The sequence below is a fragment of the Bos indicus genome, chromosome 5, assembly GCF_029378745.1.
Source record: "Bos indicus isolate NIAB-ARS_2022 breed Sahiwal x Tharparkar chromosome 5, NIAB-ARS_B.indTharparkar_mat_pri_1.0, whole genome shotgun sequence".
Taxonomy (NCBI): Eukaryota; Metazoa; Chordata; class Mammalia; order Artiodactyla; family Bovidae; genus Bos; species Bos indicus.
The window spans coordinates 32,110,789-32,366,998 of record NC_091764.1 but is presented as its reverse complement, the minus strand read 5'-3'; the positions used below and the strand labels follow the sequence as shown (position 1 = coordinate 32,366,998).

The following is a 256,210-nucleotide window of genomic DNA, read 5'->3' as shown; positions in this document are numbered from 1 at the left end:
GTGAGCCGGGGGAGAAGCCAGAATTTCCTAGTTGGCCCCCTGGCCCTCACTTCCCACCTCATCTCACCTTGGCCTAAATGCTGCCTTCTCCCCTGGGCTCAGCTGTGCTGTCTTTTGGCTCCAGGTGTCTCCATTAATACCGGGGAGGAAAAGTTCCCTAACAGACCTCCTTCCTCTTGAGTAAACGGTTTTCTATCCCTGAGGATTTTAAGGTCCCCCAAGGAACTTTAGGCAGAAATGCAAACTTTCACAAAACTCAGAATTTGGAGCTTGACTTAACCAGTACTCCCCTCCCCAGCGATGGGGTTTCTGCAGCGCTTTCCTCCTTGAAGCTGAAGCCACTTAGAAGCTGCTTTTCCCACCCAAGCCTCAGTCTTCACAGGAGGCTCTGGGCTTCTTCTCCCTCTCTCTCCACCCCCTCATGCTCTGATGCTTCTCAGAATAAAGCCCTGAATTCCAAGTGTGCAGAATTTAACTTCCGTGCAAGTGTGCTGGCTGGAAAGTGAAGGGGCTTACATTGTTTAAAGAAATACATCCGTACTTTGTATGGATGGAGGTGGGTGAAGGTTTAAAGCACTGGTTCCAACTTCTCTACCTGCTGTAAGCCCTCCTTGCTATCCCGTCTTCCTGTTCAAGCTTCCTGTTCAAGTCCTTGCGTTAAGCTCTGAGCCTTTCCCCAGCCCCAGCCTCTGGCCAGAGAAAGCCAGTCTTACCCCCTGATATGTCCCATGCCCTCCTTGGAACCATGGCTTCTATCTTCTCCATCTGGAAGGTAGAAAGACCAAATTTCACACATTTCTCAAGACCCCCTATGTTTAAGCCCCTCTGAGAGTCTTTTCTGATAACTCTAGAATGAAAAGGCTCCCTGCCTTTTTGAATCCATCTAGCAGGTATAGCCTGTATCCACATCCTATATTCTAAACTACATATGTTTTTTATGTGGTTTTCATTCCCTCCCACCCACCCCATATTCATTGGTCTCATATTAACGATGAGTCTAGATGCTCCTTGGGGACAAGAAGATTGCCTAGCACAATTTTAGCATGTAGGAGTATTTAAGTAAACCCCTCTGGATGAATGCATTTAGATGTAAAATCTGATTTATATTCTGATACAAGCAATCCTTAGCTATAAAGCAAGGCATTTACACAACTGATTTTTTAAAAAATCTGTCATAAAAATTCAACAACAACAACAACAACAAAAGTTTGGGTGAAGACACTCAAATAGATGAAAAAATTGAAGCCTGTTTCAAAGTGATCTAGTTCAGTGGGCAACAAAGTGATACATATTTCTCTTGGTTAGTTGCTTTTGATTTCATACTCTAACTGTGTGTGTGATTCATCTTTGCAGTAAACTGTATCTACATATAAGAGCTCTGGAGTCTGTCCAGTATTAATGGTTCATTTGTGAATACAAAATTTAGTTCTCTGCTCCTCATGAGAAAAAAAGAAAAGGTTTTTTCATCAGAGATGAGAACTGACAAAAGCAAAATAAAATTAAATTGTCAAAACCAAAATAGACTATGGAAATTATTTAAATTCTAAAGTCAACTAAACACCAATACCAATATTCTACCCACCCATGAATCCAACTACAATTTAAAAACCTCTAATCTGTGACTCAGACTGGGACTGAATCTTTATGTGGGGAGAAAAAAAATCATTGATTTGGAGGTCACTTACTTAGTAATCTCAATATCCAGAACATAGCCAAGAAACTGAAAAGGAAGAGAAATAAACCTGTGAGCTGGGGGAGAAGCAGCAGGCAGAATTCTGGGCAGCCAGAATTTGTTTTGTGCGAAAGCTTATGCCTTTTATGTGTAGTAGAGTCCCTCTTATTCTGTCCGTATTTATTCATAGTTTAGATATTGTGTTAACAGATAGTCATCTGACCTCACCAATTAGATGCAGAAAAAATGAGGGCAGATAGGAGGGCAGTTGACGAAACACAGTAAGATAGCAAGAAGGGACAATAAGACAGGAGATAGAAAAAGAACCAATAAAATAGATAACTAATGAGAACCTACTGTATAGCACAGGGACCTCTACTCATACTCTGGTGACCTAAATGGGAAGGAAATTCAAAGAGATGAGATATATATATATATATATATATATATATATAGCTGATTCACTTTGCTGTACAGCAGATACTAACACAACACTGTAAAGCAACTATACTCCAATAAAATTTTTTTAAAAATAAAGTGCAATTTTGCCCATGCCAAGAAAAAAAAGAAAAAGAGCCAATTAAAAAAAAAAAAAAAAAAAACAACCTGATAGGGTAGGGGTAAACAGCCCATTAAGGGCTCTAGTCCTTAATGATTCCAGGGAGTGTCCTGGCTCACAGCCTCTGCTGCTGTCCCTGTGGTTCATAATAATAAACTTAAATGTCTGACAAAATGTTAACTCAAGCTTATTATGGTCTCTTTGGGGAGAAAGGGAAATCTATATTCCATTTTAGAAAAGTCTCCATTAAACATAATGAAAATAAGTCTTTGTTCGTTTAATGTGAAAAATCTTATATCCTGGCAGTGTTAGATAGATGAGAAGCACTGAAGTGTCTATAACTGTAGAATTGGAATCAAAGAGCTGCTGTTTCCTCCACTTAGTGGAAGAAGGGCATGGATGGCTAAGAATGAAGGTCCCACGTGGCAATCATTGTCCACTTACATCTTTGAGTAGGGCAGGCCTAATATTAGAACAGTTAGAAATTAAACAGACACCATCAGTGTATCTGCCCCAAATTACATCCATTCAGTGAGGCAGGTGGATTCAACCCCTCATTTTGTGTTGTGTAGACAAAATAACCATTTCACTGTTTTTCTCTCTTTTATGGCAATATTAAATTTAGACCTATAGTGGACATAGCCTTCCTTATTGGGAAAGATATTTATAGGTAAACTGTAAAGAAAAGACCTCTTTCTCTCCCTCTACACAAATCCCATTTAAAAATAGTGATAGAGTGTGGAAGGATTCACATTCCAAAGAGGTAAACCCGCCCCAAATATGGCAGGTGGTGAACGCACACACTTCATTCAGACAGCTACGGTGGAGGCAGAGCGGGGCCAGCCTGCTTCTGTTGGTTGACTCAGTTCAGACATCCTTTCAAGATGTGTTTATGTTTTCCTTTGGCATTTTTGGGGCAGAGTAACAGGATCAGGACTGTCCAGAATAGGGTTTCTAGATTTATGGTGTACATTCCATTTCATGAGCATAAATGTGTTACTATGTAGTCCCAGTGCAAACAGTGTTGAGAATCCAACCCTGTCTCTTCTGTCCTGTCCCAGCACCATCCAAATTCAGTTTAAGTCTCATACTAAACACTCATTTCTGTATAAAATGAGGATACAGAGAGAATTAAGACACTGTATTTTCATCTTCAAGGGAAATAAGAAAAAAAGACTGTGAAAAAAGCTACAAGCATGGTATCCTCCTCTTAAAAAATAAACAAACAAAACCAGAAAGAACAGATATTCTGGAAGTCATAGAGCAAGCTGGGGAAGGTTTCCTAGGAGAAGTGAGTCTCCAAGGATGAGAGGAATGTTGAAATGCGGAGGCATAGTGAGGGGACGGGGTGGCACCTATAAGAAGGCAAAGAAGAGCAGATGAACCAGAAGACATGGCAGGGGTCCAGACCAGTGTGGAGTCCATGGGGGCCAGTGGGAGTAAGATGTGGCACTAGGGATGAGAAAGAGGCCAGACGCAGAGGACTCCGTGAAGGCCACTAGTTGTCACTGGGTCTGGCTCAGACCTGCCTTTCTTCTCGTTCTTTCCTCTTCTACTTATCTCCTACTAGATAGACCTTTGAGGCAAAAGAGGAAGACATCTGGCTTTCTAATGCTTTCTAAAGTCTTATTTTTTGAAAAAGTAGCTGTACTTTTATACGCACATGACCTTCCTATTTCACTTTTTTTTTTTTTTAAAGCACAACCCGTTCATGCAATATCTCACATTCTATTGAAGCATATGGCTTTCTGGCTTTGAGGAACATGTGTGTTCTCATTAACTCTTGCTAGTTCTGGAGTGAAGGGAGGAACATCAGGGCCTCGGTGCAGAGGTGCTGGACCACTCCCATCAGGGGCTGCATGTGAAGCAACCGTGGTTGTCCAGCCACAGCTGTCTCCAAGGACCAGGAGGCATTTACTCTGGGCACTTGTCTGGCAATGGCATGGCACTGTGGCTCCAGGGGACACACGCTGAGGGACCGACAACCCACCAGATGTGTGAAAGTGAGTGGCTTCTATCTCCTGTCTCCCTCCCTTGAACTCTTGCACTAATATATAGCCCATCCCATGCAGTTGTACCCTTATTCATTCATCCTTCTATCCCTCAACCATGGAGAAAAATCCCGTGTGGATTTATTCACATGTCTCCTTGAGAACAGGAGCTATCATTTTTACACTGACAGTTCCCTCCATGAAGTCTTCCCTTCCCTGGCTCAGCAGGAAAAGAATCCACCTGCAGTGCAGGAGACACAGGAGATGCAGGTTCGATTCTTGGGTTGGGAAGATCCCCTGGAGGAGGAAATGGCAAACCACTCCAGTATTCTTGGATGAAACATCTCATGGACAGAGGAGCCTGGTGGGCTACAGTCCAGTGGGTTGCAAAGAGTTGGACACAACTAAGTGACTAAGCACAGCACCCACAAAGTCTATTTAGTATAGTGTAGTCACGTAGTAAGCGTTTGAAATTCTCGCTATGTCCACAGAATCCTCTCAATCAGATTTGGCATTTTACTGGATTTCCAGATAACTCATGTGCCCATTAGGGGTAGAGAAGTGCCGGCCTAAATATTGATTTGAAAACGATGATTTGTGGCCCTGGTAGAGCGGGTGTTGTCTGCGGTTCCAGATGGCCGCGATCATGCATTCACTGCATTTGCCATCATGGCCAGGAGTGGGGCTGAGTGGAAAGGCGCCAGAGAGAAGTGAGTTGAGGGAGAGGGATGGACAGAGGTGGGAGAGGAGATGACAGGTGCAGGACTTTGGAAAGACTGCTGCTGGGGCCATGAGTGTGGTGACTCTCAAAGGCTGTCTTTTTCTGCTGTAGGTGAGGGGTCACTTTTCCCACGTTCCATTTCTCTGATAGGTAGTGAGCTGGAGCCAGGATGAGATGAACACTTTCTAGAGCTTGAGTCCTGAACTCCACGGAGAGAGTGCAGGAGCTGAGCCGAAGCGGAGGCTGGTGTCTTACCTCTTCCCCCACCTCTCAGGGACTCATGACCCATGAACTCTCCCTGGATGGGAATCCACGTCAAACAGATCGTTCTATGTTGGTGCTCAACACAGTGCTGCAATATGACGTATATCCGGTACGGGGAAAGGAGCCTCTGGGCCTAGCAGGGTACCTACCTCTCAGAGAAAGCCAGGCTCCTGGAAACCAAGTTTATTCTACCCCAGTGGGTGGGGTGGACCAGCCCTCCAGGAAGTCCTTGAAAAGCTCAAGGGAACGTGTGGTAAGCTTCTAGTGGATTCCTCTGCCAAAAACAACCTCAGGAGGGAGCAGAAGGACATGTGTGAGCCCCTCCCCACCCGCAAACTCAGTGAGGGCACCTCATGTGCCCTGCTGAGGGAGGCACCTGTCCAGGGCCAGACAGGGCACCACCCTGCTCTGCATGCCCGCCCCACACTCCTGCCAGCAGGCCAGCCCCTCTGCTGACACCCACCCACCACCCCTGACACCCGCCCCCAGGCTCCTGGGCTCAAAGCCAGGGACTCTTCTTTGTCTCCCCTTACTCTGTCCCCCTTCCTGCCCCTTCCCCCTCCTGTGCCTTGGCCGGCATTCCTCCCACTGCACTGTGTTGGGCACCAACATAGAACGATCTGTTTGACGTGGATCCTGTCCTGAGGCAGATCACTGCCTCCGGGGGAGACAGTCACACAAGGAGCCAAACTACCAGTAAACAGGCTGCAATATGACGTATATCCGGTACGGGGCACCTCAGTGCAACGCCATTTGTGGACGCACTCTGCTCTGGCATTTAGCTGAGAATAGCTCTTTGCACAGTTTTGGGTGGTAGAAGCAGCTTGGTCCCATTTGTGCCTCAGTATGACTATTCAGAGTCTCCAGAGATCTGCCACCCACCCCCTCCATCCCTAAATAGAAGTTTCTTCCTCTGGCAGCTCAAATGAGACACCAGCGAGGCCCGCACAATGGCTTTGCTCCTTGTCCTGTGGGGACCTGCCCGGGAATCCTCAGCCGGTTGTACAGGGACTCCATTCTTACGAGAACAAGACAAATTTTGACTCGCATTTGTACCCCTGTTCCTTCCTCTGCCAGCCCGTCAGGATGCCTCTCTAATTTTAGCCTATAAGTTCTTAGAAACGTGCATACCCCTCCTGTGGTTCTTGAACTTGCCCAGGCGGGACAAGGCAACTGCATCGCCCAACTCTGTTCCCTTAGGCGAGTTACTCGGCTTCTCTGAACTTCATCCAGAAAGCAGGGATAACGGTAATTTGCTTCTGGGCTCATCGTGAGCATAAATGAAATACAGATGTGGAGCTTCAGCAACGCACTCCACAGAGGAGGCTCAGAGTCATGTTTCTTATCTTCATCCCTGCTTTCCGGGGTCTCCAACCTTTTTATTTCCCCCCACCCCACCTGCCTACCACACCATAAAGAAGCAATCTCGTGTCTCTGTTTTTAATTTAATTGAGTCCTATTAACACTTTTGTCTTACCCGTTATGTTTCCTAGCGTTTGGATGACAACAGTTAGGATCTAGGTTGGCTGATGAAGCTCCTGGGATGTGAGGTGTAGAACTGAAAGTGTTTTCATTGTTTTGAAGTCAGTAACACAAATTCAGGATTCACAGACTTTTATATGACCTGAAAAGGAAAGTTGGCACTGACGATACATGGACTCAATACTTGGGCAAAACTTCTGCCTAAGGAAGAGAACAGAAACTTCTCAGTTTATCATGAAAGCTAGGAAGACTAGGATAGCACTTAATCTTCTCTATGAGTATCAGTTTAAACAAAAAGTCCAGTTTGCTTTAACTGTGAATAGACCAAGATTTGGAGAGAAATTTCCCTTCAAGGCTTTTTGATCCAATTTGATGAGAAGCTCTGGAGAAAGAGAAGCTGGTTCTTCTTAGGTCTCAATAGCACCAATGCCATCAGTTGAAGGGGTGAGGGGTTAGGGGCTCCAGCTCTCTGGTCATTGAAAATTAGCATATAATTTACAGCTGACTCTCCTTATCTGTGGTTCTTCCATGTATACAGCTCAGTATCTGTGGATTCAACAATTGCAGATTGTGTAATTCTGTAATATTTACTATTGAAAAAATAGTGGGTTGGGAAAATTTCAGTTATCCCAGAAGCAGTCTATGCAAGGTGAATCCAGCAATAGGAAGTGGTGGCTGGAAGTGAGAAGACGAGAAAGAACAGATTTCACAATGACAGCCTAGAGGGGTGGGATGAGGAGGTGAGGTGGGAGGGAGGTTTAAGAGGGAGGGGATATATGTTTATTTATGGTTGATTCACGCTGTTGTATGGCAGAAACCAACACAACATAGTAAAGCAATTATCCTCCAATTAAAAATAAATTAATAAAAAAGCAATTTCATTATCATCCTTTGGTTCAGTTCAGTTCAGTTCAGTCACTCAGTCATGTCTGACTCTTTGCAACCCCATGAATTGCAGCATGCCAGGCCTCCCTGTCCATCACCAATTCCCGGAGTTCACTCAGACTCATATCCATCGAGTCAGTAATGCCATCCAGCCATCTCATCGTCCGTCGTCCCCTTCTCCTCCTGCCCCCAATCCCTCACAGCACCAGAACTCTTCGCATGAGGTGGCCAAAGTACTGGAGTTTCAGCCTTAGCATCATTCCTTCCAAATAAATCCCAGGGCTGATCTCCTTCAGAATGGACTGGTTGGATCTCCTTCCTTACTAGAAAATTTAAAGAAGACCTACCTATATTATCTGTTTTACTGGAGATACAAATCTATGTAATATTCTATTTCTTTTCTTGAATGGCTTGCAAATCTCTTGGACAGAGAGTAGTGGGAAAAACACTGGCCTTGAAGTCAGGAAACAAATTTTACACCTCCCCATGCATCAAACTGCTAATGCTGAAGCTCCAATACTTTGGCCACCTGATATGAAGATCCGACTCATTGGAAAAGACCCTGATGCTGGGAAAGATTGAGGGCAGGAGGAAAAAGGGGTGACAGAGGATGGGATAGTTGGATGGCATCATCGTCTCAATGAACATGAGTTTGAGCAAACTCTGGGAGATAGTGAAGGATAAGGAAGCCTGTTGTGCTGCAGTCTGCTGCTGCTGCTGCTGCTAAGTCACTTCAGTTGTGTCCGACTCTGTGTGACCCCATAGACAGAAGCCCACCAAGCTCCTCCGTCCCTGGGATTCTCCAGGCAAGAACACTGGAGTGGATTGCCATTTCCTTCCCCAATGCAGGAAAGTGAAAAGTGAAAGTGAAGTCGCTCAGTCCTGCCCGACTTGTAGTCTACAGGGTCGCAAAGAGTCAGGCAAGACTTCAACTAAATAACAGCAACAACAAATGCACTAACTTGCCTTGTGATCTTGATCTAATTGCTTTACTCGGTGAGCTCAGATGTTTCACCTGTAAAATGAGGTAGCTGCATGTGGTTTGCTTGTTTTGATGGGGACCGTTTTTAAAGTCTTTACTGAATCTGTTACAATATTGCTTTTGTTTTATGTTTTGGTTTCTTGGGCTGCGAGGAATGTGGGCTCTTAGTTCCCTGACTAGGGATCAGTCCAGCACCCCTTGCCTCGGAAGGCGAAGTCCCAACCACTGGACCATCATGGAAGTCCCTGCTTGTGGTTTTGTGATGAGAGGCACCTGGTTTCTTTTCCTCTCGCACTTCACTGTAATCCTACTTTCACTGTCAGTGACCCCTAAATTGGATCTGACAATCAACCACTGTGAAGCTAAGAGATCAACAGGCAAAGCTATCAACAGGTAGCTTTCCCACCCAGTGTGACTAAGTCAGATGGAACCTGCTCTACCAATGGGCTCAGCACCTCTCTCGCAGCTCCTCTGGGGTCCATACTGGTTGCCTGAGGAGAAGCAGAGTGATTACCCAGGAACAGGAAGTAGGCTGTCTCCAGCACTCTCCTCTCCCCAAGACCCTTTAAAAAAATCCCTTGAGAAGACAGAATCTGTCTAAATTTGTAATGTCTGAGTCGGGCTTGGAAGGTGAAGTGCCCCATTCGCTGCACCTGTGTGTCCTAGTCCATCCTCCAGGCTGGAATGACTGATAAGAGCAGACGCTCTGAGAGGTGATCACCTGGAACCTTGTACCTTCTTGCCTGAATCATGGGCTGGCCAGAGGTAGGGGAGACATTCCCAGTGCAATCTAGTCATACAGCTCTGCCATGCCCATTGAGCTGTCCGGGATAAAACTCCAGGACAATGTTAATTGATGCCCAAGTAGACATCGGTCAATCAGCCAATATTGATGTGGCACTTGTCTGTGGACAAAAGCATGAGTGTGCTAACCTGAGCGGGCATTAACCAAGCATTTTCCATAGGCCTAGTGCACAGGAACACTGTGAGGAGTGCAAAAGAACTATTCTGTAGTCCCCACACCAAGAAAGCTTTGACCCACATTTCAAGAGATGGCTGCTCCAATACATCTTCAAAGACATGCTCTAGGACAGAATTGCCTAACAGAACTTTTTGAGATGATGGAAACATTCTGTATCTGTGCTGTCCAACATGGTAGTCAGTAGCCACATGGGATGGGCTTCTCTGGTGGCTCTGCAATAAAGAATCCACCTGCAGCATAGGAGACTCAGGAGACATGGGTTCGATCCCTGGGTCAGGAAGATCCCCTGGAGAAGGAAACAGCAACCCACTCCATTATTGTTGTCTGGGAAATCTGATGACAGAGGAGCCTGGCCGGCTCCATAGGGTCATAAAAAGTCAGACACGACTGAAGTAACTGAGCATGCACGCAGTCACACGTGATGATTAAGCACTTAAAAAGTAGCTAATGTGGGACTTCCCTGGTGGTCTAGTGGCTAGGACTCCAAGCTCCCACTGCAAGGGGCCTGGGTATGATCCTTAGTCAGGGAACTAGATTCCCACATGCCACAACAAGGAGTTCACCTGCCACAACTTAAGATCCTGTGTGCTGCAACTAAGATCTGGCTCTGCTGCTGCTGCTAAGTCGATTCAGTCATGTCCGACTCTGTGCGACCCCATAGACGGCAGCCCACCAGGCTCCCCCATCCCTGGGATTCTCTAGGCAAGAACACTGGAGTGGGTTGCCATTTCCTTCTCCAATGCATGAAAGTGAAAAGTGAACGTGAGGTCGCTCAGTCGTGCCCGACTCTTAGCGACCCCACGGATTGCACCAAGATTTTCCAGGGAAGAGTACTGGAGTGGGGTGCCATTGCCTTCTCTGAAGATCTGGCTCAGCCCCAAATAAATAAATAAAAATTTTTTAGATAAATAAAACACGACTAATGCAATTGAGAAACTGACTTTTTAAGTTTACTATTGAATTTAATTGGTTTTAATTTTAATCATAGCTGTGTGGTTAGTAGCTACCATCTTGGACCACATATGACATCCTTGTTACTCCAAGTATGGTCTGCAAATCAGCAGCATCACACCACCTGGGAACCTGTTAGAAATGCAGGGTGTCAGGCCCCGCCCCAGACACTGAATCAGAATCTGTTTCTTAATGAGGTAATGTGTTTGCACATGAAGTCCAAGAAGCACTGGTTCAGGGCAGTGCTTCCCAAACTTGACTGTGTATTAGAATTCCTAATATGGGGATCTTTTAATACTCTCAATGCTGTGCCTACACCCCAGAGAGGTTAAGCCAAAATTTCAGGCACCGGTGCATTTTAAGCCCCCTCCTCATGTGATTCCCATGTGCACCCAAGGCGAGCATGGCTTCTCCTGGGCCATGTGGCCAGCCTGGGTCCCACCCTGATGGACGAGTCTGTGTGAGGGCCAGCGACCGACTTCTCAGCCTCTGAATTCACTTGTTGGGCCCGGCTGACTGGGAAACCAAAGGGAGTTATTCATGCTCAGCAAGTGTAAGAACTGGCTGGGGCTGATGTTTGTTTCCAGCGTCTAAGTGAGATGTTCTTTAGTTTTTGACAAAACACGTCCAAATGCCACACCACCGGAGAGTACTGAACAGGCCTCTGCCTGGAGGGCTGGGAACGGCTGATTCACTTCCTCACTCATCGACCTGGATAACCCTGGCATCACGGAGCAGCCCCATGAAGGGAGCTATTCTTCCCCTCCAGGGTGGAGGCAGCTGGTTTTTCCAATGCCACTGTCTTCCCTGAAGCTCAGCAAGCGTCTGAGGGTCACTAGGGCCAAATAGAAAAGGTGGGTTTTCCTGAAGAACCAGACTTTCTCATCCTGTTGATTCGAGCAGGACCTTAAAGGCCCCTGTCACTTTCTAGTGACGAGTGAGGTTTTAGGAGATGACTCTTCCTCTTCTAGCTTGGCAGGCTTCCCTGGTGGCTCAGATGGCAAAGAATCTGCCTACAATGTAGGAGATTCAGGTTCAATCCCTGAGTCGAAAAGATTCCCTGGAGAAGGAAATGGCAACCCACTCCAGTATTCTTGCCTGGAGAATTCCATGGACAGAGAGGTCTGGTGGGCTACAGAGTGGGACACAACTGAGAAACTTTGACTCACTCACTCACTCCTAGCTGGCAAAGGCTCAAGAAAAGTACATCTGAACCCAGGCTCTGAGAAAACTAGGTCTCCTGTGCAGCAAGGCTGTCCCTAGTTCTCCAGTGACACTTCATTCTTGAGCCATGAATCATCAGGGCCCAGCAGGATCCCAGGAGGTCAAATGGTCCAACCTTGTTGATTTAGAGATGGAGCAGTGTGGCCTAGGGAACAGAGCTGTGAGCCCCAGTGGAGCCTAAAGCTAGAAGAGAAACCAGCAATGCTCCTCTCATCTTCATTTGAAAGGTTGGCTTTCTGTTCATAATGAAATTTTTTGCATTGATTTTTATTTTTAAAATATTATCTTTAAATGCTGTTTATCTTGATTCCCAAGGCTTTTTCACTAAGTGTTAGTCACTCAGTTGTGTCTGACTATTTTCGACCCCATGGACGGTAGCCCACCAGGCTCCTCTGTCCATGGAATTCTCCAGGCAAGAATTCTCTGTCCATTGCCTTCTCCAAAGGATCTTCTGGACCCAGGGATCAAACCTAGGTCCCCTTCATTGCAAGCAAATTCTTTACTGTCTGAGCCTTGTGTTCCTAAAAGTTTGCACCCAAAGCAAGAGCCTTGCTCCCCTCTCACCCTAGGCCTGAATGGCCCTGATGGGAAAGGTAGGGACTTGGCCAAGGCAGCATTGGTTTTGACCAGAAGCAAAAAGAGACTTGAGTTTTCCAGCTGCGTCTACCTCCTTCTTCTCTGTTGACTTCAAGTGCAAGATCCCGTTTCTCCGTAAAAGTGGAGTGCTCTGGCTGGCAGGGAGCTGAACTGGTGGAGTAATACCACTGTTACTTGCTTATTACCCAGCCAGAGAAGTGATATTTGCAAATTTAAAAAACTGCAAAATTATTCCCCAAATAAGTTACTATTGATGGCAGTATCTAAAGGGTGATACTGCAGTGAGGTTAGGAGAGATACGGAAACGAACACAGGCTAAAATGTGGGCCAACTCCCTTGCCCAGACCTCTCTCACCTGCACTATCTTAGAAGCGACAAAGCCCCTTCCATCCTTTCCAAATGCAGGCTGCCACTGCTGCTGCTCAGTCGCTTCAGTCGTGTCCGACTCTTCACGACCCCATGGACTGCAGCCCACCAGGCTCCCCCGTCCCTGGGATTCTCCAGGCAAGAACACTGGAGTGGGTTGCCATTGCCTTCTCCAATGCATGAAAGTGAAAAGTGAAAGTGAAGTCACTCAGTCGTGTCCGACTCTTCACGACCCCATGGACTGCAGCCCACCAGGCTCCTCCATCCATGGGATTTTCCAGGCAAGAGTACTGGAGTGGGTTGCCATTGCCTTCTCTGCAAATGCAGGCTGGTGTTCTTCAAAAGAGTTTGTTTCTTTGATCAGGCTTCACCACACCTGCAGTTCTTCTGCTTAACCTATGCTTATGGCATAGACCACAGCCTTAGGCACACGAGGGTGAACGATATACAACAACCTGGGCAGTGAGGAGCACCCTTCTTCCGCTGCATGGCCATGAGACGAGGCTTTCCTCTGTGTAGATGCACCGCGGCACACCAGTCACGCGTTGATGGACACTTCGTTGCTTCTTTTTGTTTCCTCTCTGCTTCCTCTCCCCTCCTCTCTCTCTTTCTCTGTCCCCACCCCCCTACCTTTTAGGCTAGGGATAAGCTGCTCTTCTGTTTCTCCAGGGTTCTCCATTGCACAGTCATGTGGACCACACTGTTTTCTCAGAGTGAGTATGTGGTCTGCGCCCAGAATCAGTGCTGCTTGGGATTCGCATTCTCTAGCTGAAGGACCAACTGTCCCCCACTCAGAGGAAATTGTGGTTCAGTGGTAGGCTTTTCCAGACAACTGTTCCCTAAAACTCTGGTAAGCGCTGCTGCCGAGAGGGCCCATGAGGAAGGAGAGAGGAATGCAGTGAGTGCCTCCGGCTCCCGGCTACGTCAGCTTTGCATGTTACTTGGTTTTCCTCTTCTTCCTCGGTCATATCATTTCCTCCCTTCTTTTCTCTTCCTTTTTTTAAAAGAAAGAAATCATAGCATTAATACTATTTGTAATAGGTCATTCATTCACATGATCCAAAATTTCAAAGTGAAGTCTCCCTCCCAGCCACCTATAACCCCTCCCAGAAGGACCCAACATGACTGGTTTTCAGGTGTCCTTCCTGAGGAATTCCAAGCGTAGCTAAGCAACTGTGCTCCCCTCCTCCCATTATAAATGGTAAATACCATCCCTCTTCTCTCTCTCAGCACAAATGGTAACATACTCCAGGCCCCCGTCTACATGAGCTTTTTTTTGTGTGTCTTAAAGATGATTTCATTTCAACACAATAAAAATCACCTATTTTAATGATTGCTTAGTATTTCACTGTGAAATGTGAAATTTCATTGTGTGGATATACCATCATTTATTTAACCAATGCTCGTTTGATGGACATTTGGGCCATTTCTAGTCTTTTGCTGAAATAATACTGCAATAATAGTTGTCAGTATTTTCTCATGGTTTGACATTTCATCTTTGAGTTTGCCTATGGTGATATTTTTGGTTTTGCCATGAAAAAAATTTTTTTTTGCTTTTCATGGTCAAATTGATCATTATTTTACTTTTATTTATGGCTTCACTCATAGGTTTAAATTTTTCTCATTGTTTCGTTGAGGTTTTCTTTTAGATGTAGTTTTAATTTTTACATGTAGGGCCTGGTAGTCCAGTGACTGAGACTCCATGCTCCTAATGCACAGGGCCTGGGTTCAATCTTTGGTCAGGGAACTAGATCCCATATGCCGCAACTAAGACCTGGTTCAGCCAAATAAATAAATTGAATGAGTAAATATTTTTAAAACTCCTTAAAATTTTTAACATTTAAACTTTTGATCCACATGCCATCTGTTTCATTTTAAATGTGTAAGATATAAATCTTACTTTAATTTTCTTTTCCTAAGTGTGTACTCAGTTGTTCCAGAACATTTGTTGAGAAGTCTGTCTTTCCTCACAGGTTGAAATGCCATCTTCACTCTGTTGTCTCTTCAGAGTGTGTTTGCGCCTGTCTCTGTGCTGCTTCTGCAGCCCAACTGGCTCACGTCCCCCGGCGCCAGCTACAGGCTCTGTCTTTTCTTTAGATGCCACCTGGACTTGGCTCAGGTCTCTGGGTTTGCAGACACTAGTGTGGGATGGGATCAGGATTGGGGAACAGCAAAAAGGCTGGATATGAAGGTCAGAAAGCTTCTAAGATCTTTCCAAAGAACCCCACATAGACAATGGCCCTACTCCCATACCTCCTCTCAAAAGAAAATCAGAAAGAGAACGAAGTTCATGTCCTCGTTAAAAAATCTGGCAATTTGTCCAGCCCAGAGGGAAGCCCTTCTCCCCTGTGCACTCCGCGGATCCTCTCTCTCCAAGTGTCTTCCCTCCCAGTTTCAGAAGCCTGGGAAGGACTTTGATCACCTCCTTGCTTCCCCCATAAGCTCCCTACACCCCAAGCCCATTTCTTGAAGGTGGAGTGTAAACTGAGTTGGTCCTTATCTTAGAGACATTACAAGAGACCCTAAACAAACACATTAACAGCCACTAAGAGACCTAACTAATGCTGGCCAATAAACAACCCCCTAGAAGAGATTGTGCAGAAGAGGCTCTTCCTCCTCTCAGGCTGAGGTTCTTGCTCCCTCAGCCCACTGGGCTCCTTCTCATGTCTCCTCCCACCCCCACCACTGGACTGAAAGGACCAGGAAGGCAGCCGCTCTGCTCTGCCTTCTTTTGCCTTCCCCTACAATCACCCAGCATGGTCCTCTACACTCAAAAAACAGCCATTGCAAACAAAACAAGGAAGTTCATCTTAGAAGGAACAGCTGTGAGTTCCAAGATACCAAAAAGAAAGTTTCCTTTTGTCTCTAAGACAGAGATTATCCTGTGTAACAGAGGTTTTTAATTTCAGGTCTTTAGATGCACTTCAGACTTTCCCTGAGCCCCTGCCATGATTGGCAAAATGTATACTTAGGCCTGGGCTTCCCCGGTATTTCAGCGGTAAAGAATCCACCTGTAACGCAGGAGATACAGGTTCTATTCCTGGATCAGGAAGATCCCCTGGAGCAGGGCAGGACAACCCACTCCAGTATTCTTGCCTGGAAAATCACACGGACAGAGGAGCCAGGTGGGCTACAGTCCATAGGGTCTTGAAGACTAGGACACAACTGAGTGACTGACACTCTTCCAAGATGATGTTGGGAATTTGCTTCAAAACCTTCCAGTCGGAAGGCATAGAGTGGGTGGAGTAGGTGTAGTGATTGACAAAACAAGATTGGCTCTGAGTAGATCATTGTTGGTGCTCTTGATGGGTGCTTGGGAGTTTATTATATTATCTCTCTCATGAAATAAATGGAGGAAGGGAGAGATGGAAGGAGGGACGGAGGGAAGGAAATCCTTGCTACAGACCACATTGAAATAACCAGACAGCCCACAGTGGGTAGCTGCTGTTGCACTGCTCTAGCTTTAAAGGAACTTCTGCCCAGTGGTCTCCCTGATTAGTGTTTGGAAGCCTGGAAATATCTGTGGGTGCAGAAGCATGTTCCCTTCACTCTCACCTCCACCCTCTAATCTCAGCATCACCCAGAGAAAGGGGCCAGAGTCCCTGAGGCCGTCTTGATCCATCTGCATCCTCTCTGCTAAGCCTCCGACACCCCAGCACAGTCTTCATGGGGATCAGGGAGCTGGTCATCTGAGGCCCTTGGCTCTCTAGCTCCACCCCAAGCAGATGGAGCCCCAGTTGCCCGAGCAAGCTTTGCAGAAGGGGGCTCTGGTTGCTCCGTTTGGATGTGCTTGGAGTAGAAAATTCACAAATTCCAAGGTCTGCTCCCAAAGCAAACCTCCTCAGCCCAGGTGCTACACCCCTCACCCCTCCGATGAGCTAAGTGGGGCCGCCAAGCGGGAGCCTTTGAAAACCAGCTTGTGTCTGGGTTGTGAAAGCACCAATGTTTGCTATGTTTGCCCAGCAAAAAGGGAGCATATTTTCTCCCTTCCAAATGCAAGCTCAAAAGATGCTCCACAGATTTTTCTTCAGACTTTCCACAGGAAACATAAACAAGGAAGAAAAATGACTTTAGGTGCTGAGACCTGAAGTGGAATTTCAACCCCGAGGAGCTGCTTGTAACAAGCACTCTCTGTCCTTCAGGGAAGTCGCCGTCTAGAGCCTGGTCCATGATTCTTCTCTCTGAGCAGCCTTCACGGACCAGGCAAAGGGAGGAACTGGGCCGGTTCTCAGGTCTGATTCCCAGCCAGGGCTGCACCCCCATGCAGTAGACAGCCAGTGCCTGGGCTCATTACTTGCTGAGATTCCTTAGCTAATGTTGTATCTTTCCAGCCTTGCTCTTTCTGTGTTAGAGTAGAACAAATGTGGGTGCTCCAACCCTAGAGGCCCACTGCCCTTTAAGCCAAGTGTTGATCAGAGCGTGAAGCGAGCCCGCAGCATCCCCTGGACCCCTCTTTGTCCTGATCTCCATCTTGGAGGGAGAAGGACTGCTCTGGTCCATGTTCTCCACCCTGAGGAAGCTTACAGTCTGCAAACATAGAGTGAGGGAGCCATAGGCAGCATTTAAGTGCACACGTATATGCATCAGTCGATCCAGGGTTTTGAATCATCTAAATTGACTTTTTTCTGCACAGAGGATCAGAGTACCTTCTATTCATGGGTTATTACTATCAGCTAACTACTTACTCACTGGGGGTTTTGAAAATTATATATCTATGGATCAAATGGGCCCTACAAGAGCTCCAGACCCTAGAAATACAGGATTGAAGTCAGTTTGGCTAGTTTTAGTGGACTACATGCTTCATGAGGACCTGTGTTGTTAAGGTTCTACTAGGGCTGTAAATGGACTGCTTCACGGCTGCCATTTCTGCCTCTTGACACCTGAGAACCTTTCTTCTCGAGATGTTTTCCTCTCCTATAACATTCTATCTTTAGAATGGGTAGTATAGGTCTCTCCTTGTTAGGATAGATCCAATAAGGCCATTGCACATCTATAACTTTTAAAAAATAATGATCAATTCACATACAGCAACTAAACAAAGCACGGGACACCTTTGGAAGATGCTTGTAAGAAGTTCATGCTTCCAACTAGAACTTGGTTGTCTCTAATGTACCAAATTCAGAGAAAGACCCCAGAAACCACCTCCTTTTAGGCTGCAGTTTATCTGTTTATTTGAAGCCAAAGCCAATAATCCAAGTGGCTTTCAATGACTAAGAAGGTTTCTCAGCATTAGATTAGTCAGTCCCGTCACAGAAAAGTCAGCTGCCCTATGGACTGGCCTGCTGTATTCATGAGTGGTACCAGTTCTGACATCCAGGTGGTGGGGGGCGGGCAGGTATTTCCCTAGCAATGTCTGAGAAGAGAGGCATGAGCTGAGTCTAGCTCTGAAAGGAGAAGCTGAGGAGGAAAGGACAAGCAGTGTGCTGATATGAGCAAGAAAGAGTAAGATATAGAAGTTGTCAGGTGGCTCAGAGCATGGGCTTGGGGGTCACTCAGATCTGGGCCCAAAGGGCTAGCCAGGCTCTGCCATTTAGCAGTTCGGCCACGTGATGAGCTCATGTGTTTCCTGACATGTTAAAGTGGCACAGTTGTAGCACTGGCCTTATAAAGTAATTACAAGGGTTAAAAAAGACAGAATGTAGACTTCAACGGGAGGTGCTGGGCTCCGTCAGCCTTCAGCATATGGAAGCTGTCCTAATTATGACAAAAAAGAACAAGGGGACAAGTCGAGGATGGGGAGAGGACATGATGGGACATGCACGAGACACCAGCCCCTCACCCAGTCCTGTCTCCAGGCACCCGGGACAACGCATGTCTCAGTCCAGACAGATGGCTCAAATGTTTATTAAGAAATCATCCATAAAAGTTATTGGAAGCTTCACACTTGCAGCATGGTCTCTGTGCACTGCCTAGCTGCCATGGCTCTAACAAGGCCTCATTCACTTCCCTGGGGCAGCTCCCTCCAATGCCCTCAGCCCCCCAGTCTCACATCCACCAGCACCCCTCCCTGCTGGGCCTGCTTTACAGAGCCCCACCCCTACCCCAGGCCTGGCCTCCTCCCCTCCCTTGGCTCTGAGTGATTTCTGACTTGCTTTTTCCAAATGCGAAATCTTTGAATGAGGTCACTCCAAGTGGGGGAGCAAGGGGAGGGTCACCAATATTTCCTAAGTGCAGAGCTCCCTGGGGTGATTTTAGGTGGAACACAGGTAAATATTTTTGGTTTTATACTTATACATTTTAGTAATGTATTTATTTTGATGTGCATTGGAGGAAAAGGCAGAATATCAGTGCTATGATATAAAGCTTTCAGTTCATGTCAACTTGAGTAAAGCAAAAGAGAATGAGAGAGTCGACTTAAGGAAACAATCACATCAATAGTAGTCTAGGTGGTTGGGAAGGGAGTTTGGGGGAGAATGGATACATGAATATGTACCATCCACCCTTCAGGTGGGCCAGGTGTGGTCCACGTGAAGCTATCACAACATTGTTAATCGGCTATACTCCAATATAAAATACAAAGTTAAAAAAAAATAGTAGTCCCCAAATCTGGAAAATCCACCTGAGAACACACCATCCTTGATCTCAACCCTCCCCTAAAGCTTCCTAGACACGGTGGTTTGATGAACAAGGTTTTGATCTAAACAGGAGGGTGCTACCCTGGGCTGGGCAGAGAGGGGCTGCCCTGTGTCCAAAGAGCTCCAGTGACAGGTCACAGCTTCCCGGATGGTGGTTCTGTCTGTCCCCTGTGGTCTGACCCGCTACTTTCATCACATCTCAGACTGCTCAGAAGCCCGCTCTATGTCCCCATTGCCTTCAGGATGGAGGCCAACTCCTCAGCCTGGCACTCGAGTCCCTGCTTAATCCATCTTTCCAGTCTCTGCCCCCGGCCCAGTGTACTCACTGCCCAGACATCTGGTCTCCTTCCTTTGGTCTCTCTGCTCATACTGCTTGACTTGGGTGAACTGCCCACCCACCTCCAACCTGTCCTGCTCCTTCAGCCTCCTCCTAGGCCCCCAAACCACCTCCTCCCTGCAGAAGGACAGCTAGCACAGCATAGCACTCATGAATTCCGATCCTGGCACTACTGCTTACTAGCTGTGTGTCCTTGAATCAGTCACTCACCCTCTCTGTTACGCAATTCTCTCATCTGTAACGAGTGGGTAATGACAGCAACATTTACTCCCTCCCAGGTTTGTCGGGGAGCTGAGTGAGATGCTCCTGGCTAAGCACCAGGTACACAATAACAGCAAGTAAATTATGGCAGCTGCACCTCCCTTGAACTTGAGTTTAGTTCTTGCCAAGAGCAGCCTTTTGACACTGGTTTTCCAGGGAGTAGGTGCTTGATAGATCAATCTGTTGATTGATCATGACTATCCTGTGATGGTTTCTTACTTTCTCTTGATAGTAGGCTCCATGGAGTCTGAGACCCTTTCCTGGTTCTAAGGACACTTTGGAGCCTTGAAGAACATCTATTCCTGGGCCATCTTGTAGCTGACTCTTCTCTGGACCAAGTTCTCTTTAGCCTCCAGGGCTCTTTGTGAAACTACTTTCCTCTTATCCTTCAAATTTGGCAGGACAGAGTCTTGGAGTCTTTCCAGGAGCAGGTGAGGCCAGTGGAGATGACACAGGAAGGGTCCCCAGAGCAGATGGGTGGAGATAGGACAGTGCCGGACACACACAAGGCCATCTGCATCCACCCAAGGGCTCCTTCTCCCAGGCCCTGTGCGGAGTATACCCTCCAGCTCCAGGCCCTGCTGCCTGGTCTGGCCCCTCGACCCTTGCTCAGGTTGGCTACTGAAGCAGTTCCAGAGCCCGAGGCTTAGGAAGAATTCTCCAGCAACTGGCCCGGCCTGTGGCCACCCTGGAGCCGGCCTGGAGGTAGCAGCATGCCTTCCTTCCCCCGCCCAGCCCGCAGCCTTTTCTGAAAGAAGTGCTGTGTTCCCTCGGCCTTCCCCCCGCCCCCCACATCCCCTTCCTCCCACAGAGCCCGGGTCCCCAGGCAGAAGTCCAGCAGTCCCTCTGTGAGCAGACTCCAGTGATGCAGGGCTTTGTTAGAAAACCTCATTAGCAGAGACAGAAAGGCGCGAGCAGCTCAGAGCGGCATTCCAGGTGTCAGATGAGAGTGGCCGCGGGAGGAAAAGGCCATTAAACCATACTGAGGTCAGCCCCAGTCGAATGAAAATAATCAACTGCGACCCAGGAGAGGGGGTGGGACGTGAACTGGGGGGTTTAAAGGGGATGCCCTGGGCTCAGGCCGGAAAGGGAAGGCCAGGGTCCTGGAAAGGCCACCAGCTCTCTTGCCTGATCCTGAGGGTCCCAGAGGCGAGGCCCAAACAGCCTCCATTATGTGAACATCTGGAGATGGAGGCGGGGCCTCAGGGGACCCTGAACCTCCATTGCCAGCACCAGCTTGTAATCGGGAGCAGCGCTGGCAGCAGCTCTGCCCTCCTGTGTGCGTGCAGCGCTAAGTCCTGCCTGTCTAGATACTCTTAGTAACCCCACCACCTAAGTGTCATTAGTTCCATTTTAAAGATAAGCGAGTTGAGATACCAGAATGAGTTACTGGGGGCTGCTTCGGCTCTTCAGGAACTCACTAGAACTCGACCTCCTGACACTTGAAACTTTTGAACCGAGGACACATTCCTTCACTCCACAATCAGCCACAGAAAGGCGGAATGTGCACTGGGGCTGAGGGAGCGCTGATGCTCAAAGTTAGTGTGAATGCTGGGATCTGGAATTCCTTGTTCTGGGCGGGAGGGGGGTGGCGTGGCGCCCCCTAGTCAGGGACTGGCTGTGCTGAGGCAGGGAGGACAGCGCTGGGCTGGGGGAGACTCCTGGCCACAGCCGTGAGCTGTTTGCCTTCGCTGGGCAGGGATGCTCAGGGGCTGTATATTTCTGTCCTGCCCAATGGGGAGTGTGTGTGATTTATGAAGCCTTTTAACCTGAGCCTTCCTCATAAAGGAGCTTTGAGGAGACTGCAGGGCACCTAGCTATGAAAGGCCCTCCTTTCTGGGGATGTGGGAGATGAGGCACTGCCGCCTGCCTGCCTGCCCTGAAGGTTTGGGAACTCTGTGTGCCCCACCTTAGGTCTGGAACGCTGGGGATTGGAGACCCTGGGAAAGCTGGAGGCAGGCTCGTGCCTTGTCCTTCAGCCCTGCTCAGGCTTCTTGCCTTCATCATCCTCTTCGCAGAAGCCCACCCTAGACATCCCCGATGCCCTGATTTCCAAGGCCCAGGTTCCCTTGGACAGTACCTTGCAAGGGAAGATCACTTCAGCTCATTTGAGCCTCAGTTTTCTCATCTGCAAGATGAGCGTGATGGCCACCACCTCAGATTCTTGTGGTCCTGTTATCTCGCCCTTCCCCGCTACCCCCCCCAGTCCAGAAAGGGCCCTGAGGACACGCCTCTGTGTTGTGTATTCTTGTGTCTCAGGCACCTGAAGCGGCACAAAGCAGTGGATGCAAAACGGCCACTTGCTGAACTGAATTCTATGGGATATGATGATGATGAAGAAATGTGCATGAAAGCTCCAAGCACGGTGCCTGGCTTTCGGGAGGCATTTAGCAAATGGGAGTTAAAGCTGAATTTGAATGACTCTCCCCTGTGGAAGTAGAACTGGAGCCCCTGGCCCGGATTGTGAGATGGAGCCCCAGGGTTTCAGCCCTCTCCTCCGGGACCCCCATCGGACCCATCGCAGAGGACCTTTGTCTGTGCCCCTCGCAGGGGCCCCTCCCCCAGCGCGGACCTCCCGGCCTCTCTCCACGCAGGCAGCAGCTTCCGCAGCCCCTCTGGGGCGGTGGGCGTCCCTGTGTCGGCACAGCCGGCTGGGCCCCTCTCCAGGGAAGGGGCTGAGGGGTGTGAAGGACTGGTGTGTGTGACTTTGTTTATTTTCTCTGAAGGATCCTGCCTGAGCCCTGCTATAAAAATAACCTGCCTGGAAACCTCATCTCCGAGGGGGAGAAAGAAGCTTTTGTATCCAAAGAAGTGGCTCTGAGAGCCTCCCTGTACCTTCGTCCCAGCCCCACACATCAAGGAGGAGCTGGCTGAGGCAATGGGGGGCCAGGGCCCAAGTGAGAGGGGTGGGGGGCGGCTGCCGATGGAGGGCATGGCAGGGTGCGAAGGAGGAGAGGAGGGGGCAGGGGAGGAGAATGGGGAGGGGAGGCACTCAGCAGCCTCTGCTAGCAGGGCTGAAGCATCTCCATGCCTGCTTAACCCAGGAAGTTCTAAAGAACGATAGAGAATGAGAGAGGAGAAAGAAGAAATCAACAAGAGATACTCTGGATACCATGAGAGGAACAAAGAGGAGAATCAAGTTCAGTAGAGAGGAGAGACACAGGGAGGAGACCAAAGTTATAGCAGAAAGAAAACAGTGAGAAACAGACCTGGAGCTCGAGAGACCAGAAGAGACCATGGCCATGTTTTTAGATGAAGCTAAGGATCTGGTCCAATTCCTGGGATCCGTGCTGTCTGTGCACCAGCCCACCCACCCTCACACCCCCACCCAATAAGGAGGAAGGCCGGGCTGGGGCAGACCTGGGCTCCGGGGGCCCATTTCTGCTCAGCTGCACCAGCTTCTGCTCTGGCTCAGGCTGGGCAAGGCATGAAGATGAGACTGACTCGGGTTTCTCAGGATATTCCTTCCCCAGAGCCAGGTCCAAAGGCAAGCAACGAATCCTATAGGAGTAAAGGGAACAGGCCTGGGATTCAGGAGGCCAAGGTTCAAGTCCCAGCTTTCCCAGTTTGAGCTGGGTGGTCTTGTACAAACCATTTAAAGTCTTATCTGTAGGGTAGAAAAATAACAAGTCCCCGTGCCCCAACCTCCCAGGGCCATGGAGCAGACCCACCGAAGGGTATCCAATGGACTCTCTAAGCTGTACGGTGCCAGCAAGACCACAAAAGGGGATGGCCCAATTGGACACACTTCTCTAGGCACTGGCAATGGGCTGATGTTGACCAGAAATCATCAGAGTCTTAGTAAGCAGACCACTCATGCCACCGGAAAGCTGCAGGAGAGGCTCTCCCTGCTGCAGGAAGAAGGTCAAAGAGGAGCCTCTAGCACCAGTCATTGGGAAAAGAATAGGTTCTAATACTAACCATGTAAGTGAAGTCCCTTGCTGTAAGAAATCACCCATAGTTCTTCAAGACCAAAGCTTGGGATGGAGCTACTTAGAATCAGAGTTTGGTAGGACATGTGCCATCCAAGTCTCATGACACCCTTGAAACTTCTGTTTAGGAGGAAAGTTTATGGGGCCAGCCGAGGGGGACATACAATCTCCCTGGGACTTGTAGCTGATGTTCTTTGCGCGACATGGGTCAAAGAGGAGAGGGGAGTCTAGGATATCTTACATCAACTTCTGGAGGGAGAAATTAAAACGTGGAAAGTCTATAGAGGAAGCTCTACTTTGGGAACAAAGAGCCATGCAGCACAGCTGTCCAGCAAAGCTAGGAGAGGGCTCAACCACGACCACAAGCAGGCTGTTGGCACTGCAGGGCCTAAAGTGTTCCCTGTGGCCTGAGGCTGAACAGAGTCTTAAGGAAAAAAGAAACAGGGAGTGGGGCTGCCGCAACAGGGCTGCTGTGAAATAGAAAGGAGACGGCTTAGTGGTGCTTCTGGGGCTCTACCCCAAACTGGTCATCAGCAATGCATCTAACACCCGTGGTGGATTCATGTCAATGTATGGCAAAACCAATACAATATTGTGAAGTAATTAGCCTCCAATTAAAATAAATAAATTTATATTAAAATAAAAAAATTTTAAAAATTTAAAAATAAAAACTGATTCATGGCATGTGCTCAGGATACTAATAAAAATGATAATTCCAAAAAAATGGTTAGCACTTTTATTTGCAGAGCAGGATTAGAGACTCAGACAATAGAGAACAGACTTAGGGACACAGTGGAGGAAGGATAAGGCGGGATGAATTGAGAGTGCAGCATTGAAATACGTATATTACCACGTATAAATTAGATAGCTAATGAAAGACAGTTAAAGTCTTAGTCACTGAGTCTTGTTCGACTCTTTGTGACCCCATGGACTGTAGTCTCCTCTGTCCATGGAGTTCTCGAGGCAAGAATACTGGAATGGGTTGCCATTTCTTTATTCAGGGGATCTTCCCAATCCAGGGATTGAACCCAGGTCTCCTTTGTGGCTCAGCTGGTAAAGAATCTGCCCACAATGTGGGAGACCTGGGTTCAATCTGTGGGTTGAGAAGATCCCCTGGAGAAGGGAAAGACTACCCATTCCAGTATTCTGGCCTGGAGAATTCCATGGACTGTATAGTCCATGGGGTCACAAAGAGTCAAACACTAATGAGTGAGATTCACTTTCACTCCTTTTTTTGCAGGCGAATTCTTTACTATCTGAGCCACCCAGGGAAGCCTCAGATAGCTAGCTAATGGGAAGTTGTTATATAGTGCAGGGAACTCAGTCTGTGCTCTGTGACAACCTGGATGGGTGGGATGGGATGGGAGGTGGGTGTGAGTTTCAAGAGGGAGAGGACATGTGTATACCTATGATTGATTCATGTTGCTGCATGGCAGAATCCAACACAACATTGTAAAGCCATTATCCTCCAATCAAAACTAAATAAATAAATGAAGTGGCTAGCACTTACTGTGTGTCAGGTGCTGTTCTGAACACTGCTTGTCTTATCTCATCCAGCCCTGACAGATATCCTCTGCAGAGGACTCCCCCAGCATCCATCACACCCCGCCCCCCACTGTGGAGCAGACTTGCAGTTTGGTAGGGTTGATGCCAGGACCAGTTTCAAGGGTAGGACCTGATAGATCTGAGCCAATGAGGGTAATCTTATCACTCATGCCTGAGAAACTCCTTCAGGATGGCCCAAATGAAGCATAGCCAGAAGTTGATTTAATGATGGATGAGGAAAGAAAAGACTCTTCTCTTTCATTTTTAAGTTAGACTGTGATAGACACAGGCGTGTGGGCCTGGAACTGCTGGTAGCCATCTTACAGTTATCATAGGTAAGGTCCAATCAACATCTCAGCAAAGCCAAGCCAAGCCAGGAGAATCAGAGAACAAGCTGAAGCCCTGATCAGACTACTCCTGAAACCCTCATGACCTTAGGATTATCTGTTATGTGAATTAATGAAGTCCATTGTTACTTTAGATAGTTGAGTTGGATTTTATTTTATTTATTTATTTTTGGTAACTTGCAAGTATCCAGACTGATGCAGAATATGAGGCCCAGGGAAGTTAGCAACTTGTTTAAAGTCAAGTATGATACGAAAGTGATGGAGCTGGGATTTAAATAGCAGCTGTGAACCCAGGGGCTTCCCAGGTGATGCTAGTGGTAAAGAACCTGCCTACTAATACAGGAGTCTTAACAGGCGCTGGTTCAATCCATGGGTCGGGAAGATCCCCTGGACGAGGGCATGGCAACGCACTCCAGTGTTCTTGCCTGGAGAATCCTGTAGACAGAGGAGCCTGGCGGGCTATAGTCCATGGGGTGGCAAAGAGTTGGACACAACTGAAGCAACTTAGCACGCAGGCACAGACACTCGCACTGTGAATCCAGAGCTTAGGCTCTTCCAACAGCATCATCAAAACTGTACTGGTTGTCTTCTGATGATACACTAGCTCTGTACTTAATCACTTTTCATGTAATCTCATTGCATCTTCATGACAGCCTTTAGAGGTGGAAACTACTGTTACCCCTGTTTTTGCAGATGAGCGACCTGAGATTCTAACGTGCTCACCATCACATAGCTCTCAAGCAGGAGAGTGCCATTTGAATCCAAGTGTCTGTGATGAGGCTGCCAGGTCTAGTCTCCGAGTTGGTGGCAGAGGCTGCCTGGGAGAGACCCAGGACGGTCTGCTCCAATCCCTTTGAGGATGAACTGATTTCTAATTTGTTCCCTGTGGGTCAGTTGTATCTCTCCATGGAGACTGCACAAAAAGATGAACCACAAAGGGAGGCTGGGGGTCAGTTTTAGCCCAGTACTAGGAAGAACATTCCTCTTGTTCCAGCAGTGGAGTGGGCTGCCTGGGAGAGTCCGAGCTCTCCACGGCTGAGAGGCCAGCGGATCAGCGGGAGTGGTGCCTGCCAAGGTTAAAGGAAAGGCTGCCGTTTTCTGAGAGCCTCCCCCTCCTTGGGCCTCAGTTTCCCCATCTGCACAGAGGTTGGGGAAGGACTAGGTGACGGCGGAGGTGTCTTCCAGCTCTAACATTCTCAAAGCCTGGAATTCCCGGAGGCAGGACTCCAGGCTCCAGGGTCTGGCTGAGAGAACAGAGCCGTGGCTGTTTGGCTGACTCCATAGAACAGTGCGGCTCATTGAGCTAGTGGGTCCCTGAAAGAGAAACAGCCGCACAGTGCACTCAGGGAAGATAAATCCATCTGTGGGTCTGGTGAGAGTTGCTGAAAAAAATGCAGTGCTTAAGGGCCATCCAAGGAGAGCCAGTCTTCAGTTAGCAGGCTGTGGCAGTGCTCTCACACGACGGCAGCGGCACACAGGGGCTGCGTTCTGCCCCGGCCAGAAGGAAGAGGGTGAGTGTGAAGATGACGGTCCCCACCGACAGACACCACAAGGACCAAGAAGCCCTACCTGCACAGGGCTCCTGACAGTGGGCTCCACTCCCTCTCGAGGCCCCCTGGGGTTGTGTTTGTAATTAGCAAAGGGAATCCTTTTGGAAATTTACCCTGAATTAAACGGCTGTTGTTCATGTAACCCAAAAGTGTTTATTTCAGCAAAATAGAGAGACCACCCTCACAAGGTGGTGAGGCCAGAATTAGACTAAGGCCTGGGGTCTCCTTCCCTGCATATCTTTGGGTTGGACTAGAGACTCAGACGTGGGCAAGACACTATTGTGAAGCTTCTGAGGGGCTTTCTGGGATATTTACTCCACCCTTTGCTCTAATGATGACTCCTCTTGATGAGGTGACTATTTTCAACGTCCTTGGACATCTGCAGTCCTACTGACCTTCATTACCATTCACTGAAGTAGAGTCAGATAATACCACGCTGCCTATAGAGAGAACGCAGGGTGAGCCAAAGGCCCCTCGGGTAGCACACAGTGGCTCAGGAGCCTGAGCCTAAGCCCCTTGGCCCCAAAGCCTATGCCCCTTATTTCTGGCTTGCTGCCATCCCTCCACCCTCATTTTGGGGGCCACAGAGGATTGACTCTTCCAGACTGATTTTCTTCCTGCTTAGGGACAATGCAGAGCCCTTGGAGCTGGATTAACATTTTGACCGTGCCAGCTTTGAAAAAGATAGGTATTCAAAACAAAAGCAACTCAAATGGTAAACTAAGTATAAAGAAGTCCAGCAAAGTTTTGCCTTTTATCCTGATGACTACCTGTGTGTTTTTTAAAAACATCAAATATCAGAAATTACATAATTGATCTTTTGTTTAGTGACTCTGCCCTACCGGTGTCCCAACTAGTTCCTAGCCCACTTTGGACTGCTCAGCCCTGAGGATATCCCACCATTACAGGTCCCTGGGCCCCTCGGTCACACACTGCTCTGCACTGAGAAGAAATCTCTAGAACTGTGAACTTGCGCCAGGCTGTCAGGGCAGGAAGATGCCTGTGCAGAGCAGGAGGTGATGCTGAAGGGAGACCACGGGTACTTGAAGGGGATGCTGCATGGGGGGGCCGGCAGGGGGTGGCAGTCAGGTAAGCAGGAGGAGTGAAGCCTGTCTAGGAACAGCCTTGTGCCCTCGCTGGCAGAGCGGGCAGGGAAATGAGGCCTCAGAAACGGAGGTTCCTGCTGAGCTCTCAGTCATGTTCTTCCCGGGCTCAGGAAATGCCACCATGCCCACCATCCCTACCCTCAGGGAGAAGATGGAGCCCAAATCTGGAAGGGCCGAGGTAACACTGTGAGAAGAATGGAGTCTTAAGAGTGTCCAGCAAGGGGACCAGGAAAAGGGGTGGCGATTCCCTGACCCCCAACTCCCTAGTGGAGTGGACCCCATCCTCCAGAGCGTCCTAGAGGCAGACCTCCTTCCTAGCCCTAGGAATGAGTGAACCTCCTTCATTCAGTCTCAGGTTCCTTCTAGACTCCAGTCTGGGGATAAGGAAGCTGAAATTAAGTTCTGGGATATCTATCAAGAATCCAGGGACTCCCCTGATGGTCCAGTGGCTAAGATTCCAAGCTCCCAGGGCACAGGTTCAATCCTAGTTTGGGGAACTAGATTCTCCCATGCTGCAACTAAGAATTTGCCTGCCACAACTGAAAATCCTGCATATTGCAACTAAGACTCAGTGCAGTCAAATAAATAAATAAAAATAAATATTTAAAAAGAACCCAACTGGCACATTTTCCCATCTTTTTTCATTGCTGCGGAGGCTGAAGGAGGGCAGTGGGAAGGATTACAGGCAGAAGAAGATGGGGAGCAGTATTAACAAGTGGGTGGAGGAGTTCTGAGCCCTTTAATAGGAAATTAATAGGAATTTGCAAAACTCTTTTCTAAGTCATACAGAAATAAACAGCTAATAAGTCTTTGAGTCTCTGCCTCAAAAGAAGTAAAAGGTGTTTGTTTGGGGGAACAGCAGAAACACAGTCCCTGCACACTGGTTCTGCCTGACACAGTCCTTCCTGCCTGCCCCATATCCTGATGTCCTGAGCCACCCATCCTCATAGGGACCCCGAGGCATGATGGGTGCTGGCTGAGGCTGGGAGGGACTGGAGACCACCCTATGCTGGTGAAGCAGCCCAAGGTTCCTGAGGACGGAGACGGAGGACCATGTAGAAGTCAGAGTAGTGAACAAAGAGGCCTTTGCACCAGGCCTTGGGGAAAGCTCTGAAGAGCCAGTGCCTTTGGCCCAGCTTTCTTGCTGCCCTCAGACCCCCAAGGACCGGCTCAGGCAGACTTCAGACTCCAGCTCTTCTCTCCAAAGAGTGTTTCTTGTGTAGCTTTGAACCCCAAACACTGCAGTGTTGTGCCCAGTTCCTCTGAAATGTCACTGGAGATGGGCTTATCCCCTCAATGTCCTTCTGTTTGAAAAATAAAGCCTTTGGGGACTTACCTGGTGGTCCAGTGGTTAAGGTTCCATCCCTGATTGGGGAACTAGGGTCCCACATGCCGTGAAAGGTGGACAAGGTTTTGTTTTGTTTTAAAGATTGCTTAAAAAATGGAGTAAAGACCTTGGACTCAGGGAGTCCTGCTTTCAGTGTTGGTTTCCACCACTCAACTAGTTAAGGGATTCTGAGCAATGGACAATCTCCCCAAGCCTGTTTCCTTATCTGTAAATGAGAATAATGATACTATTTGCTTTGATAATTGGTTGGTTTCCCAAGGCCTGGCACACAGAAAGCACTAAATAGACATCAGTATCATGGTTATTATTCCTAACACCCATCCCATCCTCCATTCTTTCTTGTTGCATGACCCCTACCAGGTTGGACCCTCCAATCTGATGACCCCACCCCAGTACATGAGTTCATCAGATAAGAGCATCTCAGTCTGAGCCTGATCTTGAGTCTTCATGGAAGTAATGGGCATGGGGTTCCCAACCTGGATTTATGCAAATAGCGGTCATATGGGAGAACTTCAGACACTGACCTTAGATGATAAGTGGACTTTCAGACGAGATCAGGCGCGTTCAGGGTGGTATGGCCATAGACGATAAGTGGACTTTCAATGGCCACATTTGTGACACTTATAAAGCACATAACTTATGCATGTAGAGTCCTGAAATTTCAGGAAATTCACTGATCTTGGGGTTTGAGGGAGTTAAAGGGACTTATGAAAAGCTGGCTAAACTGATAAAACCTCTTTCCAGCAAAACATAAAATTCTACATGTTTTGCATGTAACTTCAATAAGTGTACCTGTGGACCTTAATTTTACTTCTATTCATCTCACAGTCCAAAGACTGAAGCCCAAAGGGGTTAAATGACTTGTCTGAGGACACAGAGCTGGCAGACAGCATAGCTGTAACTTGAACCCAGACCTTCAGAGTCCTCTCTCTTCCTCCACTTGAAGGAATGCCTCCATCCAGTTCTTTGCCTGAGTTCTCTCCCTGATACACCGAGGCTTTGCAGGCCCACGGTGGGCTCCCTGGGCACCTGGAGGAGGTTGTTCCAGGGTTAAATCAGGTAGGGCCAAGCTTGGGTAAAAGGGATTGAGACAGGCAAAGCCAGAGCCCAGGCTAGGAGTCAAGAGGTGCCCACACGTGGTGGTGAAGGGTTAACAGAGCCCAAGTGTGGCTTTTTGTGTGCGCTCGAGGGCAAGGTGGCGTGTGCGAAGGCGCACGTCTCCCCTCGTGTGTGTGGGAGCTACGGCCCAGGACGGCAGGCCAGCCTGGGAGAGAGGTGCCACCGTGTCCTGAGATGAATGGGCCTCTGTCTTCAAGGCTGTGTGAGCCTCTGTGTGTGCAGGTCCCATTAACTCGCCCTCGGCCACACGTGGAAGGAGGAGGAGAGGCCTGGAGAAGCCCAAACCACTCAGAGTCCTGATTTTAGAATGAAGCAGAAGATGCCGAAGAAAGAAAATTATACTGATCCTAACTCACATATTACTAGAGCTGCCGGGCGCACACACACACTCACATGCTCTGGTGCCCTGTCATAACCTCCTCTTCTCAACCCTATTGTCATCCTCCTGTTGCCCAGCTGAGTCCTTTGTCTGCTCATAACACTTTAAAACAGATTCTAGAGAGCTGACCCTATTTGCTTTTGTGGTGGTTTCAGTTTTGTATGGTGTGTGTCTGTCTTCTCCTTGTGAGTCTGGGCTTCTCTTTCCCCTGTCTCACCTGCAGCTCCCACGATGCACGCCCAGACCTCCAACCTAGCCCGCAGGCCTCACTTGCACCATTGTGCTTGTGATGGACAGGTTTGGTCCGAGTCCTGTCCTGAGCCCCATGTTCCCGCCCTCCCCCGCTTCCAGTCCTCCCTGGGCCCTTGTTGCCCTTGGCTGTGGTTTGTGCAATAGAGTGACTCCTGTCTGGGAGCAACCCAGAGCTCAGGACACAGGGAGACCCTTGTCAAAACTTGCTATTTTTTCACCAAAAGAGCCAGACCACAGTGATGGGCTCAGTGGCCTGGCTGGGAGCCTTCCTCATCCCTCCAACCACTAACCTGGCCTCCATTCCCCTTGCTGGCCCCGATTACCTTTGGTTCAGGACTTCTAGTTAGCCACTGGGACAACTCCTCAGTAGGTGTTTGGCTTCTTATGTGAGGGGAGGAGGGAGATCTGGGTTCCATGTGGAAACAGCTGAGGCTGAGAGAGATGCCCTGGGGACCAAGGAATAGGACCACAGAGACCAATGACCAGCCATATTCATCCCTCTCTCCCCAGTGCCTGGCCCAGAGTAGGTCCTAAAAGAATAAGTGAGTGAATGTTGGATGGATGAAGGGATAGATAAGCAGATGTGTAGATGGGTGAATGGGTAGAAAGATAAATAAACAAGTGAAGACTTTTAGATCCAAGTCGACATTCTGATAAAACTAACCAGGGTTTTTGGTCCAAATGTGGGAAAGAAGAAATCTGGGTCTAGAAGTTGCAGCCAACTTCTTCCTGAGTCTCAAGGAAATCTCTCCTCCCAGACCCTTTATAGCATGTCCTTGAGACACTCCTGGAGGGCTGGGTTGGGTGAAACTGGCCTTTTCTCCAACTTCATGTTTTTCTTCAGGCCCCTTCTTGCAGAGGCTTCTCTGCCCACCAGGAAAGGTGCTCTGCAGCTGGGTAAAGTGGCTTAGAGTCTGGGAGGAGGTGGATGGAGAGACGAGGCTCAGGCTGATCGGGCTGCCATGAAACAGGGCCCCAGGGACAAAATGTTTCTAGGCTGCGGCTAGAGAAGTATTACGTGCTGGGACCAGGAGTTGGACAAAATTTTCTAGAACCCAACACAGAGGTCTGATGTAGGTCACTTGTAATTTTTGAATGAATGAATAAAACATTTCTATGTCCTCTTTACTCTGGATAATACCCCCAAGTCCTTTCCCAAAATGTATACAGAATTCTCAAGAGTGCTAGACCACTAAGGACATCTCTGCCCCCATTTGAACTCTTCTCACCACCCCCTCCAATACCCATGGTCCCACTCCCTCATCTTCCTCCTCCAGTCCCACCACTAGCTACTGTGGTATTGATCCAGAAGCTGGGGGTGACAGGAGGGAGCTACACAAAGCCTCCAAGTGTACCTGTGTGCATGCATGAGTGACTGTGATGAGCTCAAGCTTCAGCAAAGGGCTTCCTCAGTCCACTCAGGACGGGGCTGAGGGTTGTGGGGGACGGGCGCCCTTGGTCCTCTGGTGGAGAGGGAGCTTGACTGATGAGATGGCCAGCTCCACACCACCAAAAGCTGGCGCTATGGGGCTCAGAGACACCTTTCAAGGGTTCTGCCCCTGGCCAGATCCAGTAGATCTCTGGTGCTGAGATCTCCATGAAAGGAAGTACTCCGAGCTCCTCAGGGGCTCTTGGTGGCTGGAACAGACTCCTGAAGTTTAATCACTATTCCCTGCTGCAGTTTGCCTTGAGAGAGTCGAGTGGAGCCTTCCCTTAAAAGTTTATCCATGGTCAAATCTGTCCTCTGAATTAGACCTAGAAAGTCTGAGTTTTGAGGCCCGAGAGGGCTTGCCTCTGGCCTGTGCTAAGCCCATTTTCTGAGCAGACACAGAACTGTTGGTTCAGGGCTGGCGAGAAAAGGCCTAGTGCGCCAAGGGAAAACAATTAGGAGTAATTACCATCAAGAGCGGCCCCCAGTGAGGGGTGAGGGTGGGAAAGGCCGTCTGTTTTAAGAGGAAGCTGAAAGTGGCAGACAGATTTTGGGGAAAAAATCAGGGAGAGAGAGGGTGGGAGGAAGGTTTAAGTGTGTGTTGTCTTTCTTCTCCGGGAAGACAGGAGGGCCCCTCCCCCTCGGCCTCGACAGGGGCTCTGTGTCCGGAGGCTGGAGGGGAGAGCAGGAGGGCACCAGGCTCCACATTCCTGAGATTCTCAAACCAGTCGGGAGAGGAAACTCCATACTGAGGGGACAGAGCCTGAGACGCACTCAGGAGCGAAAAGATAAAATGGAGTGCCCTGTGCTGCGCTCAGTCATGTCCAACTCTTTGTGACATGTATTCTTGCCTCGACAATCCCTAAGGACAGAGGAGCCTGGCGAGGTACAGTCCATGGGGGTTCTCGAGGCAAGAATACTGGAGTGGGTTACCATGCCCTCCTCCAGGGGATCTTCCCAACCCAGGGATCAAACCCAGGTCTCCTGCATTGCAGGCGGATTCTTTACCATCTGAGCCACCAGGGAAGCCCAAGGATACTGGAGTGGGTAGATTATCTTCAGTGGGTCTTCCTGATGCAGGAATTGAACCAGGGTCTCCAGCGTTGCAGGTGGATTCTTTACCAGCTGAGCTACCAGGGAAGCACAGAGCACTCAGAATGCCTCCAAATGTCCCCCCACACATACCCCCTTGATCCCCAAGCCCTGGTAGGTATACATGGGGTCTGCTTGGTATCTCCCTACTTATTACCCTCCAATAATATGGGTGATCTAGGGTTGGGGATGAGAGTCGGGGTCAGAAAGAAGGGCAGGTGGGGAAAGAGCTATCAAAGGAGGGGTGAGGAAATTCCTTAGTACTTTTTCTAAAGAAGGGGAAATGAACCCCAGAAGAGAGGTGCCATTCCCCTTGACCCTCCTAAGGTGAGGAGACAAGTAAGGGCCTCAACCCTGCTCCTGAAGGAAACAAGGACGGATTGGCCTGAGCGGACCTCATCAATGGAGGCTCTCCTTGGCTTCACGCTGGTGGAGCCCGTGAACCCTCCTGAGATGGAGCAGTGGCAGGCCACAGGCTTCTGGAACTCAGGCTCTTGGCTTGGAGTCCCTGTTTCTGTCAGTGACAATCTGTGCGACTTTGGGCAAGCTATTCACTCTCTACACTCCTCATCTTCTCATCTGAGAAATGAGGATAACAGAACCTACATCATACACTTGTAAGGATTAAATGAGGTAATATATATAAAAATTTGGTGTATAAGGCTGGGGCCAGGCCTCAGTAAATGCTCACTCTTATTATTATCATTGGAAGAAGACAGCTCTAAGTACTAAGTGGATGATAAATTGGAAGCCAGAGGCCCTGGGGAGGGTGCACTGTTGACCACAAAGGAGGAAGTGAGTGAGGACTTGAATAGGGTGGAGGCTCTCAATACATAAGAGAAGCCCTGCCCTGAGATGCTCAATAACTGTAACTCATTCACTCCTTCAACAGTTCTCTCCTGCAGCTGTTCTAGGCACCTGGGATACAGCATAAACAGAAGAGACATTTTAGTGAGAGGCTGACAAAGCAAATGAGTAAACGATAGAGGCAGATATGCAATGCTACAGAGAAAAGATGAAGGGAGCTAGGGAGTGTGAGAACTGGGGTGCGGGGATGATGGAGGAAGTAGGGGAGTGATTCAAGGAGAAGGATGTCTGGGGACAAGCCCTCTAGCTATAGGAAGCTACAAGAAGAACCACCATGAGAGAGTAGCAAGGTGGGTTTGTTAGACAAACACCAAGGAGGCCGTGCAGCCTGTGTGGTAGGGGAAGCTGTAGGAGAGGTGGCGAGCTGAACACGCAGGCTTCATGAGCCGTGGCAGGCAGAGATAAATTGGCTGGTGACAGGCTGATGGGAAATGGGGCACAGGTGTACAAGGAAGCGAAACTTTTTTCTGGGGTTCAGAAGAGCATCTGGTACAAACACTATATATAAAATGAACAAGGTACTACTACCTAGCACAGGGCATTTAATATCTTGTCATAAATTACAATGGAAAAGAGTTTGAAAAATAAAAAATAAAAAGAGCATCTGGAACACAAGTTCATTAAGGAATGTGACTCCCATTCCCACTTCCTTTTTTAACTTTTTGCAGTGCCCAAGACCAATCCCAGCACCTGCTGGCAGAGGCTGACTGACCACTGTCAGGCCCAGGTCCCCACTGTGACGGAGTCTTCTCCCTATGTAGACCCAGGTAATCATCAGCTATCTTTAACCACACTGGGGAATCAGAAAACAAGAGTGGCTTGAAGGTTTTTCTTTTCTCACTCCAGTCATTTTTATATGGCTGAAAAATTTTAACCATGTCGGAAAACTGTTAGAACTCAAGAATGCCCTGAAGATGACAAGGGACTCTTTTAACTCAACGCAGATAAAACTATTTCTTGGTGGGAGGTGGCAGAGAGGGAGGGAACTTATGTATACCTATGGCTGATTCATGTTGATGTATGGCAGAAACCCACACTACATTGTAAAGCAATTATCCTTCAGTTAAAAATAAATTAAAACAAAACTAAAAAGAAAAAACTGTTTCCCCAGGATAGTGGAAGACTTTGTGGATGTTGGTGGATTCTTGTTTTATTCTTTGGAGCGTGAGTTTAACAGGTAGAGTAGTGGAAGCACTTCCTGCAGGTTGGGTTGTGAGGAGAAAGAGGTGTGGGAGGGGGCAGTGAGACAAGGGACACTGTTGGCAGGGTGGGTTGGAAGTCCCAACTGGTGTGCTTGGCTCAGGAGGGCTCTCTTGCCAACTGCACAGACAGGTCTGGTTTTAAAAAGTGCCAGGGAGCCACAGATTTGCATGTTATTTGTGTTTCAGGCTTCAATTCCAGGTACGTGGAATGAAATGAATGAATGAACAGTATTCAGACTCCTGGTTAAGGGGTGGACTCGGGAATCCAGACCACACTGAGGATCCAATCACTGGTCCAACTTGGATCAGGAGACACACAGACACAGACAGAGACAGAACAAACAGTCAAAGAGACAGAGAGACAGTCAGAGAGACAAACACCATCGAGTTCTTTTTACCAGGGAGTTTCCAGTCAAAGCAAGAAAACGAAATCTACAGAACTTATTTTCAATAAATCAGCCCATAAAAACTTGGGACAGAGTCACACATGGATAGTCAGATTAAGGCAACATCATCTTTGACCTCTCTCCACATCTGCCCTCCATCATCTACACCCAGCTTCAAACTGGACCATATGCCTGTGTCTGCCTTCTTGATAATGTCCACTGCTTGGTACCTGCCTGGTTTTCTAAATTAGGTTCTAAGGTTCTTGAGGATGGGTGGCTTTTATTTCCTTGGTCAAACCATCTCTTTACTCCACGCTTCAGGGCCCCCCAAGCCTAGTGCTTTAAACACAGGCCTATTTAAACACCTAGCATAAGGGGCTCCCCAGAAGTGGATGAGGCAGATGCCCTCCAGGAACTTAGCTCCGGCCAACAGACAAGACACAGGCAGCATGTGAAAACAGTCCATTTAAGGGACAAGGCTAACAGGAGGGGATCCACAGTCCACGATGGATGTACTGGAAATAAAAAGATGGAAAAACTGTATATAATAGAAAGATGTGTGGTTAGGGAAAAAATACTTGATTAGCTTCCTGGCAGAGACTGAGACCCTGAAGGATATGCTGAACTGCTGAGGAAGTGGGTTTTGTTAAGTGTGGAGTGAGGCATTAGGTTTGGGGCACAGAAGAGGTACAGCCTCACTGCAGGCTTCTGTGAATGGACCTTCTTCCCTGACTCTGCAATGTTGTCTAAGTAAATGTTTAGTCAGTTGCCCCTACTCCTCCCTAGCAGGCCAGAGAAGCAACTGGAACTCCTGGCTTGAAGGAAAAGCATCAAATTATTCACCTGCCTTCAACAGTTACACATTCTCAGGCCATTTGATGTAAAGGACAGATTACAATACACATGCCACATGGAGTTTTACTGTTTGCTGATTCTAAGGGCTGTGGCTGTCCAGGTAAGAGATTTTAAGATAAAGTGATCAGGGAAGGTTTCAAGGAGGCAGGCTTTGGGTGTGTGCGCTTTGAGTGTGTGGAAACAGTGAGTATAAACTCGTAAGGGGTGCTCTGGACTCCCTGTGCACCTCTCACCACACGCTTTCCTTTCCCAGCACCAAAGTTCTGAGGATGGAACCGGACTCTCCAGAAGTCAAGCGGTTGATGGTTACCCCTCAGTTTAGAATGGAGAAAAGTCAGCAGCTACAAACTGTCCCATTAGGGAGGACTGACCTGGGCCTTACCTCTAAGATTAAGCCAGTGCTAATACTGGCCTTAAATTTGACTTTGGCATTATGGGCCTCAATATCATTTAAGAATCTTAGACCTTGACAAGACCCTGGACATCCGGTCCGACCGCTCCCAGTTGGAATTACCCCACCTATGACAGGCCAGAGCAGCAGCCTGCACAAACATTTCAAGGCTTATCCTCCAGCTCAAAGTCCCTTAGTTTCACATTTCTCTCTCACATGGATGTCTAAGCACTCCCTTCTCTTAGTGTTGACCAGCATGACCCAACTCACCTCATGTTACATCTCTCCCTGCCTCCACAGCTGGGTATAGGAATTATGGGCTCTTAAAAGACTACTGTTAGAATTCAGCAAGGCAAAATTGGCCTGGGCTGTTAGGAAAGATACTGGGCTGAGCCCTACTCATCCCTTCCCAAATGTTAGGATGAATTTGAAGCTATGGAGATTTTTCCTGGGCAGAGAAATATGGCCACTTGGCCAGCTCAGCAGTAGTCTGTCAACAGGGCCCAGTAGTCTTACACATCCTTTTTTGATGCTCTTGGGTATGTGAGCCCCCAGGATGAAAGCATCATATTCCACCCTCTCCTCCCCCACTACCTTAGCCCATCCAGGTGGAACAAGGGAGAAGACAAAGCCCAAGTATCAGCTGTCTCTTACTCCGGGTCAAGACATTCAAGAGCTGGAGGGATGGCATGGGAGAAGGACCAGAGGCTGAAACATTACAAACACTGGGGCTCTGAAGTGAACACTCTTGACTACCCACTGGAGCCTTTCATGGGCCACATAAAACCAGGTGCTGATGGACAGACTATGTAATATAGTTGCTGGCAGTGCTTTTCCAGGTTTCCTGTTTCTATCCCAGAACTTTGGGGCTAATATTATTAGAGGTAGTGGGTAGAAGATGCTACGGCAATTACAGGGGCTAAACAAGAAAGAAGTTGACACCATAGAGAAGGATGAAGCACCTCATATATACAGAGGAGTTAATTTTCACAGCTGCCAGGTCAGATGACAAAGTACTCTTGCATTCAACCCTAAACAGGGCTCCAGGAAGCAACAGTGGGTCTCAGGGGGCCCAGTGACAAATGGGATGGAACTAGTCTTGAACCATGTATTCATTCTCAAATGCGCAGGAATGGTCTTTCTCCATAAAGGGTCCAGGAGTGATCGGTGAGACTGTTTCTACTGAAGGTTATGTATCTGGCATCTAGAGCTTGTCATCCATCACTGTTCCTTTTTTTAGAGGAGGTAGGTAATTATGGGGCTTCCCTGGTGGCTCAGTGGTAAAGAACCTGCCCGCCAATGCAGAAGACACAGGTTCAATCCCTGGGTGGGAAGATCCCCTGGAGGAGGAAATTGGCAACCCACTCCAGTATTCTTGCCTGGGAAATCCGCTGGACAGAGGAGCCTGTGCAGTCCATGGGGTTGCAGAGTTGAACATGACTCAGCAAGGGAATAATGACAAACAACAAGGTAATTATGAGCACTGGGCACAGGAGAGAGGGGAAGACTGGAGAAAAGGAAAGTCATAGGCTTTAGTTTAAAGCAGGTTAAACAAGATGCTGATAACATGCCCTTGGCCATGGAAGGCAGGAACATCACATTCCTCCACCCTCCCACCCCAGTCATCAAGGCCCACCCTTAAAACGAAGAAGAAAGTTTCCAGATGCTAGTTCTGCTCTTCTTGGGCAGCTCTCTGGAAAGAATGGCCCCCACTACTGGTTCCCACTCTGGACCCAGTCTGTGTCTCAGCCTGGCCCACTCATGGGGTGGTCTCAGGATCACTAACTTCACCTTGTATAAAACTATATTGGTCAGAAAGCGGGGCCAAATTCAGACAGGCTTAACAATTCCTTATATATTTTTCAAAGTGCTTTTGTTGCATGTTTCATTTTCTGCTATACATGGCAATAAATATTTGTTGCTTTGGTCTGTACAAAAAGTCTGTGAGAAGGTAAGACAGATGTTATCTAAATGGACAAACAATAAATACAGAGAACTATCTTGTTCTGAGTTCCCCAGACAATAGCAAATGTGCCTGAAAAACTCAGGTCTTTTGATTCATGGTCCAAAATCTATACCATATTGCCACCTTTCAAGTTGTCACTTCAATACATTAAGTACCAAGAATCAATGTACAGGAGTCCCACAATGAGCCTGCATGCCATAGCTTTCTGAGAGAATGTGAAAAGTCCCAGCAACTTATATGTAGAAAGCTATTTATTACCTACAGAAAACACCAAAAAAAAAAAAAAAAGGAAAAAAAGGGAGGAAAAAAAAATGAAGAAAGAAAAAAAAAGAAAACAAACAAAAGGTGGTCTTCCCCTCAAAGGCAGGCAGTATGAAAAAGGTAGGACATCTAGTTGCTGGAGTGGAAAGAGTAACATTCAGTTAACAATGGAATATTTAAAAAAAATAGTTTTCTTTTCAAATTGTAACCTGTGGTAACACATAGAAAAATGTACTAAACAAGCTTGATATAAAACAGAGTAAAATTTTCAAATAAGCCCAGGGAGAAAGCACAATGTTGGAAAGGATGAGGTACAAGGGAAGAGAAGAAAAGATCTCATACAAAACTACCTATTACAATACAGAAAAAAGTATAAAATGTTCCTATTTTGGAACTTAGGTACAAAATGACACTGGCATTGGATCATTTCACTATCTAGCCTGAGGAGCGCTCAAAAGGTGGGGGAGATGCTACAAGGAACAAAAAGAATAGCAGTTTTTCAATCTCAAGTTGATCAGTCCAAATTCCACCCGTTTTCCATTTGAAAATCTTGTCTTCCTCTGTAACCTCTACCCCAAGCCAAAATTCATCCAGGCCTCAAAATACTCTTAGGAAGTCCACAAACACCCTACACATAGGGGCTGGGATCTGTGTATGCTGGAGCTAAATTTGGAAAATGGTAATAAATCTACAGGCTAAAATGGTGAACACATTCAGCCTTAAAAAAAAAAAAAAAAAAAAGCATATCCCTGTGAAATATATATATATATTAAATTCTCTGTGGTTAGAAACATATTTAAACTAGCTAGCCACAGACCAAACTAGACCTGCATTCATCCAAAGCTGGAATTTTATGCTAAAGACTGAGGTCCTTCTTCTTCTTGGTCAGAAGTAGGTAGCAGTAAAAGTGGCGCCTTTGTTACTCCACTAAACCACTCCCTGGGTGGGTCTTCCCCATATCATGTGTTGTGAGCACATGCAAACCACTGCTTTTAAGGAAAGGACTGCCTGGGACTTTGGGGTCCACCCAGGGCTCACATGTGGTGCCTCAGGAGGGGAAGAAGCTACAGATAAAACAGCCTTGTACAGAAGCAGATGGACTTCACAAGGGGCATGTAAAAAGGACAAGTCCTGGAGGACAGCCTTATGCAGGTGCCCCAAAGTCCAGTTTACAGTCACTATCCTGGTGACACATTTTGAAAATCCTGTGTGTATGTACGTGTGCGTGTATATGCTGGTGGTTTTCATCCCTACGTTTTTACCCACATCCATTCCTACCTCTTAGTAAGGCCTAACAACAAGAGTTTATACGAAACCAAGAGTCCTTCCAAGCTTCTCTCAGGCCCCTAATTAAGAGACTGAGTGAGGCTGGAGCCCTTTGAAAACAAGATGGCAGAACTGAAGAAGTAAAAAGCAGTCTCTCTCTTCAGATTAGGGATGTCCCTCACCCCTTTCACAGCACCAAAGTTTCTTTGCAAAAATAGTATCTGAGATACAAAAGGAAAGGCAGATGTGCTTGTGAGTGCATCTCTCCAGGGCCTGGTCCAGGATCAAGGACTTTACAAGAAGAGAGGGTTGGGAGCAGCTGTCTCCAAGGTCTCTGGCTGTAGACAACAAAGAGCTGGTCCCCAACAAGTCCATGTCTGCTAACTGAGATGGTCTTCACAAGAGCTTTCGGTGGAGGATTTCCCAGACCATCCGCTTCCGGAAGTAGGGCATGTGTTGCTGTAGGGACACAGAGATACCTTTATTTTCATTTCTTGCGTGCAGACCTAACACTCCTTTCCTTCTTGAGGTTTTCACCTAAAATAGTCTCAGCTGCATTTTTGGTCTTTCAAATTGCTCATTCTTCATTACGTGTGATTTTTTTTTTCCTAATGCTTTTTCCGATTACTATTGCTATTGCTACTTTTCATTGTTGTAAACCTAGGAGTTTAATTAGGCATCACCAGGAATCCCCAGGCTATCCTCAAATGTCTCCAAGAATTTTAAGAATGGTGTCTAAAAAAGTCCTCTGTGTTGAACTTTTAAGAGGATATGAAATCTGAGGCTTGAAGATCAAAACTCATTTTGCCCCCAAATTAAATGAACTTCAAGAGTCAGCTCAACCCAAGGGCTGCGGTGGAAAATCTAGTATAAAGTCATTACTTTAAACAGAAGCAAAGGGTTAAGTGGAGGACACCAAATAAACTATAATCTCTAGCCTCAATTCACTTTGGTTTCCAAAGGACCACGTGGACAGAAATTAACAATCACAAACTCTAAGGAAGACTGATCAGCTGCATAAAGCGAGGGGAAGAGGGCAGCATAACAAACTACACTAGATCAAGGTGTGGCCTGTTCCAAAACTTCATTGCTACCAAAAAAAGGGAAACTGAGGAAACCTGCTCTGGTCCCAGTTTTCTGCTTCTTACAGGATTTGGGGTAGGCGGCGTATATGAGCAGAGAAGAAGGCTCTCCTATTGGCCGGGATTCCTTAACTACAATATATGATGTATCGTGACCCAGGATGTGGCCTATCATTATCCTTCCTTTTCCTACGGCGTAGCACAGGTAGCAACCACCCCAGGTTATGAGCCACAGAATGAAGCAGAGCCCCCTAAGTGGAGCAAATGGAGAGAACAACATCTATCAGGCAGCCCGGACACAGGGTGGTCACAGAGCCCCCTCCCGAAGGCTTGGCGTACCTGTGTGAAGTTGATTGGTCTGTCTTTGGTAATACAGTCAGCATATTTGCAGGCAAACATGCCACAGTCGCTTCCATTCATCTGCTGTGGAATTTCCTAAAAGGCAAAAAATAACAAAAAGGTGACATCTTTCCAAGCTTCCTTCCTTCTTATTCAATTATAAATAAGAACCAAAGGATATAAATTTTCCAGGTTTCCCTGAATTCTAAAGAGATGGTCCTGGTCCCCCACTCAGAACAACATAGGCTCAGAGAGCAAAAAAATTCAGCATCTCAGTCCAGCCTGTGTACTTCATGTTTATCACACAGGAGACTATCTGAGATTTCTATGATACCCAAGGGTGTAAAAGCTGGTCCCTCCCACAAGGGCCAACCAGTCTGCAAACATTTTCTCCCATAGATGAAAGTTTAGCAAAATAGCTGGGCATTTAGAAAACCTAGTTCTTCATAAGAAATGTATTATTGATTTTCCCACAGATAGCTTACTCTACTCTATCTTCCCTGGCTGAGGTCAGGCCAGACACTTAGAAGGATGCCAGGGCCCAAGCAGTATACTCCTTTTCTAACCAATACTCTAATCTCAGGATTTCCATCTCACCAAGATGAAATGTACCTGGCTTTTCTTGCTGAAGAGCTGCCAGCCATTGGCGTCAAACTCTTTTCTTTTCTTGTCAATGCTTTCTTGCTTCAGATATTGCCTAAGGTATTGGGAGAGAATGAGATGAGCTTGGGGAGCTGCCACTGCAAAAATGGGGCTGACAATCCTCAGGAAGAATTTTCTTCTGCCCTGTCTAAGGAAAACAGTATATATTGCTGGACAGGGAATCTTTAGAACTCCCACAATTCATGCCCACTCTGTCAGCTCCAGAGAAGCAAGACCTCTGCCTTCAATACCCAGGGTCCTTCTTCCTACTGTCCCCACTGAGGAACGAGTTTTGATCTTTTCCTTGGTTTATATGGTCCTTTAGAATTCAATCTAATGGAAGGAAAATGTTTCTCTAGCAATGCTGAGGTATATATTTATTTATAGTCTTGATTCTTTTGTATAAAAATTCAATCCAAATCAATTAATCCACCTCATGGAACCCACTCCCTCCTGGCCACAGACGTTTTAGAAAGAGAAACAGGTGGAATGTAAACCAGATTTGCATTCTGGTTCCTAGTTGAGCCATTAACTAGTAGGACCTGAGCAAATCAAAGTCATCTCTGTGGGTCTTGGTTCCTTTATCTGAAAAATTAGGAGGTTGGGATAAATGACTTCTAAGTAGTTTCTGTATCTATATGTCTATATCCACTCTTTATTTTCATGCACTGGGACAGTAATTATGCCCATCAGGATGTATTTTTGGTATTATTATATTATTATTAAACTTTACTTAGATGGAAAATATCCATCTTAATCAATATGAACATTTCCTTTATTAACCACTCCATTGAAGGTATCAGAGAATTGAGTTCAACAGCTAGAAAAACATATATCCAACACCAAACTCTTCGTCTTCAACTCCCTACTTACATGAGGATTCTGCAGGCTTCATTGTTTATCCCACCCATAGAGTCGTAATAGGTAATATTCTTCTTTCTAAAGTCCACAACCTGGGAATAAAAAAAATTCTCTGTGTTTATGAACTGAAGAAAATCTCAGCTTTTCCCTTCCCTGGAACTTGGAACCTTCTGCCAGATTTCCTATGAAATCATGACAAGTTTGATGGATACTTAGCATTATACCATGCTTCATCTGCAGAGGAAAGAAGAACAGGGTGATTATTTACTCAGAACTATGCTGGGGGCTGACTAAGTGGCCCAGTAATTGCCCTGAAACCTTTTTCTAGTTTTCAGGGTCTCCATTTCCAACGGAGGCAACAGTGAAGACACGATGTGCTCTTCAGAGAATGTAAACTAAGTGAGATCATTTTCACACATTTTCAGAAAGATGGTAAAAGATTCTAGGTTTTGTTTCTTGGAGAATTTCCTTTTGACTTAATACTTTTCAAATATAATTCAAGACACGCTTTAACTTGTATACTTTTATTAATATATTAAGCTAATGTATCCATGTTCTCAGAGTCATGTTTGTGTTAGTTGCTCAGTCATGTCTGACTCTTTGCAGCCCCACAGACTGTAGCCTGCCAGGCTCTGCTGTCCATGGAATTCTCCAGGCAAGAATACTGGAGTGTGTAGCCATTCCCTTCTCTAGGGGATCTTCCTTACCCAGGGATCAAACCTGGGTCTCCCGCATTACAGGCAGATTCCTTACTGTCTGAGCTACCAGGGAAGCCATAATAAATTATCAAGTATGCAAGGCAAATCATGATTAGGCAGAAAATAATGGTCACAGAATCTGAGTTGGCAGCATCATTAAGAAATCACTTTTTCTCCCCATGTGTTCCTTGCCTTTAGGTTGCTTTGACTATAACTCCATTTTTAAGTATTTCCAGAAAAGAAAATTTCAGAGCTTTTTTCAAAGTCTAAGTATCTCCCACTCTTGACAGGGAGTTTGCTAATCTATCCAATTTTTAGATAATTAAATGCTACTCTTTCAATCATCTATGTAGAACTAGTATTCATTGCTCTCTGTGTATTCTATTATATAGACTTCTTTCGAATTTTATCAGTAATAAAAGAGGCACTCACAGCAAGACACCAGTGCACTCCTAGGTGAATAGGCACCAAAAGAATGTCAACAGAAAAGACATCCACTTTCTTTGTCCAACGTTTCACTGCTTGATAACCAGCCGTTTTTAACTTAGTGAAAAAAAAGGTATTAAATGCATGTACACTTGGCAATCCCTTCTCTTTACTTCGCTCCATCAGCATATTCATGTAGAAATTGATGATCTGTGGAAAGAAAGTATATGTATTAAATTAGATACTCCAGCCTTTTAAAACAGTTGTGTTGTAAGAAGGAAACACAGTTGCTATACTGCACAGCATAGGCTAGTTCCCTAATCAATTCAGTTATGACCTCAACACCCAACGGCCTAATATCCCTATATCAAATTCTGATTAGAAAAGAGGGGGCCAAGGTGGTTATAAACAGTGAAAACATAAAAGGCTGATACACATATATATGGTTCAGGATACATATGGAAAGATGTTGGCCAGACGTGTAGAAGGCTGAAGATTAGGTTAAAAAAACTGGAAAATGAGGAGGAAGAAGTACTACAAGATCAGAGTCAGAAAAAAGGAAAGGAAGGAGTATGTGCAGGTATACATTACAAGCAGGAGTTCAGCAAGGCAAACATTAGCAGTTCCTTTAGTCTGCTGGGACTGTGCAGGCAACTTAAACTCTGAGCTCAGAGTCTAGTGTTAATAAAAACTAAGATTAGTAGTTCAATCCTTCTATGTAGGTCTCCTGATTTTGCACAAAGACAGAAAACTCTGCCCCATGACTTAAGACTGTATTTTCAGCCTAACAAGTTACTTAGCAGAAGCAAACTGTTTTGGTCTCAAGTAGAACTGAGTGACAGAATAAACCATCAACTATATTGGAACAACATCTCTAAACTTGTAGTAGCTTGGCAACAACACCTTTATCCAGGCAGACATGGATATACTATAACCTACATTACGTAAGACCTGAAAGTAAAACCACAAACATGAAGAGTCAAGTTTTCTCCTAGAATCTATAAGGCTAGCTGCCTTATATTTGTTGATTCCACTTATTTCTTCAATATCAAGTATGAGTGAAAGAAATTAAAACGCTTGACATGGGAGATATGTTAATGAAACGATGTGTTCTCTAATAGTGACTACATTGTCCACAGTTCCTTTAGGTCTAGGACTTCTTGGTATTAAAGCCTCAAAGTTACTGTGCCGGAAGTTACTGCATACTTATGTGGCCAGCTGAGGTCAGGCCAGTGTCTGTCAACTGCAAGGAATGAATGGGCTAACTGATCCAAAGCTTGGAAATATGACTAAGAAAACAGGCACATTTTTCAGAATGCTTTTTGGGGAATGGGAAAACACCCCCGTCCTTTGACAAATATTTACACACTAAGATGCCAGAGCGGTGAGCTACTGCCCAACAGTAGGCAACTACATACTGGGTATGTAGCCAGGAACACACTGGAGCGTGGTCTAGACTGGAGAAAGGGCCTACAGATGAGGATGCCTAGGTAGCTGCAGGGAAACCACATTCACCAAGAAGTAGCACTCTGAGGGTGGTGGGAAGGAAAGTCAGGACCGGAGAAAGACACTGTTCTTCCTGCACTGAAGACAGAGCAATAGGCTCAGGTGGCGGCTGATTCTCTCCCTAGTGTGATGCCCAATAGGTAACTAGAGCTCAGTTACCTATTTATCATATTAAAACAATGATAATGAATTAGGACACAATTAGGATTGTAGGTTTCTCCAATTCAGGTTTTTAATCTCACTCTATCCTTGAGGTTAATGGTGCTAAAGGATGCTTGTAGGCTTGTGAAGGCAGCTAGGAATGCAGGAGGATCTACCTGCTCAGCAAGCACAGATGTCTTGGCTATAATCTACATCCTCCTGTGAGAGAAAATTAGCAAAAAGGGATTGATTCCTCTGGTATTCTATCCCATGACATTTACCCATGCCATGAGGCGAAACCCTTCAATTCAAGGGGTGAAGCAAACAGGCAGACAACCTGTCAATCACTATAAGCCAAACCCTCCATGGGGGCAGACAAGTTAAATATTGCAACAGGCAATAAGGACTTAAGATGGAGGTGGAAGGAACAAGAGAGATAAGGACAGCCAAGCACATGAAATGGAGAAGGCAATGGCACCCCACTCCAGTACTCTTGCTTGGAAATTCCCATGGACAGAGGAGCCTGGTAGGCTGCAGTCCAGGGGGTCGCTAAGAGTCGGACACGACTGAGTGACTTCACTTTCACTTTTCATTTTCATGCATTGGAGAAGGAAATGGCAACACTCCAGTGTTCTTGCCTGGAGAATCCCAGGGACGGGGGAGCCTGGTGGGCTGCCATCTATGGGGTCAGACAGAGTCAGACATGACTGAAGCGACTTAGCAGCAGCAAGCACGTGAAAGCCACAGTGATATATCTCCCCCAGGTGCCCATCAGAGGGGTATATCTGGGATCATTACCCTGAAGTGAAAAGGGTGACATAAATGAGCGTCATGCTACATACGACTATCCTGTTTTTCAGGGGGAAAGAGTGCCAGAAACCAATTAAGCTCAGCTGCACTTACACAGCCTGAGTTGTTTGGTTTCTTATGTTACTTTGTTATTTTGACAGAGTGGACCTATAAAGTTAAAGACCAAGCCAGTTGAACAGGAACAGAGACCTAGTGATCAGGGCACCACACTGAGAACCCCTCTTCTCTGCTTTACTTCTCCCTCCCACCAAGGTTTCTCCACTGTGAGGGAAATGGCCTCCTCCAAAGTCAGCTCATTACTTAGCTCTAGGGAGTGATCTGGGCTCTTTTTCATTTGCCCTGCATCCTAGGAGGAGGGGACTTGGTGGCCTCACTGTTCCCTCCTATTAGCTGAGGATGTGTAATCTGACATCTGAAGCAGAATTTAGATCCAAGTTTCTCTCCTCAGTTTTTCAGCTATTACTCAGTCCAAATAAGGAAAATTGCCATAGTTCAGCCAAGACACAATTACACCACAAAAAAAAAAAAAAAAAGCTAGAAGTTAGAAGAACAAAAAGAATCTTACACATCATCTCACAGAGGAGGGCTAAAGATGAAGGAAAAAGAAATGAGAAAAGGGATCACAGTGTCAAAGATAAAAGAGAAGCAATGATGGTCAGAGCAGCTGCTTATATTTTGTGACGGCAAGGGTCCCTCCCCTCCTGTGGTAGAGTCTTTCTGTACATGGGACTCTTCTTAGCTCCAAAAGATCTTGAATTCCCTTTGGAATTGGGGATGAAGAGTAACAAGTCTGTCTGTCTGTGCCTACTGTTTGTCTTGCACTTGCCACTCTTTCAGGGGCCCACACTGCCTCTGCCTGCTGCAGTCCCTGGTGCCTAAAGTACTGCCTTTCCTGCCTCCTTCACAGCCTTCGCCGTGAGAGTCTACTTGTCTATGCAATCTTGTTTGGGGGTGGAATGATTGTTTATGGTGTCTTGTTCCTTTGTGATTTTATGTGAAGAGCTGCCAGGCTAAGTTGAAAAGAGTGTTTCTTTAAAAGAAAAGTCTACAATGTTTTCAAACTCAGTACTCAATCCCTTGCCTGTATGTTACCACAATGACACAAATGACCACTGCTATTTGTATCTTCCTTCTCAAGCAGTACACCAGCCAAACTATTTTCTCATGCATTTAGAAGTAAAATGCATCACTAACAGTAAAGTCTAACTTTTAACCCTTCCCAATTTCACACACTGAAGCCTTAGAACAGACTTTGGAAAAAAGTGTTCTAAAAGTCCTGAGCATGACAGTGTTCTGAAGCAGAGATCAAGATAACTTTTAGAAAAGAAAAAGCTGTTTTCCTACTCTATCCCTCCAGACTTTCCCCTCTACCTCCTCATTCTTATTTTTAAATTAGACTTATCCTTGTCAACCACAAAACCCAAAAGACTAAGCAACAACCTCTGAATGTTATAAATCAGAAGGTCACTCACTCCTAAGACCTAAACCTAATAATACTATAGAAACCACGATAGCAGACTTAAGGGAAGCTCTGAGTTACGGCATCCCTCACTGTGCCCAGGACTTTTCTCAGATGCAAATTAAAGTAACAAACGATTAGAATTACTGCAAAAGTTTTAGAGAAAGACAGGCAGCATCTACTTTTATGGAGTCATGACAACTGTAATTACTATTCTCCCTGTGACCTGACATAAATCCCTAGTTTATCAAAAGGACTAGTTCTATTAGAAACACTTTAAAGAGGTAATCTATAATGATGTGGAATTGTCCAATGAGTCATGTTAGAAAGACTACATTGTAACTTCCATTCTGATCATTAGCATATGGGAGACACCATCATATTCACTTAACTACTTTATTTCATGTTGTCTCATTTTCTTACCTTTTGATTCAATCAGTTTTTCTTTCCTAAGAAAAATCTATTTCCTGTGCTAGGTTTGTCTAGTCGAGTTTAATGTTTTATAGGCTGCTTCTTCTCTTACTGAGCATCACTTAGATTTAACATCTGCTGAAGGCCCTGCTTCCCTGGTGGCTCAGACGGTAAAGCATCTGCCTGCAATGCGGGAGACCCGGGTTCGATTCCTGGGTCAGGAAGATTCCCTGGAGAAGGAAATGGCAATCTGCTCTAGCACTCTTGCCTGGAAAATCCCAAGGACAGAGGAGCCTGGTAGGCTACAGTCCATGGGGCTGCAAAGAGTCGGACACGACTGAGTGACTTCACTTTCACTTCACTTGGAAGCAATTAATAATTGAGACAGAGGTGCTGAAATCTTCAACATTCATACTTACGTATGAATTTGTCTATTTCCCCTTCCAGTTTTTTCAGTTTTTAGTTTGTGTATTTTGAAGTTCTGTTATTAGGTGCATACATACTTACGTTGTTACTCCTTTTGATGAATTTCCCCCTTTACCATTATGAAATGTCTATCACTGGTAATATTCCTTGCTCTGAAATCTACCAGTGTGATATTAATATAGTTACTTCACCTTTCCTTTGTTTATTGTTTATATGGTATGTTTTCTCCACCCTTTTACTTTTAACCTGTATGTGTCTTCACATTTAAAATGTTTTTTAAATGTGACATATTTTTAAATCTAATCTGTAATTTCTGCCTTTTAACTGGATGCTTATACTGTCCAGTACGGTAGCCATTAGCCAGATATAACTCTTGAGCACTTGAAATTTGACTAATTCAAATTGTGTTGTAAATGTAAATGTGTTCTAAGTGTAAAATACGTATATTTTAGAGAAGGCAAAATATATCATTAATAATATTTTAATATGTATTACATGCCAAAATAAACATATTTTAGATTTATTGGGTTAAATAAAATATATTATAAAAATTAGTTTTACTTGTTTCTTTTCCTTTTTTAAAATGTAACTATTAGAAAACTTTAAATTACATATATGGCTCACATTATATTTCTACTGGGTATGCTGAGTTTGGTCATTTACATTTAATGTATTGAGACTGTTGTTGTTTAGTCACTAAGTCACGTCCAACTCTTTGTGACCCCATGGACTGCAGCCCACCAGGCTCCTCTATCCATGGGGTTTCCTAGGCAAGAATACCAGAGTGGGTTGCTATGCCCTCCTCCAGGGGATGTTCCAGACCCAGGGATTGAACTTGAGTCTCCTGCACTGACAGGCAGATTCTTTACCACTGAGCAACCAGAATACTGACATGGCTGGTTTTAAATCTACCGTCGTGTTCTTTTCTTTTTTCTGTGTCTCATCTGTTCTTTGTATCCTTTCTTTGCCTTCCTTTGGATTGAATATCTTTTAATTGCATCTTATCTCCATTACCAGCTTATTAAAATACCTCTTTGTTTTTTTACTGGTTGCTCTAGGATTTCGTCTGTAACTTATTGTAGTCCATCTTCATAAAACATCATACAACTTCATACATTGTGTAGGAATCTTACACAAGTACATACTTTCATTTCCCCCTTTTGTGTTATGATTATCATATATTTTACTTTAACATGTTATAAACCCTACATTGTTGTTTTCTTTATTTGACTAGTCCCTTGTCTTCCAGAGATAATAAAGGATGAGAGTGTTTCCACTGTTCTTCATTCCTTGTGTAGACTAAAACTGTCAACTGAAATTTTTCCTCTGCCTAAAATATCCTTTAATATTTCTTAAAGAAGTCTGTTGGTGATGAATTCTTCAGCATTTGCTTGCCTAAAAAAATATAGCCTTATTTCTTCAAAGATACATTTGCTGGTATAGAATTTAGGTTGACGATTTTCTTTTTCCTTCAGTATTTTAAAGATGTAGCTACACTGTTCTCTGGCCTACATGGTTTCTGACAGATCTCTGTTCCTCTGTATATAATATGTCTTTCTTCTGGTTGCTTTTTTCATTATTTTTCTCTTTATCAGTGGTCTTTAGCAATTTGATTACTATACATTTCAGTATGGTATTTCTCTTTCTTGGGGTATGCTGAATTTCTTGAATCTGTCAGTATGCTTCCAAATCTGGAAAATCTTCTACCATTATTTCCTTAAACATTTTTTTGATACCACTTACACCCCATCTTCCCTTCTGGGACTTCAATTACATGCTTAGACTTGATATTGTCCCTGAGCTCACTAAGCTCCAGTCATCTTTTTTCAGCCTTTTTTTCTATTTCACTTGGATGATTCATACTGCTCTATTTTCAAGGTTACTAATTTTTCCTTCCACAGTATCTAAACTGTTAATCTCATTTCATGTATTTTTAATATCAGATACTAAATTTTTCATCTCTAGAAATTCAATTTGGATCTTTTTTTATATTCTCAATTTTTCTCCTCATAATGTCCACTTTCCTCTACTTACCTGAACATGTGGAATATTATTTATGGTATCTGTTTTAATATCTTTGTTGGCTAATTTTAACATATTTTTCTTTTCTGGGTATTTCTGTAGTGATTGTTTTTTTCCCTTTGTTATAGTTTTCTTCTGTTTCATGCCTGGGAATTTTTAATTAGATGCTAGACTTAGTAAATTTCAATGTTGTTGGGTTCTGTCGTTACCAGAATTTGTTGTATTCCTTTAAATATTGTTGGGTTTTGTTCTGTGATACACTTCAGTTACTTAGATCAGTTTCAAGCTTTAAAGACTTGTATTTAAGCTTGTTACCATGGGTCCAGAGCAGCCTTTACTCTAGGGCCTGCCTTTCTGGCCCCACTCTTGAGGCAATGCCCTTTTGAGGACTCGCTATTCAATGTCCTACAACTCTTCTACTCCCGTTAGTGGGGACATAATCTGTTCTTGGCACCTGTGTTAGCTCTCAGGCTTGTGATGATTCCTTCTTCCTGGTGGTTCTTTCCACAGCCACTGGTAGTTTCTTGCCATATATGTACAGATCAGCACTCAGCCAAAGATTCCAGGGGGGCCCTCTGCACATCTCTGGAGCTTTCTCTTTGTTCAGCAACTTCCCCACCAGTATTTATCTCACAAACCTTAGCCACTTTGGCCTCCATGAACAGTGTCTCCTCTACTCAGCAAGACTGCCAGGCACTGCCAGGTTTTTACCAACTCTCTCCCTTTAGCACACCACCCCAGGAAGCTGTGGGAATCACAGGTTCATGCTTTTCACTTCCGTCCTCTCAGGAATCACTGTTATCCAGTGTCTGAAAATTGCTGCTTCAGGTGTTTTATCTACTGTTCTATTTGAGAGAATAAATCTGATCTACTTTATTCTATCATGACCAGAAGATGTCAAACTTATTTGTATGCCTAAATAATTTTCACGTATTTCTAAATTTATCTGATGCTTTATAAAACAACTATTAGGCCCTCTAAGAGCAGAATTAGCAGGCCATAAAGAGAAACACAAAGCCTAAAGTAGTCCTCACTTCAGGATCATTAACCTGAAATCTTAGAGTTGTATTCCATAAGTTATTCAACTCTATCTTCAGGAAATAATACACAATTTCTATTTGCTATTTCAATTGACATTTACTTAAAAATACTTCCTTTTGTTTCTTTTTTTTAATTTTTATTTTATTTTTAAACTTTACAATATTGTATTAGTTTTGCCCAACATCGAAATGAATCCGCCACAGGTATACCCGTGCTCCCCATCCTGAACCCTCCTCCCTCCCCATACCCTTCCTCTGGGCCGTCCCAGTGCACCAGCCCCAAGCATCCAGCATTGTGCATTGAACCTGGACTGGCGACTCGTCTCATACATGATACTACACATTTGTGACTTTCAATCTACTTTTGCAACTAATTCCTCCTCTCTTTAACCCTGTCTTCCTTCCCTTAATTAGATATTTCTATCACTAATCACCAGACCTGGTACAGAAATCTCCATCTATATGTTCTCACCTTTCCAGTCTCATTTTGTAACTCTTTGCAAGGCAGCCAGTTCCCACATTCCAATTTTGAGAAGTTTCATTTTCTTACAGTGAGGTACAATGTTAATCCTTTCATTAGTCCTTTGAATTTGCATAGAATTTAGCTATTCACTTATATACAAATCCATTCTTACAAATACCTTGGAAAGCTTATTGCAAGAACAGGCACTGTGGCCTACTCTTCTTTTGGAAAAACGACTTGAGAAAGAGTAGCCTAATGGCTATTTGTACATATCTCAAATATAGGACTTCTTGATTTTATTTTCCTTATAAGCTAAATCTGATACCTTTCATTTCTAGGATCTTATATTCTTTGTCTGTAAAATGTCAATCACCTTTCTTGGGAGAAAATTTTAATGAAGTCTATAAAACTGACATGAGAAACAAAAATAAAAGAAAGGCTATTAATGAAAATATCTATTTGAGGGAAGGAGAACAGGATTGAAGAGAGAGAAAATTACTTGCAAAATATTGAAGGTTCACAATTGAGAAACAATTAAATATTTCAAAATGAGTATGAATACGTAAGGATATCTACTAACTCCCCTTCAGAATGTTATCAGCTTTTTAAGGGCAGTAACTCTGAAAGTGTGAGAAGTGTGGTACTTTGAAAATGATGCTTTTTAAAACAATTATTAAAGTACTTATTAAAACAGTTCTCATCATCATCATGGACATGTGAACTGGCACCTGCTTTCACAGTTAACATTATTCTCCACTCAGAAGACAAGGACTCCTTACAAACGGGTAAGTGTGGTAGAGATAAAGTAGACAAGGGATCTTTCCTTCCCCTTTTCTCTTCTAAATAATGCAATTTCCATTAACTTTGCTTGCTAAAAATCCTCTGATGGACCCAGGGAATGGAAAATATGTTCTGATGAACGCTGCCTCTGTAAGGGAGCTCACTGAGGTAACTACCACAGTATGTATAACAAGAACTCAGCTCATGTCCTGCTCACTGCTGCCCCCTAGAAGTTTTTGGGTAATTTACAACAAACAAGCTGCAATCCCAATAGAATAACTGGGTCCCATTTAAAAGCAGCAGGTAAAAATTGCCAAGAGACCTCACATTAACATCTTCAAAGAAAAATACTTAATTGGTGGATACTTTTGACTGTTCTCGATTTTTATTTTGCTCTTTGATTTGGTGAGCTCTTTTTTTTCCTGTTATTTTGACCCAATGTTCTAATACCACTATTCTGGGCCACAAGAAGCAAGAGCTGTTTCTTGTAAAGCAAGACGGTATCTCAAACCATGCCTTCTTTACTATTCTTTGTCAAAGATACTATTCAAGGAGTGATGAACTTCTGAAATTTTATCTTATAAACTCCCAAAGGCAAAGAGAATGGGCTAGTTCAACAAATCCCACAGAAAATCAACCAACTGGACATGATATATGGCTCTAAAATTCCCTATATCTAATCCTGAAACAGGATCCAACTTAAGATTCTAAGGTAGTATGATATAACAGATAAGACCCAATGCTTGAGTCTGAATCCTGGCTTGCTATTACAAAGTCATGTATCTTTGCAAGTTTCTTAATCTTTTTATGTCTTATTTCTTCATCTATTAAATGGAGATGATAAAACTATAGCATCCATCTCCACGAGTTGTGGTGACTATGACATGAGCAGAACACATAAAACACTTAGATTAGTGCCTAACATGAGGTAAATGTCCAACTGATGTTGGCCAAATATTAATATTTGGAAGGTCATACACATACAAGGCCAGGATACTGGTATCTAGAATATTTGGTTTTTGTTCAGTTGCTAAGTCAGGTCCGACTCTTCTGTGACCCCATGGACTGTGGCCTGCCAGTACATGGGATTTCTCAGGCAAGAATACTGCAGTGGGTTGCCATTTCCTTCTCCAGGGGATCTTGCTGACCCAGGGATCGAACCCATATCTCCTACATTAGCAGAAGGATTCTTTACTGCTGAGCCACTTGGGAAGCCCCCTAGAATATCTAGTGCTTACTATATTGAGTATCTAAAAAGTTTCCATAGCGATGAAACTTGAGTACACCCAAGATTTTAGGCAGGAATGCTCCTAGTAAGGAGGCAGGTACTTAGGGGAAAACCCCAACCCATTTCTCTTCTTTTGCTGTGAAAATATCCTTGTGAAATAAAACAGGCTCCTACAGGTTTAGGAACAGGACAGATCAGTTTGAAGATTCTAACACAAATAATCTACATAAAATAATTAGAACATTCGGGAGCCAAGAGCCGTAACATTTTTAAACTCAATACCTCAAATATTTAATAAAACTTCTTCAATGTCAGTTTAAAACATATCATGTACAAATATAGGCTATTTTAGAAAGCTTACCACTCATAACCTAAGTGACCTAAATACAGAGAGAAAGGGTAACAGAAATGGATCTCTATATGGAAATCCCAAAGTATTCCTTCATGTGCTGCAACATGGTCAGCTATTAAATATTTGCTTAACAAAAGATGTGAACTGCATGGCAGGTGGCTTAAAGAGTAAAAATACCAATGAGTAAACGTCCTCTCTATCAGTATCCAAATCTTCGATACACAAAAAGGTAAATCAGCAGGACAGAATCAGCTGTCATAGCTTTCTCCATTTTCCTGACTAAGTGTGAGGCAGTATGGTAGAGATACATATTTTAAACAAACATCTCAGGTGATTTTTTTTTTTTTTATGTACCTTAATATCTGGGAACTGCCTTTAGTCTGCACTTGATGTTCACGTTCTATTTGAATATAAAAACAAGTGTGAGATTACCTCATCGTTGAGCCAGTTAAGGTGATTTAGAGTTTGAATATCTTTGCGTGTAATGGTCAAGCGGAATGCTTCACTCAAAACTTCATCCTGGTTCCCATTACGAAATACATTCTTTATTTCTTTCTCCATTTCCTAAGGAATCAAGAAGTGTCAGAGATTAGGCATACATGGTCTTGGATGTACCAATTTCTCATCAAGCCCCATGCAATCCCCAGACTTAAATCAACCATTTACTCCTAACATTTTGGTTTCTATTCCTTCCAGTAATCTCCTGATTACTTCCTTCCATCCTAGCTCTTCCTCCCTTCTCTTTTTCAGTACATTTCAGACCCTTATTTCATATTATTTCTTGAGTCTGAAATAACCTTCTGCTATCAAATTTCCTAAGCCCATTAAAAGACCTAATTATATATCTTCAGAGCAAACAATTTCCTGAGAAACAGACTCTTTCTCAAAGGTAATAAGGAAGTAAAAGTAGTGATGTCTTTTAGACACATTTTCCCAGAAAAATTTGTTTTTTTAAATGTAAAAATGTAGAATTCAGCACAACTTTAGTGTTAATAAATGTGTTATACTCACCAGCTATATGACAGGTTTTCAAACAGAAGAATGAACTAAGAAACAGATTATTTTTAAATGTATGCAGACTTTTATGTATTTTCCAAATTTTTATACTGAGTTTTTATTACTTAAAAAAATGGTAAGGCTCAACTTATTATTTGATGTAAAAGTACTATACATATGCATTAAGTATAAATGCACAGGAAATGAAACAAATTTACTGAATGCTTTTTCACTGAAATCACTACAAGTCACCCATAATTCTTTCCTGCATTTTCAGTAATCTTTCAAAAATAAAGCCAATATTGTTACACAATACAAATGAAAGCAGGACTATGGAATACAAATTAAATACCAGGTGTTCTACTACTGTTTTTTTCCTGTCTGTTTTTTGGCTGCACTGCTCAGCATTTGTGATCTTAATTCCCTGACCATGGATCAAAAACACCCTGCAGGTGGAAGCACTGAGTCTTAACCACTGGACCGCCAGGGGAGTCCCTGATCTATTACTTTTATGTTTGAAATCTGTCCAAAGAATTCTCTCTAAACACAACACTTGCCAGTGTAGGAATTTATATTATATAATTTACCTCTGTAATTTCAGGAAATTCATCTTCGCTGTCAGTCAATTTATGACCTTTTTTCCCTGTTTCTTGGGCGATCGTGACCGGGATCTCCTTTTCAAGAGGCACACGAAGATGCAGTTCTACTGAATCATGTACTGAATGTTCCTGTTCCTGCAGTCTCTGAAAGACAGACCTTCAAAATAAGTGGAGTACAGAAATCTACTGCTTGTCTACGTACAATGAGTAGGACTAGCTGGACAGACCAAGAACACAGAGCATAGCAAGGCTATGCTACCATACTATCTTGCAATTCAACAGCTTTGATTCCAAATTCAGGTAACCTTCCAAAATTAGTTTCAACTTGGATGTGCTATTCATTTATATCTCAAAAAAACTTTTTTACCTGGTTTTGAAGCTGTAATGCCAGTGCTTTCTGCTCTTCAATCTGGCGCAATCTTTCCCGTGCTCGAGAATCATAAACACTAGTTCTAGGAAACAAAAAATGCAGACCACTCACTTAGCATCAAGAACACTGCTGATGCACAATTAGCATTAAATATAAAACTCTCAAGAGAAAAAGCCTAAAACCCTTATACTAACTTATAAGGTATACTAACTTATACTAAGTACACTTGCTTTAAGACAAAGTGAAACTACATGGTGTTACTGAAATTACCTTACTAGTTTTTTGAAATGATGAAAATTATTAATTTGTTGTTAAACATGAACAAGTGACTTTGTGGGTATTTGTAAATGTGTAGTCTTTTTTTTTTTTTTTAAACCATGCTTCTAAAATTAAGGAGAAAGTAAAGCTTCATTCTGGAAATCCAAAAATGAGATTGAATCCCAAAGACGAAAATAATACAAAAGATGTGGGTTCCATTGCTGGTTGGGGAACTACGATCCCACATGTCACAGCTACTAAGCCCACCTGCTCTGGAGTCTCATGTCAAGGGTAGAGAGCCTTCATGCCACAATGAAAGATCCCATATGACATGACAAAGATCTTGCATGCTATAACTTAGACCTGACGCAGACAAATAAATAAATATTAAAAAAAATCTGCCAGACCAAGGGATTTAGAATAACCAAAGTGAGTCCTTGAAACTAGAAACTAAATGTTCAGTGATTCTGCAAATTCCAGAAATAATATTATCCAATAAATTAGTTTTATTGATAGGAAAATAAAGGCATTTATTTTCCTTTCTGTTTAATAGCTAACTGAAACATTTTTCCAGTTCAATTAGGTTTCAACAATTGTTACAGCTTTAATAAACCTGAGCACAGAAATGTTCCAACTCCAAAAAACTTTTAAAACTCAGTAACTTAGAAGTTATTTTATAAATAAATAGGAAATTTTTACTGACTAAAAATAGGTAGCAAGATTGGCTAATTGATTTCTTCTAACTGAAAAGAAAGTGATGAAGAGGCAAAATGATACTAAAAATAATTACTTACAATTCTTTGATCCACAGCTCTGCCTGGAAAAAAGTAGGACTATGGGCAGGAAAAGAAAAATGTGACAAATGAACAGGAGACTTAAAAGAATATCAAATATTTTCATCAAAAAAACCAATCATTTAATAGTTTATACAAATGCTTTATAAGTATGGGATAAATAAAAGGACCTAAATTACATAAAACAATTCTAACTGGGAAGCAAAGGAAAACAAATATGAGTCATTTGCGCACATATAGTTAAAAAGATGACCCAACATTCAGCAAAGAAATTAAGTTTAGCATGCTCCTTACTTGTAAGAAAGACCAACATGACATGAAAAATACATCATTTATCAAGGTAATATATTATAACTAGAATGTTCCTCTTTCCAAATGGCTCAGATTGACAGATTTATTAATGGCTTAATAAAATATTATGGGTTGTTGGACTTTTTGTAGGTCTGCTTGAGTCAAAATACATTCAACCACATCACAGTAGATACTGAAAATCCCCACTCACAAAGTAGTCCATATCAAATGGCTAATGAACCAATGAACCAACATGGATAATCAGCAATATGACTCCCTTCCAAAGATAAGAGACCAGTTTTATTCCACGCAGCTCTTGCTGACAACCCAAGGGAATAATGCTAGCAGAGTCACAGGTATGCTATTTGTTCTAGAGCCTTTTTGCTCTTCTCAAACTTTCTTATCTCATTGCTCATCTCCCCTCTAACTGAAGGAGTTCTCACAAAACCAAAAGAAAGGCAAGTGAGCACTTTTCCAAAGAAAACTTTCAGATATGCAGAACAAGTTAACAGAGTGTCAAACTGAAAGTTAAGAGACTGGAATCTCTTAGAGCTGCCCCTGATTAGCTTTGTGACTTTGAGCAAGTCACTTCCCTTTACATGGACCTCAATTTCTGGGTTTGTAAATATGGAGATGAGAGTCCCTTTCAGTTTTTAAACTTCTACAATCTGTCCTGTAAAGGCAAAAATAAGGGCTCAGAGGTAATCCTTTGCTCCTAAGCCTAACTTCTGAGAATCAGTATTCCCAGTAACCCTTAGTTTTGGGCTTTAGTGATAAAAATACTGTTCTATTACCTATTCACTGTCACTGAGGTCAATAAGAGGAGAACACAGAGAAGGAGCCCATCTCCTTAATGCAGTGAACAACTGATGTAACAGCCAAGAAAGAAAGTCACAGAGATCAGTGGAAGCACTGAGACAGACTACTTAGTGTATGATACTAAAGATAAATGAACGTGAGAACACATCTATTGCACAATATGACGATGTGACAAGCAATCACGCAGAATTTCACGGTACTGGATCATGCTACTCAAATCTGCTCCCCATGAAAGAGAAAAAAAAAAACAAAGTCGCTCAGTCGTGTCTGACTCTTCGTGACTCCATGGACTACATAGTCCATGGAATTCTCCAGGTCAGAATATTGGAGCGGTAGCCTTTCCCTTTTCCAGGGGATCTTCTCAACCCAGGGATTGAACCCAGGTCTCCTGCATTACAGTCAGATTCTTTACCAGCTGAGCCACCAGAGAAGCTCAAGAATACTGGAGCGGGTAGACTGTCCCTTCTCCAGCAGATTTTGCCGACCCAGGAATCGAATCAAGGTCTCCTGCATTGCAGGCAGATTCTTTACCAACTGAGCTATCAGGGAAGCCCAATGCTCCCCATATTAGAATATAAACTTGATGAGGATAGGAATTTTTGTCTTTTGTATTTACTACTGTATCCTCTGTACCAAGAATAGTGCCGGACATCTAGCAGACACTCAATATTTGTTGAATAAATAAATAATGTAAAGGACAAGCACTTCTCTTTAATGCATCAAGGTATCTATTGGTGTAGGAAAGTAACACACAGAAGGAAAGGAAAAGCAAAATCCCTTTGCTTTTCAGAGATTACATATTACTTCTCATATAACTGATGCAATAAGCACCTACTTAGTACTTTATGTACAAAACTCTCCTTGGGAGGTTTTACATATTGGCAAAGCCTTATGATAATCCTCAAATTATTAAGCCTCAATATAATGTGTAATAGAGAAACATTACTTATACTGTAGAGAAAAGGAAACTGAGTTCAAAAGAATAATTTGCCCTGGAAGAGTCACGATTAGAAACTACCTCAGTCCAATTCCAGACTGTGTTCTATTATTGTAAAGTGTCTTCTAATAAACCAAAGCATTAAGCCACAATGGAGATGATGAGTATTTGGACTACTCAAGAGAGTATTTCAGGCTTTCTAGGAAATTTGTTATTTAACCAAGATTTATTTAAGTACTTTTAATGCGCCACGTGCTATTATTGAAAGCAGGAGGTGGTGCAAAGACATTAGTAACACAAGGGACAGAGACAGAAGTACTGGAAGAAAAGACTAATGATATCTGGAGAAGCCAGAGAAATGTCCTGAGGAAAAAACCAACACCTGAGTCAGAGTTTAAAAAGCAAGATAAGAGTATAACAAGTGGACAAGGAGAGAAAGCAAACTCCAGGCAGAAGGGGGAGGGGTTGGAATGTATAACAACACAAAGGCATAAAATGCATGGCATATTCTGGGAAATAAGGGCAGATCTTCATTGCTGGAACTTAACTGAGAGGCAGTGGTGGGAGATTAAGGAGCCAATCAACCAAGCCTTGAGAGAGCAGGCTCCAACTCTGATAGACAGCATTATCCAGTGAGCCTCACCCAAGACTACTTCTCATCCATCTCACGTTCAGTCATCAGTAAAAGAAATTCTCCATAAAGGAAAGACAGACTCAGTAAAGAAGAACTCAGAGCACTCATTATATGAAATCAACTTTTTCCCAAGAAAGAACACCTATTTTTGTGCATACATATAAAACACTTTTATAAGTGTTTTATCTGTAAGTTTACCTTCACAACAATTCAATAGTAAGGTATTAATACTGGCATTTTATTGATAAGGAAACTGAGGTTTAGAAGAGTAACTTGTTCAAAGTTACATGAAGCCTGGAAAAGGCAAGATCAGAACCCAGATCCAACTCAGAAAAACCCCAAAACTATAAAGAATCTAAACTGTAAAGTCTTCTTGAGAAACTATACTAACTAGAGAATACTTTTTTTTTTTTTTGAGAATACTTTTAAAATATCTAAAAAGCTTACCACATACTGGGAAATTGCAAAGATGTAGGGGAATTGAGATAAGAAAGAATATCTTATTATCCCTAATCGTCTCAATGGAAAATTGATAATAGTATTATCCTAGCAATTGATTGCCAAGGCCCGATATGGCAGACATAGCAATCTAAGTATTAACAGTAACCTACTGGATTACCATACTGGTTCAGCAATACGTGAACTGTGAACTTCCTGATGTTCAAGCTGGTTTTAGAAAAGGTAGAGGAACCAGAGATCAAATTGCCAACATCTGCTGGATCATGGAAAAAGGAAGAGAGTTCCAGAAAAACATCTATTTCTGCTTTATTGACTATGCCAAAGCCTTTGACTGTGTGGATCACAATAAACTGTGGAAAATTCTGAGAGATGGGAATACCAGACCACCTGACCTGCCTCTTGAGAAACCTGTATGCAGGTCAGGAAGCAACAGTTAGAACTGGACATGGAACAACAGACTGGTTCCAAACAGGAAAAGGAGTACATCAAGGCTGTATACTGTCACCCTGCTTATTTAACTTCTATGCAGAGTACATCATGAGAAACGCTGGACTGGAAGAAGCACAAGCTGGAATCAAGACTGCCAGGAGAAATATCAATAACCTCAGATATGCAGATGACACCATCCTTATGGCAGAAAGGGAAGAAGAACTAAAAAGCCTCTTGATGAAAGTGAAAGAGGAGAGTGAAAAAGTTGGCTTAAAGCTCAACGTTCAGAAAACTAAGATCATGGCATCTGGTCCCATCACTTCATGGCAAATAGATAGGGAAACAGTGGAAACAGTGTCAGACTTTATTTTGGGGGGCTCCAAAATCACTGCAGATGGTGATTGCAGCCATGAAAATTAAAAGACACTTACTCCTTGGAAGGAAAGTTATGACCAACCTAGATAGCATATTCAAAAGCAGAGACATTACTTTGCCAACAAAGGTTCGTCTAGTCAAGGCTATGGTTTTTCCAGTGGTCATGTATGGATGTGAAAGTTGGACTGTGAAGAAAGCTGAGCGCCAAAGAATTGATGCTTTTGAACTGTGGTGTTGGAGAAGACTCTTGAGAGTCCCTTGGACTGCAAGGAGATCCAACCAGTCCATTCTAAAGGAGATCAGTCCTGAGTGTTCTTTGGAAGGACTGATGCTAAAGCTGAAACTCCAGTACTTTGGCCACCTCATGTGAGGAGCTGACTCATTGGAAAAGACTCTGATGCTGGGAGGGATTGAGGGCAGGAGGAGAAGGGGACGACGGTGGATGAGATGGCTGGATGGTATCACCAACTCAATGCACATGAGTTTGGGTGAACTCTGGGAGTTGGTGATGGACAGGGAGGCCTGGGGTGCTGCAATTCATGGGGTTGCAAAGAGTTGGACACGAATGAGCGACTGAACTGAACTGAACTGGATTACAGAGGAAGAAATACTTGGTACCTCTCAGTGGGGTGAAGTTTCATACGGAAGATCATATCTAAACTGAGACTTAAAAGATAAGAAAAAGACTACTGACTGATAGACAAGTTGAAGGGGGAAAGGGGGAATATACCAGGCAGAAGAAACACTTCACATATTCATGTGAAAGTATGAAAATACCTATCATCTTGTAAGTCAGCATATAATAAACACATGAAAGAATCCAGTATTTTGCACATGGCTCCTTCTCTCACCTCCATTATGTCTCTCCTCAAATGTCATCTTAGCAGAAATGTGCCATGACCATCTAGATAAATAGCACTCCCAATCCCCAGTCTATATATTACCCTGCTTTATCTTTCTTCATGGTACTTATCACTACCAGGTATATGTATATTTATTTGTTATTATTTGTCCCCCATCCCTCTCCTTTGTTGTTGTTTAGTCACTAAGTCACGGCCAACTCTTTGCAAGTCCATGGACTGCAGCGCGCCAGGCTTCCCTGTCCTTCACTATCTCCCAGAGTTAGGTCAAATTCATATCTATTGATTAGGTGATGCTATCCAACCATTTCACCCTCTGTCACCCCCTTCTCTTCTTGCGCTCAACCTTTTCCAGCATCAAGGTCTTTTTGGTACAATTAGGATGTACACTTCTTGAGAGTAGGAACTTCATTTTGTTAACTGCTATTACCTCCAGTGTCTGTACCAGTACCAGCACCCCTAGGCTATCAATAAATATCTGTTAAAGAAAAAATGTATGAGAGGAAGCAAGGCATGTGGAGGAAGAGTGCTGAATACTGTACTAGGAGTTCAGGCTTGATTCCACATCTTATCAGCCACTCTTGAGGGAGTTTAATGAATGATTAGATAAGCACTTTAGAAAGTTCACTCAGCAGAACTGAAGATGGACTAATGAACAAGGCAAAGAATGGGTTAGAGAACACGGTGGAAAATGGCATGAAGAACACAATGGAGGTTTGAGGAAAGGAGATCAATTAAGAAGGTACTGAAATAATTCAAACAACACATAAGAGTGGTCTGAGTTGAGGCTGTTTTATATTACTTAACTCTTAGTGAAGAAATTGTGATTAAAGAGAGGGAAAACAATGTTAAGAATGTCCTTTAATCAAAGTTTACCTGGGAGTTGGAATCTGGGAGTCTTTCACTTTGAGTAAAATCACAGAGTCTGATCCTAAAGAAAAAACACAAGGGCCTATCATTAACAAAATTCCACATGGCTGTACCTTCTAGATGTCTGTAGCTTAAGTTCCCATACTTTGCTATATTCTATTTCCATAAAAATAACACAGCATAAGGATAAAGGCAAGATGGAAGAGAAAGACAGGCAGGTCCCTTTTCATTGAGCCACAAACAGGGCTTAGTGAAGAGCCTGTCTCACAAATAAAGCCAAAGAAAAGTATATATGCCCTTCAGCATCTTCTCCTGGGCTGTGCTTGTTCCCTGTGCTTCTTTCTTCTATTCCTGAGAAATAAGAACATGCCAAGATCTCTCAAAAGTCTTTAGTTCATGAACCAGTATGAGACTGATCAAGGTGCAAGAGGGAAGGGAAGGAGGAAGGGAAGAGGGGGAAGGCAGAAAGAAAGAAAGCAACAGCTATGTGAGAAGCAGCAGAGTCCAAACAGTACAAATTCTAGCACTTATTTTCTATTGATAAAGGTAGGAATCATATCCTTCTAAAGCACTATGATTAGAACCTCATTTAGAATATTTAAAAAATGGTATAAGGAAGTAACTAAACCATTCCATATTGTATATTTGTTCCAGTTTAGTTGTATCTAAGCATCTGACATAAAACAAATGCTTCTGAGATTAAAGGCTTTTAATAATAATTCTCAGTAAATCACCTCACAAAATTTTAAGTTTCTGTGAATTTGTGTAGCCATATAATGATGACACCAACAATTTTTATCCCCAAGTCAGGAACAGATTAAAAACCTTGCTTTAAGTTACATGCCTAAATACATACCATAAATACACACATAATACATACCTAAAGGAGAGGAAAACTAAGCAAACACACAAACAACTACCATAGTAAAACCTTTAATTAACTGGAATTCCAAGAGACTAAATATTTTGGTTAGCTGAAAGTTAGAAAATTCTGTTTTCAAAACTTGCTGACAACCATTCCAAAATGCATAAACCTACTACACAGGTTTTATAAGTACTACTTATTTAAGAACTTTTACTTCAATTCTTAATTGATATTTCAAAACTCCTAGAACTTCAGAGTACTTAATTTTCATTGTAAAGTACTAGAAACAGAGAAAGTACTAAAGTAAGTGGGCTTAATATACTCTGACAGAAGACTGTTCAGGAAGTTAACCTTTTAAATATTATATGAAATCATTTGCCTCTCAATCATTTGTAAGAAAAAAGTAAGCTACTTATATGTTTCATTTACTCATGGCATGGCTAACTGAATTAAATGTATTTAAGGTATCTTATATCTTAATTAAGTTACATGTGTATTACTACCTTGCCTATAATTCATACAATTCTCATAGATCCAATAAACCGCTCACTGGTTCCTGAAACTACAGCTGTACAATTCCATTTTTACCTTCAGATTCTGTATTTGAAGCTGGTAAGTTATCTGCCTGATATGAAAGAGAGTGGTCATGTTCGGGTTGATGGACAGGATCAGAATCTTTGGATCCAAATGTACCAGCATCTGGGGTGTAAGATGGTAAGGAAAACACACTGTGGGACAACTGTTCCTGGGCAGTTAAAATGCTGGCAGATCCAGATGAAGAAGTATCAGAGCCAATGATCTGAGTTGCACAAGAGTTTCCATTTTTAAACAGTGGGTCTTTCAAAGTATTCTTACTGGAACTAAGACATCGAGACCTAGCAAGAAAAGAAAACAATTTCAACATTCAATAACAAAATGCAGAATAAAATTCATTTGAAATATGTTTCTGTGACTCACAGGTGTAAAGGAAAATGTGTGGTGGGTTTGGCTATAGAGAACTGCTTCCCTGTGACTATCTGTAGCAGCTGTCTGTAAATCTCTCGTTCTTCCTCTTGAACTGTCTGTAAAAGAAGAAAAAAATCTTAAATACATTCAATGAGGCAATGTTTCTCTAAGTAATATCTAGACTCCCAGAGCTCTGTTAAAGCTCTGGCAGTGTCTTGATGATAATTAAGACTTATGGTTCATTAATAATATTCTACAAAATTATAAAGCACACATAAGAGAAGTGAGTGAAGCAAATACTCAACAGTATATTTTGGAAAATTACAGCAGCACACAGAAACTGTAGGATATGAAACTAGAAGGCCATTTTTGCATCACTGATTGTCCCAGAAATAAAACATTAAAAAAAAAAAAATGAGGACTCTAAACAGGACTCCAACAAAGTCCTTGACTCCCGATACCTGTTAGAAAAATCACAAGGAAGTAATTGGAACAGTCAAGATCAGAGCTATTTCCTATTCTACCCAATTTTTAAGAGTTTAAGTATTTTCCAGAGATGGTTTTCATTGTCAACTTTTATTTAGGCTTTTTTTCCCCGTAAAGTTCCAACACTGAATTTAGGGAAAAGCATATATTCCACAGCATAGTTCACTTACTGACCTAAACACCTACTATGCTCCAGGCACTAGAGATGCTGTGCTGAATAAAATAGTCTGTGCCTTGGGGAGCTTACATTAAAGGTGAAGGACTGACAAACAAAAGATTAGTCAAGTAGCATGAAGAAAACTGAAGAGAACACAAAGTGATGGAGGAAGAACAGCAAGAACAGATAAGACTTCTCTAAAAAGGTGGTATTTCTACAGAAACCTAAATCAAAGGAATAAATCAGTCATAGAAATTTATAGAGTATTCCAGGTATTGGCAGAACAAATGCAAAGGGCCTCAGACAGGAATATGCTTGATGTGTTCAAGGAATAGTAAGGTCAGTGTGAATCAGTGTGAAAAACAGTGAGAAATGAGGCCATTTAGCAGAGAACCAGTTTACGTGAGAACTTGTAACTGTAATCATGTACCCACCCTGCATAGATCCCCTGAAGTAATGGGCTGCATTCATTAAATAACATGCCCCAGGATTTTAAAAAATCTTATATACTGTTTAAAAAAACATCAACTTTCATAAAATAATCACACTTCGTGCCAGTGCTAGCAACATCCTACACTGCAACATTTCAGTACGCACATAAGCATTTCATTCGATTACAAAAGTTTGTTAAAAGCACAATGAATAAAGCAATGATAGAGGCAAAGGTAAGAGACACTAAATTTTTTCTTCTTCAATCTTTTTTTTCAGTTCAGTTCAGTCACGTCCGATTCTTTGTGACCCCATGAACCACAGCACGCCAGGCCTCCCTGTCCATCACCAACTCCCGGAGTCCACCCAAACCCGTGTCCATCGAGTTGGTGATGCCATCCAACCACCTCATCTTCTGTTGTCCCCTTCTCCTCCTGCCCTCAATGTTTCCCAGCATCAGGGTCTTTTCCAATGAGTCAGCTCTTCGCATCAGGTGGCCAAAGTATTGGAGTTTCAGCTTCAGCATCAGTCCTTTGAATGAACACCAGGACTGAGCTCCTTTAGGATAGACTGGTTGGATCTCCTTGCAGTCCAAGGGGTACACAGTAAATTTCAGTTACATTGTCAGTATAATGTTACCAATCTAACAAGATACACCTTGCACTGTGCAACTTGACAACCCCTTATGAGAAAGAGCTATCCTTAAATCTGAATAGTTGAGTGATCACAAAAGAAGTAGTTGAGCATTTATTTGGTGGCAAAATAGAACCAAGAGAAGAAACAAATTTGCAATGTTCTCTATGAAGAAAATAAATACCATTATCTTACCCCTTAGACCTTAATATATTCAAGACAATGGTGGTCCTCTTTTTTTAGTGTTTGTGAAGAGACTGTCTATATATTTTTATAATTAAAAATCATAATTAAAATAAATGTCTCTTTATCCAACTCCTTGCAACCCCATGGACTGTAGCCTGCCAGGCTCCTCCGTCCATGGAATTCTCTAAGCCAGAATACTGGAGTGGGTAGTTGTTCCCTTCTCCAGGATCTTCCCAACCCAGGGATCAAACCCAGGTCTCCTGCATTGCAGGATTCTTAACCATCTGAGCCACCAGGGAAGCCCTTATTAAAACACAAATTTGCTATTATGAAAATTCTTCAAATACATAATCGAAAGAAAGCAGCATCATTACAGATTATTAGGGTGTAAAAGAGATCTTTGCCAACTAACTCCACTGTGATCTATATACTGGAAAGCTGTACTATCTGGCACTTTAATGACTGAAATTCTGAATACCTCAATATAAATCTTGATTCCACTTTCCCACTATACCAAATAACCTAATCCACAATACTGTGGGGTTAACAGTATGTTGTTTTCAAGGGTGGTAAAATGGAGGGAGGGAAGGGAAATCAGAAGTGAAGTACTACACCTGGGTCATAGATATTAACTCTAAATTGTAGTTCATTTCCACTATCTCAACAAATTACATCTTAAAAAGCTTTGACTGTATTATCTTATCACAGGAAGAAAAGTAAAGCAGATATACTGGTATAAGAGGCTACTCTGTATATGAAGGGAAGGCAAAGAAATACCCCCAACACTTAAAGACCTCAAGAGAACACCAAGAATAGATGAGATAGAAAGGATCTTTGTGGTACCCTAAATACTACAAACAAAAGGGGAAAAGTATGGGAGGGATAAATCAGCTTGAGATTAACACATACGCACTACGATTACAAGACACACAACAAGCAAGGACCTACTATATAGCACAGGGAACGCTACTCAATATTCTGTGATAACCTATATGAGAAAAAAATCTGAAAAAAGAATAAATATATGTATAACTGAATCACTTTGCTGTACACCTGAAACTAACACAATATTATAAATCACAATTCAATACAATTTTTTAAGAATTAAACCATAAAAAGTTAGAAACATTTCCCTCCTCCCTCCTATCACATAAGAAATGTTTTCTTGGAATAAATTTTTATACTTATAAATAAAACATGAAGAACCAATATGCCATTAAGTGACTCATCTAATGCAAATTACAATAAATCTAGATTAATTCAACACAAAGTTAACTTTTAAAAATAATTTAACACACACACAAGTCCCCAACAAATCATTTTCTTCAATAAATATATCTTCAAAGAAAAGCTTCTGTCTGAGCCTGAACAACCTCATAGTCATTAAGACAACAAAAAATGAACAGAAAAAAATGTCCAATACTCCAAATTATTTGAGGTCTCTTCAAGCCCCATTGGAGAAGGCAATGGCACCCCACTCCAGTACTCTTGCCTGGCAAATCCCATGGGCGGAGGAGCCTGGTAAGCTACAGTCCATGGGGTCGCAAAGAGTCGGACATGACTGAGCAACTTCACTTTCACTTTCAAGCCCCATACTTTCAGTTTAAACTGATTATGGTTTAACAGACACTTGCCCCTTAGAAGAAAAGCTATGACAAACCTAAACAACATATTAAAAAAAAAGTCCTCTACTTCAAATAATTATCTGAGATCTCTTCAAATCCCATCCTTTCAGTTTAAACTTATTTATGATTTAACAGACGCTTGCTCCTTGGAAGAAAAGCTATGACAAACCTAAATAGTGCATTAAAAAGCAGAGACATCACTTTGCCAACAATGGTTCATACAGTCAAAACTATATTTTTTCCAGTATTCATGTCCGGGTGTGAGAGCTGGACCATAAAGAAGGCTGAATGTCAAAGAACTAAAGCTTTGGAATGGTGGTGCTGGAGAAGACTCTTCAGAGTCCCTTGGACAGCAAGGAGATCAAACCAGTCAATCCTACAGGAAATCAAGCCTGAATATTCACTGGAATGCCTAATGCTGAAGCACCAATACTTTGGCCACCTGATGCGAGGAGCTGACTCATTAGAAAAGACCCTGATGCTGGGAAAAACTGAGGGCAAGAGGAGAAGGAGGCAATAAAGGATTAGATGGTTGGATGGCATCACTGACTCAATGGACATGAGTCTGAGCAAACTCAAGGAGGTAGTGATGGACAGAGAAGGCTGGTGTGCTGCAGTTCACAGGGCTGCAAAGAGTTGGACACAACTTAGCGACTGAACAACAATAGTACTTGTTAAACCATTTTCTATTGAGTGAGCAAATTAAGAAATTAAGAGGAAAGGAAGCTATAATTGGGTAAAATATTAGAGCAAAGGAGGTTTGCTAATATTATGTTATAAATCTAATAAATGACCATAGAAAGTTTAATAAGTTTAAGGATAATTAGTAAAGTATGTTTTTCTTAAAAAAAAAAAAAAAAGAATAAACCCACCAGTGTCATCTGTAAGGCAGCCCACCATCTTAAAATGCTGCTTAATATGTAGCACAGAAGCATGTCTGGAAGCAATATATAACTGAAAAGAAACTACCTGTGTTATTACCATTTAACATTTCTATTTTTTTCTTAGTATTTTTTCTTTCCCAAACAGAAACTCACATCCTCTGTAACAGTACTAAGAGAACATTCTGTGATCATGGAAATGTTCCTAATCTGCACTATCCAATATTGTAGCCACTAGCCATGTATAGCTACTGAGTGCCTGAAATGTGGCTAATGTGACTGAGAAACTACATTTTTATTTTATTTAAATTAACTTGAACAGCGCATGTGGCTAGAGGTTACTATTAATTAGATACTATTGTTCTTTAATGTTGCCCTTGAATCAGCCATCAGCCAAGTGGTAGTACAGCCACCACATGCGTATTTCCAAATTCCTCTTCCTCATATATATCTTCAAATCTCTGTTGTAAAACTGAACAGTTCAGTGGTGACACGTTAATTCTATAGATGGCTTCATATTCCTGAAGATGTTAGACAGCTCCAGACGTAAGATTATACACTTCTCCTTCTTTAAACATAAGCAACAGCACCTCCCTTGGAGATCCCAATATTTCCATGGAATATAACTTTTCCTCCAGTTTATAAGTTTTCAGCAAGGAGATCCAACCAGTCCATCCTAAAGGAAATCAGTCCTGAATATTCACTGGTAGGACTGATGCTGAAGCTGAAACTCTAATACTTTGGCCACCTGATGTGAAGAATTGACTCATCTGAAAAGACTCTGGTCTGGGAAAGATTGAAGGCAGGAGGAAAAGGGGACGACAGAGGATGAGATGGTTGGATGGCATCACCGACTCAATGGACATGAGTTTGCGTAGGTTCTGGGAGTTGGTGATGGACAGGGAAGCCTGGCGTGCTGCGGTCCACGGGGTCAGAGAGTGGGACATGACTGAGTGACTGAACTGAACTGAACTGATAAGCTCCCATCAATAATCTTACTTCAGTGGGAAAAAAGTAATATTTTAATATGTATTATCTGTAACACCTAAGATTAAACATCTAAATAATCTGTTGAGAGTTTCATTTAATAAAGTTTGGTCCAATATTTTTACAGACTACTTCATATTTCTATACTACAAGTACCCTGCTTTTCACAGCAGATTAAAGGCCTAAAAACAACTGAGGTAAAATTTTCTGCAACTTTTATTCCATAGGACAGGTTCAATCCTTGGCATCTTCTTGACACTGCAGAAGGAAAGAGAAACCAGCCTCCCATTCTCCACTGACCCAGCCTGTGGCCTGGAGGGTAGACTGGAAGAACGAAAGTATTTGGTCAGCCCAAGTCCTCAGGTTGGAAGTGAAGGTGAAAGGAGGAGGGGGGGCTGAGTTGTCCCAAATACTGGTTGGCTAATGAGTGAATGGTGTGGGCTTACAATGTACATGGTTTGAAGGATACTCGTGATCCCAGCAGCTGCCACAAGAGGCAAGGAGGGGTCTGGGAGGCCTGCGTCCTGCTGCCATGCCGTCACTCTTTCCCCACAAGTCTCTCTGTAATCTGCAGACTGCCTAGGCTCTATAAGAAGCACAACTCCTACAACTCCAGTAATTAAAAAAAAATTATATATGCAGTAACTGATGGTACTAAATTCAGTGTTACAAATGGTACAGTGAAAAAGAAATAGCGTTGCTCAGCTATCACTAAAGGCAACTGTTGCCAGTTTTGTCTATCCTTCTCCCTGATGATTCACTAGTTTTGTCACCCTCTGTGAATACTGTAGATTCAATACAAATTTAAAACCAAAAAACATACAGCATTTTTAACTAACCATGTCACAAATAATCAAGTTTTGCCACCTAAGAGATCTTCACCACCAAATTACGTAACTGTTTAGTACGTAACACTGTATTTTTGACTTCAGGCTCTGGAAGCTCTTAATGGGCAGGAACCACATCACCATGTTGTGTAGCAGAAATCATACCACACTGGACTCATGCAAAAGAACTGGGTTGCAGGCTGACCGTTTATAGTTGTGTGACTTCTGACCTTTACTTTCCAACCTTGTAAATGTGGTTATTACCTCATCTCTATCTATTTCATAGATTAAAAGAATTCAAAACAGTAATATATGTGGAAAGCACATTGGAAAATCTAATGCTATCTAAGTGTGAGATCATTATTCATTTGTATCTCCACAGCAACCAGTCCAAAGCTGACTAGATGGATAATAAATATTTAATTGAACAGGTTTAAGTACATTTCCTTACTGTATAAATTATACATTATATTTACAGAAATGATTTTTTTCCTTTAGGTTTACTGAATGAATATTACAACCCAGTGTCAACACATCTTTCTTGTGGAGAAAGTTTATGATCTCAAAGATTTTACTCATAATGAAAAGATGTAAATTGTTTAAGTGCCTTCTTGATTTTTCTTTTATATTGAGGAAAAATTATCCTGGTAAGAAGGGCGGGCAGGTATGTTATCAAATCCAGCAAGGTTAACAGTTTTGCCACATGAAGCTAGAGTTTTAGGAAGGGTCCAAAAAAGAAAAGAGATAGTTTGATGTATGAGAAGCCACTCAGACAATACTGAAGATTAAGTCTGCTATCCAACAGGAATACAAGATGGTAAGAAAAATACTGCTAAATTATCTCCTTAATTTTTTTAGGACAGATGACAGCACTCAAAGAGTAATCAAGAAAAAAAAAAAACCACATAAAGAGTTAAGTAAATGCAATGGTTAATAAACATCTAAGTCAGAGGGAACAAATAGCTGAATGTAGGGCAAGTTTAACCTTTAGCAGCTTTTCCTTACCTCTTCTGCTGTGCTAATATGTCGTCTCTGAGTTTTCTTGGGGCTCAAAAGATTTCGACGACATGCACCACTCCAAGATGGACTTGAAACAGGCTTAATAGGAAAAGATTTTTCATATGCAGACATGTGGCAGTGATGGTTTGACTTTCCTGTAAAATTGTTTGATAATCCACTAAAAAAAAAAAAATAGAGTTTGTAAGAAAAGACATGAAAATCTCAGCAAGTGATTATTTCCGCTTTCAAGAAATAATAGAAACAAAAAATTAACAGGTAGAATGACAGATGTACCTTGTGAGGGAAATGATACATAAGTTGCTGTTTCAAGTTCTGCCATTTATGAAGTCTTACACTGCCAAACTATGTAATTATCAAACATCTAAAATTTTATTTCTTAGTTTCACCATCTATGACAGAAAGCACATTGGATTAAATTTCTTCAGAAAATCTGGGTTCAAGGTACATTAATAGGCACACATTTTCTATTTATTCCCTGCAGGCCCTCTTCCAGCCTTTTGGAGGAAAATACTTTAAGACTAAATATGCAAAGATGAATAAAGCTAAAGCTCAAATGAGTCTTTCAATTGAATTTTAAAGTTTCCTAAAAGGCCAACAGAGGGCTCCCATCTATCACTAAAAACAACTAGAAGGCTTATTATGAGGCTGCATCACTGTGACTTCTTCTGGCCTCTCTGCTTACCTCTTTTGAAGAATTGTTTCTTTATACCATATCTGCTTCAAATAATGCAGAAAATTGACACTAAAAATATTTTTGTGGACTCAAAACCCAGTTTTATCTCTAAGGTTAGGTTAATAATTTATAGTTATTTCCTATATGTTCTTCTTTATTATCACTCAGCTACTTACACTCATAATTTTCTTTCTGCTGAGGATGAAGAATAATGTACATAGCTAACTAAGCTGAATTTATTGAAATGAACTTTTTAAATCAATACATGTGGTCTGAATCCAAAGGAAATCAGATTAGATCTAAAGAAAATAAAAATGTACATATACTCTAACTATTTCAAACTCTGATGATTTTTATGTGTGATGGAGTAGGGAAAGGAGCGAGAACTCAGAATCTCAGAAAAAGGCTTCTTTTCTTAGATGGGTAGATGCAGCCAGAAAAAGATGGGAAGGCCAATACAATTTGCTTGGTAAGGATATAATGGATTCCCCACAGTGTCTTTTGTATTTATTCTTCCTAGAGTGTGTGTGTGTGTTTTAACGCAAAGATTCTTTTACCTAAAGAAACAGCATGAGGGCATCCTGCAATGCCAGAAAGCAAGGGAGCTACCAACAGCCAACGAGGTTGAATCAGACACTGATGGAAGACTGAAGGAACTCCCACTGGCCAACGCTGTGAGAATGGAAGCATTAGAAGAGTAACGATTGTCATAGATTGAATTCATCTGAATTGATCTGAACCACATGAAGTGGCTAAAACTTACTTTGAAAATTGATAATGAAAAAGAAAGATTATCACATAATCTGCCTTTCCAGAGGGTAACCAAACAGCTCTGCTGCTGCTGCTGCTAAGTCGCTTCAGTCGTGTCCGACTCGGTGCGACCCCATAGACGGCAGCCCACCAGGCTCCCCTGTCCCTGGGATTCTCCAGGCAAGAACACTGGAGTGGGTTGCCATTTCCTTCTCCAAAGCATGAAAGTGAAAAGTGAAAGTGAAGTTGCTCAGTCGTGTCCGACTCTTTGCGACCCCATGGACTGCAGCCTACCAGGCTCCTCCATCCATGGGATTTTCCAGGCAAGAGTACTGGAGTGGGTTGCCATTGCCTTCTCGGACCAAACAGCTCTAACTAATGACAAAAAAAGCTCTCCCTTATAGCAGAGTGCCAATTAATTAGTACAAAAGAAATGATAAAATCAGAAAAATACTATTTCATTAACTCTAATAAAATTATTATCAGGTCAAAGGGGGCCAAAAGGTACAAGCTTTCAGTGACAAAATAAGTCACGGGGATGAAATATAGAGCATGGTGACTACAGTTAGTAATACCGTATTTGAAAGCTACTGAGAGAGTAGATCTTTCTGTATGATGATGGGTGTTAACTTATTGTGGTGATCATTTTTCATAATATATACAAATATTACATCATTATGCTGCACAACTGACACTAATACAATGTTATATATTACACCTCAATTAAAAAATTATCAGATAAGGATTATCATTTAATATTAATAACTTAGATTGATTTGAAACTGGTCATTCATATAATGCCAAAGTAACATCATTTAGGTGACATTTTAGTCAAAAGGGGGAAGAAAACCTAACAACTCAGGACCAGAGTGTTATCACTCTAATCCAGAGGTCAACCCAGCATCACTAACAATATGGTTGTAGGTTTTCTAATGTGATGTAACACAGTATCAGCTTTTATTCAAGCAAAAAATCTAGTTTATAAAATACATGCAGGAGAGAGGACAAAATAATGATACTATGAGGAAGCAAGGTGCCAAATCCAAAAGGTAAAAATTATGTAGAAAAACATCATGTCATAAAAAAGGGGTGCTATTCTGTAGAAAAGCTTTTGTATACATATATATATATATACACACACACACACAGTATGTGTAATATGTATATTTTAGAAGATCTTTGAGTTTTTGGCTAGCCAAAAGAATTTATAACATTTTGATTCCATAATTGTTCGACTTAGAATGAACAGAATGGTAGATTTCTAACTTACAGTCACTGAAAACTTTGATATAGTTCCATGTATTTTAGGATCTGATATTACTGCTGAAAGTCTAGAAAATTTATTATCTTACTGATTTTTTTTTAAAAAGTTATATTAAAAAAAATTTGAATGAGGCTTGAAACTTCTAATACAATTCTGATAATATAAAGAAATACTATTTTGTAAAAAAAAAAAAAACAAAACGAGAAATTAACAAGTGATAGAGTATTAACTACAGATTTTGTTCAAATTTCACAAAATGTTATGCTATTTTTCACTATCTTATTCAAGACTCCACGTTGTATTCAACTGCATCGAGCAGCTTCAGCTGCAACAATTTCTAGTAAATTCTGTTCATTTTTACGCTATTACAAATATTTTCTAATTTTCCTTGTTATGGCTTCTTAGATACACTCATCATTTAAAAGTGGACATTTAATGTCCAAATACATGGGATTTTGTTTAAAGTATCTTTAATATTAATCCCTCATTTTGATACTAATTTCTCATTTAAATGCTTTCTTCTCTGCAATCACCCTTTAACTTTATTGAGGCTTTCAATGGCTAAGTTGAAGAACTCTCTTGATAAATGTCACACTGCACCTGAGAATATGTGGGTTATTTTCAAATATCTTTTGATATTGACTTCTAACATAATTCCACAGTGATAAGAGAGCAGACTCTATGATTTCAGTACTTTTAGACCATGAGACTTTTGCTCCTAGCCTCATGTCCCTGGATGCACACACAGAGCCTCCTGGTTCACAGTCCACGGGGCTCGAGTAGAGTTTGTATCCTACCACCGTGTGAAAACTGTATAAATCTTAATCATGTTGAACTGGTTCATGGCGCTTTTCAGGTCTGCTATATCCTTCTACTTTTCAGTATATTCATTCTATTAATTTTTCAGAGTTTGATACTGAAACTCCAACAAAAATCTTAATTTATCTACTTAAAAAATAATTATAACACATGATGGAACTATACAGAAAAGCAAGTGCTATTCAAGACTGTAAGAAACTGAAGGGGGATAACTACCGATACAATTCTAGACTGTACAAACTAGCTGTAAAAGGATAAGGTTTGGATAAACTAGCTGTAAAGGATACTTTTGGGTCAACTAGGAAAATTTAAATATAATTTATTCAGTGTACAAGATAAAATGTACTGAATGAAAAAAGAGAAGATGATTGAAAAAGATTACAGAGGAGTATGCACATTATGAACTCATTTTTGGAAAAAAATGAGTGTAAACAGGAAAATATCTGGAAGGATATATATATTAATGTAAGACATTACAAAGGTGATCTCTGGTGGGAATATGAAGTTTTTATTGCTTATTTTGTGCTTATCTGTATTTTCTAACTTTGTACAAAGCATGTGCCCTGTTTCTATAATAACATTTTAAAAAATAGCAGTATGGCATTACTGGGTAAAAAGAAGCAACTTGCCAAATGATGCATACAGAATATCTTTAATGAAGTCAACATATTATACATTCTATAGTATTACATAGCATACATATCATTCGATATATATAAGTAAGAGAGAGTGAAAGAGAAATGAACACAGGAAAAGATTTGGAAGCAAACACAAGAAGAGGAAGGGAGTAAGACTGTGAGTAGGGGTCAAGGGATTTTTGGCTTTATTGGCAATGTTTTAATTTTTACAATGCAACTGTATTAATGAATTTTTTTATATTAATGAATTCTTTTATAATTTTTTTAAATATTAAGAAGTAGGGAAGACAATTCCTAGGGGTACATGTTTCCAGAGGTCATGTGCTAATAATCATAAAATAAAAATTATCTGGTTGGTTTCAACCAACACCAGAAAGCTTAGCTTTGACTAAGCAAAAAACTAAATGACCATACATGTCTAAAATCTATCACCAGAGTAATATTTAAAAAATCATAAATACCATATAAAAAATTTACTAACATAAAGTATTTGAGGGGAAAGTTTCTAAGCCAAACTTCATCTGCCTTTAATAATCAGAATAAATTTGGTGAGGGAATAAGCAGGGCTTATAAGTTAGGCTAACTACGATGAAGTTCTTTATGCATCTATTATCTAATAGAAATAGTGGACCCAAGTAAAAGGCTGCTTTGGATGAAGTCAGGTCTCTGCTCATGTCAAAAGTCTGCAAAATGTGGTTTCTTTGCTATTAAAGTTGCAGAAATTGATCCATTTTCACTTTGGCTGTCATCAAAATTCAGCACCAAATAAATTAAAAGTTGAAAGTACAAAATGAATTTGTCCACATCTTTGTACGAGTAGTAAAGAACCCGCTTGCCAATGCAGAAGATGTAGGAGATTCAGGTTCAATCCCTGGGTTGGAAAGATCCTCTGAAGGATGGCATGGCAACCCAGTCCAGAATTCTTGCCTGGCGAATCCCACAGACAGAGAAGCCTGGCAGGCCATAGTTCATAGGGTCGCAAAGAGTCAGACATGATTGAAGTGATTTAGCATGCACACGTATGCACTATGGTTTAAAGTTCAAAAATTGTGTTACTTCTTAAAAGTGCCAAAGTAACAACTGTCCTATGGCCATTTTCCCTTATAATGGAGAAAGGGCTTGTGAACTAAGCAGCCAGAATACTTACCTTGAGGTCTTTCGGGTTTCGAGGTAAAGACTTCGGCTGTTTCTTGATTTTTGTAAAGTTGAACCTGATACCGGAGTGGAATTTCTCCACTGGCCATTTGCACTCTGGCCAAAGGTTCTTAGGTCTCCTGAGCCAATAAAACTGTCTGAGGAAGTGTTGTCTAGAAGAATAAAAGTTTGAATAAATTAAACAAATACCTACAGTGGTTCTCCATATGACTGCAACCATGTCCAATATTGTATTCCAAAGTAATGTGGCATATCACCATGTCTCTCATGGAAGAAAGATACCAGTCTCAACTGCCAGCAAAGTCTGCAGTAAGGGAACTTCTACAAACTATAAGTGATTCAGCCATACTAACCTGAAAATTGATGAAGGAGCTGAATCCTGCCACAGCCATGTGCCTTATCTGCATCAATGTGACTCCGTGGTGTCCACCAAAAGTCAACATTTTACCCCAACTATATCTTGCAAGCACTCCCAGGCCTGGGCCTGAAAGAAGGTAGGCCAGACCAGTAAGAAAGCAGGTGGAGGGCCAAGGAGAATTGTAATTCAAATGAACAACAGTTATTGCTTAATAAGCAGCTGGTGTCACTCTGTTTTTAATTACCGTGTTCACAACTCAGGGGCTCTGTCTAAGAGCAGAGATAACCTAATTGCTGCTTATTCTGGCCGGCTTATGGCAGGAATGACCCATCATGTGCATCTGGTTCTGGTATGATAACGTCAGTCATTGAATGTTATGATCAAACATATCAATACTCCGATACTTGTTACTGCAGTCAGACTAAGTGAGGATTACTTATTATTTCAGTTTTATGACTTGTGGCTTACAAACTGGGGTGATAAAAATCTTTCAGTTTCAGCTAGGAGTAGGATAATTTTTATATTCTCCTCTGTCCATCAGCAGGATGGGACAATTTAAAACACCACCTTCAAAATAAGTTCAGATGTTAGCCTATGTGACTGAGGAGCACCAGTGGAAAGATGAAAATGTTAATTCTCTACTTTCAGAATTTTTGTCTAATGCCCACATCACTTTGAAGATCCTCTTTCAAAGCATATTACTATAGAATTTTGCACAATATTATGTATTTGCTGTTTAAATTACTTAATGTAGCTTTTGATACTCTTATCTAAAAAGTAAGGCAACTGACAAAAATACTAGTTTTGTATTGTGGATTTTTTTGATCAGGATTATCAGAATTTAGGGTAAATAAGAGAAATAAAAGAAATAGTCAAGGGTGGTATTAAGTACCACCATTACAGTACCAGTGTATGACATAATGTAATAATTAAATTTATTTTCATAATGAATTACAACTTTTTTCCTCTGCAGCCAACAACTATGCTTGCCTTGACATCTATTACTATTACTGTAAAAATAGAGACATGAGGCTAATGAAAATGAGTTTCATTAAAGGACCAGAAAATCATTATCTTTAAGCAAAGTAATAATGATAGAAATCTGTTTCTCATACTTTTTGCTAAAATTTGATTAGGGAATGATCTAACTTGAGCTGTCTACTTGAGGAATAAGTCTACTAAAAAATGCAAATTTGAGACTAAGGATAAACCACAGTAGCCTCTTTGATGGTATCTGACAGATGTCACAGGTTTTTTTGGCTTTAAAATTAAAAGGAAAAAGCACAGGATCAAGCAATCTATTTCACCAAAATCACTCAGTGATATTACTGAACAATGCTCTACTGCTGATGTGATCAAGCAAAGCTACAGAGGGACCACCAATAGGAGGCTGCACTCTCTTTTAGTATTGTCATCATTAAGAAGTCAGATTGCAAATGCCATAAATAAGATTACCTATGTATGTGTGTACACACACATTATTATAGGGGAATACACCAAAATTTTAATTTGGTGATGGAATTACAGGTATTTTTCTACTTTTGTATACACATTTTCTATAGAGACAGGCAATATTTTTATGGACACAGTGAAATTTCACATTAAAAAAAAGTGTGTCAGGCAATCACTTACTATGAAAGTAACCATCAGTTGCTCCTGTTAAGTTTCAGGTTTATTTAGTTCTTATGAATACAGGATGCTTCAATTCATCTTACCTACTAAATGTCAGTTTGGCAACCCTAATTTAACATATTTTACAAAGACAAGACATTGATAATGATTCTAAGCATGAGCAAAATCATTTCTTTTCATCTTAAGCTACTGTTATTTAAGGTTTAGAATGTTTTAAATTTTTTTCCAATTGTGCTCTTAATAAAATCAAGAGGTCTTGAAGTCTGGTCAATAATAAGTTATTAAAGTGAAAATGATACATTTCTGCTTTCTAAATTTTTCTTTTAAAATCAGCTTTTAAAAAAAAAATCAGCATTTTACATGGTCTGATCTTGGAAATATTTTAAAAGCTTGATACAGAGAGGCAGATCCAGTAAAGTGTAAATGGGAAGCTGTAGACTCTAGATTCTAGTTTGAGGCTTTCCTGTGTTTGTTTTCTCCTTAGTGGAGGAGCAGATGATAAGAGAGGAGACAAAATCCAATATGGTCATGATGAGGAGACTAAGGCAAGTAAACTGAGGACCCATGTCTCGCCCAATCAAATCAAGGTGAATGACCACAGAAATTAACGTGAAAATTATCAGAAAAGGAGATAGCAGAAACAATATTCTACAGGACTTGCAATAAACAAGAATGGGTGTAGCAAGGCAACAAAGTAAAAAAAAAAAAGTACACAGTAAAAAGATTTGAATTACAGTTTTCAGTATTCAAAAAAAAGGATACAGATCTTTGGCATTCACAGATTTAAATTTCTAATTGTCAGAGAGCAACCTTAGCGGTCTGTGAAACACCATAAATTTGTTTGGTCACAGACTAGATTATATTTGGCAGAGGCATAAATCTGAATCCTCTGCTTCAGGTTTTAATTTAGAAAATGGATGTAATGGCTCAGCATCTCCATTTAATATGGTTTTATTACTCATTGTTGATATTCTCTAGTCATCATCACATTTAAAGTAACTGTTACAAATTTTTTTCTTTTCCTAAAAGAAAAAAAAAAATGGCCTTTCAAGTGAGAGACAAAAACTCGGACATAAGATTTTGATACAGGGATCAACTTGTGGTATGAGGACAAACAGAAAAATAACCCTCAAGAATCATGTAACTGTGTACAAAGCCAGCAATTTGTTAAATACCACCACAGTCAAGAATATAGGGACCTAAGATGATCTCAGAAATATCCTTTGTGAATATCAAGGGTCTACTGAAATTTAAAAGAAAAAAGCTAAAAACAAATGTTTTTAAGTTATGTATTTATAATAGCTAAAAACAATGAAGGTGAAGGGGACCTAAACCATAAAGAAAATAAAGGAAATGAAGATACACGCCCATTATCCTAAATCACAGCCCCTTGGATTCAGTTGTATTTCTACATTAAAAAATTTTTTTGAAATTTTACAAAGATAATCTGGCATATATTATGTAGTGCTTCTAAGTATAACCTGAAGCAGCACCTTGTTATTAAACACATTGATATATCTATAGTGAAATTTATAAATATTTGTATTTACAGAGATTTTTTAAAAAGCAAAACATAAATAGTTAAATATCAATTCATGTAGTTCTTTGCCAAGAAAAGAATACAGCTCAGTCTTGATGTCAAACAAATTACGATAAAAATTTTTGGTTTTCAGAGGCTTTTGAATTTTGGGATTGGACGTAAAGGACTGTGAATGTGTATATAAATCCCATGGGTTATTAGAAATCAACAGAAAAAGGTAAATATGAAGAGTAATAGGTAAGCAGAATACTTTTTTTTAAAAACTAGGTTAACAAAAGATGGTATGTTTTGAATCATATGATGTGTACATGGATATATACTGACAAAAAAACAGAAATGACCACAGAATTAAGTAAGAGTTGAGTTAGCCAGGAGATAGTGAATATAATTTGAGTATAATTTTCTATATATGATTGTTTATTATTAAATGTAATTAATATTAAAGGAAATTACTTTAAACTGAAACCAAATATTCTGTCCAATGGTAAACCAGCAAACAAAATTACAAGCATATATAGCTTGAGTTCAAATGAAAATATTAATGATCTGACTTCATTATCCACTCAACTGTCCTATTTGTAGTATTAATACTAATGACCTATGAAGCCAGATTTCAGGCTCTCTACTTATCAGAAAGAACTTTTCAACAACAATGATGGCAGAGTTACTTTCTGAAAAAATTAACTGATTTTTCTATACAATTAAGCACATACTATGTGGAGACCATTTCCCACCCTGGGAGAGGAAATCCAGTGCCCAAGGTAAAGAACCACCCACTAAACGATATTTAAATATAATATAAATCTCAAAGAACATCATACTAACGTCTTTTTAGGGGAGGAGATCTCATCTTGCTGAATCCTGAGGAAGCCAAATAACAATAATTATTATTTGCATTTCATATTTATTATCTCAATTTATCCTTATAAAAATCCCACTGAAACAAGTTCAATGGTATGGCTAATATTCCCATACTTGTGGTCAGGTGAGGAGATGAAAGCATGAGGAGTGAAAAACTTTGGAAGACCACTACAATCTTCCTGGGTCATGCTGCCAGGAGGCTAACCAATAAAAAAACTCTTAAGTTTCCCCAAGACAGAGCCAGATCATTGCAAATCCAAACCTTAAGAAGGGGGCAGATGAAAAGTAAGGCAGGCCAGGGGCCAGGAGTAGCCTAGAGAATGCTGATTTCTGTTATGGATCACAAGTTGAAAAGGCAAGCCCTTGAATATGCAAGCATGGCTGTGGCAGGTGCTAGACAGAAACACGTAGTGAACATTTCCTGCCCTAAAGGAGGGACAAGCTTGGGTAGAAATAAGTTTTCAGAATTTATGGTTTTAAGCCAAATACAAATAGGCTAGCTCTGTGCTTTAAATCAGTACAAAACAAGTATCCTTCACATTACATACACATATCTTAAAAAAAAAAACCCCAAACCAGAGTTGTACTGCTTTTTACAATGGCATAATAAGCAAGTAGGAGAACTGATTCCAAAAAAAATACTTTCCCTTTAAAAAATGTTCGGTTGAGACTAGATTAGTGAAGTATTATAGCAACCACAAATAGCTTACTAAAATGATGTTTTAGTGGAAAAAATACCATTTTGCTTTTGACAATGTTTTCACTTTTAGAGACAGTAAACACAAACGATTTGCTAAGAAGACTGAAAGGTAGGAATACCTTGACTTCAAGTAATGTGTCATACCTGAAAAATAGTTTGGACTATAAGCTGCACTTCTTGTAGAACAAGTGTAAGACCGGTCCAAATTTCCTCGCCTGGAAGGTAAAATCTAAACAAGACAAAAGATTTTTAAGCCATATTTTTTAACAATAAAATGCAATAAAGATTGACACTAGGAAAAACACACAATTAGACAAGATTATGACACATTTCAGAACAATTAAATATACGTATATATATAATAAACTGCATGCTAGTAAGAAAGGAAGACACATAGACAATCTGATGAAATGACTAAGGCTTCAAGGGGAAAAAATGGGAAAATATTTGTTAAACAACTTAGTTCATAGAATGCTCATTACAAGGTAGTATGTATCTAGTATATCCTATTCTCAAAGCCAGCTGTATCACACAACAAAGCAGCTGACAAAATCAACCTGGTTTTGATTCTTTTGATAACAGGACAGTTCTTAATCAGGGGTGCTCCTGTACCCTAGTACAAATCTATAAATGTGGAGATATGTATTCAGTTATCAAAATGATTAATGGGGTCAGATGCTACAGGTATTAAGTGCCCAGGGGTTTGGGATGCTAAACATTCTGAACACAGCAAAGCTGTGTTCCTAATGGCTTCCTACTGAGAAAGATTGCTTTATTAACAGTGATCCTCAAATCTTAATGTGTATATAGATCAGCTGGAGACTTTTTAAACTATAGATTGTGATTCAGGTATGGATATAGGTATGGAATAAAGCTTGAGATTCTGTATTTCTCATAAGCTCTCAGATGATGCTGATGCTCCTGATCCCTGAGAAACTAAGCTTTATAGAACAGAGAAATCTGAGAGCTGTTGTATATTTTCAACTTCCTCCCATTTAACGCTCAGCGATTTTAAGACATCAGTTTAAAAGATCACTGATCTGTGTATTGATAAATAAAATATTGAGGAATAAAGAGTTTTCTAAAAGGTACCATTCTCCAAGAATTCATACATAGCCTGGTTCTTACCTTAACTTTAACATATCAAACAAAATTCCAAATACTAGTATGCAAAAGTTTCTCAGTCGTGTCCAACTTTTTGTGACCCCATGGACCATACAGTCCATGGAATTCTCCAGACCAGAATACTGGAGTTGGTAGCCTTTCCCTTCTTCAGGGGATGTTCCCAACCCAGGGATCAAACCCAGGTCTCCCGCATTGCAGGCGGATTCTTTACCAGCTGAGCCACCAGGGAAGCCCAAGAATACTGGAGTGGGTAGCCTATCCCTTCTCCAGCAGATCTTCCCAACCCAGGAATCAAACCAGGGTCTCCTGCATTGCAGGCAGATTTTTTACTAGCTGAGCTACCAGAAAAACACTAGTTACCGATTCTAAAAAGTTTACATATTTGCCTGTGTTTTCAAGTGTGGCATTTAAACCCTATCAGATGAAAACTTAAGCCTAAATAATACATTAATTAAGGAAAGAAAATTATTACTAACCTGATGGTCAGAAAGTGAAAGCTGGTCCTCTGAAAAACCTGTTTGTGACAGGAGATGGGTTTTGAATATGGAGTTGTGGTTCACTAAGGTTACTTCTCCAGCATCCATCCTCATCCTATCAGCAATATCATCTGGGGAGAGTCCAGATTCGTTCAAGTCACATAATGCTTCAATATTTATTCTTCCATGAACCAATCTTTTCACCTAATAAAAATGAATTCTCCCAAACACCTCTACAATCAAATAAAACCTCTCTCCTTCACAACTATTGGCAATCTCAAAATGTCCCTGTCAAAAAAAAAAAGAGGCCCACGTGCAGAAATTGGTTAATTTGGAATTGAGATCATCTACTAAACAGTTCAAGACTTGTACAAGAATAAAAATAGCTTAATTCAAAGTTTTAAAAACAATGAAATCTTCCCAAAAGAAAATTTTGATTTTTTTAACTGTAGAAAAAATTTTAAATATTAAAAAAATAGGGAAAAATTTTACCATTCAAAACAAATACTCTTAACCCAGTTTATTTCCTATTTCAACTCAAAAAGGTACTGTAAAATTTAATCCATGTGAAAATTTTTTCTGCAAAAAGCATGATTTATTCATATAGCTCTTAATAGACATCAGCTCAATTACTGTAATACTGTGGCAGAACCTTACTTTTATAACCATTTTTGAGGGGTTTATTACTATAAAAGAGCTAGAACAGAAAAAAATGAGAGGAAGGGAATTCAGTGATTCACACTGTTAACAGCAATGAGAGAAAAGGGAAACAAATGACCAGGAGAAAGAAGAGAGACTGAGCAAAAGGAGAAAACAGTAGAGAGAAGACTAATGTGGACTTTAAAGAAACACATGCGATGTTATAAGACCTAACTGTACAGGTTTTCCACCCTATTCTTAAACTGACTACTAGTCTTGACCTTATTTATATTGGTCTCATTACAGACATAAACTACTATGAACAAAGGGAAATGTTTCAATCACAATTACTTCTCAATGCTACTAGCTAAATGAAATTAAAATTTTACCTTTATCAAATTATTTATCATATAATAAGCAGTATGAAGTGAAGTGAAAGTCACTTAGTCGTGTCCAACTCTTTGGGACCCCATGGACTATATAGTCCATGGAATTCTCTAGGTCAGAATACTGGAGTGGGTAGCCTTTCCCTTTTACAGGGGATCTTCCCAACCCAAGGATCAAACCCAGGTCTCCTGCAATGCAGGCAGATTCTTTATCAGTTGAACCACAAAGGAAGCCCAAGAATACTGGAGTGGGTAGCCTATCCCTTCTCCAGCAGATCTTCCCAACCCAGGAATAGAACCAGGGTCTCTTGGACTACAGGCGGATTCTTTACCAACTGAATTATCAGGGAAGCCCGTAACACACAGTATAACACAATATTAAAGAACCAGTCTGCCTGAGCTTAAATTCTGGCTTCACTAATTATAGTTGTGTGATCCTAGGCATGTTTCTTAAATCTCTGTGTCTTAGATAATAACAGCAGCTACTAGATGCTACTGCTCTTTAGTGGCTAAGTCGTTTCTGACTCTGCGACCCCATGGACTGTAGCCCACCAGGCTCCTCTATTCATGGGATTTCCCAGGCAAGAATACTAGAGTGGATTGCCATTTCCTTCTCCAGGGGATCTTCCTGATCCAGGGATCTAACCCTTGTCTCCTGCATTGGCAGATGGATTTCTTTACCACTGAGTCACCAGTGAAGCCCACCTACTAGATACTATTAACTATTTTAAGTACTTAAAAGGCCTTGCACATAGTAATACTTGGTAATATGTATTTGGCTTTTTAATACAATGAATGAGAAAATGCTTTAAAACGTTACTATAAAGAACAGCCCGACCAAAAGAAAATTGTTTGATATACTGTATTATATAATTAGGACGAGATCTCCTTTAAAATTATTATGAACACAAAAATCCAAATATTGAAAATATTATTAAGCATAGATGCAAATATTCTTTCATTCCAGCTTAACTAATTAGAGTAAAAGGACTGAACACTACTTCATAATCAGTCTTACCCATGTCAGGTGTTTTCACATCACTGACTTCAGCAAAGATACAAAGCCCTATAAAAGAAGACAGAAAACAGAAAGATTACATTCTGAAACATCTCTTTCATATAATTATAGAACATGAAGCCACTCAGAAGTGGTGCTTTTATTCTTAGTGAAGGAAAAAATAAGATGGTAAGGCAAGTTGATGGGAAGAGAATGGAAACTAAAACTAGCCTAAGGTAGTTCCAAACATTTCTGCAACCTGTGCTATACTAAAGAGCGATTATGGGCTACCCACAGAATACTACAGCACAAAGCGGGTCAGGAGAGCCAACACTGGAGGTTAATTTGCATAGGATCATAAAGTTAGTGACAGCACTGAAATTACAACCTAAACGTTCTTCCCAATCCATTGCTCTATCACCTCATGCTAAACCACTTTATAAACAAGTAACAGATCTTATAGCAGTCCTATTAACACTTCTCTTCCCCATGTCTTACAGGCCAAACAAAAAGCAATAAGACATTCTGAGGACAATCAAAGAACTCATCACAATTGTATTAAATACCCCCCCCATCATTAATCAAATGGTTACAAATCAAAGCCCTTTTGCCTATATGAAATTTTCTCCTCGATATGTCTAATTTGCCCAGAAAAAGAAGTTAAAAGCCTAGCTGGTGGAACTAGCACATCCTTGGACCAAGGCTTCTTGGAAGATTTACAAGGAGATGACTAGGGGTGGTACACTTATTTATTCATAATCTTATCACATATTTTTTAAAAGACTGAGCACTTCACCAGCCACATAGCACTATCAGAGCTTCAACCAAAGAGACTGGATGACAATACCAGGAACCCTTTATGGTCCCAACACTGAAGTGCACACATTAAGGAAGGCTGCTTGAGCTTTTCTTGGCATAGGTATAGACTAACTAATTATCTGATTACCTAGTCTTGCCAGGGGAGTTTCCCAAAGAATTTAAGTCTTAGATTAAGGCTTCAAATATATTTCCAAATGCTCAACTTACTATAAGGTTTCTATCTGGTAATTCTCCAGATTATTCTTTTCCCTTCTTTCTTTTTTAATAAAGCCAAATTCCCTGGGTCCCCTATTAAGGGGAAAAAAATCCTATCAACCAATAAACTAGCAGTGACTTTCTCACATTTCACTCTTTCAAGCCATTCCGTAATTGTGACCACTAGTCTTTTTTGGAAAAAAAAAAAAAAAACACAAAACCCACAAACCTGTATTTTCAATATTTATCGTATTTAAAGTTTCAAAACACACCTGTTTGGCTTGGGTGGGAAGGGGTGAGGGGACATTTATTTCAGGGTTAGTTTTAAAATATTTCCTCATTTTCTACTGTCTAATCATTTCAGCACTTCCAAAGATCTCTAGGACACTCTGCCTCTCTTTTCTTCCTGTCCACCAGTTGCCCCCAGTTCTGAGGGCCCACAGGTCAGGAGTTACCGCTAATCTTTTTGTTATATTAAAAGGAATGCCAATTTAAAAGCCTGGTGCCCATTAGAACAATCCCATGTTAACTTCCTTTGCACTGGTGAGATAGAGGTGAAAGGGAAGCAAGCAAGAAATCAAAGAACATTGGAAATTATGTCCAGAGAGGTTTAGTAACTTGCCTGAAATCACAAAGATAGGACAAAGGAAAGACAAAAATCCAGGCATCCTCACTTATAAGCAGATGCTCTTTCAACAAACATCACAATATTTCACATCCTTCAACATATCCTTATTGAAGGATTCATACACTTTGGCAAGATAAAGGTAATCCCTAGCTAAACCTGGGGAATCCACACTTTTTTAATGCTGCTGCTACTATTTGGTCACCAAGTCCTGACTCTTTCGACCCTGCAGATTGTAGCCCACCAGGCTCCTCTGTCCATGGCATTTCCCAGGCACGTCCAGCTTCTTTGGTGTACTTATGCTACTTTCTTTTTGCCACTGTGCAAATATAATGGGAGAAAGGATATTTTACCCCAAGATCCAACATGAAATGTGGTCCCTGGAAGTTCTGATGCCACCAAATTCTTTCAAGCATGAGAAATTTTTCCTTCTAAGAGTATTCTAGTACTTAATTTTCTACTTCACATCAGTCATTTAATTAACGAAAAAAATATAAGTAATTACAGGTATTCAGTTGAGTCAGATAAGTGGCTGAGCACAAGATAACAAAAAATCTGAAAGAAAAAAAAATGATGGCAAAGTCCTGACAATAACAAAACGTAATGAGTATAGTAAGACATACATGCAAAGAGGTGATTATAAAAGTGAACGTTTAGAGCTACCATGAAGCTATTTGAAAGTATATACTGAGGAGAGGCCCTATACAATTAGCTTTTTGCAGGACCAAGATGTAGTAAGAATATTTCTGATATGACAAGGGTGTGGAAGTGATCATGTGAATCATCCTATTACAAACTCTGGAAAATTATGTATATGAAACAGTCTGCACTATATCATTATGCAATTTTTGGTTGTCTTTCATATTTCAAAAGGCATCACTCAAATTAGACTCTAACACCTTAAAATCCTTAAAAAAAGGATTCACTTTCTTTCACACACACAAACATTTACTGTGCACCAATAACACAGAGTGGACTGGGGATACAAGGATGAGTATGAACTGGTCCCTGCTGCTGAGAATCTCACTGTCAGAGGGAGGAAACCAGATTCATCAACAGATACTTAAAACAAGATAATAAAGCTGGTGCAACTGGTAGAAGGTGTAGGAGTCAGGTATAGAAAAGGAAAAGACTTCCAAAGCAGTAGTCAAGAATTACATCACCTTAGCTTGAGGTAGAAGAACCTGTTTTTTAATTCATTTGCTGCCTCTAGATCTGTCATCAGATGGGTGATAGGAAGACCATCTTTGCAGCTGGGATAATTAATTGGAATTAAGTAAGAGTGAGTGAGGCTTCTCCACAACAAATGAGACTTCCAACATGAGACTGAAGGAGAAAAGGGAATCTCTAAACTAGCAGGTTAAGGGATCATTCTTAAAGATATGCTTGAAGTTGCACTGTAACTGTAATTTCAAGTTCAGTGTAATCTATCTTTCAACAGGAGCCCTTAACACAAATTATCTTTATAAAGATTTAGGAGATGATACGATCTAAAATCATCCAAAATCATCCACTTGGAAGAAGAACTCTAAGTCAATTAGTTGGGGGCCTCTAAAAGGCATAAATTTCACAAGAATCACCACCACCCCAAACATAAAAAGCAAACAAACGTGAGGTGAAACGACTTTAACAAGGCTGACGAGAAAGTGATAAAGCAAAGAGTTATTGCCAACAAGATAGTGGAAATACTGCAAAGGCACCGATAAACAGAAATCACCAAGCTCGAGAGAAATTGGGCATATATCCAGAGAGATCACGTTATAGGGGACACCAAGAAAGAGACGGTTCAAGGGAATTACCAGGAGGCGATAAGCCAGGTAAGCAAACGGCGGCAGTTTAAGGGGATTTTCATAACCTGGGCAGGAGAGTCCAGACGTTTCTTTCTGGTGGTGGCACTAGCGGTATCACATCTCTGGGAGATACCACAGAGTAAAAGAGTTGGAGAAATGTTTACATGAGACGCAGAAGTAGTCGAGAAATATCTTTCAAGCCTCAAGGAAGGCGGGAGGTGAAGCACGTATAACAGAAAAGCTGAGCTTCCCGATGAAAACAGCTTTCCCCTGAGAGAAGACCTGCTCTGGCGGGAAAGCCCCGAAATCCCAACCGGCCTTTTCCTCACGAGTAGAACTAGGCGCTGAGATGGGGCCGGCCGTGACCGTAGGGAGACGGCCTCTCCTCGACCCCGGAGAAAGAGGCCTCAAGGAACGGCCTCGGGAAAGCTAACTAACGGCCACCCGCCAGATCGCGGCCTCGGACAGCAGGGGGGAGAGGTGGTCCCAGGGGGCGGGGCAGAGGAAAAAGCGCACTCCCCACAGCTGTCCCCGCTTCCGTCCAGCCCAGCCTAGGCTGCCGGGCCCGGGCCCGCTCTGCCTCCCGGTCAAGGCTCCCTCCATCCTCACCCCTCCCCCAGCTTCCCGCCGCCACTCACCGAACCGGAACCGGCTGCTATGCGAAGGGGTTTCCGGCCGGGCGCGGAACGCAAAACCCGGGAACCGCCGCGAACCGGAACCGCCTCCACAACACCGGAAGAGCTGTTCCGAGGCTGCGGAGGAGGGGGGGGTGGGGCGAGAGGTCAAAGAGCAGAGTTGAGGACCCGCGGAACGCCTGCGCAGTGTGGCGAGGCCTGAGACGCCAAGGGAATCATCTAAGGCTGTAGTCATAATTTCCTCTTTCAGTCTGGGCTTTTTCTCCTTCTCCTTGTTAGAATACTGTTAGTGTGCCCATCGTCCTTCGATTTTCTGTGTTCCCTCGGCCCCCTTACCCGCCGCCTTCTGGTTCCGCTCGGCGATTTCTGCTCACGCTTTGGTTTCCATGGCAGCTTTTCTCTCTGGCCCTTGAACTGCAGGAACCGGTAGCCACCTTGACAGATGTAGACCTGAGCTAAATCTAGCTCTGGCAAGATTCATGTTTTAGCGAGAATCACAAAACGTTAGTGCTTGTAGAGGTTATTGGCCATCATTTAGTCTACGAGTTTCAGAGAAGTGGAATCATTTCCCAAAGTTACGAAGTACATGGCAGATCTGGGACTAGGAAACAAGTTTCTTAACTTGCTGTCCTGTACTCTTTGCAGCCTATCATGCATGATTGGCTATTGGGGAAAAGGTGGGGCGGGGGACAGCTTGGGATTGGCTTAGGCTAGACTCTGGAAAAGTGGAGAAACTTCCAGAACGATGGACGAGTTTGAAACGCTCCTCCAGGAGGTGTGAGGAAAGTTATCCGGAGATCCATCCCAGGATTCTGCTCTCTGAAGAACTAGATGACCATGTTGTTCGTGGGACTGAATTGATTAACCTTTATTCTCTATTTTTAAAAGAAAATAATGAGAAGGCATACGTTTGTTCACTTAGACTCGTCACCGAGTCCCCCAGCTTGGTGGGCCTCAGGACCCAGGCCCATCTAGAAGTCTTGGAGAAATGCTTCTGAGTAAGCACTCTAGACCCAGATGACAGCCACAGTCTGAGGTCAGACTTGGCTGAACTGGAGGCCTCCAGCCTTTAGCTCCTCTCAGCTGGTGGAGAAAATACTTGCTGAGTTCAGGATATCTTGCCCTGTCGAATATATAAAAGTACATAGTATATATCACTTCATATGCTGACATTTTATAGTATCAGGACCTAAGGCCTATTAGTATTGAACATACCTGGTCCATGTCATTTTTGTCCATCTTAATTATTCCATAGATCTGTTGATTTGCATTATATTCTGTCTCTATTTCTAGGAGGCAACCATGCGTAAAGTGGAATTGCATCTGAAATTTTTCATGTGTGTAACTCAGTCTCGCCAGTTAGTCAGGACTCCTCAGAGAACAGGTACCATTGTCTCCTGATCATATTCCAGTAACAGAATGGATTCTCTTGCCAGGAATCTCAGTACAGGATATGAGACTTACTAGTGGGAGAAGGCAGTGGCACCCCACTCCAGTACTCTTGCCTGGAAAATCCCATGGATGGAGGAGCCTGATGGGCTACAGTCCATGGGGTTGCTAAGAGTCAGACGTGACTGAACGACTTCACTTTCACTTTTCACTTTCATGCATTGGAGAAGGAAATGGCAACCTACTCCAGTGTTCTTGCCTTGAGCATCCCAGGGATAGGGGAGCCTGGTGGGCTGCTGTCTATGGGGTCGCACAGAGTCGAATACGACTGAAGCGACTTAGCAGCAGCAGCAGCAGTGCAGAGGCAGTCTTTAGCAGTCAATTGATCTTGTTTATTCCATTCTCACTATGATAAAATGTTTATGACTGAGTCCTGTCTTTTCCCTTCACAAGTGTTAGGTGAGATTTTGGTCTGTTATGGGAGGATAGTCCCCAGGCGGATAAGAAGGACTTGGGAGTTGAGAGAGAACAAGATTTATAGCACATGTGCTGGTAGTAGGTGTATTAAATGTATGAACACTCCACAACCTATAAGATAAATGTAATCCTGAAGGAAAATGGCTTTCTCTTCCACCCCAGTCTTAAAGTTCCTACGTATGTGTTCTGCTTTCACCTCTTTTATGTCACCTCTTTTACCATCTTTTGGAGGTAAGATAATTATTGATAAGAGCCATCACTTCTCTAATTTTTTTCACTGGATTTATGCATAAAATGCCCTGGACAGCTAGCTGAGAGCCATAGAGAAAGTGAAAGAGAATAAAGAGCACTCTCCCCCGAATCCCACCTTGAGGATAACCTAGAAATGTTTTTTTCTCAGCTGAAGAAGCTTCAACTTCCAGCATGCTCATGCAAAAGCCACCATCTAGGACAGATGTCCTGAAGAGTCTAGATACCGTGGATGATCCAGACACTGTGGAAGGCATACCCATTTTTGCAAATGGTGAGGCATGTGGTTAAGCATGGGGGAGGAATGTGGAAAGGGAACATTGGAAAGTGAAAAAATTGTGAATATCATAAATATGGGTAGACACACTAAATTTGAAAAATTAGTTAAGACACAAGAGAGACAATTGTGTAGGGTGGGTGGGGAGTGGAATCTGTGAAACTGTAGAAAGAGGGACAGTTCCCTCTATGAAGAATAGCTTAATTTAATCAATAGTAAGTCATTTGGCTCCCCCGTAACTGTAAGCTGCTAATCTGGTTTATCTTATTATTAGGAACTTTGACATATAAAAATGTGAAAGACATTTAAGAAAAAGATTAAATTAAGGAGTTATTATATCATAAAGTTATTCCAAATATTGTAAAAAATATTCACCTTCAGACTCCATTTAATAACACATTTCTTTTGAATATTTTAAGTAGTGTACAACTCTTAAGCAATTTATATGAAACACATTTCTGAATGTGTTTCTGTGTTTCTTCTCAGCTTAAATATATCTGTAGTGGAGTCAGTTCATTGCAAACATTTATTGAGTTCCCACTATGTGCCCAATAATATACTAGAAGTGATAGAGAGGTTGTAAATGTATATTTTTACATAAATGACAAGGACATGACCTTGTCACTCTCTCAGTAGTTTACAGTTTGGAAATGTTTTAGAGATTAATTAGTCTAATTCCTTATATTTTTCAAAAAGAATTCAGGTCTAAAAAGGTTTTCCTCAAGAAGTTAAAAAATTCTTTGGTGTAATCACTACCAGCATCTATGAAATATATAGCAATATTTATTCAATAATTTTTTAGCACTTACTGTTTGAAGTAATTGTATTAATACTAGTCTCAATAGGAGATGAGAAAATGAACTAGATGCTTTCCCTCTCGCCCAGAAACTGATGATCAAGAAGGGAGATAATATGAGACAGTGTGTAACTCAAAGAGCTTGATAACTTTGGTTCAAAATGTTGAATTTCAAAAGAGGATGCCTTGGAGATGTAGACAAGGGAGGGGCCAGCTGACTGCTTTGGCAGAGCTTCACTGAGCTCCAGTATGTTGGCAGGGCACCATGGGGCAGGATCCAGTCCTAGGCTTTGAAATGGCTTACACTGTAACCCAATTCAGTCTCCTCAGTGTTCTGAGAGCTAACCAGACTCACAGGCAAATGGTTTGTATACAATAGTCCCAATTTATTAGGCTACTGGAACAATATGTATCCATATATGGCAACTGTGTGTGGTCTGTGTCCCTTTAATCAGACTTGCATTACCCATACATAAAAAGCTGCTAGGTCAAGACATAAGCCTGGCTGGTGGACTTGTCCTACAGTTTCCTGAATTTGTATAGATTATTTCTTATTTGCCTTCTTCTTCCCTGCTTTTCCTATTCTCATTTTGCTCTATACCTAATACTCACCTCAGACCCCCTTTGCTCTGATGACCCATTTGGACCTGCCTCTGTGGTTTGAACTCAGCATTATCCCATGGACAATATTTTGCTGTTCAACTTCTGCCTTTGAGCATTGAGGCCTCAGGTAAGAGCTACATTTAACCCTTCCAGCTCTCCCATTAGAGACTGAGAATCAAATATCTTCCCAGTTTGCCCCATTGGGACCTCCATTCCTCCTTTTCTGCCTTTCTCCCTGCCTGCCTCCCTCCTTCATCCCCTGCTTCTTTCCTTCCTTATTCCTTCCCTGCTTTCTTCTTTCCTCTCTACCTCCCTCATTCTGTCCCTCCTTCTTTTTGTTCCTTCCAAAAAAACTTGTTTAGGATATACTGTGTCAGGCACTGTACTTGGCACTGGGCATAAAGTAAACAAAGTTAGTACATTGCCTGCCCTCATGAAGTTTTTGGTCTTGTGAGTGTAAGGCAGTAATTACATAATCACACACATGCTTAGATAATTAGAATGATGCTAGTACAGTGAAGGAAAATAATACTCTATAATCAGAGTGCAAAACATGGGATCTAACCTGGCCCAAGAAATCAGAAAGACCCTTTCTTACGAAGACTCGAGAGATGAGTATACATTAGTCAGGGAAAGGGGGAAGAAGAGTTTTTAGAAAAAGGGACTGTAGGCTCTAAAATGAGAAGGAGTTTGGCTCATTGCAGGAGTAGAGAGGCCAGCACAACTTGAGGGAGGGGAGGAGTAGCTGTAGCACCAACTCTGAAAATAGCGGAAGAGCCAAATCGTGCTCTCCTTCTAGGTCTTACCCCTCCAAAGCTATTGGAAGTCACTAAAGAGTGACAGGGTCATATTCATGTTTTAAAACAATAATTATTTTGTGGATGCATTGGAGGGGGCAAGAGTGGCTACCTGCTTTGGTGGGATGGGTAATGTCCCTGTCTTGCTCAGTTCCTCACATCTAGGCGATGCAGCCTTGTAGGGCATGAGTGAGGAAGTCAGCCATCAAATAGCATTGAGGTGAGCCCAGAGCTATTGATGCCCCCAAATCCCCAGACCCTGGCTTGATGTCCCTCTGTGGCTGCTGCTGCCAGCCTGAAAAATTCACAGGGACTCCATTCAGGATGTTTTGCTCCTTCCTTAAGTGAAGCTATATATGGAGGTGCTGTGCTCTGCTCCTCAAGAAAAATGGAATACATTTTGCTTCCAGTTTCACACCAGGCAGGCAGGCAACTCCCTGCCCATCAGTGTAGACAAATCAGCCTATACTATAATGAGGCAGGCTGAATGTGTATGTGTGTGCTTCTGGCCTATAGAGGACTAGTTCTCAACATAAGGAAGTCATTTGATCCTGCACTGGGGCACAGCAAGGGAGTGAGTTTCCTAGGCCCCTGACCTTTGTAAAGAAAGGTGGTTAGTATTCACAGATAGCTGAGGTTGTGGGATGACTACTTCCATGACAAGTATGGAGAGGCAGTAGGCAGCTTGGTGGGCCAGACTACAGTTCAGCAGATCCAACTGCTCACTAGGCCTCAAGCTTAACTCTGAAATAGTGGAGCTGTTTCAAATCATAAAAGATTATGCTGTTAAAGTGCTGCACTTAATATGCCAGCAAATTTGGAAGACTCAGCAGTGGCCACAGGACTGGAAAAGGTCAGTTTTCATTCCAATCCCAAAGAAGGGCAATGCCAAAGGGTGTTCAACATACCGCTCAATTGCACTCATCTCACATGCTAGGAAAGTAATGCTCAAAATTCTCCAAGCTAGGCTTCAACAGTACATAAAGGGTGAACTTCCAGATGTTCAAGCTGAATTTAGAAAAGGCAGAGGAACCAGAGATTAAATTGCCAACATCTGTTGAATCATAGAAAAAGCAAGAGAATTCCTGAAAAACATATGCTTCTGCTTTATTGATTATACCAAAGCCTTTGACTGTGTAGATCACAACACACGGTGGGAAATTCTTAAAGAGATGGGAATACCAGACCACCTTACACCTGAGAAATCTGTATGCGGGTCAAGAAGCAACAGTTAGAACTGGACATGGAACAACAGACTGGTTCCAAATCGGGAAAGGAGTACGTCAAGGCTGTATATTGTCACCCTGCTTGTTTAACTTCTATGCAGAGTACATCATGAGAAATGCTGGACTGGATGAAGCACAAGCTGAAATCAAGATTGCCAGGAGAAATATCAATAATCTCAGATATGCGGATGATACCACCCTTATGGCATAAAGTGAAGAAGGACTGAAGAGCCTCTTGATGAAAGTGAAAGAGGAGAGTGAAAAAGTTGGCTTAAAACTCAACATTCAAAAAACTAAGATCATGACATCCAGTCCCATCACTTCATGGCAAATAGATGGGGAAACAATGGAAACAGTGACAGACTTTATTTTAGGGGGCTCCAAAATCACTGCAGATGGTGACTGCAGGCGTGAAATTAAAAAAGATGCTTGCTCCTTGGAAGAAAAACTGTGACCAACCTAGACAGCATATTAAAAAGCAGAGATATTAGTATGCTGACAAAGGTCCATCTAGTCAAAGCTATGGTTTTTCCAGTAGTCATATTAAGATGTGAGAGTTGGACTATGAAGAAGGCTGAGCGCCGAAGAATTGATGCTTTTGAACTGTGGTGTTGGAGAAGACTCTTGAGAGTCCCTTGGACTGCAAGGAGATCCAACCAGTCCATTCTGAAGGAGATCAGCCCTGGGATTTCTTTGGAAGGAATGATGCTAAAGCTGAAACTCCAGTACTTTGGCCACCTCATGCGAAGAGTTGACTCATTGGAAAAGACTGATGCTGGGAGGGATTGGGGGCAAGAGAAGAAGGGGACAACAGAGGATGAGATGGCTGGATGGCATCACTGACTCGATGGACATGAGTTTGAGTGAACTCTGGGAGTTGGTAATGGACAGGGAGGCCTGGCGTGCTGCGATTCATGGGGTCGCAAAGAATTGGACACGACTGAGGAACTGATCTGATCTGATCAGAGCGCCAAAGAATTGATGCTCTTGAACTGTGGTGTTGGAGAAGACTCTTGAGAGTCCCTTGGACTGCAAGGAGATCCTACCAGTCAATCCTAAAGGAAATCAGTCCTGAATATTCATTGGAGGGATTGATGCTGAAGCGGAAACTCCAATACTTGGGCCATCTGACGCGAGGAACAGACTCATTGGAAAAGACCGTGATGTTGGGAAAGATTGAAGTCAGGAGGAGAAGGGGATGAGAGTATGAGATGGTTGGATGGCATCACCGATTGGATGGATGTGAGTTTGAGCAAGCTCCGGGAGTTGGTGATGGACAGGGAGGCCTTGCTTGCTACAGTCCATGGGGTCACAAAGAGTCGGACACGACTGAATGACTGAATTGAAGTGAACTGTGCATAAGCCTCTTTTCTGTTCACTGATGGGCAAAAAGCCTTGGTAACCTGTGACTACTGAGCCCACTTCTTACTGGGCTGCAAATGGGGGAGAATGCCAGGAGAGCAGTGTTTCCACCATCTGCCTCTTCTGCCTCTTCCACCATCTGCCTCTTCCACCAGCTCCCCCCACCCCCAACCTAGAAGCATAAGACTTATCTATCATATTCTTTGCTTTGTCTAAGCTATCTGTCACCAACATTGCCTATGCCCCCACCTTCAGTTCCTTTGATAATACACTTGAACCTTGGCAGTTTATGCAGGCCAGGACATGAAGTTACCCCAACACTGTGAGCACAACTGATTTATACAAGTGTTTGCTGCCCACAACCTAAGTTCCTTCCAAACAGGCATACTTGCTTCCTACATCAGAGACAGGATTCTCCACATATAGATGCTATGCTTTCATGATCCCAGAACCTGTATTCTTGCTAAAGGAAAATCAGTGGGAGCTCTGCCTCTATCAAGATTACCTTCATCTCAACCTAGTCACCATTCAACATTGACCTCCCAAGGAACAACTCCAGAGAACTTGTGTTTTTTTTGCAAAGCTAAAATTCTCAGAGCTTTTATAGTGTCAACTAAATTGGAAAGATCACTGAGTAGGAAAATAGCCTTACAGATGCTTTTCTTTGAGTCAAATATTCAAGGATACCAGTAGACTCGAGGAACACTTTTGTTCATCTTCCACTGATTAATAGAAATAATTTTATTTATTCTCTTGGAGCACCCTATTCTGAATGGTTCCTTATTAAACTACCTCTCAGTTAACCGTCTCATTTCCCTCTGAGGGAAATGTATTTAAGAGTCTAAAGATATATCCCTTGGACTTGCTAAACTGCTCGGCCTTTCATGTTATGCTCCGTGAGGTGTCAGCAGATTTGAAGTAGAAGATTCACACCCAGTATTGTCTTAAAAATGATTATTTGTCATCTCTTCCTTGATAACCCTCAAAATTTGCTTCTTTAAGAAAAGAAAAAGTATGTCTGGTTCAAGCTTGAGTCTTCATACCTCAGCTAAAGACTTCATTTACCTCTGTGCTTATCAAGACTTGAAAGTGGTGCTTCAACTGTGGTGGGGGTCATCTTGTTACTGTGACCTCTGCTTGAGCTGACTTTCTTGAGAAGTTGATCCTCATTGGCAGAAATGACTGCATAGGAACCACCCAGGCCTTTGAGACACGCAGCTTTATTCTTCAAGTGTTGGTGTTCCTAGACCTCCACAACTTAGAACAATAGTTCTCAAACTTTATTGCACATCTGAATCACTTGGAGGGATTGTTAAAGTGCAACGGTGTGCCTCAGCCCCAGAGTTTCTCATTCAGTAGATTCCAAGTCGGGCGCAAGAATTTTCATCTCTGACAAGGATCCAGGTGATGCTGAATCTGCTAGACTGGAACCAAGAACCTTTAATTAGTGCACTGGGTCAGAAACTTTAATACTCATTGCTAGTAGAGGCTGCAGTGTGTCCAGCGGTCATCCTATTCCAACTCAAGCTCCAATGTAGACAGTGGTTTCTTGCTTACACCCAGGATCTGTCCTCAGGGAGCTTCCATTCTAGTGGAGGAAAACAGAGAAATAGCATGTTAGTCAGGTAATAACCACATGAGACCCAGGGCTTGTGTAGAAGTGAGAGGAACAGGTAGATACTTGTTTTACCCCAGAGAGAGATGTTTCACAGTATGAATCCACCAAATCATAGTAACTCATTTTCAATTCTGGTTCTAGTCCAAAGGACGTCTTGGTGATCCTCTGGTATGATACTCCTAACTTCTTCCAGCCTCTGACCCTTTGCATTTGCTATTCTCCCCCATCCAAACAACAGCATGGTTTTCTCTCTCGTTTATTCGGACTTCTTCCTGGAATGTCATTTCAGCAAGATCTTCCCAGAATACCCTACTTAAGATGGCACCCTTGTTGCTCCCCTTCTTTGCCCTGCTTTATTTTTCTTCAAAGCACTTGTCATCACTACTTGACTAATTTGTTCATTATCTGCTTTCCTCCCTATTATGTAGGCTCCATAAGGACAAATGGGATGTGTTTTTCCAATCCTGGATCCCTTTCAGTCTAGAATGGTGTCTAACATGTAATAGGTACTCAATATTTGTTGACTGAGCACATGAAACCTATAGTATGCTATTTCCTGTTCTCCAGGGCTAGAATCACACCCGGATAACTGGCATACCTACTTCTCATTCCTAGATGTCCTGGGATACTGTCACTAGCTATCTTCTCATCACAGTGGTCTAAATATAGATATGTATCCTTTCCATAGTCATGACACCATCCTAGTGGAAGTGAATGGACTCAGGAGTATGCCATACAACATCCTCTTTATTGTCTTTAATCTATACTGGCCTTTAGTAATCAGTGTTCAAGTGATCTGTCCTCAAGAACTGCTCAACTTTCTCGCAGTACTGTCTAATGTTATCCCAGTTTGAAGGGTCCTCTCCAAAGCTGTCTATCTCTTCATTTCCTACCATTACTTAACAGGGTTAATGCATAGAGTATATGAACCAAGGTACTTTAGAATACCTCAGCTGGTTTACTCAAGGGCTCTTCCTGTCTAAGTACTATAGAATTCTCCTTAAACATCTTATACTTCTCTCCCCTAGAATGCCTTCTTTTGTAATAATTATGACTTTTTGCCCCTACTGTTTGCCTGGACTTCATGCCAACACCCCAATAGCTGTCTGATACCCAGAGAGCTCTAAGAAGTCTAAGAGGACCTTTTGGATGCCTCCCTGTACTTTGAGGATCTGTGTAAAGAATATGTCTTTGATTGCTTAATACCAAGATATGACATATAAGGGGAGCTCTCATATAAGATAGTTCTCTTTTGTGCACATTAGCTTTACCTGATGTGCTGAAAACAAGAAGACCACCACTAGATAGGACACAGTATAAGAAATAGTAGATTTTAACCACGTGGCATTCTATGTCCAAATGACTTTCTTCTTATGGGTTTACCTCTTATTTTCCCCTTACTCTGTGCCAAGTTCTCTAAAGCCTGAATTCTAGCTACCAATCCGAACAACTGAAAAAAGCTGATTATATTTTGGAAAAAATTCTAGACTTCCAGCAGAACCCTAACTAATTCCTCTCCTTAAGTCATTAGAATGGACATAACCCCCCACCCTTCACCCCTTGAGAAGTTTGTTTGAGAACCCCAGGTTCTTTTTGAGTGCAAACTCAGGAAATTTCAGTGTTCTCTGGAGGAGGAATCCACAGTGTCCTTTCCAGCCGCCTTAAACTATACCAGAAATGAAAATAATCTTATGATGAAAGCAAATTCAGCTACTGGCTTAGTTTAGTCGCTTTGAGATGTGTTTTGGCACCAGCTCTTGTTTGACTGCCTAACATGCTGCTTTGTTTTATGACTCCTGGTCCTTACCTCTGCTAAGCTGTGCACTTTATTCCTTACTCTTTCCTTAGGCACCCTAAGGTATGACAATGTTTAGACCCCTTTCTCAAAGTCTTCTTCCTCAGTTACCATATTGTGTTTACCCATAAGCTCCACACACCGGCACCCTGCCCGGAAGGATGCTTCTCAGCCTCGCCATTAGAGGCCTGAGGATTAGGTATAAGATATATAAGTATTTTCAAGAATTTCCCAGATCTCAAGATTCTCTTATGTCATCAGTCTACCATCAAATTATACGTCCAAATTTTGAATCATTAGTCAACCAAAGCTCACTAACATGCCCCTTCCAAGTCGTTAAGCTTCCTGAGAAACTATATTTGAAATTTAAAAGTTGTTTGATAAACAGAAAATTATGAAAAAATAAAAGGTGTGGTCTTGGAGTTTAAGATTAAGGAAGATCCATTTATAAGGAGCTATCATGGTTTTATCATATCATCCATCTCTCTAATGCTGGAATATATGTCCTCTGGTGTTCTCTCAAACAGCTTTATTTGGAAATAAATAAATACTACTAGAGTCTTAGTATCCAGGCCCCATTTTTTTTTTTACTCCATGTGCCCTCAATTAATATATTTTTGTCATAAAAATTTGATATATTACAATTTGTGATGGAATTATTGATTTCTCAATTATCTCCCAGGTCCAGTGAAATATAAACTTCTTTGAACCTTTGATAGTCCCTCTAGATGATAAGCCTCATGAGAGCTTATTATACCTCAGTACCTGGCACAATGACTGGCACATAATGAGTCCTCAATAAATATTTGTTGAGTATATGAATAAATTAATAATAAATTGGGTTTCTCAAAATTCTTATCAGGAAGACATTTATAGCCATTTCTTAACACGATGCATTTCTTCCATTAGCTACTCTCTATATTGTGTTGGCTTTTTACTAATTTAGTGCTCAGAAAGGAACATCTTCAGTTTTGGAGATTGCACTAGGATGACAATAGGCAAGGCCTAGTACTTCTGAGAAAATTCTTTTCTGTGACTCCCACCTCCAGCTGACCTGAAGTTTCCCCAGGTGCCTTTTGAGATGATATTTCTTTGAGTGGTCCTCATGGGGGTGATTGCTCCCTGGACAGAAAAAGGGATCTAAAGGATCAAGTATCTGGGGATAAGGCTAGGAGTAAATGACATTTCCTTGTCTTCACCTAAGTAAGGTAGACTCAGAAATGCAGTGATTCATTAAGAACTCCTATATTAAGATGTAGAAGTTAGTAGTGGGTAGAAAGAGGAAGGGGTGGACTGACTTAAATTTCAGCCTTTATATTCCCTTTTGGAATTAAAAAGCCCAGAATGTATGGGCAGCTCTTCCAGCTTCTCCTTTTTCAAATTTTAAATGCAGATTTATCAAGATATAAATCACATATCATAAAATTTATCCATTTAAAATGTGTAATTTGGATTTCTATCTACCAGTTCCCCATTCCAGTCCCCCAGCTCCAGTACAAGGAGCTTGAAAGTCACACTCCATGCTAACAACAAGTAATAGTAAAAAAAAGACTGAAAAGCCAGTAACTCTTCTTGAATCCATAAGAGCGGGGAGGACACGGGGCAAACTGCTAACTCCAAAATTGGAGAGACAAGCAAGTGAATACAGTTCATCACAGCTTCCTGGAGCAGAGACCCATGAGTGGAAACCTTGGGAAACACCGAAGGGTAGGAAAGCCTGAACTGTAATTGACAAATTGCTGGAGTCTCAGTGCAGACAACTCTAGGAGTTAAAAACTATAGGAAGATCCAGTCAAAGGGGTGCCCTCACAATATTGTGAGATTTACTCCCAGGAGTTTGACCAGATTCACACAGTAAGTATCAGAGAAAAATCTGGTTGGGCTTCCAGCAGGGGGAAGAGAAGAGGAACCATTCTGAACTAAACCAGAGTATTACGAGTTTTAGCTTGTATTTCTCACCTCAAGACAAGCCAATAAATTGAGAGGCGAGTTGATGTGGCAAGGAGTAACAGCTTTATTTGGAAAGCCAGAAGACTGAGAAGATGGTGAATTAGTGTCCCCAAGAAAACATCTTCCCTTAGTTAGAATTCTGGCTTCTTTCTATAGTAAAAGGAGGGTAAATTCCAGTTTCCTACATACATTAGTTTCTACCTTGCTGTAACCATTCACAAGTGGGCCTGGTCAGGAGGTTTCATGTGAGCTAAACAAAGGTATATTGGCGTAACATTCATTACACAGGAGGCAGAGTTTTCAGAGATGGGCCATTATGTATGCTAAGTCTCTTCAGTTGTGTCCGACTCTGTGCGACCCCATAGACGGCAGCCCACTAGGCTCCCCCGTCCCTGGGATTCTCCAGGCAAGAACACTGGAGTGGGTTGCCATTTCCTTCTCCAATGCATGAAAGTGAAAAGTGAAAGTGAAGTCTGTGTCTGACTCTTTGAGACCCCATGGACTGCAGCCCACCAGGCTCCTCTGTCCATGGGATTTTCCAGGCAAGAGTACTGGAGTGGGGTGCCATTGCCTTCTGTATAATTTAAGCCTATAGACAACATCCCTATAGTGAGTAACTTGTAGCAAAAGCAATAGAATACAAAAGTTAAAAGTAAAAGAAACATCCAATATGGAGTCAGATTTGTTCTTCCCTGTTACAAGAACACTTTGTTCTTAACAAGGCCTGCCTTCAGGAGAAACTAGTTAACCAAAGCCTAACTTACCAGAGTAAGTTATCAGAGTCTAACTGATCCGAGGAAGGGTAATACCGAAATCCAGCCCACTCTAGCTGTCCTATTCCATCTAAGGCGGGCAGGGAGGAAAAAAAAAAATCCGAGAAACACTTGTGAAATTCGTAGTCCAGAGGCATAGGCACCGTAAAAGGCTGAAATCTAATCACAGGACTATAGAATGCTTTCCCTCCCCAACACCTCACCACTGCATTATTAAGGCCTATTTACAGCACTTTCTTTTACCCAGTATGTCATGTCTGGCTACCAAGAAAAAATTATAAGGCATATAAAAAGGAAAAAAACCGTGTGAAGAGACAGCAAACATCGGCACCAAACATGGCAGGGATGTTAGAATCATCAGACCAGGAATTTTAAACACCTATGATTAATGTGCTAAGGGTCCTAGTGGATAAAATATCAATAGACGGCAAGTAGGAACAGACAAGCAATACAAGCAGAGAGATGGAAATCTTAAGAAAGGGACAAAAAGAAATGCTAGAAATGAAAACCCCTGTAATGGAAGTGGAAAATGCCTTTGATGGACTTCTTAGTAGACTGGGCATGGCTAAAGGAAGGTCTCTGGGCCAGAGGATATATCAATATAATCCTCAAAAATTGAAAAACAAAGAAAGTAGGAATCAACCTACCTGACTTCAGGCTCTACTACAAAGCCACAGTTATCAAGACAGTATGGTACTGGCACAAAGACAGAAATATAGATCAATGGAACAAAATAGAAAGCCCAGAGATAAATCCACGCACCTATGGACACCTTATCTTTGACAAAGGAGGCAAGAATATACAATGGATTAAAGACAATCTCTTTAACAAGTGGGGCTGGGAAATCTGGTCAACCACTTGTAAAAGAATGAAACTAGAACACTTTCTAACACCATATACAAAAATAAACTCAAAATGGATTAAAGATCTCAACGTAAGACCAGAAACTATAAAACTCCTAGAGGAGAACATAGGCAAAACACTGTCTGACATACATCACAGCAGGATCCTCTATGACCCACCTCCCAGAATATTGGAAATAAAAGCAAAAATAAACAAATGGGACCTAATTAAACTTAAAAGCTTCTGCACATCAAAGGAAACTATTAGCAAGGTGAAAAGACAGCCTTCAGAATGGGAGAAAATAATAGCAAATGAAGCAACGGACAAACAACTAATCTCAAAAATATACAAGCAACTCCTACAGCTCAACTCCAGAAAAATAAATGGCCCAATCAAAAAATGGGCCAAAGATCTAAATAGACATTTCTCCAAAGAAGACATACAGATGACTAACAAACACATGAAAAGATGCTCAACATCACTCATTATCAGAGAAATGCAAATCAAAACCACTATGAGATACCATTTCACACCAGTCAGAATGGCTGCGATCCAAAAGTCTACAAATAATAAATGCTGGAGAGGGTGTGGAGAAAAGGGAACCCTCTTACACTGTTGGTGGGAATGCAAACTAGTACAGCCACTATGGAGAACAGTGTGGAGATTCCTTAAAAAACTGGAAATAGAACTGCCTTATGATCCAGCAATCCCACTGCTGGGCATACACACTGAGGAAACCAGAAGGGAAAGAGACACGTGTACCCCAATGTTCATCGCAGCACTGTTTATAATAGCCAGGACATGGAAGCAACCTAGATGTCCATCAGCAGATGAATGGATAAGAAAGCTGTGGTATATATACACAATGGAGTATTACTAAGCCATTAAAAAGAATACATTTGAATCAGTTCTAATGAGGTGGATGAAACTGGAGCCTATTATACAGAGTGAAGTAAGCCAGAAAGAAAAACACCAATACAGTATACTAACGCATATATATGGAATTTAGAAAGATGGTAACGATAACCCTGTATACGAGACAGCAAAAGAGACACTGATGTATAGAACAGGCTTATGGACTCTGTGGGAGAGGGAGAGGGTGGGAAGATTTGGGAGAATGGCATTGAAACATGTGAAATGTCATGTATGAAACGAGATGCCAGTCCAGGTTCAATGCACGATGCTGGATGCTTGGGGCTGGTGCACTGGGACGACCCAGAGGGATGGTATGGGGAGGGAGGAGGGAGGAGGGTTAAAAAGAAAAAAAAAAAAACAAAAACCGAAAAACAAAGAAAGTAAGACTGGAAAAAAACCAACAGAATATTGAAGGACTGTGGTACAACTACACCAGATGTAACATATACATAATAGGAATACCAAAAGAAAAGGAAGGAAGAGAAGAATTATTTGAAACATTAAAGACTGAGGATTTTCCCAAACTAATGTCAGACATTAAATTACATACCTGGGAAGCTCATAGAACACCAAACAAGCTAAAGGCCAAACAAAAACACCCCTATACCTAGGCATATCATTTTCAATTACAGAAAATTGAAAATAAAATTCCTGAAAGGGGGAAAAAGCACCATACTTATAGAAGAACAAAGATAAGAATTATATCTGACTTCTCCACAGAGACCATACAAATAAGAGAGCGGCATGCATGCTCAGTCACTTCAGTCATGTCCAACTCCTTGCGACCCCATGGACTGTAGCCTGCCAGGCTGCTCTGTCCATTGGATTCTCCAGGCAAGAATACTGTAGTGGGTTGCCATGCCCTCCTAACCCAGGGATTGAATCTGTGTCTTTTAAGTCTCCTGCATTGGCAGGCGGGTTCTTTACCACTACTGCCACCTAGTGGAGTAAATATTTTAAATGTTAAGAGAGACACCCTCCCCTCCTCCCGCCCCCACCACCAATCTACAATTCTGTACCCTGTGAAATTATCCTTCAAAAGTGAAGGAGATATATGTGAGACAGCAAAAGAGACACATATGTGAAGAACAGACTTTTGGACTCTGTGGGAGAAGGCAAGGGTGGGATGATTTGAGAGAATAGCATTGAAACATGTATATTACCACATGTGAAATAGATCGCCAGTCCAGGTTTGATGCATGAGACAGGGTGCTCAGGGCTGGTGCTCTGGGATGACCCTGAGGGATGGGATGGGGAGGGAGGTGGGTGGGGGTTTCAGGATGGGGAACACATGTACACCCATGGCTGATCCGTGTCAGTGTATGGCAGAAACCACTACAATATTGTAATTAGCCTCCAATTAAAATAAATTAATTTTTAAAAAGTAAAGGAGAAATAAAGATTTTAAGGGGATGAGATGATTGGATAGCATCACCAACTCAATGGACATGAGTTTGAGCAAGCTCTGGGAGATGGTGAAGGACAGAGAAGCCTGGTGTGCTGCAGTCCATGAGGTTGCAGAGTCAGACATGACTGACAGGACAGTCATGACAGACATGACTGAGTGACTGAACAACAGCAACAGTAAAACCAAATTGAGGGAATTTTTTTGCCCATAGACCTGCCTTGCCAGAAATGTTAAAAGCAGTTCTTCAGAGAGAAGAAAAATAATATAGGTCAGAAACTCAGATCTGTTTAAAGAAGAGCATCAAAGAAGGAATAAGTGAAGATAGAACAAAACCTTTCATTTTTCTTAATGGATCTAACAGCAATTTGTTCAAAATAATAGCCACAGTATATTCACTTATGTACGCTTATGTGTTTATCATGGGCTTCCCAGGTGGCGCTAGTGGTAAAGAACCCGCCTGCGCCTGCCAATGCAGGAGACATAAGGGACAAGGGTTCAGTCTCTGGATTGGGAAGATCCCCTGGAGAAGGGCATGGCAACCCACTCCAGTACTCTTGCCTGGGGAATCCCATGGACAGAGGAGCCTGGCAGGCTACAGTCCATGGGGTTGCGAAGAGTTGGACACAACTGAAGTGACTTAGCATGCATGCACCCATGTGTTTATCATACATATGCTTATTTATGTTTATATATAAGTAAAATAAATGACAGAAATGATACAAGGGATGGGAGGAAGGAATTAGGCTTATTTTGTTGTTATAGGTATTCATATGACTTGTGAAATGGCATCGTGTTATTTGAAAGTGGACTAGAATTAGTTGCAAATGTATGTTGCAAATTCTAGGGCAACCACTAAAAAAAAGTAGAAAGGTATTACTGCTATGCTAAGAAAGGAGGGAAAAATAGAGTCACATAAAATACTTCATTAAAACCACAAAAGGCAGAAAAAGAGTGGAAGACAAAATAGAAACAAAAAACAAGGACAACAAATAGAAAATTGTAATGAATATGGTATATATTAATCCAATACTCATTTTGAATGTCAGTGGTCTAAATGTACCAGTTGAAAGATACATTGTCAAAAGTTGATCTGAAAACGTGACCCAACTGTGTTGTCCACAAAAAACCCACTTTAAATATAAAGCTATTTATAGATAAAAAGTAAATGGATGAGAAGAATATTCCATGCTAGCACTAATCAAAAGAAAGCAGGGATGGTTGTATTAATTTTAGACATGGCAGAGTTCAAAGAAAAGTTAACAGGGATGAAGATGGGCATTACCTAATGATAAAGGGGTCAATTCTCCAAGAAGATCCAATTCTTAATGTGTATGTGCCTAACAACACAACATCAAACTACGTGGGGCAAAGACTGATAGAACTAAAAGGAGAAATAGATGAATTAACTATCACAATTAGAGACTTCAACATCTTTCTCTCAGAAGTGGACAGATACAGCATACAGAAAATATGGACATCAGTGATCTCAACGCCATCAGTGAACTGAATAGTATTGATTTCAGCAATTCGTCCAACAATAGCTGAATATAAATTTTTCTCAAGGTGACTTGATTCACCCATGCATTCATTCATACATACATGATAACATATTCATCATGACAGACCACATTCTGGGCTATAAAAAACATCTTAACTAATTTAAAAGAACAGAAATTATATAATTGCTGCTTTCAGATCACAGTGGAATTAAACTAGAAATCAGTAACAGAAAGATAACTGGAAAATGCCCCAATACTTAGAGGTTAAACAACACAAATCTAAGTAACACTTTAGTCAAAGAAGAAATCCCATGATAAATTTAAATATATTTTAAACTAAATAAAATTAAAAGCACAATTTATTAAAATTTGTCAGATGCAGAGAAAGCAGTGCTTAGAAGGAAATTTATAACATTGTGTGGATATATCAGAAAAGCAAGTGATCTAAATCTCATAGTATCCTAAGTTTCCATCTTATGAAATTAGGAGAAGAACAAATTAAATCCAAAGTACTCAGACAAAAAAAAAATTAGAACAGAAATCAATAAAATTGAAGACAAAAAAATCAATAGAGAAAATGTAACTAAAGCTAGTTTTTAAAAAAGGTCAATAAAGTTAATAAATCTCTGGATAGGTTAACTAAGAAAAAAAAAAAAGAACACAAATTGCTAATGGCCAAAATGAAGGAGGGGACATTGCTACAGATCCCGTGAAAATTAAAAGGATGATAAAGGAATACTACGAACAATTCTGTGCCCACAAATTTGGTAACCTATGTCAAATGGACCAATCCCTTGAAAGATACAATCTGCCAACATTCACACAAGGAGAAATAGATGATTTGAATAGGTCTGTATTAAAGAAATGGAATTAATAATAACCTTTTCATGTACTTATCGGTTGTTTGTATATTTTCTTTAGATATATGTCTTTTCAAATGCTTGCCCATTTTTCTTTGTTACTATCACAACTTTATTTGATATTTCATTGAACAGAATATATTTTTTGAAATTAATAGACTTTGTTAGAGCAGTTTTAGACTTACAGAAAATTGAGCAGATTGCACAGTTCCCATATATCCTGGCTGTTTTCTGCTCAGTTTCCCCTATTATTAACATCCTGCATTGGTGTGGTACATTTGTTACAATAGATGAACCAGTATTGATGCATTATTATTGACTAAAGTCCATACTTGACATTAGGGTTTACACTTTGTGTTTTATGATTCTGTAACTTTTGACAAATGCGTAATGTCATGTATCCTCCATTATAGCATCATACAGAATAGTTTCACTGCCAAAAACATCCCTTGAGTTCCGCCTATCTATCGCTCCATCTCTACTCTGAACCCTCGGCAACCACTGATCTTTTCACTGTCTTTATAGTTTCACCTTGTCCAGAATGTCATATAGTTGGAATCACATAGTATGCAGTATTTTCAGACTAGTTTCTTTCACTAAGCAGTATGTTTTAAGATTCCTCCATGTCTTTTTCTTGGCTTTGTAGGTCATTTTGTTTTATTGCCTTATTTGATGGATGAACCACAGTTTGTTGGAGAAGGCAATGGCACCCCACTCCAGTACTCTTGCCTGGAAAATCCCATGGATGGAGGAGCCTGGTGGGCTGCAGTCCATGGGGTCTCAAAGAGTCAGACACAGACTTCACTTTCACTTTTCACTTTCATGCATTGGAGAAGGAAATGGCAACCCACTCCAGTGTTCTTGCCTGGAGAATCCCAGAGACAGGGGAGCCTGGTGGGCTGCCGTTTATGGGGTCGCACAGAGTCGGACACGACTGAAGCGACTTAGCAGCAGCAGCAGCAGCAGCCACAGTTTGTTTATCCATTTACCTTTGGAGGGACATTTTGGTTGCTTCCAGTTCCTGGCAATTTTGAACAAAGTTGCTATTAAACATTTATGTGCGGGGTTTTATATAGGTATAGTTTTCAACTCACTTAAATACCTCAGAATATGATTGCTGGATCATATGGTAATGCTATATTTAGCTTTGTAAGAAACTGCCAAAGTATCTTTAAAAGTGACTATACCATTTTACATTTGTATCAACAAAGAGTTCTTGTTGCTTCACATTCTTGTCAGTATTTGGTACTATCAAGTTTTCGTTCTAATAGATGGTAGTGGTCTCTCTGTTTTAATTTGCAGTGCCTAATGACATGATTTTGAGCATCATTTCATATGCTTATTTGCCATCCGTCATCTTTGGTGAGGTATCTGTTAAGATCTTTTGCCCATTTTTAAATTGGTTTATTATCTTTTTATGGTTGGGTTGCAAGAGTTATATATTCTCAATACCTGGTCCTTTATCAGATATATGATTTGCAAATATTTTGTCCCATTCTATGGGTTGTCTTTTCACTTTTTTGATGGCAACATTTGCAGAAAGTTAATTTTGTGTAGTCATGTGTTTTTATCCTATGACTTGCATTGGCACTTGCACTGTTATTGTTTGCAGTATGTGCAGATGCAGAAACAAAAGTAAGCAAGAGGCGGGGTGGTAAAAACAGCAAGGAGATGAGAGATGGCTGTGGAGAGGGGTTGAAACAAGGCATGGGTGGAGCAGTGGAAAGAGTAAAGAGGAACTGGGTAAAAGGATGCACCTCTTCCTCAAGTAGTACTTGATCCATGTTCCCAGGATGGATTCTTCTTGCTTTGTAGCCCAACAGATACGATTGCCTCACTCTCAGAATCCTGCATCCCCTTCTATTGCAGGCTTGAGAATGAGGCTGTCAAGGCAGGGTTCTTGCCTCTTAGTTTAGCGACTAAACAACGAAAACAACTCTCATTCCTCGCTAGGTTCCCTGTATTTTCTCTGAGAAAGGTATGTAAATACAAAAGGGGTTTTTGACGTCCCTCATGAGTTTGAGGAAGCTCCGGGAGATAGTGAAGGACAGGGAAGCCTAACGGGCTGCGGTCCATGGCGTCGCAGAGTCAGACCCGACTGAGCGACTGAACAACTACATAGAATATGTCAATACCAGTGATCAATGTTCCTCAAGGGCAGGGATTCGGCTCAGACGGTAATGAATCTGACTGCAGTGCAGGAGACTCGGGTTCAATCCCTGGGTCGGGAAGATCCCCTGGAGGAAATGGCAACCCACTCCAGTATTCTTGCCTGGAGAAGTTCATGGACAGAGGCTACAGTCCATGGGGTCGCAAAAAGTCGGACACGACTGGACGACTAACACTTAACAAAGTGACAGAGGTGGGAGACAGTCGACAGGGCCAGAGAGGGAGGCTTATTTTTAGTTGCGGAGGATGTTTGAATGCAGAAAAGCCCCAGCTAGGAAAACTGTCTCTGAGGACAACAAGGGGAGGAACTAAATAAAATCTGGCTCCCACTGTGTACCGGAGCTGATGGCTCCCGAGCTGGATGTGGGAACCCTTTGGGGAGCGGAGAAACTAAGCCCCTGTCACGTTTGTGCTGTGTTCTTAAGGGGGAGGGGGAAGGGGGAAGGGGAGGAGAAAGGCGAGCAGAAGCGGGAGGAGCCTTGCGGCCCGCATCAGCTTAGTGGAGGATGAAAAGCCTCTCCTCTTTCCCCTCCCCGGCTGCCTCCACCTGGCTCCTCCCAGTGTTCGCCAAGCTCCCCTCCCCCTTTCCCCAAGGACAATCTGCAAAGAAGCCCTGGCGGAGGAGAGCTAAGACTCTAAGGCAAGAGGGGCCCTTGGGTAAAGAGCGAGGGGGATAGCCGAGAGCGAGCGAGGTGGGAATGAACGTGCTGGGAGTTGGCGGTGGGAGAGCAGAAGGGAGCAGACAGGGAAAGAAGAGGTGGTGCGGCATCAGAAGGAGGAGCTGAGGGGGGATGGGTGACGAATCCTAGCCCCTCGACTCGTCTCCCTGACTCGTCTCCCTGGCGTGCACACCCTGTCTCTGCCTGGGAATCAGGGATGGGTGGGTGGTGCTCCGACCTAGTAGCTCTCGGCAGCCTGACTCCTGCCCTGGCACTCATCCAATTCAAGTCAGCGCTCCTAGGATGCTGCCTCTCCTGTATTTCTACCTCCCTCGTGCTTTTCTGCGCACCTGAGATTTTTTATATAGGTTTCAACATGTCTGTTTCTACATGTGTGTCACTGTTGATCCATTTATTTATGACTCTGCTTGTATATCTGTGTCTTGTGCCTCTATAACAATTTTAGAGATGCAACAGAAGAATTAGAGCTGGTTTTTTTTGCAGGTCAGCACTCCCCACCTTCCCCCCGTTTATGATGCATTCTCTCCGTCACTGAAGCCTCTGTGGGTGGAAGATCCCTGTATGGATTTCTATCAGGGATGAGCTCCCAGAGTGAATAAGCAGAGGAAAACTCAGGGAAAAAGGGATTGGCACAGTACTCAAACGTTTTGTTCTTTTCTTTCCAAAATTTTGCCTTCCTATTTGCAGCAACCACTTAGGCTTTCTATTCTTGAGAACTGCAGAAATTTGCACATGAACACTCATTAAATAGGAGAGTGTCTCTATTCTTGTGTGTTTGTGTTCCTCTCACTATTTGTTGCTATGTGCTTTCTTAAGTCCTGTTTGTATCTGTATGTGTTAGAAGTAGAAGGAATATGTATCCAAGCATATTTAAATTTTTTTCTATATTTGTGTGCCTCTCCAGTTGTCAGTTCACTGATGTGCACAGGCTTCGGTAGGCTGTGGGAAGCTTTAACAAATGAAAATGATCCCCCCAACCCCCAGGAGCTTTCAGTCTAGTTAGGGAAAATGACTTTAGCAATCTTTAGCCCAGGTATCTGCAAACTTTTTCTTTTGAAGGCCAGATAGTAAATGTTTTAGGGTCTCTGTTGCAATAATCTACTCTGCTCTTGTAGCACAAAAGCAGCCATAGATAATTACCAAAAGAATGTGAGTGGTATGAGCACTGAAAACTGAATTTCATATAAGTTTTATATGTGATGAAATTGCTTTTTCAACCACTCAAAATGTAAAAACTTTTCTTAGTTTGCTGGCTTACAAAGACATTGGAAGGGTTCAATTTGGCTCCTGGGCTGTAGTTTGCTGACTCCTTATTTAGCCCAACTTTTTCAACACATAAGAAGCAACTAAAATATCACATAAAGCAATAATTCAGTGCTAAGTGGGTGATCTGGTTTCAGAAACACTATGTGATTTGAGGAGGTTCAGAAAGAAGTACTCCTTGACCTGTGGTAATCAGTGAAGGCTTAATAGGTTTAACAGGAATGTGACTAGGACAGGCCTTAAATAATGGAGTAGGATATTGATCTGTGGAAAGAGCCAGGATAGCCTTCCACACAAGTGATGCAATGTGCACAGGCACAGAAGTGGGGAGGAACAAAGTGATGTTTAGATGTTAATGGAGCAGAAAATTTGCAGGAGCCAAGGTTGGAGCTCCAGGCAAGAGTTAGGTCATGGAAGCTTTGAATGCAACCCAAGAAGTTTGGGTTTATCTGTCAGTACTGATTATATGCAGCATATTTGTGAACCTGTGTTTGTTAACAACACTACATATGTTTGTGTATGTTTTCTTCATGAGTGTCTCATTGCATGTATTTTCTTGGCTTGTGTATGGATTTATATGTGGATGTGACCTGTGTATTTATCAGCAGCTACCCTGATTGTCCCAGGGTTCACATCTGAAACATGAGCTGTACTTAAAGGTCATCAGCTTCTGATCGTGTGAATGAATCCTCTCTCCACTGAGGCCTCAGAGGCCTATGACCTTCCCTTGGAGGTTTATTTGGTGTCTGAAATAGAGTGGAGAAGGGAAGCACAAGCAGAGGGAGACCAGCTATTGAAGAAAACAATTCAGATGGAAAGAGGCCATGAGGACAGAAAAGGAGGATAAAGGAAGATAATAAGAAGGAGAATAATAGGGTTTGGTAACTGTTTTGATTCTTGAGATTAAAGAGGAGATAAATTTTAAAAATAACAGCGGTTGGTTAGCCTGGATAACTGGGAAAGTGATGATTCAGTTGGCATTTTTATGGATGCGAAAGTATGTCTTGTATTTTCCTTTGAGAGAGATAAGTCCTAAAGACAAAAATATGAAGGTGTTCACATGTTATGTGTACATATTCATGTCTCTGTGGCAGTGATTTTGTGTTACTCTTCACATTTGGTAGTGTTTAGTGTGAGGGGCAAGGCCTGAAGATAAAGGATCAAGAGATGCATAGGAGGCAGAGACCCTGAGAGGGATGGGAAAAGCCAGAGAAAGTCCCTCACCATTCCGAAGCCTGAACCATTATTTTGCCCAAGCTCCAGTGTGCCTGTATAACCTGGAACTCCCGTTCCAACTTAGCCCATTTCCATAACACCCAACTCAAATCTTAACCAAAACCCAACCTACTGTTGTTTTTCTGTTTCTGTTTTGTTGGTTCGAAGTGCCCTAAGCCTCATTTGATTCCTGTCCTCTGCAATAGCCCTTCCCTTCATTAAAAGAGAGGATTCTGTGAAGCTAACTTAACTTTTCTCCTTTCTCATTTCTGTTCAGTCACCCACCCTTCTCCTTGACCTTAGCTTCTTCTCCAAATAGGCTCCAGTTGGGGTGGGAGGGATTAGCTAGGACTTTTGCGGTCTTAGGCTTGATTTCTGTGACATTTCAGCCTGTCATTCTGCGAGGGTGTGGTTCTTTTCTGGAAGAAGTCCAAAGATCCTAGGCTGCAAACCTCAGACTCAGTATAGTGGGACAGCCTGACTGTGAGGTGGCTCTAGCCAGTCTAACAGAGCCATCTTCCAAGCTCATAGCAGCCTCGATCCCGTTGTATCCTAACTGGCCATTCTTTTGAATTCTAGAGTGGATCATGACCCATGAGCACCATGCAGCCAAAACCCTGGGAATCGGCAAAGCCATCGCCGTGTTAACCTCTGGTGGCGATGCCCAAGGTAAGGAAGAGGGCCCAGCTTGGGGAGAGGGCCTGGCTGGGAGGCCCTGCAAAACCCACAAAAACCATAGTTGGGAGGCCCCCTTGAATTTCTTAACTCCCTCAGCCTTAGCCTGTAGAACAGAACTATCCTCCTTAAGATCCTCCTGCTGTGCATTTACACAGGGACCTGGGGCTTCCCCAAAATCTCTGTTAGGTCTAAGTCCTCACGTGCTTTTGGATTTCACTTGCTCTACTTTTTTTTTTTTGAACTGTTTATTTTATATTGGGTTATAGCCAATTCACAATGTTGTGATAGTTTTGGGCGGGGAACAGAGGCACTCAGCCATACATATACATGTATCCATTCCCCCCTGAACTTACTTAGGTCTTCATAAAGCTTCTTTCCAAGTTTCTCTGAAGATCTGGGACAATTTGGGTCCTTCGGTACTCAGAAAACTGGTGTTTTCTCAAGCAGGATTGGAAAGGAGACTAAAAAGAGATAAAATTGTTGAGAAGGCAGTAGGTGGATTCACTTCAAGTACATTGGAAATGTTGGGAAAAGGAGGGGATTTGGAACTGGTATTTGATGGGCTCTAGCAAATCTTCAGGAGCCAACTCTGGTGTCAGGGCTCCTGTGTGGACCAGGGTCAGGCGCCTCACTCTCACAACACGTTTCCTTCTCCTAGGCACACGCACGTCCACGTCATTCTGCCGTTCTGTTTTCTCTGACCTCTCCTGCTCTTCCATTCTTTTAACCCTTAAACAAACAGGAAAAGCAGCAGTTAATCAGTACATACCAAAGGTTGTGGAGGGTGGGTGGGGGGCGGCAGGCGGAAGAAAGCTAAGTCCTTTGGCTTGAGTCCAGGAGACCTGGGAGTCAGAACTGTCAGGTATATGGAAAGATGAAGAGAGAAAGAAGGGGATCTCAGCTGGCCTCCCCTTCCCTCTGCACCTCTCTTCCCTTGGGTTTTTAAACACCCACTTTGTATAGAGCCCTGTCTTGTGTGTTGTGGAGACGCTGATTTCCTTTGGGAACTGTAATTTAATGAGGAAAGATGTCATATGTTATTAAAATTCTTAATAAATAACAATAACATAAATAACAATAATCAAGTGTGTCTTAGCCCACTTATCCTACTTAGCCCACTCTATCCTTATTCTTAGGATAGAATCCACTTATGTATTGAAATGGTAGGTCTTGGTTGGACTAACCAGGGAAGGCTTCGTGGAAAAGATAGATTTCGAGAAACTGAATTCTTCATTCAAGTAAAGTGCGTAAATCGGTGCATGATGCAGTAAATACAACACCAATTCAATAAAAAGTGAATTGTTGAGCATCTGCTGTGTGCCAGACAGGATGGGAGATGCTACGCCTTCATCAGTGAAAGATTCACCCATCGTCTTTGTTCTTATGACTCTTCTAACTAGTATGTTAGTAAAGCTAGACTTTAAGTATATTTTAAACTAATGTTTAATTATAATTGTGATATCTGTTATGAACAGGAAAACAGAGGAAGGAGGCAAGAGGCCTGAGTTTAGGAATAGTAGCCAGATTAGGAACACAGACCTGGTTTCTGTTGCTTCTCTCTCCTCTCCTGGAAAGAATCTCATATTAGTACTGAGTTCCTCAACATAAACTCTGAATATTGGTCCTAAAACCTTGGTAGGGTGGCCTGTGGAACTGGATTGTCAGATTAGGGGAAGCAAGAGCCTGCTAAAAATCCAGCTGAGGTCCACAGAGTTATGAACTTAGGAAGAAGCAGAGCTTTCTGGAGAAGGAAGGAGGTTTAAAAAAAAGAAGTCTAGGGTTTAACATGGATCCAAGAGCAGCAGAGCCCTTACAGCTTCTGATCCTGAGCAGAGAGACCCTCATTCTAGAGACAGGCACAGTGTACCCAGGGACATATCCCACTGCAAAGCCGTATAACATCTCAGGTGCGTGTTAGTAGGGACAGAGAGTGGTAGGATAGAATTCTTGGGAGGAAGGAAGCGAAACAGCAAACTCAAAGTAGATTTGAGAGGTCCCAACTGAAAGGTCCCAAGTGAAACATTTTGAACAAATGTTTAATTATAATTGCTCAAACGTTTAATTATAACAGCTCAAATGCAGAAGTGGCCTGCCTGGAGATAGGTTTGTGGGGCCCTCATTCTCCCAGGGAGAGGCACAGGAAGGTTTTTCCCTAGAGGCTGTAGGCCACATGGCAGAGAGAGGTCAGCTCTATAAGATCCAGAGGCGCCTCAGCTCTGTTGTTCCCTGACCTTAGCAAGGTTGCTGCTGCTGAGTTGCTTCAGTTGCGTCTGACTCTTTGTGACTCTATGGACTGTAGCTCACCAGACTCCTCTGTCTATGGGATTCTCCAGGCAAGAATACTGGAGTGGGTTGCCTTGCCCTTCTCCAGGGGATCTTCCCAACACAGGGATCAAACCCACGTCTCTTAGGTCTCCTGCATTGGCAGCCAGGTTCTTTACCACTAGCGCCACTATTAGCAAGGCTAATAGCATCTTAAAATAGAAGAGTGGCCAAGAATCAGACATCCTGAACTCAGAAACTGGGCTGATTAGATGCCAGATCCTAACCCCCTTTCCAGCCCAGAAGTGGTCCCAATCTGCCTGAAACCACACTACATTTGGGCTAATGAAATGGGCATATTCTGCTGGAAAGGACCTTAGTCACCTGCTCTATCCCTCTGTCCTCAGACAGGCAGTCTATTCCAAAAGCATATTTATCCTATTTTTAAAGGTTCGTTGGAATAGGATTCTATTTCCTCTCCATAGCTGTTCTAGGATTTACAACTTTTAATTATGTAGCCATCAGAAAGTATAATTATATCTAACAAACGTTTGCTCCTCATGTCCTTTTTTTTCTTATTCAAAGTTCAGTTAAGGTGGAAAGAAAAATTTTAGCAAAAAGGTAGTGACCAAGTCATTTATTTGTTTTCTCCTATCTCATGTCATAGACCCATCCCCTGTAGTCCTCCCTACAGCCTCTTCCCAACAGGCTGTAATTGGAGACTCCAAAGTACGTGCTTCTGATGCTCTCCAGAGTCCCTCGTGGCTGTGCCCAGAGTACCCCTGAGTGGTGCCTGTAATCTTATCCTTCGTCTTGCTTCTAATAAGGTAGACAGCTGCTCATGGAGGGTTATTTAGGGCAACATGGAACAGCCAAGGACTGGCCTGGGACCAGAACAGGCCGGTGACATTAAGTAGGAGAGCCCAAAGCATTACTGGGACTTTCTAGTATAATCTATACAGCCCAGTCTGTGACTTCTAGGGAACTAAGGGTACAGAGGCACAAAAGTGGTCTTAAAACTTGATTTCTAGGAAACACTCAGATATCTAGTTCTGAGGCAGGGAGGATGACCTCTGAAAGTTGGTATGGTAAAAAGGCAGAGGGAGGAGAAAGGAGAATCTTCTTCTCTTGTGGGATTTTTCTTCTGCCCAAGAGACTTAGATGTTTCTTGCCCACCATCTATTGTTTGTTTTACACTTAAAACCTTTGAAGTGATTTGTTTTCCTTTAATTTTTTTCTCCCCTACCCTTCCTCAGCTCAGGAGCAGGAAAGAGCATTCCAACCTATACATTTCAGAAAAATATTTTTTCCTTCTTTTGTAAGATTACAGATTTATACTCCTCCAGGTATCCAAAAGAGAATCCCACAGGCCTTGGGAAAGTCTAGAAAATAAACAGTAGTTTCGTATTTGTCCTGATTTTTAAAAATTGGATTTATTCATTTTTCCTAAAGCACTGATGGCTTTCCCTTGACTCTGACTTTATGTTTTTTTAATACACACAGGCTTTTCCTAAAGCTTCTGGGAAGGCCTCTCCCTTCATAGATTTTTTCACTTTTGATTCCTTCAAGTCCATCAGATAGATGTCTAGACTTTGCCTTGGTGATGTAATAAGTATGTTTTGACATCAGTGCTATCCAGTGACCTCTTGTTGGCAAGCCCAACCTTCCAGTTCTCATCTCGGATCAATTATCAGACACCTACGTCAGAGTTCCCACTTTTGAAACTGTCCCCTTTGGCTTCTAAGATATTGCTGAGTCCTGGTTCTCCTCCTGTCTTTCTTGCTGCTCCTTATTCCTTCAACACTGGTGTCCCTCAGGGTTCCATTCTTTGCCTCTTTCCCTTCTAATTTTACCTGTTTTCTCGAGACGGTCTTCCAGGTCTGCATGGATGACCCACAAGAACTTCAAACTCAGTACATCCAGATATGACTATATCATCCCCACCCTGATCTTCCCAAACCCAAACCCACCTCCGCTCAGCTAACTGCACAGTTTTCCCTGGGGCCTAAGGCAGTCATGGAGCATATCCTCCTTCCTTTCCAACACCTTGAAATCTAATCATGTACTGATTAGATGGAAGTCCCATTGCTTCTGTTTCCTAGGTTCTCCTGCCCAGTCTCTGTTCCGTCCCAAATGCCCAGGCGAGGCCCGATTGTTCTTGTCACTGCAGCTAGGCAGCCATCTAATTCTAGTGTTCCCTCTTTCCAGTCTGTCTTCCGCATCGCTGCTAGAGTGATCTTTCTGATCCACAGAGCTCATTATGTCCCTCCGCTCTTCAAAGATTCCCCATTGACTATAACTTTTATGTTTTTTAAGTTACAGACCTCTTTAAGAATCAATGAATGCTGTGGACCTTCTCTCAGAAGAAATGCCCTTGCCCACAAAGCTTTTCATACAGTTTCTTGGGATTCATGGATTCCCTGAAACCATCACCCATGGATCCCCAGTCAAACCCCAGCTTCCAGAATAAAAATTAGCCTTCCGTCAATGGGCACACAGGCCCCTGCCCCGCTGCACAGCTTCATCTCTCTATAGTTTTCCAGTTTATTCTTTATAATACAGAGTTACGTAAGGCTACTCCTTGACCCTCAATGTTATTTGTGCTATTCCTCCTGCCTATAACACTGTCCCCAGATTCGTCCATCTGACCAAAAGATTTGAAAGGAAATTATCCTTTAGGTCTCAGGACAAATGCAGTCTTTTCTGTATCACCTTCCCTGACTTCCTCCTGGTGTCATAGATGCTTCTTCTCCTCATCCCCATTGCACTTTGTACAAATCCCCTCCATATGGATCCAAATTAGAACCACACTATAATTCCTCCCGTGTTTTTTTTTTTTTTAATTTTTAATTTTTGGGCCTTGCTAAGCAGCGGTGAAATCTTAGTTTCACAACTAGGATTCATGCCCCTGCAGTGCAAGCACAGAACCTTAACCCCTGGACCACCAGGAAAGTCCCTCTCCCCTTGTCTTGAGGACCATTCCCAAGTCCTTTATCTTTGTATCCCTAGACACTCTGTCATACCCTGATGCATCTTTCCCAGTGCCTGCATAGAGTTAGGAACATGAGAGGTATTTAATAAATATTTGTTAAGTAAGTAAATAGTAAGGCATTAAGTTTGATTTGGAGCTTAAAGCCATGTAAAACCAACTTTTGTCGACCTGCAAACAAACAAACCTGAAAAATAGATATTCTGGCCTTTTTGATTCTATTCAGTTCCAGATAGCTTTGGATTATGCAATAGTTCATGATGGGTTTTAGCCTGCTGCTGCAGATTTTTCCAATTACTGGCTTCTCGAGTGCTTACTGGTATTTCTCCAGGCAGGTTAAGGACCACATGAGTAGATTTTAGGTTGAAACAAAAATGTGTAATGTGTACAGGGCTACCTGAGGGAGGGTGATTAAGTGGTTCACAAGAAGTTGATCTGTCATGGCATCACTCTAAGCCCTTCCTTACATTATAAGGTACGACAGGGTAACCAAGATGAAGATCCAGGAATGTCTCACCAGTGAGACTGCTGGGCACTAGCAATGGCATTGTTTCTACTGTGGTTGTCTGCACCACCCTGCGTTGTATGTTGTGACAGGTCAGCTCCCCCTGTACTCTTGGAAGACAGGGTTCTTGTCATTGAGCAGCTGCTAGGAGAAGGATGGTACTCACAGACGAGGATGCGGGAAAGGCTCTCCCCTCTGTTTCAGGCCTAGTTGCTTCTCCCAGTGGAAACAGTAATTTACAGCGTGCTGTTTGGGTTCGTCATACACATGCCACACACACGTCACAGGAGAAGATCAGCACGGGAGGAGGAGAGCATAGAGTCTCCACTAATTGTGCCTGCACACTTGGTCACAGCCTCTTCTGGTAGTTTGGGAGCCAGAGGATCTCACTGCATGGTGCACACTGGAACACACACCAACGCAACAACACTAAAAAGCTGTGTATGTGTGGGGACTGGGAGGATCCACCAGCCAGTAATGGACATGCTCATGAATAGCTTGCAAAGGGTCAGGTCACTGAGCCCAGAGTCATGTCTTTGTCCTGAGAAGCCTATACAAGCCAGATGCCAGATTCACTGCAGAAGACAAGGAAAAGCCTGGTGTAGCCATTGGGATTAGCATGGAGGTCAGCAGTGTTGGTTTAGACATTTCAGATTTGGATTAAAAGCTGACCTCATCCTCGCTCTGTAACCTCGACCTATTTGAGCTTCAGTTTCCAAGTCTAAAATGGAGGCAACTCCCAGGTTGTGGGAAGGATTAAATGAGTTGATGATTGACAAGCATCTAGCAGCATCTAACCCCACAAAAAGCATGCAAGATGCTTATTCCCCAGGTTGCCCTGGCATGGAAACGTTTTAGGAAAGATGGAATTTTGGGAGGTTGGGGAGGTGAATGGAGGTAAGTTGTGTAATGTTAACATTGAGTGAAGTAATTCAGGGTTAATGGGGACCACAGAAGACTTGGATGAGGGGATTATAGATTCAGAGAAAAGCCTTGGAAAAAGACTGACTCAGGTCTTAGAGCCCAGGGCTACTTTTCTTAGGAGTAACTTCTCTCTGACTCTTTCCTCCTCGCAGGTATGAATGCTGCTGTCAGGGCTGTGGTTCGTGTTGGCATCTATACTGGTGCCCGTGTCTTCTTTGTCCATGAGGTTGGTTCTCTGCTCTGATCCCCATCACTCTTTGTTTTTCACTCCCTCTCCCCACCCTCTCTGCTTATCGCCTGGTTACATGTCTAATTGCTCTTGATTCTGTGTCCCCAAGAATCACTCCTTCCCACTCTGGGCTCCAGTAATGATGGTGGGGCCCAGAGATTTGCAGACCAGATCCTCGTCTTGCCTGCTCAATTTAAAGTAAGAAGTAATTCCGCCTTCCCTTCAGCTCCCCCCAAACAGAGAGGGAAGCTGAAACAACTTAGTATTTCACATCCAGAGTCAGAGCCTCAGGAGGATGAGTCTGTTTCTGCGGTTGTCTTACTTTCCAGGGTTCTAACTCCTCCTTGCTTCCCTCTTCTCCTTTTGCACTCATCCTTTGCCCACTCTTCTTTTCTTAACGTCTGTCTCCCTTTCTTCTCTCTCGCCCTTTCTCTGAAGTGTTATCGTCTCTTTTCAAGTCACGTTTCTCTCCTTTCTCCTTCTAACATCCCCTTCTTTTTTTCCTCTTTTGCTGGTTATCAAAACCATCTGTCATCTAGTTCCCCTGGGAGGAAATGGGATGAGCCATAAATAAGAGAAATTGAGATTAAATGTTAGGAAGGGCATCCTGATGTTTCAAGAATGAGAGAAACTAGAAGAGTGTATTGGAACAACTGATGTCTCCTGCCTTGGACTGTGTTTTTCTCAGGAGCACCCAGGCATCAGTAATGGGAGGTGACTTGATTCTCAGGGAACCTCTTCCCAGGGACCCTGTCTTAATCCTGGGGGTTTGGGGGAAGCCTAGCAGAGGCTGAATGGATGTAATGTATCCTACAGGGTTATCAAGGCCTGGTAGATGGTGGAGATAACATCCGGGAAGCCACATGGGAGAGTGTCTCGATGATGCTTCAGCTGGTATGTTCCAGAGGGCTCTGTCCCCTGTTTGTGCTGTCCTTGTCTCACCCCATTTGGGTGGGGCTCATGGTTTCCTGAATTCCCTGCGATGTGGCTTAGTAGGAAGGGTTTCTATGACCAAAGAGGGGCTACATTTACCCTTTACTCTTTGCATTTAAAAACATCACCCTGGTTTCCTAGGGCAGGATGTAGGGTTCAGATGTGATCACAGGACGCTTTGTTCTTTATAGAAAGGTCATAGGTAAGATTTGAGGAGCTGGCATGTAATGGGTCCTGCTCTGGGGTCATGGGGAAGGTCAGGCCCTGAAAATAACCTCATCAGGGGACTGGAGCCAGAGCCAGAAGTAGAGCTGAAGTTTGCCAGTGCTCATGTTATGATGATGAGGTGACCTGAAACCAAACCTTTTAAGGAAGGAAGGAACTGGGATAGCCTTTTAGAGTTAAAAAAAAAAACCCTAAGATGATCTTGATTGTATCCAGAGCTCCTTTTGCTACTTTCTCTAAGTCATTCTATACCCATTTTCTGATTTACTGAAAAATCTACACATTACATTTGTGTTCTCATTCTTTACCTCAATCCCCTAAAAAAAATCCATGAGGAGAAACAATGAACAGCACTTAGTGAAGATTTAAACAGGCAATGGCACCTCCCTAAAGTAGTCTGAGAATGAGCCAAAATTCTGCATCAATACCCACGAAGGCATGGATGCCCAGAGTTCATATGATTTGTGAAAACCCTGGGTGTGCTCTCCTCTCTTGGGGTGTGTACAAGCTCCTGGGAGTTTAGGGCTTTCCCTACTCAGAGCTGTTTTTTCTGTGAACTCCTGGGTCTTGGGGGTCCTCCCACTGGCACACAGATCTCCAGGCGCAAAGGGGAAAGGACTGGCAGTGCTTGGCCCCTGCTGAAGTCACTGCTGCTGCTGCTTACATGTCTAAGATGAGAAAGATGGATATCATTTTAGAAGCCTACATATATGTGTGTATTCCCTAGGTCTCTTTAGGACGGTCACCATGACAAAGCCTTCAGTGGCATAGGCCCATCTTAACCATCTTCTAAGAGGTGTAGCAGAACGTGGGAATGTGGGAATGACCCCGCAATGCCTCAGCCAGCACCATCTCACCTTTCTTTAGAAGGGACTAGTGGGGGAAAAAAAATCTCAGTGAACTACAGGGAGGTGAAAAACAGGGAAAGTTCCATGTAGGCTCATGCAAATCAAGCTGAAAATCAAGATAAAGTGAATAACTTTGAATGCAGTCAAGCTAGCTAGGCAAATGAAATAGAAACGTATCAAAGGCAATTGAGACTCACATGTCTTCCACTAATGGCTAAGCTTGTACAATTATATGCCCTTAGACAACAGACTTAAACATCAGTATTCATGATTCTGGAGTTTGAAACTCATGTGAGTTTCATTAACCCTTTTCGTGAAGAATAAAACTTTAAAACCACACACACACACACACACACACACACATACACATACACATACATGAAGGGGCCAGTGACTCTTCAGGATGTCAGGGAACTTCCTAGGGAGCCATGTGGTGATGTTGGGATGGGGGAATCCTAGCCTGTTGAGCCCAAATTTGGCCTTGTCACCTGGGGAGCTGACTCCCACCTCTTCCCCAAAGGGAGGCACGGTGATTGGAAGCGCCCGGTGCAAGGACTTTCGGGAACGGGAAGGCCGGCTCCGAGCTGCCCACAACCTGGTGAAACGTGGGATCACCAACCTGTGTGTCATTGGGGGAGATGGCAGCCTGACTGGGGCTGACACCTTCCGCTCTGAGTGGAGTGACTTGTTGAGTGACCTCCAGAAATCAGGTGAGCGCTGCTCTGTCAGTGTGGTTTCTGCGCATGTGCACACCACGCCCCTCCTCTCACGGGAGAAAGTTGTTGCCCAGACCCAGAGGCAGTCTTTGCCCTCCTCTTTCTGCCATTGTTGACAATTGCCATGGACTGCAGCCCCTGCCCTCTCCAGGCACCTGCTCCCTGGCACTGGGGGCCTCACCCAGGGCCCCCTGCTTTGCTTCCCCTCATCAGGCAAGATTACAGCAGAGGAGGCTACCAAGTCCAGCTACCTGAACATCGTGGGGCTGGTTGGCTCAATTGACAATGACTTCTGTGGCACTGATATGACCATTGGCACCGACTCTGCCCTGCACCGGATCATAGAGATTGTAGATGCCATCACTACTACCGCTCAGAGGTGGGGGCCCAGGAGGAAGCAGCGTGGGAGGATGGAGCTGGAATAGATCAGCTGGCTGAGTACTAGAAAAGATGAAAGTGCTTGAGCTGTGATACTATTGTGATCAGTTTTCTGGGGACTAGAACACTGTTTTTAACTAAGAATTATCCCTGGAGCACTGAATTTTACTGCTCCATACCATAAGACTCGCCTCTGGCCACTGTCTACCCACACGTGTTGCTCTGCAGGCTTTAACACCTGTGGGATCTCCTAAATGACTAAGACAATTTCAGGGCCCCCCCAAACCTTTCCAGCCATATCACAGAGATCGTAGAGGCCATCATGCCACAGGTCAGATGGGAGGGACTCAGGGGAGGCAGTGCAGGAGAATGGGGATACAGAGGGGTGGCAGTCTCCCAAGGGCAATCCTGGAGGATTCCAGGTCAGTCGAGTCCTCTCTCCACTTCTTTTCCCTTTGCCCCCTCCCTTCCTGGTCCCTCCTTCCCAGACACAGTGCCTCAGTACTGACACCAGTACTGACACCATCAGGCCTGGGAAGGACACCCTGTGGCTAAAGCGATTCCCCTGGGTCTTCCAGGTCTCTCAAAAGAAGGCCCACAGCATAAACATACATTGAGGATAGGTTCCTGGGCCACGATGTGGGTGGTGGCCCGCAGGTCTGGCCATAGGAACATCTGGACTGTGTGAGCCCTGTGTCTCTCTTGCAGCCACCAGAGGACCTTTGTGTTGGAGGTGATGGGCCGGCACTGTGGGTAAGACTGCCCCACCATCTTAACTCGTTTATTCCGTGTACAAGCAGTAGCCCTTTCCTCTTCTCCGGGGACCCGGGGGGCTCCCCGTGGGGGCGAATCAGGAGGTGTACACACTTCCCTCGGTGTGGCCACCTTTCCTCATCCGCACCCACTTCCCTTACACACTGTACACATACAGTGTGAAAGAGCAGACAGTGCTCTGAGATTGGGAGCCACCGGGGCAGGTGAGTGTGAATAGAAGGGCCTCTTGAGGGGCAGAAGCTCACTGAGCAGCTGTCTCACCCCAAGAGTGAAACAGGAGCTCCGCAGACCTTCCACCTCCAATGGCACTAGGTGGCCTTGTCGGGAATGGGGTCGTCTGGCTGCGATCTGTAGCTCCTGCCATGACACTACTGGCTCTCATCTCAGATACCTGGCCCTTGTCACTTCCCTCTCCTGTGGGGCCGACTGGGTCTTTATTCCCGAGTGTCCACCAGATGACGACTGGGAGGAACACCTTTGTCGCCGGCTCAGCGAGGTACTGGCACTTTGTCTTGCCCTTTGAAAATCCCCTTGCCCTGTTCTGCTGCAGATGGCTTTCCTGTCCATCAGTTTTATGACACTGACCGTTTTGCACTTTTTTCTCAACCAGACAAGGAACCGTGGTTCTCGTCTCAACATCATCATCGTAGCTGAGGGTGCGATTGACAAGAATGGGAAACCAATCACCTCTGAAGACATCAAAAACGTTAGTATGGATGGAGCCAGAGGGGCCGTGACACCTTACCGGCCCCAGGCCCGTTCCCCAGTAGTTTCCGAGTCTCCCCTTAGTTCTTGTGCACATCTCTCCCCAGGTGTCCGGCCCCCTGGTTTCCTCCCACCCAGGAATCATTACAAGATAAGAGGCTGAGTCATCCTTGATTTATTTGGGTCCCTGCTTGATTCCTCTCCTTGACTCTGCATCTCTCTCTGTCCCTTCAGCTGGTGGTTAAGCGTCTGGGATATGACACCCGAGTCACCGTCTTGGGGCACGTGCAGCGGGGTGGGACACCGTCGGCCTTTGACAGAATCCTGGTAAGTCATGGGGCTCTGTGGAACCCTCAACTTGCTGTCCTTCCCAGCACAGGGGCTTCAACCATTGCTCACACCGCTCCGTCACCAGCCACTGGACCGCAGTGGGCCTTGACTCATTGCCATATGCTCAAGAGTTCTCTTTTGTTGCAAAAAATGATGGGAGACGCTAGGCTTCACTAGGGTCGAATATCTTACAGCCTGAGTGAAAGATTAAGATCTAACCTTAGACACTGTTTGTACCCCCATCCTACTTTCATCAAGAAGGGACTCTTACTCAGCCCCAGTAATTCTCTTGATAACTATAGTGGATATGGTTCCCTGGAACCAGGAAGAATCCTTGGGGGCTCTTCTGGCAAAAGGAGGAAGCATCATCAAGCTTTAGATGAAATGTGGGTCAGAAGGTAAAGCCCAATGAGTTCTTGGCTATAGTCCTTAAATGTGGAACTCAGCTCGTGATTTGGAAAGGGCCTTGGATGACCAGGTCCTCCAGGCTGAGACCAGAGGGGAGGCTTGGACCAGAACGGCTTTGCTTCCTGCAGGGCAGCAGGATGGGTGTGGAAGCAGTAATGGCACTTTTGGAGGGGACCCCGGACACCCCAGCCTGTGTGGTGAGCCTCTCTGGTAACCAGGCTGTGCGCCTGCCCCTCATGGAGTGTGTCCAGGTGGTGAGTAGTGACCCCAACCCACCTTCCTACTAGCCCCAGCCCCTATCCGTGTGAGATCTGAGTGGGAGAGAGAGCAGCTCCTGGGGCTGCCAAGGAGGGTGCAGGTGGGGAGGCTGTGTGCCACAGGAAGGAACATGAGGGAAAGGCACTCAGGGGGCTCTGTGCAGGAGCTGTCCCCTCTCCAAGCCTCAGTTTCCCCATCTGACAGATGTTCCTAAAGAAGATGCAGCCTGCTACATCCTACCTAATGAGACCCAATATCTCCTACAACCCACTCGCAGGAGACATGCTTCTCTCTCCAAACCTATTAAAAGCAGGGAAATATTATCAAGGTCTGGCTGGATAGCTCATCCCTCACTCTGATTTCTCTCTTGAACCATCACGAGGTTACTGATAAGTATTCACCTTGAGCATGAGTGTAAGGATTGGAGAGAAGATGTGTAAGTGGTCTGGAGGATGCTGAGTGCTCAGGAAATATGGCTCTAATTATAGAGGAATCGCTCCTTTGATACCACAGAGCAGATGCAGTGGCTGGGAGCTGAGGTGTCAGGTTGCCTCTCAGGCCTGGCTCCCCAGCTCCTGGATGCTTCTCTCTGAGACTCCGAAGTCCTAATGACTTACAGGCCAGACAAGCTCCAGCCTCGCCTGGAACTGTATCTCTGAAAGCCCCCCCAGCTAAAGCACTGGCTCACAGAGCAGAAAGCGGTGGAAGCATGGGGCAGGGATCAGACTTTCTTCCTAAGTGGTCATCTGCAGATGACCAGTCTTAATTTTCTTATTAACTTAGAGGCCACCGTGAGGCTGGAGCCCTGGGTGTAGAATGGAGGGAGATGCTGTGTTATTTGTGTGTGCTCTGCCATCCTGCACATCTTCTAGTAAATAGAGCCTAGATTTAGCCCTTTTCTTCTGCTGCTCGTTACTCAGAAAATTAAGGAAAAACACTGACGTTTCTCCTTCTGTGAAAGTGTGTCGGGGCGGGGGTGGGTGGGTCCTGGATGGGCAGGGTCCAGTCACCAGCCCAGAGCCGGGCAGAATCTCAGTGTGGGATGGGAAGGAACCCAGCTGTGTGCGGAACCCTGGCCTGAGTGTTGCCCTTCTCCCTCAGACCAAGGACGTGACCAGGGCCATGGATGAAAGGAGATTCGATGAGGCCTTGAAGCTGAGGGGCCGGTGAGGAGATGACCAGGAATTCACTAGCCACAGAAATGAGACATCAGAATGAAGCCAGAAATCGATGTAGCACAGACCCAAAATAGGAGCTTCTGTTTTCTTCTCTTCTTATTGTCTGTGCAACAGTTTCTTCCCAAAGAGAACTAATTGTGAGATGGCCAGGGGGTTTGGTTCACTCCCAGGATTCTTTCCCTGGCCTTAGCTTTTCACAGTTTGTTATTGCTGTATGTGGACCCAGCTAGATCATGAGGGTCTCTAGGCAAGGTGAGGGTGGTGCTCAGGGGTGTTAGTTTATGGCCTCTTTATACCCACCTGCTCCCACGCCCCACCAATCCTTGCTCAGGCTCCGCTTCTGTCCTTGGAGGCTTGCCCTGTGGAACTTCAAGCTGGTTTATACCCACCCGCCCCCCGCCCCCAATCCCTGCTCAGGCTCCACTCATGTCCTTGGAAGCTTGCCCTGTGGAAGTTCATGCTGGGAACAGAACTTCAGACCAGATCCCCTTGGCTGCGGGCCTTGGGGAATGGCCTGAAAACGCCGCTGTCTCTCTCTCTCCTTTTTTAGGAGCTTCATGAACAACTGGGAGGTATACAAGCTTCTGGCTCATGTCAGACCCCCAAAGTCTAAGGTACTGGCAAGCTGCTGTCTCCCCTTGGCCCTCTTTCTCCCTCATCCTCCCATTATGAAGCGCGCCCCTCAGTCCACTCAGCCTTCAGCCTTGCTAACTTCTTTGCCTGCCTGTGTCTTCAGTGCTGAGACTCGGACACCACTAAGTTAATTTTCTCTCACCCCAGATACAAGTCTGTGTTCTTAGTGTGCCCTGGATGTCTTGAACCCAAGACCCACATCCACTTCAGGGCTGACAAGATAGCATGCAAGGAAGGGAAAAGAAGCTCATGTGTTATTTCTCTGGGCAAATCTGGAGTAATCGCATCTAAGTGCATTTGAACCATCTCTTCCATTGGTGTAGTGGTTCTTAATATTTTATCTACACTAGCATGATCTGGATTACTTATTAAACATGCATATTCCCTCCCTCCGAGGGAGATCAGATCAGGGGTGGGGCCAGGAATATGCAGGTTTAATAAGCTCCCTGGGTGGATCTGATACAACAGGTGGTCCAAGGATCCTACTTTGAGCAACACTGCTCTGGAGGGTCTCGTGTTCATTGTGCAGTGATGTCTGGGATCAGGAATCGCAGCTTTATTGATCTGTGGTGAAGACTTCTGCTTCCCTGCTGTGGGGGAGGGGCAGACTGTGCTGGCATTCCCTGGGGGAGGGATGTGCCCTCAGGACCGTGAGGGACTCGGAGGCCAGCTCCCCTCACTGACCTGTCCCCCTCCCTCTCCACTTCCTTCCGCAGAGTGGCTCCCACACTGTGGCCGTGATGAACGTGGGAGCGCCGGCCGCAGGCATGAACGCAGCCGTTCGCTCCACTGTGAGAATCGGCCTCATCCAGGGCAACCGAATGCTGGTGGTGCACGATGGCTTCGAGGGCCTGGCCAAGGGTCAGGTAGGGGGGCGCTGGCTGCAGGGCCGGGAGCAGCCGTGCAGAGGAGACGGGCAGCAGCTGGCCTGTCTGTTCCCCTGTGTTCCCCCGTCCCTCACAACCTTTTTCTTGGGGTTCAAGCAGAAGTAGATACAGGGGTCCCCCGTTTTCTGCGGGGGACACATCCCCAGTGGATACCTGAAATTGTGAGAGCACCAAACCCTATGTATAGTTGATCTTGAACAACTTGGGTTTCAACTGCGTGAGCCCACTTAAATGCAGAATTTTTCTTTTTTTAATTTGGCTGTGCCACACATCTTCCCATGATCTTAGTTCCCCATCCAGGGATTGAATCTGGGCCCATGACAGTGAAGGCGCTAAGTCCTAACTGGACCCCTAGGCAACTCCCCAGAACTTTTCAATAGCAAGCACTGTGGTACTATATGATCCAGGGTTGGTTGAACCCATGGATTCAGAGCAGTGCATGAGAGCCGGCTGTAAATTTACATGTGCATTTTTGACTTTGGAGTGTGGGCACCCACACCCCCGTGTGCTCAGGGGTCAGCTGTGTACTACATGTTTTCCCTGTACTAACAGGCAGGTCGTGTACACAGTGTGGGCCCACTGGACAAAGGGATGAGTCACGTCTTGGGTGGGATGAAGCAGAATGGTGCAAAATTTCATCACGCCACTCAGAACACACCATTTAAAACTTAGGAATTGTTTATTTCTGGAATTTTCCACTTAGGATTTTTGGGCCAAGGTTGATGATGGGTAACTGAGAGCTTGGAAAGTGGGATCACAGATAAAGGGGGAGCTACTGTATTTAATTTTAGGGCAGTGGGAAGAGGCAGGAGGCACTGAAATGAGCCCTTTGCAAACAACGTGTCTGATATAATTCTCTATCCCAGAGTTCAGCACAGGGCCCGGTGTAAGATTTGTGAGTGAGCTGTAAGGGTGGAGGACGTTCAGTGAGGTGGGAGAAGCCGGTGCCTGGCACAGCTCTGCCAAGGGGATGGGCTCAGGGCTCGGGCAGTGGTGGCAGACCATGATGCAGACCTGTGTGACCTCCCGCTGCAGATCGAGGAAGCTGGATGGAGCTACGTCGGGGGCTGGACTGGCCAAGGTGGTTCTAAACTTGGGACTAAAAGGTGAGTGGCATACCAGGATTACCTCCACCTAGTCACCCTAAAGGCAGCCCTTGCACGTGGGCATCCGTTCATTTGGTTGGGGTCCGCTGAGACCAGTGCTGTCGTCTGGGTCCTCAGAGGGCAGACGTGTCCATGCAGACATCCATTAGCAGCTCTGGCGACTCAGAGCCCCAGCATGTGTCCTTGGACAGGGTGAGAGTGGGGTATGAAGGGGGCGCAAGTTAAGAAATTATAAACACAGTGCCTTCTAACGCTCGCTTTTCTCTCCCTTGATTTTGCTGTCTCTTCCCCAAATTCTATTCCCCTCCCCTCACCCCAATCAACTAGGACTCTACCCAAGAAGAGCTTTGAACAGATCAGTGCCAACATCACGAAGTTTAATATTCAGGGCCTTGTCATTATCGGGGGCTTTGAGGTGAGCATCCCTGCCATTTCTTCCTCTCCTCCTGCCCCCGTTCCCGCCTTCTCCCCCTCATTCCTGCCCCCGTGGCTTTGTCTTTTCAGGCTTACACGGGGGGCCTGGAGCTGATGGAAGGCAGGAAGCAGTATGATGAGCTCTGCATCCCCTTCGTGGTCATCCCTGCCACGGTCTCCAACAATGTGCCCGGCTCGGACTTCAGCGTGGGGGCTGACACTGCCCTCAACACCATCTGCATGGTGAGGGTCCCCGCGGCTTCCCAGCCCCTGGCTTGGGGCTCCAGTCCCTGGACCGAGTCTGGGCTAGGAAGTGAGCACTTGATTTGTACCAGCCAAGTGACGGTGTGAGAAGAATACTTCTCAAGCTCTGAGTTTGCCCACACGCACTTAACACGTTGTGTCCATCCTCCTCGCTGTGAGTCCTCTAGCCTGGAGATGCATCTGTACTCCGCACTCCAAGTGATTTTTCATTTCTGAGGCCCTAGATCATAGTTCCCCTAGTCCAAGCACAGGAAGGGTAGGAATAGCTTCCTTCTGGGGGAGGAGGTCCACACTGCACTTGCCAGATGTGCCTGCCATCCTTGTTGACGAGAACTGGAGGGGGCTCTGGGGCCCTGCTGGCCTAGGGGGACATAGCTCCAGAGTCGGGTGATGGTGGGGCCCAGAGAAGTGACAAGAGTCACATCCCTGACCCTGTCTTTCTCTGACGTGTTGTCTCTGCAGACGTGTGACCGCATCAAGCAGTCAGCGGCAGGCACCAAGCGCCGTGTGTTTATCATTGAAACGATGGGCGGCTACTGTGGCTACCTGGCCACCATGGCAGGCCTGGCAGCTGGGGCTGATGCTGCGTATATTTTTGAGGACCCCTTCACCATTCGAGACCTGCAGGTAGACGGCTACCCAGAGCTTGTTAGGAGGCTCTTCCTTGCCCCATTGGTCCCCATGTCCCCGTGGCGACCTAAGCTGTGAGAGCTTAAGGCAAGGACAGAGCTGATGGTCTGTGGAGTCCTCGGAAGAGCGCCAGGCAGGCGTGCTGTGGTGTGACATTCTGTATGTGGTGCCCCTCCTGTTGGAGCATTCATTTGAAGGGTGGCTGCAGCTAAGCCCTTTATGTGCCTTTTTGCATTTTATTTTCACAACAGCCATGCACGGGAGGGGTTATCTCCATATTACAGATGAGCAAGGTTCAGTGAGGTTATAAAACTTTTCTAAACTTTGAGGAGGCGGTTTAACTGATTGAAAAAGTCACATCCCCCCTACTTCAGATTTTCCTTGCTACCAAACGGACCACTAACTCCATTTTTGAGGGGATTCCCTTATGATCCTCATTTCTAAGATCTTCGTTCACTCGAACCACACAGAGGAGGTTGGCAGGTTGCGGGAACTCACTACTCCAAGGGCCCAGCCATCAGTGGAGGGTGACCCTCTCCCTCCTTCACCCCTGACTCAAAGCCTAGATGGGGGTGTTTTCTCCGCAGTGAGTCACTGCTGTCCACGAACGCCACCCATTTAGAGACCGACACCGAGGGCAGGGCTGGCTCTCTCAGGGTGGAAGAACTGAAACCCCTAGAAAGGGAGATTGGGAAGGGATGGAAAGGAGCTTCAGATTGACAGTTCCCACACTCTCTCCAGCTTTCCCTCTGCCTGCTCTGCCCAGCTCAGCTGGGTCTTCGCTTGTCTGTCTGTCGTGACCTTCTTAAAGGGATTAGGTGCAGGCCAGCCCTGAGCTGTCAGCAGCCCGCCCTCCTCGTGTGCCTCTCCCTCCTGTAGAGGCCTGCTCAGCCGGGTTTAGGATTTTCCATTTCATTTTCAGGTGAATGTGGAGCATCTGGTGCAGAAGATGAAAACGACTGTGAAGAGGGGCCTGGTGTTAAGGTACCTCGTCCCTGGCCTGCTCCTGAGTGAGGAGTAGCCTCGTCCCTGGCCTGCTCCTGAGTGCGGAGGAGCAGCAGTCAGGCTTCGGCCCTGGCCAGACCGCAGCCCTGGCTGGCGCACCCCGTGGAGTCTGTGAATACAGTGTGGGAGAGCCCGGACCCCGGGAGGAGATGGAACTGGGAGGGACAAAGCCCACAGAGCTTGGAGAAGGCAGGGGGAGGGAGAGGGCCAGCGCCGGGCACAGGCTGCCGTCTCTTCTGCAGGAACGAGAAGTGCAATGAGAACTACACCACTGACTTCATCTTCAACTTGTACTCTGAGGAGGGGAAGGGCATCTTCGACAGCAGGAAGAACGTGCTGGGCCACATGCAGCAGGTGGGGCAGACGCACCATGCTGTCACCAGAGGCCACAGAAAACCCCCACCCAGCAGCCAGAGCCTCCCAGTGGCCTCCCACCTGCTGGTGGCTGTTGGGGCCGCCACAGCACAGGCCTGCAGGCTCCGCAGTCACAGAATCACAAGTCTTTACCTTGGAAATGGCCTGAGAGATTCTGTGGTTCAGCCTCTTTATTTAGGGCAGAGTTTCTCCACCTTGGCACTCTTGCCATTTTGAGCTGGAAACTTTTTTGTGGTGGTTGTGTGGGTCGTAGGATGGCTTAGCAACACCCCAGACTCTACTCACTAGATGAGCCCTCACTGGTAGCACACCCTCCCCACTTGTGTGACTGAAAAAAGTCTCCAGATATTACCAAATGTCCCCTGGGGGGCCAGGTCATCTCCAGTTGAGAACCACTGCTTCAATGAAGGAAATGAGGCTCAGAGAGAAGTAATTTTCCCAGAGCTGCTAATCAGGCTTGAGTGAGGCCAAAATGAGCTGGCTCAGTGCTTTCCCCACACACCATGCTGCCTTCGTGGGCACCCTGTGAGATGAGTGTGGGCACCTTGCCAGAGTTGGGCTCTGTCTCCACTCACTAGGGTTTCCAGGGGAAAGTAATCTGCATCCAAGACTCACTCACAGATGCTGCTAGTGGTCTGAGACCTGCCCCATTCCAAACCTTCCCCGCTGATGCTGCATAAGTATTGACCTTTGACCTTTCTGTACCCACAGATGAATTCACATTATCTCAGTTTGAATGGGCTTATCAGCTCCTGAAGGAATGGGGTACTATTGGATAAAGTATGAAGACCTCTTTTCTGTTTTTCCTTCCTTCCCATTTTCCCACTTACTTTTGCTTTGTTCAGAGAAACTGCATCATGTTTTATATTATTCTGAGGTGCTACCAAGGCACCCAGATTAGGTCACAAGGAACACTTGTTCATCGATGGTGAGTGACAAAAGCTGCTAGGCTAGTGAAGGGCAGGGAGCTGACCGAGAGGCCAGAAAGATTAGGAGTAAATGAACAGGGTCATGCAGCCAGGGAGCTAGAAGAGGCAACTGGGAGACCAAGCATCCCCTCGTACTAATTACTCCTAGAGCTGATAAACCGCCAGACCTGCCAGCCCAGCTCGCCCTGGTGCCCTGCCCGGTTTCAGGATTTCCTTTCATAGTTAAGACTTCTGGATTCCTGTTTCTGGTTATAAACCTGAGACCCATCCTTTCATTTTTCTCTGTGTATTAGCATGTCTTTGCCACTTCATTAGAGTCCTGCCCCTTGAACTTTTATCACTCTTTTTCCAGGGTGGGAGCCCAACTCCATTCGACAGGAATTTTGCCACTAAGATGGGTGCAAAGGCTATGAACTGGATGTCAGGGAAAATCAAAGAGAGTTACCGTAATGGTAGGTGGGGTAAGAGGGTGAGCCGCTTTCCTAGAGGCCAGTTCCCAGCATAGAAGCTGACTGACTATCCCTGTTGCAGGGCGGATCTTTGCCAATTCCCCAGACTCGGGCTGTGTTCTGGGGATGCGTAAGAGGGCCCTGGTCTTCCAACCAGTGACTGAGTTGAAGGAACAGACGGATTTTGAGTGAGTACATCTGCCTCCTGGGGTGGTTCCCTCCCCAGCAGTTGCTGAGATCTGCTCTTCCCAGGCTGTTCACGTCTTCAGTCCTTTTTCCTTAGGATTAACATCTGTAGTCATACCTATTTCAGATCTGGTGCTTAGGTCCCAAATTCAGCCTCTGCTGCTCCACTTCTTCCCATAGCCTCAGATAGAAGTTGATTGGGGTGCTGAAGATTAAATCATCATCTACCTCATTCCTCTGTAGGCACCGCATCCCCAAGGAGCAGTGGTGGCTGAAGCTGAGGCCCATCCTCAAGATCCTCGCCAAGTACGAGATTGACTTGGATACCTCAGAGCACGCCCACCTGGAGCACATCTCTCGGAAGCGGTCCGGAGAAGCTAACGTCTAGGCCTCTTTGCAAAGAGAAGAATGGATTGTCTGCTATGGTCAGCTCACCCCAACAGATCCAAGTCTGTGTATTCTCACGTGTTTCAGTGCATTTTCCATTAGGTTTCCTTTTATTCTGTAACTGCAGCCATGGTCAGCTCTAGCCAGGGAGCTGGGGCAGGGGCCGTAAGTGGAAGCTCCCTGTATGTAGAATTTCTCCCGACTTCTACCCCAGCTTCCTGTGTCACACAAGGCTGGACTCCTCTAGTACCACTGCTCGATTTCAGTTACTCGGTTAGAATTTTCCTAAAAATAAGCTTTATTTATTTGTGATAATAGAGTCATGGTTCCTCTACTACTATTATGACAGTGACACACCATAACTACACTAATAAATGCCAACTGGTCACTGTGCTTTGGCTTCTCCTCTTACCATCTTCACAAGTGCATTCTTGTCAGCCCCAAGCAATGGACTCTGCCCAGACGGACACCCGGGAAAAGGCAGCCCATGTGCTAACTCCGTGTACTTCGATTCTTGGGTTCTCTTGACTCTGTACGCAGGGTCCCAGAACACAGGACACCATCCTCACCCTCATCCCACAAGCAGTCCCTCATCCTCTGTAGCCAAGGACACTCCCATCTTCCCTAAGCATAAAGTTATGTTCTACCTCTTGGTCATACACCCATTACCCAGCTTTGCTTTTTTTCCAGCCATTCCCTAATCTCTACTCCGACAACCCAGGGTTCTTCCTTCTCAACTTTTCCCCCTGTGCTCCTTTCTGGATGAAAGCCAGACTCCATCTCGGTGGGGTGACATGCCTGGAAAACAGAGACATTCAATTCTGGACCTAGTTTGGTGGGTTGGTTGAAATGCTGCTTTGGAAAACCATGAGTTCTTGGTCAGCTCAGTTTGTTTTCTGTTCCCACACTTCCTCATTAGCAAGCACCCATGTAATACAGCTGTAATTGCATCTGCATACTGTGCCCTGAACTGATGGGATGCTGCCCTGTCAATGAGAGGCTTGAGATTAGAGTCCAAGAATCAGATCCTGGCTCTTGGCACAAGCATACATATCTCTCCCACTAACACAGCTTCCTCACTTGCTTGCTGAAGCAGGAAGGAGGTTTGGGGTTTTCCAAGGAACAGAGGAAAGGACTGTCTGCTACTGCTGCTGCTAAGTCGCTTTAGTCGTGTCTGACTCTATGCGACCCCATAGACGGCAGCCCACCAGGCTCCCCTGTCCCTGGGATTCTCCAGGCAAGAACACTGGAGTGGGTAAAGGACTGTCTAGTACTTCAGTTTTGCTGGCTATCCAAAGTATATAACTGCTACCCCCTAGAAACAGTTCTAAAAAATGACCGAGAAGTCTTGTCAGAGTCCAACATTAATTAAAGCAGCCAAATGTTCTCTGTACAGTTCTTTAAGGGGAAGAGAAATTAATAAATATCAAGCACCATTATCACTGATTCTTCAAAACAGCCTATGCAGGTGGTGTGACAGCCTCAGAGATGACACTGGGACTCGGGACGATGATGTAACGAAAAGTAGGAACAGTTGAAATTTCCAAACTTGCTTTTAGACCTTTTTATTTCCTTTTTTTTCCGTACGTGAGCAAAAAACACCAATAACAAAAGGACAAAAGCAGACATACTTTTTCAAATTAGCTGTGTCAGCAGATTCTGTTCATTTTTATTTATAGTTCCCAATCAGTTAAAAAAAAAAAAGTCTTTCACATTTGCATAAGGTCATCTAGAATCAACAACTTGATCTAGCTTAGGAACATGAAGAGTACCTAGACTAAGTATTGTTCACAAAAAAAGATCTCTTTTGGGAAGGTGGGTCATCTCAGAGGAAGCTCTTAAGAGTGCTCTTCCCCCACTCCCTAACTCCACCTACACCACCAATGTCTTTTTGTGTAGATCAGTAAAAAGCAAAGTTTCCAAAACAACTGAAAACAAACTCCAAACTCTTAGCAGAGTGAATGAAAGACGCATGAGAAAAGGCAGCCCAGCCCACGTCCTCCCCTGCTAGAGCAGACACCTCCCTCTATGGTGGGCGCAGCAAGAGCCGGCCAAGCCCACTGGCTGTCAGGAAGAGAAAGAACTGCATTCGAAGAAAAGTTCTTAGGACTGCTTAGAACCTCCTATCTCCTACTATATGGACAGCAGCAAGATAATCTTTCTAAAATAACATTGCTGAACTACTGTAAGCCTTGGGCACACTCATGGAAAAGGAGCAAAAACTGCCCTTCCCTTTAGTGGTAAGAAGGGGCCAGTCCCTTTTGAATGCCCAGGGATAATTCTAGGGACATCTGGCCCAGTTCTGAACCTGTGCACCATCTGAGGCGGTAGTATCTTCATCTTTGGGCTGCAGCTGTTAGCTGGAATTTTCTTAAACTTCTTCACAGATCAATTAAAATGTTTCTAGAGGGATTCTTCCGAAAGTTAATCATGTTCCCAAAGGCAAACCAAACGCACATGCTAAAAGTACTCTTCATCTGCCCAGAGAAATTCAGTCTCACTGTTGATTTCTTTCCCTAATGAGGGTTGGGGAGACCTCTTCCTTTGCAGGGTGCAATATAAAAGGCCCAGTAAGCAAGAAACAGAAACAAAAGTGAGGGACATTTTTTTGTTTGTTTGCTTGGTTTGGGGAGGGGAGGTGATGTGAAGGTTACTGTTGTGACATGTTGCCTTGAAATATAAACCACACAACAGGAACAACTGCTTTTCCTGTTTTCCAAGACAGACGGTGCTACAGGGCAAAACCTTACGCAGAGTTGCCGGCCTGACGTCTCCTCCAGGCTATTCTATGAGTAACAGGTATTCCTTCAGAGAAGCTGGCAGAGGCAGGCCCTTGACGGCATCTGGCAGATACTGGAGTCCCAGGCTCCGGCGCACAGCATAGCGAGAAAGTGTTTTTAGAGTCCCTGGGGCTGAGCATAGAACAGTCAGCTTTTCACACAGCTGCTGGTCTTTGGCCACTTCTCGTGGCATGGTGCCATTTTTCCTTAATTCAAAGTGTCCAACAGCTCTGTGGAGGAGCTCAAAGCAAGAGTCCTCTTTCTCTGTCCCAAGTCCCCTGACTAGCAGAGCCACCAGGCGGGAGATGGGCGTCTGGCCTTTTAAGTTGATGACTCTGACCTCTGCACCATAATCAAGAAGGATGCTGACGCTCTCAAGATTTCCCTTCATGGCAGCCCAGCTAAGCGGGGTGTCATTGTTGTAATCCAGGGCGTTGACAGAGGCCCCGCTCTCTAGGAGGGCCCGCACACACTCAGCATTGTTCTTAAAGGCTGCCCAGTGAAGTGGGGTGTCTCGGTTACCATCCAGTGCATTGGGGTTTGCACCATACTCCAACAGGACCTCCACACAAGCCTCATCTTTCTCAGCTGCATAGTGGAGGGCTGTTCGGTTGTAACCATCCAGGGCATTCACCTGTGAAGAGGGAGTGACTATATTACAGTGTATGGACGATGGGCGGGCAAAGAGGCTTGCATGTGCCTAGCCACTGTCTTTGCTATGTAATTTTCTGAACATGCAGGTCAACAAGCAATTCCCAGGGAGTTGTGCTCAGGATGGAGCTGAGGGGCAAGTAGGAAAACAATAGTCCCCAGACAACCAACACTCTTTATTATGTCCACTGGTTAACTGGCCTGTATCATCTAGGATTTTGCTGCCACATTCTTATTTATTGTTCCCTAGGACCTCTACCACACAGTAAGGGAGAAGAAACAGAAGAAGTCTAAGTACTTGTAACTACTCTGAAAGACATTTATTGGAAGGCAGCTTGAACATACTGGCCAGAGTAAAGGTTCTGGATTATTCTACTTATCCTGACTCACTCTGTATCCTGTGGCTAATGGCAACCAGACTGAAAAATAATGAAGTCAAGTTTCTGTCCATGTAGCTCTGCTGTGTTTTTTAACCACACAGAGCAGCTCAGAACTATTTATCCAAGTCAGCCCCCTGCAAACGTATTTTGTGGGGCCATGAGAGAATCTGGAGGAAAGCATGCCAAGGAAAGAGCACAAATCCTCTGATGCTGAAAAGCTGCTGGCTTGCTACTCAGCATCTCCTATAATATTTGGAGGCTACAAAGATTTCATTTAAATCCTAGGTTTAAATAGTGAATTTTCTCCCCCATAAAATGCACTTAAAAAACCCCACCCCTGAAATATTTAATCTTCAATCTTCTATTTAGCTAAAAACTGCCCCCTCACCCTGGGGATAGTCTCACTTTCATCATTGCTATTAATCACTGCCTTTCACTTCAGGGTCACTCACAAAAGTTACAGGATAGTTCATGACAGGCAGAGAACAGCATGGTTGTGTGGAGGTGGGGACCTAGAGCAGGCTTACCCACCAGCACACCTGCTTCATGGCATCTTTAATCAAACGACTGCCTCAACCTGTGCACCCTGAAGATGCCACAAAAGTTGTCAAAACTGCTACTTTATTTATTTAACAGGCACTCGTTTAGTATAATAATTACTACATGCCAGTGTTCTAAACAGTTTCAACCTTATGAAGAATACACCATTTATCATCCTTATTTTATAGATGGGGAAGCTGATGCAAAGAAAGGTTAAGTAACCTGTTCAACATCACAAAGCTGGAAATGACAGCTGGAATTCAAATCCATGAAGTCTGGGTTCAGACTCTCTCTTCTTTTATTCATTATACTACGCTGCTTCTTGCTAATGCCAATAAAAGTTAATCTATTTTTTTTTTTTTTTTAATGTTAAGATACATTAGAAAGACGGTAACAAGATATGGTAAAACAGAAAAAAATGAATGGGCAGAAAGAGCACAAGTAGCTCAATCCCGAGGAAGGGACTGACCCACTGACTTATTTTCCAGTGACAGGCATGTGAGAAGTGCACGCTGGTGGCAAGTCTCAAGTGGTTTAGATTGAATCAGGGTTGAGGGGACTGAACAATCAAAAGAGGATTAAATAGAAATATAAACAATCCCAGAAGGAAGGCTGGGAGATTAACGGGAGATAAAAATTACCTCTTCCCAGAGCCATGGTCAGTGTATGAAAGAAAGGCAACGGAATGAAGTACTTTGGATGATTTACCATTACATTTTGTTTGAATATTGGCCACACCAAAGTTACCTAGAAGGTGGGAGCAAGAAGGTGGGAAGAGATAGGAAAAGAGACAAAACATTTTAAGGAAGTGTGAAGCCCAAGTTTTAGTGAATCACTGATGTGACAGTGTTAAAAAACATTACCTCAGCTCCCTTTTCCAGCAGTAACTCCACACAGTCCGCATCGGACACCATGCAGGCACAGTGCAAGGGCTTCAGCGTGCCGTGGGTACAGTTCACATCTGCTCCCTAGGGACAGAAGGAAACTTCAACTGGTGTGCTCAGCTCTGGCTCACCATGCAGGACAAGACTCAGATCAATGTCTGGGGTGGGGGTGGGGAAGGGCTCTAGCTCTGACTGTATTGTAAATATACGGCCAGCCCCAGTGCCTATTCCTATTAATTAAATGAAATTACAATGCCAATATCCAAACCAATACACTGAATGCGACCAATACACTGAATGCACTGAAGATGAATGAAAGGAACTGTCGATGCCTTAGATCAAGTCATTGAGTTTCTCCACAAGTTAGCCTGAAAGATGGCCACGGGGATGGACATCACTAAGGACATAATCTTGCATGTAAAAGCAGTAGAACCTTATCACCAGGCAGGAAAGCTGGAAAAGCAATAGACTTTCTCTGGCTACCGTGCTCTGAAAAAGTCAGGAATGCATCTTTCAGAGAGAAGCCAGGAGAACTGGCATGCTCTTCTTGCCATCTGACAGATGACCGTCACTAACAGTAAGGTCATCTTAATGTTATGTCTTTGTTTATAAACGTATATAGCATATACTTATAAACTAAGTGGCCCCTTGGTATCAGCATTCTCTGCCACCTAGCCCCCACTGGTACTTCTGTTTCATATCTGATGAAGGAGCTGGAGATACGACGGTCTGACCAAAGTCACAGAATGACTCAGCAGCAGAGCTGGAATTAGAATGTGAGAAAGTTTCTACTGCTGAGTCTTCTGATACCACTTTTGCTAAGAACAAGCTAATGCTGTCTGACTTTTCTTCTCACAGCTGTGCCACACAACTCTGAAGTAGCTACAGAGCTCTAGGCTGTAACCAGGATTCTAGAGCTGTTCAAAAGAATGTATAGAAGTAGCCATCTGGATACATTCTCTAGAGATAAAAAACAATTACCCTGTAACTTCTCTTCAACAGGAATAATATACAGAAAAGCATCAACGCCCTTCCAGGATACTAGCTATTTAAGAGAAGTACAGAATAGTACTGGTTAGATGGCAGACAGTTAAAGTGTTTCCTTAAGTCAAAAATTACCATGCATTTTAGGGATTAATAATCTCTATAGAACTGTAAGTGGTAGCTGTTGTTAGGATAGAAGGCCAGTGATATCCCTCCATGTAATTATTATTATAAACTACAAGGGTTTGAAAACCACTAATGCTTTGCTTTCCTCCTTCTTCCCTTAGCGTAACATGTGTAGAAGAGTTTGAGCTTGCTGAATCCCATATGCCCATACCCAGAGAGAGATTTCACAAAGAGCATGAAACTAGGGTTATCTAGAACATAATTCCCAAAGAAAAATATCATTTGCACAAAGTGAAAGGCAGAAGAGGGAGAAGCAAAACATATGTTAATGGTTAATACACTTTAGAATATTGTAAAAACTGTAAAAACTCCATGATCTTGTGCTGAGTCAGAGCTGCAAATCTGTAATCCATTAGGATTCCCCAGGAACTTTCCCACCTCACCTCCCCAAGGACTCCTGCGTCAGCCCAGTACACTCACCCCTCTGATGAGGTCCTCTACATTGTCGTGTGGGAAGGAGCGAATGGCAGCGATTGTTCGGATTAAGCGCTCTGAGAGAGAGTATTTGCTCTGAATGCTCTGCATAATATACCACATACTGGAACTCATCAAGGCTCAGAGTACGTTCACATGCTCCAAACTGCCTGAAACAAAGATGTTTTAGGCATACACAATACCACTGAGCACACCTGTCCTTAGGGTTACGGGGTTCTCCAAGGCCTTCCCACTAGTAAAACCAGATTTCAAAGAGTCAGTGACTCATTAATCCCATTTTTCCTAATCACAAGAAGGAGAATATGATAGTTGCTGAGGGAGCTGGGTAAACTGGACTAAAGGATTCTGACCCTGGGAACCCCGGCTCTACTCTCTGACCTCATCTAGCACAGGACTTCCCCAAATGCTCCAAGCTCCCCATGGAGCTCCTTATGGTTTAAAAAAGACCAAGCCAGGAAAGGGATTCCTGTAAAGGCCAAGGATTTCACAAAACATCTGTTTTCCTCCTCTGAACTATGTGGTCTTTATTATCAGCACCCCCTTTAGGTTACTTGTTACATTTGACCTTGCAGTATAGTTATGTTCATACTGTTTTTCCATCTAAACTGTAATCAATTGGGAGGCAAGGTTCTCCTCTTCTACTTCTTTAGACCATCTCAGGCCAGCCAGAGTCTCACAAAAAGTAGCTATTTAATAAATACTGGTTGATTGACTAAAGGGTATAGGAGTGATTATTACCTGTGAGAAGAAACAGAACAAATGCATTTATGTTAATGATGACAAGCCATCTGTGAAATAGTTTAAAATGGCAAAGAAAAAATGAGAAGTTTTTGAGGTGAAATTCTAAAATAAGGAAGGAATGCCAAAGTATAATTACTCTGGGGTCATCTATATAAAATTAGGAAAAAAGTTTAAAAGTTCTGACTAATGATATATGTTTGCAGTTGCAGGAAAACAAGCAGATTTAAGAGTGAAAAAATGAATTAAAAAATTTAATAATTGGCCATTTGTGACAACTGAGAAGTAGACCTGAGTTCTGTGTTGGAAGAAGAAAATAAAGCAATATTGGCTCAGACAATAAAGAATTTGCAGGTCTGGAACATCCCCTGGAGAAGGGAGCGGCAACCCACTCCAGTATTCTTGCCTAGAGAATTCCATGGACCTGGTGGGCTACAGTCCATGGGGTCATAAAGAGTCAGACACAATTGAGTGACTAAACACAACACAATCAAAACAATACTTAAATTCAACTATAATAAAAAGTTTTGGCTCTCTAAGAGCCATATACCAGTTGGGGAACATTTAAGATTACAGCAAAGAAGGCAGAGCATTTCTATGAAAAAGCGTATATCAAAAACTGTAAAGAAAGCATGGTATGCTCTCTAGGTGTAACCATTTAGGAATCCAGGATCCTATCAAACCACAAGCTCCCTGCCAGTAAATACAGTGTTATTTTTAATAGTGCCTGGCACACAGCAGGTTCTCAATATTTGTTGAATCAATGTAAAGCTTATTACTTAGGACCCTAGAAAAATTTAAGACTTACAGTAATTAGACATCTTATGCACATGATGATTACTAAGGGAAAAACACTAAAATTATTTTGGTCATTTCAAATGATGTAACTTCTGTGATGGACTCTCCCCTTATACATTATGTAGTAATACTATAAACTCTTCCATTTTGCTACTGGGTAGCCATTTATCTGTTTAAAATATATATAGTATTAATTAATGGAAGTTAAAAATCAACCTTTGGCCACCTCATGTGAAGAGTTGACTCACTGGAAAAGACTCTGATGCTGGGAGGGATTGGGGGCAGGAGGAGAAGGGGACGACAGAGGATGAGCTGGCTGGATGGCATCACTGACTCGATGGACGTGAGTCTGAGTGAACTCTGGGAGTTGGTGATGGACAGGGAGGCCTGGCCTGCTACAGTCAATGGGGTCACAAAGAGTCGGACACAACTGAGCGACTGAACTGAACTGAAAAATCAATTCATAGGTATCAATGATTCAAATTAGGGTATTCTCCCTACTTTATTAAGAACAAAGCTTATTTATTCTTAATAAGCTTACACACTTGTTTATATGCCTCTGAAATTTTCCAAATAGTTTAGACTTGGAATACGTTTTAATCTTTGCAACAGCCACGAAACTCCTCAGAGACAAGAGTCTGTATCTTACACTTCATTGTTGCAAGGAAAAAGGGGAAAAGGTACAGACACATTTGAGTCAGCGATTCCAAGAACAAAAAGAGCATCCAAAGTGGAAGGCTTAGCCCAAAGTGGTTCTGTTAACCATTTCTGGGTCAAGATAATCTGAAAAAAAAAAAAAAAAGACTAGACCCTTGCAATCATTTTCGGAGCTTTCTTGGACTCCAGGCTAAGAAATCCTAACTGAGAATACAACCACTAGTCCTCTGCGGCTGCCTCAAAGCTCCTGCTGAAGAGTGAAACTTCGGGGCACATTGACAACATTCACTGTCAGGAAGGATCACGAAATCTAGACTCGACATATCGCCAGACAGCAGCCTGTCCACGGTTTGACCCTCTGTGGCCCCTTTCCTCTGCTGGAGCAGAAAGCTCCCTCTCTCCCATTTTCTTCCACTTCGGATCCGAAGAAAACACCAAGGGGTTTTTCTTAATGCGAAGCTAGAAGCAAAGGAGGGGAGAGGCGACATTCAGCAGCTCTGGTGCTAGGGAGGCCGGGCTTTCGCCCACAGGCTGGGACGCCCGCGACCCGGCCAGGCGCGCCCCCGCCCCACCGCACCAGCTGAGGGGGCTCGCGGCAGCTAGGTCTAGCCGAGTCTAGGGGACGGAGGGCGAAGACGTGTGGTGTCACTTTCCGCACGGGCTCCGCAAAGACCACAGCAATCCCAGGAGGTCTCGCGGGGCCGGTACTGAAATGGGGGGTCACGAAATCTCCCGGGGAGCCCCAAAGGCGTACCAATCCTCGCCCCGATCTCCTTAAAGCCCGGGACAAGATCCCAGCCTCGAAGGCTGGCAGATCGTGAGCGGGGAATGGAAGTGCTACTGGGCGTGGTGCCCGAGGTTAGGTACCAGACTGCAGATATTCCTGCCGCGGGGCGACACTCACCGAACCGTGGAGCTGACCTGGGTGGTGAAAGCGGCTGTCAAGGCGTGACCCGGAAACAGAAGTTGTCTCCCGCGGGCTGCTCTGTTTACAGGTTGGACGACTGGGATGCGCGCCTGCGCACCGACCACCGTCCGAAGGCGGAACGCGCCTGCGTAGACGTGCGAAGCCGCTTCCGTCTAACCGGGGTTTAATCAGTTTACTTTCTAGCCGCGGCAAAGGCTTTTGCGCAGGCGCAATGTGGCGCTTTCGGCAGCAGCTGCGGGGCTCGGTCTGTGGCGGTGGTGGGCAAGGAGCTCATCGGTTGCTGGCTGTTGGCCCGACTCTGGCGGGTGTTGTGCCTACGTGGACCAGGCTTGCAACAAGTTCATCCGAACCCTCCTCTGCGTCCTACTGTCCCCATCTGATAATCGGACCTGAACACCCCTTTTCCAGATTATTCCCAAACTTGGGACACTGATTCTATTGGTTTGGAGACTAAGCTGTTAGTGAGAAGTATCTTTGGCAAATAAGAGACTTCCAGCATTTTTCATAAAAGATTGGAACGCATTTATGCTTCTGCGAGCATTGTCCACTCTCTATATTAAAGATAAACAAGCACTCGAGGAGTACTAGTCCAAATGTTGAGGGCTGAAAAAAGATGTACATGCTTAACATTAACCTTTCCCAACCAGAGATGCTGACACCTCCGAGTGAAGAATTTTCCGTGCAAAACAAACATTTCAAAGCCAGCGGCACGTAGTGGTCCATGCACAGAGTGAAGCAGACCACACAGGCAGACTAAGTGCTATATCTACCCTTCAGCCACTCCCCAAAGCTTGCTCAGAGAAACAGTACTTTACCAGTTTGAGAGTGAAGTAGGGCCCAGAAAGTTCTGTTTATCGGTGAGGAAATGGCGAACTGGAAAGGTTCAGCGAGGCTCCTGAGTTCCAAACTCAGAAATAATTTTTCTGGGCAGGAATGTGTCCCCCACCTCCTACCACTCTGCTATGGTGAGACAGTTAAGTTTTTCAAAAGGAGATGAAACCTAGATTTAAAAAATGTGAATTGCAAATGTTGGCAATATTTGTTTTAAAGAAAAGTTTTAGAGGGAACATTCAACTTGCAAGCCACCAATTCCAGACTCTGGGACTAAAGGCTGCTTTGGTCATGGGGTCGCAAAGAGTCAGACATGACTGAGCGACTCAACTGAACTGAAGCAACTTAACATGGACTGTAGCCCACCAGGCTCCTCTGTCCATGGAGATTCTCCAGGAGAGAATACTGGAGAAGGAGAGTGTTGCCATGCCCTGCTCCAGGGGATCTTCCCAACCCAGAGATCAAACCCGAGTCTCTTATGTCTCCTGCATTGGCAGGTGTGTATTAATCTGACCCGTGAAACCTTAATTATAAGATGGCAAAATCTATATAGTTTCTGTTCCATTTTTGTCTTTTTTTTAAAAATAGTTTTACCTACTTTCCAAAACAGGATAAAGTCTGCTGTTTCCAAGCTTTCATTTTTAAATGTTATTTGTATTATGAAAATGATCAAGCATACAAAAAAGCTAAGTCGAATAGAATGATGAACTCTTTATAGCATTACCTATGTTTAAGAACCTCTAAAAGCATCTTACAAGAAAGACAGTACCCATCTGCCAGGACACATTAACGTTTTTGCTAGGTATTTTAAATCTATTTTTTATGTTTCTTTGTTGTTTTGTCCAGCTTTAGGGTTTTGAAATAAACCACTCAAACAATATCCATAGTACCCACAGCTTTAGGAGAAATCTTTTCTGAGGTTTGACTTGACACCCCATAAGTTTTCTAAAAACCTGAACAATCTCATTTATGTATCCATTTCTTCCTTAAAAAAAGATGAAAATTTCCTCTGGTCATTATCTCATTCATTAAAATTTCTTGGTTGCTAAATGCTAAAGTATACAGATTCTGGGAAACACCAAGCATCATATAAATTAGGGATGCTTAGTATTCAAGGGAGTGAAAAATAGCCTATCCATATGTATTATTTTATAGATGTATGAAATACATGTACAAAAGACTATGTTATAGAGTCTCTGAGAATCCACTGCAAAATCAAAGGTGGGTTTCAGACCCTTTCATTCATATATTCAGCAAACATTTATCGGGCACCTACTTTGTTCCAGGCTCTGAGCTCAGCAATGCAGGGAGGACAGAGATACAAAGACACATTTCCTTATTATCAAGGATTGAGAATAGTCAGTGGCAATTAAAGATCACCATATTTCAACTAAAATTTTATGTACAAAGTTGATGTTGAAGGACAGTTCTACTTCGTGGTAAGATCAAGACAGCATAGAGAAAGAGGGTCTGTGGAGAGGTTTCTTGTGTTTGTTTTGTTCAAATCCTGCTCCTATTGCACCCAGAATGAGGTAGTGCTGGTGCTACATCTTCTCAAGCCTAAAGAGGCGCTCTGTGGAACCCAAGAGTTTGGGAATTGTTTTTCCTAGTTGTAAAACACAGAGAATTGCACTGACTCTTGTATATAAATTAAAGAAGGCAGTGGCCATAAACTAGAGGTGACTGCCCTGGGATTCACCAGCACTCCCAGATTAGGTAGGGATGACAAATGTGCACATGTTGTCCTGGACCTGATGTGGGCCACGCAGAGGACAGTCAGCATTAGGCCTGCTGGCCCATTCAAAAGACTTGACTAGAGGTGTAGAGGTACCCAGTGAGCAGAAGCTAGAGATGAACACAGGAATCCTAGAATCTACAGAGGTTGTTGTAGGCAAACACTTATGTCTGTCTAGACCAAAGGCACTCAAGGAAGAGGTCTCTAATGATGGGAATCTCCAAAGAACCTCTAAAAGCACAAAAACACCCATCTGTCAGACCCAGTTGTATAGACCAATCCTGTCAAAACAGAACTTCCCTATCCCCTTAGCTGTCCTGCCTCCTTCCACTTTCACACAGCAGATCAAATAGCAGTTAGCTAGTGGAGAACGTCTATGGGGTCGCACAGAGTCGGACACGACTGAAGCGATTTAGCAGCAGCAGCAGCAGCAGTGGAGAAGGAGGCAAGTTGAGGAGAAAGCTGAAGGCAGGACTTACATGGGAGAGGGGGGAAGAGGGCTTACACTAGCATCTTAGAATGAAGACTGAAAGATTTGATTGCCATCTTGGACTAGAAACATTCTAATTACTAAATCGACTCTCTCTTTCTCTCTCTTTTTTTAACTTAAAGTGGCCATTACTTAAAATACTGTACATTATTAAAGAATAAGCCAAAAAGTCAGAGAATCTGCTCAATTTTTCATTTAGGGGCATGAGAAAATTATCCCCTCCAAATAAATCTTTTTAAAAGATAGCAAAAGTAAAAAAATTAGACTGGTATATGTATATGTATAGCTGATTCACTTTGGTGTACAGCAGAAACTAATGCAACATTGTAAATCAACTAACTTTAATAAAAATTAATTTTAAAAATTAAAAAATTAAACTGGCATTTGGATAATATCCCATGAATCTTGCATTCAATATCCCAACTCTATCTCTATAAATTTCAGTTTGTTATTTCTGATCTTCATGCTTTGATGACAAGTGATTCCCTGAGTTTTTTAAAAAAAATATTTTGTATCTCTCATAAGACTTTTATTTTTTCTTCTCACCTTTGCTAGTTCTAGTTCTGTTTTGAAGAACTCTTCATTAGATGATGTTGACTGACAGTACAACCAGTGATCCTATTTTCAGACCTTGGCATAAACTTGAACTTGAAATTTGATAATGATGTTTTGCTTGTAGTAATTGCTGCTATCACCGTTCAGCATGTATCAGCATCCAGTCTCCATGGATAGATGCCATTAAGCTTGCAGATCTTGATGTCTTGCTCCTTGAGCACTGCATCAACTTAACAGCCACGAGCTTTTTGTGCAGTTTATTTTTGGAGTGAAAAACTCCTTTTTTTTCACCAGCTGGCTCCAAACCCTTTCCTTCTGAGTGCAGTCCTCTAGAGTGGCAATTCTTGGAGGAGAGGAATTCTGCCCTGCCACTTCTCTAAGTGGTAACATGAAGCCTTTCACAACAGTTTTCTGGCTTCTGGCCAGAACGCATCAATAACTCTTTTGTCTAAAAAGGCCTCATCCTTTTTCAGGGGCTGTTTCGCAAATATTGAGACAAAAGTTTTCCTGACACCCTTCCTAGAGAAAGGTGAGTTAAGTAAGAAGAGATTCCTTCCAAAGAAGCTTTTTCATATCACCAAAGGAAAAGAACCAAAAGGAAGTTTGAGAGACCCTAAGAGTAAAAGAAAGAGAGGGGATCTGTCAAAATTAACAATGTAGAGTGAAAAAGTAAGATCCAAAGGTCAGACTACTTGGGAAAAATAGCTGTCTTTCATTAGTATAATAGTGCATTTTTCTCTATTTTGAATTTCTTTAATTTTAGGGGTTATCACTTGTAGTGTATTCCTTAATTTAGAAATAATGAAATATCCATGCAAATACCATAGGGACCAGGGTTCCAGTTCTAACAGTAGCTCTATTTACCTTATTTGTCTAAGCAAGTTACACACCTAAGCCTCAATTTATTGATGATTGAACAATAGGATGAGGGTAACAACACCTACCCCAACAGTTAATTTTATAAAACTTAGGTCATATTTGTGAAAAGTGGTTTTGTAAACTATATAAATATTGGTCCTTATCTATGTCACCTTTGTATTTGTTCAAGGAGGTTACCAAATGTCTGGTTCCCACAGTTACACTGTAAGCACCTCTACTGCAGGCAGTTAGACTTCCTGCACTCACCTCTCCCCACAGCACAGCCCCAAACGTGCAGTGGTTTGGGGTAGTGGATAAATGCAAACAGAATTGAACTAAGTGAACCAATTTATCAAAGCCTGGGGTAGCAGAATGCCTCTATGTACTGGTCCCTGACCTTGAGAAAGAAGTCAGTGGTGCATTTACAAGGAAAGTTGAAAGATTTTCGAAATAGAAAAAAAAAGTTTGGGGAGGTATAATGTAAACCTCATGAAACTTTTTACAAACCTTGTCCTAGAGAAAGTAGTTCAGGGAGGAAAAGAACAGCATTAATGTGCAGCAGGGGTAGTTCCCCAAGACATGTCATCAGGATTAAACAAGGCTTCTTTCAGGATTGCTCAAAGGCAGACGTGCTCTCAGTATTCAAACTTTGTTTCTCCTTTTTCCTTTTAAATTTCTCCAAGGCTTAGGGAAATTTATGAATCACTGTTTTTTAAATCAGCTTTTCGTCAATATTTTATTATTTTTTTGAACCTACAGATTACCAATATTTTCCAGTATCGGAATGATTTTGCTAATTTTGAGACTTTATAAAGAAAGACTGCCTGAGGGATTTTGAAAAAATGCTAAAGTAAAAATACAAGTCACAATTTTAATGATAATATTCAAATTACAAAGGTGCTGTGTTTAGTCACTCATTTGTGTCCGACTCTTAGTGACTCCATGAACTGTAACCCGCCAGGTTCCTCTGTCCATAGGATTTCCCAGGCAAGAATACTGGAGTGGGTTATCATTTCCTCCTCCAGGGAGAAGATTTTTCACGATTGTGCGCAGGTAGATTTCCTAGCAAACCAAGACAGGAGTAGACAAACTCCAGCAGGAGAATTTTTAAAATCCTTCAGGGGAAGGAAGTTAACAGAGGAAGTGCCCACTTGCTTGGTTTCAGTGGGTGGTTCATACTGATCTGGAGAATCCAACTAGCAAGGAAATGACTGGACTCTCTGAATCAGTTTTAGGGGGTTGCGAAACAACTTATGGTTAATCTCATACTTTTGAGCCGTCTTCAGGCCTGTGCTACTTCTAGTAGGAGTATGTCTCCCCCTGGAGGGAAAATAGAGCATTTGTTCCTTCAGGCTTCTTAACTCAGAGTTCAGTAATTAATAGGTTTTCCCCCCTTCCTTCCTTCCTTCATCTGTTCATTCAACAAATACTTATTTAATCCTATTACTTTGCTGTTTGTTATAATAGATGCTGAAGATACAACTGAAAATAAGGTCAACATGTTCATTGTCTCTATGGGAATTATAGCCTAGTGTGAGAAATGAATGTTAAAAAATCACCTGAATGCCTAAATAATGACAATAGTAATGAGTTACATAGAGGAAAAGTGTGGAGGATAATATGACTTTCAATAGAAGACCTCAGTCATACAGGGAGAGTAAGGAAAAGTTCTCTGTGACCTGGAAGATAGATGGATATAGCCAGATGAAAAGTGGGGAGGAGGTGTAGGGAGTGGGCCTTCCAGCAAATGGAAAAGAGAATTCAAAGATTTAGAAGAGGGAAAGAGCTTAGGAAGTTGGAAGAAACCAAAGAGGTCATAATAAGTAGGCTGGGGCACAAGTTGAGGCTAGAAAGGTGCAAATGCTGCAGACCAGGCAGGGTTTGTGGGACATGTGAAGGAGTCTAAACTTTATCCCCAAAGAATAGGAGGCTATGGATAGATTTTGCGCAAGTGACATGATCACAGCTGTGCTTCTAAAGAATTACTTTGATTTTATAATGAAGAATGGATTACAGAAGGAACAGAGTAGGGAGTAAGATAGAGAAAAGAACAATTAAGAGATGCAGGCAAGAAATGATGGGAAGTTGAACCAGAGTAGTGGCCACAGGAAGGGAGAGGAGTGGGTTCATTTGAAATATTTTAAGGTCAGAATTGATAGAACTTGGTGATTGACTACAAGCTGGATTGGAGTGGTTACAACTTGCCAAGAATGAGTCCTAGAGTTTCGCTATGAGCTCATGAATGAATTGAGGAGCTGTTTACAAAGATAGGAACTGAAGAATAAGCAGGTTATGTGTGGTGAGTGTGTATGGGAGTGTTGGGAGAATCTGATTAAAGATCAGTTTATCAAATATTTACTGAGACTCCTACTGTATATCAGCCACTGTGTTTAACACTAGACCCTGGAAGTGAAAAAGTTGAAGCCCATACAGGACCCTCATCTGCAAGAAACGTTCGGCTCACAGAAAATAATGATACCACTAATAGATTACTTCAATATAATGTAGCTTTGCAAGAAGGAACAATGTCCAGAAGAAACCCAGAAAAGAGGCAGCTTAGCATAACCCCGGGGTTGGGGGTATTCAGAGACTTCTTAAAGATGATAACTGAACACTCGTGAAAGATTAGAAGCAGTAGAATATGGTAAAGGCAGGTGGGAGTTTTTCCTCAGGAAAAAGAAGTAATCGCTTATTTAGACCAGTCATCCCTCTGAAAACAATTAAAATCCCAGATAGAATATTTTTTAAAAGACTTCCTAAAAGTATCCAAGATGGGTTAAAATGGGATTCTTTAAGCACTTGTATTTTATTTTTAATTGAATAATAGTTAATTTACAATATTATATGAGATTCAAGTGCACAACATTGTGACTCAATATTTTCACAGATTATATTCCATTTAAAGTGATTATATTGGCTATATTCCGTATGCTGTACAGTGTATCCTTGTAGCTTATTTATTTTATACATAGTAGCTCTTGATCTCCTACCACTATCTTGTCTCTACCAGCTTTCCTATCCTCACTGGTTTGTTCTCTATGTTTTTGAGTAAAAGACTTATAACCTCAATTCTATTCAAAACCACAGAAGGACAAACTTCAAAAATTCTTTAAAGAAATAAATGTAACATTGGAACCAGAATTTGATGAAGATTGTACAAAAGGGAAAACAACACACTGATATCATTTATGAATATCAATGCAAATAGCCTAAGTAAAACATTACCAAATGGAATCAAACAGCATGGAATGTCATGACCAAGGGTCAACTGCTTTAGGAATATAAATAGGGTTCAATGTTAGGAAATATATTAATATGTTTTAAAATGTTATTATATATATGAAGAAAAGGTCTTGCAATTATCACCAAAGTGCTGGAAAAATATTTGAGAAAATTCAAGATGTATTCCTAGTAAAAGTAACTTTCAAACGAGAAGTAAAAGACTATTTTCTTAGCATCACAAAGTCTCGTGCTTACCAACTGCTGCTTATCTTGCTCATCTCTTGCTTATCTTACTATTTTCATGGGAAAACACCAGCAGCATTCATACTAATGTCTAAAACAAAACGAGGCTATCCACAACTACTATAACATCAAACATGGTATTAAAGGTATTTGCCGCAGCCTTGTTACAAAGAAAGCAATTAAATGTATGAGAGTTGTAGATAATCTGATGATGTGTCTAGAAAATGAAATGGAAAAGCTGCTGCAAACCAAAAGATGATTCAGTAAGATAGCAGGACATAAAGGCAGTTTGCACAAGTCAGTAAGCTTCATGGAAACAGGGAAGAACCAGTTAGCCAGTTAGAAGGTACCATAGCAGAGAATATTCACATCCCATTTAATAGCAACCATAGTTACAAAACTCGTAGGAATGAAGTTAAGAAGAAATATGTAAAAATATATGAGAAAAATTTTATAATACTCCCCAAAGACACAAAAGTGGACTCAAGCCAATGAAAGACACACCTTAAGTGAATTCGTAAATTTAATATAATGTCAATAAAAATTTCAACAAGATTTTTGGTTTTTAGTTAGCAAAATGGATGCTTACGCTCCTGTGAAAAAATAAACAAGAACTGCCAGGGAAACCTTGAAAAGAAGAGCAATGAGGAGGGGCCAGTCTTACTAGACATGTAAAACACTGTAAAGCCTTCATACTTAAAAGGATGTAGAACTGGTGCATAAATAGACAGACACCAGGGGAACATGATATAAAGTCTAGGCACCAATCCAAGAATAAATGTATTATATGCTTCAAAATAATGAAAAATGGATTCAAATAAGTGTTGCTGAGACAATTCTGTATCATTTGGGAAAAGATAAACTTGTATCTGTAGCTTATACTGCACACCAAGATAAACTCCACATGGATCACTTAATTAAACACAACAAAATTGGAAACTGTACAAGTTATAGAAGAAAACGTGTAGATTTCCGTATATATACCCATGGGGGTAGTGGGGAAAGCATTCATATGACTCAAAATCTAGAATCAATAAAATACTTGATATATTCCCTTACACACAGTTTTTTAAAATTTCATGGCCCAAATACTGTAAGATCAAAAACAAAGAATTCACCGGACAAAATATTCACAACTCTATTATAGAAAAAGTTAATCTCCCTAATATATAAAGGTGTTCTAGAAATAAAAAGACATAGCGTAGTGTTAGTCGCTCAGTCGTGTCTGACTCTCTGCAATCCTACAGACTGTAGCCCGCCAGGCTCCTCTGTCCAGGAGATGCTCCAGGCAAGAGTATTGGAGTGGATTGCCATTCCCTTCTCCAGAGGATCTTCCCGACCCAGGGATCAAACCTGGGTCTCCTGCATTGCAGGCAGATTCTTTACCATTTGAGCTACAGGGAAGACCTAAAAAAGAGACATAAGTCCAGTAGAAAAATGAGCACAAGACATAAACTGATAGTTTAAAAAGATTCATGCAAGTGGCTCTTGAAATAGTAAAACACAGTCAACTCATTCAAAAAAGAAAAGCAAATTACATTGGGATAGAATTTCTTGCTGTGCTAGCAAAAATCCAAAAATTTGAGAGAACAATTTGTTGCCAAAGCTTTAGGGAAAAAGACACTGACATGCTACTGGTGAAAAGTGTAGACTGTACAGCCCTTAAGGAGGGGAATTTCCTATTTTTCATAACTTTTTTATTGGAGTATAGCTGATTTACAATGTTATGTTAGTTTCTGCTGTATGGCAATCAGATATATATATACATATATATATATATATACATACACACTCTTTTTTAAAAAAAATTCTTTTCCTATATAGGTCATTTACTGAGTGTTGAGAAGAGTTCCCCGTGCTGTAGAGCAGGTCATTATTAGTTATCTATTTTATAGGGAGTTTTGTATTATCTACCAAAATTGCAAATAGATGCATTCACCCTTTAACCTAGCAATCACGTTTTTAAGAAATCCATCCTGAAAGTGGCACAGTGGTAAGAATCTGCCTGCCAATGCAGGAGACGTGAGAGACAGGAGTTTGATCCCTGGGTTAGGAAGATCCCCTGGAGTACGAAATGGCAACCCAATCCAGTATTCTTGCCTGGAAAATTCCATGGACAGAGGAGCCTGGCAGGCTACAGTCCATGGGGTCACAAAGAGCTGGACACAACTGAGTATACTCGCACACATAGTGCTCATACTAAAAGTACCTCTGCACAAACTTGAAATAATACATGCACAAGGTTAGTCATTGTGGCATTATTTTTAATGGTAAAAATCCTAGAAATGTCACAAATACTATCAATAGTGGGGATCTGAATAAGCTATGGTACACAATGGAATACTATGAAGCTATAAACATTATACACATATATTTATGTATGCATTATATATAATGTATATATATAATACATTATATAATAATTATACATATATAGTACACATATATGTATAATGTACATTATATATGTTATGTATACAACAAATATTTTTATATGTTGCTATAGAATAATCATCTCATGTTTTATGTGAGATGAAGGGCAGAACAATGTGTATAGTAACTATCCTTTGAATAAAATGAAACTTTGGAAAGATTAACCAGAAACTAATGAAAATATTTATTCATAGAAGGTGATGGGGGAACTAGGATAAGGGGATAGGGGTGGAAGGGGGACTCCTCTGAGTGTATTTTTAATGTAGTTTTGACTTTAGAATCATGTAATTATTTAACATATTCAAAAAGTAAATTAAACAAAACAGAAAAAAAGGGCAAGCCCTAAAACTGAAAACAAACAAAAGAGACCTAAATGTGTATAATATTGGTAACATAACCAAAAACAAAGATTTCAATTGACCTTCGAACATAGGAATTTGTCCTTCTTCAGTGGGTCATATTCTAAGAACTAAACAACTCTTAAACTTCATTTTGCAGTTTTTTTGTTAGTACTAATATTGGCATTGTGAGACACTTTTGTGTATGCTATAGGATAAAGCAAATAAGTTCAATATAAGAAGTAATACAAATGTTAAATTAAACATTAAAATTTAGTGTTTTAATTAAGGTTAAATTAAATCCACAAGATACAGGTATTCTGAAGAAGCCAATAAGCTCACTCAAGATATGAACACGCTGAGTAACACGGAGTTTGGGGTGAATCTCTACATGAGGAAACACAGAAAACTATTCTTCAGTGGGTCAAGTATGATGATTCCTCAGACAGCCTCTGTGAAGCTGATGACATATCAGCTGACTATGATAGGTTGGCACTGAATATGTAGATTGTTCTTAGTCCTAAACATTACACAGTGAAAAGGGACCAGGTGCTTGAAAGGTAGGGAATATCATTGTTTATGAAGAAAATAAAGTCACAGACAATGAAAGATACTTAAATATTTTGGCTTCTAGGCAAGGGAAACGTGAAGAGAACATTTTTCACAGATGGCTAGAAGGTCTTTGTGTAAAATAGTGGTGTACTTCAGACATATCTGGACTACATGCAAGCAATAATGTGTGTTTGAGTGTGAGAGAGCTTTTACAAGATAGCTGTTTGGAAAATGGGGACACACTGCAGAATTTCACCAGTGGGTGTGATGGAATTTTGACTGAAGGACAAGAAAGCCTAAGAACATGTATTTTCCTTACTTAAAAGAATTAAGGCCATTATCTAAAATGCTACTATCCACTGGGCACCCAGATTTCCAACTGTTCACTGAAAATGAAGTTTAAGTTTCTGACAACAAGATTCAAAAATTAGTCTTGGAAATATTTAATAAAGTAAAAACATTTTTTTTAAAAATTTTATGGAATTCATTTTTTTTAAGAGGCAAGCTAATTATAGGCACATTTTAGGACACAGTTTAGAGATGTTTCCAAAATTATGGATTGTGTTGGCTGGTTTAAATGTTGACTGTGGAGAATATTCAGACTCAGGGTTTGGGCACTGCCTTAAAGGTCTTGTTTTGAGAGACATTGATAGCAAATACACCAGAAAGTGGGCCCATGTATGAAATTCATCCAAATTAACAGGAAATAGTATCATTGTCTAATGCATTTGGAAGAATTTCTACAAATATGAAAGAATTGGAAAACTTCAGAAAGTTGTTGCAAAATATCCATTAAAGAAATGAGTTGAAATGTACCTGTTTCTGGATAATGGAGGCCAAAGAGTGAAACAGTAACAAAAGTTTGAGGTTGACCTTTTATTTAAAGTTATTTTTATTAGAGGAGAATCCTATTGTTTAAGTAAACAGTTTTATTTTGTAACTGTGCTGAGTTTAAATATGTATAATATTATTGTGAGTCAAAGTAATATTTTGATGATTTAGCACACATTTTAAAGTTTAATATTGAGTAAAATGAAGATTATAAAATTCTAAAAATGAAAAAAAATTTAAAATTTCACGAGGGAAATACAACAATTTTGGGCTACAGAAGAAAAGATTAGAGAACTTAAAGACATAGAAATAGAAACTATTCAAAATGAAGCAGAGGGAAAAAAATATTGAAAAAGAAAGGATCAGAGCAAAAGTGATCTGTGAGATATAGCAAGCAGTTTAACATACATGTAACTGAAGTTTCAGAAGAGCTGTGCCTGCATGTTGTCACTTCAGTCATGTTTGACTCTTTGCAACACTGTGGACCGTGGCCTGCCAGGCTCCTCTGTCCCTGGGATTCTCCAGGCAAGAATACATGGAGTTGCCATGCTCTCCTCCAGGGGATCTTCCCAACCCAGGGACTGAACTCACTCACCTCACTCACTCTTATGTCTCCTGCATTGGCAGCTGGGTTCTTTATCACTAGCACCACCTGGGAAGCCCCAGAAGAGCTAGGAACTATACAAGTATATAAAGAAATGATGACTAAAAAATTCAAAATTTGAAAGGTCAGTGAAAGCCAGGCATAAAAAGCTTTAAAGAAAACAAGGCCAAGGTACATCATAATCAAACTGCTAAAAACCAAGGATAAAGATATTCCAGAGACCAAATTACATACTGAGCAGGATAGGCAAACCATGGCCATGAGTCAAATTTGATTCACCTCTTGTTTCTGTAAACAAAGTTTAGTTGGAATACAGCCCCAGTGCACTCATTTATATATTCACTATGGTTGCTTCTGTTCTACAAAGACAGAGTTGAGTAGTTTCAAGAGAGACTATAGGGCTTGCAAAAACCTAAAAGACTACCTGAAACTTTACATGAAAGTTTGCCATCCCCCAACTACAGAAGAACAAAGGAAATAGCAACCACAGAGTTCTTAAAAAAGCTACACAAGGTGAAGACAAGGGTCAACCCAGAATTTTTTACCCAGAGAAAATCTCTTTCACACATAAAGATGAAATAAAGACCATTTTAAACAAGCCTTTAGATGAAATGCTAAATGAAGTTCTTCAGGCAGAAAAAAAAATAACATGAAAATTTGGATCAATACAAAGGAATAGACCATGCAAAAATTGATAAATACTAGGTAAAATATTTTAAAATATTTCTCTCAAATTTTATTTATTTTAAGAAGGTAAATGATTAAAGTAAAAATAAAGTGCATTCAGGTTTTTAACTTATTTAGAAGTAATATGTGTGACAACAAAACCAAAAAGGAGAAAATGAAAGTATGTTATTGTAAGGTTCTTACATTGTGACAAGTTAAGGATGTATATTGTAAACTCTTGAATGACACAGTCTAATACAACAGCCGCTTGCCACACGTGGCTATTAAAATTAATAAAAATTTAAAACTCAGTTCCTTAGTCATACTAACTATACTTCAAGTCTTGAATAGTTATATGTGGCTAGTGGTTACCATACCAAACAATGCAGATATAGAATTCCATCTTCACAGAAAATTCTATTGGAAAAGAACTGCTCTAAAGCATTAACAACAAAACAAAACAAAGAGAAAAGCAAGAACTAAAAAGCCAAAACCCAAGGTAAAAAAAATAATTTTAAGGTTTGCTTAAACATTGGAATGGAAATAAGGAAAAAGAAACCAAGAAAAGATAAGACAAATAGAAAACAAAACAGCAAATGATAGACTGAAACTCATTCTATTAACAGTTGTAGTAAGTATAAATGATCTAAACATTCCAATTAAAGGGTAGAGATGGTAGGGTTGGATAAAAAGTAAAACTCAAGTACTTTCTGTCTATAAGAAAGCTACAAAAGGCACAGACATGACAAAAGAAAAGAAATGGAAAGTATATAGCATGCAAACACTAAAAAGAAAAACTGAAGTGGCTCCCTGAATATTGAACTAAGTAAAGAGAGATGAATTTTACTAGAAATAAAGAAAGCCCATTTTGTAATGATTTTAGTGGTCAATTCAGCAAAAGGACATAACAATCCTAAACTGTTATATATCTAATAAAATAACTTCAAAATATAGGAAGCAAAACCCAACAGAAATGAGAAATAGATAAATCCACAAATTTGGTTTAAATCCAAATTATTAATACTAAGTATAACTGCACTAAATGAGCTAGATAAAAGAAAAGGCTGACAAAATGGACAAAAAGCAAAATGAAACAAAATATGCTAGCTATTAGAAATACGCTTAAAACTTTGAAAGTTGAAAGTAATGAAAAAGGAGAAATCATGCACCCAATTCAAAAGAAAGCTGATATGGCTATATTCATATCAGTTATTTTAAGGCAAAAGCATTAGTGGTGAATAAGAAAACTGCCCAATAATGAAAACTGTTCAAGTCACCAGGAAAATACGATAAATTTTTTAATTACAGCACAGCACTAGAATATATAAAGCAAAAATTATCAGAACTACAAAACATTTATCAGAAAGATAAATTCACAAATGTAGTAGAAGATTATAAAAGCCTCTTTTTAGTAATTTGTAGTATGTATAGAAAAATCACTTAGGGTATAAAAATTTTAATAAACATTTTATAAATTTGTTCTAAATTTTGTAATAATGGATGTCTTTAAACTTTGCATCCAACAAACACAAAACATATATTCTTCCTTGATGCATATATATAACAATTACAAACAACTTGTCAATTAGACAAATTCCAACAAATTTCCAAAGATTGATATTGAACAGGAAAGTTTCTTTAACTACAATGGAGTTAAGCTATTAATATAAAGATAACCACAAAATTCCTATGTTTGGAAATTAAGAAATACTAGTTTATTCAACAAATATTTAATGCATGCATACTATGAGCCAGGCACTGTCTAGACACTTGGGATTACTATATTAGAGAGAAATTTATAATTAAAAGTCTGACAATACCTAATGTTGGAGAGATTGTGGAGTAATGAGATCTTTCATCCTGCTAGTGGAGTGTAAACTATTAAAACTGCTTTTGAAAACAATTTGATATTTTCTAATAGAGTGAAGCTCATATCTTGTGATTCAGCAAGTCCATCTGTATGCATACACTTTACAAAAAAAATTTTATATGCACCATAAGATATGTACTAAAATATTCAGCCAATAATAGCCTAAATTTTAAAACAATGGAAATGTCCACCAATAGTAGAACATGCTGCTGCTGCTGCTGCTGCTGCTGCTAAGTCGCTTCAGTCGTGTCCGACTCTGTGAGACCCCATAGATGGCAGTCCACCAGGCTCCCCTGTCCCTGGGATTCTCCAGGCAAGAACACTGGAGTGGGTTGCCATTTCCTTCTCCAGTAGTAGAACACAGCAGTAGAATATAGATAAATACATCGCAGCATATTCATGCGGTGGAACACAGTAGAACAACAAATATGAACAAAGCACAGGTATCCCCAAAATGCTGATGACTTTGACAAATGTTGTGAAAAAGAAGCAAGACACAAAACAATAAAATGTATGGTTCCATTCATATAAAGTTCAAGTGAATGAATAAATTCATCGTGATTCCATCCATATAATGTTCAAAATCAGGCAGAATTACACTATATTGTTTAGCAATGTATAAATATGTGAGAAACTATAGAGAAAAGCAAGACAATTATTATCATGGCAATCAAGATAGTGGTTTCTCACAGGAGGGAGAGTTTTGACTTCAGCATAGCAATGAGGTACACTGGGATGGGGAGGAAAGATGACTGCAATACTCTTATTTCCTGACCTGGAGAGAATGATTGTGCATTTATTGCCTTTATTCACTAAATTTTATGTGTTAGGTTTATTTACTTTTATATATTTGCAATATATTTTCACAATTAATAAAGGCCCAAAGGGAAAGGAAAGAGAAAAAAGGATGAGGAAACTTAGAGAGCAGCATGAATGCGGTAGGGAGGAATGAAAGCGTGCTAGGCGTATGTGCTTCGAGAAGGCAAGCTGTGAGGCAGAAAGGGTGGGAAAGAGGCTGGAAGCTATGGGAAATCTAGGGAATATTTAAGCTGTGAAAAAAAGGCTCAAACCTGAATTTAAGGTAGATTTCTCTAAATGCTGTGATGTGCAGGAAGAAATGAAGGGAGGGCCAGAGGAAAGGCTGAAAGTGGAACTCTCACATTCCTCCAGGAGTGAGATGACCAGGGCCTGAACGATGGCCCTGCCTATTGAAAAGGGGAGGAGGAAATGGACTAGAGAAGGGTCTATGGGATCAGCGACTACTGAACATCTTATTTTGAAATATACACAGTCACTTCAGCATTCTTTAAGCTTTGGGTTTGTGGTTCAAATGTGGGCAGTGGGGTGCCAAAATATCATAGAACTGGTCTTAAGGGTAAATAAACCAATTTCTTTCCAAGCTAAACTCAGACAAGTAAGACTCTCCCAGTTTTAAAGTCCTCCTAGAAAGGAAATTCAAGCTCCTTTCTCTCACTTATCTGGCACTCTCAAAAAAGTGCTCTAAAAATTTTGCTTAAATACTTCATTTTGCTTCTTGTTCTCATAGTAGAATCAGGGGGTGATGCTGCCGTCTATCCACTGTGCTGGTTTCAGAGTTTAAAATTTGTTGAGGCTCTCCTAGCTTTTCCTTGTCTCTCATCTCTGTTGATTATTTCCTTTATTCCCTTAGACCTTAGACTCAAATTATAGCCCTGGTATCATTCCATGCTCCATCTCCATCTCCTTAGAATCTGTCTCCTTAATTACTCTTTTTATGAAAAGAATGCCCCCGAAACACTAATAAAAATCCACAAGCATGAAGCAGAGAGACCTTATGTCCCAGAGATCTCATTACAATGGAAACACCAGTGATTTCAATGATCTAATAATGTAAAATTGTGGGCAGTTTATTGTCTTTCACACCTGCAAGTGTCTCAGATGGTACTCATTGTTCTGTTGAAAAGCAAAAGCCACTAATGTCCCTGGTAAGCTGGAATTGATTTTTAATAAAATATGAGGCACCTGGAAGTGTGTGTGATATGGTGATAGATGAGATGTGATGAACGGGAGATTAGATATGTGACTCAGGATCGCCCTCTGAGGGGAACTGAGTTCCAGATTAATGCATTTGATCTGGGCAATTACCAGTGAAACTGCCCTCTGCTTCTTAGAGACCTAGATAACACTGTTGAGAACAGCAAGTTGTTATTGAAATTGTCCTACTAATATTGATTGAAGACTAACCTCAATTCCTGGAATATTGCTTTTCTGATCTATGTTTGATGTTTGGTTTTTAATTTGATTTTACTATCCTGGAAAAACTGATCTTTATATGTCTTATATATTTGGTCAATGTGGAGAGTTTTTGCTTGTTTTGTTTTTATAACATAAGTAAGGATGGGATAAGGAGAGGACAAAAAGGCCTCAATTTTTTTTTTTTATAGTATAAAGTACCCTGGGCTAACATTACACTAAATTACTAGTCTATCAGCTCAGGAACTCAAAGGGAAGAGAAACCCTAACTTTACAGCATAGTAATCTTTACAGCATAGTAATAATATCCTTTCTCAGTTAGCTACCAATCTTATAACCATTGGCAGGGTACTTTTTTGAAGGCTGTCTCTAATAGAGTAAAAGTATAAATCAGGACTTCTCTGTGACATACAGGATGCAGGCTTGGCATCATTCCATTCTCAAACATTTGAGGGGAGGGGAGAGCATGCAATCCTCTGACCTTGACATTGGACTAAAACTTGGCCCCAACCTTTGAGACTCTGATGGGGATGGTGGCAGAATATGCCACTGGGGATTCCAGTGGGTGGCTGGCTATATGGTAATTCTTATTTCAAAGTTACAAGTACTTTTCTGTTTTGCAAGAGGTGGGGACTTCCATGTGTCTTATAGTAAGTATTCCTTTATTTGTGTGAACATAAGCCATAGATCATAGAAGTAGATGGCTGAAATCATAGAGAACCTGCTCTCTAAGATAAGGCAGAGTTGGAGCTCTGCAGGCTAGGTGTCCTTAAGGGAGATGTTTATTTTTCTAGGTATGGATTCATTCATTCATCTATTCAACACATATTTATTGAGCACCTCCCATGTACCAGGCCGTGAGCAAAACCAAACCTCTGCCCTAATGGCTCTTTAGGGATCTTTCACTTCACACCTAGTGGGAGGTGAAAGACAATAAATAAATATATAAATAAACAAACAAATAAAAATACAGTATCACGGATGTTAATGGCTGTGGAGACGTATAAAGCAGAGGGACTAGATAGTTCTAGAATGAAGGGGATCCTTGTGCCTTGAAACAAACAAAACAGGCACTGCATCTATAAACTGAGTGTGTGGTTGACCACAGAAGATAGAGCTGGTTTCCTGTAAGACTTCTTAAACCAGAGGCTTCAGGGCCTCAGTGAAAAAGTTGGAGAAAGGGCCCTTCTCCTCACTTCTGCCTAAGGTGCAGCACCATTGTGGTCCTTTGAAGATGTGGATTACATTTAGGGGACCCTGTTCATGACACAATCACAAATACTAGTGTAGTTATGCGTGTTGAATAGAACCATAGTGCACCCTCTCAGTGGGTGCTCTACTAGTGCAGCTGGCAGTGCCTTGTTGGCCCTCAGCATACCACCTCAAAGCAAGAGGGAAGTGGTAGGAACCACTTTCAATTGTACTTTTAGGGCTTCTGAGAAATCTGGAGAGAGCATAAGTAGAGGCATTAGTAAGAGTGAGACCTGAACATTTTTGGATAAATTGTCTACAGACTTTCTCAAGATATGAGAGGTAAGAAGGGACCTGGAAGTTTGCGTAAGTCAATTTATAAGAATTCTTTAAATGGAAGAGAAGTCAGAGGTAGAAAGATATGACAGGTGAGAAGGGAACTGGAAGTTTGCATAAGTCAATTTCTAAGAATTCTTTAAATGGAAAAGAAGTCAGAAGTAGACATACCATAGTCCATACCCTGTCCAAACACTTGGACATAAGTTCCTCTAAATTTGACTGATATTCTGGGAGAGGCAATTTGCCAAGAAAAATTGCACCATGGTACCAGAAACTGTGGGTGTTCTCAGGTGATGCAACGCTATTCATGCCTGATAAGGATACTGACTTGGGGACAAACCAGGCCCTAAGCTATGGGCAACTTTCTGGGGGTAGAAGATACATGGAGAGGATGCATGAAGAGGGTACATGAGACCCTGCACCAGAGGTCATCTTGGAATGTCTGTATCTATGGCCAATTGCCTGGTGAAACCTGGACTAGAACTAGTCAGATCTAGCATGGTACAGGATAAATAACTAAACATGCACCGAAAGGTGAAAAAGCCTTTGCAAGTGTTGATACAAGAGAAGCTGTTGCAGTGGACAATGAAGAAAACCAGCCAAGCAGGGTTTAACTGAAATGACGGGTTATTTTCAGTGGTACTGCAAACTGTGTGAGAATTTAGAAAGTTCCCCTGGAATTTTTGCTCTGAGTAAAGTTAATACGGGTGAGAAAGAAATGGGGAGGGGTGACTTTTGGGATTCCTAAAATTAGGTTGAAGGCACAAAGCAAGCAACTGAAAGTCTAGCTCAGGCCTTTAGTGTGACTGTGTGTATCTGTGTATGTCACCTCATGACCATGTCTGTGACAGTAGGGACATCACAGTTGGACCCCTCTCCCTTCAGTCAGAGGCTCATATGGTTTAGGATTCTTGCAAATGATCATGCCCATTTCCTCTGTACAAGTGTGGAGGAGATGAGGAAAGCACGTTGGCTGTAACACCAGGCAAACGACTCTCTCATGCTGAGAAAATTTAGTCTATGTGACAGACAAAATCCACAACAATGTGAGTATTCTCAGTCTCTTGATCTTTCTTATCCTCTTGGAAGGAGACCCCTGTCATTGACAGCTGGGGCTCCTGGTACCTGTGCAGATCAGGGGATTGAGAGACAGAATCAAAAGAGCTGAAAAGGACAAGGAACTTCTTGCAGAAGAGAAAAGGAATACGCTCAAGAAGTAAAGGGGGTAGGGGAGTGAAAAAGCAAGGGCCGGGCTTGAGTGGAAGTTTGGAGGTGTTTGGGGAGAAAGGAGAGAGAAGGGTAGCAGCAGCTATGGTCATGTGAGCAAGATGAATAGAGCAGGAGGGAAGAGAAGTTTAAGATGTTTTTCTCTGTGCTAAGAATGTAAACCCCTTTAGAGTTTTTCCAGAGACCATAATAAAAATCTCAATTGCTTTTTAATTCTTTTTGGTTATTAGATGTGTTTCTTTTGAATGTGGTATCATGCTGAGATGGGCTGCAGGGCAACTCAGCTTCATAAAATTTACATTTAGGGAGCACTGTCTGGGATTGCAGAACTGTGGTGCAGGAGTCAGCTGTTCCTTGACTTTGACCATCATTCTAGATCTGAGTCAAGCTAGCAGCTTCATTATGACTGCTGGATTTATAGTACAAAAAGTACACAAGTTATATAAAATAAAGACTGGAGATATACAAGATAGCAGACAGAGGAAAATGGCAGAGACTACTAAGAATCACAGGTTTAGTGAGAATTCAAAGCTTGGAACTAGATGTACCTGATGGGGACTTTTTACTGATACAGCATGGAGTCTCTTCCCCCCATAGTCTGATGAGATTGGGATGAAGAAATAGAACAGCTAATTCTCAGCTGATTCCCAGCTGATTCTGGGAACAGCTGATTCCCAGAGGACAAGAAAAAGGCGGGAAGCAGAGAAGAGTGCACAAGGGTTTTTGTTTTCTTGCTGTGTGTGAATACTCCAGTGATGTGGCCAGAGTACCCATTCAGCTTGGGGATGGACCCACTCAACAAACCCCAGGCCACTGACTTCCAGAGAGCTCAGTTCCGTAACCCAGCCAGCTGACTGAGGCTCTGCTCCACTCTCTGCATCTGCCCCCTTGCTTTTCTGAGACTAGACCCTTCTCCTATTTCCCTTTAGGTCAACTTCCCACAGAATTCCTAAAATTATCTGGTTCTGAATCTGAGGCACCAATTGTCTCCTTGTATGTTCAAGTCCTGTGACTAGTCCACACCCCCAGATCCCACCTACCCTTGGCTGTCAAATACCTGACCTGGAACTTGACTGGATCAGCCACACCCCTTGATCTCTGCACTGTTTCCCATGTTCTTTTGTGCTTCTCCAGTAATTTCCCCTCCCTCTAGGCTCAGACCCCCCGAACTCTCAGCAGACCTCATGCCAGCGTCTCTGAGCAGCATGATGTAATCTTATGCTGAAAGCCTTGACATACATGGTATCCTCAACAATAGTGGCAAAGGGCCTTGTATGATGGCATAACCCAGGTCCTATGTATGGGGACTGCATTTAATGTAAGGTTAAGGCTAATGTGCAAGGCCCTGTATTGGGGACAGGGTTAGTCTTTGTAGGTAGAAGGCAAGGACCTCTCTGAAGAGTGAGGGAGCTAGCAAGGTGAAATCATCCATATGAAGTGCTGGTCAAGAGATGTGAAGCAACAGATCTAGGCAAAAATTTGAAAATCATGCCAGTTTTTTTTTTTTTTTTCTGACTATAGCAAAGGCCTCCAGGGAGAGATGAACAGTAGGGTTGAACCCTGGAGAAGGAAATGGCAACCCATTCCAGTATTCTTGCTTGGAGAATTCCATAGACAGAGGAACCTTGCAGGCTACAGTCCATGGGGTCGCAAAGAGTTGGACATGACTGAGCAACTAACACACACACACAGGGTTGAACCCATAAGCCCTAAGAATATGGTTGCTATAGTATGATCAGAAACTCATGCTGTGTAAGCTCAGTTATTGTTGTTTTTGTATGTCTTGTATATTTCTAGCTTTCTTACAGTTCCTTTTCGGTAAAGTCTGTTTTTGTGGATAACAGTGCACTTTGGCTGTGCTTTGGGAAACCAAAGAAAAGCATTTCTGTCTTCTCCTCAGCTTTAAGAATACCCTGTGGGGCACATGGTAGAGGTGGGGATGATAACCAAGGTGAGAGTCATAAGTTTGTGGAATGAAAGAAAGACAGAATGAGCAAATAAGATTGAATCATAGAAAATACAATATATAGAACATAAATAGGTTTTTAAAATTTGTTCATACATTTGTTTTGGAATATCAATTTTATAAGGGTTTTATAATACTTTATTATACTAACAATGCCTTAGATTAAACATTCTACTGTTTAGGATACTTGCCTGCTTCTTCCCCCCCCCTTTTTTTTTTTTTTTTTTACTTATTTCTATTTTAATAGCAGTAAGACAAGGAATAAGTCAAAAAGTTCTTTAGTGCCAGCAAAGTTTCTCTGGGCCAGCCCCACCCCTCATCACTAGAGTATGCAACAAAGGAAACCTCAAAGTAACCCATCTGCTATCACTGAACCACTAGTATACAAAACACTCACCCAAACCCAGCTCTTCCCCATCTTGAAGTGTTACATCATTTTTCTTCCCCAGATTTATTTCTTCTTGTGAACTTCATTTCTGGTTTCTGATCACTTGGCTTCTCCAATTTATTAAGGTCATTATTAGTATGCTGCTGCCCAGGTATTGTTTGCTTTTCAATCTGAAGTCATCTGTAAATATATTAAATTCAACTTTTCTTCCTCCTCCTCCTTTCCCACTCCACTCCTCAAAAAGAGAAAGGAGTTGTCACAAAGGTTGAGACACTCAGTGCATGTCTGTACCTGGACGCTGGGCCTGGGGACAGGGAATTACCCTTACATAATCCCCCCACACCGCCGGGCTTTCCCGCCATCCGTTCCCCACATTGTCTACAGTTTACCCTTTCAACTGTGAGCGGACGCAGTGTTACTCAGAGTTAGAAATAATATTACCAAATATTATCCAGTCCGATCCACTAACAGATGAGAAAAACGATTTATTCAAGGTCTCTGAACTAATAAATGGCCGAAACAAAATTGAATTCAGGCCTCCTAAAATCCACTACCTGTGAGCTGGAGAGTTCTGGACAAGGGAATGGGACACAGTGGTCCTTGTTAAAGCGATCATTCAACAAATGTACTGAGCATTTACTTACTATAAGCCAGGTTCTATTTTAAGTGCTGGGGATTCCGTGCTGGAGGACACGGAGGAGACAAAAATCTCTATTCTTACGGAGCTTTCTTTCTCAAAACTGAAGCACTTTGCCTCACCGTCCTGAAAGAGCCCCCAGTGCCCTGGGTAGGAGCGATTGGGTCTCATATGAGAGGGAATTCCATCTTTTCTCGGCTTCGATACCATCTCATCTACAGTGAGGGCTGATTTACTGCAAAAGCAGAAGGGAGTGACGGAAACCTCCGTAATGCCCTCCTGCGCATTTGCACCGCTAAGGCCGGGCGGGGCCGGCTCCAGGGCGCCGGCGCACCCCAGCTCAAGTCTGGGTAATAGCATCGGGCTCTCTACCCTCTCTGCTTTCCTGCAGGAGGACAGAGAAGCAGGACTCGGCTGTAACGCCATTCTCAGGGAATGGATTGCGGGCAGGTGAAAATCTTCCAAGGTAGTCTCGCTCGGTGTCTACTACCCAGACTAGGGGAGGGACGTTGTCTTCCCGACCTGAGGATTTATGCAGCAAACTGCTCTCTCATGCTTCCCTATTAAACATTGCTGCCACACGCTCTTTCAGCCTCAGCTGAGGCCACTGCAGCGTCCCCTCCCCTCCCGCTCCACCCGCAAGCTCAGAATCCAGAGTCCCACTGCAGCTTCCCAGCAGTCCTCCCTTTTCTGCTCCACTTCCTGGTTGCCATGGAAACACACGTCTTTTACGTGCAGTGCGTCGCCTTGGAAACAGAGGAGCATCCGCGGCGCCGCTGGGAGACCCGCCTCTGTCACTTCCAACCACACTCGCGGGTGCTGCCCGTTAACGGCCAAGGGGAGTCCCGAGGTCGACCCGCTGCTGGCCTCGGCCTCAACCTGGCCCCCTGTGCGAGCGCTCCTGTGACCCAGAGAACCGGCGGGCCCTTGACGCTCTTGGCTCCCAGAGGGCGGCGCTGACACGGGTGCAATTCAGGAGTCTAGGCAGGGCAGGGCGCTTTCGCCCCGGGGCGAGCCGGAGAGACGCCGGCCCTGGGACTGTAGCCCGGTCCTTGTTCCGCCGTCTCTTCCCGGCCTCCCCAGATTCTGCCGGCACCCCCCGCCCGGGACTCACCTCTCCACCCCTGTCTGGAGCCTCCTCTTCCCTCGGCTCCTCCCACCCCCTCCGGGCACCTCTCCCCATCCCCGTACCTTCCCCCACCCCGAGGCCGGGCTGGACCGGACCCCGAGCCGCCACCGCCCGCTTCTGCCATTCAATGGAGGAAGGTCTGCTGGAGATCATGACCAAGGACGGCGGCGATATGCCGGCCCCTCTGGAGGTGTCCACCGTGCCGGCCGTGGGGGACGTGATCTCCGGGGAGTACAACGGCGGCATGAAGGAACTGATGGAGCACCTGAAGGCCCAGCTGCAGGCCCTGTTTGAGGACGTGAGGGCCATGCGGGGGGCCCTGGACGAGCAGGCCTCGCACATCCAGGTGCTCTCGGACGACGTGTGCGCCAACCAGCGAGCCATCGTCTCCATGTGCCAGATTATGACCACCGCGCCCCGCCAGGGTGGCCTGGGCGTGGTCGGCAACAAGGGGAACTTCCCGGGCGCCCGCCGAGATCCGGAGACCCCTTCGCCTGGGATCGGGGACAGCGGTTTGCTGGGTCGCGATCCAGAGGACGAGGAGGACGACGATGAAGAAGAAAAGGAGATGCCCAGCTCCGCCACACCCACTAGTCACTGTGAGCTCCCGGAGAGCCCCTGTGCTGGCCTCCTAGGGGGGGACGGGCCACTTGTGGAGCCCCTCGATCTGCCCGACATTACCCTGCTGCAGCTGGAAGGCGAGGCCTCTCTGTGAGGGGACTCCGAGGGGGCACTACTTTCCCGGGCTGACTTTGGGTTTCCGAGTGCATAAGGGGACTGAACGGCGCGATGCAGCGTGCTTCACTCCGACCGCTGCTCTTGTGGGTCAGGCAGAAGAGACTTCCTTGAGGAAGCATTTATAGGGTGAAGGACTTTGGGAGCATCAAGAATTCTTTCTGCCTCACCAAGCAAGAAGTAGCAAACTGCGGAAAGGTGAGGTTCCGGGAGAGGAAGCGCCCACCTCTGGACTCCCATCCAATCCCCTACCCTGCCCTTTCCCCCGCCCCAGCCAACAGGAGAACCCCTGACTTGTGTAAATAAAATTCTGATTTTTCTATTCTGAAAAAGGACTTATCTAGGACTATGGCAAATAATCTCTAACGATTTACCTAGAAATTAAGGAATTGGGGGTATTCTGTTCTGGCAACAGAAAATTTACCCTTCTGATGAAATCCAAGCTATTCAGCGTTCTGCAGAAGCCTCTCCCCCTCACAGACCTCTGCGGCTGCTGATTGGTAAAAGAAGCTTGAGGAGGGAACTGCAGCCCTAGGAATCTGGGTGAATGGGGTTCCGAGGGCCCCTGGGCTGGGAGGAGCTGGCTCTGAATGTGCATGAAGACATTATAGCTCAACCTCTAGGATTTTGCATGCAGAGCGGATCCTGCCTTGTCACTGACTTCATCTGGGATTGCTTTATCCACTCACTGGGGCTTAGAGAACAAAGAGCCCAGTTCACAGGCAGAGACTTGAGGTGGGGGGGGATTGCTCAGCAACAGCCCAGATTTAGGGGGCATTTGAGGGACTCTTGGGGGCCGCAGCCGAAAACTCTCTCCTGGCTATACCTGCTTAACTTCAGTTCCTTTTCCTGTCAATACTTCCCTGCCCGCTGACTCTCGGTGTTGCCTCCATAATGTCTTGTGTGCATTATGTGTGTTGACCTGTGTAGTAGTGTGTGAGCCCTGAGGGGCAGGGCTTGTGGCTCTGGTGTTAGGTTCAGGGGGCTTCAGACCTTCTATGAGCCCCAGGCTCTCATGACGCTTTCCCCTCTCCTCTCCTCTTTTCCCCCACAACCAGGGCATGAAGCATGTGGCTGTCCTGGGGTTCCTAACTGATATGCCTCCCTCCCACCTCCTCAAGTGGTGACTTTGTGTGCCCTTCCTCTTCTTCTGTGTATTCCTTCTCAATGCTTTCCTTGGTGTTAACCTTAATAAAGAGGTGTCATCTCCCCTCCTTGCTGACTGGTACTAGGGCAATGGCAGGGTGGGGCTTCTGGACCCACTGCATGGACACAGGCTTAGTGGGAACTACAGGGACCATGCCTTCCCTCCTCTCTTCTTGCCTCTGGTTCCAAGGAGTTGACTGTCCCTACCCTGACTGGGATATGCATTGCCATCTTAACCTGCTGTCACTTCCGTCCTGGACCTTGACCTCAAGCTGGACTGAGGAAGGAGAGGGTACACGTTGAGATTCCCAAACAAGGGTTTTTTAGTAGCCAGAACTCCAGATGTGCAGGAGATTTCAGTGGGGCACCTGGTTCCCAGGAGATGATTTCCAAAGTGGAGTCCTAGAATGGTAGGCATGACACCTGTTTCATGGGAGGGGTAGGGAGGGGGCATTGTTCAGGAGGGATTGCCTGGGATCTCTGGCAGAGTGACACATCACAAAGGGAAGTGAAAGTGAAGTCTCTCAGTCGTGTCCGACTCTTTGCGACCCCGTGGACTGTAGCCCACCGGGCTCCCCTGTCCATGGGATTCTCCAGGCAAGAATACTGGAGTAGGTTGCCATTTCCTTCTCCAGGGGATCTTCCCAACCCAGGGATCAAACCCGGGTCTCCCGCATTGCGGGCAGACGCTTTATCCTCTGAGCCACCAGGGAAGGGTTGACACATCACAAAGGAAACCACAAAAACTGCCTCAGGCCTCTAGTGGAGAATGCTGGTAAGGTGTTCCCCCCGGAGCTTAGCCTGACATCAGCTCTAGTCTGCTCCCTTGGGCACTGGAGCCTTCCTAAGGCTGCTTCAAACAAAATTTGGGAGAATAGTGAGCTGGGGTGCTGTGTGTGTGTGTGTGTGTGTGTGTGTATGCTTGCACCTACAAATGTGTATATGTATGCATGTAGGTATGTGTATATATGTATGTGTGTTTCTGCAGCTGTGATGCTGAGATGTGGAAATAGCACTGGCAATGAGCCTCAGATCCAATAGTAAATGACTGCTTGAGACTTGGTTCCTTGCTTGAGACTCAGTTTCTGTGTAAAATGGGGACAAAAATTTTTGAGAAAAATAATGAGACACCTGAGAAATCTTATGCAAATGTTAGTTTTCTTACAGCTCTCGGGATAGGGGGTGATGGTGTTGACTGGCTCCTCTGGGAAAACACATTTAGGGAAGGTTCTAGTTTAATATAATCCTTCCCTACCTAAAAAACTCTTTTATCATTCAGGGCAGTCAAGGGGATGATGAGATTCCCAAGCTTACATGGACTTTCTTCATAAATGTCCTGTAATTATGGGTCAAAAAGGTCTTAAAGGCAACTTTTGTACACATAGGATGACCAGAGGATGGCTTGAGTTGTTCAGTGGTTAGGGAGTATGTGCTGGGGCCTTAGAGAGGGCAGCTAAAGTATATTAGCGAGGAAGTGTCCCTGAGGGCTGGAAGATAGTTTTCTGTTACAGTTCCAGCATTCAACACCAAAAACAATGATAGCCATCATATATTGAACACTTACTCTGTGCCAGACATTGTGCCAAATTTTATATCCCAATGACCATATGAAGTAGGCACTATTATTATTTTCACTTAACAGTTCCAGAAATAGACTCCAAGACTTAGTCAAGGTCATACAGCTAGTACGTTGCATAACCAGGACTTAAACCCAGATCTTCTGACTTAACCCTAGATGGGAACCCACTCCACTAACTGCTCTATTTCATCTTCAGAGAAAGGAATCCTTTATGTCCTCAATCAAGAGTGTTAAGAGTCCTGAAAAGGAAGTAATGTTAGTTTTACTCAGTTTTCATCTTCTCAGTTGGAACAAGTAATTCCCGAGTTGGTTTTGGTTAGTGACCTTTCAGAGTCTAGTGGGCGATAATACAATGGCACAGAGAAGATGGCCTTCTGCACATGCTTCTTTAGAGGAAGAAGCTGATGTTCCCAGATATACCCTGACACAGCCCCACTCTTATGCCTCTTCCCTGTTGCCTGTAGCTCAGATTCTGCAGAGTATGACGTGAATCTCAAGGCACATTAGCCCTTCAGCACCTGTAGAATGGTCTGGTTGAGCCCTTTAACCCTTGACGCCAATTCAATTCTTCCTATGCCTACTATCCAAAATGTGTCATGAGTCCCCTAGCCCAGGGCCCCCAGAATGTCTCTAGAGATTCCTCTCAAGTCCAAATAGGTAAAAATCTCCCCAGAAAAAGCAGTTCTTCAACTGTCTTCAGTGACCTGTACCAACATCCCAGAGGGACACAGCACAGGTTTCTCTCCCACCTCCTTCCCCACTTCTTCAGACTCCCCACTCTCCTCTGGCATTTCTTCCTTATAATGCATCTGATGAATCAGTTTCACATGAGATTTCTAACCCTGGGACTCATGCATGGGGTCACTGTTGAATTTCAGGGGGCCCCAACCCCTTTAAATTGAATGCAAAACTGTGTATGTATAGTCTCTAGAGAGATCTATTATTTCAATTTAATTCTAAAACGTAAGAACTAAGTAAAAAGGTAAGAATCACCTATTAATAAATGGTAATGAGGCTTTTTAATTTGAAAAAATACCAAAGAAGAAATGACCCTGCCTGAACTGATAACACCTTTGCCTCCTGGGGCCTCTAGAGTATTTCCTATACTGAATTGAAGTCTGCATAAATCTGATTACTCACCACTTTATTCAACGAATTCAAATTATATTGGCATCCATTACAAGGTGCTAAGAATCTTATCTACCATTACATGCAAGTCTTCTAGTACTTGGGAATTTGTCAGGGCAGTGCTGATGTGCAGCAGTGAGGCGATGGTCCCGGTGCCCTTATAGCTTTGTGCTGCACTTCAGGTCTGAGCTGAACACAAAGCTGCATGTACGTAGTCAGAAGTCTTTGTTTCTGGCCCTCCTATCGCGTTAGGAAATTTCTCAGGGGTTAGGTCTGAATCTCAAAATGAAAACATACAACTTCATAGAAATAAACTATAACTTTAGCATGGTGCAACTAAAATCTGTCTTAGAGAAATCATTATTTTTCTAAGATGCAAACTGGCTTGCAACATAAATATACAGTTTTAGGTGGCCTCAATTTCACCAGCGTATGGTCTCAGCTTGATATGTATAACAAAATGGCTCACCTAGAAGTATTCCCAGAACTAAGGGACAGTTCTTTCCCAGATGTATTTGAGTCTAATACTTCTTACAAGACAGAAAACTGCTTGCATCTTTGAAAAGGCAGGTTTTTCTAAGCATCTTTCGCCATCTATATGCCTAGGAATAGAAATTCAGCCAAGATACTCTGTTACAATAAGAAATAAAATGTAAAAGTACAAAAGGAATATTTTTAAAAGTTGAGGTTTAGTTGATTTACAGTGTAGAAAGAGAATTCTTGAATTTTTCATTCTAGCTACCATCCACTCCACTGCCAACCCCCTGCCCCTCACCTCTAGATTGTCCCAAGGTGATTCCCTCAAAGAAACATTCTGCTTGGAAGCACTGTGCTTTAGAAGGAAGCCTGATCTATAAGTAATCCTGTAATGGTGCTATCTGGTGAGTAATAGGGACATTACAAGGGGACCCTCAAAGTAAATTTACGATTTTCAATTCAGCAAGCACCACCAAATGCTTACTGAAGTCCTGGCTCTGCAAATAGTGGGTGGCGAGGACAGAAGGGGAACTGAATAAATAGGATGTATTTAAAGGATATAAAAGCCAACTGCAATGAACTCCTAAATGGCCTTGGCCTCCCACACACCCATAACCCTTAAGATTGATTTTCCTAAACCAAAGCTCTGAATATTCATTTTCCTAAACCACAGCTGTGAATGTTCATTCTCCTCAGAAATCTGCATCATGTCCCATTCTTTCCTGAATTAAGCGTAAAATACAGTGGGGGTAGTTAAACTCCCCAGTCAGGTCCTGGCATACTTTTAAAGCCAAACATTTCATTTCCTAGGTACCTTTTCTAGACACCATAACATCAGCCACAAACCTGTATCATCCAGTCAGCTAGAAATGATTCCCTAAGGTATCATAGCTCTTTTAATCTCTGGATGAGTTAAACTAGATGTGTCCCTGTATCCCCCTGAATCTTGATTCCATTTCTTTTACCATTCTTCCCAAATGCAGTCAGGTCCAAATTTCTCCTTCAGAAAAGAGTCTTCTGCAGCCTTGATCACCTGCACCAGCTCTCATGGGATATACTCCAAGGCTGCTTTCCTCTCCTCTCCCTTATGCTACCTGTAATGGGAAATCTCCAGAAAGAGTATACAAAAACTTTTTGATTATGAAATTTGTGCTTTTATTTCTAGGAATTGGGTTCATAGCTTTCATAATATTCCTAAAGCCAGAAAGGGTTAATAAACCCTTGAATCAAAATGTGCTTATTCACCATTCTCTAGAAGTGCCCGTATTCCTGACGCTAATTTTTTGCTATTATTCCTACTCCATTTCATCTCTGCCAGTTCGAATCCTATCTGTTTTTTGAGGCCCTTCTCAAAGGCTACTTCCTCCATGCAGCCTTTCCTAATGTGATCTGTTTCTTTCTTAAACACACAAATCTTATTTTTTACACCTCTTTGAGGGACAGTTATTGTATTTTTCCTCACTTCTCCTATTCTTTATGCTTGTTATTCCCCCTTCCAAGTTATGAATATCTTGAGAGCTGGAACTGCCTTCTAATTTTTATAGTTTCTGAATCTTATTATATTGACTTTAAGGCAGTACTGATTGTGTGGCATGTCATTATTCTAGGCACCATAAAGAAAGAGAAAATACTGCCAATTCAACTCTCACCATGCTTTGTTATCACATATTTTAAAGTTTCATTATTTAAAGAGCTTATTTAGAAAATGAACTTTTTAATATCACTAAAGTGTCTAAATGTGTCTTAAATAGACAAATGAAAAATTACAGGATTTTAGAGCTGAGAAAAAGGTCACTATTTCTTAGAGTCTTCAAAAATGTTATTGCTGAAAGAAACCTTAGTGATGACCATATCGCCACTTTATGTATAACTCCTATGTTTGAAGAGACTACTCATGTTTCTTAGTAATCTGATTAAGTCTGGCCCAAATTTCAATTCCAGAATCTGGGAATTCCACAGCATGCAATACAGTTTCTGCATGTTTTATGGTCTATTGTGCTTCTCCTTCCCTCTGCATCCACACCCCCAAGGTCATGCAAGCTGCCTCCTTATCAATTACGGGACACATAAAACAGCACTTTCACTAGTTTCAACAAGAAATATGATCTTATTAGGCATATAAAAATTTTACTGTAAACTTGAATACACACACACACACACACACACTCACTCACATTCATTCAAGAATAGGGGAGTGATCACAAGGAAAGTTCCCACTGAGGAGTTTATGCCTTTCACAGGCTTCTCCACCCTATCCTTCTCTTGCTCTCTTCCCACTCCTGCCTGTTATAGAATAACAAGCAAATTCTTTTTCTTATAAAATAGTTTCTCTCACACTTAGACCCTTTGGTCAGCGGAATTTACCTTATTTCTATCTCAACTACTTCATAAAAATGTATCGTATCCTTTTAAGAGGGTTTATAGTGAATAAACATTATATCATTGGTTATAACTAAAGTATTAGATGGAATGATATGTGCAAACTTGTACAATCAATGACAGCATTACAACCAGAACCATGTTTGTCTGAAATCAGGGTTTTTTTCCCCTTATTAAATGGTTCTGCATCTTACTCTGCTATAAGTAGTTACAATATGCTAAGGGAAGATTATGGTGGCTTGCAGTCTACTTTGAGAATAAAAAGGGAAATTCAAAATTCATTTTTGAGTAGGTAAATAATTCTTATAAGGATGATGGAAAAACACATCCAAGAAGGGGACCATGACTGAATCCATCTACCAGCAAGTATTTACCAATTGCCAACTTGTCTCATGGGAAGTGATAGGCACAGGGGCAGACTCCAAGCAGTCAAGGTCCATGTTCTTACCTTGCTCTCAGCCTAAAGATGAGGGTATGATGTGTTCTTGAATTGGAATAGAGTGCTTTTCAGAAAATTTTTTCTATGAGCAATTAAGAGCACTTCGGTTTCAAAATGGGAATGGTGTGTGTGTGTGTGTGTGTATGTTGGGAGTCAATGGGTGGGAGGGGATGACAAGATAAAATGGAGAAAACAGTGAAAAAAATGTTCAAAAAATTTTATACTACAGAGGACATCAAATATAACACTGGAAGAAAAGCAGTAGCTGAGGTGGCATCCTACAATTCTCTTGAAAAAGTAAGTAGAAAGGGTTGGACAAAAAAGTACATATGGCCTCTACACCAGTGCTCAAAGTACAAGTAATATAAAATACAATGAGTTTTTACACAGGAAAATAAAATGTCATGTAGATAAATAAACTTGGTAGGATGGGGCCTACCAAGCTTTCTATGCCTGGACCGTGTCAGTGAAAAAAGGTGCAGTACATTGTTCTGAAGAAACAGAACTGGGTTCTGATGTGCAACTGGAAAGGAATGGCCAGTCAAGTGACACATATCACATATTTGTGGGGAACTTGCTTCTGAGACAGAAGTAGCTTCTTTGCTATGATCTACAGAAAGCCAGCCCTGGCCCTCAGTATTTGTAAAATTCAGAATGGAAAGGAGGGGGAAAATGGGCAGGAAGAGAAGGAAGGAAAGAAAAAAAAGAGATCTAAAGGAGTAAGTAGGAGGAATAAAAACAAAAGAAATGATAGAAAGAAAGTCAAAGTAGTACTTTACATCAAGAAAATAGAGTCTTTTATGGGATTTTATGTCTTTAAGAGTGGAAAGAAGAAAGGAATTATTTAGGTGAAGATAAAGGAGAAGAAAATAAGTGATATCATTGGAAGAATGTGCTAGAGCCTCTCCAAACAGATAAACTGGATTAAAGGTTCCAGGAACAAATCATGAAACCGGCATAAAACCAAAATCCAGGACTGAGAGGTATGTTGATTTAGTGTAATATCATCTTTCATAAGGAAGATGATGGCAGAGAAGAGTTTGCAACTCAAGGTCTAATTTTGACCCCAAAAGACGAATTTCATCAAGTGGAATGAGAGTGAAGGAAATCTTGAAAGACAGTACTAGGCCATTTTAGTTCTCCCTGGTAGCCAAGGAGGTAAGGTGAGATGTGTGTCCAGGATTACGGGAAGCTTAACTTCAAATAGTTAAATGATACAATATTCATAACCTGAGATTTTATGGGAGACAAGGCTAAAGGAACATGTGATTCTCTTAAGAATAAAACTCAGTCAATGCAAATATTTTGGAGTCTAATGAAGAGGAGTTGATGCAAGGATTACAGAGATGCCTCCAGGGAACTCAGATTTAGAGATGCCCGGCACAGAGGAGGCATAACTAAGAAAGTAGTCCACATATGCAAATGCTTTCAAAAGCACAAACCATAAGGCAAAAACTGAGGAATTTGATTACAAAACAAAGACTTATGTTCTATAAAGGGCACTATGGACAAAGACAATTCGCAGATGGTAAAATGAAGAAAAAATGTGTTCTGTCTAAAACCAACAAAGATGTAATATCATCCTAGAACATATATGGAACTCCTGCAAAGGATCAGGGAAAAGACAGTAACCCGATAGGAAAAAAAGTTTCAAATAATATCAACAGGCAATTTAAGAACAGAAAACACTAACATGGATATGGAAATTTGATCAAAATCATTGGTAATCAAATACAAAGTAAACCAACAATGAGGTATCAGTTCACATCTATCAAAAGAGCAAAAATCAGAAATCCATATAATTACTAATGTCAGGAATGTAGAAATGTAGAAACTTGCACTGCTGCAAGACTGATCGCATCACTTCTGGAAAGCAATCTGGTATAACTCGGATACATTAAATACATTGATATGGCCCAGAAATTCCTCTCCTAAGAAATATAAAACAGATTCCTTACAGGTCCAGTAGGGGACTAATAGGAAAATGTTCTTAGCAGGTTATTTGTAGTGGAGTGGAGCTGTGGGCAACGTGGGTGTTCATCAGTGGAGGCATGGATAGATACAATATTGTGAGTGAATACTGCACATCATGGAATAGCAGGCATCAAACTGCAGCAACAGAGTAAATGCTAGCATCTGGTAGCGTGGAGGGAGATGAAAAACGGTGCTCAGTGAAAAAGTAAGGGACAGAATGAGGCATAAAACAGTAGCTTTGGAGTACATTTAAGAATAGTGAAGTGAAGTCACTCAGTCATGCCTGACTTTTTGTGACCCCATGGATTATGGCCTATCAGGCTCTTCCGTCCATGGGATTTTCCAGGCAAGAATGCTGGAGTGGAATGCCATTTCCTTCTCCAGGGGATCTTCCCACCCCAGGAATCGAACTCGGGTCTCCCACATTGCAGGCAGATGCTTTACCGTCTGAGCCACCAGGGAAGCCCAGGGGTAGTTGGGCTTTTATTTAAATGTAGGCATTTAAGAATACATGCCTACAAAATATTTTCCGAGGGTATATTTAAACACAATTCTAAACACTAGATACGTCTTCCTCAGTGCTTCAGCTGGTAAAGAACCTGTCTGCCAATGCAGGAGACACATGAGACTCCAGTTTTATCCGTGAGTGGGGAAGATCCCCTGAAGAAGGGAATGGCTATCATTGGCTTAATCCAATAGAAAGTCAGAGGTAAGGGAATCTGTTGATGTGGTCCATACAGCTTAGCCTCAAAGCCCAGAGCTGGGTGAAGAGGGTAAGAAATTAAACTGAAGAGAGAAATAGCTATCTAGGTCGACTGGAAAATAAAAATAAACACGTGTAATCAGATTTGAAATCCCCAAATGAGATTTTTAAGGGTGTCCTGGGTAAGCCATATATATTAAACTGATTAAGTCACTAATTATGGTGCCTTAGGATTTTCCTTGAAGGTCCAGGGCTTTGGACACTGACACTCCACTTCTACCAGAACAGCTTTGCTTTTATTTGGTTAATATAGCAGGAGTCTGCTTAAGATTTCACTGAGGAAACAGAATTATAGCACCACCTATAGTCTGGCAATGTGCTATGAACTAAAAAATGAATCTCAGAATAGTGGGGAAGACAGAAAAGTGAATTACAGTACAGTGTCAGGAAAAAAACCATGAAGGGACAGTAAAGAAAGTCCAGTGAACTCCGAAGGGTCAAGGGAACAAGGAAGGTTTCCTGGAGTCTGTAACTGAAAAGGGAGGTAAGGAAGCTCAGAGAATACTGCCGTTGCCCAAAGGAGGGAAGAGGAACGCAAGTTACGCAACTCTGAAACGGGCGAAGTCTCCTGGAACGAACGAGGTTACAGATCCGCGGACTAGGATGGGCGCTAAAGTGATTTCACGTGATAGGCAAAGACCTACTTAAGCCAGCCTCTAGCTTTGCTCCGCCCCCATCCCATCTCATCCTTCGTCAAAGGGGCGTGGCATTTAAACAAATGCACTCAGCTGGGAGGGTATCCTAACCCTGAGGCCCGCGTCACCAGCGCGGGCGGGCGGCTGCGGAGTCTCCCAGAAAAGCTGGTATCTCCCAGAGTGGTCTGGTTCGGGCTCCCCAGCCCCGGAGGGGCGGCTAAGAAGAAGGCGCTCACTGGTTGCTATAGCGGCGATCTAAGAGGCTGGGGAAAGTTGATTGGCCGCAGGTTCGTAGCGCGGACCACGCCCACCCCTTCCGGCGGCTGCAATCAGGTCAGGGCTCCAAGGCCTGCTGGGTAGTTTAGTGGTGCAGCGCCAAAGCGGGCTGGGAAACATGGCGCCGGCTTTAGATGAAAGGAACCTAGGGCCGGGCTACAGCTGAGGGCGGGCTGAGCCGGGACTCTAGGTAGAATTCCTGGCGGTCCCTCCCACAGTTTCGGTCCCTGGGCCGGGGTGTGGTAACCCTAGAGCGTGGTCGTGCGGTCCGGCGACTAGTGGCTTCGCATTGGGAGATGAGTAGGGATGCGCATTTCGGGATGGCTTTTAGTTAATGCATTTACAGGAGTTTTCGCGGACCCTGTGGGCTCTTCTTATGCCACTGGGGACCAGGGCAGAGACTGTGGCGGGGGAAACGCGGCCAGGGCGGCGGCTTCTCTTCCGCAAAAGGTCAGCCCCCCACCATGCCTAGGTTCCCGTTTGAGGCCGGGGCTCTTCGGAGCTCGGGACCGTGAACCAGAAAGTGCGTTGGCTAGAGAAGACAGTTCTGGGTCACGCAGCCTGATTTTTCAGCATTCCTGGCCATACTGGCCTGTTGTCATCCACGTTGAACACACCATTTCAATGACGAATCAGGCAGTTCCTTTTGCCTGGAATTCTAAATCCGTGCCAATGCCACACCCATTTTCAGTCTTTTAATTCACTTTGTTGTTCAGTCGCCAAATCGTGAGGACTCTGCTACGCCATGGACTGTAGAACGCCAAGCTCCTCTCTCCTCCAGTATCTCCTGGAGTTTGCTCAAATTCATGTCCGTTGAGTTCGTGATGGTATAACCATCTCATTCTCTGCTGCCGTCTTCTTTTGCCTTTAGTGTTTCCCAGCGTCAGGGTCTTTTCTTGTGAGTCTGCTCTCCGCAACAGGTGGCCCACAGTTTCAGCAACAGTCCTTCCAATGAATATTCAGGGTTGATCTTAATTCACTACTTATTTTTTGAGGCATAATTCTAGTATCACTTCCTCAATATAAAGACTGCCCCTTTCTTGGGGATAGTTATTTGATTACCTTTTAAGGAGTGCATGCTCTGGAAGTGCTGCCCAGTTAGAAAAAGCTAAGCCTTTTGAAATGCGCAGTAAATTTGAGCAAATTAACTTTTATGGTCCTCAGTTTTGCTTCTCAAAATGGAGGTAATACTATTAAAGGGTTTTGTGAAGTTTAAATCTGTTAAAACCTAAGTGCTTAATAGTGAGTGCTGTCTGTCATTCCGAAGTACTCTGGCTAAGGGCAATTGCCACTCACAGGCCCAAGATCCCCCTACTGCAGCTCATACAAACTCACCAGCCACTTGTTTGACCAGCATTGAATTAGTCTCCCTACTGCAGTAGGTTTAAAGAAAGTCTGTCTTGCCTGCTTCACTTTGCCTAGGTGTAGTTTTTCTTTGGTAATGTAAATGTTTAGGTTCTGTGTTTATTGTTTCTTCTTGGTGACAGTGGTGTCTCCTTGCTGACTGAGTAGTGCGTCTCACATGTTCTCTGTTATCTAGATAATCACCAATTGGACTCAAAGGAATAGAGCTTTGTGGGGTGAAGGGTAGTTAGTATGTGATGTCAGGATGTGAAAAGGGTTGTATTACTATATCTATTCGAGAGCATCCCAAGTGAGGTGCTTTCATCTCAAGGAAGTAGCATCAGAAAACACAGCACAGGCCTATGCCCCTTTCTTTGCTATCTGTTATGAAAGGAGCATGAGAAGGATGCAGTTTGCAAAGAAAGAGAACAGCTGAGAATATTATGCCCTCTCAAGGGACACTGGGTTTCATGAAGAAGAGAAGCTAAGCCAAGAGAGGAAGGGTTGCAAGTTAAGAAAGTCATCGGCAGTGGTGGAGGTAGTGTGGAGATTTCATGTATAGGGAATGAAGTGGACCCATTTACCATAAGGAAGAAGGTGGAATAGTACTGAATTGGAATGAAATGAAAGATGGTTGAGAAAAATAGGCAGTAGGGAAAGGGGAGTTGTTTAGGAGTATGGGTAAAAGGGAAGGAAACCGGCAGTCTGAGAAGCTTGGTAGAGGTACTCACTATTGAGTTGGCCAAAATGTTCATTCAGGTCTTTCCATAATGTAAAAACTTGAACAAACTTTTTGGCCAAACCGATACTTGAATCTGAAGAGAAATATTAAATAGTCATGTACTTAAGAAAACTAAAGGACTGAGGAAGAAGAGATTTGACACCTGGCCTCTCCTACTTGCCCTTCCCTAACACACAGAAGCGTAAACATAACAACAAACGCAGCTGCATATTCCCTCTCCTGGGCTAGTGGAGGCAAACAAGGTAAAGTTCAGGCTGATGATGCCTCGTTTTTCTTTTTCTTTTCTCTAACTTCTTTGGTGTCAACTGCTCCCTAATAACCTTTTTCTTTTTTCTTCCTCTACTGTTTCTCATATAGAAGCAGAGTGGATGAGGGCAGATTCAGGAAGTGAGAATGAAGTGTGAGAAAGAAAAACAGATTAAGTTGAAAGAAAATGTTTACTCCTAAATGCCTAGGCAGAACTGAGAAGAGCATATAAAAGTCTATGCAAAGAAAATGAAATGGAATTAAGTGTGGTTATGTGTTATAGATCCTGTTGTGAGAACTTAGAAGAAAATTACTCAGAAAGGTCTCCAAGTCTCCTGAAAAAGGTCCAAGAGAACACAGTGCTTAAAGGTACATCAGATAGATGAGCATTAGATATCAATAGGATCTTCCAGGCCTGATGCTGGTGCCAAGGAACCTATGAATGCTCTTTCCTGGAGCCTCTCAGCACAGGAAAGTTATCCAACTCTCAGGACTGGAGGAGGAAGCTGCCCCTCCAGGCATCTTCCCACTAGACAGACTCTGCCTGGGAAAGGCTGCTTCTCCCAAGGGCCCTCGCCATGGCCCCCTTCATTTCTTTGTTTCGGAAACTGTAGATGACGGGGTTGCACATGGGGGTGATGATGGTGTAGAGGAGGGAGAAAGGCTTGTCTTTGTCAGGACCATGTGTGCTGCGGGGGTTCATGTAAGAGAACATGGCCGAGGTGTAGAAAAAGATGACCACGGTCAGATGGGAGGCACAAGTAGAGAAGGTCTTGCCTCGACCAGAGGAGGAGTTCCTGCCCAGGATGGAGGCCAGGATGCGGGCATAGGAGATGACGATGAGCACCACGGGGCTGAGCAGCACCACAATGGCATCGGCAAAGATGACTCTCAGACTAAACTGGGGGTCTCCACAGGAGAGAGCAATCACTATGGGGGCCTCACAGAAGAAGTTTTCTATATGGTTGTCTCTGCAGAAGGGATTCCGGAATGACATATACTCAAGCAAGATGCCATTGATTAGCCCAAAGGACCAGGCAATACTCACCAGGCTCACCCAGACCTGCTGGCTTATGATCTGGGCATAGCTAAGTGGGTGGCAGATGGCAACATAACAGTCATAGGCCATGAAAGCCAAGAGGATGCACTCAGCCACACCCACACAGAAGACCAAGTACATCTGGGTCATGCAAGAGACAAAGGAGACAACATGGTTCTTCACTGTCAGGTGGACCAGCATCTGTGGGATGGTGGTGGTGATGAAGCAGACATCCAGGAAGGACAGGTGGCCAAGGAAGAAGTACATGGGGCTGTTGAGCCTGGGGTCTGTCCAGGTGATGAAGATGATGAGGCCATTCATGGTCATGGCAAGGCTGTAGAGGGCTAGGAAGAGGGCAAAGAGCAATGCCCAAGTGGATGGGGAGCTCTGCTCAAAGCCCACGAGGATAAACTCTGTCACGGTGCTGCCATTCCTTAGGTCCGCTGGCGTGGATCCACTTGAGGACAAAGGACAGGAAAAGTACAAGAGAGACAGCTGTAGAGTAATGCAGGGTACTCACTTGATTACAGAAACCCACCTAATATTAGTGGATGTAATATAAAAGATAAATGAGTGGTGGTAAATGTTTTGTAACTTAAGTAAACATTATGTAATTGGCAATGGTATAGGGCAGTGAAAATGCCAGGGTCACCATAGGTGCCTCCATGGAATCATAATATCAAAAATTAAGGCAGGGTGGTTATACTTTATTTTAATTTACTCAGGCTCAAGTCAAGTATCTGTTTCCGGTCTGGGACCGGGGAGGGTTAGTCTTTAATCAAATTGAGGAGAAAAAACAAGATAGTTTTCTAGAACCCATGCCAAACAGAGGAGTGGAGTACTTCAGAGGAGGGGGTGGTAGCTGTTAGTTCATAGATCATATTGAAGGTGCACTTGAGAGACATTTGAAGATGTATTTTTCTAGGAAAGGAAAAAGCTCAAGTATACTATCTATTTAAAACAATGAATGGGTTGAATTTTTAGAGAAAAATATGCCAACTCTCAGGATTATCCCTTAGATGAGAATGATTAGCATAACTTGAAACATCACACTCAGCTCTTCCCAATCATCCTTCTTTCCAGTCTCAGGTTCCCGGTGGTTGCTGCTGCTGCATTAACCACCCATCGGACATGACTGAGCGACTTCACTTTCACTTTTCAGTTTCATGCATCGGAGAAGGCAATGGCAACCCACTCCAGTGTTCTTGCCTGGAGAATCCCAGGGACGCGGGAGCCTGGTGGGCTGCCGTCTCTGGGGTCGCACAGAGTCGGACACGGCTGAAGCGACTTAGCAGCAGCAGCAGCCAGGCATGCTGGAGATGGGCCTGGTGGTGAGCTCTGGCATGCTTCCTAATAGGAGACAGTTTTCCTGCTGGGGTGGGAATTTAGGGCAATACATAACTGGGTAAAAGGATCCAACTATCCCTCTGAGAACAGGGAAGTTCTGAGCAGGGCACAAATTCAATCATTTTGGATAGATGTTCAGATAACTTCAAGCTGTCCTTTTACTAATAGAGAGTAAATCTTGTTCTTTTCTCTGTCATCAGAGAACAAGCATCCAGAATTCTCATGCTCTATTCTCACTGTGATTTTTAGGAAGTCATTATGTTCATATTAAATATCTCCTACTTTTCATCCTGTTTTGGAATTAGGATATATAGGACAGATCTTTCACTTTCAGATTTTTATAGACAGTGTGTTTGTTCTCAACATTCAGTTCTGCCTGTCACTCTTCTTCATTTTCTCTTCTTCCATTCCCTTTTATACACACTCTCAATTTCTCCCCTCTTTTTGTCTTTCCCATGGTTTTCCACTTACTTCCATTTCTCACTCTCTCTCTCCCTTTCTCATCTCTGGTGGTGGGTGTCTGTCATTGAGCTACCTCCAGTTGAACTTCTCTCTGCTGTCCATGTCTTTAAATCTTTCAGGTACCTAACTTAATTTTAAAACATACCTATGCCATTACTGCCACTTCTTTCTTGGAATCCCTGTAGGTGTTTCCTGACAGGTCCAGGCAGTGTTTGGGCAGTAGGCCATTCCCATCATAGCTGCTTTGAATGATCCCCTAGAAATTCCTCTCTTGGGGGCCCAGAATGAGTAGGGAGGGGCATAAAGAACTGTTGAATCCAAGAAGTGGCTTTGAATCATGGGCGCAGTGGACTTGTTGAAACTGAGGTCAGAGTCGGCAAGTGAAGTAAGTGAGCTACATTTCAGACAAGAAGAAACTGAAATTCAACCTATGGAGTCATTATGATTTGCAGGAGTACAAATATTTATTTGTGGCTTGTTCCTTAGAATATTCTGTGATACCTGGTGTCTTGTTAACTACAAGAGTTAGTCAGGACTTAACCAGTCAAACATTTGTATAAGTAAATGCAAGAATAATATCTTGAAAATCACATCCTACCTCATTCTGTTGCTTGGCTGGTAATGATATTTGTCATTTAATTACTGTGACAAATAACAGAGAAACTCATGGTGTTTGAAGAACTTGTCCAGAGAGGATGGTCTGACCTGGTGGGCCACTCTGGAAGAGAAGTTTTGTATGATGGCCTTGTTAGTTCTCTGTCATCTATACCATGGGTGATAAATGTTTATTTAAATAATATCCCTAAGTTATGCAGGCTTCCCAGGTGGTGCTAGTAGTAAAGAACCCACCTGCCAATGCAGGAGACAAAAGAGATGCAGGTTCGATCCCTGGGTTGGGAAGATCCCATGGAGGAGGGTATGGCAACTCACTCCAGTATTCTTCCCTGGTGAATCCTATGGACAGAGGAGCCTGGAAGGCTACAGTCCATAGGGTTGCAAAGAGTTAGACATGACTGAAGTGACTTAGCATGCAGGCACTAAGTTATGTGTGTACTGCACTTTATCGAATAGGTGAGAAACTACATTTCATGTATTCCACTTACTAGTAAGCTTATATTGTTCTCACTTTTTAATAGTGTTTATTTTTAGTTTCTTAAGATTTTTAATTTTGTCTATGATAAATAACTGAATTCTAACACCTTGATTTGAAATCACATTTTCTTATAACTATTAATAATTGAAGAAATACCAGCAGGAAAATAAAGCTAAATTCTCCTTTAGCTTCAAATAAGCTCATATTATTCTATAACATAAAAGATGTCCTTGCAAATATTATTTTGGGCAAAGAATTTTCTAAGACTGGATATCAGAAATTGTTGCTATGTGCTATAAAGCTAATCTTGAACCTCTAAAATGTAATTTTGATTGGTAGGTCTTAATTATGGCCATGGTAATATATAGATCAGTATCTCTTTGTTTTCTAAAACATACACATACTTGTGAGATTTCCATGTTAAACCAGAAGAGGATCATAGGAGTTTCTTTTGCCAAGTGTGTAGAGATTAAATAACCACTCATAATTCCTTGGGTTTCTTATGTAAAGACTGGAGGTCTGTTCAGTTCAGTTCAGTCGCTCAGTCGTGTCCGACTCTTTGCGACCTCATGAATTGCAGCACGCCAGGCCTCCCAGTCCACCACCAACTCCCGGAGTTCACTCAAACTCACTTTCATCGAGTTGATGATGCCATCCAGCCATCTCATCCTCTGTCGTCCCCTTTTCCTCCTGCCCCCAATCCCTCCCAGCATCAGAGTCTTTTCCAATGAGTCAGCTCTTCGCATGAGGTGGCCAAAGTACTGGAGTTTCAGCCCTAGCATCATTTCTTCCAAAGAACTGACCAGGACTGATCTCCTTCAGAATGGACTGGTTGGATCTCCTTGCAGCCCAAGGGAGGTCTGTAATCTCATTTAAATGAACACTAGTTTATAAAATAGTTTACACCCACCATCACATTTAAACCTCAAGTTTATTATTGTAATTTAATGATGTGATTTAATCTCATTGAAGAACCTGCATCAGAGGAGCAGCCACATGAGGGTAGAAATGGGATTGTCTTAATACACCACTATCCCTGGTTAAACAAAGACTTAATGGGGCAGGAGAACACACTGTTAGGCATGGTTAGGGGTGTGTGAGGAATAACAGCTTCCATATTCCTGATGTTTTTTTCCACATGAATGAAACTATTGTAGCCACATACACCTGACCCTTCACTCTTCCTTCATTCACACCATCTCATGGAGGGGAGATGGAGTGGTTACCTGATTTTAGAAGGAAAGCTGCGCACATGTGTCTGTCTCTTTCCTCTAGACTTCCGCTTTGGAGTAAGTAACCTTCTTAAGGGCAGGTTCCACCTCTGTTTGGTGAGGCAGTGTTGTAGCTGCCAGCAACAAGGAAATAAGTCTGTCTAACTCTGTGTTTCTGCATCAGTAAGTCCAATTGCTCAAATTTCTGTATTGGTATTAATAAAGTTGATATTTTACCCCCCATATTCAGGTGCTACCTTCTTTCTCAATTGATTAAGAAGTAAAGGAAGCAGTAGTGTTATTTATTGGACCCCATCAAAGTCCCAGTTATTAGTAATATTATCACATACATGGAAATATAAACAAAGAAGTATGATAGAGCTGTGGTTATAACACAAAGGAAGTGAGCCACAGTGGTGTTTGACAAATCCTGAGAGAGTGAGGAATTCTGCTGATAAACATATGTTGAATTCTCAAAGAACAGTGCTAGTGAATTGAGAGATGTCTACATTCCATGACCACCGGAGCACAGTGAACAAAGTGTGCTACTGTAGACTAGACTGGTGGGAAAATGTCTCATTATAAAGTAAGACTCTGATTCCTGTCATTTTTACAGAGGGGCCAGGACACTTTTGAATAATTCAACAATTAAGCCAGTATGTTTCTGTTGCCTTCCTATCATTTTATAACTACAGGAAAGAAAGTATAATAGAGCATTGTATTGCTTATTTATTCTGTAGAGTATGTTTGTTTTAGGGATGAGGTTGGTTCACTCATGTTGTAAAGGAATTCACCAGCCTTGTTTAAAATCATGTTAAGTTCTTCTCTTAGAAAGCTTCAGCCTCTGTTTTTTGCAGGGTTGCTTTAAATAAAATGTCTCTCTAGTAATTTCAGCCCTTACACAGCTTGAAGCCTAGTCCCTCTTCTGTATACTATAGTTCTTTGCTTTTTGGATTACTCATTTTGTGACCTTAAAGCAGAAAAATGTCTTCTGGGTGAAAACTGTTAAGGTAAATATGTTCATATTGGGTTCATGGACCCAGGGGAATCAATAGATGTTTCAGAATGTCCATTCATCTCTGAAATGTTATAGGAAATACTGTGTGTGTCAGAGCTATTTCCTTGGAAAGTCCACAGTTTAATCAAAAGCAGCTGGAACTCACAAAGGGTGAAAACTTGTGATTTAGAGATTTCATGTCACTAAAGTCCTGTAGACTTGTCTTCTTTAAACTGAATATGAACATACTCTTTTATCTTGCAGAAGTGTTTGTTTCCTCAAAAATGTCTCCTATGGAGAGTGGGTGAGTGATGGTTGAGCACCCAATTCCACTGCGAGTGACCTTTTGAGATTATAGCTACCCCCAAGATATCTCAAAGAAGTCCAGGCAGTTCATATTATCTGGGGTTTTGGCTCCCAACTCTGTTGAGGAATGCTAGGTCTCATGTTTGAGGTGGACTACTTGGTAAGTTTTTTTTTCTTGGGCTACTCAGTAACTTAAAGCCTACAAAACCCTCAATGCCTAAAGTAGCCAAGAAGCCTCCCTGTTGATTTTCTCCAGATCTGTACTCCAATATTTCCATCACAATTAGAAGGAGAATAAACTGACCCAAGAACACAGAGAACTGAGTTGGGATGGGAAGGAGAGTGCAATAAGTAGCTAAATAGCAATATTAATGACGTAGGTTTGAAAGATGACATTCTGAATCACCAGGGAGGCAGTGCCTCTGGCCATATGAGTAACCAGAACTTACCCTGAAGGAATACTAACATTTTTTATTGTGAGTGGAATTGGCAGGAGGTGGTGAAGGAATTAAAAAAAAAAAAAACCCGACACTAAAATAGAGCTTCAAGGCACTTAAGGAGGTCCATCCTGGGGAATACTGCTATGGTGAAGTGAACTGAAGTGAAAGTGGCTCAGTCGTGTCTGGCTCTTTGCAACCCCATGGACTATACAGTCCGTGGAATTCTCTAGGCCAGAATACTGGAGTGGGTAGCCTTTCCCTTCTCCAGGGGATCTTCCCAACCCAGGGATTGAACCTAAGTCTCCCACGTTGCAGGTGGATTCTTTACCAACTGAGCCACAAAGGAAGCCCAAGAATACTGGAGTGGGTAGCCTATCTCTTCTCCAGGGGATCTTCCCAACCCAGGAATTGAACTGGGGTCTCCTGCATTGCAGGTGGATTCTTCACCAACTGAGCTATCAGGGAAGCCTGTTGCTATGGTGGGCAGTGGCTTTCAATTTCTTTTAAGGTCAGGAGAACCATAAGTGGTAGCTAGAGGAACTTCCTGTCTCACATGGGCATTTAAGCAGTTGTTCTGCAGAGTTTTGAGAATTTTTCAGTGGAAGTCTGGTTTAGATTTGGTCTAGTGAAAGATAAAGAACAGTGAGAAGTCTGCACAGTTATCAGTGCCCCAGGAGCATCCATGGCTCTTTGTCTTAATCTCCTCCATAGTTAACAATATTAACTGAACCCCATAGTTCAGAAACCATGAAGTCACTTTCCATCCCCTCTTTCTAACCTCCATATGATATTGCCATTTTCATGCCGTGTGCTCAGTCATGTCTGAGTCGTTGTGAGTCTTCTATCCATGGTATTTTCCAGGCAAGAATACTGGAGTGGTTTGCCATTTCCTCCTCCAAGGGATCTTCCCTGGCCCAGGGATTTAACCTGCATCTCCTGTGTCTCCTTCACTTGTAGGTGGATTCTTTACCTGCTGAGCAATTAAATACTGTTATCTTCCCCTGCTCCCCTACAGAACACTCTACACCCCCACTTACAACTTTTGTTTCCCAAATATACTGTCGTTTCCTAAGCCTCTAAGACTCTACTAGTGCTCTTTTTGGAATTCAGTCTTCATATATATTTCTCCATTTGACAAACTGCTCCAACAAGATCAGTCTCAACTCTTGCAGCCATAGTGAAGTCTCCAGTAACTCTTCCCACATCAGCCTGTTTGAAATTGCATTTGTTCCTGAACTCCGTAACTCCAGAGATTTTACATCCTTGTTTCCTGGGACACTGCCTAACACATAGCAGTTGTTTAATATATGTATGTTGAAGGAATAATAGAATAAATGACCATCTGAGTTCCAACTTTCTACATTATTTAATGCTGTCCATGAAAAAACTTTAAAAATCAACTCCTACAAACCTGTTTTCTCATCTGTAAAATGAAGAAAACTATATTTGTCTGTGTAGTTGTGAAGATTAGGAGAAAATTTTTCAATCAAAAATATATAATTTATATAAAAATATATACATAAACCACGTAGAATATCTGCAATATGCAAGTGCTCAATGAATATTAATTTACTGTTTCCTCTTGCAGGTCACTGCATAAATGAAAAATATTAATTAGGACATTTATATTTTTAAGTGTCTGTAATCCTCATGTTGGATCATCAAAAAAGTGAGACAGTTCCAGAAAAATATCTACTTCTGCTTTATTGACTATGCCAAAGACTGACTGTGTGGATCACAACAAACTGTGTAAAATTCTTAAAGAAATGGAAATACCAGACCACCTGACCTGCCTCCTGAGACCTCTGTATGCAGGTCAAGAAGCAACAGTTAGAACTGGACATGGAACAACAGACTTTCCAAATTGGTAAAGGAGTACATCAAGGCTGTATATTGTCACCCTGCTTATTTAACTTATATGCAGAGCACATCATGAGAAATGCTGGACTGGATGAAGCACAAGCTGGAATCAAGATTGCCGGGAGAAATATCAATAACCTCAGATATGCAGATGATACCACAGTTATGCCAGAAAGTGAAGAACTAAAGAGCCTCTTGATGAAAGTGAAAGAGGAGAGTGAGAAAGTTGGCTTAAAACTCAACATTCAGAAAACTTAAGATCCTGGCATCTGGTCCCATCACGTCATGGCAAATAGATGGGGAAACAATGGAAACAGTGACAGACTATTTTTTTGGGCTCCAAAATCACTGCAGATGGTGACTGCAGCCATGAAATTAAAAGACGCTTGCTCCTTGGAAGAAAAGTTATGACCAACCTAAACAGCATATTAAAAAGCAGAGACATTACTCTGTCAACAAAGGTCCATCTAGTCAAAGCTATGGTTTTTCCAGTAGTCATGTATGGATGTGGGAGTTGAACTATAAAGAAAGCTGAGTGGCAAAGAATTGATGCTTTTGAACTGTGGTGTTGGAGAAGACTCTTGAGAGTCCCTTGGACTGCAAGGAGCTCCAACCAGTCCATCCTAAAGGAAATCAGTCCTGAATATTCATTGTAAGAACTGATGCTGAGCTGAAACTCCAAAACTTTGGTCACCTGATGTGAAGAACTGACTCATTTGAAAAGACCCTGATGCTGGGAAAGATTGAAGGTGGGAGGAGAAGGGGATGACAGAGGATGAGATGGTTGGATTGCATCACTGACTCAATGGACATGAGTTTGAGTAAACTTCGGGAGTTGGTGATGGACAGGGAAGCCTGGCATGCTGCCGTCCATGGGGTCGCAAGGAGTCGGACACAACTGAGTGACTGAACAACAATCCTCAAAGTTCCTGAAATCTTTAAAAAACTGAATCTGCATATTAAAAAAATATATTTTAAGCACTGTTAAGTTCTGATAGAGTATACAGTACTGTTAAGGACAGGCATATTTTATAAATTAAATATAATATCATATGGTTAAGAGCTCTAATCAAGCTTCAATAAAATACTGGGGGATCTGAAGAGTAATGAAATCATAAAATACTCAGGAAAGTGTGAATAAAAAGGAAAATATCAGATGCAAGAAAAATATTTGCTAACAACTGACAGATTAAAGAAGGTTGTTCTTGGAGAAAGGCATCCTTGGTAAGAAAAAATAGTCACTATAAGTGAGAACCTGAGTTAACCCTCAAATGTTTCACATCAGGTATAATGCTGAAATTACATCTAAACTTGAGGAGACCTTAAGAGGTGGAAAATAGCCATAAAAAGATGTTCTTTTAGTAAACTGAATTGTTAGTGGATATGTCATTTTGTGATAAAAGGCAGTTTCTCTTCAGTCTTTATTAGGGAAGATAGAAGTTCCTGCTCCCAATTTGACAATGTGTGAATAAGTTGGAGGTAACCATTCCATGATGGCCAATACACAGTAATTTAGAAATCAATTATATACAATAAAAAGTGTAAACTAATTGGGGCTTATTTGAAGATTGAGTGAAGATTTCCCTTGCTTCTCAAGGCTGGGAACTAAAAGCCAGCTCTTAGGATTTATAAGGCTTGTATTCCCTCTTCCATCTCTGAAAATTCTCCTAATCAAATAAGATTAGATCAAAGGCAGCCTGCAGGAAGAAGCCAAAGGCATCCACCCTCCTAATTCCAGCTCAGAGAATATGTAGTTCACCCTAAAGTGGCCAGTCAATTTCTCTTTGTTAACTAAGAATGACAGAACATATACCATTTTACTGAATAGTAAAACTAATGAATTTAGAAATCAGATTAAAAGATGCAATATAGGGCCATTCATCATTCAAAAATATAGACAGGATGACAAGCCCCAGAAATCAATGAGGGATGAGGCCTGAATTGTTGTGTTGTTAATGTTTAGTTGCTCAGTCATATTTGACTCTTTTGAGACACCATGGACTGTAGCCTACCAGGCTCCTCTGCCCATGGGCAGAATTAGCCCTGTTAAAATAGAAGGGCAACCAGGATCCTTGTTAGTGAGACTGCCATCATCCACAACTGGAGATCAGAGGGAATGCACAATTATGGGTTGTTTGGAAGATTTTGTTGCCTATCTGTACAGGGAGAGAACAAAATAGTTGTACCCAGTTGGGTGGTGTCTCACAGCAGGAATGTCAGAAGGAGGGGAAACTACAGTGGGTCTGTTCACTAGGTACAAAAGGAAGAGAAACTAGAAAGGCCTTGTAAGAGCAGATCCCCTGTTCTGCAGGTCTCCTTGACCCTGCGTTCTATTGCACTAACCTGTCATTAGAAAGACAGGCCAGGCCCTTACTAAGTCCTTAAATGGTCAGAAAAGAACTGTTTTCCCTGCTGGTTTCACATATTAGGAATGCCCTGGAATTATGGCACTTTTAAAGATTTTAAAATATGAGGTGTAATTCTGGAACTCCATGGTTTTCACTAACACATCTACGTGAACTTTGAGGAATTTAGGAATCAGATTGGGAGACAATAGGAAATAAATTTTTGCCATTACCTAATAAAGTTGTGTAGGGAAAAGCATATGGATCCAGACAAAAGCATATGGATCAAGGTATTATGAGGACAGATGTAAGGAAGAAGACAGAGGAAGGACAACTAGTCTTTAGTGTGAGTCCCTGGAGGTCTCTGCTGATAACTCTGTTACAGTTTAGCGACCCATCCCAATGTCTTACAGATTTACTTAGAAGTGTTTCTATAGGCTTACCTGTTTCCCCCCTCTTTTCTATTTTAAGTTTCTTCCTATTTCCCTTTTCTTAAGCAAGATGGACACTGAATAGTCTTTTTGCTCCTCGGAGGGCCTTGCTAATAACTGGCTTGCCACAGAGATCCAATTGAGTTAAATTGTAGAAATATTCTAAATTCTCTTGACTGTCTCAGTCTTCTGCTTTATTTTTGCTTCATCCTTCTCCTTGATACTGGATCCACTTCAGTATTTCTATATCTTTCTGAAATAGGATCTCTGAAGTACCTGGATCCCTTAGTGATGGTCTGGCCTGGACCAATGTTGTAAATGTGCCGTGGGTGAGCATTTCAGATGCCTGTGATGACCCAGATCCCTGTGATGTCAAAAGATCAGTGCAGATGCCTGTGATAACCCAGATCCTTGTGATGTCAAAAGATCAGTGCAGATGCCTGTGATAACCCAGATCCCTGTGATGTTAAAAGATCAGTGCAGATGCCTGTGATAACCCAGATCCCTGTGATGTCAAAAGATCAGTGTAGGTCACAAACTCTACCAGAAGACCATTCGTGTTGATCTGCACTAATGAGAGTCATCATAAATGATGGAAATACTGACAATAGCCTTCATTTCACTTCATAGCTGAGATTGTAACTCCAGATAGTGCCCGCATCTTATGAGACTTGATCTCCCTCCATCATCCCTAATCATTCTCCAGCTGAGTCCTAAAGTGAATTAACTATTTCATTATAAGCTGTAATGAAACCACCCTAGACTTGTTGCTTCCTTCCTTCAGTACAGAGACTTAAAGAATAAAACAACTAGAGAATCAAGGAAAAGAAACAGGAAATTATACATAAAGTATCCATAATGATATTTCTCTGAACATTCAGGGACTGTGTATAAGTCTAAAGACAAATGAATATGAAACTGGAAGGAGAACTTAGAAATCAAGGAGAATTATTGAACATCAGTGGATTAGACAACTTTAGCTATTCTATGTCATTAAGCTGTTTTGCTACTTAAAGTGTGTGAAGAAAAAATTTGCAGAGACTCTAATTAGCTTTGAGAAGAGAATAAAGAGGAAGAAAAAGTGAGGGATAATGAGACAGAGAGAGTAAGCAAGGGGGAGAGCAAGATATGTACCATCAGAGTAGGAGAGAATAAAGTTGAAACCCAGAGAGATTCTTAGACTAAGAAATAAAATGATTTTAAGAGGTGAACAGTTACATATTTAGAGATTAAAAAACTTTGCCTGGAGTCTTCCTTGGTGGCTCAGTGGTAAAGAATCCGCCTGCCAATGCAGGAGACACAGGCTCAATCCCTGATTCAGGAAGATCTCACATGCCGCAGAGCAGCTAAGCCCATGCGCCTTCACTAATGAGCTTGTGCCCTAGGGCTGCAACTACTGAGCCCCATGCCCCAGCTACTGAACCCTGCATGCCCTAGAGCCTATACTCTGCAACTAGAGGAGCCACCATAATGAGAAACTCACTATCGCCACTAGAGAAAAGCCCATGCAGCAACAGACCCAGCACAGCCAAAAATAAACAAATTCATAAACAGAAAACAAAACTAAAAAACCTTGCCTGGAAGCTAATCTCATCACTTTATAGGGAGGCAGTGAGGCACAGGGTAAAGCAAAGGGTCCTTAGAGGCAGGCATATCAGAAATTCAGACTTGACATTATTGTTGCTTACTATAATGTGCAGTTGGCTAGCTGGTTCTCAAATTTTTTTTTTTTTCTATAAAATGAGGATTAACTAAAATAATATATAATTAGTGCTGGCACAGATTGGGCAATAAATACATATAGTTGTGATCTCTGTTTTCTCTCCCTCTCCCTGTGGTTTCATTTCACATGTAAAAGGAATACTGTAAACACTTGGCCAGCATCCCACTAAGAAGCCAAACTGGCCCTGCAGAAACCTGGAGAAAAAGATCTCATCCACACTTTGTAATCCATCCTACTGGTTCCTGCTTCTCCCTGTCCTGTCCATTTAACTCAGCTTTTACCCCTGATGTGTTTAAGTTCCATTTTCTCTAAAGTTTTCTCCTCAAGACATTTGGAAAAAATGTGAACCTCAGCTTTTATATAATTTCTAAAAGAGAATCATTTAGAATCAAAAGCCTTTCCTTTTCCAGAGAATAAGAAAGAAAAATGTAAGATAAGTAGAAGACACTAGTATGCACAAATGTGAAGAGGGAAGTTGAACAAATACAAAGAAATGAGGAAAGTAACCCTAGAGATAATATGGTCTCCTCCTCTGCAGCAACTGGTGACAGACAGGCCTTTGCTAACCAGAAGGGCCCCATCAGACACACCCAAGCCATTTGCCCCTTATCCAGACCTGGGAGTCCTGGTTGGCTGTCTTTGAGAGCCCAATGTAAACTTAGAGGAGAGCCAGAGAACAGACTAGCTGGAGAGAGTTGGAAAAGTAGACAGAGTTAAGTGTCTAGAGAGAGAAAGGAGCAAGGTGGAAGTTAATGGAGTCAAGATCTGTGACATCTCCTCCCTGGCCACTGTGTGCAGAATTCTGATGTGATCTAAACACAAGTGGTCACTGAGGGAGCCAGGGATGTTTGTCTCTGATGGATAAATAGAGTCAGGGTCAGCTTTCACTGAAGAAGTGAGCACGTTTACTGACCTTCTCCCTTGACTTTGGCACACCCTGGTGATAACATTTCCTGTGTTGATCTCAGGCTCAGAGGAGGGTTCCCCAGGCATCGAGTGAGGGTCCAGTGAATTCTGCTGCAAACCAGCTGGTCATTTATAGGGTAGGGAATATGGGCTCTGTGGACACACACACACATACACACTCACAGGCACACACACACACTCAGGCAGGCATGAACTTCTACCTGGTCACTGTTGGGAGCCAAATGTAACAAGGCCAACTATCTCATCTTGAAGTCTTACCATTTTAACTGGATCCCTGGGGATAGTCTCATATCCTTGTGAGGCTATTTCCATGGCAAGTGGCCTGGAAGGTCTAGAATAGTCTCAGGGTTTCTGTTCTGTTTATGAGATGAGTTGATATTTATGGGGGCCTGCCAAGTGTCATTATCCTCATGCCCTCAGCTTCAAATCTTGGAGCCTTTAACTCTTGAGCACCTATTGTACAATTTTATTTTGAATTAATTTTCTAGTTAGGGTTTCTTATGACTTAGATATCACTCCTTGTGCCCCCAATTCACTACTTTTTTCATATCATTATACTGTGTTCACTGTGTTCAACACAACAATAAAGATCGGCTAAAGTGAAGGAAGCTGAGCGCCGAAGAATTGATGCTTTTGAACTGTGGTGTTGGAGAAGACTCTTGAGAGTCCCTTGGACTGCAAGGAGATCCAACCAGTCCATCCTGAAGGAGATCAGCCCTGGGATTTCTTTGGAAGGAATGATGCTAAAGCTGAAACTCCAGTACTTTGGCCACCTCATGCGAAGAGTTGACTCATTGGAAAAGACCCTGATGCCGGGAGCGACTGGGGGCAGGAGGAGAAGGGGACGACAGAGGATGAGATGGCTGGATGGCATCACTGACTCGATGGATGTGAGTTTAAGTGAACTCCGGGCGTTGGTGATGGACAGGGAGGCCTGGCGTGCTGCAATTCATGGGGTCGCAAAGAGTCAGACACAACTGAGCGACTGAACTGAACTGAACTGAAATACACATATGAAACAGTTACCTTATTAAATGCTGCTGATAGGGTGGTAAACAGCCAAAAGCACTCCCTAAAAAAAAAAAAGAAAAAGAAAAGCACTCCCTGATGGAGCATACATCATTGGTAACATGCTCCTTCCGTAACCACCATCCTCTACCTCTTTATTATCACAATTCTATTCTTCAAATCTAAAATAACCTTCTTTCCCCTAATTCACCCACTGTTCTCCCAAATCTTGCTTGACATTGAATTAGATTCTGCATAAGTCAAAGAACTTCAGTAATTCTCTTACTCCTTCAGTTCTCTGTAGCTCTTCTTTCTACTTGGAGTGCATGAGTTCCTATAAAGTTGAAGTTTATGCTGCTTGTGTCCTGACTCTAGAGTGAGTCTAAGCATCTATGAGACTTAGCATCTAAGTCTAATTGTGCAGGGTGGTTTCACCCCCGGTCTCATCATATAACAGAAACCTCCACCACCATCTTCACGTGTGCATCTTACAAAATCTAATATAATTTAGGCATTTTTGTAACATAAATAAGTTTGGAGGAAAGTGTGATTTTGAAACATAATGCACAGAAGTTAAGCTTCAGGAAAGTGACTTTTGCAACAAAGATTTTTTATGATCTTTCAGATATCCACTCAAAAACTTCTGGAAAAAAGTGAACTTGTCAAGCTCTTTTAAAGCACCTATTCCTACATCATTCACTGATATGGTAAGAAAGAAGCTCACTCGTCTCCTCACTTCCTTATCACCTCTGGTCCATCGCATTTTATTAGCACAATTCTAACCCAAACATGATGTTCAGTTCAAATGTGGGTGAAAATAATTATACCAAAAAAAGCTGTCCAAAAGTGGTATAACTTCGAGTCATTAGGAAAAAGTGTGTATCTATTGATGTTATGTTACATGTTTATATTTCTGTTTATTTACATTTTCCCTAATGACATTCCATGGAGAAGGCAATGGCACCCCACTCCAGTCCTCTTGCCTGGAAAATCCCATGGACAGAGGAGCCTGGTAGGCTGCAGTCCATGGGTTCGCTAAGAGTCGGACACAACTGAGCTACTTCACTTTCACTTTTCACTTTCATGAATTGGAGAAGGAAAGGGCAACCCACTCCAGCGTTCTTGCCTGGAGAATCCCAGGGACAGGGGAGCCTGGTAAGAGGCCGTCTATGGGGGTCGCACAGAGTCGGACACGACTGAAGTGACTTAGCAGCAATGACATTCCGTAATTTGTGTGCATCTTTCCATGAAGGACTGCCCTATTTCATTATGGTCATTCCCATATATTTTATATTTTGGATATTATTTAAAATGGTCTTAAAATTTATTTTTCTATTTTATTTGCTGAAATATAAAAATGCAATTTGATTTTTGCATCTAGTAGACTTGTTTAATTCTATTAATTTAAATAAATTATCTGTACTTTTTTTAGTTTTTCTATGAAGACAATCATGCCATCCCTAGGTAAAGTTTTGCATTTTTGTTTCTAGTTCTTATACAACTTATCTACTTCCCTTGCTTTACTGTACTATATATGATCTTCAATCTAGGAAATCAACCCTGAATATTTATTGGAAGGACTGATGCTGAAACTGAAGCTCTAATACTTTGCCCACCTGATGCTAAGAGCTGACTCATTGGAGAAGATACTCATGATGGGAAAGATTGAAGGCAGGAGGAGAAGGGGACGACAGAGGATGAGATGGTTGGATGGTATCACTAAGTCAATGGACATGAGTTTGAGCAAACTCTGGGAGACAGTGAAGGACAGGGAAGTCTGGTATGCTGCAGTCCATGGGGTCACAGAGAGTCAGACAGGACTGAGCAACTGCACAACAACAGGATCTTCAGTACAACTTTGAATAAAAGTAGGGATAATGGTTACCCTAGGTTTGTTTATAATCTAAAGGTAATTTTAATGTTTCCCTATTAAGGGTGATGCTTGCAGAGATTTGGTATATGATCACTCTATTGGTTAAGGAAGTATGTATCTATTCCTGGTTGGCCAAGAGTTGTTTTTTTTTTTTTTTAATTATAAACAGGTGTGAATTTTCAGTAAAATAGATGCCTTTTCTGCATCTACTGATATTATCATGTGATTTTTCTCCATTTGTCTATTAATGTAATGATTTACATTAATTCATTTTCTGATGTTAAATAAATTTCGAATGTTCTGGGATAGACTCAAGTTTGTTCATGATACAAGGTATTATATTTTTAACATGTAGGGAGACAATTCTGTTTAGAAAGTTTACAATTCTATTCACAAGTGATATTAGCTTATTTTGTCTTTGTCAAGTATTGGTATCAAAGTTATTTTAAAAGTTGAGGATTTTCCCTCATTTTTGATATATTCACTAGTTTATTTTTTAGATTCCATGTGTAAGTCATATCATAGAGTATGTATTTTCTCTGTCCAACTCATTTCACTTAGCATAATACCCTCCATCGATGTTGTTGCAAATAGCAAAATTTCATTCTTTTTTTTTAAATGCCTGAATAGTAGTCTGCTGTATATAAATGCACCACATCTTCTTTATCCATTCATCTTTTGATGGACACATAGGTTGTTTTCATATCTTGGTTATCATAAATAATGCTGCTATTAACAGTGGGAAGCATATATCTTTTTGAATTAGTGTTTTCCTTTCTTTGGACATATATCTGAGTGTAATTGCTGAGTCATATGATAGTTCTATTTTCATTTTTTTGAGGTCTTTCCCTCTTTTCTATTATACAGGCAAACCTCCATACTATTGTGGGTTCCATTCCAGACCACCAAAATAAAGTAAGTATTGCAAGAAAGCATGTTACATAAACTTTTTGGTTTTCCCGGTGCATATAAAAGTTATTTTTACACTGTACGATAGTCTATTAAGTGTGCAATAACATTATGTCTAAAATACAATGTACCTATTCAATTAAGTGAACTTTATTGCTAAAAAATGCTAACCATCATCTGAGTCTTCAGTAAGTCATCATGGTAACATCAGTGATCACTGGTCACAGATCACCATAACAAATATAATACTAACTAAAAGTTTGAAATATTGCAAGGATTACCATAATGTGATATAAGCAAATGATATTGGAAAAAAGGTGCAGATAGATTTGCTCAGTGCAGGGTACCACAAACTTATAATTTATAAAAATTGCCGTGTCAATTGGGAGATTGGAATTGACATCAATACCCTCCTATATATAAAATACAATAGATAACTAATGAGAACCTACTATATATAGCACAGGGAACTCTACTCAGTTCTCTGTGGTGACCTAGATGGGAAGGGAATCTACAAAAGAGTGGATTTATGTATATGTATAGCTGATTTCCCCTTCATGAGCACATCATGAGAAATGCCAGGCTGGATGAGTTACAAGCTGGAATCAAGACAGGCAGGAGAAATGTCAACAGCCTCAGATATGCAGATGATACCACTGGAATGGCAGAAAGACAAGAGGAACTAAAGAGCCTCTTGATGAGGGTGAAGGAGGAAAGTGAAAGAGCTGGCTTAAGACTAAATATTAGAAAAACTAAGATCCTGGCTTCTGGCCCCATTATTGCATGGCAAATTGAAGGGGAAAAGGTGGAAGTAGTGACAGATTTCCTTTTCTTGGGTTCCAAAATTACTGCGAACGGTGACTGCAGCCATGAAATCAGAAGACGATTGCTTCTTGGCAGAAAAGCAATGACAAACCTAGACAGTGTGTTGAAAAACTGAGGCATTAATCTGCCAACAATGGTCTGGATAGTCAAGGCTATAGTCTTCCCAGTGGTCGTGTATGGTTGTGAGAGCTGGACTGTAAAGAAGGCAGAAAGCCAAAGAACTGATGCCTTTGAACTGTGGTGCTAGAGAAGACTCGTGAAAGTCCCTTGGCCAGCAAGATCAAATCAGTCAATCTTAAGGGAGATCAACCTAGAATATTCACTGGAAGCACTGATGCTGAAGCTGAAGAGCCAGTGTTTTGGTCATCTGATGTGAACAAATGACTCATTGGAAAAGTCCCTGATGCTGGGAAAGATTGAGGGCAGAAAGAGAAGAGGGCATCAGAGGATGAGATGGCTGGACAGCATTACTGATAAATCCATTATATACATTTTCTCCTGCTTTCCTTGCATAATCTATTAACATGTGATTAAATTAGTAGTTTAATTTATTAGATTTTAACTTTTCTTTTTTCTTCTAATATAAGAAAGTGCTGCTCTAGCTACATCCCACAAAATTGTATGTAGATTCATCACGATTTTGGGGCTTGTGAAATTTTCTAATTTTTACCATAATTGGCTCTTTTGTTAAAAAACCAAACATGAGGTATCAGGAAAAAGGAACTGAGATAAATAGGCCTTTAGTGGAGGTTTATATCGCTCTTGCTAGGTGTTGGGCAGTGTTTATGTTTGCTGTAGCTGTGGTGCCAGAGGCTAAAATTTCCTCTAGTGTCCTTATTTTCGTCTCCTCTGTTATCTTTTTGTTTCTTAGAGACTCCTTCCTAAATAGGGACTGAAGACTGTAGGCCTTTCGGGTATAATTCTTGAAATCCTCAAGTCCTACTGATGTGGTGGTAAGCGGTGGGGGAATGGAAGCATCCTGTGGTCCTGCGAGTAGGTCTTGGTTTCCTAGTGAGCCTGTGTCCTTATGCTGTGACCTTTACCTTCTCACATTTTCTTTTTTTTCTGGATCCTTCCCCAGGTTGGTTAGGTTCTCATAAGGTAGTATTCCTTGAGGACAATCTGTTAAGGAGAACAGAGCTCTCTGAGCTTATTTCAGAATGGTTATTTTCCCTTCCCACTGCTGAAGCATAAAGGGATTTTTTTTTCTTTTTGATCTTCATCATGAGAATCTGGTGGGGAGGCTGCAAGTAAAACTCATAAAACTAAGATGGCTTCCCTAAGGATGAGCCTCCAGGAGTATTTTTCTATGAAGCCAACCCATGCTCAGTCTCAATAACTAGTCAATTTTCCTTCAAGTGTTCTGACCAGGCTCTAGCTGCAGCTTCTGCTCCTAAGGAAGCTGGGATTCTCTGTGTTCACCTGTGTCCCAGTTTTTGGAGTGGTGGTTTGCCCTGTGACTTCAGTTCTCCAATGGACCTAAGAAGTGTTGATGTTCAGTTTGTTCATTCGTTTTTCTTTTTCACTGATGAAGGTGAGAGTGACAACTTCTAAGCCCCATACTCTTTCCATGTAAGATTAGACTTATAATTCATTCTTAATTAGAATTATGTTTCTCAATTTCCAAACATATGGGTTTCTTTTCAGGTATCTTTTTGATACTGATTGCTAACTTTTTTTTTTTCTTTTCTATTTTATTTTATTTTTTAACTTTACAATATTGTATTGGTTTTGCCATATATCAACATGAATCGATTGCTAACTTTTAACTGCATTATGATTAGAGAACTTGGCTTGTGTGATTCCTTACCTATGAAATGTTTTAAGGTTTGTTTTATGGACCAACATGCAGGCTATTTTGAGGAATTTTCCATTTGTTTTTGTACTAGATACCTGTTACTCAGCCAGTGGGTGTGGTGCTCCGTCGCTCAGTCGTGTCCGAATTTGCAGCCCCATGGACTGTAGCCTGTCAGGCTCCTCCATTCATGGAATTTTCCAGGCAAGAATACTGGAGTGGGGTGCCATTTCCTATTCTAGGGGATCTTCCTGATCCAGGTACAAACCCGTGTCTCTTCATCTCCTGCACTGGCAGGCAAATTCTTTACTACTTGTTCCACCTGGGAAGCCCTAGTGGGTGCATCGGAAGGAAATAATTGGTGTACTTATGTAGGACCAATAAGGGGAATTATAAAGATGCAGGAGTCAAAGAGGGATGGAAAAGCACCCTAGGCTCTCAAGAGTGGGACCAGGTACTACCTTACAGGAACAGGGAAGGGAGCTGTAAAAGAAGGCCACTTGATAGGGGCTCTGGAACATCAGGGAAGGAGACAGGAAAATAAACACACCCACTCTCTTCCTGCTTTCCTCTACTCTTACTAACTCTTATTAGTTGAACCCAACCAGAGCTTAGAAGGTAATGAAGGCAGTCAACAAAAGTCTATCTATCAGGACACAGATCAGGGGAGAACGTATGCATTTAGTTTTAGAAGGGCAAAAAAAAAAAAAAATGTCTAGCATACATAAAAGGTAGAGCGGACCCTTCAGGATGGGTGGAGCATATGGGTGGGGAAATATAAGCATTGGTAAAAGGAGGAGATTGGTAAAGTGGATGAGAAAAAGTATTGAAATTATAGGTAGTATTTCCATAATAGCGTACATGGTTTGCACACATTTCACTAAATGGCATTGTAAGAGTCCCACTGTAAACAGGCGGAGGTGATGAATGGTGAGACTGAGCTAGGCAAAAATGTGAGATTTGTGGGAACAAGGGAAGGATGGATATTGGGTGGATGAATTTTGGTTGGAAGTAACAGAGGGAAAGAGTAGAATTTAAGTAGGAATCCAGACTAGTGATAGACAGAAGGGCATGACTGGCTAGGAAATTCCTATAACTTGAAAAAAAAAGTTGGTGGGGGTAAGGGTAAGTTTAAATAGAGACAAACAGAGAGGTTTTAGGGAAGGTTTTTATTACAACTATTTACATGGATTGTTGCTATGGCAGTGTCAGCAGAAATCCTGCCCACAGTCCAGCAGAAAATGACTTTGCAGATAAGATAGAATTCTGTATTCTAAATTCTCCTTGGTTTCCTCCTATCTCTTCCCTCCCCATATCAATAACTCTCATCATTTTTATGATTCTTCCATTTTAACACCTCATCTCTCCTTGACATTACTGACATCTTTGGCCATACAATTCTTTATTTTAGGGGATTTCCTTTGTATTATAGAATGTTCAGCAGCATCTCTGGTCTCTACCTACTAGATGCTAGTACCTTACTCTTTCCTCCAGTAGTGACAACCAAAAAAATACCTTCAGATATTGCTGAATACCCCTGGGGGAGAAAATCATCCCTACTTAGAACCTCTGCTCTAGATTTTCAGAAATAGAACAGTGGTGGGGAAGACAGAAGATAGAACTGTAAGTATAGTTTCAGGAAATGTAGTATAGTATAGGTAAAGCAAGAGATAGGAAGGAATCTTCATGAAAAAAAGGATACACTTAAACTGTATCCAGGTTAGTGTCAAAATTTACAAGTAGCAAATAAATGTGTAAATAGGTCAAAGTGCTATTATATATTCTTGTACAATGCAGATGTCACTCAAAGCTTTCTTGATCCTAGGAGATTTCTATCTACAGCTCCCACCCCCAGTTTACAATGTGGGGAAGTAGGTGCTCTCCAGAGACTTTTGCTCTTGCTTCTGTTCTTCCTCTTCTCCATCAAAAATCCATATGCATTTGACATACAGCTCCTCCTCTTGCTGCCTCTGAGAAGTAATCCTATTAATCAATTCTTATATAGGGAGACAAATTTCATGGAGAATTTTGAGGCAGGCATAGAGGGATGGTGTCACATACCTTACAGCATATTTCTCCTGCTGCTGCTGCTAAGTCACTTCAGTCGTGTCCGACTCTGTGAGACCCCATAGATGGCAGCCAACCAGGCTCCCCCATCCCTGGGATTCTCCAGGCAAGAACACTGGAGTGGGTTGCCATTTCCTTCTCCAGTGCATGAAAGTGAAAAGTGAAAGTGAAGTCGTTCAGTCGTGTCCGACTCTTAGCGACCCCATGGACTGCAGCCTTCCAGGCTCCTCTGTCCATGGGATTTTCCAGGCAAGAGTACTGGAGTGGGGTGCCATTGCCTTCTCCACTATTTCTCCTACTCATTGTTTTTTTTCCCCTATGTTCCACATCCTTTTGTTTCCCTCATGGCTCTCAATCTGCTCCTTTCTCAATCTTAATGTTCCTACCAGTTGACTTTGCCCTGGAAAGAAATGCTCTGGAAAGAATGAACTTGTCATCCTCTTTGATGAATTTCTCTAGAGGATCATACTACTTTCCCCCAAATTTTGGAATACACTCCTCCATTTTATTACACTTGCCCCTCCAATCATGAAAATGTATAACTAAGAGAAATTTGGTGGAAGTGAAATTAGATAGATGAGCATTATTAAACATCAACAGGATCTTCCATAAAGATTGTGGTGCTGGAGACAACTCTTGAGAGTCCCTTGGACATCAAGGAGATCAAACCAGTTAATCCTAAAGGAAATCAACCCTGAATATTCATTGGAAGGACTAATGCTGAAACTGAAGTTCCAATACTTGGTTTGAAGAGCTGACTCATTGGAAAAGACCCTGATGCTGGGAAAGATTGAGAGCAAGAGGAGAATGGAGTGGCAGAGGATGAGATGGTTAGATAGCATCACTGACTCAATGGAGATGAGTTTGAGCAAACACTGGGAGATAGTGAAGGATAGGGAAGCCTTGTGTGCAGCAGTCCACGGGGTCACAAAGAGTCAGACACAACTTAGCAACTGAACAACAACAGCAGGATCTTTCAAGTCTTATACTAGCAGAAAGGAAGCCGTGAGTACTCCTTCCTGGAGCTTGTCAGCTAGTGAATCTCCCACTTCTTCCGGCTGCAGGAGGGGAAGTCAGGGTAAGTAGCTGCCCGTCCAGGTGTTTCTAACTACACAGACTCTGCTTGGGAAAGGCTGCTTCTCCCAAGGGCCCTCGCCATGGCCCCCTTCATTTCTTTGTTTCGGAAACTGTAGATGACGGGGTTGCACATGGGGGTGATGATGGTGTAGAGGAGGGAGAAAGGCTTGTCTTTGTCAGGACCGTGTGTGCTGCGGGGGTTCATGTAAGAGAACATGGCCGAGGTGTAGAAAAAGATGACCACGGTCAGATGAGAGGCACAAGTAGAGAAGGTCTTGCCTCGACCAGAGGAGGAGTTCCTGCCCAGGATGGAGGCCAGGATGCGGGCATAGGAGATGATGATGAGCACCATGGGGCTGAGCAGCACCACAATGGCATCGGCAAAGATGACTCTCAGACTAAACTGGGGGTCTCCACAGGAGAGAGCAATCACTATGGGGGCCTCACAGAAGAAGTTTTCTATGTGGTTGTCTCTGCAGAAGGGACCACGAAATGTCATGTAGTCAAGAAGGATGCCATTGATCAGCCCAAAGAACCAGGCTGTACTCACCAGTCTCACACAGACCTGCCGGCTCATGATCTGGGCATAGCTAAGTGGGTGGCAGATGGCAACATAACGGTCATAGGCCATGAAAGCCAAGAGGATGCACTCAGCCACACCCACACCAAAAACCAGATACATCTGGGTTAAGCAGGAGGCAAAGGTGAGAGTGTGATTCTTTATCACTAGGTGGATCAGCATCTGTGGGATGGTGGTGGTGATGAAGCAGACATCCAGTAAGGACAGGTGGCCAAGGAAGAAGTACATGGGGCTGTTGAGCCTGGGGTCTGTCCAGGTGATGAAGATGATGAGGCCATTCATGGCCATGGCAAGGCTGTAGAGGGTTAGGAAGAGGGCAAAGAGCAATGCCCGAGTGGATGGGGAGCTCTGCTCAAAGCCCACGAGGATAAACTCAGTCACGGTGCTGCCATTCCTTGTGTCTACCACCTGGGGCCTGCTTGAGAAGGGAAGATAGATAAAGCACAGATAAGAGAGTAGGGTATAGGTAGGGGAAAATGAGTGAAAGATATGGGAATCTCAGTAAACTGCACGTGAGTCGGCACTGTCACGGGCACTGAAAATACTAGTTTTATTGCAGGCTGCGATAATGGAACCATAGTATAACCAAGGCAGATCTATTATCCTTTCTACAAATCAGGCTGTACTTGAAATACCATATCCAGTTCTGGACCTCTATTTTAAATGATTATCCACCAAAGGGATTATGTTCAGACAAAAAAGATGGTGAATGATCTAGAAACCACGTGACAGACTTTTAAAGGAAACTTTAAGGGGAAGTCTTAGGGACACTCTGAGAGGTCCTTTTTAAATGTTCATAGGTTTTTCATCTAGAAGAGAGAATTTACTTTTTCTATGTAACCTCAATAAGTAGAACTCAAACCAGAGAGTAGAAATACTAGAGGAAAAAAATGACTGCTATTTCTTATGATAAATTTTTTTTTGTTCTTTTAAATATACAACCAATGTCTGCTCCTTGTGGAACATCTGGAAAATACCAAAAAAGCAAAAGCTAAATAAATAAATAAAAAGAATCAACCAGAGGGAAACTACAATCTATATTTTAGTTCATGTATTTTCAGTAGGTTTTTTTTTTTAATGTTTATATTTTAAAAGCTTTGAAGACCAAAACAAGGCTGAGTGGAAACTTCCATAGGAACTTAAGTGAGGGGAGTATATTTTCAAGAAGAAATGCAGTGATTACAACTGATTCCAGGTTGGGGAATGCAATGCAATATAGGGAGGAAGTAAAAAGAATAAAAATTCATCTTCATTTGAATGCGGAACTGGGAACAACTGCACTCCACTCCACTTTACAGTCAAAAATGGTTTATTCATTTAATAAACGAGTGCCTAGTGTGTTCCGTATACTGAGCTGGGTGCCAAGGATATAAAATCATGCAGAGAACTTACTCCCTGACTCCATGGATATTATACTATACCCCAAGTAATTAAATCAGGAGGATAAGTGAGCTCATAGAAAATCCATATAACATATGGACAATATTAATAAAAAGCAAACATGTATGGGCAGATATATTTCAAACTCTATCGCCTCCATACAGGGAATGTACCCTTTGGAAGGGTCATGAAACACTTGCAACATATTATTGGTATATTAGAGTATAAAAAAATCTTAAATGAATTCTTAAGGTCCAAAAAAGTTCAGATCATATCAACCACACTAAAACTAGGCATTAAAATTCTTCTTAAATTTCCACATAGAGGAGATTTCTTAAAATTTATTTATTTTCTCCCCTTGATGAGAGAAAAAGAGTACAGGTGTCAGCTAGTGTATGGGATTTTCCTTAAGAATACTGTTTATCATCACATTGCACACTTCAAATATCATATAATTTTTTTAAATTATACCTCAATAAAGGTGAAAAAAAAGCCTGTCAAATCCAAGTGGGAAAAAAAAAAGGAATATTGCTTGCTCATTTTTTTTTTAACTTCAAGAAAAGAAATAAACTCTTACTGAATATATAAATTTAGAGGGTATTGTTTTGATAAATTGTGGATAACATTCTTCTGATCAGCAGGGCTTCCAGGAGTGTTGCACCATTTGTGCACTGCCCAAAGGCTCCTGAAGGTCACAGTGGCTGCTGAAGTCCAGCCTTTGCTCAGCTTAACCAAGCCGTGTACCCTGGTGAGGGGCTGTGTGGATTCAAAGTGGTACCTTTCTTCTAATCCTGTTCTGAGAGGGAGTGACTTTTTAAAATTAACCCGAATATACCATGTATGTTAGGAAGATGTGGCCATGAGGATAATTAAATTTCACCACTTGTTTTTTTTTTCCATCTGATAAGACTGGTGAAGTCTTTGAATGAATAATAATAACTAAGCCTATGTTCTACTGAGTGGGTTTTATGAATAAAAAGGCAGTAGGTATTTCTTCTAATGTGGTAGTACTCAAAGTGTGGTCCACAGACTAGTAGCAGCAGAAGGGTCACCTGGGAACTTCATAGAAATTATATTGGGCCTCACTCCAGATCTACAGAATCATAAACCCTGGGGATGGAGTCTAGCAATCAGTGTTATAACAAGCCTTCCACGTAATTCTGATGTACATTAAACGTTGAAAAACTACTAACGCAGTTGAAAAGTATAGCCCTCAAGACAAATATAGTCCATTGTTTATTTTTATAAATAAAGTTTAATTGGAACACAGCCACACTAATCTGCTTATGTATTGTCTGTGGTTGTTTTTCCACTACAAAGGCAGAGCTGAATATTTGCCAAAGACCATTTAGCCTGCAAATATGACTGTCAGATTTAGCAAATAAAAATGTTAGATGCCCAGTTAGATATGATTTTTCAGATAATCAATGAATAATTTTTTATTACAAATATGTTCCATGCAATACTAGTAAATCAATGCATGGAGGCTAAAATATTTACTAGCTGGTCCTTTACAGAAAAGGTTTGCTGACTCTTGCATAATCTTATGATTGTAGAGTGGACTATGCCTCCAATAGGAGCATGTAAGGGAGGCAATGAGAAAAAGGCCTTATTCCTGATCACACACCTGGGATTCTGGTGGGTTGAGTCTCAAGTACTTCCCTCCCAATTAGAAACTCAAACTAAGAGATCAACCTGCCTGGGATGGAAGGGCAGCTGGTGCCACTTGCTTTTCTGTTTATTAAACTTATTATATGAGTTATTTTCTTTAAGTGCCTACTGTTACACATGTTCAATTAAGATAGAGTGGATGTTTTAGTAGAATTTTGCTACTAAACCAGAAGGGATTTTGTAACAACAATAAAACTAGGCATGATTATGAAAAACACTCCATCTAGTAAACATTGAAAAACAAAAAGCCCTCTGAAAACAACTTTTAGGTAGATCAAACAGGGAATCAAAAGATTAATTACAGACTAAAAAAATAATGATAATAAAAGGAAGCATATATCAATAAATATATACACAGGTATTTGTTAAAGGAAAAGGTAATAGCCTGAAATACTTGCATTAAGAATAAGAAATAAAGATAAATTAAATGAAGTGAAATAGCTCAAGAAGTTAGAAGCAGATAAAATTAACATAAGCAAAACCAAAAGGGAATATATGGAAAGATCAAAGAAGAAATAATTGAATACAAAAACAGAAAAAAGTAGTTAATAAATAAACTCAGAGTTAATAAATAAACTCAAAGATAATAAATAATTTCAAAGAAATTGGTCCTCTGAAAACATCAATAAAATAGACGAACTATTATTTACATAAGAACAACAAAAATGAGATGAGAGGAAGAAAGCACAATATACAAGTTATAAACAAGTTTTAATAATCACAGCCACAAAGGAAAAAAAATAGTTATGCCACAGTATTTTGCCTATGACCATCGGGTTTGAAGGTCGGAGGAAAAGATAATTTTCCAGGTAAATGTTAATATAAATCACTAAAATTCATTAAAGAAAATATAGAAACCAAACTAAACCAAACCAAACTAAACTTAATGAAATGAAGCAGTTCTGAACTTTGGCTTCACATTATAGTCTCTTGAGTTTTAAAATGTTGCCATGATGTTGCTGTGCCTATGTTGCAAACCAGACATATTTAAAACAATGTAAGGGGAGGGATTCAGGCATCAGTGTTTTTAAAAACTTCCCAGGTGGTTCCAATGTTGCAGTCAAGTTTGAGAAGTACTAAAACGGAGAAAATTGACAAAGAGCTAAGCCCCAAATGGCTCCAGACCATGATAGTTTCCTGAGTTCTTTCTAATTTTGCAGCAATCAAATATTTTTGACAGTTTATGATAGAAAAAATAATGGGTTCCTAACTACTTTTACAAAGTCATCAAACTGTTGAATCCAAACTCTGAGAAGTATACAAAAGAAAATTATAACTAAGACAGTTTATTAATAATGATGAGTCAGGCAAAGTAAAATCTTAACAAATAGAATTCATCAATGCAAAGAAAAATACATCATGATCTAGTGAAATCCATTCCAGTGATTTAAGGTTCTGCTTATGTTAGGAATTCTAGTACTGTAACTACCATAATAATATGTCAAAGGTGAGAATATTCTAAATTATAAATGAGATGTTTGATAAAATTCAATAGTGATACCTGATTATTAAAATTTCTTAGTAAAGCAGTACTTGAAAGAGGTTTCCATGTCATAATTTAAAAATTTATCTAAATTAAAATAATTATGAAGCACATTATGCATTATGTACTATTTGTTCTGATGTGTAATATTAAGTTTTTAAAGCTTCAAAACCATACATGGAATAGATAGTCTTTCTTTCATCCTTATTTTACAAACACACAGAAAAGGGGAGCAATTTGCCCAATATCATGCAGACACTTGAATTAAAATCTGAGAGTCTGATTCCAAAAGGTACAGTCAACTGCCCCCACAGCTTCAGAGTTTTGGATGCCCTATAATTACTAGCCAAAGTATCTGAAAAATGAATTCAAGAGGTAGTATGTTGGTACATGTTTAACAGATGGCTCTTCCAGGGACACCTGATTTGTAACATTTGCCAATTTCCATAGTGTAAATATTCCCATATGACCTGCTGCTGCTGCTGCTGCTAAGTTGCTTCAGTTGTGTCCAACTCTGTGCGACCCCAGAAATAGCAGCATACTAGGCTCCCCTGTCCCTGGGATTCTCCAGGCAAGAACACTGGAGTGGGTTGCCATTTCCTTTTCCAATGCATGAAAGTGAAAAGTGAAAGTGAAGTCACTCAGTCGTGCCTGACTCTTAGCGACCCCATGGACTGCAGCCCACCAGGCTCCTCCATCCATGGGATTTTCCAGGCAAGAGTACTGGAGTGGGGTGCCATTGCCTTCTCCGCCCATATGACCTACTTTGCTAGAAATGTGACGCCACTAAGCATGGAGTTAGGAAGGGATGCCCGTCACATTACTGTTGTATGCTTTTCCAACCATATGGATACAACAGATGTAAATACAGGACCTTGAGAGGATAGATAATAGTAAAATGTAGTGAAAAACTTAGAAAGTAATGAATTTTTAGTATCTATTACCTGTGTCTTATAATATATTTAATGGTTTGTTATAATATGTTAAAATGGCCATGTTTAACAATCAGTTCTTAAAATGCCTCAAAATTTAACAATTGGTTCTTCAGAGCTGGTACCAACTGGGTTCAGCACACCACTGGAGTGAAAAGGAAGGGCAGAATTATCATTTGCAGGCGTATTGTTAGCATTGGTGAAGACTTTTAGGATTAGGTGCATTTCTTCCTTTCTCTTTATGTTTCTGCCTCAGCCTACAGGGAGGCCAGATTTTCTACCTAGGAGGGGATAGGATAAGAGTACAGAAAACACTTTTGACCTCACTGTTCATCTTTCCTGTAGAAATAACTTAAATATCCCTCAGTTGAGCACTGGTTACGCATATTATGGTACATACAAAAAATGGGAAAATCTTGTAGAAATTATGTCTTACCTCATTCTGTTGCTATAGCTAGAAACGGTCTGCTTGTCACCAAACCATTTCAACAGGTAAGAAGGACAGTCTCATGGAGGCTGTGGATGAGCTAGCCTAGGCAGGACAATGGAACTTGGGGTCCTCTCTGGAAGAAACAGTACCCCATTAGCTTACATGAAATTTCTTACATGAAATCCCTTACGTGAAATTTCTCAAATCATTCCAGATGAATGTCAACTCAGGTAAAGTTTCTTTACTCACTTACAGTAATTTCTAGTTTACAAAGCATACTTATGTATATTATTCTGTTTAACTCTTATAAAAACCTATTAAATAGGTACTATCTCCATTTTACAGAGGAGGAAAACTGAGGCTCAGAGAGCTAAAGTAACTTGCCCAAGATCATACATCTAGCAAATAAAAGTAATGAGATTCAGACCAGGCCTGTTAAGTCCTTATAATAACTTTTCCCAAGCTGCTTAAGGCAGAGATGTCACTACCTCCTGTAGGTTATACAGTTACTTAATGTCACATTTTGGTCAGGAATATACACACACAGCCACCCATGTACACACACATATGTGATAATTCATATTTCATTATAGTTATAGGCTTCCTTCTTTGAAATTAATCCCTAATAAAAACAATATATTATGAAGGAAGAATTCTCTTTAAGATTTGGAGCTATTGATTAGCCATTTTAGCCTTTTTCCTTAGGTTAAATATTTACAGGCCCTTTTATGATGCCTTGCTATCCTTATTTCCTCATTATCTTTAAAGTTTCCAGAAAGAAGAAAAGAAGCAACTAAAGAAGACATTGACTGGAGGCTTGGAGACAAGTATAAGAACTAAAGCAGCACATACACTTTGTATTTAAAAAATTCAGTGTATATAATGCCCCTGGCTAACAGACTGATGAGATCATCCTTGAAACAAAGAATATATTGTGGAGGGCGCTGAATCAGAACACTGAAAAGAAAGACTAATGAGGTTAAGAAGGAATATTCTGGGAGATACCCCTATTCAACTATAGTAAAGAGCTCTCCTCTAATGATCATAAGACAGAACAATAGAAAATAGAAGTAAGTGCAACAAGAATATTAAGTTAGACTAAAGGAATGTTTTAGTATTTTAACAAGGAGTTTGAAAGCATCAAGTGACTGACCAAGGAGTAATGAAAGACCTTTTCTGTACTCATTGCAAATAGGACAGATTTCAGTGCATCAGGTCTCATTTCAGGTCAAAATGGTCCAAAAGCACAGTGGACTGGAGCCTATGCTTCCTTCTGTGTTTGCTTGTGTGTTAATAGCATTAAGATACAGCCACACTCACTCCTCTCCATATCCAATTAGCCTTTCGTTCCCTCTTTTCAACCTCCCCTACCAGCTTTATGCACCCTCCACTCCATTTACGATTTACCATACACAATCCATCTATTTGTTCATTCAGTTTTTGTTTGGTGCCTACCATGCACACACTCCAGTCCTGGCCTCCACACTTTTACACATACTGGTCGTTTTTTATGTTATTGTCCTTTACCCCTATTGGCTTCTGGTGAATTCTTTCTTATCTTTTGTGATGCAAATTAATATACTGCTTCCTCAGCAAAGCCTTCCCCAATAAACTATCACCTCTCCCGTTCTTTTCTTTTAATGAAAAATCACTTAATTTCTTTTCAGAAGTAAGCTGTTTTGATTCCATTATTTGCTCTTTAAGCCACAAATGTTGTGGACAGTTAATACAAGGCCCTCCAAATGATCAGAAGAATTAAATTAGCTTTATAACAATTCTGGCAGTAGACCAATACTGATATATTTAACAATCTTTATCATGGATTAGCTAAGAAATAAATACTAAATATAACATTGAAATAATCAATACAAAATAAAACTGAAAATAGGTAAAACTATATGCAGCAAGATTTAGATCTATAAATTTTGACTTGGGAAAATGGGACTGGATAAAAATAAGGCCCACAAAACAAATCTCATAGAAGCAGAAGCTATCATGGTAAAATTGATTTGAACAGAAGACTGATAGAAGTATATTGATAAGTTAAACATAAATAAGTTAGTCTGGATCAAAATAACTTCAGTATTTTTATTCACATGACAAAACTGGAAATATTTTAAGTAGTATACTAGAAAACTGATCAAGGAATTAATATGGGTTAATGAATTTATTAAGATTAAGTCATATCAATAATTCAATGGTGCTGGTATAATTCTGATTTAAATGCTGTTATTCACTAACATAGAATCAGTCAGAAGGCTACAACATTGAGAGGAAAATAACTGTAGAATCGTTAATAGTGGGACAAAAATATGTATTGGTTCTCCAGCACAAAGCAAACTTCTGATTAATGGTTTCTGAACAAGTAAATGAATATTTAAACAATGTGATTTTTGTTGATCACTTTCTATCTATGTAACCCACTAACTGAAATTTACCTGATATTCATATTTATCAAATTTGAAATATTTAATACATAATTCAGTCTGAAAAATTTGCGTTTTTAGCTTTCTTTTGAACATTTCAAGGAGTTTTAAATTCCAATTGATCTATGTATCCTCCTACCTTAATTTTAAATAAACAAAAATATGTATTACTCAGGAAATGAGAGCATGCAATACAGAGAAAAAGGGACAAATTAGAGAAACCACCATGATAACGCCGAATATTTCTTCACTATTTCATTGATCCTTCTGCTTTCCAAGAAAGAAAGAGAGAACCTTAGGGCAAGGGAAGCGAACTGAGGAATGTAAATTGATTTTTTATTTAGTTTGTTTTAAGGAAGCTTCACACCATAACTTAACCGTAGTTGTATAAAATTTTGAATATATTTCAAAAGCCCACAGGAAGAATGGAAGAAAATAGAATTTTCAATGAAGGGGAACTTCTGTGCCAAAGGTGATAAATCATCAATCAGCCTTCTGGCTCACACAGATGTGTTTTATTAAGCCACAGTCTTTCCTCTGAAGGACATCTCATGTGAAACTCAAGATATAAACTTCTAAGGGAAAAACAGAAGATCTTCCTGCACTGTGCCTATTCTTATCAATAACTAATAGAGTTAATTAGTTTATTAGAAGCCTCTAGCTCGTCCCAGTCCCAAGACTCTTACTTGTCACTCCACTGCAGAATGTTCTGATAGGAATTCAGGCTTTGCCTAAATCACACTAGAAATCATGAAGAGAAAAAAAAAAGAAAAAGAAATCATGAAGAGAAAGATAGATTGGACTGTATCAAATGGAAAGCTGGTAGAACTAAAAAAGAAAATATAAGAGGCAACAATATATGAAATTTATTTTAAAGAGCTTGTCAAAACACCAAGATCTTAAGAGATAAAAGGACAAGAACTAATTATTCATAAAATGGAAAAACCATTCCAAGTGTTCAAACTCATTAATAACAAACAATAGTTTTAAAACAGATACTATTTATGATCCACTAAATTATATAAATTATAAAATTATAACATGCTGGTTAAGTGGTACTCCATTCTTGGCTGGAAAGCAGTTTGAAAACATGTAACAAAAGCTTTAAAAATGTTCATTTCTTTTAATTTAGGATCTTTTAAATAATACTGACCCCAGAGTTCAATTATCTGGATTAAAATTCTGGCTTCATTGTGTTGAACTCAACAATGTTGTGCTCTATCTACCCAAACAAAGCAAAGATTTCTGACAAAATAAAATTCTGGCTTCAACACATATCAACTGTGTAAACTAAGGTGACTTAAATTAACATGCCTCAGCTTCCTCATCTCTAAGATGGAATAATAATGATAGTAACTACGTTATATTAATTGCTCAGGCATGTCCGACTTTTTGTGACCCCAAGGACTGTAGCCTACCAGGCTCCTCTTTCCATGGAATTTCCAGGCAAGAGTTCCAGAGTGGGTTACCATTCTCTTCTCCAGGGGATCTTCCTGACCCAGGGATCAAACCCAGGGACTCCTGCTTTGCAGGCAGATTCTTCATCTGAGCCACCAGGGAAGCCCAGTAACTACATTATTAGATCATTATGAGGATTAAATGAATCGATATTTGTGAAGTTTTTTGACTAGTGCCTGGCACACAGTGCTAAATAAGTTTTCTAATGTGAATAGAATCAACCATTTAAAAATTTACTCCAAGAAATTAATTACCAAAGCTTTATACACAAAATTGCAAATCATGGCATTATTTATAACAGCAAAAAATAAAAAGCTATAATAGAGAAATGGTTATCTATATTATAGAAGATTAAAGTGTTGAAATATATAGTCATTAAAATTATGTTTATGAACTCTCTATAATGATGCTGAAATACTTAGTAATTTTAAGTGAAACAAAGAGCAAAATATAAACCAGCATATTTGGTATACCCATGAGTACATTAATTAAACAGCATTTTCCTTTGCATTGATAAATGATCAAAGGAAGCTCACCAAAATGTTAAAAGTGGTTCCTTGTACTTTCATATATTGATATATATACATTTTTATGGTATAAAGTAATAGTATGTGTAATAATATTATTTTGGTATGATTTATAAAATGCACCAAAGATAAACACACTCTCACTTACTCATGACATCTTCTTACTCTTTGTGTTTAAAATACCCTTGTTAAACTGAGTAAATATTGTGTATAATTAGTTTGTTTAATAAAGCTATATGTATATGTAATTAAAACATATTAGGTATATTAAAAAGAAATAGATCAACTTAATAAATACGTAATTTATTCATTCACTCAACAGATATTCATAAAGAACTTATTATGAGCCAGGCCCTGTTTTAGACATTTGGGAAAGAGCAATTGATCAAGACCCTGATGCTGGGGAAAACTGAAGGCAGGAGGAGAAGCGGGTGACAGAGGATGAGATAGTTGGGTGGTGTCACTGACTCAATGCACATGAGTTTGAGCAAACTCTGGGAGATAGGGAAGGACAGAGAAGCCCTGTTTACTGCAGTCCATGTGGTCACAGAATCAGAGACAACTGAGCGGCTGAACAACAAAGACTGTCCTCACGATGCTTCCATTCTATTGGAATTAAGAAAATAAAATAGAAATGGCTTTGGCTAAAAGAATGTTGAAGTGGCTAAAAATATACATCTCAAAGGACTGAAAAAGATTTAGAAGGGTTAAACTCATGGTATTATTAACCAAAGTCCATCAAATTTAATAATTCTTAGACATATGCATTTCAGACAGTCATATTCTGAGATGATTTCCTTGGACGTTAAAATTAAGAGAAATAAAGACAGACCCCTAAGCAGATGCAAAAATAGAAAACTCTTAAAGAGTTGAAATCATCCAACTATCGATACACATAAGCTGTTATGAATTTGTTAAATGTGAATTTTAGGTGAATCTGTCATTGTGAAAATTAATCATTAGGCTCACAGGAGGATTAGTTTTAGGATACTTAGTTCACTCCCTTTAGGCTACGGTGGAATTAATATCTAAATAGCTTTTGTGATTTTTATGGGAATTAAAAGAAATATTGTTATCAAATACCTGGCTAAGTCTAACCTTCATCTATTATAGAGCAATTTATATTGTCAAAGCCTTAGCAAAAAATAAGACTTATGTTCAATCCTTTCTTTACCATGTAGTAGACATTTTTCAAGGTAAATGTGACCTTTCCCTCTTACTCTAACTCTTCTAGATTCTATTCTTTTATAGTTAGATCTATTGCAAAATCTCCATTATTTCTGAAACATGAAGAATTATACTTCATGTCGCATGTCGGTCTGACATTGTGAGGGCCCTCACTTGGCATGACAGATCTTTACTGCTACGGACAAGACAAAAGCACAGGCTGTATTCACAAGGAAACTTCTCTGGCACCCACAAGTGAGCTGTGATTTTAGATCTTTCTTTCAATCTACTTTCTTACTTTTAGATGGATTTCATATCCACTTTGTTTCCACTTGATAGTTGTTCATTGTCTCCTCCCCAGAGACACAATCTAAGCTATAGAGCAAAAATCAAATAAAAACCTTCTGAAAATAACCACCCCTAGAAGGGGTTTTAAGTAATTTGGGGAAAAGTTCACCCCTGAAAAAACATTTCACTTCCAATACTCTAAAAAGCAGAGGGAAAACAAAGTGAAAAGGTGACCAGTTAATCTACTTTTAGAATGACCTGTGAGTGTGCTTAGTCACTCACTTGGGTCCAACTCTTAGTGACTCCATGGACTGTAGCCTGCCGGGCTCCTCTGTCCATAGAATTCTCCAGGCAAGAACACTGGAGTGGGTTGCCATTCCCTTCTCCAGGGGATCCTCCCACCCAAGGTATAGAACTCAGGTCTCCTACATTGCAGGTGGATTCTTTACTGCCTGAGCCATCAGGGAAACCCTTTAGAATGATTAGTCCTTGACTATTAAAGGCCTGGATATTTGTACAAGATGAGATTGTTGGAAATTATACACAGGTACTTTTTGATTGATGAGGTCAAAATTGAGCAGAAGATAGGCTTGTTTTAGAAGTCTTAAGGCTACAGTTAGTGTGAACTACAATGCCATTTATGTTGTCTAGAAAAACTGTACAGATTGTAAAAAGAATCAGAAATACAAAGATAGGGAGAGAAGACAGACCATCTGAAAGTCTTGGAAAGAACTAAAGCATTATCAGGTCAATGACATACATTGTATTAATATTTAGAGGTGATGGAGATACTATTTTGAAAATTGACATCTACATGTGAAATATACATATATATGGCAGATGTATAGAAAAAGCTTAGGGTTTGGAAGTAGATAAACTTACTAATAACATTTTGTTGACTGGTGTAAATATTAATTGATAAGGAAAAACCTATATTCAATGTGACTGACCAACAGTAGTTGTTTAGTACACATTCATTACCTTCTCCTTTACTTCTTTTCTCCCTTCTTTTCTTCTTTGCACTCTGTATGTTGGAAGAGATCTTTTAAGATCTTGATCCAATGTTCCACTTACATGGAAAATTCCTGGGTAGAAACTGGTGGTTTTTAAAAAATCACTCTTCTGGATCAGGAAATTCTTTTGTATATCAGGTTAAACTCTTGTCTCATCTCAACTCCTTGCCCTACCTCCTTTTAAATTTATTTATTTTGTATTCCTTAGAGAAAATGAGAAAAACTGAATTTTCATGTTATTTGCTTGTTTTGTAATATATTCACAAACCTATTTGAGACTTCCTCAGCCATCTTTTCTCAAAGGAACAGGAAAGAAAAATGCACAGATAAACAGGAAAACTATTCACAGGAAAATGAAGTGAGAGAAAAGCACAACTGGGAAAGGAGGAAGAGAAACACATCGTGAGGAAGATAAAAGGAAAAAAGGTGGATGGGAAGAAAATGGAAGATAAAGTCAAATCGGGGAATAAAGTGAAAATTAGAAATAAAGTAAGACTAGATTGTGAAAACATAACTGGGACCATCCCTTCCATCCAAGACTCTCCATGGTTTAGATTCTCTCACATATGCCTCACAACAATCTTTGAGGAACTTCATGCGAAAAGGTGCCACTAACAAGACTTTAAAACGGAAACAGAACCTCGGGAAAGAGGAAGTGACCTGACTTGTCAAGTATCTAGAAAGGTAGAGAGGTAAGACTCTAATTGTGGCCATTTAGTATCCTCAAAACCCCTGTGGATCAAGGCCATTTATCATTAGTGTATGAAAACCAAAAGAAACTTCCTGGTCCTGGGACAGTGCCCTTTCTGCTATTCATGCTGAAAGAGAATGGAAAAATTATTAAAGGTGGGGATAGAGAGAGAGGGAGATGAAAGCCATGGTGAGGGTAGACAGAGAGCCAGAGAAAGAGAAAAAAACTCCTAGAAAGAGGAAAAGCCAAATAGGAGACAGACTGAGAGGCCCACATAAGCAAAATGGCACATGTCCTTGGGTGGTACAGAATCAACCTGCTAATCTAGGAGTCTGGAACCCTCTCAATTCAACCAGGTGACTCAGAAGAGTTGGTCTGGTTTTGGGCTCTTTCTGCCTTAGGTCACTTCAAAACCAGACCAGCTGTCTCATCCAAGCCATCTGCCCCTCAGCCAGAGTAAGAAGGGCAGGTGGGCAGACTCAGAGAGCCTGATAGAAACACAGAGGGGAGATACAGAAGAAGCAACTAACTGGAGATAGTTGGGAAATCAGACGCATAGCTAGTCATCTAGAGAGGAAGAAACAGAGCAAGGGGTTAACTGAGTCAAGATCTGTGACATTTGGCTTTTTAAAATAAAAAAAATAACCCTGTGACATCTTGTATATGGCCACTGTGCTGAATCCTGTGTGATCTGAACACAAGTGGTTTCTGAGAGAGATGGTGAGTGTTCATCTCTGATGGATGCCAACAGAGGCAGAGTCAGCTTTCAGCACAGGGGAAGTATACGTTCACTGACCTTTTCCATGGGCTTTGGCATATACAAGCGAGGACATTGGCTGTGCTGCTGTCAGGCCCAGAGTGAAGGTGCTGTGAGTTCTGCTGTAAGCCAGCTGCTCATGTATACTTTGAGTTTCCAAGTCTCTATTCCCTCTGACTCTACTGTACTCTCCACGCTATCTTTCTCACTCTATCACACACACACACACGCACACACCAATGTAGCAAGAGATCCAGCAGGCTCACAACATCATGGAAGTAGAGACTGCTTCTCTCTGGCTACTATAGGAAACTTACTATAACAGATGAAGAATCCATTTTTAAGTCTGTCTTTATCTGATCAGGTCTCAGGAGTCTAAGCAGATCAGAGCAGTCTTAGGATCCTCAGGGAAACATGTCCATTGGCAAAGCGCCCTGGAAATTCTGGGTTAGTTTCAGATTTGCCAGGCAGAACATTTTTTCCCCCACCTAAGACTGCTGTTTATAAGAACTAGAGGTCATGATATTCCTGTTTCTTGACCCCTTATGTCAGACAAAGAATCCCCATTCCCCAGAGGTAGAACCTACCTATAACCTATCACTGTCAACCCGAGGGATTAAGGAAGATTCAATCCAATGTGAGATGCCAGGAAATGAAGTTTTCTTTGGAAAAATGTTTAATTCAGAACAGTTCCTAAATGAAATCGATTATCTAGTCATGTTCAAAATGTCCTACTTGTCTTGTATACTCTTTTTTTTAAACAATTGTTTTGTTAGTATAAGAATCCAAGCAAGACCTTATAAGCAGCACAGCACAGGAAAGGGTGGGCCATGTCAATAAGACTAATTTTGCATACCTCTGCTGGCAGTAGGAAGGCTCTAATTTCCTCGCCTGCCCTGCTCAGATGGGTTTAGCAATTGCACAGGGTTGAAGCTACAGAGGCAGCATTTCATCAAACTTGGCCAGGGACTACAGGGCTGATAATGTGATAGTGTGCCACGTTTAAGCCTCTATTTTCACTTTCTCCTCAAGCAATCTTTGATATCATGTGCCAAGGGACAGTCCACTGGGGTGCTGAAGGAAGCCCCTTATTAGGAACCGCTTGTGTTCATGACATTAGTGCAACATGAGGAGAAACCAGAGCAGAGGGTAAAGCAAACAAAGGCCACCCTGCCAGGAGATCAGGAAACTGTCATCTGTAGAACAAGGTGAGAAACGGGGTCAACCTCTTCTAGGAGTATCTTTAGGGAAGGAATGTTATTTTGAAATTGATACATGAAACGAAGAAGATGAACAGCTTCCAATCTAGGTAGTATAGAAATAGCTTTAAATCTATCTCCCTCTGACTTTGAATCAAGATGAAGAGGCATATCCTGACCTTTCCTCAGGCCCTTGGGTTCATTCTTGAGGGACATTTTTTTCTGGGGTGATAAATAGACCTCTGTACAGGAATAACACTGGACCCTTTGTTCTTTAACCACAAATGAAGTCCTAAAGTCTTTAACTCAGTTGTCACTAAGTCTGAAAGAGTAATATCGAATATATTGCACCATCTGTAGGTATAGTGTTAAAGAAAAAACTCATCCTTATCCAATTTTTAACTGATCAAAATACAAAATACCATATTGTGCAATCTAACAAATTTTGAAGCTGGGTATAATTTTTAAAAAGGGAAATAGCTGTCCTGAATTAAGATGATTAACTCCATAAAGGGTGACATTAATTTTTTTGAGAACAAGCATTGTTGTTACTAATATTTAATAAATGGTAGAGAAGTATAACAACTGACAGGCTACTATGCACAGCTCACAAAATTCCGTGTCTTTCTTTGGGACATGGTAAACAGAATTTCTTAATTTTAATATAGTCATATGTAAGATTCCCCCTTTTTTTGTTAGTACTTTTGTCTTAAGGAACATTTCCCAACCCTGGCATCATGTAAATATTTTTATATTTTATCTTCTAAAGCTTTATTGTTTTACCAATTAGATCTAATAAATGATATGGAAGTGGTTTTTGTATTCTGCATACATCAAGTAGGAGGCAAATGTTGGTGTCATTTGTTTTCTGTATGAAAAGTAGTTGTCTGTGTATGGGTGTGCTCAATTGTTCAGTCATGTCTCATTCTTTGTGACCCCATGGACTGTAGCTCACCAGGCTTCTCTTTCCATAGAATTCTGCAAGCAAGAATACTGGAGTAGGTTGCTATATCCTACTCCAGAGGATCTTCCTGACCCAGGGATTGAACCCACATCTCCTGCATTGGCAGGCAGATTCTTTACCACTGAGCCATTGGGGAAGCCAAGTTGTTTGGGTATCCTTAATTCAAAAACCTTTTTCCATACTGCTTAGCAGTTCCACCTTTGTTATGAATGGGTTTTCATAACATGGATGGATTTTATGTGTGTACCATCATGCCGTTTGTTAGTAAAGACAGTTTTAATTCTTCCTTTTTACTCTTTAGGCCTTAATACTGATTAAAATACTAAGAATGGAAATAGTTGTTTTATTCCTTATATGAAGGAAAAAGTATTCAAGATTTCATCTTAAGTATGATATGAACTACAGGTTTTTTTGTTTGTTTCTGTGGATTCCCTTTGTTAGATTGAGGGTCTCTACCTTTTTCTAGCATTTCAAATTTATGTTCTCATGCCTACAAAATAAAAACTAGCTTTTGAGAACACATTTAAACCAAAATATATACATTTTAAGCATATTAGAAAATTGTCTACTGTTGCAGCAGTGAGGCGAGGGGAGTGGAGATAAAGGGTATAAAGACAGAATAAAACTTATTAAAGACATAAATCAAGAGGGCCTTTCCTTGCAGGCACCAATGATAGCTTGTCAGGAACAGAGAACTGTAATTAACTCAATCCTCCCAGGAACAAAATTTTTAAAACAAATGAAAACACAAACATAAATATATTAGCACCTAGAACATGAACAAAATAGCATTTGAAAGAGGAAAAGCTGGAATGATGAACAGCTTGCAAAAATACTGACAGTGATATGGGCTTTTCATTCTGAATAAGAAGTCTAAAAAACATGGAAGTCTGATTCTCAGACACACGGGTGTCATTTACAGTTGGAAGGGGGGAAGTAATGTTTTGGAGGTTCTGATTTAGATATCTGAAATACTTTATCTCATTTATCACTCAGTCTTTATAACCACATTGAGCTGAAGACTGTCTTAGTCAAGACTTTTTGTTGTGAGAAATAGAAACTCATCTGTAATAGTTTTGAGGGGGAAAATGGAGTTTATATAGGATGCATGGTTATCTCACAAACTCAAGAGCAAGAAGGTAGGCAGATCTCCAAAGCTAACCAAATCCTGGGCAGTCATTATCTTAGGTTTGTTGTCTGGAGACACGTTATTTTACCTCTACTTCCCTCTGTCTGATGACTTTCACCTATTCTCCCTGCCAATTTTTTTTGTTTCTTCAGGTACATGGCAGAAGACAACTACTCCATAGCTTGAGTGTCTGCTTGTTCCAGGCTAGCAATGGACTGTACTTACTACATACCAAAATCCCAGGAAAGAGGACGTAGTTGATCCAGCTTGATCATACTGATCGTGGTGATGATGGGGGAGGGGTGGTGTCCCATGATACTTAACTAAAGTGATTGCCAGCACCCACCACTGTGGGAGAAGAAGAGGGTTCTTGGGGAATGGTCTGTGTTTTTAAAATCTCTACCACAACTAACAGGACTGAGCAACATCTGCCAAATGAATGAATGACATGAGACTCAGTGCTCTTCAACTTCAAAGCCCATGATTTTTCTAATACATCATACAGCCTTCAAACGTTTGCATCTGAGATAACTGTTTCCACTACCTCAGTAAAAGAGCAAGGTCTTGTATAAGAGCATTTCCAGGAAACAGATGGCACATTCAAATCACAATAATTTGAAGAAGTTTAATAAAGATTTATTTGCAAAGGTGTGGGCATGGTATAGGGAAATCACAAGGGAGGTGGGCAGTTCTTGAAATCTAACATTAGAGGGGCTCAGCCTTAAGAGGTAATGGGAGATGGTGGTTCAAACCAATATTGTAAACCAATCATCAATCAATGAAAAAAACAAAACAAAACAGAGAACTAAGTAGAGGGGGCCACAAGGTGGGAGTGAGATTTTAGCAAGGGGACTCAAGTGAGCCCACAACCCTCATAGGGAAACCGAGGTCCGAAGGATTAAATGCCTCAACCTCACACTCCTACTTCCCTCTGATATTCTGCCTATGCTACTCACTGGCTGAACCCAGTAGAAAGTCAGAGGTAAGGGAATCTGTCGATGTGGTCCATACAGCTTAGCCTGTGAAGCTGAGAGCTAAGTGAAGAGAGTGAGGGATTATACTAAAGAGAGAAACAACTCTCTAGGTCTTTAGACTGGAAATTCAAAAATGAGATTTTTTTTAAGGGTGTTCCTAGAGGTTCTAGATATGTTTAGTTTTCATGTCTTGGGTAAGCCATATATATTAAATTGATTACTTCAGCTGAAGTCACTAATAATTGTGCCTCAGGGGCTTCCTTTAACGTCCAGGGCTCTGGACACTATCATCAGAACAGCTTTGCTTTAGTATGGTTATTGCATCAGGATTCTGCATAAGATTTCACTGAGGAAACAGAGCTATAGCACCACCTATAGTCAGACTCGATGGACCTGAGTCTGAGTGAACTCCGGGAGTTGGTGATGGACAGGGAGGCCTGGCGTGCTGCGATTCATGGGGTCGCGAAGAGTCGGACACGACTGAGCGACTGAACTGAACTGATAGTCAGGCAATGTGCTAAGGACTCAAAAATGAATCTCAGATTAGTGAGGAAGGCAGAAAAGCTAAGTTACAGTGTACAGTGTTAGGAAAACGCACAGGTTATGAAGGGAACTCGCTGTTCTGTGCTTCGTCGCTCAGTCTTGTCCGACTCTGCGACCCGATTGAACCCAGAAGAGGGAAAGGATCAAGGAAGGTTTCCTGGAGTCAGTAACTGGAAAGGGAGGTAAAGAAATTCAGAGAACACTGCTGTTGTCCAAAAGAGGGAAGAGGAATCCAACAATTATGCAACTCTCTGAAACGGGGGATATCGCTTGGAAAGAACGAGATTACAGATCCATGACAAGGATAGGAGCTAGGGTGATTCCACGTGATACGCAAAGATCTACGCTCACGCCTGCCTTCAGCCTTGCTCCGCCCCCATCCCATCCTCCGTCAAACTGGAGAGGCATTTCAACAATTGCCCGGGGCTGGGAGGGTATCCTAAGCCAGAGGCCCGCAGGCCCTAGCGGGAGCGGAGGCCTGCAGTCTCACAGAATAGCTGGTGTCTCCCAGAGTGATCAGATTCCAGCTCTCCCGCGGGGAATGGGCAGCCAAAGAGAAGGCGCTTATTGGTTGTTTTAGCGAAGCTCCTAGAGGCTGGGGAAGGCTGATTGGCGCAGGTTCTTAGCTCGGACCACGCCCACCTCTTCTGGCGGTGGCAATCTGATCAGGACCCCGAGGCCTTCTGGGTAGTTTAGTGGTGCGGCGGCTAACAGGGCTGGGAAGCACTGGGCCAGCTTTAGGTGAAAAGAGCCCAGGGCCGGGCTACATCTGAGGGCGGGCTGAGCCGGGACTCTGGGTAGAATTCCTGGGTTTCCTTCCCCACATTTTTCTGCCCCTGGGCCAGTCTCTGCTAACCCCGTACACCAATGCGTCGGTTCCTGTCCGGCGCTCGGGTCTCCTGGGAGCCCAAGACCTTAAATGGCTTTTGAGAAGACAGTTCTAGGTCACTTAGCCAAATCCCAGTGTTCCTGGCCATACTCGCCCGTCACCACCCACGTTTAACACACTATGTCTATGATCAGGCAGTTCCTCTAGTCTGGAATTACTAGTCCCTGTCAACGGCTGTCAACCCCGCCCCATTTTCTACCTTTCATTTACTGATTATTCTTTAAGGCTTAGTTCTAATATCACCTTCTCAGTATAAAGCCTGCCCCATTCTTCAGGAAAGTATTCAATTACCTCTTAAGGAGTTCAGGCTCTGGAACTGTTGCCCAAGGTAGAATTACATCTATGTCATTTGAAATGTGATGAAATTTTGAACTGATTTGTTCAGTTCAACTGAGGCCTCTTGGAGCCTCAGTTTTGCAACTCAAAATGAAGGCAGTACTAGAGCCTAAAGGGTTTTGTGAAGACTGAAAGAAGCTATTAGAACCTAAATAATAAATGTGAGTGCTGTTATCTGTCTTCTCATATATAGTCTTCTACTTTGTATAGGCCTGTTATATAAGTTTGCCCTTTGTATTACCATTACTGGTTCTTCAGTTTAGTTCAGTCGTTCAGTCATGTCTCTTTGCAACCCCATGAACCGCAGCATGCCAGGCCTCCCTGTCCATCACCAGCTCCCGGAGTTCACCCAAACTCATATCCACTGAGTCGGTTCTTACCAGCCCTAATAGACTTAGAGCTTAAAAGCTGGAACTGTGTCTTGTTTATGTCAGCATGCAACAGTGCTGGGAAAATATTAAATTATCTCTCAGAAGACTGTTTTAAAAAGCACACTTTCCTCTCCTTTCCCTTTCTTCTTTTTTCTTCTTTTTTCTCTTTTCTCCCACCCCTACCTTTTAACAAAATTTTAAGACTTTTTGAAACAGAAGTTTTCAAACTGGAGAAGGAACTGAGATGCTGAGGGAAGAATAATGGTGACCAGGAAGACCTTAACATTCCCCTTTCCCTGGACTACACTTAGGACAACTTTCTTCTTGACTGTTGTCCCTGATCTCTTTTCTTAGAGCATTCACTTTAGAAACTTGGAATTGCAAATTCTTTCTCTGCCCCTTTGAAATGTACAGAAACCTACCTAAAAACCACTTTCCAGTTTTTAGACCAAGGGAATGTCTTACTCAAGGACCCGGGAACCATCCCTTCGAAATATAATCCTCAAGGAAGATAGCACCCCTATTTCCTAGTCTCTGTGGGAGGGTAGGGATCTAACTTTAATGGGTGTCTTGCCCCAAATTATAAACTACAGCATGCAAGCTTACTTTTCCTCTGGATAAGAGCAATTACCACCCACAGGTCGCCTAAATATCTCCCTACTGCAGCTCTTAAAAACTCTCCAGCCCCTTGTTTCAGCAGAGTTGAATTTGATCTCCTTGTTGCAGTAGTCTTAAATAAAATCTTTCTTGCCTGCTTCACTTTGCCCTGGTATAGTTTTTCTTTGATGATGTAAATGTTTAAGTACTTTGCTTATTGTTTCTTCTTGATTACAGTAGTGTCTCATTTCCTCCTTGTTATCTGAGAAATGCTTCTTACATATTCTCATATCTACAGACTCACCAGTTTGGACTTAAAACAGTAGAGCTTTGTGGAGTGAAGCTATTACTTTAGGTCACTGTAGAGGGTAGTAGGTGATATGCAGGATGTGGAAAGGGTTATATATCTATCTGAGAGCATCCCAAGTGAGGTGCATTCATCTTAACGGAAGTAGCACCAGAAAACAAAGCACAGGCCTGTATCATTTTCTTTCCTACCTATTATGAAAGGAGCATGAGAAAGATGCAGTCTTCAAAGAACGAGAACAGCTGAGAATATAATGCCCTTTCAAGGTATGTTGGATTAAGTTAAGGAGAGAAGCTAGAAAGATTGAGATCACAAATAGAAAGTCTTCAGAAATGGTGGAAGTAGTGTTGGAGTGATGTTCCTTAAAATACAGGGAGTGAAATGTTTTCATTTAAGATGAGGAGGTAAGATGGAATAGGACTGAATTGGAATTAAATGATAGATGGCTACCAAAAAGGAAGTAGGGAGAGAAGAGTTAATTAGGGGCATGGGTAACAGTATGAAAAGGCAAAATGATAGGATACTGAAAGAGAAACTCCCCAGGTCAGTAGGTGCCCAATATGCTACTGGAGATCAGTGGAGAAATAACTCCAGACAAAATGAAGGGATGGAGCCAAAACAAAAACAATACCCAGCTGTGGATGTGACTGGTGATAGAAGCAAGGTCTGATGCTGTAAAGAGCAGTATTGCACAGGAACCTGGAATGTCAGGTCCATGAATCAAGGCAAATTGGAAGTGGTCAAACAAGAGATGGCAAGAGTGAATGTCGACATTCTGGGAATCAGTGAACTGAAATGGACTGGAATGGGTGAATTGAACTCAGATGACCATTATATCTACTACTGCGGGCAGGAATCCCTCAGAAGAAATGGAGTAGGCATCATGGTCAACAAAAGAGTCTGAAATGCAGTACTTGGATGCAGTCTCAAAAATGACAGAATGATCTCTGTTCGTTTCCAAGGCAAACCATTCAATATCACAGTAATCCAAGTCTATGCCCCAACCAGTAACGCTGAAGCAGCTGAAGTTGAATGGTTCTATGAAGACCTACAAGACCTTTTAGAACTAACACCCAAAAAGGATGTCCTTTTCATTATAGGGGACTGGAATGCCAAAGTAGGAAGTCAAGAAACACCTGGCTTAACAGGCAAATTTGGCCTTGGAATATGGAATGAAGCAGGGCAAAGACTAATAGAGTTTTGCCAAGAAAATGCACTGGTCATAACAAACACCCTCTTCCAACAACACAAGAGAAGACTCTAAACATGGACATCACCTGATGGTCAACACCAAAATCAGATTGATTATATTCTTTGCAGCCAAAGATGGAGAAACTCTATACAGTCAGCAAAAACAAGACCAGGAGCTGACTGTGGCTCAGACCATGAACTCCTTATTGCCAAATTCAGACTTAAATTGAAGAAAGTAGGGAAAACCACTAGACCATTCAGGTATGACCTAAATCAAATCCCTTATGATTATACAGTAGAAGTGAGAAATAGATTTAAGGGCCTAGACCTGATAGATAGAGTGCCTGATGAGCTACGGAATGAGGTTCTTGACATTGTACAGGAGACAGGGATCAAGACCATCCCCCTGGAAAAGAAATGCAAAAAAGCAAAATGGCTGTCTGGGGAGGCCTTACAAATAGCTATGAAAAGAAGAGAAGCGAAAAGCAAAGGAGAAAAGGAAAGATATAAACATCTGAATGCAGAGTTCCAAAAAATAGCAAGAAGAGATAAGAAAGCCTTCTTCAGCGATCAGTGCAAAGAAATAGAGGAAAACAACAGAATGGGAAAGACTAGAGATCTCTTCAAGAAAATCAGAGATACCAAAGGAACATTTCATCCAAAGATGGGCTCGATAAAGGACAGAAATGGTATGGACCTAACAGAAGCAGAAGATACTAAGAAGAGATGGCAAGAAAACACAGAAGAACTGTACAAAAAAGATCTTCATGACCCAGATAATCACGATGGTGTGATCACTGACCTAGAGCCAGACATCCTGGAATGTGAAGTCAAGTGGGCCTTATCACTATGAACAAAGCTAGTGGAGGTGATGGAATTCCAGTTGAGCTATTCCAAATCCTGAAAGATGATGCTGTGAAAGTGCTACACTCAATATGCCAGTAAATTTGGAAAACTCCGCAATGGCCACAGGACTGGAAAAGGTCAGTTTTCATTCCAATCCCAAAGAAAGGCAATGCCAAAGAATGCTCAAACTACCGCACAATTGCACTCATCTCACACGCTAGTAAAGTAATGCTTAAAATTCTCCAAGCCAGGCTTCAGCAATATGTGAACCGTGAACTTCCTGATGTTCAAGCTGGTTTTAGAAAAGGCAGAGGAACCAGAAATCAAATTGCCAACATCCACTGGATCGTGGAAAAATCAAGAGAGTTCCAGAAAAACATCTATTTCTGCTTTATTGACTATGCCAAAGCCTTTGACTGTATGAATCACAATAAACTGTGGAAAATTCTCAAAGAGATGGGAATACCAGACCACCTGATCTGCCCCTTGAGAAATATGTATGCAGGTCAGGAAGCAACAGTTAGAACTGGACATGGAACAACAGACTGGTTCCAAATAGGAAAAGGAGTTCGTCAAGGCTGTATATTGTCACCCTGTTTATTTAACCTATATGCAGAGTACATCATGAGAAATGCTGGACTGAAAGAAACACAAGCTGGAATCAAGATTGCCGGGAGAAATATCAATGACCTCAGATATGCAGATGACACCACCCTTATGGCAGAAAGTGAAGAGGAACTCAAATGCCTCTTGATGCAAGTGAAAGTGGAGAGTGAAAAAGTTGGCTTAAAGCTCAACATTCAGAAAACGAAGATCATGGCATCCGGTCCCATCACTTCATGGGAAATAGATGGGGAAACAGTGGAAACAGTGTCAGACTTTATTTGTCTGGGCTCCAAAATCACTGCAGATGGTGACTGCAGCCATGAAATTAAAAGATGCTTACTCCTTGGAAGGAAAGTTATGACCAACCTAGATAGCATATTGAAAAGCAGAGACATTACTTTGCCAACAAAGGTTCATCTAGTCAAGGCTATGGTTTTTCCTGTGGTCATGTATGGATGTGAGAGTTGGACTGTGAAGAAGGCTGAGCGCCGAAGAATTGATGCTTTTGAACTGTGGTGTTGGAGAAGACTCTGGAGAGTCCCTTGGACTGCAAGGAGAACCAACCAGTCTGTCTAAAGGAGATCAGCCCTGGGATTTCTTTGGAAGGAATGATGCTAAAGCTGAAACTCCAGTACTTTGGCCACCTCATGCAAAGAGTTGACTCATTGTTAAAGACTCTGATGCTGGGAGGGATTGGCGGCAAGAGGAGAAGGGGACAACAGAGGATGAGATGGCTGGATGGCATCACTGACTCGATGGACATGAGTCTGAGTGAACTCCGGGAATTGGTGATGGACAGGGAGGCCTGGCATGCTGTGATTCATGGGGTCACAGAGTCGGACACGACTGAGTGACTGATCTGATCTGATGGGTAACAGGAAAGAAACTGGTAGTCTGAGAAGCTTGATAGAGGTATGTATTACTTGGATATAATGGAAAATATCAAATAGTCATGCATTTAAGGAAACTGGAGGACTTAGAAGGCATGTGACACCTAACATCTCCTACTTGCCCTTTCCCAACACGGAGAAACACAAACATACACCAAATGCAGTGTTGCTAATTTAATGCCACCACAAATTCCCCCTCATGGGCTAGTGGAGGCAAACAAGATGAATTTTAGGCTGCTGATCCCTAATTTTTCTTTTTCTTCTTTTCTCTAGCTGACTTTTCTTAATGTCTAACACTGCTCCCTGATTCCTTTTTTCTTACTTCTTCCTCTACTGTTTCTCATATAGGAGCAGAGTGGATGAGGGCAGATTCAGGAAGAGAGAGTGGAGTGTGAGAAAAAAAAAACAGATTAAGTTGAAAGAAAAAGTTTACTCCTAAATATCTAGGCAGAACTGAGGCTGGGAAGAGCATATAAAAGTGCTATGCAAAGAAAATGAAATAGAATTAAGTGTACTTATGTGTTTATAGATCCTGTTGTGAGAACTTAGAAGAAAATTACTCAGCAGGAAGATTTCCAAGTCTCATGAAGAAGGTCCAAGAGAACACAGTGCTTAAAGGTACATCAGATAGATGAGCATTAGACATCAATAGGAACTTCCAGGCCTGATGCTGGTGCCAAGGAACCTATGAATGCTCTTTCCTGGAGCCTCTCAGCACAGGAAAGTTATCCAACTCTCAGGACTGGAGGAGGAAGCTGCCCCTCCAGGCATCTTCCCACCAGACAGACTCTGCCTGGGAAAGGCTGCTTCTCCCAAGGGCCCTCGCCATGGCCCCCTTCATTTCTTTGTTTCAGAAACTGTAGATGACAGGGTTGCACATGGGGGTGATGATGGTGTAGAGGAGGGAGAAAGGCTTGTCTTTGTCAGGACCGTGTGTGCTGCGGGGGTTCATGTAAGAGAACATGGCCGAGGTGTAGAAAAAGATGACCACGGTCAGATGAGAGGCACAAGTAGAGAAGGTCTTGCCTCAACCAGAGGAGGAGTTCCTGCCCAGGATGGAGGCCAGGATGTGGGCATAGGAGATGACGATGAGCACCATGGGGCTGAGCAGCACCACAATGGCATCGGCAAAGATGACTCTCAGACTAAACTGGGGGTCTCCACAGGAGAGAGCAATCACTATGGGGGCCTCACAGAAGAAGTTTTCTATGTGGTTGTCTCTGCAGAAGGGATTCCAGAATGACATATACTCAAGCAAGATGCCATTGATTAGCCCAAAGGACCAGGCAATACTCACCAGGCTCACGCAGACCTGCTGGCTCATGATCTGGGCATAGCTAAGTGGGTAGCAGATGGCAACATAACGGTCATAGGCCATGAAAGCCAAGAGGATGCACTCAGCCACACCCACACAGAAGACCAAGTACATCTGGGTCATGCAAGAGACAAAGGAGACAACATGGTTCTTCACTGTCAGGTGGACCAGCATCTGTGGGATGGTGGTGGTGATGAAGCAGACATCCAGGAAGGACAGGTGGCCAAGGAAGAAGTACATGGGGCTGTTGAGCCTGGGGTCTGTCCAGGTGATGAAGATGATGAGGCCATTCATGGCCATGGCAAGGCTGTAGAGGGCTAGGAAGAGGGCAAAGAGCAATGCCCGAGTGGAAGGGGTGCTCTGCTCAAAGCCCACGAGGATAAACTCAGTCACGGTGCTGCCATTCCTTAGGTCCGCTGGTGTGGATCTGCTTGAGGACAAAGGACAGGAAAAGCACAAGAGAGACAGCTGTAGAGTAATGCAAGGTACTCACTTGATCCCAGAAACACAGCTATAATAGCACAAGATGGGTGAGTGGTGATAAATGTTTTGTAACTTAAGTAAACATAATGTAATTGGCATTGTATGGGGGCAGTGAGAGTACCATGGTCACCATAGGCTGCATCCATGGAATCATAACATTAAAAATAAGGAAGTGGTGGCTATATTTTATTCTAGTTTAATCAGGCTGAAGTCAAGTAAAGTATCTGCTCCAGAATCCTCAGTGTTGAAAGATTAGCCTTTAGTCAAAATGCATTCAAAGGTGAAAAAACAAGATAGATTTCCAGAACCCATGCCAAAGAGAGGAGTGGAGTATTTCAGAGGAAGGGATGTTAGTTCATAAAAGATTATATCAAGGATGCACTTGACAGACACTTGAAGACGTATTTTTCTAAAAAAGAAAAAAAGCTCAAGTATGGTGGTGGGGGTTCAGTCACTAAGTTGTGTCCGACTCTTGCAATCCCGTGGACTATATAGCCTGTCAGGCTCCTCTGTCCATGGGATTCTCCAGGCAAGAATACTGGAGTGGGTTGCCATTTCCTTCTCCAGGGGATCTTCCTGACCCAGGAATCGAAGCCAGGTCTCCTGCATTGCAGGCAGATAATTTACCAACTGAGCTACCTATTTAAAACAATGAATGGGTTGAATTTTTAGAGAGAATTGTTGTTGTTCAGTCACTAAGTGGTGTCTGACTCTTTGCAAACCCATGGACTGCAGCACACCAGGCTTCCCTGTCCTTCACTATCTCCCAGAGTTTGCTCAAACTCATGTCCACTGAGCTAGTGATATCATCCAACCATCTCATCCTCTGTTGCCCCCTTCACCTCCTGTCCTCAATCTTTCCCATCATCAGGGTCTTGGGTCTCCTGCATTGCAGGCAGATTCTTTACCATCTGAGCCACCAGGGAAGCCCCTTTAGAGAAAATAAAAACATGCTAACCCTCAGGATTATCTCTCAGGTGAAAATGATTAGCATAACTTGAAACATCATGCTCAGCCCGTCCCAGTCATCCTACTTCTATCCAGTCTCAAGCTCCCGGTGTTTGCTGCTGCTGCTGCATTAATGACCCACGTCGTGCGTGCTGGAGATGGGCCTGGTTGTGAGCTCTTGCACGCTACCTATCAGTTTTCCTTCTTAGGTAGGAATTTAGAGCTATACATAATTGGGTGGAAGGGATCCAATCATCCTGTGAGAACAGGGGAGTTCTGAGTAGGGCACAGATTCAATATTTCTGAATAGACCTTCAGACAACTTCAATCTGTCCCTTTACTAATAGCAGTAAATCTTTTTCTTTTTCTATCATCAGAGAACAAGCATTCAAAATTTGCATGCTCTATTCTCACTGTAATGTTTAGGAAGTCATTATGTTCATATTAAATCTCTCCTACTTTTTAATCGTGTTTTGGAGTTAGGATATATCAGATAGGTCCCTTCTACTTTCAGATGCTTATAGACACTGTATTCCTTCTTAACATTTAGTTCTTCATTTTCTCTTCTTCCACTTCCTTTTCTACATACTCTCAATTTCCCTCCTCTGCTTTCCTTTCACCCAGTTTTTCCACTTATTTCTACTTTTCTTTTCCTTCTTCCTTTCTCATCTCTGGTGGTGGGTATCTGTCATTAAGCTGCCTCTGGTTGAATTCCTCTCTGCTCTCCATGTCTTTAAATCTCTCATGTTGCCTATCTTAATTTTAGAAGATATATATGCTCTTACTTGGAGAAGGCAATGGCACCCCACTCCAGTACTCTTGCCTGGAAAATCCCATGGACCGAGGAGCCTAGTAGGTTCCAGTCCACGGGATTGCTACGAGTCGGACACGACTGAGTGACTTCACTTTCACTTTTCACTTTCATGCATTGGAGAAGGAATTGGCAACCCACTCCAGTGTTCTTGCCTGGAGAATCCCAGGGACAGAGGAGCCTAGTGGGCTGCCGTCTATGGGGTCACACAGAGTCGGACACAACTGAAGCGACTTAGCAGCAGCATGCTGTTACTGCCAATTTTTAGCTTTGCATTCCCTGTAGGTGTTTCCTAATAGGTATAGGCAGTGTTTGGGGAGTAGGCCATTCCCATTATATCTGTTTTGGAATGATCCCCTAGAACTTGAACCTAGAAATTTTCATATTGAGGGCCAAGAAATGTCACAGAGGGGCAGAGTGAACTATTTAATCCAAGGGTGGCTTTGAATCCCGGGCACCCGTGGACTTGTTGACGCTGAGGTCAGAGTCTGGGCAAGAGAAGTAAGTGAGCTACATTTCAGATAGGTTGACTTGACTAAGAAGAAACTGAAGTTCGATTTATGGAATTATTCTGATCTACAGGAGCACAAATGTTTATTTGTGGCTTGTTTGTTAGAGAGAATATTCTGTGATACATAGTGCCTTGTTAACTGCCATCAGGGGTTAACCAGTTAAACATTTGTGTAAGTAAATGGGACAATATCTTGAAAATCACATCCTACCTCATTCTGTTGCTTGACTGATAATCATGTTTGTTTCTGAATCACTGTGGCAAATAACAGAGAAACTCATGGTGTTTGAAGAACTTGTCCAGGGAGGATGGTCTGACCTGGTGAGCCACTCTGGAAGAGAAGTTTTGTGTGATGACCCTGTTAGTTCTCTGTCATCTATACCATGGCTGATGAATGTTTACTTAAATATTAAATAATAATATTAAGTCATGTGTACTGTGCTTTATAGGATAGGTATTCAGTCTTACATGTCACATATTCCATTTGTTAATAACCTTATTTTGCCTCCACCTTTGTTATAGAGGATATTTCTACCTTCTTCAGGATTTTAAATTTTGTCTTGGTGCTAACTAATTGAATTTTAGCACCATGACTTGAAAATCATAATGCTGTCTTATCTGTTAGCTGAAGAAATATCAGCAAGAAAATAAGAAAGCGTTCATTCTCCTAGAGCTTCAGATAAGCTAACATTATTCTGTAATATAAAACATGTCCTTGCAAATATTATTTCTGACAAAGATTCTTCTAAGACTGGGCATTAGAGATTGTTGCTATGTGCTATAAAGCTAATTTCAAACCCCTAAAATATAATTTTTATTGGTGGTCTTAATTATGGCCATGGTGTTATTGAAGTTGATATCTCTCTGTTTTCTGAAAGGTCTATATACTTATGACATTTGTTAGTCATGGGATTTTCTTCTGCCAAGTGCTTAGAGATAAAATAAATAACTACCCATGACTCCTTGGGTTTCTTATTTAAAGAACTGAGAGTCTGTAATTTCATTTAAACTAACAATATTTTATAAAGTTGTTCACATATATCATAACATTTGACTCTCCGATTTATTATTATATTTTAAGAATACAATTTAATCTCATTGAAGAACCTCTGTCATTTTGGACACTGCAGCTAAAACACAGTTTGTTAAGGAGAAAAGAGTAGAAAATGAATTTTCAGTTGTGGTCTAGTTTGACCTCAGATTTGATTTTGTTAACTCACAGTTCTGATCCATTTTAGACTGTCTGCAAGCAAAGCTCCAAGAGCCTTTCAACAGAGCAATGATTTGCATTGGAGGAGCAGCCACATCAAAGTAGAAGAGGGACTGTCTTAATATACCACACCTCTGGTTAACCAAAGACTTAATGACTTAAAGACTTAATGCTAGATACTGTTAGGGGAGTGTAGGGTGGGGAATAGCTGCCTCCATGTTCCTGATGTTTCCTTCCACGGGAACAGAACTGAAGTAGCACCACACTCCTGACCCTTACCTTCGCCTTCATTCACACTATCTCCTGGGAGGTTGAGTAGCTTACTTGATTTGTGATTTTAGAAGGAAAGCTGAGCACATGTGTCTGTTTCTTTCCTCTAGCCTCCCCTTGGGAATGAGTGGCTTTTCTCAGAGAAGGCTTACCCTTGTTTGGGGAGGCTCTGACGGTGTACTGTGCTGCCATATATAGGGAAAAAGTCTAACTCTGTGCTTCTGCATTAGGAAGTCCAATTGCTAAAATTTCTACTTTGTTATAAAGAAAATTGGGATTTTATCCTCCATTTGCAGACTCATTTCTCAGTTGATTCAGAAATGATAAGAAAGAGTAGTGTTATTTCCTGGACCTCCTCAAGTCCCAATATATTATTACTGTAACATTATCACATATATAGAAACAAAAGTACAAAGAAGTATGATAAAGCTTTGCCCAAAACAAAAGATACTGAGCCATAATGGTGTTTGGCAGATCCTGAGAGAGAAGAATTCTGCTGGTACACATGTACTGAATTCTCAAAACACAGTGCTGGTGAGTTAAGTCTATATTCCTTGACCACAGGAGCACAATGAACAAAGTGTGCTACTGTAGACTAGACTGATGGGAAAATGTCTCATTGTAAACTAAAACTCTGGTTCCTGTCATATCTCCTGAAGAGGACCAGGACCCTTTTGAATAATTCAGCATTTAGCACAATGTAACTGTTGCCTTCCTAGCATGCTATGACCTAGGAAGAGAAAATATAATATAGCAATATATTGCTTATTTATTCTGTGGAGTATGTTTCTTTTAGGGATGAGGTTGGCTCACTTAGGTTGTAAAGAGGGACTCACCAGCCTTATTTAAAATCATGTAAACTCTTCTCTTAGAAAGAACTTCAGACTCTATAAGGCTCCTTTAAAGAAAATGTGCCTCTAGCAATTTTAAATCCTACACAGCTTGAAATATGGTTACTCTTTTGTATACTATAATTTAATACTTTTTGGATTAAATACAACATTTCGTGACCTCAAAGCAAAAAGGCATCATTTTTACAGGTGAAAAATCTTTATGGTAGATACATTTATCCTAAGATTCATGGACTGCTAGATAGATATGTTTCATAGTGTCTGTGCATGTCTGAAATGTTGTAGGAAAAGTTGTGTGTGTAAGAGCCTTTTTTCTTGGTGAGTTCACAGTTCAGTCAACTTTTAAAAGGTAGTTGAAAAAAAAAATAAAAGGTAGTTGAAACTCACAACAGTTGAAAAACTTGTGATTTAGAGATCTGAAGTCATTAAATTCCCATAGGCTTCTCCACTTTAAATTGAACATGAAAGTACTCTTTTATCTCACACAATTGTCTGTTTCCTCAAAAGTGTCTCCTATGATCAACTTATGGTTGCTGGGGGAAAGGATGAGGGGGAAGGACAATTAGGTAGTTTGGGATTGACATGCACACACTGCTCTATTTAAAATGGATAACCAACAAGGATATACTGTATAGCACATGGGACTCTGCTCAATGTTACGTGACAGCCTGGAAGGGAAGGGAATTTGGGAGAGAATGGATACGTGTATATGTGTCGCTGAGTCCCTTCACTGCTCACCTGAAACTATCATAACATTGTTAATCGGCTATACCCCAATATAAAATTTTAAGAAGTAACTCCTATGGAGAGTGATTGAGCAATGGTTGAGCACCCAGTTCCAGCACCAATGAACTTTTGAGATAGACTATAGATATCCCCAAGGTATCTCAAAGAATTCAAGGCAAGTAGTTTATTATTAGCTGGGGCTTTGGCTCCCAACCCTTGTGTGGGAGATATCCTAGCTCTCATGTTTGAGGTAGACCACATGTTAAGCTTTTATTTGTTTTCCCGAGTCACTCAGTAGCCTAAGGCCTAAAATAGTAATACTACCTGAGAAGCCTCCTTGTTGATTTTCTCCAGACCTATACTCCAATATTTCCATCACAAATAAAAGAGAATAAACTGACCTAAGAACACAGACAACTGAGTTGGGATGGGGAAGAGAGTGCAATAAGCAACTAAATAGCTTATTAATGACATAGGTTCAGAAGATGACATTCTGAATCACCAGGGAGGCAGTGCCTCTGGCCATATGAGTAACCAGACCTTACCCAGAGAAAATACTAATTTTTTTTTATTGGGAGTGGAATCGGGAGGAGGTGGTGAAATAAAAACAACAACAGAAACACTAAAATGGAGCTTCAAGGCACTTAAGAAGGTCCATCCTGGGGAGTATTGCTATGGCGGGCAGTGGTTTTCAATTTCTTTCAAGGTTAGGAAAACCAGAAATGGTAGCTAAAGGAACTTCCTGTCCCACAAGGGCACTTAAGCACTGATATGACTTTGGGCTTCCTTGGTGGCTCAAATGGTAAAGAATCTGCCCACAATGCAGGAGACCCAGTTTTGATTCCTGGGTCAGGAAGATCATCTGGAGAAGGGAATGGCTGGGTACTCTATGGCTACTCCCTCCAGTATTCTTGCCTGGAGAATTCCATGGACAGAGGAGAGTGGCAGGCTACATACAGTCCATGGGGTCACAAAGAGTAGGACATGACTGAGGGACTAACACTTTCGCTTTTCACTTTCATTAAATTCTGGTTGAGTACACAGTATAGTTGATGGCAGTAGTATTTTACAAGTTAAATATTATACAATACGAGGTGATTAAGAGCTCTAATGGGGCTTCAATAAAGTACTGGGGGCTCTGAAGAGTAATGAAATAATAAAATACTTGGGAAAAATGTGCACAAGAAGAAAAAAAACATCAGATGTAAGAAAAATGTTTGCTAATGACTGACATGTTAAAAAATGTTCTTGGGAAAAGGCATCTTTGTAAAAGAAAAAATGGTCACTAAGTGAGAACCTAAGTTAAGTCCAAAATATTTCAGATTACATACAAAATTGAAATTATACCTAAACTTTGAAAAGACTTAAAGGCAAAAGTAGCCATAAAAAGATGTTCTTACAGTAAACTGAATTATTAGGGGATGTGTCATTATTGTTATATAAAGGACAGGTAGATAAAAAGCACTTTCTGTTCAATCTTTATTAGGGAAGATAAAAATTTCTGCTCCAAATTTGACAATGTATGAATAGGGTGGAAGTACCAAATTCCATAATGGCCAATACATAATAATTTTGAAATCAATTATATACAATAAAAATGTGAACTCATTGGGGTTTATTTGAGGATTGAGTGAAAATTTCCCTTGCATTTCAAGGCTGAGAACTAAAAGCCAGCCCTTAAGATTTATAAGACTTGTATTCCCTCTTCCATCTCTGAAAATTCTCCTAATCAAATAAGATTAGATGAAAGGCAGCCTTCAGGAAGAAGACAAAGGTATCTGCCCTCCTGATTCCACCTCAGAGAATGTGTAGTTCACCCTAGAGTGGCCAATAAATTTCTCTTTGTTAACTAAGAATGAGAGAACATATACCTTTTTACTAAATAGTAAAACTGACATAAATTAGAAATCAGACTTAAAAAAGAAAAATAGGGCCATTTATCATTCAAAAATAGACACGATGACAAATCAGAAATCCATGAGCCCCGAATTAGCCTTCTTAAGAAAGAAGGGCAACTGAGATCTATATCAAATATTAGTGAGACCCCCCTTCATCCACAACTAGAGATCAGAAAGAATGCACAATTGTCGGGTTGTTTGGAAGATTTTACTGCCCATCTGTATAGGGAGACAACCAAATAGTTGTACCCAGTTGGGTAGTATTTCATAGCAGGGATGTCAGAAGGAGGGGAAATTATAGTGGGTCTGTTCACTGGGAGCAAAAAGGAAAGAAACTAGAAAAATCTTGAAAGAGTAGAGCCCCTGTACTGCAGGCCTCTCTGACCCTTCATCCTATTGCACTGACCCTGTGATTTGGTTAAGGGCCAGGCCTCTACCAAATCCTTAAATGATCAGAAAAGAATAATTGTTTTTCTTGCTGGTTTCACATACTATTCAGAATGCCTTGGAATTATGTCATTTTAAAAGATTTTAACATGTGAGATGTAATTCTGGAACTCCATGATTTTCACTAACACATCTACGTGAACTTTGAGGAAATTAGGAATAAAATTGGCAGACCATAGGAAATAAAATTTTGCCATGTATTACCTAACAAAGTCATGTAGACAAAAGCATACGGATCCATGGCTGGAAAGGTATTTTGAGGACACATGTAGATAGATGGCTTTTACAGAAGGACAATTAATCATTAGTGTGAGTCCCTGGAGGCCTCTGCTGCCATCTCAGTTACAACTTAGCAGTCATGCCAATGTATCAGAAAATACTTCAGAAGTGTTTCTATAGGCCTACCTGTTTCCCCCCCTCTTTTCTATTTTAAGTTTCTTCCCATTTCCCTTTTCTTAGCAAGATGGACACTTTGCTCTTCATAGGGCATTGCCAGTAATTGGCTTGCAACAGAGATTCATTCATTTGTGTAAATCGTAGAAATGTTCTAAATTCTCTTGTCGCTCTCAGCCTTCTGCTTTCTTTTTGTTTCATCCTCCTCTGTGCTACTGAATCTGCTTCAATTTATCTGTATCTTTCTGAAACAGGAACTCTAGGTACCTGAATTCTTTGACGATGGCCTGGCCTGGACTGGTGTTATAAATATGCCATGGCTGGGCATTTCAGATGCCTGTGATGACTTAGATCCCTGCGACATCCAAAAGGTAAATGTAAGTCACCAGCTCTCCCAGAAGACCCTTTCTGTTGATCAGCACTAATGGGAGACACCATAAATAATGGAAATGCTGAAAATAATGTCAATTTCATTTTATAGCTGAGGTTGTAACTCCATATTGTACCTCCTTCCATCTCTTGAGACTTGATCTCCTTCTATCATCCCTATTCATCCTCCAGCTGAGTCCTAAAGTGAATTTACTATTCTGTTAGGAGCCATAATGGAGACTAGACTTCTTTCTCCTCTCCCTTCTCACAGTTACTTTCAATATAGATACTTAAACAAAGAGTAAAACAACTAGGTAACCAAGGAAACAAGACAGAAAATGATATGCAAAAGTATCCATAATGATCTTGCTCTGAATATTCAAGTTCTTTGTATATGTCCAAAGGCGAATGAATATGAAACTGAGAGGAGAACTTAGTAATCAAGGAGAATTATTGACCATCAATGGATTGGATAACTTCAGCTATTCCATGGCATTGGTTAACCTGAGCTATTTTGCAATTTAAAATGCATGAAAAAATTTCAGTGACTCTAAAAATCTTAGAAAAAAGAATAAAGAGAAAGAAAAAGTGAGGGGAGTGAGAGACAGAGAGACAGAAACAGTGACAGAGAACAGAAATGTGTACCAATAGGATAAAAGAAAAAGGCTGAAACCCAGGGAGATTCCTGGACTAAGAAATAAATGATTTTAAGAGGTGAACAGTTATATATTTCAGGAATAAAAAACCATGCCTGGAATCTGGTCTCATCACTTTGGAGGGAAACAGAAAGTCAGGTGGCAAAGTACAGACTCTTTGAAGGCAGGCACACCTGAAATTTAGCCTTCGCACTGTCACTTACTATTGTGTGGAGTTGGCTAGTTGATTCTCAAGTTTTTTTCTCCTACAAAATGAAAATTAACTAATAATGTATTATTAGTGGCCAGCATAGATTGAACAAATAAATAAACATCAGTGGTGAGCTCTGTTTTCTCTCCCTGTCCCTGTGATTTCACTTCACATGTAAAAGGAATACTGTAAACACTTGGCCAGTGTCCCAAGAAGTAGTCAAACTGGCCCTGCAGAAACCTGGAGAGAGGAGAGGATCTCATTCACGCTTTATGATCCATCCCAATGGTTCTTCCCTGTTAGGAGGGCCTTTTCATCTAACTCAGTTTTTTCCCCCTGATATATTTAAGTCCTACTTCTCTTCATCTGGCTTCCAGAGGTACTGCAAAAATATGGACTGCGACTCTGTATTACAGTCTCTAAAAGAGGATCATCCTTGAGTCACTCACTTCTAAGCCTCTCTCTCTCCAGGGAATAAGACAGAAAAATGCCAGCTAAATATAAAATACTAACACGCATAAAGAATAAGGCTGAGAGACATAAATGCATGAGTAAAAGTAATCTTAAAGACAGAGGAGATCCCACCCTTACCAAACAAATAGTAAAAAAAAGTGTTAAAGCCAAACAGAGAATTAGACAGACTGAACTGGAGATAGGAAAAGAGTGTGAACATGTGATAAGATGATTTATATGCTCAAATGTGATCAATGCCCAGGGTTTTAGGGAACGAATACAGAGAAGCACATCAACATACACAGACACTAAGAACCAACCCCACCCTACACAGGGAGTGTGTTGCACACACACACAGAAGAAAATAAAAAAAAGCCAAATGTGGCAAAGAGAGTGAGAGGCTAACTAGGCAGGTTGGGTATGTTTACATGATGATGTGGAATCAGAACTAAATAGCCAGGTACTTAGAGTCTGCCCTCTCTAGGGCATGAGAGTTTGACCTTCTGGATTATATCCCTCTCTGCAACAATGGAGTCAGGCCTTTGCCAATCAGACTGACCCCATCTAACATATCCAAGCCATTTGCCCCTCAGCAGAGCAAGGATGGCAGGGGGGCAGTTTCTGAGAGCCTGATAGAAACTTCAAGTAGAGATCCAGATAACAGTCTAGCTGTAAAGTGATGGAAAACTAGAAACAGAGTTAAGACATCTAAAGAGGAGAGACATGGATCAGGGTGGAGGTTAACGGAGTCGAGATCTGTGACATCTCCCCAGTGGTCACTGTGTGCAGAATCTTGGTGTGATCTAAACACAGGCGGTCACTGAGGGAGTCAGAGCTGTTTGTCTCTGATGAATAAACAGAGTCAGGGTCAGCTTTCACTGAAGAAGTGATCAGATTTACTGACCTTCTCCCTTGACTTCGGCACACCCTGGTGATGACATTGGCTCTGCTGATCAGGCCCAGAGGAGGGATTCACAGGCAGAGTGAGGATCTAGTGAGTTCTGCTGCAAACCAGCTTCTTTTTTATAGGGTAGGGAGTTTGAGCTCCTTGGACACACACACACACACACACACACACACACACACACTTACAAACATATACACAAACACACAGAGGTAGGCATGAGCTTCGACCTGGTTACTGTTGGGAGCCAAGTGTAATAAGGCCAACTATCTTATCTTGAAGTCTTACCGTTTTAACTGGATCCCTGGGGGTACCCCTATACCAGTCCATTCCAAGACTTCCTTGTGAGGCTATGTCCATGGGAAGTGGCCTGGAAGGTCTAGAATAGTCTCAGATTTTCCCTGGAAATTTCTGTGCCATTTGCTAGATGCATTGATATTTAAGGGCCTGGGAAGTATCATTACCCATGTGTCCTCAGCTTCAAATCTGGGAACCTTTTAACTTTTGACCACTTATTTTCCATTTTTATTTTGAATTAATTTTCTAGTTAGAATTTCTGATGACTTAGGTTCATGTGCTCCCAATTCAATTTTTTCATATCATTATACTATGTTTAACACAATAACTGTTGGTTGACTACCTATATGAATACTTTATTAAATGCTGCTGACAGGCTGGTAAACAGGTAGTTAAAAGCTCTCCCTGATGGAGAGAGCTTGTGGCTCAGCTGGTAAAGAATCTGCCTGCAATGCAGGAGACCTGGGTTCAATCCCTGGGTTGGGAAGATTACCTGGAGTAGGGAAAGGCCCACTCCAGTGTTCTGGCCTGGAGAATTCCATGGACTTTATAGTCCATGGCGGTGCAAAGAGTCGGACACGACTAAGTGACTTTCACTTTCTTTCAACATTCTAACCTTCATCCTCTACCTCTTCATTGTTGTTGTTGTTTAGTTGCTAAGTCATGTCCAACTCTTTTGTGACTCCATGTAGCCCACCAGGCTCCTCTGTCCATGGGATTTCCCAGGCAGGAATACTGAGTGGGTTGACGTTTCCTTCTCCACCTCTTCATTATCATAATTCCATTATTCAAATCTGTAATAACCTTCTTTCCCCTGATTCATCCACTGTTATTCCAAAATGCTTCCTGTTACTTAGTTAGATTCTGCAAAATTCAAGAAACTTCAGTAATTCTCTCACTTCACAGTTCTTCTGTCTATTCTTTCACTGCTTGGATTCTTGGAAAGTTGAAGTTTATGCTGCTTGTGTCCTGACTCATTATACATGTGTGGGATATCCTCCACCAATGCCCACACTGGCCCCACCCTATAACATATATCTCCACCACTATCTCCAAGTCTGGGTCTTACAAAATCTAATATAATTGGGGCATTTTTGTAACATCAGTGAGTTGGGAGAGAGCACAGTTTTTAAGGCATCAAGTTAAACTTCAGGAAAGTGACCTCTGCAGTAAAGATTTTTGAAGATCCTTCAAATATCCAGTCAAAAACTCTTGAAAAAGAAGTGAACTTGTCAAGCTCTTTAAAAACATCTGCTGCTGCTAAGTTGCTTCAGTTGTGTCCGACTCTGTGCGACCCCACAGATGGCAGCCCACTAGGCTCCTCTGTCCCTGGGATTCTCCAGGCAAGAACACTGGAGTGGGTTGCCATTTCCTTCTCCAATGCATGAAAGGGAAAAGCGAAAGTGAAGTCGCTCAGTCGTGTCCGACCCTCAGCAACCCCATGGACTGCAGCCTTCCAGGCTCCTCGGTCCATGGGATTTTCCAGGCAAGAGTACTGGAGTGGGGTGCCACTGCCTTCTCCAAAATTTCCCTTAGTGCCCCTGTTTTTGTCTCCTCTGTTGCCTTTTTGTTTTCTTAGAGCTGACTTCCTAAATAGGGACTGAGGGCTGCTGGCTTTTCAGCTGTAATCCTTGAAATCCTCCAGCTCTATTGATGTGGTGGTAAGGGGTGGGGGAGTGGAAGCATGCTATGGTCCTGTGATTAAGTCTCAGTCTTCTAGTGAGCTTTTGTCCTTGGGCACCTTTATAAGTACTTCGCAGATTTTCTTTTCCTTGGATCCTTCCCCGGGTTGGTTAGGTTCTTAAAGATAGTTTTTCTTGAGAGCTGGCTGTTAAGGAGAACAGAGCTCTCTGCGCTTATCAAAGGATGATTATTTTCCCTTCTCACTGCTGAAGCAAAGGGTGTTTTCTTTTTTTTCCCCCTGATCTTCACCATGAGAATCTGGTGGGGATGCTGGAAGTAAACCTCATGAAACTATGAGGAATCCCCTAGGGGTGAGCCTCCAGGAATCTTTATCTCTTAAGTTAGCACACGCTTAGTCTCCCGTAACTGATCAATTTTTCTTCAAGTGTTCTGACGAGGCTCTAGCTGCAGCTTCTGCTCCTAAGGAAGCTGGGATTCTCTGTGTTCACCTGTGTCCTGGATTGGAGGTGGTGAAGCCCTGTGACTTCAACTTTCTGATAGTTTAAGAAGTGTTATTGATTTCAGTTTGTTCACCCTGTCTTTTTTTTTTCTTCGTTAATGAGGTTGCGAGTGATAACTTCCAAGCACTATACTTTTTTCATGTGGATTAGACTTATAATTTAGTTCTTGTTTTTGGAGGAGCAACTTTCTTGGAGAATTTTGAGGCCACCATAGAGTGATGGTATCACACACTTCACAGCATATTTCTCCCAACCATTGCCTTTTTTTTTTTTTTTTTAAAGTAAAAAAAGCAGTGAAGCTGGAAGAAAATGCAAGGAACTGTAGGAACTACAAACATGTTTTTTCTCTCCTGACTGGTGCAGCAGCAGCAGCAGGGCTTCTCAGGTGAGGCTTACATAGGTTTATAGAACAAAAGTGGCCCGTGGCCAAGTGAGTATATCCTGATGTGCATGTACAGTGCTGTAAGTAATTTCAGCTGTTATATAACCATGCAAAGTCATTGTTTATAGGATGTGGGGCATGAGCAAGAGGAAGTGGGGTGAGAGAGCCTGACTGACACCATCTTGGCTAACTGCTATTTCCCCACAAGTACCTTCTACAATTCCTTTGGTTCCCTTGTTGCTCTCAGTCTGCTCTTTTCAGAACAGCAAAAAGAAAAATGACGAACAAAAAGGAGAACAGTTTAATGGGGGCTTCTGGGACAACACAAAGCCTACTTACATTCACATTATAGAGGTCTCAGGAAAAGAAGAGAGAATAGAGGTCTCAGGAAAAGAAGAGAGAAGAGGGTTGAAAATGTATTTGGTGAAATGATGGCTGAAACAGATATCAAGTGCAGGATGCACAGAGAGTATCAAAGAAATGAACTCAAACAGACTCACACCAAGACATATCATAATTAAAATCATAACAGTTAAAGACAGAATTCTAAAGGCAGCAAGATAAAGACAATGGGTCATATTCAAGAGAATCCCCATGACTATTAGCTGATTTTTCTGCAGAATCTTTGCAGGCTTGAAAGTAGTGCATTATATATTTAAAATGCTGAGAGAGAAAAACCTGCACCTTAAGATACTCTACCCAGGTTATCATTAATAATTGAAGGAAAGATAAAGAACTTCTCAGAGAACAAAATACCAGGAGTTCATCAATACTGAACCAACCTTACAAGATATGTTGCAGGGTCTTCTGTAAGTGGAAAAGTAAAGGCTGCAACCCAAAGCAAATCTCGACCTCATGAGAGGCTGTGTGTTTGCAGATGCTCCCACCGGACCTGTGCAAAGCTGGTGGCCAGAAGCAGAATGGTACTCAGCAGAGTATTGTTGTGGATATGCAGGAGTTTTGACATGAACTCCCATCTTTGATCCACTGTCAGGGCAGTGACATCAAGCCAGTGACCTGGGGGTCGGAGACTACATCCTGACACGGGAAATGTGCAAGGAGTGCAAGAGCATCGGTGATCTGATTGGCTTTTTGAACAACTGCTGCCTCTACAGCCAGTGCATCTCCTGGTACTACAAGCAGCCGGTACTTTTGATCGAGTTGGACCCCACTAAGCCTTTCTCTCTCATGTCCCGAGGTGCCTTCCATCAGGACATCTCTGGCAATGTATATCAGCTTCAAGCTCACCTCCTCATGCTGCACTTCCCTGGCTCTCTATCCTCTGCACACCTCCTCTCCTGCCACCCCCCCCCACCCCCCAGTTGTTTGAGGAGTTGAATCAGAACAAGTCACAACTGGATGCTGTGATGGCCATGATTGTGGCTGCTGATTTCGAGACCCTCTCTGAGACAGAGAGGTATAACTCTGGTCCCCAGGACTTCTTGTTAAAAATTCCAGGGGCAAATGCCAAAAACTGTCACTCCTTGATGAACCACATTAAGAACATTGCCAAATTAGCAAGCCTGTCCCTTGATAAGCTGGCAAGCATGCTGGGGAACACAGTGAGTGCCAGGCAGCTCTATAACTTCATTCATACCTCCTATGCAGAGGTCCTGTTCAGAGGAAAAATGAAGAAATGAACAGTGTTGCCTTTTTTCTTATCCCATGACTATGCTTCTCAGCTGCTCTTCACCTGCCTTCACAGGTCTTTATTAATTATTAGACCAGTAGCTCATTCTCTGGGCTTCTCAGGTAGCTCAGTGGTAAAGAATTTGCCTGCCAATGCAGGAGATGCAGGTTCAATCCTTGGGTCAGGAAGGATCCAGAAAATCTCCAGGAAGATCCCCTGAAGAAAGAAATGGCAACCCACTCCAGTATTCTTGACTGGGAAATCCCATGGGCAGAGCAGCCAGGCGGGCTACAGCCCATGGGGTTGCAAAAGATTTGGACATGACTTTGTCACTAAACAACAATAATAAGAAAAGAAAACCCCTATTAGTAAAGGCCAATATACAGTAAAAGTTGTGGTACTAAGATTAAAAGACAAAAATTATAAAACCAACTATAACTACAAGAAACAGTTAAGGGGTAAACATGAAGATGTAAAATATGACAAAAAAGCACAAAATGTGGGTGAGGGGAGTAAAAAATGTGTCTTCTCAAATGGGCTTGAACTTAAATAACTACCAGTTCAAAACAAGTAGATATAGTTATAGGTCAACATATATGAATCCCATTGTAACTACAAATCTACAATAAATATACAAAAACTAAAAAAGAAAGAACATAAACATACCACTGAAGAAAATCATCAAACCACAAGGGAAGAAACTAACAGAACAGAATAGAACAGAGAAGAACTACGAAAATACGTGGAAAAGAAGTACAAAATGGCAATAACTACCAAAAATTACTTTAAATATCAACTGGACTAAATCTGCTGATCATAGGGTGGGTGATTGGAAAAGAAAACAAGGCCTTTTCTTTTTAATGAATTAATTTATTTTAATTGGATGCTAATTACTTTATAGTATTGTAGTGGGTTTTGCCATACATTGACATGAGTCATCCATGGGTATATATGTATTCCCCATCTTGAAGCCCCCTCCTACCTCCTTCCCCATCCCATCCCTCAGGGTCATCCCAGGGTACCGGCCCTGAGTGCCCTGTCTCATCCATTGAACCTGGGCTGCCAATCTGTTTCACATATGGTAATACACAAAAACAAGGCCTTTCTATCTGATGCTTAAAAGAAATTCAATTCAGAGCTAGGTGCACACCGGCTGCAAGTGAGGGGATGGAAAAGATAATTTATGTGAATGGCAATAACAAGAAAGCTGGGGTAGGAGTACTCACTGGTATCAGACAAAATAGACTTTAAAACAAAGTGTAGTTTGGGATTGACACGTACACACTACTACATTTAAAATAGGTAACCAACAAGGACCTACTGTATAGCACAGGAAACTCTGCTTAATAATCTGTAATAACCTAAATGAAAAAAGAATTTAAAAAGAATAGATACACATATATGTATATCTGAGTCACTTTGCTATACACCAGAAGCTAATAGAAAATTGTTAATATGCTCCAGTGTAAAACAAACATTAAAAATCTATAATAAAAGATAAATAAAGGCATTATATAATGAGAAAGGAATTAATACAAGAAGAGGATATAACATTTGCTAACATATATGTACCTACTAAAGAGGCACCTAAATGTATAAAGCAAACATTAATAGTTGCAAAGGGAGAAACTGACAATAATACAATAATAGGAGGGAACTTTTAACACCCCTTACATCAACAGACAGATCAACCCAACAGAATATCAATAAGGAATCACTGGCTTTAAATGACATATTAGACCAGTTGCACTTAATAGGTACCTTCAGAACAATCCATCCAAAAATAACAGAAGACACGTTCTCCAGGATAGATCCACATGCTTGGCCACAAAACAAGTCTCAACAAATTTAAAAGACAGAAATTATACCAAGCATATATTTCTAACCACAATGATATAAAACTAAGAATCAATTACAGGAAGAAAAATGGGGAAAGAAAAAACATATGAGCAGTGGGTAAATGAAGACATAGAATAGGAAATGAGAAAATACCTCAAGACAAATGAAATTTTTAAAATCTAAGGAGTACATCAAGGCTGTATATGGTCACCCTGCTTATTTAACTTCTATGCAGAGTACATCATGAGAAATGCTGGGCTGGATGAAGCACAAGCTGGAATCAAGATTGCTGGGAGAAACATCAACAACCTCAGATATGCAGATGACACCACACTTATGCCAGAAAGTGAAGAAGAACTAAAGAGCCTCTTGATGAAAGTGAAAGAGGAGAGTGAAAAAGTTGACTTAAAGCTCAATATTCAGAAAACTAAGATCATGACATCCGGTCCCATCACTTCATGGCAAATAGATGGGGAAACAGTGGAAACAGTGTCAGACTTTATTTTTCTGGGCTCCAAAATCACCACAGATGGTAACTGCAGCCATGAAATTAAAAGATACTTACTCCTTGGAAGGAAAGTTATGACCAACCTGGACAGCATATTAAAAAGCAGAGACATTACTTTGCCAAAAAAGGTCCATCTAGTCAAGGCTATGGTTTTTTCAGTAGTCTTGTATGGATGTGAGAGTTGGACTATAGAGAAAGCTGAGCGCTGAAGAATTGATGCTTTTGAATTGTGGTGTTGGAGAAGACTCTTGAGAGTCCCTTGGACTGCAAGGAGATCCAACCAGTCCATCCTAAAGGAGATCAATCCTGAGTGTTCATTGGAAGGACTGATGTTGAAGCTGAAACTCCAATACTTTGGTCACCTGATGCAAAGCGCTGACTCATTTGAAAACACCCTGATGCTGGGAAAGATTGAAGGCAGGAGGAGAAGGGGCCGACAGAGAATGAGATAGTTGGATGGCATCACTGACTCAATGGACATGAGTTTGGGTAAACTCTGGGAGTTGGTGATGGACACGGAGGCCTGGTGTGCTGTGGTCCATGGGGTAGCAAAGAGTCAGATACGACTGAGTGACTGAACCGAACTGAACTAAACTGATAGGACACAGCAAAAGCAGTTTTAAGAAGTTTGTAGTGACTATACGGACCTACCACAGGAAAGCAAAAATTCTCAAATAAAAATCTAAATGTATATTTAAAGAAACTAGAAAAAGAATAAGCAAAGACCAAAATTGGTAGGAGGAAATTATAAATGTCAAAGTGGGAATAAATAAAAAAGAAACTTAAAAAAATCAATGACACTAACAGTTGATTCTTTGAAAATATAAACAAACAAACAAGCAAAGCCTTTAGCCAGATTCACCAAGATAAAAAGACACCCTAAATAAATAAAACCAGAATTTAAAAGGCAGAAATTACAACTGGTACTACAGAAATACTACTGATTATCAGAGAATACTATGAACAATTAAATGCCAATAGGAGGAAATGCCTGGAGGAAATGAATAAATTCCTAGAATCATATAATCTCTCCAGCCTGAGTCATAAAAAAATAGAAAAGTTGAATAGACCAATTACTAGCAATGAAATTAAATCAATAATAATAATTAAAAAAAACTTGCACCTCATAATCCCAGGTCCAGAGTACTTTACAGGTGAATTCTACAAAAACATATAAAGAAGATTTAATACCTATTATTCTCAAATTATTCCAAAAAATTGAAGAAGGAATATATTTAAACTCATTTTATGGGAAGGATTACATAACCAGACAAGGACAATGCAAAATAACATTACCAGCCAAAAACCTTGATGAACATAGATGTGAAAATTCTCAACAAAATATTAGAAAACTGAAGTTAACATTAAAAATCATAATCATGAGCAAATGGTATTCATTTCAGGGATGCAAGGATGATTTTACATTCATAAATTGATCAATGTGATGCATTAACAAAACGAAGGATAAAAATCATACGATCATCTTCTTTTTAAATTTAAATTAATTTACTTATTTTAACTGGAGACTAATTACTTTTTAATATTGTGGTGGTTTTTGCCATACATTGACATGAATCAGCCATGGGTGTACATGTGTCCCCTCATCCTGAACACCCCTCCCACTTGCCTCCCCATCCCATCCCTCTGGGCTGTCCCAGAGCACCAGCTTTGAGTGCCCTGCTTCATGCACTGAACTTGGACTGGTCATCTATTTTACATATGGTAATATACATGTTTCAATGCTATTCCTTCAAATCATCCCACCCTTACCTTCTCCCACAGAATCCAAAAGTCTGTTCTTTACATCTGTGTCTCTTATGCTGTCTTGCACATAGGGTAATCATTACCATCTTTCTAAGTTCCATATATATGCATTAATATACTGTATTGGTGTTTCTCTTTCTGACTTACTTCAGTCTGTATAAGAGGCTCCAGTTTTATCCACCTCATTAGAACTGACTCAAATGTGTTCTTTTTTATAGCTGAGTAATATTCCATTGAGGACTTGTTCTGGTTAACTAGTGACAT

General features: G+C 42.0%; 7 protein-coding genes, 1 long non-coding RNA gene and 1 pseudogene across 15 annotated transcripts; 4 read left to right on the top strand and 5 right to left on the bottom strand.

The window, feature by feature from the left end:
- Nucleotides 1–35,337: 35,337 nt before the first annotated feature.
- Nucleotides 35,338–91,887, bottom strand: SENP1 (SUMO specific peptidase 1). Of its 4 annotated transcripts, none has more exons than XM_070789203.1 (19): nt 89,566–91,630; nt 87,595–87,642; nt 85,552–85,682; nt 84,095–84,179; nt 83,215–83,250; nt 78,852–79,011; nt 73,546–73,717; nt 66,342–66,445; nt 65,973–66,259; nt 64,526–64,580; nt 58,846–58,884; nt 57,791–57,875; nt 57,412–57,567; nt 56,261–56,392; nt 45,197–45,400; nt 44,079–44,158; nt 43,176–43,260; nt 42,564–42,659; nt 35,338–41,601 (listed from the first exon to the last, which is right to left on the bottom strand). In XM_070789203.1, the coding sequence occupies exons 2-19, from the start codon at nt 87,596–87,598 to the stop codon at nt 41,539–41,541; spliced, it is 1,974 nt and encodes a 657-aa protein (XP_070645304.1). In that variant the 5' UTR covers nt 87,599–87,642; nt 89,566–91,630; the 3' UTR covers nt 35,338–41,538. The 4 variants fall into 4 exon arrangements, with proteins under 4 accessions (XP_070645304.1, XP_070645305.1, XP_070645306.1 ...); XM_070789204.1 differs by having other exon boundaries at nt 91,012–91,630; XM_070789205.1 differs by having other exon boundaries at nt 91,068–91,630.
- A 1,037-nt stretch (nt 91,888–92,924) lies between these two features.
- PFKM (phosphofructokinase, muscle) lies at nt 92,925–137,799 on the top strand. Of its 2 annotated transcripts, XM_070789201.1 has the most exons (24): nt 92,925–93,021; nt 93,904–94,026; nt 116,381–116,470; nt 123,312–123,385; nt 124,205–124,282; nt 125,915–126,104; nt 126,324–126,489; nt 127,197–127,241; nt 127,650–127,758; nt 127,873–127,968; nt 128,202–128,294; nt 128,834–128,959; nt 130,065–130,129; nt 130,692–130,755; nt 131,491–131,640; nt 132,697–132,767; nt 133,095–133,182; nt 133,272–133,424; nt 133,908–134,072; nt 134,998–135,059; nt 135,323–135,434; nt 136,737–136,836; nt 136,916–137,021; nt 137,263–137,799. In XM_070789201.1, exons 1-24 carry the CDS (start codon nt 92,940–92,942, stop codon nt 137,405–137,407), a joined length of 2,553 nt encoding a protein of 850 aa, XP_070645302.1. In that variant the 5' UTR covers nt 92,925–92,939; the 3' UTR covers nt 137,408–137,799. The 2 variants fall into 2 exon arrangements, with proteins under 2 accessions (XP_070645302.1, XP_019816257.2); XM_019960698.2 differs by lacking the exons at nt 92,925–93,021; nt 93,904–94,026 and adding an exon at nt 113,156–113,283.
- A 1,147-nt stretch (nt 137,800–138,946) lies between these two features.
- ASB8 (ankyrin repeat and SOCS box containing 8) lies at nt 138,947–147,487 on the bottom strand. Of its 3 annotated transcripts, none has more exons than XM_019960701.2 (4): nt 147,344–147,487; nt 144,232–144,395; nt 142,621–142,725; nt 138,947–140,820 (listed from the first exon to the last, which is right to left on the bottom strand). In XM_019960701.2, the coding sequence occupies exons 2-4, from the start codon at nt 144,358–144,360 to the stop codon at nt 140,188–140,190; spliced, it is 867 nt and encodes a 288-aa protein (XP_019816260.1). In that variant the 5' UTR covers nt 144,361–144,395; nt 147,344–147,487; the 3' UTR covers nt 138,947–140,187. The 3 variants fall into 3 exon arrangements, with proteins under 3 accessions (XP_019816260.1, XP_019816259.1, XP_019816261.1); XM_019960700.2 differs by having other exon boundaries at nt 144,232–144,391; nt 147,344–147,474; XM_019960702.2 differs by lacking the exon at nt 147,344–147,487 and adding an exon at nt 147,194–147,335 and having other exon boundaries at nt 144,232–144,391.
- A 91-nt stretch (nt 147,488–147,578) lies between these two features.
- LOC109558705 (ERO1-like protein alpha) lies at nt 147,579–159,420 on the top strand (annotated as a pseudogene).
- Nucleotides 159,421–171,331: 11,911 nt separating this feature from the next.
- Nucleotides 171,332–173,653, top strand: CCDC184 (coiled-coil domain containing 184). Its single transcript, XM_019960695.2, has one exon. It carries the CDS (start codon nt 171,832–171,834, stop codon nt 172,417–172,419), a length of 588 nt encoding a protein of 195 aa, XP_019816254.1. The 5' UTR covers nt 171,332–171,831; the 3' UTR covers nt 172,420–173,653.
- Nucleotides 173,654–182,974: 9,321 nt separating this feature from the next.
- Nucleotides 182,975–195,872, top strand: LOC139183100 (uncharacterized). 2 transcript variants are annotated; one of them, XR_011566576.1, is made up of 3 exons: nt 182,975–183,292; nt 191,981–192,182; nt 194,051–195,872. It is a non-coding gene; the product is annotated as an uncharacterized lncRNA (long non-coding RNA). The 2 variants fall into 2 exon arrangements; XR_011566575.1 differs by having other exon boundaries at nt 183,013–183,246.
- On the bottom strand, nt 186,097–188,517 carry OR10AD1 (olfactory receptor family 10 subfamily AD member 1). The gene is made up of 2 exons (XM_070788540.1): nt 188,489–188,517; nt 186,097–187,063 (listed from the first exon to the last, which is right to left on the bottom strand). Exons 1-2 carry the CDS (start codon nt 188,515–188,517, stop codon nt 186,097–186,099), a joined length of 996 nt encoding a protein of 331 aa, XP_070644641.1.
- A 13,461-nt stretch (nt 195,873–209,333) lies between the features above and the next one.
- LOC109558380 (olfactory receptor 10AD1-like) lies at nt 209,334–229,891 on the bottom strand. Its single transcript, XM_070788753.1, has 2 exons — nt 229,771–229,891; nt 209,334–210,379 (listed from the first exon to the last, which is right to left on the bottom strand). The coding sequence occupies exons 1-2, from the start codon at nt 229,889–229,891 to the stop codon at nt 209,334–209,336; spliced, it is 1,167 nt and encodes a 388-aa protein (XP_070644854.1).
- A 5,906-nt stretch (nt 229,892–235,797) lies between these two features.
- On the bottom strand, nt 235,798–236,741 carry LOC109558379 (olfactory receptor 10AD1-like). Its single transcript, XM_070788752.1, is given in 1 exon segment — nt 235,798–236,741. A coding segment is annotated over 1 exon segment (765 nt). The 5' UTR covers nt 236,563–236,741.
- Between the last annotated feature and the right edge of the window lie 19,469 nt (nt 236,742–256,210).

What these genes read in the sequence shown, in the direction of transcription:
- SENP1 (XM_070789202.1), bottom strand. Translation starts at nt 91,872, where the DNA reads ATGACTACAGCCTTAGATGATTCCCTTGGCGTCTCAGGCCTCGCCACA. An exon ending in GAGCTGTGGATCAAAGAATT is followed by an intron (nt 57,876 to 58,845) that starts GTAAGTAATTAT and finishes TTTGTTTCCTAG; the next exon opens with AACTAGTGTTTATGATTCTC. An exon ending in GAAGCCTGCAGAATCCTCAT is followed by an intron (nt 43,261 to 44,078) that starts GTAAGTAGGGAG and finishes CCAATACCTTAG; the next exon opens with GCAATATCTGAAGCAAGAAA.
- PFKM (XM_070789201.1), top strand. Translation starts at nt 92,940, where the DNA reads ATGCGTAAAGTGGAATTGCATCTGAAATTTTTCATGTGTGTAACTCAG. An exon ending in GTGTCTTCTTTGTCCATGAG is followed by an intron (nt 123,386 to 124,204) that starts GTTGGTTCTCTG and finishes TGTATCCTACAG; the next exon opens with GGTTATCAAGGCCTGGTAGA. An exon ending in CAAAGAGAGTTACCGTAATG is followed by an intron (nt 136,837 to 136,915) that starts GTAGGTGGGGTA and finishes TCCCTGTTGCAG; the next exon opens with GGCGGATCTTTGCCAATTCC.
- ASB8 (XM_019960701.2), bottom strand. Translation starts at nt 144,360, where the DNA reads ATGAGTTCCAGTATGTGGTATATTATGCAGAGCATTCAGAGCAAATAC. An exon ending in TAGAGGACCTCATCAGAGGG is followed by an intron (nt 142,726 to 144,231) that starts GTGAGTGTACTG and finishes TTCTGTCCCTAG; the next exon opens with GGAGCAGATGTGAACTGTAC. An exon ending in TGCTGGAAAAGGGAGCTGAG is followed by an intron (nt 140,821 to 142,620) that starts GTAATGTTTTTT and finishes CCCTCTTCACAG; the next exon opens with GTGAATGCCCTGGATGGTTA.
- CCDC184 (XM_019960695.2), top strand. Translation starts at nt 171,832, where the DNA reads ATGGAGGAAGGTCTGCTGGAGATCATGACCAAGGACGGCGGCGATATG.
- OR10AD1 (XM_070788540.1), bottom strand. Translation starts at nt 188,517, where the DNA reads ATGGACAGCAGAGAGAAGTTCAACTGGAG. An exon ending in AGAGAGAAGTTCAACTGGAG is followed by an intron (nt 187,064 to 188,488) that starts GTAGCTCAATGA and finishes TTTGTCCTCAAG; the next exon opens with TGGATCCACGCCAGCGGACC.
- LOC109558380 (XM_070788753.1), bottom strand. Translation starts at nt 229,891, where the DNA reads ATGGCCAGGAACACTGGGATTTGGCTAAGTGACCTAGAACTGTCTTCT. An exon ending in CCGACGCATTGGTGTACGGG is followed by an intron (nt 210,380 to 229,770) that starts GTTAGCAGAGAC and finishes CAGTTTACTGAG; the next exon opens with ATTCCCATATCTTTCACTCA.